The 288,358-nt window shown below is 40.0% G+C and overlaps 4 protein-coding genes across 13 annotated transcripts in view; 1 reads left to right on the top strand and 3 right to left on the bottom strand.

The window, feature by feature from the left end:
• KIF21A (kinesin family member 21A) overlaps window positions 1-29,923 on the bottom strand; it is an 86,496-nt gene extending 56,573 nt beyond the window's left edge. For 7 of the 9 annotated variants that reach the window (XM_040063522.2, XM_040063524.2, XM_040063523.2 and 4 more), the window contains exons 1-2: window positions 29,599-29,923; window positions 940-1,162 (exon numbers count right to left, since the gene is read on the bottom strand). In XM_040063522.2, the coding sequence (XP_039919456.1) occupies window positions 940-1,162; window positions 29,599-29,642 (267 nt within the window). In that variant the 5' untranslated portion in view covers window positions 29,643-29,923. The remainder of the gene's footprint in view (window positions 1-939; window positions 1,163-29,598) is intronic. The other 2 variants (XM_040063530.2, XM_040063528.2) reach the window with 2 other exon arrangements.
• A 24,610-nt stretch (window positions 29,924-54,533) lies between these two features.
• Window positions 54,534-96,085, bottom strand: ABCD2 (ATP binding cassette subfamily D member 2). 2 transcript variants are annotated; one of them, XM_040062065.2, is made up of 10 exons: window positions 95,011-96,083; window positions 93,506-93,686; window positions 89,124-89,245; window positions 86,109-86,277; window positions 82,951-83,045; window positions 81,333-81,478; window positions 68,011-68,156; window positions 61,342-61,426; window positions 60,487-60,612; window positions 54,534-58,873 (listed from the first exon to the last, which is right to left on the bottom strand). In XM_040062065.2, the coding sequence occupies exons 1-10, from the start codon at window positions 95,932-95,934 to the stop codon at window positions 58,663-58,665; spliced, it is 2,205 nt and encodes a 734-aa protein (XP_039917999.1). In that variant the 5' UTR covers window positions 95,935-96,083; the 3' UTR covers window positions 54,534-58,662. The 2 variants fall into 2 exon arrangements, with proteins under 2 accessions (XP_039917999.1, XP_039918000.1); XM_040062066.2 differs by lacking the exons at window positions 54,534-58,873; window positions 60,487-60,612 and adding an exon at window positions 60,624-61,114 and having other exon boundaries at window positions 95,011-96,085.
• Window positions 96,086-109,725: 13,640 nt separating this feature from the next.
• Window positions 109,726-121,466, top strand: C4H12orf40 (chromosome 4 C12orf40 homolog). Its single transcript, XM_040063314.1, has 11 exons — window positions 109,726-109,843; window positions 111,201-111,333; window positions 111,832-111,898; window positions 112,368-112,556; window positions 114,481-114,587; window positions 117,271-117,800; window positions 118,040-118,112; window positions 118,759-118,819; window positions 119,401-119,467; window positions 120,188-120,270; window positions 120,846-121,466. Exons 1-11 carry the CDS (start codon window positions 109,741-109,743, stop codon window positions 121,464-121,466), a joined length of 2,034 nt encoding a protein of 677 aa, XP_039919248.1. The 5' UTR covers window positions 109,726-109,740.
• An 8,432-nt stretch (window positions 121,467-129,898) lies between these two features.
• SLC2A13 (solute carrier family 2 member 13) lies at window positions 129,899-279,622 on the bottom strand. Its single transcript, XM_040062552.1, has 10 exons — window positions 279,006-279,622; window positions 249,316-249,475; window positions 245,247-245,455; window positions 209,448-209,556; window positions 177,129-177,292; window positions 172,964-173,084; window positions 159,890-160,015; window positions 137,737-137,858; window positions 137,461-137,613; window positions 129,899-136,332 (listed from the first exon to the last, which is right to left on the bottom strand). The coding sequence occupies exons 1-10, from the start codon at window positions 279,550-279,552 to the stop codon at window positions 136,106-136,108; spliced, it is 1,938 nt and encodes a 645-aa protein (XP_039918486.1). The 5' UTR covers window positions 279,553-279,622; the 3' UTR covers window positions 129,899-136,105.
• Window positions 279,623-288,358: the final 8,736 nt, after the last annotated feature.

Raw genomic sequence — 288,358 nt, 5'->3', positions numbered from 1 at the left:
AAAAGTACCATTTGCAATTCTTTACTGAAGTAGATCAAATGACTCCCTAAATTAAGATGTCTGAATAGCTTGGGTATTATATTCCCATTGTCCTCACTTTATACGAAAGAATACAAGCTCCAGCTTCACTTGGAAGATAATCTAATTAAATGTGAAGTCCAATAGAAGACAAGGTAGTGTAGTGTTTTCACTTAATTAGTGGGTCAAGTCTAAGACAAAGATAGGATCACACAGCTGAACATAATCTGCTAAACTGGATCTGCAAACTGCTTTGTTTGACTAGGAATAGACTTCACCTGGCTAACTTGAGATGCAACACCTCACAGTGGTGAAACTCAGCATCCAAGACCAAATTTAATGCAATCAGCTCATAAGGGAATATTCATAAGACAATAACACATTCTCTACACTGTGCTCAGCTTCGAGTGTGCCCAGTGTACTAAGAGGGTGTGTTCTCTATGAAAAGTTCTCTGACTTCGGAATCTGATCTCTACATTTTGCCCACAAGTAAACAATGTGGCCTGAAGTTCCCCAGGATCTATTTTTAAAAAGCTCCTATGCCCAAAAGTCTCTAAAAATGCAGTGGGTTGAAAAGTTGCTCAGAAAAGAGTCTTAGTACAACCTACCTCTATAGTTCAAGTGATTAAGTCAATAATTTGTATTGCTGCATTGAGGTGAATTCAGGAATTATACAGACTGATACTATTTTCAGCATTACTATTAAATTCAGACCTGTGACCTACATATATTTTTCATTAAAACTGACAGTCTAAACAGAGATTTATATAAACTCAACACTCTCCCACAGGATAACTCATTGAAAATAAACCCAAGATGCTAAAACCCAGATTAATACATTCAGAAATTTAAGAGAAAAATCAGTTGCAAAAAACTGTTTATTCCAAAATAAACACTTTAAAATAAAGTTGTGAAGCTTACCTGGCCATAAGCAAAGACAGTGGCATTATAACCTTCAAAGCAACCTTCAATCAGCTTTTCTATGCACTGTACATAGATCTCTTCTTGCTGTGAGTCAATGTTAAAGACATAATCAAAAGTGAAGGCCTTATCTTTTCCCAAGAACACTTGAGGTTCACCAGGTGTGACAGATGTACAAATATGGCATCCTTCAATCTTCTCTTTGGCTAACTGTGGTCTAATCCTGTTTTGGAAGAGATAAAAAGAACTATCATAAATTCTCATCATCAAAAAGAGGAGGAATACACAATATAAACAAGAAATCTGAGAACTCCTTAATGACTGAGAAGTCAGAATTTTTCTTCATCAAGCCAGAAGATTTTGGCTTGTCTGAGCCACAATAGTGACTGTACCAGAAGCACAGCTATAAAACCGCTCATGCAAATGACACCATCTTTTCTGAAGGTTCACCTATTTCAAGCTGATGACCTGCCTAGAGGTCTGAATGTTTCTGTATGCATATTACAAAAGTCACTCTTCAGTATTGCATATGTTGTTTCAGACTTGGAAATAGACATTTCCAGTTTTATCAAAGTTCTGCATGCTATCATTGTAAAAACAGTAATTTTACTTTTTTTTTTTTTTTTTAACAAGCTAGTTAAATGTGAAAAAAATACAGGATAGTTTAAATAGCAATTTGGGAGCAAGGACTCACCAACACCTAGCACAGTTGATTAGAGCATGGTGCCAGTGATGCCAAGGTTGCAGGTTCAGTTCCTGTATTCACTCAAGAGCTGGACTTGAAGATCCTTATGGATCCCTACTAAATCAGAATATTCTGTGGTATCTTAAATGAAAGCCTCCTTGCTGTGAGAGCAATGACAGCATGGAAAAGGCTCACATTTCTTTTTTCCCTTTGTCAGAAAAGGAGCTTTAGAAAGCCAGAATGCTTCTGTGAAATGTTTAGTTTCAGTGAAGAAGTATACCTTCAAACAGGAAAAGAACAATATTTAACAAGCTCTAAATTCCTCATTATTTCCCCTCTCAGGCAAATCTCAGCTTTTATTTTAGTTTGTTCAGTTTCTTATTTTACAAAATAACTTGTAGAATATAGTTTGAACTTCTTATATTCTATCATTTTATTAATTCCTCTGCATTCTTAATACTCTTCCAGCCTCATCAAAATTGAATTCATGTACTGGCCTCATGACTAATAATGACTGCAGAAGTTTGTGATTCAATTGGTCTAATGATTAACTATCAAGAAGAAAAACTCTGGCCCACTTAACACACTGTTCTAGCTATAAGTAACTAATAATTTGTTTAAAAAGCTACCTTTAAAAAAAAAAAAAATATTTCCAAGTTCCCAAAGCAGCACCAAAAAAACCAACCCAGACCCAAACAAACAAAACCCACACCAAAATGTGTGCAGCTTAAAAGACGTGACAAGGAAGGCTAATAAGAATGAAAAAAGTAGCAGTACAGCTGCATACAGGCAGAATCGTAGAATATTTTATATAAAGCTTCAGTGTGGCTAGTTTCAGTTACACAGTGTGAAAGATCTGCATGCACAGAGTATACTTAAAGGCACATATTCATCTCATATTCCATGCTTTAAGGGCCACATGCACATTAATGCTCTGTTTAGAGCAGCTGCGCTGCCTTGAAGCAAATTCCCCAACACCTTCAGATATCACATGTTGGTTTGCATCACAGAGCAGTTTCAGTGTGTACAATTTACACCCCCTTCAGAGGAAATGAAGCCAAAATGCTTGACTCCAAACACACAAAACTTGTTCCAAAATCTAATGGGAGCATAAGGACCCAAAGCTACCTGCTGATCTACTGTGACTGTGCCAACACCTGCTGATACAGGGAGAGCTTGTCTCCAACAACTGAGTGGACTGCTGCAGACTAATTATGTACACTTTAGATGAAGTTAGAAATATCCTACTAGGAAAAAAAAAAAAATTACCAAAAAAATAAATCTCACAGAGCATGATGCATTTACTTTTATTGCAGATTTGGAATTTTTCATCCAGGAAAGTACATTGCTGTCAGGAATATTTTTCAGATTTTTCGTTCTGAGGGTTCCATTATATCCCATGTGTGACACTAGAGACTAACCTTAATTTATCTGTAAGGCTTTCCACACATTAATTCCAGTATGGAAACTTCAATAATGATCAGGAGGTACTACCCCTGTCAGCTTACCCCCTAGTGTAAAGTGAAAATTAAGCAAATCTTTGAAAAAAATCATTAAAGAAAAGATTATACTATGTGCAAAATAGGCATAAATATTCTACAACTAGTATTTGCATTTAAGGACACAAAGTGTGTAATATAGGTCATACTGTCTCTCTAAAAACATCATAAGGATTTTTCTTTAAATGAAATAAGAATGCTAAAAGTAATACAGGATTTACATAACTCCTTCAATAACAACCAACTTGATCCATTTGTACCAGCGCTGACTAAACACAGAATCTGATAAATGTATACAGAGGCTCGTAATACATTTACTTCCTTCTAAATTAAGGAAATTTTGGTAATAAAATAGCTTTTATTTCTAGGTAGAGAAAGTCTTCAAAGAAAAATTAATCATATGCCTTTTCTAAAAGCATTCTATACAACTGGTAGGTTGAGTACATAAAACACTGCAGCTTGCTGTCTTAAACAATATTTAGAAAATGCCTACTCAGTAGGTTATTCTGCTGCCTTCTTTTACTGCCATGAAGTCAGTCAGAGGGCAAGCTCGTTTTTCAGACTAAGCACGCTTATTCTTTTACTAATCCAGTGCACACAGTACAGAGGCCATCAATTGTCCTTACAAGAATGAACTCTGAGGGCCTGCAAAGCTCCAGAGGTATGTCTCATTAACTTCCAGAGCAAAAAAGCTTAGGAAGATCTCTTCTGGAAATCTAGATGGAAAACACATTTTCAACATGAAGCAAACTTTAGTGCATCTGAAAAACACAATCCGTCCCCGGTTTCAAAAGGCTTTTAGGATCAGCTTGCAGAATGAAGTTGACAAGTTTGGTTTTTTTAAGCATTTCTTCATATGTTTTCATCCTACGCTTGAAAAAAAATTAATTTTCTACACTGATGAACTGATGCAATTACGACAGGTGCCAAATAAATTTCTCCTTTCTACCACTAAGTAAAGGCGGAGTGACCCTGAAAAGGAACAGCATGCCTAAAATATCAATGATTTGCATGATAATTATTACAGTGATGACAGCACTGTAAAGTGAGCAGTTTCGATGTCGCTCAGCAGAGACTTCCCATGAGAATCCTGACCAGGTCCTGCCTTGCAGCCAGGCAGCACCTCCCAAAGCTGTGCTGCACAACAGCAAGCCTGTACATATCAGCACAGCATAAGCAGCCCACAGCAAGACACCACTCCAGAGACCAGCTGAGCTGAGCGGTACCTGTGTCACTGCTAGCAGCTTCTTACCAGCTCAGTCACGTCCCCGGGATGTAACACAACATTCAGACATCCAGCAGGGATGATGGTGTCCTTCCTCCCTAACTTACCACTAATTCTGAAGGCAGTGCTAGGAGAAAAAGCAGCATTTCGCCAGCACTTATGCAACACAAAGGAAAAACAAAGCAAGACTCGCTACCACAGGGAAGCCTCACGCCAAAGACAGACTCCCTTCTCATTCTGTCATTGGTCTTACACAATGTCCCACTCTGCTATGGAGTTGAGACATAGGAGAAACAGATCATGACTGCATCAGGCTTGAATTACATCTTCCCCCAAAAGAGATGTGCAGACAAGAATCCTTCATCACCCAACCTGAGGTCTCCTCAAGGGATACTTCATGCTCTGAAATCTAAACAGCTCTCTTGGTAAGTTTGCCATGAAGCCAATGTGACGTCCTCAATGAGTAAGCAAGAGATTTCGCCCCTTCCACCTGATTTCTGGCCACGTACAAACAGTGTGAGTGCATCATTCAAACATCAAGACTCTCACTCTTACCATTTGCACTGAATGTGTGGTCCAGCAAACAGAAATCCTCATGCAAGTCAAATTCTGCTCCAGCACTACCTATAGGAACATCTCCTCCTTCTCCATCCCACACATGAATTGGGAAAGTGGTTTTTTTTCTGCTTACAGCCAAACATTTTTGACTCTCACGTCTTAATGTGGTCACTTCTGTCAGCAAAGCAGGCAGCACCCACACTTCAAAAATGTGAAAGTTCATTCTGGTCATCTCTCCTTGCCCAGCCTGTGGTCTGGCAGTCTGCCACTTGTGATTTTTCCCCAGAACCAATTTGACTTCACCAATTTTGTCTTCTAAATGGCCCCACCCCACCCGTTTTTCAGGCTACTCTCTTAATTGCAGACAATCGGGTGTTTTCTACCTATTTCCAATCACATCTCCTTAGATGTGGCAACTTCCCAAACAACATTTTGCTTTACATCCTTCCCTCTCCTCTCCAAAGCAGGAACACACCCAATTCTTGTTTACTTGTACTTCGCAGCACCTCCAGGCCACACACATGAAACTTAATCCCCTAAATCTCTCCTGCCTCAGCACACTGGGACAAGTTGTCAAGTTAGGGAGTGCTAAACCAGCCACTAGTTGCACAGTAATGCACTGTATTGTACTGGAACTAATCCCTCAGCAGAGATATTGTGCCCCTGTTCTGCTAAAAGTATTGTCAGCTAGAACAGGCTCAGATAATGCAGCTCAGGGACTACAGTCATCATCAGGCCAATACCCTGTGTTATGTAAGACATCAGTCTTTACAGAATTGATTCCTGTTTAAACTAGATAACATCAAATCTCTTCAAAAAGCATCCTAAGTTTACCTCTAGGGATGAAAAATTGTCCCCAAAATCGTTATTTTTTTACATAAATAACTACATGCATCTATAATGCGTATATATGTATATATGCATACATACACAACCCTTTTCAGCTACTAAACAGTTTTACTTCTGAGCCTGTTTCTTTAAAGACTTCTCCATCATTTAATTTTAACCTAGCAATCTCTAACCATCTAGGATCATGTCACCCCTTAATCTCATTTCATATAAAAAACAAAGCCAGTGATTTTTTTTTTTAATTTGCATCTCCATGAGAAGAACTGTAAGGTCTAAAAAAAGGTAATAATCAAAGTGTTTACCATATGCCTTCTCAGCACCTCTAAAGAATAGCAAAAGCACACAAGAACTCTAAGAATTATCTAAAAAGGGCAAAGAATTAAATTATTCTTGTTTTACAGAAAGCAAAGCAGAAAAAAATAATCATAGGTTAATCTTTCAGACTGCAATGACTATCCAGAAGCTGTGTGTTGGAAAGAAAGATTACTCCGAAGCCCCATGCAAAGTTCTTTTTCATTAAAAAGACTCTGTGGGGAAAGGCCTGTTTTCACCCTGCTCAGAAAAGCATAAATTCAAATCACGTGCTATGTTGAGCAGGAAACAACCTGTAAACCCAAGGCTCTCCAATACTTCTCTTACTACACTATTAGTAAGCCTATTAAATTTCACACAATTAAGTTTCACATGTGGTTATGTGAAATATTAAATCCAGAAACACCTAATAAAATACTTAGTGAAGCATATCAGGCAATAGGAACAAAATTCCCAGGCAATGGGAAACAAAAACTGCCCCAAACCAGGAGAAAACAAACTTCCAACCCTTACTTCAGCATCAGAATTCCCTCATCTTACTACTGCCTAAAATTTACACTCATCAAATCACTTCCATTAAACTCCCTTCAGAGCAAGCAGAGAGTAAAGAAAGCTAAGCAGGTTTCGTCTCAGACACCTGATGCTTCGGCTCGCATAAACTTTTCAGTATTTTTGCTTGCAGGCACTGGAATCCTCCTCTGCGATAAGCAACACTTTCAGACCACAACTATAATGTCCGAATGCATTCATGTGAACTACAGCTCTCAACAAGCTTTAAGGATACAAAAAGATCTGGCATATGAGAAACTCCAGGTTTACCTCCTGTTAACAGCAAAAAGGGTGCAGGAACAAATCTTTAGGCTTGTAGCAGCTGCCATCACCTACAGAGAGTTTCTGAATAGGGGCATCACTAATGGCATAACTCCATATCAATGGTATCAATCACCAGTATTACATGTACTGGTATCAAGATGGAAAAATGGACATGCAATTACAGACAAACAATTTACAGTGAGCACACGAGACACGGCTCAGCAGTTGAGCCTCACAGCAAGCCAGCACATGACCAAGTCTTTCCCCCTGCCATGGGTCAGCTCCCACCCCCAGAAGCTGCTTCACCCTGTGCTAGGGGCACAGGCACACAGCAGTCACCCAGCCAGGGCAAGGAGCACTACCTTGCTGTGACTGGAACTGCATTGCTCTTACCTAACATTTGGCACTGCTCCCACTGGTGTTTCTCTAAAGCTGCCACAGTCTAGACCGAGCCCAGTGCTGTCAGCAGGTGCGTGTGCCCAGAGCCCACAGAAGACAGGCAGAGCCCAGGTGTTACTCAGCCTAAACTTACACCTCCTGGCAAGCACAAGTGAGGCAGATGGGTTGCACATGTACTAACACTTACCTACTTGATGCACCTGAAAACCTTTTGGTGTCTTAAGGCATTTCAATACAAGTATGACAATACCAGAGAATAAAACTTCCTGAAACAGTCTCATATATTAAAAAAACAAAACAAAACAAAAAAAAACCCCCAAAACAGTAAGGACCATGGCAAAAGCTTAAGCAGGATCTACATGGTCCAGATTTCATTCCAAAGTCCTATTAAGATACCGATAAAAAGGTATTAGTGTCCTTCGTATCATGTATAGCCATTAAATATGACCATTAAACCTTAACTTAAAACATCAAGCTAAATTAGCCACTAAATTGCCAAATGGGCTCTGAGGTATTACATTTTCAATCACTAACTTACTGTAATGCAAAAAAACAAAAAAACAAACAAACAAAAAAACAAAAAAAACACAAATCCCCCGAAAAAAAACAAAAACAAGCAAACAAAACTATTCAAAAACATATGCAGAAAATATTTTGTTCCTGATGCAGACTGTCACTTCCAGTTTGCATTTAATGAGAAAGCAACAAATGGTAAACTAGAACGAAATTAAATTGAGAAAATATGCCCCTGCCATGATTAAATTTGTCCAGTTCTCCTCCATGCTCAAACTCTACTTTTTTTTTTTTTTTTACTGACAAATTTAATTTCATGAAACAATTACCCTTTTCAGTAGCTTGAATCCGGTCAGCTCCCATCCCACAGCCATTAGCTGCTCCTGCTGGAGATGACATTGGCAGTGCCAGGCTGAGGCAGTTCCACAGGCTGCTGCTCTGCCTTGGTTCCTCGAGAGCTGTACAATAGCTGTATCTCTGGGCAGCCACCACAGCCAGGACACAGTTCAGCAGTGTGATTTCAGATTAATTCTGTGCAATTCTGTAACAGCCTAGCAGGCTGTGCAACACAGATGGCATCCTCACACTGGCCCTGCAGTTTTACTAAGTAAAGAAAATGCAGAGGGGAGACACCCAGGCCTGCTCTCACACAATTCCTAGTGCTCCACATGCTGCCTTCCTCACACCACCCCCACAGGAGGGCTGGCAGATCCTCCAGAAGATCTAGAAGACCTCCAACGTTTTTCTTGAGAACATGAATGAACACGTCAACACAAACCTTCTTCGTGTGGTTTTATCGTGAACTAATTTACCCTCTAGTGAGCAAAGAAATCCACACTTTTGAGAAAAAATTTGCTTTTGAGAGAGAGAGAGTAGACAACTGTATTGCAGGATTTGTACCGGCCTTGGTTACTTCTAGTTCAAGACAAGGTCATCTCTGATGGAAAATCTGCACTACCATAAGCTTCCACATGCCTGCCAAGCACTGGACTGGCACACCTCCAGATTCAAATAGAACTAAGCAGAAGTGCCTTTTCCAAAGGCAAACAGATTTTTTTTTAATTGATTTACTGTGCTACTTGCCTTGGTTTTCTTAACATCTGTTGTTGTATGTGTCACCCCTCTCAGAAAGGTAGGAGAGAGATAATAACACAATATCTTAGATAAAATGAGAGCTAAGCAAATGTACCAAAGTATAACTTATGAACCAAGACTTGAAGCATTTATGGTCTATGAGCACGAAATAAAAGAAGGAGTCAGACCTTCTAAAAGTAAAACCCTAATTTCATACCATACAGGAATGCAGCTACACCTGTACCATGCAATGAAGTGACAGAATAGAGGCCTCAGTCACAGCAATCAGGGAGTCAAACATGCTTTGGTGCTGAAAGGGTCAAATGCACTCTGGTGCTGAAAGGGACCAGTCACCTGATCTCCACCTAGCCATTAGCCCAAAGCAAGTGCCTCTCCCCATTAGGGAGCATGAGCAAGTCATTCTCCAGAGTAAGAAGCAAAAATAAGTATTTCTGCTGCACAATGAAGCACAGCACTTAGCTGTACTGCAGTGTGATCGGCATTAGCTCAAGGTCTGGACACCATGCTGTATGGAACATGTGAAATAAACATATGCTGAAATAAACCAGCCACTCACTAGCTACCTACCCTTTAAGGATTAACTTGGAAAATAAAATCCCTTTATCACCTTTAAAGTAAGAGGGAGGAAAAAGGAACTCTAAAAGGTGCTAAGTCATTTCAGTTTTTGAGAAGTAGCTTCCAGTCTTAGAAACCCCTATATACACTTTCAGCTTTTTGTCTGCTTACACTGCACATCACCCCACAGTCAGCAGAATAGCAGAGACATCCCAATATCTGGTTCAGAAATGATCAACAGGTTTCTTCCCCAGGTGGTCTGTGAACCTAACATTTCCAAAAGGCCAATCAGAATTCAAAGAAATGTCTTCTGAACCAACACAAGAAATACACCATCAAGGAAAACTGTAACCAGATCATTTACTCCAAGGAAGCAGAACCATCTGTGGCTATGGGTTTGGATGGCTGCTCCACATCACTAAAACTGAAGTTTACCAGAGGGTTCAACCAGTCTGCAGCTTGATGGCTGTGCTCCACACATATTTATACACCAAGTCCAATATCCACAAAGCAAATTAAGGACTGAACTGCCTTTAAACTGCATATTAAATCTGACCCTCTTACAATGACTGCACTTGATTCTTGAAAGTTAAAGGTTTCTATTGAAAAATATCTTTTCGCTTCTATGACTATTAAGCTCATGCATAGAAGTATGAAACACAATCTTCATTTCACTGGTGGTGTTTCAGAGCAATCACTAGCACTAAAAATAATGAAGACTAGTATAGATTACTATTACTAGCACTAACAATAATGAAGACTAGTATAGATTACTATTATGAAAAATTTATGGCAATCTGATGATTACAACACAAAGAACATAGAGGTCACAAATTCAAAACGAAAAAGAAAGGTCTTTGGTGCGTCCCCAGCTCAATGTCTACAACTAAGGCTCTCATGGATACAAAGATGCCACTTCAGCAGCAAGTATTTCCTTCTGAGGGTAAGGATTCATGAAGAAAGCAACTCTACATACAAAAGAAAGAGAACGACACCCTATATTTCTTTTCCAAATTATGGAGGGCTTTTTCCTCCAAAATATAGCTTTAGCATGAAACTCAGCAGCCTTCATCATTCCTACTCTGGGCTCGCAGCTGTAAGGAGTGGCTGAGTCACACTGCTGGGGTAAAGCTTACCAGAGCCTGGTACTAATTATGTAACAAGGGCAGCATCAGGAAAAGGAATACACTTCCTGTAGCAACTTTCTGCAGTATGGCTGAATGCTTAACAGTGCCCACATGTGCTAAACAAATACCATCATAAGTAAATTCAGATGAAGAAAAAAAAAAAGTTTAAGGAAGCCTTTTTGAAGAGTGCACAGCCCAGCAGCCTAGTATCCCTGAGCCAGGATAAAAAGTGCTGCCAGCATCTCAGAGACACCTTGCTTTTAGAAATTTTAGTGTCAGAATTCAGCTGACAAAGTAATGTACTGTCAAAAGTAATGTGGTAAATATAGGCTATCCAACCACCCAAACCACTGTAGCCACGTCTGCTTTACCAAGCTACAGAATAAAATTTATTTAGGTCCAAGGGGGAAAATGGGAAAGAATTAAAACCAAAACAAACAGAAACCTGAACAAAGCCAAAAAAATCCAACAAACATCTACAACACCATCAAACAATACCAAGCCACAAAACCACTGTCTGAGTACCTCCAAACCTAAATTCTGTCACATTTAGAGCTCAGGGATTTTGAGATAATTTGGGTACCTCTTGTATGCCAGCAACCAATCAGCCCAACATACCCAAATACACCAAGCCTGTGAAAAGTACATCGGTCAACAAAAATGTTGTTGGTGTCAACTCTTTTTAGAAAGCACACTTGTAACTAATATTTAACTACCAGAGTCAAACTTTACTAAAAGCACAGTTTTGTGAGACACCTGGCTTCAAAAACATTGCCAGCAGCATCATTACATCAACAAATGACCCAACAATGCCCACATAAAGGCATAGGAATGACAGTGGATTTCTGGTTCAAAAGTTGAAAACCCCTTCTTGCAGAGCAATAATATTATTTCTGCACGCTCTCACATACAAAAAAAGAACTATCTGTCAAGTCAAATGAATAACTTAAAAATACAATTATTTAATGCAATTAAGTGAAATATTTGAAGAATAAGTACACACATTCAGGAACTTCCTCACATTACAACTTATCATTGATTTCTTAAAGGCATCAATAAGTACCACAAATATATTCAGAAATAAGCAAGGAAAAAAATGTTTCTTCACTATAGAAAAATAATTTTTTGAATAGAGCCAAGAACTGATGTAATGCAATGCTATCCAGATGACAAAAAAATTGTCAGTCATGCCAACACTAGGCTTCATTCAATTTCTTCCTCTCCAGTCAAATGTACATCTGTTCTAGAAGTACATTATTTCTTCTAAGCAGCCTAGTTTTTAAAAATAGGTACTCTGTTATTTTTAAACAAAGTTAAAAGGGTTTGCTATGTCTGCAGCAAAGAAAAACCCTTAATTGCCTCTCTTAACCAGATTTCCTTTTTAAAAACCCACACATATTCACTTATGCTCCCAGCTCTTATAGCTATAGAACGCAAATTACTATATGTTCATAGCAAGACTACTGTAGCTATGAAAATTGTTTTCATTTCTTTCCCCTCCATACAGAAACATTGTCTTCCCAGCTGTATATTCTCAAGTTTAGGGCATTTGGTTGCTTTACACCTCTGAGCCACAAGTCCAATAATTACACTTCACCAACTCAAAACAAACACAAAGTTACCAACATCCCTATAGGTAAAGCTACAAGCCACTTCATAGGTAATTACAGTTAAATAATAAATATTTAAATAATAAAAATAAAACAGCTGATGTCACAATGGGACAAGACAGCTAAAAACAGTGTTTCAACAATCTGTGCTGAATAGCGCCTTCACTCTGTTAACTTTCAAAGCAAAGCAACATTCCTGGAACAAAAAACACTGTATGACTTTTCTGCCACGCCTTCAAAAAAAAAAAAACCACGTTGTATCCATAACACCCGATACATCAAGTTCCAAAGCAAACTACAGAAAATTTCTTCATATTTATTGTTGACTGTTTCTAATGAACAGAAGCTGCTCTGTTCCAAAACAGAAGGTAGACTGTTCAGGCCGTGACTGAAAGCTCTCAGCTGGTAAATCCTAACTCTGGAGTAAGGAAAAATAACTCACTTGCTTTATTTAGTACTGTCTGTTTTCAAACTTGCAAACCAGAAAGAAACATTATCCACCTTCTTCAGTCACACTGTTTCGGCCCCACGTTGTTTTATGTCTGAATGTCAATCCTCAAATTTAATTCTTTTCTTCATGTCTATTCATTCTGTTTGCAAGGCTGCAAAATCATTCACATTAGCAGCAACAGCATCAGAGATAATTTTTCCATCCTTCTGTTCCTATGCAATGACACTCTATTAAGCTGCATTCTAAATTTGGCTACCTTGCTGGTCTTTCTTGGCTTGAAAATTTTGGTTAAAATCAGGACAATACAGGAAACTATGCTAAAAATTCAGTAAGTAGCATTTTCCCCAGACTGAGCCATGCTTCAAACAGATTGCTCAGTATGATGCTGGATGCTCTTTTTCTGAAAGCATTTCAGGCAAATATAAACTGTCAGTCCCCAAACTCTCCCCATCCTTCCTCCATTGTTCAATCCCTGCCAAAGTTGAGACGTTTGCAAGTCTCTTGGTGCTGATTCTAAACAACACCCTCCATGAAGTTTCAACCAGGTGCAAACTTAGCTTATCAACAGGCCATAATCTTTTGTTCAGCTAAATGCAGGCTGACTTTCAGATGTGGTAGAGAGGGGATGGAGGAAAAAAAAAATGTTGGTGAGAAAGTATTTAGCATTTATATGGAATACCAGTGAAAAGCTGAAATAATTGGAGCTTAAGTAACACAAAAGTCACAAGAATGTGATTTATCAAAGTTGACTGGTGAAGTAACTTTGGAGTTGGTACTGCTACATCAGGGCCTCATTCAACATCATCTGTGCACGAAATCCACTGGAATCTGGAACCTCGCTGGAAAACAAATTTCCACATAAAAATTCAAATCCCAAAGCTAGAAGAGAGAGAGCTCTCCTCTGCAACAACGCTTGCACTTAGGGCTGAGCTGCTGCCATTTCACATGCTCAGCCTTTCACTGAGTCCGGAAGGGCTTATATGACACTATATAAATAGTGCCTACAATATCCAATATATCACTAGAGCTTTTAACCTAAGAGAAAGTGAAAGATATCATCATTTGCTATATCATCAGGAAAGCATGGGCTGGGTTCATATTCTTCACTTTTGATAATATATAAAATAAAAAAGACTGTGTGATTTTGTAACTGCTTAGCTTCCACACAAGAGCAGGTAGAAGCTCCTCGTTGCTTAGGCTAAACAAATTCAGTGTGAAAATCATTGTGGAAATATAGCCATTCCCCCGGTTTAATTGCTACTGGCATGCAGACCTTGCTGCATTAGCAAGCTTAATTTGGAATTACCACTAGTATTAATACTGGTATATTTCACCAAAATATTAGCTCCAGGATAGAGCACAACTATGAAACAAGTGCACCCTGGTCATGTACCACAAAGTGAACTGACAGCTGCACAGGACTCATGGCATACACTCTGAATAAAGTTTATAAAGAGTCAACTACTTTCTTGCTACTCATACCTGCTTTAGACAACCATTATCTATGCTGGCCTAACAGCAAGGCTAAGCACTTTCTGCTTCATGTCCTAGCTGTAGGCTTAATTTTTCATTACAGCTCAGGTTCCCTGATAAGATTACAAATCCAACCAGAAATCCAAAACTATTAATGCAAAGTCACTTCACAAAAACAAAACAAGCAATCACACACACACAAAAAAAAAAAAGGCAGCAGGGTAGTTTAAACAAATTGAAAGCAACTATCTCCATTTTACATCACAGGCCTGGGTGGCTCTGACTCCATTTCTGAAACAGTTCTCTGCTGTGTGCAGCTGCTGGCCTGGGCACTGACCTGCCAGTCTCCCTCAGCTCCAGTGCACACAAAGCAGCAACACCTGATCCAGGGACCATTTCTGTCTGCTGAATGCTTGGCCACAGCTCCACGGGGACATAAGGTAAAGTCTGTCCTGACAAGACAAGCTAATTCAATGTCAAAACCCATTTCTTTTGCCTTGACTCAATTAAGTCAGCTCTTCTTGGCAACTAATACTTCTAAATCAGGCATTTCCCAGCTGCTCTCAGAAATCACCAATGCAAATCACTTGTGGTTTGTCTGCATCAGAGTTCTGGAGATAGCACAGATGCTTTCAAATTAAGTATTTCTATATTAACTGTTTCAAATTGCCTTAGAAATTTAAGTTTATGGTAAGCGTAGTCCTGATCTGTAAACCAACTGAGATGTTACAGACCTGCCACAAAATCTGTGACCAAGCATCTCATGCCTCCGAGCACTTAACATCAGACAACAGAAGAGCTGCTTTGGCTTAAATGAGATCTAAGAGGACAATGCATGAAAGGAGTGCTCAAAGGTTTTCCAGGAGCTAAGAAGGAACTTCGCCAGGAAATGGAGAACTATACAGTGAGTTCATACTAAATAGTGCGTTAATAGCATACTGGTCGTCCCTCAAGGCCAGGGAGGCTACTAAACTAAGGCTTATATAAAGCTTTCATAATGGGTCACACATTTATGAAAAGCTACAGACAGATATCTCTCTATAATAATCCATCACTTTACAGCTGTTTCAGATAGTTTTCCTCACCAGCACCACGAAGCCAGAAGACTGGATATTAGCACAAGCTACAAACTCTGCATTGCCAACTGCCACGAATCAGGCAGCTCCCTCCCACACCTGACCTCCACTCCATGGCTGCACTGAGGGAAAGGAGGGAAGGGAAGGAAGGGAGATCATTCTACAATAACAAAGCTCTAGTGTTTTGGCCAACCTTGTTTCCATTTAAAAGAATTTTTCTTAACACCACAGACAACATTTGAGGGATGGGGAAAAGAGGTAAAAGGCCATTTGCTCCAGCATATGCTACAGTACCAGATATTTAGAAAGAAAAATGGAATCTTTAGATAAAACTCATTAAGGTAACTGGTGTTCTACAGAAATTGCCAGCAAGTATTAAAAAAGTCTGAAGAGGGTGTCAATACATTGATACTTTTTCCCAGAATTTACAGGTTTCTCCAAAACAGTGAATCCAAAGAAAAGCTAAGGCAAGAAAGATAGCAAAGAAGGCTCTTTTAGCTTTTTTAAAGTTTTTTAAAATAAAATACTGTCAGGATTGGGTATTTATGGAGGTCTTTTGTTATTGTTTGTTTGTGGTTGGTGGATTGTTGTTTATTTTTTTTTAAGGAAACATGACAGCTCAGCAGATATTATGACCTTATGATCCTCTCAGAAAAGTTTGTTTTCTCCCTGGCTTCAACTATAGACTTTGACTGCCCATGCCTTATCACTTGACTTTTGTTTACACAGAAATACAGAACCCTGTCATCAAATGAAGCGCAACTGTAATGCAGCCCTTACGTAAGCTCTATCACATGAATAATTAGCAAGGCATAGAAAACTACAAATAGTTTATTTCCCAACTCTACTTACCGTCAGAGTTAACCATTTCTAGACAACTGAAGTAAAGATCAGTGGCTGAAAAATGGGAACAAGATAAATTGAAACTGTGAGAAAGACACAGGACAGGAAGCAGAACTACCTAGCACAAATGAGAGAATTTCTTTGACTCAGCATTTGAGGTCAGGAATTAATTTTACTTCAAATACAATCATGTTTTTAACAGAACACAAAATTAGATTCTCAATCAAATCCAGTTGACTGCTGTTACACAATATGTCATTAAGTGTCAGAATGGACAAAAATTTACACAATCTTTCGTGTCTTTCCTACTACCACCCTAATCTCAAGATATCACAGAGTTTTCAGTTCAGAGAAACAAGACTTCAGCCCTGTGTTCCCTGGGAGCCATTGCCATGCATTAAATTGTTTATCTCTGATCTGCAGCAGTGGTGTTGGCAGAGGGGTCTTGCAACAGCAGCAAAAATGGAGCAACACAAAAACTCAGCAGATGAAAAATAGTCCAACACTGATACTCCACTTAAAAATTGCTGACAAAGTAGAAACTGCTTCAGTACTTTCAGCAATTCTTGCTGGGACTCCACTCCCCCCTCCCCCCCCCAAAAAACAAACAAAAAACCCCACACCACAATGAAATCTGCTATGTGTAGTCCTTTGTTACCTACCTTAGCTAACAATTTAAACTAACTAGACCAAGATTCCAGTTTTTTAAAAATAGGCCAAAATAATAACTTTTCCTTTTCAAAATAAATGCCCTACACCCCACAAGAGAGCTCCTTGTATAATCTTGTAGTTCTCTAAGTTTTCCATCAGTCACAAGCACACTGAACTGAGCAAGTTAAGTATGCAATGGCACATAACAAGGATATCCAGAAAGATTAATGCATTAGATGAAACATTTTCTTGCTGCGTTTGAACCTTTCAACTTCACAATGAAACTGGAAAGTCCATAGCTCAACACCATCTTGGCACCCCTATCGAGCTGTGGAGGACTAAAGAGAGAGCTTTGAATGTCCATTTCTTCTGGAAATAAAACTTCTCAGCTATTTCCAAAGTAATTGAAGATATACCATAGCTTTGTGCTCCAATTGTACCTAAATCAATAAGCAATAGGCGTCTCCTCAGTAGTGAATGAATACTCAGAAGATGGGTTCACTGTTACTCCAACACTAGAGCAGACCCTGTAAACAGCAGTGCACGTCCAACTCTGTGTATCTTAATCCTGTACTGAAGAAGAATACCTACAACAAGTCACACAGATTACGTAATTATTTCCAATCTTGGAAGTGAAGTGTCCCTAACCACGCATAAGCTTAGCCTGGCACACAGAAGCAAGGACCCATAAAAGGTCTACAGCATCACCCACGCTGATATGTAGTAGTATATCCAGAGGATTCCCAGTACTGGGAACACCTGCAGCAGCGAGTCCCCTTGAACACAAAAGTATCTCCTACATTTTATTTTTTATTATCAGAATGGAAAAATAACATGATGCCAATTGAAGTTACTTGTGAGCAAAGGAGAGTACCTCACACACATCTGCTGTGCTGGAGTGTCTGAGGTACCATCCTCCTCTACAACAGGGAGGTGGCAAAACAGGAGAGAACCATCACTGCAGCAGTGCAGTACATGACAAGCATCCTGTCCCACTGGATAGTCCCTGGACAGACATATAGCCTTGAACAAAGGAAGTTTTCTTAAGGTGAAAGTTGCAGGTATAAATTATATAATACACATATAAAAGGAGCAGTTTTAGTTGCTCAGCTAGACTACAATGAAATCATATTTCCTTGACATATCTGATAAAATTTGGAAGTCAGTAGCATTTTCTAGCTACAATCTGAGAAATCAAAAGCATATAAATTCAAGAGACACAGATATGAGCTTTGAAGCATTTTATTCACTCTACCAATACATTCCTCTGTTTTAAACAGATTGAACTTCAACCAGACAACTCCTACAAATACTAGGCAGATATCCAGCAATAACAACCAAACTGAATGTGAACTTTGCCCAGTGCTCCACATGCATTTTATGAATACAGAAATATAAATAAATAAATCAAGTTTAAAAAATCCATTTTTCATCCACAAGACAAAAACTGATAATGCACAAATTATAACTAATTTCCAAAGAGTCATAAGAAATCACTCCAAGGTAATCAATGCTTTGAGTTGTATTCACAAGAGTATCACATGCTTCATGTGATAAACCACTGACTACTGTGCACATTTCTTTTTGCCATACAGAAGATACTGTCTGAACGAGCCAGAAGAACTGAAAGAATGAAACATGAACTGTCACAGTATGGAACAAGAAAAGAGATTATTCTATGAGATGGCTGAGGAGAGCACATCTGAAAAGCAAAGAAACACTAAACAATGATGGAGCGTAATTATTCCTATCAGCCAGCTGATGAGTAAGCTTAAATTGTGGCAGAGAAAATGCAGACAGGTGAGCACCACATACTCCTGCTGGGAAAAAAATATTGTTAGTTGAAACTGAATCACACTCCAGCTACAATATTGTATTTACCATGAAATAGTCTTCAAACAGGTAGGACTGGGTCATATGAGGAGAATGAATAGACTTTACACAGAATAAGTATAGAAACCATGTAAATAAACAACAAAAGCCTCCAGTACTTCACCCTGTGTATGCCTACAACACATTATCACCTAATAGCAGCCCTATCACCAGCACCACTGGATGACTGTCAGTCCCCCAAGAATCTGCTCTACTATATTCAGAAGACAGCTGGAGAAGAGGCTGCACCCCCCTTGCTGAAGGTGTCCCCCACATCTCACCTTTCCAACAGATCGAAGGCACAAAGTTCTTTAGTATCTTCTTGGCTTCCAGGCCTTGTCTCCTCTCTTTCAGTGCAGAAGACAAAAGGCCCAGGCTCCTTTCTGAGGCTCACATTGGGAAGACAAGAGATCATAAAACAAAGCAAGAGATTTCCCAATTTGGCATAAGGAAGACATCTAACCAACAAAAATTGGAACAGTCAGGTACTGGTGGTCCAGAGACAATGATGAATCTCTATCTCAGAGGTTTTTCCTAGACTTAACTTTAGACAGACTCTTGCAAAAACTCACTTGAATTTAGTTTTGTCACTGTTTTGCTCGATCAGATGACCTCCTGAGGTCCCTTCAAACTTGGATTAATCTAAACTTACCCTTTCAAATTAGTAAGGCTTTACTGTTCATGTGGACATTGTCACACCTCTGTGAACACATTCTGACATTTGAATGGGATCATTCAATTGTGCTGAATACAGGCCCTGGCACCCCACATGCAGCTTCACAGAACTACAGGCAACTGGGGTGGAAAAAAAACCCTGGGAATGTCAGAGCTTATTTACCCACTCTACCTTTCTGGACCAAAGTACTATCAATTAATCCAAAAATCTTCCTGGCAGTTACCAGCCTGAATTGTTTTGAAGAGTTTCCTGTATGGACAATTTCACATCTCCATTAGCAAAGAATAGGTTTATTTTCCTCCCTAGTCTGTTCATTCCACAATATCCACCCTTACAATGGAAAAATATTTTCTCCTCTCTTACTTTTCTTGCTGAAATTTAAATCTACTATTTTTATCGACTTCACCTTGAGCATGAAGAGCATTTTATTCCCTTCCACTCTGTACTTGACTCTTGGTATTTTAGGATGTGTCTCTTATAAATTTTCACTCCTCATATCTGACATGGAACCAGTCATGTTTTCTAGACAAAGAGCCCTTTCCCTCCTCTTTTCAATTCCTCTTAGTCAGTCCACATTTTTCATGAGTAGCAGGACCCAAAACCTACCACTAGACATCAGCAGTACAGAACAAAAACCGAACTTCTTTGCACCTTTGTATAGACTCCAGTTTCTATATACTGTTTCTCCTTTTGCTACAATATAACACTGCCGTTCCATGCTTATGAATAATGTGTGCATTGCTTGAACATTTGCCTACAGCAGGAGCAGAGAGTGCATCAGCCCTTTGTTTTTAATAAAGTATCTTCCAAGATGTAGGTCAACAACATTCTATACAAGTTCCCTCTTCCCAAAGAGGCATTTCCACACTCAGCAGTCGTGAGAGTGTGAAATCAACAGAAGCATGGGCCAGCTGGCATGGGCCAGCCCTGTTCTTGGGGCTGCAAGCACGAAACAAAGCACTGTCATTTGAAGCTCTCAGCTGTACAATGCTTCTTGGAGGTCCTTTACAACCTTGACAAGCCTGAGATTCCTCTTCAGGGCCTACCAGGGCTATACTTGTTGACATTTAAAGAACAATGAAAAGTCCATCTGTTCCTACAAGCCTTGCTAACAAGAGTAATGAAACAGATCTACAGCTACATTTTAAAAGGCAGAGCCAAGACAGTGGGTTGACCAGCCAATGTAGATCACTTTGAAGACTGTGTGCGGAAGACAAAGAAAGAGAGCAAACAAACAAAAACCTGAAACAATGAATCAAATAAAGATTTAAAAACCCCAAAGACACAAAGACCCCCTCCAACAGCAAATTCAACTTCAATACAAACAAAACCCTTTTGGGAGTACAAAAAAGAAAAAAGAACATTTAATTATACTAATGTTTAACTGTCAAATAGTTTACTTGCAAATACCAATTCAGTCCTATCTCTCATCTAATTTTTAGAGCTTAGTGAACACCAATCCACTTTTGCTGAACTCAGAGTTCTGCTTGTAAAGATCAGAGTGGTAATTTTATTGTTCCTGAGTGATGGGCTGACTGATCAGATTAGACAGAAGCATAAGATGCACTCTAAGTGATATAGACTGAACAGGTGGCCTTCCCTCTGATCTACAGCCTCTTCGAACAAGTAGAATCCTTCTCATTTCAACCACCTCTAGAAAATACGCATTCAGATACTTAGTCATCCCTAACCTATTTTTTTTTTTTTGTATCTAATGCATTTCAAACAGCTTGCTCATAAACACATCAGCCTTTCCCAAATATTCCAGTAATGCACATGCATGATATAATTTTAACTAAAAAAAAATACAGATATTTAGATGATATCAACACCTATAGTCTGCAAAGTAATAGGTACAGATAATAATTTTACTGAAAAAATCAAAGGCTTCACATTACAAAGACAGACTTTAAAAATTATTTCACATGTACTTAAAATTAAAGATTAGACTTCAAAAAGAATGCATTTGAGACTAGGGAGTGAAATAAACCTTACCTGGACAACTCATAAAGAATGACAACTAAAGCAGTGTACAGTTTGCTTAGCAGGTTAAAAAAAAAAAAAAAAAGTAGTCAGCTACCTCCTCCAGATCAAAGTGTCTGGTATAGGCATAAGGTCTTTTACTCTTCACAGAAATGAGCAAAGAGGAGAGGGAGAAACAAAGCCATATATAGAATCTTTAATTGTAAGACTTCTCAGAGAAGGTAATGACTAACTCAGGTGTTTTAGCAGAGTTGGTTTTCTCATGATATTACATCATGTATTATTTATATCATGTTTACTTTGAAGCTACATCTTTGGCCTGAGGATCTCATGACACAATTCTAAGATGACAATAAACAAAGTGCCAGAGGAGCATGGGAAAAGAAAAGCGGGAAAAGAACATTAAGAAGACGACAAAAGCTTACTGCCTACACTCATACCCCTCTCATATTCTCATGCAGGTGGAAATGGCTACACAGGGATAGAGTCCTACAAAAGAATCAAGCACAAACTAAGAGGCACTGCTGCATTTGGTAATCAATACTAATGGAAAGGGTGATTAGCAACTCTAAGACTTTGGGATAATGACCTACTCAAAATGACACAAAAGGTCTCTGGACTCATCTCCCAATTAGTCCCATGCTTAAGGGAAAAAATGTCCAACAAAATGAATGCTAAGGATTACTGACTTTGAAAAATGAAGTTAATTAGGTAAGTATTTTGAATAAAATATACACATACACATCTTAAGTCAGTCTACCTTTCTATCACTTTTTTCCAAGAAGTCTCACACACAACATGGTAGCAAATACTTAAAGGAACCCAGATATGCCACTTTCTACATTTTATGCAATGTTAGAGATTTTACCATACATGAGAAATTTCCTAGCAAACTTGCCAGTTACCCCAAAATTATAGAAGACTGTATTTCATCAATTGCAATATATTTCTAGAGGATAGTCTTCTTTTGTGTTCTAGCCTATTATTGATGCACAACTTCTTAAGCAACATTGCTAACAAGTCCTGTATAGTTTATTGACTGACATTAGTACTTCAAAGCTATGCAGCTTTCCAGCTTAATATGTCACCTTAAATTTGTTTTAGCAGTGTTAAGCAAAGGATAACTAACAATTAGAAATGGAAGGAGAAAACAGCTCATTGAAAAAATACACAGCCTAAAGATAATAACCAAGAGGTTGGGCAATTGACTCAAGATGTGGAATACCATTTTTTAAGGCCGCAGATGAGATCAGACCCAGTAAACAGAGAAACCTGTTTCATCAAACTCTTCCATTATCAAAAGAGAAAACAGAAGAAAAGATAAATCATCAAAATTTGAGATGTCTCACAAAAGGGAATAATTTTCTGTCTAGTCCTATTATCAATAACAGTCCATGTGCTCAGCTCTGGTAGTTGAACTGGTAATGCTACAGCATGTTGCTGTCCTTTAACTCTTACTCACCTTGAAAATACTGATGAACTCATGCTTTTACAGGATCAGTTATGCTGAACATAAAGGAAAATAAGTATCCTTCAAAGATACAGTATCTAAGAGGAAGCATTTCAAGAAACCTGGAGTATTTGAGAGCTAGTATGGAAAGATTGCATTAAATCTAAAATGTCCTGCAAAGAGAAAATTATTTGCTAACCAACTGAACTATGCAGAGTTCCTATAGCAGCATAAATGCAAGAGCCAATAGTGAGACACTAATTCACCTAGACAATAAATCCTTTAGTTCATTTTTAAATTTAACAATGGAAGTGCACTATTCAATTTGAATGTGTATAAATTGCTCTGTATAGTAGAACAATCATAACCTTTTACTAAGGTTGTGTTGCTCTCAGCTTTCTGTGTTGAAGCTCTAAAGCAGACAGGCTCAAAAGATAAGCCATCCATTTTTGTTAGGTAAACTTAAAGATGTAAAGATGGTTAAAAGGTGTACTGTCCCAATCAGCATTTGTCAACTGGTTTAAAGAAAACAAAAAAATTCTTAACACAGAAAAATAATTATTCCAGCAGCGGCCACCTCTACCAAATCTGCTGAGGATACTACTAGAATAAAGGAACAGATGGTACTCGCTCCTCACTCTTTACTTCCATTCAGATTCAATTCAGGAAATATTCTACGCTAATCAATCATAAGCTCTGAATCAGCAGGTTTTCACATTTTAGAAAACATTTTCAATGTTTTGTTTCTCTATGCATCAAACTCTTTGTGACACTAACCTTATCTTTTCAATATTCTCCATTTTTATCTTCTTGTCATAACAAACATATCAAACAAGACCACTTTTGAAAAATAAGACAGCATTTCTCCCCTTACACTGGAGCAGATAATTTCCACTTTCCCCTAGTGAAATGTAACACAAAACTAAAAAACAAAACAAAAACAAAACAAAAAAACTCACAAGGAAGAATAGGAAGAAAATGAACAAACATTTAAAACTATTCAAGACAAGAAAAAGAGCACAATAAAAAGGCAGAGCTCATGCAGTTACTCTTGCTAGACTTGTTCAGATCTGGTTTGATTTCTTGTTCACCAGTTCAAATGACACTTCTTGAAAGCGTTTTACATGGAAATAATATTAGCATTACAAAAAATTCTCTAGCCGCCACAGATATTTAGTATTCTGCTGTATTTTCCTTAAAATAAAAAAAGCACCTAAAGTTGCTTGATTTCACCAGCAGTAGTCAGGCAACAGAACATGAAAGCAAGAATTCCAACAGCCATCTTTGAGTGGGCAGCAAGGGCAATCTATAAAAGGCTTTAAACAAAATCAAGGGAAAGCAGAGGGAGGGAGCAGGATTCTCCTGATCCCATGCACAAGGGCCATTCTTCTGCTACAGAAGAATTTACAGATGTCACACAGTAAGCCTGACACTGTGAAGCCCTGAGTTCAGTAGGCCAACAGTTCTGTCTAGGCCAACAGATTGCAACTAGTAAAGAAAACACCATTAAATGGAAATTAGTAACAAACTCAATGGTTTTTCAAAGCAAAGTAAACTCCCAAGTCTTCTACAAACTTTGTGAAGCAACAAGTTAAAAATATAATTCATCCAAAAGCATGAGCAGACTGCTGAGGTACACCACTCATTGCTTTTCTTCTTCCTAAATTCAAGATATCCATCTTCTGGCAAGTGATACCTGGCACTAAGGGAAAGGTCCAAGTAGGATTTCTTTCCCCTTCATCCAAGAGTGAGTTTGTGTTTACAACACGAGTGGTGAAAAGGGAAGTTTATTTCCTAGAAAGCAAGATCACAGATTTCAGCCTGCCCCAAGCAATATCAGTAATGGATGATCAAGTCAGATATTATGAAACAAGAATTAATTCAGTAGCAGATGGTGCTGCGTCTTTTCTTCAGCTAAAATGCAAAACATACCAGTGGAGTAAAGTTTCATAGAAGGACAAGGGGATGTTTGTTTAAGTCAGAGAGCAAAGAAAAACATCAAAACTAACAAAAAGATATGTAACAGGAGCTTTCCGAAACAAGATTTCTTTTGGAGCTTTCCATTAACAGACTCTGTACAGAAGAGTTATTTCCCAACACCCTGCTATTTAGTGCTGTTGATAATTTGTGGGACATTCTTGTGTTCTTACAGACTGCTGAACTTCATTAACATAGTTACATATTTTCAAAAAAAAAAAAACTACAACAGTTACAACAGCTGATTACAGATGGGTAATAATTACTGTCTATTAAAAGAAAAAGGTTGGTTCACTTTAAGGAATCAATGGATAGTACTGTAGCCTATTGCTGTTGTTTATCTAGTTACAGAATGATTTATGAGAATGCTTAGCACCGTATAGGAAGCATGAAATTAGTATCACTGAAGTTTTTAATATATACCACAACATACATGTCCATTCATCTGGCCTCTGAGGATCTATTCATGGTGGGAAGCTTAAACACACCTCTAACTGTTTGCACAACAGCAGCCCAAGAAAGAAAAATCAATCTCAGCTGCCATCAAAGTGCCTCAAAACACACCTGTCTAAAAATAACAGGTTCCTTTCACTCAGTTCCTTCTTTCCTAGTGTATCTAACAGTAGCTGGATCTAGCACAGAGAAAAACAACCTAACTATAAAAGCTTAAAAAGAAGAATGAAAAAATGTGAAAAGGTAGAGGCAGGCATGACAACAAAGAGCAGATTCCATATGGGGAGAAAAAAAAAAGCCCACACAGAAACTAGTGAAGTAGGAAAAACAAAACAAAACAAAAACCCTACATAAGACAACCAACTGATAACACAGTTCAAGAAATGGGGGTATGAAAAGAATTGCATAAAATTGCAACAGATGAACACATCCCACTTGCCAAATCAAAAGTCACTGTATCCTAACACCATGCCGCACTAAGCTTTAGTTGTAAAAATCTTTCATCTCCACTAACCTGAATTAGTAGCCAATGTGTTCTTCCAGCATACTTCATCTCCCTTTTGGAAAACCAGAAACAGAAGCCGTGAGGTTTTAATTTATCAGCTGCAGTTATTAGTTGTACTGTTACTAAAAACATTTACCAGTAGATCCATCACATTTTGCACAGTTTCCATACTTGGCAAACATCCTCATTTCACTTTTGTGAAGCAACGTCATAACATATTGCAGACACCCAGGGTGAGTAAGAAAAGGAAATTTTTTAGTCATCTCAAGGCAGAACTGCGTGCCCAGATCCCAGAGCCTCCCTACACACGTGAGGAGAGTAACAACACTCCTGTTCTTCACTTGAGGAATGAAACAAAGCAGATGTCAATCATCAGATGAAACAGTACCAGTGAGACACTTTTGTCAAAACAGGGAAGAAGAAGGCAGATAGACGCAGACATACCTAGGATGATGAAACTTTGACTCTGTTCTTTACAAATATTAAACATGACTGATTATAAAACACCACCCCCTGAAGCTTCTTTGTGTTCTGCCCATTAACACAGTTTCAACTGGGTGCCATCATTCACAAGAACAGGCCCGATGCCAAAGCTCTTCAGCTACACCAACTGATGTAGAACCTCATGTTCTTTTACTGCCCACTCCACCTGAGGTGTCACCCAAGCATGACCATCTTCTCTTGACTACTGGTCAGCTTGTACAGCAATTCATCTTTTCACACTGTACTTATTTCTTCTTCTGTTTTAATACAGCATCTCTAACAAATCAACACTGAGGCTTATCATCTATATGTCCAGAACCTCCACTGACCCAGAGTGGATCAAGGCCATCTTTCACCTTTGAAGGGCTAGAAGACAGACATTTCCTTCAACATTCTACATTGTTATTTGGATCCTGTTATGGAGAAGACATAACAGACACCCTTCCATGCCTTATCAAGTACAGTCCTCCATACAAGACTTCTGCTTAGACCTATCTGAACATCATCCTTCTCCAGAAGTTCCTTTGTTTAACATGTATCCAAAAATGCAACTTTGTCTTCTTAGATCACTGCTGGAACATCCCAACAACATAGCCCCAAGCCACATGGAGCAAGTACAGGCACTAACTGTTGGAGCCATTTCAATTCCTGTGACCCACCTCAGGTTTGTTTGGTAAAAGGGTAAAAGTAACTGCACACTTTGGAGTGCAGTGACCCATCCAGCCCCTGGGTCATACAACAGCTCTGAAGTGCAGTAACAGACCTAGACCGCTGGCTGTTGATCTAAGTCTTAGGTGAGAACTTCATCTTCTCAACATGTTAGAAGCCTACACTCTGTATTATGCCGGTGGACACCACTAAAAGTGGCAAGAGACAAGAATTAGAAACTACAATCTCCATCCTTTTGTGAACTTGAAACAGTTGCCTGTTATGCTGATAACTTTTCATAGCCTTCTTATCAAAAGTTAGTCTTGATAGAGTGTCAAAAGACACTTAAAAAGGCAAGACAGAAACTTCAGACTTACAAAAATGATAGTTTTTCACATTTAAAAGAAAGTTCTCTAATTAGATGACTATTTTCTCTCATGGGGACTCTCTATCTGAAAACAGACACACAGTCATACAGAAAGCAAGCTTCTTTGCCAAAGTTGCACACCATCGTCCACAAGTTGTTCAGTGGTGGGAGACTAGAGAAAAATGTTTTCTTAATTGGGGAATTTAACATTAGTTACTGGATTATCTGCCAAACTATTTTCAGCTTTCATGCTTCACTAAACTGGAGCTCATCAGTCACAAACCCATTATTACATTGAAGAAAATGGGGAGCAATTAGCATACAAGATGATAGCTTAAAGCTGGTGCTAATTGGAAAGAATGAAGTATTTTTCATTCCTGCTGGATACAATTAGGTGAGACAACCAGGTTCTGGAAAAACAATTTGTTAAACAATTTCAGTGATGTCTATTCTGTAACCTATGTTTAAAGTCTAAGCAAATTCATGCCTTTGCAGTATATCTTGCAACCACGGGGTTGCAAACTAAAAGCTGGTCCAGCTGTAGAGCAAGCCTTGTTCAGAAACATACAAAACACAACGACTAATTCATCACAACTGTGCAGATCATCACTGAACTAAGCTCAAATTGCCAAAATGAGCTGAAAAGCAAAACCAACAAGGAAACAGAATGTAATACTCATAATGCACAGTACAGCATGGCACCAATACACACTGAGATGCAAAATCAGTTGAATTATAGAACTGCACAAAACACACAATCAGAAATAAAAGAAAACAATCTACAAAGAGTTACTGGTGCAAAAACAATTATCGTGCATACTTTGGTTCATGAATGCTAAAGGGGGGGGAATCTTGAAGATGCATATTTAATTTGCCAAAAGGAAGAAAGCAGACAGGAGGAAAAATGTAATCCTTCATTACTAGCAAACTGCACTCAGGCACAAAATGTTAATTAGACAACTATACTGCAGAAATATACCTTATAACATTAGGGATTTGTTGTCAAGAACTACAGCTGGGTGACTTTAATTTACTTCTACAAATTTTTTACCATGTATTACTCCTAATCTATTCATCACACACCTACAATTATAAATGTATTTCTACTAGTAGTGGGTTTTTTATTTAATTCCAAGCTGCAACAAACCTCTGTATTTGTAAATTAACTTCTATATCACTATTTATTTTGGCTAAGTACATATTTAATATTTTCTTCAAATTAAATGAGAGCAGTCTGTAAACCTGTAACACACCCTATTTTTATGATCACACCTGTCTCATATTTTCCTTTTTAAAAATGCACCCTAATTATGCTTTAGAATAGTACCTCCCTGAACATTATGTGAAAAATGCTTCAACAGATAGCACTCACAAAAGCAACTCTCAACAGAAGATGCTGCTGCAATCAGACTTTAATGAACAACTGCAGCATTCACCCCGTGTTACCATGCAGGGGTGGTGCTTCTCTGTTTACTGAAAATGTTATTGCACCGTTCCCCCTTCACCATGTACCAACACCAGCACACAGTAACATCGCTTATTTCTACATCATTCAGAGAAAACAAAGCAAACCTCAGAAATCACCCTCTTCGTCTTCCTGAACAACCCTTGAATTCTCTAATGCGAGACTGCCCAAGGACCCGCTGAAACAAACAGACCTTCCCCTAAGATCTGATTTCTTGTGTTGTAATACTCCAAGTGTGCCAGCACAAAGAAACTTCTTTAAAGTAAAGAAATAAATCAACAGACAGTATCACAATTAAGCCCCAAATATTGACCTACATATACATAAACAGACATAGGTATATGCACACATACATGTATTTCTCCTCATGCTTCAATCATGTAAAGACATCTTGAAAACTGAAGCATCCACGGGCTAAATTGGAAGCTCTTCAAACAATAAAATAGTATTTTCACATAGAAAACCGAGAAGAGACAAGAGCTCACTGATGAGCAGATTTTTATCTTTGATTAAAGAGCAATTTGAATTAATTGATGTTTTAAAATTATTTGAGCTCCCCTCCCATCATGACTTCTACATACACCTAATTACTTATGTATTGTGAGCAGCCTTATGGAAGTCCATCCCTCTGGTATGTGAGGTTAGACACAGCCTCCGCGGGATAAAAGCCTTTATCTTTCTAAAAATATCAGCGTGCCAGGATCCACTCTCGTAAAGCTCCGTGATGCACCGCCACAGTCCAGGGGCTGCTCTGCTTCCATGAGTAAGCACTAGCTGCACCGGGCTATAATTAGTTGTTGTATTTTTAGGGTCACTGCTCAAAATCAGAGAGAAATGACTGAGAAACCTCAGAATGGTGGGGGCTGTCCCTTCTCCTTTGGCTATTTCCTACCGCTGTGAGGAAAAAGAGGCTCCGCAGGCGCCGAGGAGAGGCGACCCCCTGTCCGCAGGGAAGATGTGCCCGGCTGCCGTCCCCGGGCGGGCGGGCGATGGGAACACGCCGCGGCCCCGCCGCCCGCACCCGGCCCGCAGGAGCCGCCGCTTACCTGACCGCCACCCGCACCGAGCTCTCGTCCGGGCCGGCCGACATGGTGCTGCGGGCGAGGGGCGGCCGCGGCCCCGCCGGGAGCTCCGCCGGGCCGCGGAGGAGGTGGGGGCACTGCCGCGGCTCCCCCCTCACCTCCTCCTCCTGCTCCGCCACCTCCTCTCTCCAGCCATTTTAGGCGACTGAATGAATAGGTAGGATCCGCGGCAGGGCAGGGAGGTTCGCACCGCTCCTCCTTCTCCTCCTCCAGCCCGCCCCGCTCCGGCCCGGCCCTTCCAGCGCCTGGGCGGGGAGCGCTGTCAGTCAGCCACCGGCGGGCCGAGCCACGGCCCTGGTCAGCGGCCCCCGCCCCGCCGGGCCCGGCGCCGCCGCCCGCTGCAGCCGCAGTGCGTCAGCGGCCCCGCCCCGGGCAGCCGCCAGCTCGGGAGACGGCGGCGGAGCGGGCGCCGTGCTCTCGGCACACACATACACACACACGGACGAGCACCGCCTCCTCTCCACACACTCCCTTCGCACACCCACACACGCCCTGACGCGCCGTCTCTCCACGCACACCTGTTCGTGGTGCGGACGCACGCTCCTCGCGTTGGCCTTTCCACACGCACACGCTCGGTGCTTGCCCTCTCCTCACGCCCGCTCGCCCATGGGGGCTGGTGTCCCCACGGCGCACTGTGCGCTCACAGGACTCGCAGGTGCCTCTTCCCCGGCCTCGCACGGACACACGCTGGCGCTGACGCCTGCACGCCGGGCCCCGCTCGCACTGCTCGCCCCGCTCCCCTCCCCTCACGCTATCGCTCTTGCACACGCAACGCACAAGGGCTCTGCCAGAGGCTTCCAAGGCCTCCCTCCTGGGAAAGGAGCTTATCCCGTTGTCTGGAATGGGTCGTTTGCCCTTGCACGTATTTCCCTTTGCCAGGCAGGAGTGAGATGTCCTCATTTCTCTTCTGGCCCCGTGTGGCCCTCCTGACCCTTGTGCCCGAGGGAGCACGCAGTTCTCCCACCTTTCTGGCGGTACTGGCAGGATTGTCTGCCGAGGCTGCTGCCGCCAAGCATCTCTGTTCTCACTTCGCTAATGAAATGCCTGGCTTTGAGCTGGAAACCGAGTGGGCGGATGACACTAATTTTTGATGCAAATAGTATCGCTGCCAGGAAAGAAGCCTGATTATTTTGCCCAAAACAATTCACATTCCTAAGGAAGATTTTCCATCAGAATAGGCCCGGGTTTGAATTTGTAATGATATGCTAGAAACCTTGCAGTTCTAGTTGTTTTGCTTCTGATAGCGAAGGTTGATCACGCCCAGGCCCCTGCCTCTTTCAAAGATGGGCAGATGAAGTCTCCCAGCTGGATGGGGCCCCTAGCCATAGCCCTGAATCTTTCAAAAATCTCTTCTCAGCAGGAATCTGCTGTCTTATTGTTCCCCTGTTCTCATAGTTATTTTCTCTAACTTTTCTATTTTCCTTTACTTACTAAGAAATTGGATTGTTTCTAGAAAATGGCCCACCTGGAAGTTGCTATATAAAAAGATGGTCTCCTTTCTTCTGAATTACACAGCACCAACATTCAAATCCCCAATAGCATTTGAAAATACTGGGAACTTAAGCTACATACCATATTGCTGAGGTAAACTGAGATACTATTTATCCAAAAGGCAGAAAAATGGAGACACAGATAGTTCACTATGAAATCATTGAGGGAATCTGGTATGGGCAGAACAAAGACTACATTTCCTGGACTTCTCAGTTCAATAATCTGTATTTGATGCCATAGGCCATATACCTTGTTTCTCCTTTTGCTATGATATTTTATGGGATGGGCAAGACAGCAGCTAAAGAAAAAGCTCCTACAGGTGACTTGTGAGAGCATTCATACCAAACAGCCTCAAAATGAAAGTGATAGGAGTTTCATAGTTCAGGGCATTTCCATCTAGAGGGGACTGAACACTCATGACTCTGTCATGAATCTGTGGGGGTTGTACTGAGCTCTTTAAAAATACCTACAGCCCACCCACAGTGAGTGGAATCCTGTGGTCCTGACAATTTATGTACATCAGATTTACAAATCCAAAACTTATCCAAAAGTATCCAATGCATTTTTTTTTCAGCTGGCACAGTTACAAGGGTAATGTAATAAGCATACTCAAGCCAAATCTATACCCTGGCAGTATCTTCCTGCATTTATTTCACACAGCATCTTTTGCTGAACAGGCCACAGTCCAGCAAAGCTCATCCATATCACATTGCCCATGTCCATAAAATCCTGCTAAGTCAGTGTCTCCAGTTTGCTGTGTGAGCTGTGCTGAAAACCCAGCAGGGAGCAACAGCTGCAGGATGCTCAGACTCAGAACCATACTCTAGACCTTTCCAGGGCCATTACTTTTCTGGCTGCTGTGTGGCTATTAGACATTTGCTTCAGCTTGACGTCATCCACCCCTCTCTCTTCTGTACTGTAAAAGAAGTTAGATCAAAAAGCCTGGCAGAAGTTCTCTGAGCTTAGTGTCACGTATATAAATGGGTTGGTATCCGCAGATTTCAGACTTTAATGACAAAGGTTTTTTTATTCACATTGGTATTAAACAATTTTGGTGCTATAGTAAAATTATTCTATTCTAAGTGATGGTTATTTCAATCCTACAGTATTAGCCAAATATTTTCTATCTTGGATATGTCACTCCAATTCCAGACTCTTCTGAAATTGATATAGCAAGTGACATTTAGTTTCTTACCATCTTTCATGCAAATTGCCTGATTTGTATCCATTCAGATGTAAAGCAGGAAAATTACATAGGTCCTGTTTCCATGCAGGATTTTTCTCTGTGTTCCCCATTTCTGTCAAAATCAGATTTTATTTTGGTTTTTCCCAATTTCTCCAATGTAAATAAGCAAAGTGCTGTACTGTTAACTTGGCTGCACCAGGAAACTTCAATCTGCTTCTCATTTCTTATAATGTGAATGACCTGTGCCCTCCAGCATCCAGTTCATCTCCTTGAAGGATTAACTTGAATAATTAAGGGCACAATATCTCCCTTTTTTTTAATTGTCTAAGTACGTAGCTAAATTGCCAGTGTCTCAATTATCTTTATACAAAGCTGTATAAGCTAGATGGTAAATGTTTACAGATTTGTCCAATCTCACAGCTAATGAATGAGGCTTTCCCTAAAGGTCCCCTCTCCTCATGGCTACAGCACTACAGGTACCAACCACCTCTGGTCACTCCCTGATCAGCTGCAGACAGAAGAGGGACAAACCGCAAGGCTGGGGAGCAAGGAGGGAGTTTACAGCTCTGGTCCCTGCTCGGTGCTTAGAGGAGGACTGCTGGGAACAGCCCTCATCCCTCCCTGGCAGCCTTCCCGGGTGACGGCTGTCGCACTTTCACTGCTTCCATTCTCCTGCCATATGACTCAGCACCATGAGCTCCATTCACTGGGCAACCAAACAAAAACCTGTGTTTGGAAGGGTGAGTGCTCTGCCTGACACACGGGACACCCTGCACAGATGGTCAAGCTGCCCACAGAGTTCCTGTAAGCCACAGAAGCTGCCTAAAATCACCGAGCTGCACACAACCTGAACGAGCCAAGCAGATCCCACTTAGGAGTCAGAGCCCTGTGATTTGACCTATATATATTTGCAGACAAGTTGTATCAGCTGTGCCTATGCTGTACCAGTTGGTTTTGAAATTATCTAATTGAAATAGATAACTTAAAATGGAAGAGTTTTATTTCCACTTCAAATTTTTAACTGATAACTTACCGGTACTAAATAAGCCAATTTAATAAAAGATTTGACTTGTTAGTTGCTTATTTCTTTGACCTGTTGACCACTTAATTTGAAGAAGAGATTCTGTTGAGCAATGCAGGTGGCTTGGTTTCACTGAGAGAGGCAATAATATATAAATCACTGATTTCTGATTAATCTGTGTCAAATAGATTACTTGCACCATGACTGGTAGAAGGCTTCGAAATGAAAAAGAAAAAACCTAAGAAAAATCCTTAGGTTTTGTCAAGTTAAGCAGCTGACATGGGCATCTGCCCACCTTTATGGAAGGCAGAGATTCTTTCAGACACCGACAGTGGAACATGAAATATTCAAATGCTATAAAAGAACAATATTGAAGGACATTACATCTCATCATCTGCATAGTTCATGCTGTTATATCAAATTCACAACACAAACAAAATAATCAGCTAGTGTATAATCTCATTAGTGACTATTGTTTTCTTGAATATATATACTAAACAAACTCTTCTTTGCTACATACAAGCTATAATTTATTCAGTAATTTTTGATACACCATGAAACCTAAACATTAGGCAAATAGAATATAAGGTATACATTATTATGAGCAAAATTTATATCATATTCATTCATACAATAGTTTCAAAAATGGGAATATTTTGGCTCATATAATTGTCCACAGATTTTCTCTCTAGCTATTTGCTTGTCCATGTCTGTCTATGAACTGTGTGACCCAATTATCTCCTTGTGTTCCAGTACCTTCTGATACAGGAAAGGTAACTGGACTCCCATGCAACTGAGTTTCATGGGCTGTTACTGATGGAAATGATGTCAGCAACATTCACGCATCAGCAATAATCACTCTATTTTCTCTCATAAACACAAAACTCTTCAACATTAATGTATACAGTGCTTCCAGTTTTCTACTTGGCAAAGTTAAACTTTTGTTTGTATTTTCTGCTTGATGCCTTGGGCTTACATGAACCTTAGAATATTCCATAGTTGTCTTTTGAAAGATCTTTGCTGCAAACAAAACTAAACTTCTAAAAACTGTTACATCTTGATTTTTAAGAACTTTCTGAAAGTAGTTTTTTCTTCTCTGACTGGCTTCTCACTTTAAACTACAGGTCTTGGAAAGCAGTCAAGCCTATAAAAGATATTTAAAATACCTTCCACTTTCTTCCTATCACTCAGTAGGCTTTTGGTTAAATAACAAAGAGTAAAGAAAAGTGTTAAGCCACTCTTAACTGGCAGGCTAAAATATGCAACAGGAGGGCCTTTGTTTCCAATAACTGTGGAGAAGACAGCAAGCTGCTGAAGGAAATTATCATTTGGCTCATGACAGGATGGGGGAAGTAATCTCAAAGTTAAGAAGGAAAAAAGGAGTGCGAGGTGATGTTTATGTAATCAGAATAACACCAGATAAGGAAAGGAAACAGACTGGTTTAGTCTGGTGTCTGCAGAGAGAAGAAGGTAGAGAAACCAGAAAGGACAGGGTGGAGAAGGAAGAGGGATTTCTGGAATCAAAGCCAAGCAATGGCTCTCCAGGGTTATTTCTGGAGCTGATCAGCATAAGAGGAAAAGCAGCATGAGGCACCTCTGAAGAGAGAAGAAAGGAGGTTGGTGTTTTCCATCTACCTTCCAGAAAATTAATGAACTGTACAGGAGAAAATGCAATGAAAAGAAACATATGATAAAAGGATCATATCTGGAGCTGAGCAGAAGATTCAGTGGGAATAGAACCACTACATTTGATGAAGAAAGAAAGAATTTCATTATGTACAAATGCTTTTACTCAGAAAAATTTTAACATGTGCTAACTATATTGTTGTTAACAAAGCAGTATCATTTCATCTGCTCCTGGCAGGCCAGAGTGGTTGTGTTATATAACAAAAATGTGCTTTTGCCCATACACTTATTTATCTTTCTTCTGGGCCTAAGGAATGCTGTAATTTGTACTACTATAACTGGTCTCTGTACTAAGATGGTCATATCAGGGTCATATATATTTTGATATAAACATACATATTGTATGTAACACAATGTATGTCCCATGTAGCACAAATCCACATTAGATCCCCACTGAACCAGTACTGCTGGAATAGAAGAAATACATGAAAAAGAACAGGGCTAAAACAGTTCTCTGGGGAAAACCTCAACTCTGTGATCTTACTCAGATTCATGTTTCAAATCATTGGATATCACTAAGAATGAATATGCCCTTCATGTCATTGTGTTTTGAAGGTTAACTGAAAGTTGGAATCACCTGTTTTGCAGTAAAATCTTGCAAGTTCATCCTGGAAACTGGAAGTCCCTTCAGGTATTAAAGGAAGAATCTAATGAATGGAGATGAGGAGGAGAAAAACCCGAAGTAGTCCTTACAATAATGTAAATTAGTTCAATCATTTATGATAATACTATTAAAATCTAGCACAGTATGAAGAATAAAATACATCTTAGCAGGACAAGACCTTACTGTGTCTTCAGGTTGTTAGATATCTCCCAAGGTTAGCCTGGTCCTGTAGTTTTTTGCAAGGGACTTAATCCTGTGGGTCAGAATCTTGTGCTTCTAAACCTGGCCCTTGAGCCTGATTCACTAATACTTTGAAATAAACCCATTATGATCAGGATAGCTGAATGTTATGCTGTCTTCATGTTATTGCAAAAACCTACAGAGTAGTAACAGTGTAGTAGCCAGCTACTTTGCAGATCTTAACCAACACTTATATGGCTCTTTCCCTTTCTTGTACAGAGAAACTGAGGCAAGAAGGACACGTGAATTGCAGATGCCTGTAGAAGAGATGGTTGTCAGAAACAGTATTATGGCTGACTCCTGTGCCTGTGCAAACACTATTAGACCACACCTTAACAAGATGAATTATTAATACAAAAGCTGCACGGGAAAATAATTTCTGCTGCCTCTCACCCAAACCAGCTGTTCAGACTTGAATGTGTCACAGTTGCACAACATAAATTTTGCCTTAAGGATACAGTTACCCAACATGATGGATTTTTCATGATGTCCTTCCTAATAGTATCCTCATCCTTCCTCTGTCCTTCCCATTTCCCTCTTCACCACTGTGATTTCAATTTTTGGTTTTGAATGATGGAGTCCTGTATTTGTATGGTGAGCACAGCATTAGCAGTCGCAGGGCAGACTCCTCTGGGCAGCCTTGCCAATCTGCCCTGGATAAGATAGAAAAAAATTACTTTACATATTTAAATGACAAGCATCAAACCCTAGCACATTCCAGATGAAATCAATATGAAGTTACTCATCTCTGGTAAAATATCCAGATGAAAGTAGTTCCAATGAGGCTGGGAAATTTTCTGTTTCCCTACAGAACCTGTTGATGACTACTAGCAGAGGTTACTTGCTGGCCAGTTCTCTTATTACACTGTGTAAACATCTAATCCTGCTGTACTGTGTTCCCAGACTCCCTCCCACTTCTCTGTTCACTACCCATGGAGTGCCTAAGACCCAGATGGTGAGTTCTTTGGCTTAGAACTTGTACAATTTTTACAAAATCCCATCTCCTAATTGGCATCCTTAGGCATTACCACAGTGAAACCAACAAATAGTAATAACAAAAAAAAGAAGGATGGAAGGTGGGTGAAGACATGACTAATTACCTAAACAATACTTGGACCACAAGCCACAGGCAACATAGGAGCTTGAGGAAGAGCAAGTGGGTGGAGAGTTACCTGAACAACAGAGGGTTGGGCAGGTAAAGAATAGATATTGCAAGACAAAACTGAGAGTCTTTATTTTGATAGCATCATGGAATTTATAAATTAAGGGATGACAGCTGTAGATTAAGCATGGCACAGGTTGCTTTACTCTCTCTCTGTGTGCAGCCTGGCTTGGCACTGTCACATAGACTCGTGAGAAAACAGCTTAATTGAAATGGTGGTATAACAACCTGGGAGATGTGAGAAGCAGAAGTTCCCAAACACGGTTTGCAGAAGGACCACGTGCTGTACCATGGCAGCTGCAGCACCAAGCCTCACCTCCCCTTCCCATGAGGAAGGAGGTGCTTCCATCTCAGGGTGGAGAAGAGGCATGCACTTATCCAGGTAGTAGCAATGGTTAAACAACAACTGCTCACCTTCCCCTGGAAAAATGCAAGAAACTGAGCCTCGTTTGCCTTAATATTTATTTTAATTCATTTTCATACCGCTAGCTGTGTGTATATCACTTAGAAACACTTAGGCCAAAAGATGTTATTCACAAAAATGACAGACTGAATTTCATTTAAATTTATGTCTTATGGACTGGAAGCATAGATATACTCCAGAAATGAAAGAGCACTTCTTTGCACAGTGGGTAATGATCTTCCAGAATTTGTTGCCACGGGAGGTTGGGAAAGCAGGCTATTAGCAGGCATAAAAAGGGATTAGACAAGATTTGTGAACAATGCCTCTACTAACAGATAATAAAAGGAACAGGCAGTTCCAATGTCTATGAGCTTAGGAGACTGGACCAGAGGAAGAGGCCAGGTGCACATGCTTTCCCTGAAAAGCATCTCCTGTGTTCTCAGGCTGTGCTATCTGGATCTGCCTGCCCCATCTCTGTTAATGCTGGGAGTGTGGGGCACTTTCCAGGCTCTGCTGGGGCCTTCAAAACCTGTGGCTCAGCCAGGGCAGATGGTCAGCACCCAAGCAGCTACACCATTGCCACCACGGGCATTGGGCAGCAATAGCACCGGCAGAACATTTCGTAATGCTCTGATGGGTTAAGGCAGCAGTGGTGCTGCTCTCAAAGAGGGCCAGAAACCAGCGTGGTGGAGTTGAAAAGGAGTTATAAAGAACAAAAAGGGACTGGCTTTAACAAACCATTCACTGAGGACCAGGGAAATATAGATGGAGGGAGACAGAAAATTCTGTTAATACAGTATGAGTCTGACAATTGTTTGGGATAGCACCAAAGAGTCTAACTCTCCAAAAAGTGAATAAAAACAGGTATTCCTTTATTTCAGGGGATCCACTAAGAAGAAGAGTGAACATAAAACTGGACATGACTTTTCAGCTGTCTCTTTTTCCAGCTGAAGGCTCTAAATCCATTTGATTCTGCTCATACATACCATTTCTGAGTACTTCTACTGCTCTTTTCTGGTTTCTTCTAATTCTGTTACCTCCTGCCTGAAGTCAGGAGACTGGACTGGAACTAAACTCCACGTTAGGCTGCACCATGGATTCTTACCCTAGCAAAAGGATGTTCTCTGTTTTTCCCATTTTGTTTGCAAGTCCTGAGGCTGTGTTTGTCTGCTTGGCCAGCACTGAGCTGGCATTTGTTATTCACCACCTAATATCTTCTTCCTGTATGGTAATAGTGAAATCTTTTTTTGTTTTGTTTTGTTGCCCTGTAAAATGAAAGACCATTTTCGTCTCTGTCTTTGTGCTCTGAAATTCATTTACCGCTTCTTATCACGAGTCTTTCGGTATTAGGAGATTCTTGTAGGTATTTTCATAACTAGTGAAGTTATTAACTCATTGTCTGGTTTTTCATCGAAAATGTAGATCTTGGAAAGTATTCTTCTGAGGCTCAGATAATCAAAGCATTGACAAAATTAATGCTTTTTATAGAAAAATATGAGGAAGACCTGTAGTATGTGATAGACTGGTACAAGGGAAAAATTAGCTCTGTGTGTGTGTGTGTATATGTGTTTGTGTATATCCCTGGTTACATAATAGCCACAGAGCACATAACTAAAGAACAGAAATACCTGGAGGGAATGAATGAAGAATGACTTAGAGAGGAACAGACTGTGATTGAGAATACAGAACACAGAGGATCTCAGGAATGAAGTTCATTACGGTGATGTATGTATGTATCCAAGAAAATCTCTTCAGGAAAGTAAGAAATCCCTCTTCTCTGGGACACTGTAAATACCACTGGCAAAAAAGATCAGGAGCAACAGCAAGAGTCCATTCAGAAATGTACTCTGGCCTATGGAAAATGACTAATCAACACAAAAAAGAATTCTGTTTTTCTTTATGCTTTTTCTTCTGTGTTTTCTATTCTTTGGGTGAAGCCTTACTGTCACAAATGTGGCAGCGTAATGAAAGAAATTCCCTCAAAACCATTGAATAGTAATATAGCAGAGAAAAGAGCACCATCTAGTGCTAAGTGCTGTTTCTTGATGCTGAGGTGTCCTCATACACTCATCTGGATGTCTTGATTTTAGTGTTTTCCCTCAGTTTACCCATCCAGAAAGGATTTAATCCTTAGCAGCAAGGAGTAACCAGGCTCCTCATAAAAGCTGGTTCATCAAGAGCTCAACATCTCTCAGAGAGTTTTGTGCACACGAAGGTAATGCCCTAGGCACTTAGTTAACATAATTGTGGTTATTTGTCTGATTCATTCAGGCTGGATTCTACTACCTTTACTCACCCGTTGGAGTTTTCTGCTCCACAGATAAGTCTCTGCTTTCACTCTAGTGAAAATTAATCGACACTTATGGGACAGGCTTAAGATACCAGAAGACCAATCTTCTAATGCTTGCACTTATAAAGACAATGATTCACTGCATTTACAGTCTGATCCTGCACTCACATCAAATTTTCAAGCTTTTCTTGTATATGTGGAAGTTGTACTTTTGTTTTTTGGTTTGCCAGTTGTATTTTTTCCTGTCTGATTGAGGGTTGTTTGTTTTTATTTAAAATATCCAGGAGATCTTCAGAAAAACCCATTGTTTTACATGAGAGTTGCCTTCATCATGATGATAGATTATATGCAACCTTAATTATTTTTAAAGCATTTATAGTTATAATCAATTATTATTTGTTTTCTCCTGTTTATCAATCCACATTATGTTAGTGTTCTTATTTTTGGGCTTCAAAGCCTTCCCCTTTGTATCACAGTACTGAGTTTTCTGTCATAGTGTAATTAAAATTTCAAAAGAAGACAAGAGGCAGGTAAATCAACTTAGAATGATTCTGCATCAGCTGTCATTATATATTATTTAAATAACTCCAGACTTGAAGATACATGTGGCATTGGTTATGTGAGTTAATTTACATATAGGTGTCTAGAGTAAAATGCCATTTTAATGTCTTACTCCATTAAAATTTGGGATCTTCACTGATTCCTATGGCCAGATTAAATTTCTCTAACAGTGGAGTTATTTCTTCTTCCCTTGAAATTATTCAGCATTCACAACCATTTTAATAGGAAGATTATGAAACTCAGCTATTCTAATTTCTTCCACATCCTCTGATTTGCAAAGCATAGTTTAGCCCATAGAGCTTTTTATTTCTGTCTTTTATTTTTTATAATCCTACATTTTTATCCTATCAGTCAAATTTCACCAAGTGTAGTCTTCATCTGAAAAGAAATGCTCTGTGACACCTAGAGCTCTTTCTGCCATATTGTCTACGGTCTCACTGTTGCAAATATTGCCATCCACTAATGACCCTTTCTTATTTTAATTTCTAAAATACCAGGTGATTGGTTTGGATGTTTTTCTTTATAGGAATGTTTTGTGAGATTTGTTTATTCTTACATATTTTTGTCCTTTACAAAGAGAAAACAGCAGAATATGTCTGCATGAGGATGTGTGTTTGTGTGTATACATATATAAAAAATACTATGGAATGGGCTGGCATTTTGCATCTTTTTTGTAGTAACAACTGTGGGGAGCATGGGAGAGTCTGTGGGGAGTATCTCATTGCACATGGATTTAATTCTGTCACCACACTTAGCAATAGAACTTAACCTCTATTCATAGCTACACTACTGGCACAGTAATTAACTAATTAGCGGGAACTAATTGTTAAAAATATGGTATTGCAACTACAGTGAATTAAATAGCCTGTGCACTTCTAACTGGGAGAGTTATGAGTTCATACTTTTTCTCCTCAGGAAGCAAAAACACTCCTGAGAAATGAAACCAAACTCAGCAATTTAAAGCAAAATTATACTTTGCTATGAGTAAACCAGAAGCAATAAGAGGCAACTGCATAAAATTCGGGTTTATGGCCCCATGCAAGGAGCGTGTGTAGCCCTACATTTATGACATGGAGTAGCAGTTAAGATGCCTGCTGTCACCAAGGGTCTGCTGCTCTGCCCTCCCCAGTCTGGCACCTTGGCTTTTTGTTTCAGATGAAGCAGAAGTCACCAATCCTCCCCTTCAAACTGCGTGGTGCTGGACTCCCTTTACACCAGAGCAAGGAGAGGGCAAGCCCTGCTCCGCTGTGCCTGGCAGCTGTTCAGGCCTCCTTCCCCTGTTTATTCCACAGGTACAGGGAAGGGAAAAAGTACACCTGTGTTAATGCCAACTTGGGAGAGTTAGTTATTCCCTAGGGACTTCTTTCTTCTCCCACGCAGCATGCCCGCTGTCAGGAAAGTTTGGCAAGGGTGAGGCTAGTTGCAAGCAAGAAACCAGAGTTCAGCTCTGCTGTGATGATAGCTTTTGCAGGAGCAAACAAATGGCATCTATTTAAAAATTGTTACAGACCAAAGATTTTTTCCCAGACTGTCTATTTGTTCCCAGTTCTGGTTTTGTTCTGTGTTTTCAGCGAGCATATAATTACCATGAATTATATAGCAGAACAGGGTGTGTATAAGGCACACCTTGAACAAGCAGGTTCTCATTGGCTTGAGCAATGGCTTGAGAGGTGTTGTTTCCCAAGCACAGCTTGCAAACCCGTGGTCTGGGAGGCCTCTGCCAAAAACGGTTTTGTTTTAAAACTGTAAAAAGTGACATATTGTACCTCCTGCAATGACAGGGCACTCTGTAGCTCTTGGATCAACTAACCATAGCCTCTCCTTTTACCAAACATGGAAACATTAAAATTATATTAAAGCAGATACAGATACTGACTGTCAATCATTTTTAGCAGATGTCTAGTAAATCTTCTTTTTATGTTTGGGCAGGGTAAAGTAACCGTCTTGCAGATTTCATCACTGTATTTCAGTTTAGTCCTAAGATAATTCATAGAATGGTTTGGTTTTGAAGGGACCTTATAGATCATATTCCAACCCTCCTGCCATGGGCAGGGACACCTTCCACTAGATCAGGTTTCTCAGGGCCCCATCCAACCTGGTCTTGAACACTCCCAGAGCACCAAGATGAGACTGACTAATCTGTAGCTCCTGACATCTTTCCTATTTCCTTTTTTAAAAATGAGGGTTATGTTTCCCCTTTTTCAGTCAGTGGTAACTTCATTGGACCACCACAACTTCTCAAATATGATGTATACTGGCCTACCTACTTCTTCCACCTCAGGACCCAGAGATGGATCTCATAAGGTTCCATGGACTTGTGCACCTTCAGGTTCCTTAGATGATCTGAAACCTGATCTTCTTTAGCAGAGGGCAGTTCTTCATTCTCCCAGTCCTCCTGACTTCCTCTTTGTATCACTCCTGAGTTTGGAGGAAGTGGCCTTCAAATATTAACCATCTTTTCTCAGGCTTCTCTTCCCTCCAGGACTTTCTCCCATGGCACTCTGTCAAGCAGATCCCTGATTAGGCCAAAATCTGCTCTGCTGAAGTCCAGGGCATTGAGCTTGCTGTGCACCCTAATCACCGCCCTGAGGATCTCAAACTCCCCCACTTCATGGTCACTGCAGCCCAGGCTGCCCTGGAGATTCACATTCCCCACCAGATCCTACCTGTTGGTGAGAACAAGGTCCAGCATAGAACCTCACCTTGCTGGCTCTCCTATCTCTTGGAGGAGTTACCATCAGCGCATTCCAGGAATCTCCTGGATTGCTTATGCCCTGTTGTGTTGTCCTTCCAACAGGTATTGGGGTGGATGAAGTCCCCAATGAACACCAGGACTTCTGAATATGAGAATGCCCATAGAGGTCCTCATGTGCTTGCTGGCCTGGCAGCTGTAGCAGAACCCCTACAAAGTCCCCCCTCGCTGCCCTCCCTTTAATCCTGACCCACGGGCTCTCACTCGGCTCCTCTTTCCCCCAGGCTTTGCTCCACACACTCCAGCTGGTCACTGGCATAGAGGGTAACACCCTCCCCTCCTCTCTCCTGCCTGTCCTTCCATTCCAGCACTCCTGTCACAGCAGCCACCCCAGGACACGAGATCAGAGCCCTGCAGGTGTGTGCACGTCTCTGCCTCCTCCTGTTTGTCCCCCGTGCTGTGTGCGCTTGCACGGGGCCAGCGCAGTCGGGTCCCCACTGAAACCAACTCTCTGGCTGGAGTGAATGGAATTCCTTTGTGCTGCCCTTCAGGTGCTCTCCTGCTGACCTGTGATTCCTTTTCAGTGTCCGGGAATCTCTTGCTTTCCTTGGCATCAAACTGGTAGGTAGGACTGGAAAGGACTGAGGTTTCCCTCCCTGGCACCTTTACTTTAAAGCTCTCTTCACCAGCTGGGCAAGCCCTTGACCAAAGATACACTTCCCTTTCTCTGACAGATGGACCCTATCAGTAGTCCAGGTTTGTCAAAGTGGGACCTGTGGTCTAAGCAGCCAACCCCTGGCTGTGGCCCCAGTACTGTAACCACTTGTTGAGTCACCAGGTTCGACTGGCCCTTTCAAACTCCGTGCCTTTGACCAGGAGAGTTGATGGGAAAATAACTGCTCCTAAAGTCCCTCACTCTCCCAGCTCTGTAGTCCTTCTTGATAACTCTTGTTACAGCATTAACTTGATACCCCTATTACTCATTCTGTTACAGAAGCCTTTCATGCAGGCATCCTGAGGGCTTCAACATGCAAGGTGATTTTAAAAACTATCAAAACCTAAAGAGCATAGCAAATCATTGTCAGACAAGTTCATGGATAGATGGAGCTCACCTGCCTGAAAAACAGTGCTGCTGCTCCAGTCAAAAGAAGAGGCAACTGATTATCATTATAGGCACAGGACAAATACATAGGGAATATTTGTTGACATTTATTCTCCCTATTTTTTTTTTTTTTTTTTTTTCCTGTGTAGATCTGCTCATTCTAATTCCTCAGTTAGTTGATGTAGCAGAAATTCTGTTGTGGTTTTTTTTTTTTTCTGGGAACTTGTTATGGGTACCTTCCATGCTCCTCATGACAAAGTAAAATGCAGTAAACCCAACCTGCTAGCTGAATGGTGGTTAGCTCAGGTGCTAGATGGGGGCAGGACACAAAGAAGCTCCCAGAGTATTACAGAGTATTTCAACACTAGTCCCTTTCAGAGTCAAGGTTTTTAGACTGAAGACCCAAAGACAGTCTTTGTGCTCTGAATTTCTCAACTTACCTGGTAAAACAGTGACCACATTTGCTGCTTGACAAACTGTAGGACAAAGTTCTAACTCATTTCCTTTTTGCTCAAGCATGAAGTGCATGATGTACCTGCAGGTGTGATGTGTGCATGACACCCCTGTCACAAGATACCCTTAGACCAAAACCCCAGTGACACTCAGAAGAGACCAAAGTTTTCCTGTGTCCTTGATGAGGAGCTCCTTGGTTGTACAGAAGATGAGTGGTGCTGATAACCTGTACTTTGCCATGTGATTACCAATGATAATTACCAATAAATAACCCTGTCACATACCAAGGTCCAAGCCACACTGTGAATAACTGGGGCTACAGTAAGCTACCCTTATGGGCAAATTTTATATAATTGTCCACTGTGGGTACATGTGCACACAGCTTCCAAACTTCCAAGCTTTCAAATTAAGCTAAACCACTCAGACAAGTGGCAGCTCATTCACCTGGCAAACCCTCTGGAGACCCACAAAAAGTTTGGTCAGAATTTGATTTAAAATCAAAGGAACTGATGTAATGCTACTTTTAAGAGGCAATTCCTGCCTCCCCTTGGCAAGGCAGCGATGTGTGCAGCCATGTCATTAGAAAGACAGAATTTGTCAGTAAAGCCATGTCATTTGAAAGACAGAATTTGTCATTAAAGCCTTTCTGCTGCCTTTTTCCTCTAAACCCTAAGTTAGGAGGCAGCAAGAAAAATCAATGAGTTGTGCTTAAGGTCCATAAACCCAGAATCTTTCTACATAATAATATAACTCAATATTCACCACTATCTTATTTGCCATTCAGTCTTTGCATAACTGCATGTATTTCTCCAGAATGCTCAATAAAACATTCTTAATTATACAGGCTTTCCTGTATATTTTCTAACTGAACTACTACTTACAGTATTTATTTTGTAATCTGTGGGTGATGTTCTTTGAAATGCATCTGAACTTTAACCTGTTACTGTCATCAGCCAGTACGAGCTATCTTCTGCTGAGCTATCTTCTATTACCCAACAAGTTTTTGTGTAGAAAATACTGTGATTTATGTACTATAATACAGCCCTCTGTTTAGTTACACATAAAATCTTGTGAAATCTTTTCTGGGAAAACTGAAATTTTCCTAGCTTGACTCAGTTTAAAGATATACACATAAAATAAAAAATAAAATAATATTGTTTTGTTATATGGCATAAAGGTGAAGTTATTTTTTAAATTTTGTAGTTGGGTTATATCTTGTCATGTTATCTTGTCATTAAGAATTTCAAAGATGTGATGTTTTTCTTAAAGGCCAAACTCCTGCACATTCACAGTTATGAAAGAGTAAAATCTTTCCAAATTAATAGGAAAGTATCCAGCACTCATATTCACAAAGAAAATATGAAAACTCAGATTAGCCACATATTGAAGGCTTGTAAGTCAGAAATATTAAGATAACAACAATCCAGTATTTGTTGTTTCCTAAAAATATCACTATTTTTAAGAAAAACTGCTTAAGGCATGGCATTAGCAAACATCAAACCTTGCTCCATTTTTCTTCATGAAAGTATCAGAAGTGCTTGAACTCTGCATTGGAATCAGATTGTGCAAGCCATCCCCAGCACGTAGAACCTAGTTTTGAAGCATGAAGAAACAGGTTTTGAATCACCGGGGGAATGGTACTCCAGGTAAGAACAGGCGGGGAAACATTTCATCATGTTCTGTAACTTGCGGGTCCAGCTGTTTGTGGCACGTGCAGCAGCGCTCGTAAGAAAAACTATTTTCCACATTTATTTACACAATACATGTGGCATGCCATGAGAGTCATACCAAGGCAGCATCTACTGGATGCAGAAGAGGAACTATGCAGAAAAGGCAAAAGCACCATAAAACATATTTCCCAGGCAGCAGGTTAGAAACATTCCAATATTGCCATCGTGTTCAGGACACAACTGATAATCACCAGGACACACACCTAAACAAATGCATGGGTGTAAGTCTGTGCTGGCAACATTGAGTGGTGCTGCATCCGCATCAGGCACATCAATAGCTCTCATAAATCTAGATTACAATGGAAATAAAGAGTAATTTCACATCTATGTGGGCTGGCTGGCAATCCACCGACAGCCTTCGTGCGCTGCTTTCTGTCCCACCCACGCAACAGTCACCAGTTCAGCTGTTCTCCTGCTCTGGAGTCCCCTCCTCTGGGCGATGAGGAGCTGCCTGCTGTGGGTACTCGTGTCAGCACATGCCACACACGAAGCACTAGGTGGCCCTTGCAGTCTGTCCCTGTGCCCCACGCACTCACCGTGTTTATCACTGGACCCAGTGGGTGGCCTGGGACAAGTGTCTTGCAGCACGACGGGAGGATGCTGGACATGCTGGTGTTCAGACAGAGGAACCGTACCGGGCCAGAAAGGCATTGCCGTGGTCATGGCTGGGTGTGGCCAGAGGTTCCCAAAGGCATCTGGGTGTCCCATAAGGACCAGGGGTTCAAAGAAGTTCTACAAATGGGTTAAAAAGGAAGCATTTAAAATGTCCTTTGGCCCATACGGTACTGGCTGAAGGGGTTGAAGGGAGTCTGGATCTAATGATTCGCTAAAAGTGAACAGCAGCTCCCCTTGCTGTGGGCAGGCTCTTTGGGAGAGGGAATGAGGGCTCTCTGCCGTGGAAAGAGCGGTTTTCCAGCTGCTCCACCTAGCCCTGTCAGATGGTGAGGGATGGGTCCCTGGCTGGCAGTCCCACCCCACTGCTCTGGCTGGGGAGTGGCTCCTTCATCTCATTCTTGGTTGACTTCATGGCAGCCCTTGCACAATCCCTGGAACTACTGCCAGGCATCTCTGTTATGTGAATACCCTCAGAGCTCTTGTGTACTCAGTTTGAAACAGACTTCAAAGATGCGCTGCTTCTAGTCTTCAAAGGGAAGTTCTACTGCCCCCAGAGGGGAAGCATTCCCCGGCTTCCCGCTTTCCCTTTCCTCCGCCGCACCGCTGGCTTTTTGCTCCCCTGAAGTGCAGCTGCCCTTGCAGCCTCCGAGCCTTTAACCTCACCCATCAGCATGAGATGGGAGTCATGTTTCCTCCTTCCCCTCTCCCTTCCCCCGGCGCAGGGCCGTGGGCAGAGCAGCAGGGTGCATTGAAGGGTGTCCTTGTCCCGGAGCCCCGCGGAAGGACACGAGGGACACCCCGGGATTGCTGCTGCCCTCAGCCCCGCTTCACTGGGGCCAGAAGGACACGGTGTCTGGGGAAGCCGGGCTGGCAGCTCTGTTTCCAAAACAGCACAAATGCTTCAGCTGGAACGGATCAGAACTAACCTGTTTTCTCAACAAGGCCAAATCTCACCCTTTTAATCACAAATCTCCTAGGAGCTGGGTTTCACCCTGCTCTGGGAATTCCAGTTCTGTGGAATAAGGAGAATAATAAATAAAGGAGAAATATATAGTTTGTTTTGTTTTGGTTTTAATAAATAAAAAGGAACTCATTTTTAGTTTCATAGCCAGAGAATAAAGCCTGAAAATATGAACCATGGGCAAGGCCAAATGCAAAGCAGTGCCGTGGGGGTGTGTGCTGGGTAGGTACTGCCTGTGCTGTGTGGCAGCTCCCTGTTCTGGGGCCTTCACCAGCACCTCCTCTTGAGAAAGACATACCAGGGTGTACCCAGTCGTGCTCAAAACTCACTGAACAAGCAGATGCACAAGCACAAGAGGAAAAACCCTAAAATTACAAAATTTCCAATTTCCAAAATACATGACCTCCCCTTATTTCACCTTTGAAGACAGTGTCAGGACCATGTCCCTCTGTCTCTTGTCTTCAAACTCCGTGGTCTGTCAACAGACAGACAGCGTCAGTGATCTCTGCAGTGGAAACCTGTCTGAAAGGGAGCCCTGACAGTCTCAGATCTGCTTCCTCTGGAAGTTTTTCCAGGTTAACCTCTTCAAAGTGCAGGAGGGACACACCATCTGCGTGCTGGATCAGAGGAAGAGTGTATGAGATTTAATTAAGATGATTTTGCCCTCCAGTCAGGCTGTTTAAAAATTAATTTTAGTTCTCCTACCTCTTGCAGTAAACTCGTAAGCTAGAGGGAGCAATGCACCCTGAAATATTGATTCTGCCTCTCAGATGGCAGTCACCTACGCTGATGGGTGCTCAGCCCACGAGCTGATGCCTGGGACTGTTGCTGTCCCACCAGCAGACTGGAGGAATGATCAAGGCGCTGGTTTGGATTAGAGGCAGAGTTTGACATTAATCCTTTACTTTCTTTTAAATGCACTATGATTCATTATCTCAGGCAGGATCCCATATCAGGTGCATTAGGAAGGCTTTGTGAGAGACAAGCTGAGGTTGTTTGATCAAAGCTATGCCCTAGGCAACATGAGAGTTCTTCCCAGCCTACTCCAGCTGGTTTCTGTAAAGGCAGACAGCACTGGTTTGAGTGCTGGAATTGACTGGAAGGAAACTTAGATGTGTTTCATTTTTTTCCCCAATTTTTTCCCCCCTCAGCTTATCAGTCATGTCAGCCCTACTAACCAAGGAATAACTAAAGGCCAAATTCAATTCAACTTCGATTTGCACCTGCAAAGCTTACATCATCCTCACTGCAGGCTTCCTAAGCGTGGCAGATGAGTATTCAGCTAGGAAAATGTCAGCCTGGAAGAGATAAAGTCATGAAACTCTTGGGAAATGCCGTGGTTACTGAGCCTTGCCCACAGCAGGGCTGCTCCAATTAAGTAATGTAGTGTGCAAACAGTGGGGAAAAGACTCTGGGGAAGAATTTGGGATTTCTGAATCCTTTTGACTTCAAATCTCACCAATTAAATATGCAGTGTATTGCATAGTCAGTCACTCCCAAGAGCAACTCAGCACCTTAAAACTATATTCATATAAAATAAAACTGTTAAGTGCCTTCACAATGTTAGGGGCCATGAATACAGTCACTATGTGTTGTGCCTGAAAGTAATGACAATTTTTAACCTACTAGTGGCAAAAGGAGTTGCACATCACCATTGGAACTCACTCACTATCAATAATCTTCACAGGAAATTACTGTAAGGGAAGCAAGCCTGGATTGGGAGCAAACCTTGGCAATGCTCTGCTGATAGGAGTCTGCAAACTCAGCAGTAACGTGGGTTCTTTCAAGTTCCTCTCCAGTAATCTAATCAGTGTCACTAAGGAAACATTTTCAGAGCAGCTGAGTGACTGCTGACTGGTGACTCTAAGCTTTATGGTTCAAACATTTGCTTTGTTTAGTTTCCCTGACATGCTCTGTGTTTCACCAGCAACAAATTTGGCTCCACTGCTCAACATGGCATTTAACTCAGCATCTCTTTTCGCTCCTGCCAGAAGCCCACAAGACTGGAGTTCTGCAGCGCTTTCCAAACGGCATTCCTGAGGCTTAGCATTACACCTGCTACAGGAAACCCGAGCCTCTAAGACAAAAGAGACAATACACAAAAGCTTGTGTATTTGTGCCTGAATCTGGTGCTCAGTCAGCTGCAGGACCATCTGATTGAGCTAAAGAAGCAGGACAGAAGATGAAGAACTCTCACAGGTCTGCAGTATTCCTGAATGTTCATGGAATGCGTTTCTGGTGAAAGTCTCCGCCTGAAAGCCCTCCATGGCAAGCAGCAGAGTTCTTACCTGAGCCACTGTGGGTGAGGACTCACCTTCACGGGCAACAAAGCAAATAGTTTCTGGTCACACACGCCTCATTCTTCAGGAGAGCATGTAGCCGTGCCTCTTCTGCCTCTCCCCACAACAAATCAACAAAACCCTTGAAAAGATTGTGACAGTCAGATAGGATGAAAGCACATGCCCAGATAGATTATAGCCGGTCTAAGACCTGTTTGGGCAGATGGGTGCAGACAGCAGAGGTCTGCTGGCCATGCTCTGGGCCGGTGTGGCAGGAGTCTGCTCTGATCTGGAGGCAGCCCAGCACCGCATTTCATGCAGCCCAGCATTGTGTTCTGCCTGGCACTGGGTAATGCAGGGCAGTTCCTGAGGGAAGCAGTGAGCTCCTTTCAGGGTGGGCAGTACTGACTAAATGTGCTTTCATGGGTGCTGGGGCAGGGCAGCTCAGGTCTGTCTTACTTGCTCCCAACAAATGCAGGAAAAGAGCTGGAGAGTCTTGTCCTTCATGGCTCCCAGTCTTCAGTCCTTTCCTCCCAAGCTCACCGTAGCTCTCCTGTGCAGCAGAGCTCAGCAGGGTGGCTGTGCTGTCCATGAAAGCACAGGGTGCTGCAGTCTCACTCCAGCAGCACAGGAGTTCCCACTTCCCTGCTGGCCAGGAGGCACTGGTTTGGCACCACTTGACACAAGCCATAGATGCCATCAAACAACACCCTGTGCCAAACTGGCACTTTCTGCTGGAGTACCCCAGCACACATTGGAAGTAAAACCTGTCCTGGCTTCATTAGTGTCTGAATTTGTCTACTTCCAACTTCTGCATCTCATTTATGTCTCTTGCAGCAGCATAAGGCTCTGAATTAGCAAAGTAAACACACATCTTCAAGCACAGCTTTAAACAAACTGAACCAAAACTCTTTGAACATGGCCTTACACTCACAGCAGACTACGCAGGTATTTAGTGATACAACCCTAAACTGTGTCTTAGGTAAGAACATGCTTTGGGCCTACCTGGTTTGCCTTTAAGGTGCTCCTGAGAATTCCAAATTCTCCTGGAATTTTGGACAGGCAAAATAGGAGTGAAAGTCAAGAGGGTGAGAAGATCTTTTTAGGAAATAATCCTTTTGTGGAGGGGAAGGGGTTGGAAAGGTTGGTGCCCATGCTGGTGCACTAGGCTCCAGTTTCCCAGAGGCACTCTGAGGGGCAGAGGAGCACCTTGGTGGTGGCTCAGCTCTCACCAGTACAGCTCTGTCCTTGCCCTGTGTCAGAGCAGGGGAGAGGGTCTCAGGAAACTGACACTGCCAGATCAGATCAATTAAGGGAACATCTATCAGGCTCATTTTTTAGAAACAGATACTTTTAAATACCTTTAAACCAGTTGCCACTGTTGGGGTTTTTTTGGGGGGGGGGGGGCTTGGGTTTGGGGTTTTTTGTTGTTGTTTTGTTTTTGTGGGGTTTTGTTTTGTTTTGTTTTTGGGGGGTTTTTTCCCCACTGGTTGTTAATTAAATCCTCTGCCAGACAGAGGCAGTTTTCAGCCCATGACTTGAAAGAGACATTGAACCTCCCTTCAGAAGTCCCTGGAAAGAAGTCCTTACAAAGGAAGTGCAGTCGTTCTCCCAGGCCAGATTACATTGTCTCCACTTTCATCTTGGCATGAAATACATTAATCACTTTTTTTTTACCCATAATAATTTAAGCAAGAGTCTAATAAACAGAGTCCTCATCCTCTGATGCTCAGCAATGAGCCACATGGCACAAACATAAGGGAACATTAGCGATTAGACAGGAGTTGAGTTCTCTGTAACATGATTACAGTATAAAAATAGGCCAGCAAGAGACTGCAACAGTGCTCATTTTGCACTAGCAAGGATATGGAGATTTTCAGAATTTTGCTTCTGTTGCTGCCATTTCACGCTGCTTATAAAGGGATTTTGGGTGAATAGCAGAGCTCAGACAAGGCATGTTGTTATTTAAGAACAGATTATATATATATGGGTTGCCTAGAAATACTCCAAAGGACACTATAGAAGGCAATTGTGTGCTTCTGATAAAAATCCTGGGCTAGGATTAAAAGAGTATTCTTTGTTTTTCACAAGTATGAGCTGTGGAAGTTTTGAATCAGCCTGGCTTGGCAGGTATGAAGTGATGCTGGGAAGTGTTTGCTCAGTGCAGGAATGTCCTCTTGCCGAGGGTGTACATCCAGCAGAACCCAGCTTTACCACTACCGGTTTCTGTACCTTAGTGCCTTGCGTTAGTACCTTGCCAGCTGCTGTGCTTTAGTTGTGCAGACATTACTCCTTGAGACCTTTCCTCAAGGTGTTTGGATCTATAAAAAAAGCAGATGGATTAGACAGGACCCACCACCTCACTCCCTCTCTTCCAGCGCTTGCCGTCAAAGGCCCCGGGTGTCTCAGCACTGCACGCATCCCAGTGGGGACAGAAAGTGGGACAAAAGGGTGGGAAGGAAGACTTAGTGCAATCCATATAATAAACATAGAGATCTCCAAACACCCCAGCACAGCAAACACCAACTGATAAAGAAGTATCTCATAAACTTGATGTATTTATAGCACACTGCAGCTACAATTGAAGAAGAACATTTTAACTGACAACAAAAATACTGGACTACTGAATGCAATTTTTTGGGGTTGCTTTAAATATTGAATACATTGGGTTTGCTTCAATATCATATCATTTAAGGTAAGAATAAGTTCTAATTCCCAAAGACTCAAGTCTTTATGAAAAGCATTATGAATCTGATCTATTTGAAATGAAACTCTAAAATCCAGCAAATATGAACTCTCTTTCAAAGACATTTCAATCTAAATAACTTTTATGACAATTTTTTTTCATGATGGAGTTGATCAGTATGAGTGGTTTTGTGGTTTTGTTTGTGTTGTCTTAGAAATGCTGTGTCAGAGACAGCTTGTCTGATTATGTTTGATGACAAGAAAACGAATGTACTTGCACAATTACTGTATTTCCAAGACAGGTTTCATTATTCTCTTTTTCTAACATCTAGCTCCTCCCATGGGCTCTCCTGGATTGCTTTTTCCCAGAGCTTATCCCAGCCTGGTGTCCCAGCCTGGTGTCTCACTGGGAGGCCAGCCCCAGGAGCCAGCTGGCTCCTCAGCCCTGCATCAGCCACTATCACAATCTCTTTCTTCCTTTTTTAATTACCTGTTTAAACCAGATTGTTCAGACACATCAGACTTGCATTGAGTCAGTACAGTATTTTTGAAAAGCCACTGTTACCCTCTCAGAGATGTTAGGTTAAAGACACTAATTTAAAAAATACAAAGCAGGTGCAGCAGAATAAGCTGTAATCAGAAATAAGCCATACAGAGACAGTGTTAAGATGTTCTTCCAGATATTCCCCACCTAATAGAAAATTTCACCTGTGGGAAGTTTTTGGACACCTTTGCCCTGAATGTTTCCTCAGTCCTTTTAGCTCCCATGATGCAAGTCTTGCTGTTCCCTCTCTTCTGGGGATACCTAACCCTTGGGACTTTGGCACTTCACATCAAACCCATGGCACCAGTCCTGATCAGAAAGCAGGAATGCTCTCCAAGGAGTGGACACCAAAGCATTTCTTGTAAAAAAATGTGAAACTGAAGTGCAACCTCAGCTTTCAGCTGACCTTCTCCACTACCATGACACCTGGTTTGATGTGTGAGGCCCAGCCTGGTCCTACAGCTTGCACAGAGACCCCCAAAAAAGAATTTCTCATTGCTCATGTGCTGGACTTCACTCTCTGCCAGTGCTCCCCCACTGAGTGGGTGCAGTGGCTGTAAGGGAGGCACGGGGGACCAGACTCCAGTCATCCCTAAGAACCTGGTTCTCAAGTGACCACCACCTCCACTGGCTCTCCAACTGAATAATCCAGGTCCTGCACCACACAGTACCTCACCATCCCCTGCCACAGCTGGAAAGGGGCTGGACACAAGCCAGCTGTGTCAAGGCTGCTAAGGAGCCAACCATTGCCCTCATACTCCCTAAGAAAAAACTCACCCCTCTGCTAGGCCATCGTGAGCTCTTGCTTGTTGATTATTTGTGGCACTGTGGCTCAACTGTATCTTACAAAAACCCTACCAACAACCTTTGGGAGTGCTGCTGCTGAGGCATCCCATGTGGTAGTGCTGACACGGTTCTCTGGATCACTGCTGGTGTAGGACCCTGGCAGAAAGCCCCAGCTTTTGTCACCTTCCTGTCATCAATCAGGCACACACTGAAGTGGATGGCATGAAAGATGAGAAACCTCACAGCAGCCTTTGACGCCAGCCTGACCTAGGAATGAAATACGTGTTTTAACTTGAAAACACACAGCATCCACCCCGAGCTTTCCTGCTCCATCACAGAAACATCAAGGACTCCCAGAGCACAAGCAGGCAGGTCCTGACTGCTTTGTGAATGACTCATAAGGAATACTGAAAGTAAATGCAACATGTTTTATTTGAGGTTGGAATAAATTACAACTGTAAAGCATATTTTATTGCTTTATAAATTCTCTGCTCTTAAAAGGCATTAATATCAAACATAAACAAAACAAAGACATTTGATTAACAGTTCTCCTAAGCTTCATGAACAGCTCAGTAGGGGGATTTCTTTATGTGATTGGCTCAGAAATTTGACGATGACATGCATTATCACCATTTATAAGTTTGAGTGGACTGCAGATGTGTTCATTTGCTTTAAGATACAATTTTCTCTAAAATATCCCATTTAATACCCAGTCCCTCATTCCCTACTCAGATACAAATACCACTGCTTTTGAAAAATTACTTTGAAACATTCATGGGGTTTTCTGTCCCTGCAGAAGGAGGACTCCCAAGTCCAAACCAGGAATTAGTCTGACCCCAAAACTAAGTGAAAAACAAACTCCTCCCAGGTTAAAATAGTGAAATTCCATGCACAAAAATTGTGTCCTTTCATTCAGAAGATTCCTGCAAAACCACTTTGCATTATCTGAACACACTGATGTGGAGAATTCATATTTTTGTTGTACAGATACTACCTGCCTGGGGCAGGTATGACTTTTGCTCATCACCTGCACTCCTCTAGGTGCAAACAGACCCAGGCAATCCAGTCTGCCCTGAGCCCGGGGGAGTGAGAGGGTGCTCACAGGGCTGGGTGTGCTCAGCACTGGGCAGTACCCAGCCCTGAATGCACAGACACCGTGACGGGGTCTGGCTAGCTCCAGATACAAATGACAGGCAGAAAGGAGGCCAAACAGTCACTTCCTCAGCCTCCTGGGGAGCAACAGCTCCTGAACACCAAAAAAGGAATGAACATTTATAAGCAGCTCTCACTGCACCACAAAAAAGCTTTCACCAAGGTATCGTGTCCCACTTTGACCCTCTTGCACTGCCAGGGCCACGTGCTCCCCAAGCCCTGGCTCCAGAGCAGTGTCTCCCTGAGCTATTCCTGAGCAGGGAGTATGCACCTCTGCTAGGCTGGGCCTGAAGCAGCACAAAATGAGCTGGACTGTGCCCTGTAAAACTCTCCAGAAACAGAAACAGAGACTTCAGTTTCAACTAGCCCTTGGAACAACACAGAAAGTTCAAAGAAAATACCTCCAGGGCACCTTCCCTTCCTGCCACAAAACTAACTTGAAAAATAAGGAGCCACTAGTACAGAAATCCCTTCTAAAACCAGCTCAGTATCACTCAGAAAGTTCCTGTTTAGAGAAGTATTTCTTCTCATAGCAGCCTCTAATGTTCTTGCTGTGCCTACAGGAGCACAAATAGATGAGAGAGATGCTAGAGTACTTTACACTGTACAGCTGAATGGGAATGGTTGTCTATTACTGGATCTAAGAAGTGTACGTCAAACTCCAAAGAAAATACTATTAGATTGATCCTGGTGTGATTTCAGTTTTCATCAAAATTTCATCAGTAACATATATAAATTTTGTATGCTTTATGCATAATCTCATTTAAAAAAAAAAAACAAAAAACAAAAAACCCACCAGCAAACAAACTTTCTTCTACTCAACATGGTTTCCTCAGAAGAGAATTGTGCCATGAGGGATAGACAGCCAGCTTTGATCTCTGTAAGGCATACAGCAGATTTCAGGTGCTGCACTTGCCCATAATGGCTCCCAGCAAGTCAAAGGACAGGTGCAGAGCTTTGGTGGGATATCTGGAGCTGTGCCACACTGGGCCAATTCTTCAGCACTTTTCAGTATCCCACTCATTCAGGGAGTGGATAACCCTGGTTTAGTTCCCAGCCACATGTTAAAGTGCTTAACGGAGAGGTGGGGAACAGCAATGCCCCTTCCTCCACCTCAGGTCCTGGCTTGGGAAAGGCTTGTGGAAAGGTGGCTTTGTGGCTGCCTTGGGTTAGCAGGATGCACTGCAGCTGGGACAAGGGTATGTGCATGCTGTGCCCTGATTCATCTCATCTTAGAGAAACATCAATCAGGAACCTGCAAGCTTTTACACTCATCAGTCATCTTAGTTATGCTCACTGAGAACAGATTCTTGGCTGACTTCTTTTTTTCCTTAGCAGTTACGAATTTTGCTTTGAAGATGAGAAAGGGGAAAGCTCACCTTCAGGGAGAGGGACAAGCACAGACATTTGCAAATTAAAATGCATACACGTCAGCCACCCTAGCAGTGACCTCCACCTGTGCTTTACGATACAACATCTTATTATCTTGAACCTTAATTTTTCAGCTCTTTCTAAGGTTCCTAGGAGCATTCTTTTCTACATCAGTGAGATGTCTCAAGGGGCTCTACAGAAAAAATTAATGAAAGGAACCAACTGTTGTCACCAGCATAAATTACAGGGTTACATTCAAGCCACATACTCTGAAGGGAACAGACTTGCTCCATTTTCTGGTGCAAATGCCATACCAAGTAGCAAGCTGAGCACACTGAAAAAGAAATAATGGTTAGTGCACTGGGATTTGGCAGATGGAGTTAATTCACCTTCCTCTTGTTCTTGAAGCTATCAGAAAAAACAAATAGTTTATATTAACTTCAGGGTGCTCAAATATTTCCAGCTCAGCAAATGCCCCTAAAATATTTCTCCTCTCCAAACAGCTCTTAGCAGTTTTTGCACTGCCTCTCTAAGACAAGAACAACAGACATAAAACTTCTAAGGAATCACACTTCTGGGAAAAAATAAAAAAGAACCAACAAACTTCGATTGCTACATCTTGGCTAAGGCTCATTTACCCACCTGCAAAGCCTCTTATCCCTCCTGATCTTCACTCCTGAGTTGCCCGTTTGCTGTGCACTTGCAGACAGAGAGAACAGGAGTTCTTAAATACATTCACATCTTTATTTCTCATTCTCCAGCTTTTGCATTCAGCAAGGCACTCAGGCCCGTACTGTCTCAGGCAGTTCAAGTACTTTCTGACTAACTGGGGACCTAAACTGAAAAGCTGATGGGACAATCAGTGAGTGCATCTGAAAGCAAGGCTGTTAACCAGTGCATTTGCTCACAGGGAGGGCAACTTCAGCCACTCCACAAAATATGGCAGGCATATTCATTAGTGGTTACCAAATGCTCTAACTTTTCACAGACCTTTGTAAGTGCTGAGCATTTCATTTGGCAGGACAGCCATGCCTGAGAATTCAGCATATTGTTAGAAACTGCCATTTCCTTCTCCTACAGTCCTTCCCATCACCAAGTGTCTCATGGAACAAACAAATGTCTATATTGTGATTATGCCAATGGAGGAACTAGGTCAGATATGGATGCCAGCTGGATCAGGCCCATAAGAGCAGATGAATGATTTAATCAAATGAAAACTAAGTCATTTGATGCCAGGCCCAGTGCTCCATCCACACCACCAGAGGTTACTGACTAAGGGACATAAATAATCCCCTGAAGGAACTGATGTATCATGAAGGGCAAAGAGCCTCTGAAGCTATGTGTAATGGCATAAAGCACAAGTATATTACATGTTTACCTCTGTCCCTGCTTCTCTGTCATGAGGGCAGTGGGTTGCTCAGACAGTTGTCTTCTGGTCAGCCTATTACATTATTCCCTATGGAAATGCAGGTAAAGGCATATATACTATTCAGTAGTAGAACAGAAGTCTTGTTTTACATGGGCTGAGAGAATGTTTCTTATACCCAAATGAGATTTTTGCATGCATCTGCATACTCACCCAGATGCTGCCCCTGCTGTGCTCCATGCCCGAGTGTCATGCCCGGTTGCTCTGCGTAGCAGGCATGTCATACGCACACAGTGACCCGGTACAAGAGCACATTCTGCAGGCCAAGTCTCAGGCAAAAATTCACCTATAAAACCCAAGTTTGTTGGTCGTTTCTTGCAGTGAATTGGGCTTTCACTAGGAATTAACATAAGCTGTAATGACTAATCTTATACTCTGTGCAATTGCTTATTTTCTTTTCACAGTTCAACCATTTTCCTCCTTAATACTAAAACACTAAAGTCTTACATAGCGTTCAGAGCATTATTTTCTGCTGGCTGTGTTTTGCTATGCTCTAAGCCTCTGTCACAATGCATGCAAAGGATAATGGCTGAATTTGTAATGGTTTTAACTAAAAAAATACTTTTAAAAACATAAACCATAAATTATTTATTCCTCTTTGTCCATTGTTTTAAGCACTGAATCTTCTCCCAGGATTTTACACAGTTCATTCAGTCTCTGCTGCATTTTAGGAATTCCTGCAAGCTGGGATTCCAGTCTCTGTTTTTCCTCACTCAAGGATAAACGGATAGCGGTGTCCAACTGCTCGAAACGCCAGCCACCTTGTCCGTCAAACTGCAGCAAGTGAGTGTGGTACTTCCTGCAGCAGAAATTAAAACATTAGTAATGGCTCAGGGAACAGATGATTCTTTTTTTGCATGCAAATGTGGATGTGTGTGTCTCTTTTCAAAGGTGCTTCTCAGGAATTTGAGTTGTCCAGTTCTGGATCACTGGTAAGGCTTTCTTTTCAATGACTCATTGTCACCCCAGGACACTCTTTCATAAGGGATTTGGGTATTTCAAAGCCTGTCACCAGGACTGCCCCAGGGCAATAGTGACATTCTGCAAGTGCCAGCTGGAAGCAGCAGCACTGGTGGGGGCCCCCAGCCGGGGCAGTCATCACCTCTGCAGCCCACGTGGCCGGGTCTGAGCCCCTCATCTGCAGGGATGCTGGCAGGAGTGGGCAGCAGGGCTGTGGAACATCCACTCATCACCTGCTGTCCCTGGCCAAGGTGGTGGCCCCTTCTTACTGCCTCCTTCTTAGAAACATTGTGGCTACAGGTGCCCTCACTACAACTCCATCAGATGCCTTTTTCCCCAGGAGCTAGAACAGCAGTATCAGACAAGGTTCATTTCTCCCTCAGGAATTCCAGTCCCAGTTAATTTTATTTACTTCTCTTTTTGATAGATGTCTTACCTCCCTAGCAGCAAATACAGTGAGGCAGGCATGATGCACCTGATCCTACTGATAAAACTCAAGTTCGTTCAAATTACAGCTCAGTTTGTTCCCCTGTGTCTTACAAGGTTGGCTAAAGATAACTTTATTCCTAAAACATGGTTAGGTTTGCAAGGGGCCAAAATAAAAAAGTCTGTGTGGGAGTCACAGATCTTTCAGTGAGTATCAGGGTGTGTGCATTGAAAATATTCAAAGGTGTACATGCGGAGTTTGTCAAGACCTGACAAAACATTTTTCAGGAGGTACCAGAGGAAGAGCAGAGAGTTCCCTCAGAGCCACTGGTATGACTGTGTAATTTATCACTATAAATTACAGAAGGTGAAATGCATCATAAAACACTGATTATAAATCCCATCCAGGGAATGTGACAGTTCTAATAAACTCAATTACGTGGGACTTAAAAGAGACTCATCTCCAGACTAATATTCACCACTTCTTGCATATTATCCTTCATTATACCAAATGCTTAACTCATCTTTCTATTTTTCCCCCACCAAACGCCCAAAAAATCAAGAAGCTAAATGCTGCAGATAGAGGAAACAACTGTTAAAAAAACCAGACGTAGCATTCCTATGGAGGAACAAAGTATAGACTAACCATGTGCCATGTTTCCCATCTTCTCCCTGCATGAGTAAACTTCCCCAGGACACCTCACATGCCAACTTTACAAAATAACCTGGTGATACCTGTTGTGGCTGTGGCATAGACTAATTAATTACCTCTTACACATCTGCATATTAATAACTGAAACATGTTAAAAAAATAAGAGGGATCAATAAATGAAAAACTAAATGAAATGGAATGAAAAAAATCCATGCTAAATTAATTTACATTACTGTTGTAGACAACTTATCTTAGAAACTGCAGTAGATACTGACAAAGCAACTGCCCCAGTACAAAGAATAAAGGCTTGTCAGAGCACAAACTTGTCAGAACACTAAAAGCAAGGACCATGATAAAGGCCTGAATATACTCACCAAAGAGAAGGTCTGTGTGTTATGGAAAGCAGGGATATTCCAGCAGCTTTTGCAGCTTGGAATATCTTTCCTTCAACATCAATGCTTACAGCACTCGTACATTCATCCAGCAATGCATATTTCGGCCTTTTAAAAGCAGATAAAGAACGTTACTCGTCTAGGTTTTGGACAGCATTCCCAAGTGCAAGGTTTAATTGAAAGAACAACAGGAAGTAGAGAGCTGTTTTTGCCAGACAGCTGTCTCTTATTTCCAGCTAGAAGTTGGCTGGAGGCAACATGAAGTTTCCATGCATTATTCAGGTGAAAAGGCAACTTCCAGGAAAAATGGGGTTTATTTCCTGGCCCATTTGAGTACACAGTGATCTAACTTCTATGTCCTAGTCTGACATTTTGTACTAGTATTCTTTTGTACTCTCATCAAGTTATGCAGTAGCTAAAGCCAACTCAAACTTCCTATCCACTGCTACATTAGGACTGGGCTGCCTTTGTGTGCTTGCAGTCTCCAAAATCAAAAGGTTAAGGAGCTTGGCTTTCAAACTCCAGGGGCTTCTTGCAACAGTCCATCATACTTCAGCAACATTTGCAGGAGGGAAGATGTTTGTGCCTGAGATGTTAAAGAAAGAAGTATCTGAAAAAGATAATGCTATGTTACCAAAAGTAAAGCTTAAGAGGCATTATCCAAACCAAAGGCAGAGCTTGTATGAATAAAAACCAAGATTTATGCACATCCTATGCCAGACAGTGTGGCATTTTACATGCAGATTATAGTCTACTACTGCTCAAACTGTAACAGGAAATCTGCAAAGCTCTTTCTCATTTTCAAATGCTTCCTAAGGAATGAACTGTAACACTTACTTGTGGTAAAACATCCGGGCCATGCCCATCCTTTGTTTTTCTCCTCCTGACAAGACATCTTTCCAATCCATGATTGCATCCCAGCCTTTTAAAAAAAATGCAAACAAAATGAGTCAAGACAGTAAAAGTTTATGAAGTTTATGAACTTTTATTAAAGTGTATGAAATGCAGCTTCACTTGCAACATCTCTGCAATCTGTAACCAAAATCATAAAGAGCATCTCAACCTCAGAAGAGACAGCTCAGGCTACTGAATCACACCTTCTGAAATACCTCAATACCTATCCACTGGCAATCAACTAGAAAAATATCCCTTATATTGTGACAATTTTGAAAGTGGAATTTAGACTTTTTGGTCATATAGATACTGTCAAAAAACTTTACTTACCATCTCTTTGAAAAAAATCTTTTTGACATGAATGTAACTAGTAATTTTATTCTGTCATATAACTAGACATTTTATTCTGTCATATTGTTTCATGGAACAATTCTCTATTTTTTCTTGAAAGGTATGAGTGGAAATTTAAAAGCAAAGTAAAATAAATAAAGTGTAAAAAATAAAGAGAATTGCCAGACTACACTCACTACTACAGGCAAAGAAAACTGTCAGCAAACCCAACAGAAACACAACTGCAGTCACAGGGATGTATCTGTGTGCACATTTAGGCAGCAAAACTGCCATCAGACAGGAGAATCTTCTATAAAAATTTCCTACTACTTTGTATTTAAAAATAACCCACAACTGCTCTAACATGGGGTATCCTTATTTAATATTCTTCATGGTCTCTAACTGATTTATTTCTTTATCACTTTCAGGTACATGAAACAGGAGCATGAGGCATTTTATCTGTGATCTTACAGCAGACTGGTATTCTGTGAGTACTTGGGCATGAATAATTCCTCCTACTGAAAAAAATAAAGTAACAAATTACCTTTCTGAAAATACATTTTCAGTCAAACAGTTCAGATGGATGGAGTAGCAAAACAGACGAGTTTTCGTCTATCTTATAAACGAAATGTCTTATCAGATTTTTCGCTACATCCACACTCTTCTTTTTCTATAGACGAGTGTGGATGTAGCAAAAAATCTGATAAGACATTTTTCTCAACAGATCATCTATTCATGAGAAAAGCAGATGAAGCGGGGCTGAGAGGAAGAGAACATTTTTTCAGATCAGCCCCAGAAATACTGAAACTAAAAAGCTAGTAACACAGCCAAAACCCCTTTTCTGCCACTTCCAAACTTAAAAAAAGTATTTGCCAGAAAAGACTATAAGTAAGATAAAGCAGGGAGGGTGAGCTGTGTTATTTGTGATATCTGAACAAATGTGAGACAATGGGGCTTGTGAAGGTGCAGGAGGCTTGGTACTGCTCTGCCTGGGCTTGGTGCTATACCAGGCCTTGGCAGGACTGACAAAACATCAGTGAAACATCTGATGAGGGGCTCTGTGACCAAAACCAGTAATTAATAATGTCAGAGACTAAATTTCATGATTTTGCTCTACAAAAAAATAGGAAATGTACTGATTTTTTATTAAATATTTATAAAGTTAGATTTCAAAACCAGGCATATGCAAGTAAGACATCACCTTTAGTGATCCTATAGCTTTTCCCCATTCTCCTTCCATTCTTGTTTAAGGATGCCAGTTGGGTGCCCTCCATGGAGCACATACAGTGCTTTCTATTAGCAGGCTCCCAACAAAGATGGAGTTGTGTAGTGATTAACTAAATCACCATTTGGATATACTCTGGTAAAGGGAACAGGTACACATAGGCTGCTATTGCTGAGCTGTCCCAGTGCTGGGACCTCACAGAAAGCTGGACTGCTGTTCCACCAACACCCTGAGCTTCCAAAAAGCACTGTAAAACACCTGGAGCACTCTTTTGGCAAAAAGTTCTAGCAAGGCATGGAAACAGTTTTTCACAAAAGCCACAGAAAAACTATGCTTCTCAAGACAACATTCAAGCTGCTGCTTATGTTCTGTTATTTTTAAGCTGAGAATACAGATGAGCTTCAGGACCTGGATCTGAGCTAGGGTGTGGGTGGGTGTGCATGTGTGCACATGTGCCTGGGGAAGCAGTGCCTGTGTTCACACAGTTTCTTCCTGATCAGCTGGTTTATAAAGGCTTATTAAAAGGGAATGAAGTTCAAAAAGAAGCATCCTCTTGTCAGCAATATAATTCTATTATTTTCTCTAAATGTGTAAGATTTAACCTCCATTTACCAGGATACAATGGTCATCTCTGTGGTTAGTTCAATTACATTCTAACTGAATATGACACGTGCATCTTGTCTCTTCCTGCCTACCACCCTCCCTGAACTCTCATTCCACTTGGAATGCCTCAAACAACAAACAAGGAAGTGTGCAGTTTTATATTATCCCTTTTGAAAAACTTTTTTCTAATTTCTAAATAATTTCGTCTGAACACTTAGGCATTGTAACTCACCCCAAACTGACTCCCCCCTTCAAGCAGGTCAACAATAGTGCACCTACTTGTCTCCTTCCTGCTGACATGGCACCGGTCAGTGAAGGTACCTTAAGTGTTCTGGAAATATCAGCCAAGTCAGTGGCGTAGGTCACCCGTAACTACATCCACTTCAGAAATGAAATGGCTCCCCTATGAATGCAGCACCAATCTCTCACTAAGTGCAAGCACAATCCTGGCTTTCAGAGTCCAAATTCCTTGCCCACCTTCTTGTTATGGCTTTTGCAGCCAGTAAGACAAAGAGCATGTGTAATGTGCTGGGGCACAGTAACAGCAGCAGAAATACATACAGCTGCCAGCAAAACCTAGTGATAGCCTTAGGATAGCAGCATTTCATTTTCTTGCACGGCTTCTTTTGTAATTCCTTTAATCTCCGTTTTCTGATAGAAGATGCAAGCTGTATTTGGCAAAACCCAAATGGGTTACACCTGGGATCTGTATCCATCATTGTGAATCCTTGCATTTTCATGCAAGACTGAGCATTCAGCTGCCATGAAAAGATAAGCATAAAAGTTCCTTTTTCAGATCTACATTCCTACACATCTTATCAACACAGACTGAAGGACAGAAGAAAGGCTAACACAGCAGACCAAAGCCAGAGAGTCCTGACTGCCAAGTTTTTGGGCGTGGAAGCCACTTTCACAGCATATGTAAAGAGAGCCCAGTGCTGTGCAGCATGAATATGCAAGGACAACTGGTGCCGAGCAAGGAACAAAGAGACCATCGATTGCATGAGCCCCAGCTCAGCATGACACTGCAGGGATTTGTGTCTCTGGATTTCAGAGCCACTGGCAAAGCTGGCAGAGCTCTCCGGAGTTCCTGCTGGTACCAGTAACAAAAGCAAAGCCAGGGCTAAAGCGATCAGATGAAATAATCTCAGAGAGAGGAAATGGGCTTGTCCGTCTGTTTATACGTGGCCTAGCACAAAGGCTCCCTGGACAACACCCAAAGATATGACAAATCTGCAAAATAATGAGGAATAATTATAATCTGGGGTGCTGAGAAACCATAAACAGGTTGAACTTGCTCAGTAATGTCATCAGCCCCAAGCGGACAGGCCCAGTCACGCGCGCAGCTCCACGGCCTCATGGCTCCTCTCGTGTGACAGGCCCAGGGCTGCACCTCCACCGACACTTGCTAAATACACACGGATTTTCAGAAGGAACTACTTTATGTGTACGTACTGCATATCTCCATGCTTTTAGCCCCCATTTCTGGACATGCTTTTTCATCGCACATGATGATTATAACCTTCCTTTTGTATGAAATTATGGTTCTGGTAGGGCTAACAACTCTGCAGATGTTGATGGTGACACCTTACAGATAATAAAAAGGTAAGTAACGGAACAGCATTCATCTAATATCCAGGTGGTGAGAAAAACATTAGTTTGGGCCTCAGTGGGAAGGGAGCTCTGTCCCCAGCAGCAAGGGGGGCTACTGCCAGCAACACTGGGCTCTTCGAGGGCTTGGGCTCAGGAACACCCGGAACAGCGGTGATGGAGAGGGGGATTGTTGTTTTGGTGGATTAGATGTATTCTGTTAATACTGACTGAAAAATGTTTCATGAGGGTAACATGGAAGCTAAATGCCAAATTATGCTATTTATTTTACTTACTTCTAACTATGTCCAGCCTTAATGCTACAAAAAAGAGAGGAAGTTCTGTCATTGGCAGCAACAGAAACAACATCAGACATAATACTTGGAATGCGGTGATCTTGTACTGTTGCAATGTGGAAGTAGTTCAGCTAAAAACAATAACATCATGCCAGAACAAATCATCTGAGTCAAAGTTGTGCACCTCTGGTTTCATCTGGCTTTTTCTTAACTGCCCACAAGGAGCAGAACACAAAACTGCAAAGCATCAGGTTATATACACATGACATTGGTGATCAATTAAAGCACAAGAGGTTTATATGAGGTTTTTCATTATTTCAGAAAGAAAAAATTTATCTTTAATAAAAGTATTTTTAGTTTAAAAATATGGTTTTAAGCAGAAGAATAAAATAAAAGTTGGAATTAAAAATAATAGTCTATGTATAAACAGAAAATTTCAGCTGTTCAGTTTCAGCAAGTATTTCTCTGTCTTGCTGGTTCAAAAAACCCAAGAACATGAGCTTTTGTCCCAGACCAGGGCAGCTTTAAAAAATATCTAAGTATATGAAATCCATGTAACGTGTCAAATCATATGTCACACGTTTCCTCTCTGCTCCTACCTTGGCACTTGTCTCCTGTAAATGCCCAAGAAGAAAAGGGAACAAGTAAGTATATTATGATCCTAAAAACTTCCTGGTATGTGGTAATCTCTCTCCCTGTTTTCCGGCTTTGGCCACTTCTGTCGCTTTAGATCACAAAGCACCTAAGAGCATTTTTTTGTGCAAACTTTTGCACAGTGTGCCCTTGTCCTGAGCTTCAGTATAGCACCAGTGAACATTAACAGCGTCCTCTAGACTTTGTAATAGACTGTGTGTGTTGTGCATGTGCAGTCAGACAGGCAGAAGAGCAAGAACAGCAATAGATACTTTCTTTGGCACGGAAAGCAGCGTGAGACTGATCCAAACCTGGGGTTTCAGCAACTGTTGCCAAGGCACCTTGGACATAGGGTACAGTGACTGCCCCGTCACCAATTACACACTCCAGCTGCAGGGTCACAAACTACAACCATGTGCACTCAGACACTGCTGGGGGGGTGGCTTTGGCCACCAAGGGTCACATGTTGTGCAGTCCAACCACAAGTAACAGCATGCAGTGAATGCGCACACTCCACAGTGACTTCTTGCTGCTGACAATTTAACTGCTCCTTTTCCAGCTGCCCATTCCAACATTCCTGCTTGTTCTTCTGCAATCTAGACACCCCACTTAGTGAAGTAAGTGACTCAGAAATACTAACAGGAATAGCTGTACTGTCAGTGTAGGAAGGAGAGGCCTCCTCTGCTATTGTTCCGGTCACTGAGCTTAGCTCTGCCTACTATTTCTCGTGTTATAGGATCAGATTTGAATAATAACATGAATCAGAATGATAGCAGATTCCTATTTTCTACTGCAACAGTCATTATTACATTCTTAACAAAGAAGCATTAACCAGTGGTGGAGAAGGATCTTTAGATATATAATTGCTGTTGTAAACGATTACTACTTCCCACCCTAAAATGTGCAGAAAAGACTCTGAAGTATCCACACATACTTTAAAAAAAGACGTCTTCTGCCTCTTTAACAGAACAAGAGGCTGCCATCCAGGAATGAGAAATTAGACATTGTCTTGGGATTCCCAGTGGTTGAAGCACTACTTGGTGTTGTCAGAACAATCCAGAAACTCACCAAGCACACACAAGGCAAGGCACCTGATCAAAACCAGCCAGCAGAGAAAAGCAGGGTAGATTCAGCACACCTCTTAAAGGGGTCTAAAGATCCTTTTTCTTCTCTCTAAATGTTACCAACTTGGTCCTATGTCTGTTTTTAAAGCATAATGATGGGGAGGAAATTGAAACTAGAGATTCGTGTCTGATAGGAACAAAAAGATAAAAATTATTGCTGTGCTGCCATAAAATGCTCCAGTTCCTAAGATACAAAAGAAGACTTTAGCATCTTGACATTTATAGTGCCAGTGTGTATATATATATACACATACTCTCGCCAACTCTGAGAACAAACAACACTGAGAACACGTGGCAACTTAAACAGCAAGCAGTAGATGGCAACATTCTACTGCCAGCTAGTGTTGTTTAGTTATTTTTAACTTGCTCATTCTGGTGTGGTGGTCTCAGACACTCCTCAAAGCACATAGTCCCACTGATTCCACAAACTAGGGAGGTGAAAGTAGATATGACTCTCTTCATTCACATACTTTCAAGTTGATGCAGTCAGGGACATTACAACATTTTAAGGCAGGTTACAGTTTTTATGAAAATCAAGGAAGGTAAGTGATACCACAATACCAGGAAAAGACTGACCATCACAAGATAGTAAGCATGCTCAGCTTGGGTATGGATATACTGGGGAGGGGAGGAGCACTCGTCTATTCTCATTCTTTTAGCATCAAGAGCAACAACCAGGTGTGTGTGCAGCTCCCACAACCACAAAGGTCTGAATCCAGTTTTGCCAGTTCAGTTAGTAAAGGTCAGTCATGCTAAGACACACATGCAAGGAATGGATTTTGTCAACTTTAAAAAGAAATATGCAATTTACCTCCTTCTCTTTGAACTATGTGGTAAAGATGAACCATATGCAGAATAGACTCCAGATCTTGATCTTGGTAGCCTTTCTCATGCATGTCTTCCACTGAATCTGGATAGATGACTTGATCTCGTAGTGTTCCAATGGACATGTAGGGCCTGAGGAAAAATTCAGGGAAACTGGTAAACTGAGGATGGCTTCAAGAGAGCACTTCTTGCTGATTCTCTATGAACAGAGTATAAAGCTTTAAACACTATATTGCTAAAACTGGATTTATCCAGTGGGTGCATTGTGGGTGAACATTTTTCTAAACTTACCTTAGGGACAATGGATTGTTTCCATAACAGTTGATTACACGGTAACAACAAGGGTAGTGTTAGCATGCAAACACAATGACAGATTAGGCAGAATAAATATCCACTTCACAGCCCATTTTGAATACTTTCACTTGGAATCAGCAGAGCTATCCTGCATTCAAGGTTTGGTACTCATAAGGTATTTAGAAATTGATTTAAACACGCACATGTTAAAATCAAGTTGTAACAAAAACATTGCAGCTCAAACCGGTGAAGAATTCCATGGTGCAGCAGGAGACACACAAGTCTGACAGGAGAGCACTGAAAACCTTCTTTGCACTTTCTTTCTCTACTATTCTGGAGTGCAGAATTCAGATTGGGCATAACTTAGCTGGCTCTAGAAGCCAGTGCACCACATCTGAATTTCACAGCAGCACACATTAAAGGAGCTGGTCACCTTAAACCTCCTAGCACCAGCGTCCCTTTGTCAAGTACAAGGCTGGGCTGTATGTGAAGCAGCTTCTTACTCACTATATTTCCAGATCAGGTTATACTCTCTGCTGGAGTCCCCAGTGTCATGGCTGGGGAATGGCTATGGCCAATTGCCACAATGTCATGAGCTGTGCCCAGCCTTTGGTACAGCCCAGGACCCAAAAAACCTCGAGTCTTTAAACAAAGAAAACTGAAAGAATAGTTTCACAGTTCTTTGAAAGACAACAGGCCATTCAGGTTAAGACAGCAAAGGCAACCTAAGACACATCTACTTGACCATTTCCTTTGCTTGTCAAAGGATTTCTTGTGAAGGACAAATACCTACCCTGTCTCACAGACACTGCCGATAGCTCTTAGAAACTGGAAACACCACAGGAACAGTCTGTGGGATTTGAGTTCAGATGGGAAAGTCAGAGCCAAAGAACAGTCAGGCTCCAGACTCTGTCCTGCTTTCTGTGCCAAGTGTTCCACAACTCCCTCTGGGTTCATCTGCTAAAACAATACTAGACTTATTAAAGCTGTAGAGCCAGGGCATGATGATAGAGAGGAGCAGTCAAAACTGGGCCAGCAATGAGAAGGCTTCCAGGCAGCTTGCTCTTGCCCCCAAGAACTGCTTCCAATAACTTCACAGTGTGTTAAAAAGCAGTCAGTTTTCTTCCCTAAAAAGCTCTGGACCTGCATGGTGGGAAGGTCTCAGCCATGCAGAGGCTTTGCCTGGCAGAAATGTGTAATACCTCAGGAGATTTCTTCCCTTCCCTCGGAGGTGTCTGCAGAAGGGTGGATCTATCCATTGTCATTCTGAGAGTCCCTAAAATACACCATAGAGTAATGTGAAGGAACTCACAGTGCAATAAATGAAGAATTACAGAACTGTAAACTGCCATGTAAACTAAAATTCCCATGCAAGCTGCCATCAGCTGCATTGGTTTTAGTGCTGCAAACATCCATGGTGAACTGTCTGTACCCACCTGTGGTTAAACTACTTTCACCACCAACTGGGTAGGGATGGGAAGGGCAGGGGATCTGAACCCTTTGCTAATATTTGGTCATCTCTGTGTTATGGCAAGCACCCAGATGGAGCAAAACCAGAACCACAAGTCAACTACAAGCACTGCTTGCTTCTCTTTGCTCATTTGTTCTGCTTATTGTGGCAATAGTACTGCTCTGGGCTGCTGTATGAACACTAGCATCAAGTGCAGTAAACCACTTACATTAATTGTGATATTGCAAAATCTCAACCCTAAACGTTAAGTAACTTCATGAAGTAATGAGCTGTTACATATCCACAATGCTCTCCATCTAAAATCTCAAAGGGCTTGACTTCTTGCATGTGTAGAAATCACTTCACTTGCTCCAGACTGCTGCCACCTCTGGGACAAAACAGCAACTCTACCTGGGCCCAGAAAGGTTCAAATCAGCGGTTAAGAGTCTGTAAGTGAAGCCGTGGGTAAGGGCACGGAGGGCAGAGTTACCTATCATTTAATTTGTCTGGAGTTTAATACCTTACTCTTGTGAAGTATGATCCTGTAATGACTAGGAGCTCTGAGATTTAACCTATGGCAAGACAGGGAAAGCAATGCTCAAACGTGCCCGGACACTTGGTACCATGCTCTTTACTGAGGCACCAGCACTGCTTCCTGGCACAGCTGGATTTTCCTTCTGGCCTCCGAGCTAAACACACCAGTACTACCAAGCATGCCTCTCCCCACCTAGTTTGTAAAAATTACAGAAAGCCCAGCATGCAGTGGAGTAACAAACCCCATCAATTACTAACTAGCAGAAAATAAGAATGGCTTACAAGGAAACTACTGTTAAGAGGAAACATGTATCCAAAGAGAGAGCTACTGCAAAGAGCCTAAGTATATATTGTACCAGTCAGAGTCCTCAATTGAAAGGAGGGAGACTTTAGTATCAGTCTTTTTTTCCCCAATGCTCTCTAAGATAAAATCCAGTAACTATCCTAATCCTTCAGTAGCAGTGTGAAAACATTTAAAGGGGGTTCTAATCTTATTTAGGTACCTGCTCTCAGGAGAGATAAATGGGTTTAACATTTAGCTATCAGTTTGGCACCTAAGCTGCAGTAAGTGGCAGAAGATCAGACATACATTTATATATAGAGATTCCTATAGGTTAACTCTAGGTGGCTCCCTTTACCTACTACATAGATACCTTGGACCATTTTCCAAAGGCTCAAAATCTCTGCCTGACCATCTAGGGGATCCCCTCATATTTGAATTTTCTATCACCTTGCTTGCCAAGATCGTAATTTTACAAACTGCTATACTTTGTTGGGAATCACCTCAGAAAAACTCCAGTTATTGCAATGCTCCTGGTTTAGAATAACAGTAAAAATTCCAGTTTTCACCAACAGCAAATCTTGATCAACAGTGATCAACAAGAAACAACAGCCTCCACTAATTAAAGTAACTGAATTCTTAATGATTCTTCGATGACATTAATAAAATAAACAGAAAAAAAAGATGGCACCGTCACTACAAATTTGAGAAAATAAAATGCCTTGAATGAATGTGAATTAAGTTCTTTTAAGTAGTGTTGTATTCACTGCTCTCAAACAGAAGGTGCTATCCCAAGGAGTTAAAAAATAATAAATAATATTTATCAAAATTAAAAAGCAAACACAACAGGCTGTTTGTTAATCACACTGTGTCTAGCTCAAGGGATTTTAGAGCCAGCTAAAGTTTCAGTAACTGTTCTGGATTTTAGAGCCAGCTAAAGTTTCAGTAACTGTTCTAAATATATAAATAATTGATCTGTCTTTAAACTGCCCTACACTGAACTTTGCTTTCCACTCATACAGAACTGGACACAAACATCCTCTAAATATTTCAGATAGATCAGTTACCTAGTGGAAAATCCTACCAAAGCACTAAAGACCATAATGCCAAGGAATACAGTTAACAGGAAATGAAATGCACAGTATGGAAGGCTGAATTCTCAATGCATGTAATTAGAATCTGGTACCAAAGGCTGAAAAAAAAATCACTCTGTGGATGAACTGAAGAAAGAACAATGAGCTGTTCTGGACAAGGTTCTAGCCTGTCAGTCCCACCAGGCATACTCCAGCCTAAGAGGTGTTTCTGGGTTTTATCACAGCAGTGTAACACAATGAGCAAGGCAGTTTCCCTCTTCTAGAATGATCTCAAATTATTCACAGTTTTGTCGATGAGAAGTGACACCTTATTTCACAGGGAAGAGGAAGTGTAGACAGCAAAGCCTCTAGAGCAAAGGCTGGTTTTGCTGTGAGTTTCTGAGTGCTTAGTTTTCCATGGTGTAACTTTTTCCATGCACTGTGATATGAATATACAAGTATTCATAAAGAAATAGTGTGTCTGCAGTGAAACACCTCCCAACAAGTGGGAAGGCACACAGCACCAACTTCCTTCTCTTGCCTGCAGTGAAACACTGCATTACACAGGACAGAACATGACAGAATAGAGACACACCATGTATATGGATATATGGAACATTATTATAGACTTTTTACAAGCATTATTGGTATGTGATGCGGCTCTTCAAGGGAGTTATAGTAATAAGCAGAAACTGAGATTGATAAGGCATAATTAATGGAAGATATCAGGCAAATAACCAAACCTAGGAAGTCTTCCCTCTTGGGAAAGCCACACTCCCATCTAAGCTAGGTAGGTGCACACATGATGAAGTGAACAAAAAATCCCACCTGCTACATTCTCCTATGAGACCATGATATAATGAATGGCTAAAGAACAATGAAGTGATAACCCAGTGTTGTGAGGACAACTCTGGATTGCCAGCAGAAGAGTCTCGTCTCACCTAGAGGTTACTCAAGTAGGTCTGAGTTAGTTACCCCTGGCACTCTTCGTAGTCAATGCTGTTTTCTATGAACTGGTCCTAGAACATAGGCCAAGCAGCTGCAGTGACCCCAGCTGGAAGTCTGCTGTGCATTGTGGAGTTGGTGTCTGTGGAACAGTTGCCTTGAGTGGCCACAGGCCTATGCTACACTTGGCTGCACTGTGTTGGGTTGTGCTGCATGTACAGCTTGGCCTTTGGGCCTGTGCTTTGGGCCTTATCTCCTTTGTCAGCTAATCTTCACAGAGGAGCCTGCAAGCAGCTCTCACTTGGCACCAGCAATTACACTGCCTTTATCTTGAAGTAAAGCAGCATGTCCTCATGGTAACATCCTTTGGTCTGACACTAGAAGTAATAAATGCCATTGTTTACTCCTAAGAAAATCCTACCAGAGTGCTCAAGACCATAGTGCCAAGGAACCTTAGCACAGAGGGGCCCAAGTGTAGCATATGCTGTGCTGTGACTAGAGGTCTGTCTGATGCTGCAGAATGCTGGGCTCCTGGCAGCTGATGGGATTCAAGTACCACAGAACTGGGTGAAGGGACTGGAGCATCTCTCCTATGAGGAAAGAGACCTGGGGGTGTTTAGCCTGGAAAAGTCTCAAGGGCATCTTATCAACTTTTATAAATACCCAAAGGGAAGGTGCAAGGAGGACAGGGACAGCTCTTCTCGCTGGTGTCAAGTGACAGGATCAGAGCTAATGGGCACAAACTGAAACAGGAGATCCCGTATGAGCATCTGGAAACAATTTTTCACTGTGGGAGTGATCAAGCGCTGAAGCAAGTTTCCCAGAGAAGCAGGGGGTCTCCATCCTTGGAGATATTCAAAAGCCATCTGAACATGGCCAAACAGGTTTAGCCTGCAGGCAAACAAAGAACTAGAACCTAAGAAATGTGTCAGAGTGAGAAGATCAGGAAGAAGCTGGAAGAAGGTTAAATGACCTTGGAGCTGGGACACAGTTCTGGAGCTCTGGAGCGCAGGATACAGGGCCAGGCAAATGGCAAAGCCTAAAGGGCATGAGAAGAACTAGTAACTTCTCTTCAAGAAGGAGATGTTGAATATGTCTACTACCTGGATTTTTAAAAGTATAGGGCACTATAAAGGAGTTTCTGACTGAAAACTATAGCTGGAAGGAGGAGAAAGGACTTATTCCCAGGGAAGTTGATACCAGTTGCTATTAGCTGTCCTTCCCTTCCAAAAGTCAGCATCCTTTTAGTCTTTTCACATCAAGCTTTTTATGTCCGGCAGATCTCCTAGTTTATGTTTCCCAGTGCTTCCCATTGTTTTGTAACCAAATTGTTTCTCATTACTTGATATGCATAAGGCATCTGAAGTGTGCTTTATGATGCTCCTAGGTAAAATATTATTGAAATAGTAAACAGTTGCCATTCTGTTCAATGTCAAAGATCCTTCGTTGCAGAGTTGCAGGGCAGGTGCATTAAGCTGGACGTAACTGCTCAAGCTGGACGGAGTAACGGGAGCTTAATGCAGAAACTAGGTCACGTAAATGCAACCACCAGATTACTCCCTAACACGCAACTTCGTCTGTACCACTGCTAAGCTACACAGAGTTCTCAGCTAACCTCTAGGTGAATTTGTTCCCCTGGCACTGCTGTCAAAACTAAATTTTAAAGGCAAAAGAAGCTGTGGATACCCCATTCCTCTAAATGATCAAGGCCAGGCTGTACAGGCCTGGTCTAGTGGAAGGTGTCCCTGCCCATGGCAGGGAGTCGGAACTGGATAGTCTAAAAGGCCCCTTTTAACCCAAGGCATGCTATGATTCTGTGAGCTGATTGTATCAGCAAAATGAACCTAACACAGATTCAGTTCTTACAATCTATTAATGGCTTTGTAATTATAAAATGTTTGTCAAACTTAACCTATATGCTCAAAAAAAGTTAAAAAGCGCATTTTTCCTAGCTTTTAAATTGAGTTTCAGTCTGGCACATACATAGATGACTGGAGTAAAAGTTGAGTATGTATCAACACATCTCAATTCCTCACCCACATTTGGTCCTATTGGTATCTCCCATAGCCATAACTTGCTCCAGACATGTCCCAGTCTGAAGGCACTGAAGGACCAAAACCCTAGATAATGCTGGGGGGTTTAGCAGTATCCCTTAAATGTTGGATTTATGTAAACACATTTTAAACCCCAATGCAACAAGTTGACTATATACTTCAGTCTGGAATTTATGCAACACTTTCCTTAAATATCCAGAAAATACCTATAAACTGTGCTTTAATCAGCTGAGTCTTGTGTCAGAGAAGACCTCAGGCATGGCTTGAGGGGGAGTAGCAGCTAATCCACAAAACCATTTTCCACCTCTGACCACCAGTGTTGGTAAATTTTGTACACGGTGTCTTACCAAGAGGTACTGCCATTACTTGTCAGCAGTCTGCACATAGACCTAATAATAAATATTCAAACTTTACATCTCTGAGTGAGCCTTTAGTGGAAATGGAGAGGTTTCACAGAGATCCTGACAGGCAAAGCTTCACCCAGCCCAGGGCAGCAAGGCAAAAACTTTTCTGTTCTAGATGAGGCAAGATGCAACTTTCATCAATCAAGGAGGGTAAGTGCAAGCATTTCTATAGGAATGCCAAAAAGTAGAAATGGAAGAAGCTGTGCCTTGGCCAAGGGGAGAGCCTGACAGCCCTCTAAGACGCCAGGCCACAGTTTCTAACAAACAGCAGAACTGAGGTAAGCTGTCTGGAACTGATTAATCTCAAAAGTGGACAAATAAGATATGAAAAAGCAGGCAATCTTTAAAGCATATCTATATCAAAATAGTATGCAAACTATTGCACACAGTATGAACTGTGCTGTGTTATGTTTTTTTGTTAATACTTGTCTACTGAAGACCTTTTTCTCATCTGTCAGATAAGTGGTGAACTTTGGAAATAAACACATTGAAAAGGAGCATCATGAACTTGATAACAGCCAGTCCAACAGGCAGATCCAGTGTGCCAGAGAGCAGGTATCTATACAGCATGACATGAACTGATGGCAAAGTATCGAAGGAACAAGTCGATGTGGTGATGCACTATCAGCAAAATGCTGAAGGGCAATGAAAATTGCAGAGCTGGCATGTGCAAAGCACAGCTTAACTCCACTTGACTCAACTAAAAAGATCATCGTTAAAGACAGAGCAGCATTAGCTGGCAACAAATGAGGATATACAAAATACAACATAGGACAGAGACATCTGAGCCAATCTAAATGAGATGAGGCAACAGAACTCGTGTAAGCATATTTGCACAGCACTTCAGTCAGGCTACTTCTCCAGCAGACCACACTCTAAGAAGAAAGTAGTCTGATACAGAAGAACCATAGAGATACATACTCCATTTGCACAAACTTCCATAGGGTATCTGAAAGTGAAACACGGCAATTTTGCAAGACTAAATTGTTTAGATAATCAAGAACTCTTTCAGAATGACAGCAGGCACTGCTAACTACTTTGTGCTTAAAACATTTGAGTTGCACTAATCTTCAAATTCTCATGTGCTTATAATGTAAAATTTACTTTTATTTTATCACTTTATTATTTATATCACTTAGAACTGAAACATTCTTGCTTCATTCATCCACAAGATGAATATCTTTGGACTACCTGAGGCAAATCACATCAGACATTTGGATTACTCAACAGAGCTAAAGAGAGGAAAAATATCTCTATGACTGATGTAATTTTGTTTTGTATACAATTTCTAGAATACAGAAGGAAAACTTCCAGACAGGAAAAAACTTGTAAATGAACCCCAAATAAAATACCAGTAAATAGAGCAGATGTATGCAAAACCAAACAGCCTAGGAGGGCCAGATAAACCTTTAAACTGTTCTATTCCATACCATCCTAGCATAATTAAGAAACCAGCAACATATAAGTACATAAATTTTAAATTACAAAGGACAAACATTTGATACTAGTTTATCTTTGGTCGCTTCCCTTTAAGCATTTGATAACCCTGGTATTGAAAGAAAGGTTAGAGATTTACTTGAATGAGCAACAGCAAGAGAGAGAGAATACAGAATTGGACCATTGCTGTGACTGCTGAGAAAGTGGGTATGTCTTCTACTAGGAACGGCACACAGAATAACAAAGAAACTATGCATGCTACTGGAGAAACACACCTCTCACAAAAATACCCAAATTACAGTAAAAGCAAGCTGGAGAGAAGAACAGTGACAACAGATGAGGAGAAAGAAGTACAGAGCATTACTCCAGGCTCTATGAGAATAATTCCTCAAGAAATACAGAGAAAATGCTGATGCTAGGAAGACTCGAGAGTCATGATCAAAGGTTATGGAACTAACAGAGATTGCATGAGACATTCCTCCATGCAAATAAGACAACATGACACAGCAGGCAGAAAATTATTAACAATTTTTATCAATAACCCAGTGGTAATTAGAGCTTTACTGCAACTTACAGTGCAGAGATATTGAGGAATACTCCTGTGCTGTTGTCAAGGTAACCTGCAAGTATGGAGGTGTGCAATTTTGCTGGCGTATGTATCAAACTAAGGAAATGAGAACCAACATGTGCAGAATCTGTTTCCTTACAACTGAAAAAGCTGAGGCTTTTAGCTGGAGAGCAAGAAGTGCTGGAGTAAATGCTAGGAGGAATTGCGTGCTAGAGCCCTCTAATTCCACGAAGATCGAGTCTCCTCCCAAGTATAAGACCAACAGAGTAGAAACAGGGTGCAGTGTGGAGAAACAGGCTACTCCCAGATAGGCTGTAAAAGGCTAGTTCCTCAAGTGCTTCAGACACATCTCGTGTCACTCTACAACTTCCTGAAGGGTGGCTGTGGTCAGCTGGGGGTTGGTCTCTTTCTCCAGGCAGCAACTGACAGAATGAGAGGACACAGTCTTAAGCTGCACCAGGGGAAATATACGTTGGATATTAGGAACAAGTTTTTTAGGGAAAGAGTGATAAAATACTGGAATGGTCTGCCTGGGGAGGTGGCAGAATCACCATCCCTGGGTGTGTTTAAAAAAAGACTGGATGTGGCACTTGGTGCCACGGTTAAGTTGAGGTGTTATGGTGTGGGTTGGACTCAATGATCTTAAAGGTCTCTTCCAACCTTGTGATTCTCTGTGTGGTATATCTTCAGCATCAGTACCCATGTTACCCAATTCATACTTTCGTTAATTATGCATTATTTAAAATGTTTCTGGATTCTGATTTGAACCATGATTCCTTACCAACCCGAGTGCCACAAGTGTTTATTTTTTCATTCATGCCACATTGTTGGCCAGTCGATTCAAAGAGGAATGCAAAGAGGTAGTTAAGACAAATTTTACTCTGCAAAAGAGGGACACAGAGAAGTAGAAGAAGGGGTAAGAACATCCACTCTGCCAGTTACTGAGTCTCCAGTGAGATGTGACAACTTGTTGAGGTATGACCAGTTCCTAGCACTGAAACTACAAGCTGCTTCAGGCACCAAATGACGCTGGACTGCTTAAAAGCTCTTCAAGTCTCCATCTCTTCTGCCCACTCTCCTCTTGACAAGCCTGTCAGGGACAGTGGCAGAGCCCCTGACATTCCTGGGCTTTTCTCACCCTGCTCCCAAAAGGGCAGTCTGTCCCATCAGCATCCACCAGAACTGTGACTGATTATAGATAAATTCTGCAAGGCCTAGTCATATATAAGGGGAGGAAAAAAGCTCTCAAAGTGATTCACAGCAAAAGTTAAAGAAAGTAGTACAATTATGCTAAGTAATCTAAAAACCCAAAAAAGAAAGGGATTCTTAAGGGTCTGTTTTAAAGCCTACAAACCACTAAGTAATGCTAACTACAAAGTGCCTGCAGTGTGCATGAAATTTGGAGTACACAATGAGCTAATTCATATTTTAATAAATCATGGTTTTGTATGTAGCTTTTGAACTTGAAAAAGACACATGTTTTCCCACATATTTCTGGAATACTATGCTGGAACATTAAAAAACAGAAATGGAAAAACAATCTTTTCAGTGAGCTCCTATTTTCTGTGGAGTATTCTGTTACTCAGTAGTCACTGTATTCTCCACCATTCATGTCTGCAGAGGAGGTTTCCCACACTTGACTCAGAATGGGCTGATGCAGAATTAAACTCAGCCACAGGAATGCAGATGCTTCAATGGTAACTGTGTCCACTGATGAAGAGCCATCTGCTATGTCTTAGACCAGAGATGTAATGTATATACAGAAACACAGAGAGGTCATCCTAACTTGCTGCTCTGATGGACATCCACCGATTCAAGAGCTTCCTGCTGTACCACAAAAACAAAACAAACTAACAAACTAATCCAAAATAAACGAACAAACTCCCACCAAACAAAACAGTGAGGTAGGCTGATACCAGGTTGATCCCATCCTACCACCTCCCAGATCCTGTCAGTCTGAAATATTTTCCAGAACATTTTCCAGATTGACAAGAACAATTTTCCCTAAAGTTATGAAATACAAACATATTGAAATGTAGGCAGGGCACTCTATTCTTCCGTCTAGAATTCATACAGTTATACCTAACAAAAATAGACAAGCAGAAGGTAATCCTGATAAAGCAGCAATTTGCACAGGGTTAATAAGCAAAATGGTTGCAACCAGCAGGACCTTACAAAACAAACCTCTTTAATCTGGGGATTTCAAGACAGTTTACAAACCAGTACAAAAATTCTAGATGTATACTAGATGTATACTAGAGCCCAAGTGAATGTGTCATTTATTTAGGCCACAAATAAAAGAACTGTTAAAACACTCACAGGTACATTACAGACAACAGATTACAGACAAAAAAAAAAAAAAAAAAAAAAAAAAAAAAGCCTAGACCATGTAAGGCAGTCCACATAAAAGCCCTAAAGCTCCAGCAGATCTGTTGCAAATCTTGTTCCAAAATGTACAGACTTCAATGTAAAACTGATACCCTTCAAGTAATTCTTAGTATCTCAGACATTCATTGACGACTCTGTATGCCCAAAGAATAAATACATTGTGCAAAAATGCAAGGTGAATCCTCAAGGACAGCTGAACAAACTGTTGTCTTTTATCAACCCCTTCAACCACATTCACCCAGAAATCCCTAAAAGATTCAGTCTCAGTCCCTGTCCAAATATGAGACACTTCTGAAGTGAGGCCACATTTCTGAGCATACAAAACACACTCTGACACAACTGAATTGTCCTCCAGAGTAGACTTCAGAATCTTCAGCCACACTCAAGGTGTAGCACTTTTGCAGAAGAGCCCTCTCTGTCACTCACTGCTGCCCCATTAATCCAGGCAGTGCTCTGTCCCTTGGGAAGGGAAGCACACAGAGCTGAGCTAAGGCAGTATCCCTTGGATGCTGCAAGGATATTGCAGCAGGACCCTTCCTGTTGGGGATCCTACTAGGATGGAGCATATGCCAATCCCTACATGGCTTTGGTCACAGAGGGCTGCTCTGACCGAAACTTTTGGAAATGTTTCATAGAAGAGGTCTGCTTGACAAACTCTTCCAGCACTGCAAAGTCAGGGGAAGCAGCTAACAATGAACCACGTTTATGGAAATGAAAACCCAGCAGATGTGATGCAATCCCCTCAACCAGCACCTTGGAAATCTGCCTGAATGCAAGGTGAGTCTGTTTGCTTTCACAGAATAAAGGGAACATAAGTAAAGGGAAAGGGCTGTAAGCAAGCCAGCCACAGATGTTGGCATGAGTAGGGGCTGGGATCACACAGAGAAAGGAAGTGGCTGAAACTCAAGATTTTCTTCATGAAAAGAATTCAGATTAGCTTTTGTTCTGAGTAAACCAGTTTTAAGAATGTCCCACACAATGTGTATTCTGAAATGTTTTGGAAAACATTTAATAAAGCATTTTGCTCCAAACTCCTGAATAAAAGTCTTGAGTGAATCAGAAAAAAGACAATGGCTAGCAATAAATTATAAAAATATTTGAAAAAATCATAGAGCAATGTTTTTTTCACCTGCAGCAAGGAAAATCTACTGCTGAGTTCAGTAGATTCCATTCATCTTAATATCTTGTACATTTTAAACAAGGCTAGAAACTGTTATCATGAATACTTCTTTTGCCCGTTGGAAGAAATGAACTACAGGAAGCAGAGATTCAGTGTTTGACTTTGCTTTTGCAAAACAACATAGTTAGAGGTCTCTAAGGAGATATTCTAGAACCAATTGCATAAGAGTATGTACTTAGAGTCCAACAGTATGTCAGAGTACAAAGAAAGCACAACAAAGCCAAGCTTCCATTAGTGAAATGAGCACAAATTATAAAAAAGGCAATCTGCAGTTACTGTTGGATTGGATCATGACCTTGCAGCAGGAAAGTTAAGTTTTGGTTACTTTGACACTTAAGAATCAAACCACTCTCACTTGTATCAACTTTGTTTTAAAAGAAGTCAGATTTGAGATATACTAGGTCTATTTCAAATTTCTTTCAGACTCCAGTCCACTCCCACGTTCCCAGTTATCCAGGACTTTAGCCATCTGAGGAACACATGCTCCAACACAAGTGTGTGTGTGAGCCCTTTCCAATGACTAATGATGTTGGTTTCTCACCAATGAGAAAATATCTCTTTTTATAAACACACTTCACACACCTGAGGTTGTGCTTACCACTTTTTAACTTGGATGTACATATCACAGATTAGAAATACAAGAAAAAAGATCAAAATTCATGTAATCAGATGAGAGGCATCACCTTCAGCAAGACACATACCTTTGTGGTATATAAAACATGTGTTGTGGAGGAGGCTTGTAGAGAACTCCTTCATACACAGGCCACAGACCACTTAAAATTCTGAAGAGTGAACTCTTTCCACACCCATTGGGTCCAGTGATTAAAAGATTCATTCCCTCCTCGACCTGCAAAGGGGATGAAAATGCAAAGATGTTACTACACAGTGTATGTGGCACAAGAGAGTCTAAGACCCTTAAGAGGGGTTACATAGGCATTTATATAAAATTATCAACCAATTTCATTGGTATCATATATATTTCATTTCATTTTCAATCATTTATATTTCATGATTACCTGCACATATTCATGCAACTATTCTGGAAACAGTGGCATTAGATAAAATATGTGGGCTGAGATAATGAAAATAATTTATATTATATCTGAGGATATAAACTAATGTTTACAGTAGTATGTAGTAGTAACATTTATAGTAATATATTATTATATACATGTAATGTAATATGTAATATGATTATATTACAGCAATCTATACATCACAGTCAGAATCAATTGTTCTAATGCAGATTGGGTCCAAAGGTGTTAACAGTGTTTCAAGCAGTATTGTGCCTATCTGTGATATTAATTGCAGGTACGGAAGGCCAATCAAGTGATTTGGAAAATTTATTTCACATTGCCATTTCTCACTTAATTACCTATGTTAATTTGGTTGTGATGCCAAGTGATTTTTTTTACTCATTTGACTATTACCCTGCATATATATGAGTGTATATTTATGCATAATCACAATGTCATTATCTATGTTTTACAGAAATATACTGAATTCTCTATCTTCTTTATTTCTGTCTCTTGAGACAAAGGAATAAATAGGAACGTTTGCCTGATCATAAGGTAGTAATTTTACAATTCTGAAATTCCTACACTGAGGCTGTTGCAAATTTTGCCATAGCTAGGACCCTTTCCTCCTAGTTCCTAATTCAGAGGAAAAGGAACATCCTGCTTTAGCTAAATTAAAATATCTGCTGGAATTGTTAAATTTATTTCTGATAACTTCAACTCTTTTTAAAAAGAATAACATCTGCACTGGAACATCAGATCAGAATACATATGGGAGTAATTCAGTAAAGATAACTCATTAAAATTGTGAGCAGGTATCAAGAGGTGTCTGGAATAGTTTTTTTTTAAAAAATACAAGTTTCTACTGAGTAGATGCTCCCCAGCTGGACCTGTGAACTATGCTGTCAGCTTTAGTCAGCACTGTTCTTTGTGGTGATCAAGAAAAACTATGGCTTTTATTTTTTCACTGTTGCTGTAGCCTCAGACTCTTAAAGGAGCCTTTGTGAGTAAAGCGTTCCAATTTGACTGAAATTAACCTAGGATGGATACACACTCCCATACACACCTTTGAAAATCTCAGATCAGTTTTTCATCTGGCAACAGCAACAGAAATCCTCCCTTTTCTTTTTTTGAGCAGGACAAACTACATATGTCTGCCTCTATTGAGCTACTATGCCTACCTTTCTGGACTTCCCCTTTTATCCATATGCTCCTCCAAGTACTTAATATAAGGTATATGAATTCTGTGCTGTTTAAGTTAATGTGATGGCAACAATCAGAAGATTCTTGCATATCATCTTACTTTGAAGTTTAGTCTGGAAACCACCACATCGCCATTCGGAGTAATTATAGGAACATTTTCACAAATAATTCCTTGATCAACATCAATTACTTTCCCTAGAAAGAAAAAAAAAATTAGAATTTGTGAAGCCCTCCATTAAGCAATCCCTTGTGGCGGCCTCTGTGCACAACTGAGTATATTTTCAAGTAAGGACTGGTGTTTGAAACAGCTCTTTTACGTGCTCCAGGTTCCCCTAGTGGAAAATCTGGATAATAAATCTTAGCTAGTTGAAAAGACACTGTCAACAATAGCCAAGAATGTGCAACAAAACCTAAATTTGATCCTAAACACCATGTAGAGTATGCATCATAAATATGTGATGCACTATAAAGATGTGTTCATTCAAATTCTATTTGTATTTTCTGTATTCTGTTTTAAATAGTTGTTTAATACCAAGCAGTAAAAAGCTCAAGAACAGCCTTAGCCACAGGCAGACCAGTTAGCCTTCTTTTGAGGATTTAATTAGGAATCAGTACCAGCTCTGAAAGTCGGTGCACCTTTCAGTCTCTTCCAGCAACGAGAGCAAAGGAGAAAACATTTAATGGCTTGCTTCCATCTCTTTTACATTGCCACAGACACTGTAAACATCTCTTGTAAGTATTTGCAGAAACTCATATAACATTTCAGTCAGGTAGGTACACTTGGCATTTGGATTTCTGGCAAATTAAATATACAATCTCTATTGGACATCTGGATATTCTGTAATACAAGGACTTTGATATGAACTGTCCTGGAAACAGTAAAAGAATGAAACTAACTTCCCAGTCACCTGTTAATGGTATTCTCTAACAGAACCCAACCAGCTGGATTCCTAGAAAAGTATTTGAAATTGCCTTTATAGATAAGATGCAAAGGAAAGACATTTCTCTTTGTATTAGAAAGCTGTTTATTTATAACTTAAACTAATCTGAACAAAGAAAAATGTAACAAAGACCAAGTTAGTTAATTATAGAAGGCTCTGGTAGCATTTCCTTCACTTAATCTTAGATTTTTCATTTAGAGGCTCTTTGTTCAATTGCTTTCAACTTTACCAAACTATAACAACCAAAGCAGAAATTTTTATGCCATTATCAATCAGTCCAAGCGTTCTTTCTTCATAAAATAAATTTTACTTTAAACAGCATGAGATTATGGGGAAAAAATGTTTTTCTGTTAAAAAAGAAAATTATTTTGATACAGTGAAGACACTGTAGTTAAAATAAAACAATGATAAAATACAGTCAGCTAGTAAGAATTAAGTAAACTTAATTCTCATTTCCTAATCCTAACTTCACAGCATTTGATTGCAACTTTAGCATGCTTTTAAAGTACATTTACGTGTAATCAGAAATACAATTTGACAGTATTTTTAGGAGATGTACAAATTTCTATTTAATTTTTAAAATTCTGAATTATTAAACACGCTGTAAGGGAATATTGTGATCTGTAAAATATTCTTATCATTCTCATATTTTCACACTCCTACTGACAACAGTAAATGCAAGGCGCAAAACAGACAATACTTAGTTACAAAGACGTACTGGATGATTCAAAAGGAAATAAGTGTTATGTGTTCAAAGAGACATTGGGGAAGCTGAATATTAAGAGTTTTCTTCTCTCACATACAGGTATGTGAGCACGTGCATTTTATCCACACACAATCCATTTTTCAGGGATTTCTAAAGTATTGTGACCAAAAGAAAAGAGGAAAACCAGTATTACAAAAGCACTTGTCATAAAAAATGTGGAGCCTGTGGCCTAGATTCATCTGGCCTAAATTCTTCTTAAATCTTTGTGCACAATGCTTGGTCTTGGCTAGCTGCCTCTGACAGCTACAACTACACAAGAGCAAATGCTAGTCACCATGGCTTAGGAGGAATTCAGGATGAAAAGTGAATGTAGTGGAACAAAATCTTGGGAAAAGGCTGCAGAGAAAAGAGGAGTGGAGTTTAGATATAAAGGGAACATGAAGAACACACTTGCATAACTGAACTGTATCTGGTTTTGGTTTTAAACAGTTATCTAAAAAGAGCCCCCAAATTTCTTCGTTCCTCCAGGAACTACAAACCTTTTCTCATGTACGCCACAAAATGCAACCGTTATAAAATGCCCTTTCTTTTAACATCAGCCCAGTATTACCAAGATCTACAAGAATAAGAAATCAGCTATTTCCACAGCTATCCAGCACGCTGCATCACACTTTGTTATGATGAACCTTGTCAGCTTTGAGAAATACGAGCTGAAGGGCAGCACTGTTGAAATCGCTACAAGAAGTTATTTCACAAAGAGCCCTTTGGGGCCTATAAATCTACTGAGGCTTAACTTTTTAAAAGCTAAAGGAAGAGAATGAGGCTTTTCAACACCACAGAGGGCAGCAGCAGCAATGGTTTGTTGGGAAAATGAGGAAAAACCCATTGCAAGAGCTGCCTTTGAGTACCTCAGAGAGAAGCTGGATGCAAGCGGCAGAGAGTTGGCACATAATGGAGCGCAACAAGAAATGAACGTACACAGAAAATGCTCCAGGGAGGGTGGAGACAGAAGGACAATGGCACCAGAAAGACACAGGATGAGATCAAGAGGGAAAAAGTATATATTGATCTGATCATTTGGGAGGTGAGGAAAAGAGTAAAATTGTCATTTTCAGTTGAAGATTCCCACTAAATTATGAAAAAATGAGCACAGGTTGATCTTTAATCATGGAAAACATGGTATTTTTTTGGGAAAAATTACTGAACCAATCTGTCTTTTTCCTCCCACCTCACACAAAATAATGTGATGGTTGAAGATGAAAATGTTACAGTCTCAGCTTTTTGAAAAAAATGAACAGTCTGAGGAAAACAGGCACTGTCAGTGTAAGAATACTAACATCACCATCACACATAATAGCATAGTTGAAATGCATTCTTATTGAAAGTTTATACAGGAAACATTTGAGCCATTTTGTGTATTAGCAAAGCACACCAAAAGGACAGAGTTAGAAGGTAGCAGGGGGTTAAAATGAAAGACAACATGGTCTCTGGGGCATTAAGGCTGAGACACTGATTAGTTACAGAAAAAAATCCCACTGTTCACCTCCTGTTCCACTGCTGCATGCCCCCCCCACCACCCCTGGGAAATTCATACAAATATGGATTAATTACCTTTGATTTCTAAGGGCCCATCGGTGTATAACTCTGCTTTATCTTCACTCCTGCTGTTGTTTACAGACCCTTGAATAACAGCAGTTCTTTTGTAGATGCCTCTCTTCACCTCATCAAAGACTGAGAACATGTTGTAGACACGGGCAGTGTAGCCTGCTAGCTCAGTGACCTGAGAAACAACAAACGCCTCATTTCAGTTACACTTCACAAATTCTACAAATCAAATGTCTGGCCAAAGACCAACATGAGCAACAATGTTGATCAACACCTATCAATTTTCATTCCTTGAAATTCTGTGCTTACCCATATGCCACCTGTAGCCCCTGCCAATCAGCAGAAAGGACCGTTTGAGTTAAGCCCACACAAGCTATGGTACCTCCAATAACTGAAGAGGTTGTAGAGACTGCTGATTTCTGTAGTCTTCAATCAACAGAGAACAGCCACTAACATATCTGAAAACAAAGAGGCTGGTACACAAGAAAAAAACAAAATCTCTGCATTTTCCAGGAAAAATGGAAGTCTGCAGAAAGTGAGAAAAAAATGGCATCGATAATTACTTATGTTTACTTGCTTGTATTCCTGAAACCCCCTGTGGGAGAAGTGTGCTTTTCTGTGTAAAAGAGGCAACACCAGAGTATCCTAACCTAAAATACAGTACAAACAAGAAACATGCTATATCTGACACCTTAGAACAGAACTGGGCATTTTTAAGATGGTGAGGTCTATTAAAAGGCTTTCTCTCTCTCTCTTTTTTTTTTTCTTTTCTTTTCTTTTTTTTTTTTTTTCTTTTTTTTCTTTTTTTTCCTTTTTTTTTCTTTTTTGGTCTATTTGTCACAATTTTCACCTGGTGAAGACAGAAACAACAGATCTCTGGACCTTGTAATTTCATTTTCATGGGCTATTTAAGAGTTCCCAAAGAACTGCCTCCATCTGCTGGTAGTAAAGAATAAGCCAGAATTTAAAACCATCTAATAATACATTTATTTTAAATGTATTATTAGATGGTTTTAAAAGGTCACATTTTTATACAAAATGCAGAGGACAAAAATAGCAACAAAATTAGATCAAAATTTAAAAATCCTTGGCTTGCTGTGGTTAAATACATATACCCCATGACTGAGTTCACCCACTATGGTGTACAAAATTCCAAGATTATTGGAAATAATTGGAAATAATTCCATAATTCTTCTGTAAGTTTCACTGTTTGTGCCGGAGTCAGAAGTGAGTGCTAGTTCTGGCCACATGGCCATCATTTCACTGGAGGATGATGGAGAGAATCCCATGTGATAAATGAAACTCATACCAGCTGTGCCCCAGGAGAAGCACAGCGTGTAGTAAGCTTCTATACCATGACTGTAGAAAGTCACTCTGTTCAAGCACCTAAACTATTGACTGCAAAGAAAAGTTGAGCCCACCTCATCTACACAGGGAATTACACTGAGTTGAAGGAGGCTGCCTTGCTGGAAGAGGTGGGCAGGAACTGGAACTGCACTACCGCTTAACATGGGTTGAAGGACACTGTCCTTTGGAAACTGCCTGAATCACAAAATGGGAATGACAGTGTGGTTGAAGTACTTTACTGTCTCTTGAAGAGAAGCGTAAAGGTAAAATTAAGATGGAAATTCACAGAACTGCTCTTTGGTCTCATGCTGTCCAGATCAGTATCTTACCATACTATAGACAAAGTGAGTTTGTTCAATTCCTCCTCCCCTGTTTTGTGGCTACCTTTTTTTGCCAAAAAATAAAACCATGTTTTTTCTAAGTCCTCATGTACATTACATAAAGTATTTAAATGCTGAAAACAAAACAGATCTTACATCAGTATATAACAGGTTATCTGGCAGTATCTTAAGAGCAGAGATAAGGAGGGGAACAGCTAAAAGAGAATAGGTCAAAAAGCACAGTCCCATTAGAAGGACTTCTGAAAACAGCATAGATTCTGGCTTTGTCAAAGTCTGTATCTGAAGGTGCCAAACTATCCCTCTGACAATTTACAAAGCTGAAGGTGTTATGGCTGGATCCCAAAAACCAGAATCCATAGTCTTTGATTAGCTGCCTAACTAATGTGTCCCTCCTCACACTGCACTGGGAAAAGGGGTTCCCACCAAAGGGATGAGCAAACACCAACTAAAATATGAAGAACAAACATTCAGAACGATATGCTGAGATTAACAGCACTGCCTCAGTTTTCTCTGGCTTAACAGTTGGCATTTAAAGAAATCCACAACAGAGACAACAGACCAAAGCCCAGCTCTAGTGGAATTTGGGTAAGGACCTGAAACAACATCTCTGGGCTTCTAGATGAAAATTCTGTACTTCTAGACTACTTGTACTCCCAAGGTGAAATTTTTCCTGCTAAAATTTCTCTATTTTGAAAATTACTTATCATTTAACAGATTCACAAGATACTGAAAACGGCCTTCCAGTTTAAGTGACCCAGAAATAAGTACTCAATTCTCCTTGTTTTTCACAGAGAAAAGGGTTGCCCAGTGAGGTGGAGATAGCCCATCTCTGGAAACACTCAATTTCATGCTGGATGGGACTCTGAGCAATCCAATAATAGTTGAAGATGTTCCTGCTCATGGTGAGGGGGTTGGACTAGAAGACCTTTAAAGACTCTTACAATTAAGCTATTATATGCTTTTATGAAACTTCCAACAGAAGAGTCCCAGTACAATGAAGGCAGACAGCCCAAATTCAGGTCTGTTCTCCAAACAGAAGAGGAATTTGAACCTTTATCACTGACATTCCAGGAACTTCTATCGCTCTCTGATGACACCTGAACAGTATTAAAAATGACATCTACTCGTTGCACCATACAGTCAACTGTGCACTTTAGACTCCTTGTCAACTTAACCCTAAAGATCAAACTACCAGTTCAAAGATCTCCATGGATTTAGTTGCAATAGATTTTGCCTTTAAAAACTGTATTACTCTTTTTCAGTATTTTATATTAAATATAAATAGCTTTTCTTTTATTCCTCTTCTGTTTCATGCATGCAGGATATACAGTACCTCTTTGTATGAAGACATAATCCTTTCAATAGCATCTGCTCCAGAGATCAGCAAGTTTCGTGATGTAGTAAAAGCTTCTGTTCTTTCACTAACCATCGCCTGTTTCTGGCCATCTTCCAACTCTGAATGGAAAAAAAAAAAAAAGTTTTGTTAAAATATTCTGCTAAAAATTGTCTCTACAAACCAAATTATTATTGCAATGTGAGCAATATTATAGAGAAGTTTATTTAATTTTTTTAAGAAAACATTAACTCTATGAAGACAACCTTTCAAAAAGAACTGGTGAATGTAACTACCATAGCCTGGTCAAAAAGAGTAAGTGGGAGCATATGGAATTCCCCTTGTTAGGCAAAACATCCTATTATTTTATCTATTTATCTACATAGATCATTTTCCTAATAATATATCACCACACAACATAAATTTTTCAAAATATGAAAAAAAGGAAACCTAAGCAATTATCTGAAACAGATTTTTAACCTAATTTTTAACATTTTTGCAATTATTAATTTTCAGCCTTACTTATTTACCAACTTCACGTAGAAGGAACTATTCCCATTTGTGTAAATCTGGCAACATGATTATATTTCTGTAAGAAAGCAATAAACTCTTTTGGTATTAAAGGCATGATTTCAGTAGGATAACTCTCCCTCACAATGAAGTTTCTTTCTTCATGTGACCCCAGAAAAAAATTGTGAGGCTTTATTCATGACACTGCATCCTGTTAACAAGAATACACTTGCTCCAAAGAAATGACTTGTCTCATAAGAATGTCAGCAGCATTAGGCAAGGAGAAAATAGCAGCAGAATTTATAGAAGATATGTGAGAAGTAAGTATGTTTAACATATCTCCATATACCATCTTGCTACCATGGGTGCCATAGATTCAACTTGCAAGGTTTGTTCCCTGAAGGAAACAAGATTTAAAAAGAAGTGGCTGACTATTTTGAGGCTAAATGTTGTTTCAGGGTTTGTAACTGCAACTACAAATCACTGGTGTCATAAACCAGTGGTGTAGTAAACCACTCTTAAAGATCTTCCACATAAAAGATTTACAATGAAAGATCTAAAGGGTCTTCTGCATCACTTAACTTTATATGTATCTCCATATACTGCTTAAATATTTTGCAGAATGGGATCTGGATAATATTTTTTTTCTCCTTAAGTTTGTAAAGATTGTTTTAAATTTCTTTTTTAAACTAAGCTAATACTGGGAATCATGCTAGGCAGGGTAATAGGTGGATCCAATGTGGCAACTCCTGTACTAGCAATTGTTACTAACACCAAGTTTCCACAGTGCTCATGATCAAGAAAATCTAAGAGGAATTCCTTGCAGGTGTAATATGACACCACAAATTTCATGGGCTAAGTCAAGCAATGCAAGAGTAGAGCAAACAGCATTTTCTTACTCTCACTTCCCTGACAGATCAGATTATAGAAATCTGGTGTCTGAGAATCTGCAGGCAGTACCAAAGCCAGATGGATCCTTCTGTCTTTATTAATTAAATCTCAATGTTATTCTGTTTTCATTTACACATCCATAAACGTATTCTCATCTAAGTAGATCAGCAAAATAATTAATGAAAAACTTGTAAAAATTGCTACATCGTAACTCTTCATATATATGCACAAGTGTGCGTGTGTCTGTGTGGATATACACACAGAACATATATGTTATTTTTCTTGCTTTTAATTATGATGTTTTTCACTTCGGTTCTACATCAGCACACGGTCAACTAGTTGTATGCAATCTTGCTGAGACACAATGAGAGACATGCCTTAAAAAATAAATACAGAAAAGCTCTCAAAAAGGACAGATTACAAAATTCTTACTGATGTGATTCTCACTTTAACAAGTTATTTCCACTCCACAAAGAATACATTTAGTGAATAGGAAGAATTCACTTATTCATTAGTAAAAGGGGACCTGAAATTTGTTTACTTCTGACACAACCAATTTTTGCTGATGTTGTTGGGATTATAGCACATGCAGCCTATGCTATGTAGAACTATCAGAATTAAACTATCTAGGAATCAGGTATGGTTTAACTACTACTGATGCAGCATTCCTCCTTAATGTAAATGCAGTATTTACTGATGGCTGCTTCCAGCACCCAGGCCAGCTCATCTAGCAACAGTTTAAGGAATTCTACAAGCCACTGCAATTTAGGGGTATTTAAAAAATTGAAATTATATACAATTTATGAGCATTTCACAGCCCCAAAAGACAAGCTCTTTTATTATATAACCCACCAATATAATCTTTTTGAACTTTTTGTCCAAAACATTTTTCATATGGCTGGCCTCCTGTGTTTGAAAGTGTTGCATTTTAACAGACAGACTGTCTCTGTTTCATACACAAACTAACATTTACATTTTCCTCTTATTTAATTGATAGTCACACTTATTTTATAAACAAAATAAATGTTCACTGTGTCTAGAGAAATCAAAATCTTGCCTCAAAAAATAGTTACTCCCCCTAAACAGAGACACAACATTTGGAATGTGAATAGTTTAATACAAAAAGAATGAGAAATGTTATCAAACAGAAATCTTGTCTTTGCCACCTAAATTCTTCATTGAAATATATAACAAAATTTTAATATTTCAGTCAGAAATATCACTGTCAAAGCAGGTTCATTTTTCTTATTACTGAAGAATTATGTTTTTAATTTTTCTTTCTCCTCCCTGAAGAAGTGCACAAAATCTATGGCTTTACACCTGCAGTCTCAAGTCTGGCCATGGTACCAGTCTTGTACATACCCCTGACTCTTGATTCATCCTATAGCAAGATATTGACTATCTATTCCTTCAGATGTGGACAAACTTGTGTTTGATCTGCTGAGGCAAAAGGCACTGTTTTCCCAAGCAGGTCAATGGTAACTTCAGGTATGCTTGATTCTTCAAATACCTGTAATACCTCAAACTGATATTGACAGTGCTGCTAGCATTAAGTCTGTGAACCACCATTATGGTAAGCCCCACGACTCAATAATAAACCCCATGTTTTCATAGTTTATGTTGCTGGGAGCATATATAATTCTGCTTTACAACATGAGCCACTGCGGCATCTTTGTTTTATCCCACGTTTCTGTTAAATGTATTTAACAGAAGAACAAACGTGAGTAATAGGAATGCTATTTAGTTTAGCATGAATATGAATCCTTTTTTATTCATGCTCTAATACCAAGGAGATATTTACAATGTGGTTAAATGCTCCTTTTCTTGATTGTACCCATTCCCATCTTAGCAGAAAGACTCTTATCGCTTGTTCTGTTGTGCTGATAACCTTCACTGTGAGGTGAAATGCCTTTGTACAGCCTCTTCAGTTTGGAATAAGACATCCTGATATTTTTGAAGCTGTTCCCAGGATGCCAGCCAGGATGCTGGTGTAGTGCCCTCCTAAGCCACGTGATGGGCAGCAGCTCAGGGAGATGAGCACCCAGCCATGCACTGGCACAACTTTTAGCAAGACAGCTAAACCACGTGGGCACTGCACAAAGCCATCCTACAGCTCACACCAAGCTTGTCCACTTGGACTGTCCTGATTTGGAATTCAACTTCCAGGAAAGAAACAGAATTACTGCACAGAAAAGAATTCACTCATTCCTAATTCAAAGTACACAGTTTAGAACTGATACATCTGAAGACTTTGTATAATTCATATTATAGGAATCCTAAGAAATTCATAATATATTAAGTTCTAACTGTGCATGAGGAAGCCTGTTAAACCAAATTAACCAACAGTTCTCCTTAATACCTTTCTTTTTGCTCTCTCTTTTTCTCTCTCTCTCTTTTTTTTTTTTTTTTTTTTTTTAATAGCATCTGCAATAACAACACTATTTGACACTCATTTCACTTCCTGGAAAGTTGTGATAGGGTGTCAAAAATGATACCATCTTAGCCTGGAATCTGAATTTTACCTTCTCTTCTCCTAGGGAGTTAGGGAAAATCAACGGTTTCCAACAGGTCAACAATAAGAGAAAAATTAGCTATAATTATCTATAATTACACTATGGTATATGGAAGGAGAAGATAAGCACTCTAGGAAAGTTCATAGTATCATTTTGCAAAAGGAGATACTGTAATAATCAGCCTGCCATTGCAACAGCAACTAGTGAAAAAGAAGTCTGTAATAATCATTACAATCCTGTGTGATACAAGGATCCTTTAAGTCCTGACTTCATACTGTTTATCACACACACCAACTCGGATCATTTCCTCAGCTGACTTGCTATGCTTGCAAGTTATACATACGACACAGATGTTGTAAGAAAGTATGTGAAAAATAAACTAATGTGAACAGCACTCAAGGGAACTACAGTCTTTTGGGGACATAACTTTAAAGAAACATTTAGAAATTAGGTAAAAGATGGTATTACCACCATCTGCAAATCCCGTTGCAGTGATGATGGGCACGGCGACCATGATCATACCACAGCTACTCCAGACATACTTCATCAGGAACTGCTCTATCATGATGTACCACAAACGTTTGGACAAAATGAGATTCATTTGATCTGTCAAATCCTTGTAGCTTTTTTGCAGTTGTTTCAATTCTACCTACAGTTAAAATAAAATAATTTATACAATGAAACAAAGATGCACAAGTAGTACAAGATACATTCACACGTGTACATGAAATAATCAGGTAGCCAGAGCTGTCACTTCTGAATCACATATGCTCACTGTGCTGCAGTCTCACAGCAAAAGTGCACAGCTTTATGGAAGGCAGTGGACCTGGTTCTTATTCACACCATTGTCCCTCAACAGAACATTGGCAGGTTTTCAACTCTTTCAAGATCTCTAATATATACACGAACAGCATAGTAGTCACAACAGTTGATTCTAACAATAAAAGTTGGATTTCACATCCTTTTAATAAAGCTGCAGCTGTAGAGTTTCACAGCCGCTGAAAATTATATCGGAAAGCATCTGGGGATCAATTATCTTCAGTGTCTTAAACCTGCAGAGTTGATTCCTGAAATGCTGCTTGTTTTTGCAAGCAGTCTGGGGAAAGAGAGAATTATCCCAGGAGGTTTAACAAGTCAAACACAGTTGCAAGTGAATACAGTATGTATTCAGTTCATGCCCATATATGTGGGAATTGAGAAAATGTTTAATTTAGCTGCAGTTAAAACATTATTACAGGCAGCTTTTGAGAAAGATTGTGTCTACAGAAATAAACCATTAATGTTATATAATCATTGCTTGAACTCAAAGAGTAATACTTCAGGCTGGTTTCCAGCTTTCATTTTCACCTTGCATGAAAAAACTTTTTTCCCCAATTGTGTTTGAAAGGTACTACAGCCAAAATTCACTTCTAACAAAAATATGAAGAGGTCCCTTAATAAGGTGGCTTTAAAATAAGCTACTAGTTTATGTAACTGTGATTGCAGAAGTACTGTACTTATGCTATTTTAAGACTGGTGACTACATCTTTGCTTGGCTACATGAAAGAGTGTCAAAGGTTGTAGTGCGCTCTGAGCCATCACAGAGTTTCCCCCTAAACTTTCTGGTGTGCCGTGGTTGTTATTTCTGCTGAATTAAATATGATGGTTCATACACATGGCTGGAAAAAAAGTCTAGGAAAGTTAATCAGAAGGGACTGGGTGGGGTAAAAACGGTAATATAGATTAGTTTTCTAGATAAGCATAAGATCCATCTGCAAAACCGAAATATTGCCAGAGTTCAAGGAAACTGCGATCTGCTCCCCCCAGACACTGCTTGTGAGACGGTATTTCCTAAGAAACGGGAAGTGCCAAGCTGTAAACAAGTTTAAATGTTAGAGGGACCCAAAGGTCTCAAGAAGGGCATAAGGGGAAGCATGAGTCCACTCTGGCACTGTAGGAGCGACCCCAGTGCTTCCAGTTTCTCTCCTCCTTACCTTGTGCCCTCGGTAAAAGGCAATCTCTTCCACATTGGCAATGATGCGTGAATGTATGAAGCGCAGATAGCCCTTCCTGTGAGCCTCCTCAGCCACCAGTTTGCCAAATTTGGGCGAGCAGGCTTTGAGCACGCGGGCCGTGGCATAGACGACAAGACCAGCCAGGACTGTGGGCCCGATGGGGTTGGCCCCCCGGGACCGCGCTGTGCGGATGAGGGTGTAGGAGGTGAGCACGACATCCAGGATGGGCTTGGTAAGGTTGGAGTAGAGATGCGCCACGGACTGCGAGAACATCATGATGTCCTCGGTGAGGGACTGGTCAGGGTTGGCCAGGCGCCCGTCCATGCTGATCACTTTGTAGTAAGTTTGGTTGGCAAAGTAGGTCTCATAGGCGTGATCCACCAGCCGCGTGCGGAAGGCGAGGGCCAGCTTGCACTCCAGGTACCGTATGGTGCTGTTCACGAAAGTGGCTGGGATTGCAATCATCAGCCACTTGATTAACTTGAAGATAAAGCTCCTGGGCTTTTTCTCCACAATGCTCTTCACAATTTTTCCATCGAGGGCGGCTACATAGATGGAGAGAAAGGTCCTAGATACCAGAGCAAACGAGTGGAGGCAGAGCAAGCCCAGCTCGGCACTCACCAGCTTCGGGAAGAACAGCTTGCGGAGTTCCAGCAGCTGCTTGAAGAATTCCGCGTCCACGGCAGGGGAGGCTCTGCCCCGGCTGACGGCGCGCTGCGGGACCGCCCGGCCCCTCTCATCCTGCGCGCCGCCTCTGCCGCTCGCCCGCTTCACACGCCCGCGGATGATGGGGTAGAGGATTTTGAGCCCGTACGCCGCGGCCAGCAGGCACGCAGCCCTCTTCGCGGCGCCCGCCCTGCTCCACTGCACCCGCCGGGCTGCCGCATGCAGCATGTGGGCCATCCTGCCCTCCGGGGCACCGCTCCGCGCCGCTCCTAGAGCGGGTGGCTCACGCCCGCCGGGAAGGCCGGTCCCGCCGGGTCTTCATCGGGGCGCTGGGCCCGGCCCGCCGCCGGACGCCCTGCCCTGACAGATGCCGAGTGAGCGCTGCCTCCCAAGGGTGATGGTGCCTTCAAAGCGCGGCGCGTTGCACAACGCAGCCCCGCGCGGCGCAGCCCGCCCCGCCGACCACCATTGGCTGCGCCGCGCGGGGCGGCACCGGCAGCGGCAGAGGCAGCGGTAGCGGTAGCGGTAGCGGCCCGGCCGCTCAGCACCGCCGCCCCGGCCACAACCGCTATAGCTCCGGGCGCGGCCGCGGCGGCGGCAGCAGTGGCAGCAGCAGCACGGGGTCCCCGGCGCTCGGCTCCGGCTTCACGGCGGGTCCCCCTGCGCTAGGCTCCGGCCGCACCGTTGATTTGATCCCCGGGCGCTCGGCGGGTCCGCGGAGCTCGGCCCTGCAGCGCTCCGGCTCGCCTCAGGCTGCGGCCGGCCCTTTCCTTCCGCCTGCCCTGCGGAGCAGGCTCCGCCTCCGGCCCCGGCCTCGCCAGCGGCGCGGGGGGAGCGGGAAGCCGGGCGGCAGGGCCGGAGAGAACTCGGGTCCTGGGGCAGCCCCGGCAGGATGGGCAGCGGGTCACCCCCGGCACTCCCGAGCCTCCCCGGGCCGGGGGGGCTGTAACGCCGGGGCGGGGGGTCGCCCGGTGCGGGAGCGACGCGGCAGAGGGCGGCGCAGCCGGGCCGGTGGCCTCGGGCAGCCCTGGGTCGGAAATCGGCCGGGCGGCCGCGGGAGGGAGCCGGGCAGCTCGGCGTCTCCGGGGCAGCGCCTGCACACTGAGCGTAATTTATTTCCTGTCCTCTCTCCGAAAGGAAGCCGGTATTGTGCACCGGCTGTGTTACTAGCCCAAAATAACCCCGACGGAGTCGCACGGCCCCGGCAGTAAAACCCGGCTAATTTCACATAAAGGAATGTACAGTAAAGGCAGTTGTCTTGCTGCTTTATTTTTCTGTTTTCTTAATTACTTACGTTTACTGCTTCACTTGGTTGGGAAAGGTACTGAAATTGCAGGGGGAGGATCAGAGTACTTACACACTCTGGTCCTTTAAGCTTTGAAAATACAGTACTAGGGTAACTGTGTAAGATAGTATATGACAAAGCGTTAGTTTAAATGTGCATATAAAAGTATGTTTTTAAAATGTGATACTAGGCGTTTAAGGCAGTGGTAAAGACCCCTGTTTTTCCCTGAAAATGGAGAGTGAGGCCACCTCCCTCACAGTAACTCAGCAAATACTGTGTTAAATAAGTAACATTACTGTTACAAAACAACCCCCCATTGAACATAGTGCAGTGATGGTGTTTAGATAGCAGCACAAGCTTCAGGATGAAGGAATGATATAATTGATTTGAGAGCAAGTGAGATTTGCTTTTGAAAATCAGACACCACTTATCAAAACATCCAGGTGCCTTCTAAAAAGTCCAGTAAGCCAAGACCGGCAGGACAAGAAAGAAGCAAGGAAGATGTATTGCTCATTTCATCCTAGGAGGCTGCAAAAATTCAGTCCACAGTGGTCTGGACAGTTAGGTAGAGAGGATATGGGGTAATCTTGAAGTGTATTATGTTTTTGCCAGTGAGCACAGGCCAGAGACCTGGACAGAGGCCCTTCTAGCTATTTTTTCCCCTAAATGCACAACTCAAGATAAAGCTAGGAAAATGTCAAAATCTGACCTAGTGCAGTGCAGAAGACATTCAGTTAGTAGGTAAGCCTGATTTCATTGCAGATTATTTTGTCAGTAAAATAGGTTTTTCAGTGCAGAAAGATACAAGATATACTGGCTAAGAAATTGGTTTGCTTACAGCTTGTTATTTTTTTTAAATCATGCTCTCCACTGAATACTTCCCTTACTGGCTTGTGTGTAGCACAGCATACTCTTAGATTTTGCCAAACCACAGCTATTTGCAATATTCCATTACTCTAGCATTTTCTTACCAAGGGGAAAGTTCACAGATCTCTTTCGGTTCTGTGTATCTGCTGACCTTTCACTTCACAGGATCCTGGATGACTGAAACTACTGGTGATTTGGTGGTTAGTGCAGACGTGCACCCCACAGTCAGATCCGTGGGAACATTTAAGTGAAGCAAATCTAACCGCACAGTGTTTCAGTCAATAAAATGAATGTATTTCCTTCTTTTGAAAGGATGAAGAAAAGACTGAACTGTTTTAAATACCCCCTTTCTTCTGTTCTTGCTGTCTCGAGAGTTTTGCTCTGCCACAATCCTGCTCAGTAATCCATGCACAAACTCCTCTTTGTGGAGTGTGGCCTTAGGTGTTACTTTTTTTTTTTTTTTTTTAGTGCTGAAGGCAGCAACTTTACTACATTTAGTCGTAATAACACTTCTCAATATTACTGCAAAATTAACAGCTAAAACTGTAGTATTATTGGTGCAGTGCTCAGTGCTCAGTTGTCTCCATGTTTTCTACCGACTTTATAATAAACTTCTGGAGATATGTATAATCAAATAAGTTTGAGTAACTGAAGCTGTGGAACTGGAGGGATGCTGATATTAGATCCAGACTATTTGAGGGTTTAGCCTTTCTTAAGTAGAAACTCAATTTTTAGTGTCAGGTGATTGGTTGTTAGTCATATGGTCATTTTTCATCAAATGCATTAAAATAACGTGTGCATTTTTTAAATATAGGAACCAATAACTGAGGAAGAAGAATATATGGCAGCAATGAGTGTCAGGGTAACTAAGGTCCATGAATGTTCGTATATGCAGGAACTAGAGTGTAATCATGAAAACTAATGCCTCTTTTTTATCTTCTGTTTTGTGCCCATTGTCTCCCATACCAGCACTTCACCCTTGCACAACTTCGTGGTTGTGATAAAGGTAGTGGAATTGGAATATGCAGGCTATTAGACAAGAGATATCAGTCAGGCTTACTCTGATCATTTATTTTACCATTTGATTTAGTGTTTGAAAAAATAATGTGCAATTTTTTAAGCAAAAAAACATCTATAATGATGTCTTATATGATCCTAACAGGGTCCAATAGCTGTAACATCAGTCTGCAGTAAACTGAAAATTTCCTTGCTGCTTATGGAGTGTGCAATAAGGACATACAAAATAAAAAATAAAATTACTGAAAAATTCTTATAAATTCTGTGTTTTGAATCATTGCTATTTGGGACCTTTACGATTTAGATGTGTGTAGATCATGCATACAGGACATAGCGGTTTCCATGTGGATGAGTATATGTGAAACACGTAACATGAATTCACACAGTGCTTGTTTTCAATTACTAATACTGAACTGTAAATAATATCCAAAATATAATGTACTGTAATGTGGTAAGCTAGTAACAGCTGGTTTTTCCTTTAATTTTGAGCTGTATGTTTGCACAGTGGTATGGGAATAGTAGGATTTCATTTGAGTCAGATTCAACAGAGTATGAACATAGAAGCCCTTATGCAAGTAAATACCTTTCTCTGAAGTACTTCCCAACTTTCTATTTACTTTAATGTCATCACTTACATAAGTACAGAAATACACCCACAGAATTAGTTTGCAACATCAAGGCACACCAATGGCAAATTTGATGTTTTTATCAGAAAAGGGTGATAAGATACCCTGACCTTTGAATTCAAATTTGTGTCAGCAGAAATGATCTGTTTATTTAGTCTGGTTTAGAGAAGCTGTTGGCTATACTCATATCCCACAGTAGAATATTCAGACACTGTAATTCCTTTAGGATCTGAAGATAGATGCTAAAGATCCTGACAAGCAGGAGCTTCAGTTTTAATGGCACAGATGTGGAAGCTTGTTGAAGAACTGTCAGTGTGGTGAGACTGGCCTGATCTTATCAAGCAGTTGATTCCAACTCTCTCAGTTCTAATGAGACTTAGGGGTGCCCAGATTAGGCAGAGCTATGTTATCACATGCGAAGAAAGAGGAAGCAGGAAGATCCTATTCTGTTGCTTGGCTCCTGAGTGTAAGCATCCCAGAGATGGTGTAAGTGGGGTGCATTCCTGCACCAGAAGTCCCTTTTCCATTACTATGTCTTTAGGGAGATACACACTTGCTGCTGTAAATTTGAAGCCTGCAAGACTTGTAGGTTCTAATGATTTATCCACAAGGGATTCAAGTAATCTCTCTGACAGGACAGTCAGTCCCAGACTGATCACTAACAGTTCTGACTTCAGAGAACAGTGGTATTCTACAGAGAATACAGCTCTAGAAAGAAATATAAACAAATTGTTTTCCCTTTACAAAGTGAGAGGGAGAGGAAAATAGACAAGAGTAGAGGTCAATGTCAGGTGCTCTAGGCATGGTAAACTGTCAGGTGATGTTCTCAGATAAGGAATTTCACTTTTACTATTTAGGCTTTATTACCTAAACCTTTAATATCTAGATTTCTCTTTCATGTTAACCTTATTCCATACAGATAATTCAGCTTAACCAGGATATGTCTGTTTTATGCCTTCAGAAGTCTCAAATACATTATGTATGTTTTTCAGGTTTTGCTTTAAATCTGTAAAGGTTTCTATTTTCAGATCATCTGAAGAAAGTTCTAATGCTACCTTATTAAACTGTTTCTCAGGTGCACTGTAAACTCATTAAACAAACTACGTGGCAAGTGCAAGAGTACAGGTATAAGTGGTAAAATCATGTAGCTGGCATCCATTAACAATGGGGATACTGGCACTGCCCACAGCAGAGTCAGTGTTCTACTCTGTAAAAGTGACGGCAAGAATAAATCCAGAAAAACCATCTCTTTTACTCCTGCAGCCCAAACACAGAATCTGCTGACATCCTTTTGTCATGCCTCAAGAATTTATTTGAGTGTTTGCAGCTGGTGAGTATGACAACAGAAAGATCATCTACTGCAGTTTGCTTATTAACTCTTATTTGGGGGACTTCTAAATATTAAAAATAAGCAAACAGGCCAGTGCTTCACCAAGCACAGTATTCTGTCTCTAACAATAGCTCTAAGCAGATACCCAAGAAAGAAAAAAATTGCAATTTAATATGATGCTGCAGCTTCATACTCTCCCAACCTCTGGCCATTTCAATCTGTGAGAATTTTGTGAGACTGAGAAGTTTTTCTATTAAACATTCCTTACAATTACTCTTACAATTACTTGTTCAGTCTCTCTTTAAATCCTGTAAAATCTTACATAAATAGAAACATCTGACAAGCCATTCCTCAGATTTACCATTTCTTATGTGAAGAAGCACTCCTTTCTGCTTAATTTGACCCTGGCTCCTACAAGCTCCACTTTATGTCCACCTTTGCCTGTTCTGGAAGAGGGATTCAATAACAGAGCTCACTCTTACTCACTCTCTCCCCCTCTCCTCTCACCCCACAACTTTCCCTTACCACTCAGGAGTTTGTCAGCCTCTTCCATATCTGTCCCAGTGCTTGAGTGCATGAAAACAAAAACTAAATAGTCTCTTCCCTCCCTTCTTCATTTTATTCAAAGGCAGAAGTTATTTCACAACTTCTTTATTTTCTTAAAACCTTCAGTAACAGATGTTGTCAACAGCCTTAATTAAATCCATCGAGACAGCAGCAATCATTCTTTTTTACATGTGTTCTACAGCAACTTCCATCTATAGAAGCTCCACTGGCTTTTCCCATGATGGCATATATTATAATTCTTGCTATTTTTTTTTGCGCAGAAGTGCGCTTTCTGTATTGCCACAAAATTATTCTTTTTTAAATTGTGTCATATTTGCTACCCTCTAGTCTCCAAGATGACTCCAAATTCAAGTGGTCCTTTCCACAGTGCTGCATTATAGGACTCCTTATTGAATGCCATTTAGTCCTAGTGCTTTGCCTTGGCAAGATCATTTTCACCTCATCTGCTGATATTTTCACTTTGTACAGATCCTCACTGAGTTCCCCAGGAAATATTCTTGCATGAAGTTCTCCTGTTTCCTCATCAATGAATACTGATGCAAAAAGCCTAACTTTTCCACAACATCGATGTCTCTTCTGAGCACTCATGTTGTTCCTTGGCCATCAGTTGTCCCTTTAGCCTTTCTAGCAAGCTTTGGCTCCTAGCTGATGTGAAGAAAAATAGTAGTTTGGTTACCTTGTCTAGTTGTTTCCCAATTTTTTCCTGGCCTGTTGTATTTGTATTTTTGTCTGAGTTTGTGTTCCCCTCTGTTATCTTCTTTTTGCTGTGGTTCAGACTGTCTCTACTTCAAGTCTGATATCCTTCAGCTTTTTCCTAACCCCTTGTAAGGACTGAATTCTCTTAGCTCCGTCTCCTGATTTGCTTTTTACACTGTTCCCTGACTGGAGTTTGGCACATCTACAGAGGATTCTTTGGTCACAGAGGATTCTTTGGTCTTTGTTAATCTTTATAGAAGTACTTTTTTAATGAAGTGAGGTATTCTGCATGAGACTCTGTAACAGATCTCGTGTAACTGTTCTCCATCAAGCCAAGGATGGCACTTTGTCTTGAGAGTTCATTCTGTAAAAAATTATTCCATCTAAATAATACCACCCAAGAATGGCATCTGCTTCCTATAACAAAGTCTCAGCCTACTGTTGTCTGTGGTACTGTCCTGGCTGGTGGTTTGACATGTGGATCCAATCCCATGTTCTTCCCAGCTGGGCATTGAATTTTGTCCCAGGTAGATTAGGTCCTTCTCTCTGAGCTGGTCAGTTTGCTGTGTTTGGAAACTATTTAGCCTCTCTACAGTCTTCTACCTCTCCACCCTTTAAAGGGGAATAGGGGAAGGAGTTTTCATCAAATTAATTGAAAGAGAGATCTGTCTTTCAAGAGGAACTACTTCTAAAAGGGGAAACTTTGTTTTTAAATCAAGCTTTGTCTTCAGTTTTGAACTTCCTCAGATTCTCTCATGATTTTGCAATATCACAGCCATGTTTTAAAAAGTACTCTTTATGGCAAAACCATAACCAGGTTACTCTAAAACACCACAAGGTCCGTGTTGCTTTATCTCTCCCTAAGTTGATCTCTCAAGGAAGGAATCATGGAGCATTGACTGGAAGAAGGTCATGCAACCCTCTAAACAAAGTTTAAGCACTGCATTTGCCAAAGAAAATCTTGGAACAGAGTCAGGCTTTTTTTAGTCATGCATTCCTAGCATTAGATAATTAGGTCAATATTTAGGGATTTAAATAAATGTATCCTGGTATTTAAAAGTGCTAGAAATTCTCACCCTGGATAGAGATTGAAAAGCATTTTAGTTTCTCTGCATCTTTTATGCTAATGCTAGATATCAAGATCAAAAAAAAAACTCAAAGTCAAAGTATGTTAAATTAACATTTGAAAAATCAGTAATGTTGTAAAATATTTAAACCTGTGAGATTCACCAGTTTGTGTTTGTTTTGGGTTTTGTAGTTCATTCATCTCTTTAGTAGTTCCTTCCTTTATAATGAGCACTAGAGTAGGACACTTGCTGGAAAGGGGAAGATTAATTAAGAAACATGAGGACTATTTGCAGTTAGTTCTAAGAAATTGCTTGGAAATGCATCTTCTCTGTTTCTTGCTGTCTCTGGTGGGTATGATTTTACATAAGTAGTGTCTGTTCACTCAAGGGAACATATTTAGGGAAAGAAGCATGTTCAAACCTTCAGGGTACAGTAATGCTGCAGACAGAGTTGGCACACACTTTGAATTGACAATTTCATTGCCTAAATTAGCTGCTTCCTCTTTGGGTTTGTTGAGACATAGAGTAGGAGCCTAACTTAAGTGCTTGAGTCACCCATCAAAAGACCTCCCTCCCTCTTATTTGATTATACAGGACTTCTGTAAGGACCTACTCAAAGCTGGGTGCCAAAAGTTGCACAGTCAACATTTCAACACCAGCATCCCTGGAGAAATGCTTTCTTAGACTGCTTTGGGCTGCTTTGATATGTCTCATTTCTAGAGCTGATCTGATAATGAAGCATGTCAGAGAGGAAAATTCAGATGCTGAAAGCTGTTCTGAGAAGATCCTGTATAATACTTTCTTAACAAAGGAACATGCGATACAGTTTTTCTGAAGAGTGGCTATAAAAGAAAACAGAGAAATCTTTATACTTCAGTATCTGGCAAATAGAGGAAGCCTCTTTGTTCTATACTTACTTCACTTTCCAGAGAATTGACTAAGCTCCATGAAACTCATTCTCATAACCTTTTAAAAATTAATAATTATGTCATACAACTCTTTGAAATTAAGTCATCATTCAGAAAGTCAAATCAATTATTTCAAACTTTTAAAATGTTGGCAGTCAAGACAAAACACGCAAACACTGGAAATATATTCATCTCAGCTCTTATTTAATTTTTGACTTTGCCCTCCTCAAAAAAGAACTGATTTTTTATTTTATGACTGTATGAAAGGTCATTAGCTTTATTTGTAAGAAATAATTTGAGGAGGAGAAGATTTTATTATGTTGAAAAATAATTAATTGAAGTTGCCATGTAACTTTTCCTGGATTCTACAAATAACTGCTAACTACCAGATAAATAAGTTAAACATAAAGAAGATCCCACTTTTTTCCTTTAAATCTAGACAATACAGTGAAAAAGTAGGAGTAAAAGTGATACAGAAAATATCGTCTATTAAAAAAACAAATGTGAAAGAGATTTGATTATGTTATATGTGAAACTACTTCTTAGACATAGTATTAGCAAGTTCAACATTTACACTAGATGGAATTGAAAATAAAAATATTTGAATTGATGAAATTAAATAAATTTTCAGTCTGTCATCTGTCATATTAGCTGTAGAGACACAGACACTTAAAATATAGATATAATTTATCATGAAGATTTAAATCTAGTGTTATTACAAGAAACAATTATGCATACTTATCAGGATCTATAAACACCCTAGCCAAATTAGAAGTATTAGAAAGAAAAACATATTGGCTAATTTTTAATTTTAGACTCCTGATATCTACTCTGAACACTCTTCACATTGTTGTACTAATGCTAATCAAACTTTAGTACCCTGAAAAATTGAAGGCTAAAGATAAATCAGGAAACACCACAGAAAAAAATTCATATAGGATTTTGATGATTGTTTCTTAAATGGGAACACTCACTTGCTGACACGATGGCAGTGAGTTACAGGGGAGGGAGCAAGTGGAGCTGTGCTGCTGCCAAGATTCCCCCAGTGGCTCTGCACCGCTCCTCAAGGTTTAGTCACATTCACACACAACAGCTCATCAGGCAGGACAAAGGGCAACAACATCTACCAGTAGAAAATGCTCATCGCTTCCCCTCTTACCCCTAAAATACTTGAGGAAGAGCAGAATGGAAAGTGCTCTCTTGTCCTAAAAATCACCTTGGTTGTAGCAGTGAGAAGCTGGACCTGAAAGAGAAATCAATTTACTTGGGACAACAAGATGCTCATGACTCCCTTGGGAGAGGGCGATGGCTTTGGCAGCTGCCTATATGGAAACACCAGGGGTAGAGGAAGGGCTGCAGCAACCAAAGCATTGCCTCTTCCCCATCAGCTGCCTTGCTTGGCTTCCTGCATCCTTCCCCTTTGTCTGTCAATCCCTGTACCATCCGTTCCTTCTCTGGCAGCCTGGGGCGAGGACAGCAGCTGCCCTGGTGCTCCCAGGGAAGAGGAGGCCCCGCAGAAGGGCCCTGTGGCCCTGCTGGGAGGCTGCAAACCAGCCTTGGGGTAGCCATTGCCCCTCACCACACTGCCAGCAGCGCACAGGGCAGCCCTCCCTCCCTGCCTCCTCTGCAGCAGAAAATGAACTGGGTCGGTGGCAGTCGGTGAGTGAAACTCTTCAAAGCCGACACAAATTACTCCATGCTGTGTCAGTGTCCCTCACAGACTGGGCACCGCCATGGTGTGTTTAACAACACCGATGTGCCCTCACAAACCAGGCACTGCTATGTTGTGTGTGGCAGCCATGGTGTCCCCTCACAAACACAGCACAGCCATTGTGTCCCCTCACAAACTGAGCACAGCCGTGGTGTGTGTTTCAGGCCTCATTTCCCCTCACAAACTGGGCATAACCGTGGTGTTTGTGACCAAATAAGTATCTCTCCAGAGAACAGTAGTGCCACAGTGTGTGTGTTTCAGGCCTGGTGTCCCCTCACAGACCAGCAGGCCATGGTGTGTGACAGCCCGGCCCCTCCTCAGCCAGACTGTGAGAAGCTGCAGGTGCCTCCCACCCCAGGCAGGGCGTCACGTTTGGGCTCAATGTCCCTCCACAGACAGGGCTGGATGAGGCCTTTCTCACGCCCTCACAAAAAGCATTGGTTACTATTTGGGGAAAAGGATGTACAGGTATTGAGATTCACTGAAATAGTAAAACATCACAAACTGAGTTATAATGATAAAGAAAAAAAAAAGATAATGTTCTGTTTCTTTGGGTGCTTTACCCTCTGCCAATCTACTAGAAATCTAAACCCCACAGATTTTGTCAGCCATTGGGAAGCAGTATCACTGAACATAGCTTTGTAATCATCCAGACTATGCAGAATCAAACTAAAAGAACACCCTACCCATCTGGAAGTCTTCCCAGTAAATTGGGTTTTCTGAATGTTGCCTCTGTGAATAAGGAGGAAGGGAGAGTTTCACCTGGAAAAAACCCCAAAACACCAACCCAAACTTTGTCCTGAATGCCCTTTGCCATACCTTCTGTAAGAAAACCCAGTGCGCAGGAGTATTGCACACATATAGCAAATACAAACCAACCTGCTGCTTGCTGCTGCTGGTAGAATCTGTCAGCATTCCTTGGGTGAATCTGGGGTTTATGTTTTAGGTGTCAGAGAAACTACACATCGCTGGGGTTCCTCCCCAGTGCAAGGGTGAATGTTATATCCATATATTTGGAAAGTTTGCTCTAACTTTCTTTAAACAAAAAGGGAATACTCTGTATTTTTAACCCCCAAAAAAGTCTTAATCTACTGACCTAAGGACTGCAGCCATGCTCACTCTGCTCTTGGAACAGTGACCCCAGCTTCCAAATTTATGCACCAAGTAATTTCACATAAGACTGTGTTCTTTAAGACAGGTGAGATCCAAGTAGTTGGAGATATAACTGTCTCCTGTATTGCAAAAACAGCAATTTGTAGTGTCAATCTATTTTGCTTTCCTGTTTTACAAAAGGTCCCCAGTATTCTGGAAAGTCCCAAAAGGTAAAAGATCATATAGTGCTCCTTTGGTTTGTTTGCTAATATAGTTTTGTAGCTATGTTGCAGCATGACAAAGTAAATTAGGAGAAAATAATATATTGACAAAGATTTCTTGAGTTTTCAGAAATTACAGATTGATTAAATGTGTATTACAAGTCAAATGACTAAAAGCTTTTTCTGTTTCATTTTTTCACGTTAAATGTGTTTAGTAGCCTAATAGTGAATGTGGTGCTATCCTTACTGGAGTAAACTGGGATCAGTCAAAATTATTTCAACAGAGATATGTTGACTTTACTACCTGAAGGTTTGATATAACATAACAACATAACATACATAACATAACATACATAACATAACATAACATTACATTACATTACATTACATTACATTACATGCATAACATAACACATGTATGTGTGCTAAAACCTCAGAACTACTGATGACAAATTCCAGCCATGACTTAAGATTATACTTTTGCAAATAAAATAATTATTTGCCTTTTTCAGAAGCAGAATAATATTAAAGCAAGAAAGGAGAAAACAAAAGGTAAACAGTTTCAGCCATATTGGATTTTATATTGTTATATAAAAGCCTTAGTGGGTTCACTTAAGTAAAACTTTCAAAGCATTTGGATTGAGATTCAAAGCAGTAGGTAAACAGTTACAATGTGTTTTCCTGACTTTTAGGGGAAAAATCTTGTTCAAGGTTTACTAAACTGAATTACAACAAGGAGAAGGGAGAGAGAGAAGGAGTGAATGAAAGAATGAAAGAATGAATGAAAGAATGAAAGAATGAATGAATGAATGGATGAATGCCTGTGCCCAATTTTGTTTTTCCCGGATTACTTCTGTTACCATGTTGTGTTGGTATGTGGGGACACAAGGGATTTCTTGAAGCCTCAGGTGATAACCACACGGTGAGCTGGCCTAACACACACATACACAGCCATTCTTCTGCAATGTAAATGGTTGTCAGGCTCATTAAAGTCCCTTTCCTGGCATCTGCAAGAGGAGGACATCTTATTTGAATTTTGAATCTGGAAGTGGAATAAAGGGAATCAAACTTATCCGTGGCATAGCAGAAGACATTTCAGAAGAGAAAGAAAACAGCAAGAGAAAATGGCTATAACCATAGTAAGTGGAGACAGTTTCCTCCTCAGCAGCAGGAAAGGAAGAGGCAGTATAGGGCAGCTCCATCACTGAAGCTGATACCACCAAACCCAGCGCAAGTGCACAGGCACATAGAGGTAGAGGAAAAACGGGCTGACTGTATAGAGACAATTACTCAAATTAAAACATTTACATATGGCAATGTGGGACCAATCAACAGCTTGTCCTCATCACTTTCCCAGTTTCCTGGGGGTCTGTGAGCTCTTTGTTTTCTCAGGGATTACTGGTCTAAGCCATGTAATTTATATTACAACTATGTAATTTGCTTCAGTGGAGAGAGAAAACAGGAAAAGACAGGACAGTTTTTAGTAATGTAGTACTAAATTACTGAAGTACTAAATTACAGTGGTAATTTTCTAATTGCTATTAGAATTATTAGTAATTAATTATTAATAATTTAGTAATTTAGAGGTGACGGGGAAAAATGTCTGGGACACTGAAGGGAAATGGTTATATTATGGAAGTGTAGATCCTAAATTAACATGAATTTTGAAATGTTGATTTGTAGACAGGATGATTTTACCTTACTGAAGATATTCATCTTAACTAAGAACAGATATTTTCCATAGATAATATCATCCTGGAAAGCTAAAGATAATAATAAATTATAATAAAAATTAGTTACCAACAAACATGTTAGGTATATCAGTTACACATAACCTGCAATTATGAGAGGAATTACATTTCAGAAGAAAAGCCAATGCAATTTCTTGTTTTGACATAGCCTTTAGTTTTCAATATCCTTCTTTTGTTTAGGAAAAAAAAATCTTACTAGGTTTTATTTATCTGCTGTACTTTATGATTTTAGGATGGTTATTAATCTCTGCAGAATGGAGGGGTTTGTTTCTTATTGTCCTGATATATTCAAAGTGTCTGTCATATCTTTTTATTCCTTGTAACAAAAATTCTTTCTGAATTCCTAATCTTAGACTTTTCTTTCTTTTTTTTCTCTGTCTTCCTCTTTTCTTTTCTTTTCTTTTTTTTTTTTTTTTTTTTTCCAGAAGACTATTTTCTTTGTCAAGAGAGACAAATTTGGAGAACAATAAACTCTTTGTGTCATTATAGATGGCACATCTGGTGTACATAATCCTGCTGATTTATTTGCTTATCTTACATGCTTCCTGAAAAGCCCCTTTAAATTTTTTTAGGAATAAGAAATATTTTTAGTGGTTGTGCACAAAGTTTGAGAAATGAGCATTTAAGGACTAAATTTTTGGCCTCAAGATAACAATGATTTATTTTGAGTATGACCAAATTATATTTGCATTCTTTTTCAAGGCAATAAAAATAAATTAGGAGCAAATGGGGCATGAGAATTCAGAGATACTTAACCATGTGCTTTTATATTAGGAATAGTTTGCTAAGCCTTGCTTGCTAATTTCAAAAAATTACCGATACTGGTAATGAATCTTCTGTCAAAAACTTACTCTCTCCTTTAAAAAATTAAGGAATTCTTTGAAAGAAAGAAACTTAAGTCAAAAATGAAGCTCCTGGATGTATCATCTCCTAAAAGTTCAGCAGTCAGTTTGGATCTTCTTAATCTCTATGTGGTTAACCAGATATCAACCAAGAAAGACAACACCGGTGAGTTTTGGGTATTCTGTCTTCTCAGAATTAGTTATTCCTAACTATTACTGTTATTTTAGTTCTTGTTCTTCAGTTTACAACTTAACCATCAAGTAAGTGTTGTTTTTGTTTGTTTGGGGGTTTTTTGTTTGTTTGTTGGTTTTTGTTGTTGTTGTTGTTGTTGGTTTTGTTTTGTTTTAATAAAAACTTGTACGTAAATACAAAAATTAAGACTGAATAAAAAGTCAGGGCATAAGAGGAATCAAATAACCTTGGCTCCTGCCTACTTCACCTTTAAAGCCTTGTGCAGTGTCCTGGTTCCAGCCCAGGCCAGGGTTAATGTTTGCCGTACCCAGGACTGGCTTGGCCAGGACTCTGAGGTGATTCTGCACCTCCTCACATCGTGTACAGGGGGCCACAGGGGAAGGAGTCCCATCCCGAGGGCTAGCAGGAAGCAAGTGCCCAGGGAATGTTGTGCTCTCTATGGTGAACACCTGTCTGGGAATCATCACTCTGTTATTAACATCATTTCTTATTTCATTGCTGTTTTCAGTAAATTGTTATCTCAACCCATGATCTTTATCTTTTGTGCCTCCAGTTCTCCTCTCCATCCTTCTGCAGAGGGACAGGAAGAGGGAGATGAAAAGGAGGGAGAAGGGAGAGGGAGCAGCAGCACATGGTTTGAGGTGTTTCAGTGGGAACACTAAATTGGAGAATACCATTTCTAAACCACTACACACACTTGTTACCTTCCCCATTCTATTCATTAATTTTACCCCACATCCATTTCTTTTTTCTTTGCTGTTGAATGGGTCTATTTCCCATACACTTCCTTTTTCATATCTTTGGGGATATTTGGAATAGTCTTGTCAGTTCTACCCAGATTATCTTTGTTAAAATCCATTATTAAACTTCTTGAGAAACATTACTACAACTTGAGTCCTAGCTCTTTAAATGTAGATGTGGTACTTAAGGATAGGGTTTAATGGTGGACTTGGCAGTGCTGGTTTAAGGGTTGAATTCAATGATCTTAAAGGTCTTCTTCAACCTAAATGATTCCATGATTCTATGATTCTTGTCATCTGGGACATATTCATAAACCAGATTATGGAACATTTTTGTCCTATGCTCAGAAGAGGAGGTGACTGAGGTAGGCAACAGAGCCTGTACACACACAGCGGCTGACTAAATAGTTTTATACTATTGTGCCATTTAGAACAGAGTTTTTGTATTGTTAGTAGCAAAGAAAGAAACAAATATGACTTTAAATGGATTAAGAAATCTAAAACAACAGCTTTTGTACTCTAAATAAAATTCAGGAGCCTCAAAACTTTCTTCAAGCCCAGTACTGACATACCGAATACATTCATTGCAGAGAACGTGAGGAAGCCAGTCCATGTTGATATCATTGAAGATAGAAACAAGCCTGTCAGGAGACATAACTTAGAGCTTCCTATGTCACCCCTACGTACACAACATAAGTCAAACTTAGATCATCTCCAGAGCAGGTACTTGTATAAAATAGGCAATAGTTATGCAATAGTGAGGTTCTGGGAGAGGTATTTCATGATAATCTTAACATTTGGGGTATTAAGAAAACATAAACATATCATTGTAAACAGGGAAGTTTCATAACCACTCCTGTCATACCAGTGATACTCTTACAGTGAGAGAATAATTAATAAATTCTGAATAAAAAACTGCATATGAAGCTGCGAGATTTTTTTTAAAAGGTTATGTGTCTGTGCTCATGTCAGGTACATACACTAAGTTTATCTCAAGGAGCAGGTTATACAAACAGCATTACCCACTTACACTGTTTTCCCAGCCAGCTTTTGACACCCTAAAGTGACCAACTCACAGACAGGCTTCTCATAACTGCCCAAGAATCAGGCTGTTTCAAGATGTGTGGAAAAATATTCCTAAGTTATTTTGAAATTAATACTCAGAATATTTTAATCTTTTGGATCTTGTGTATCATAGGCTGTTTTAATTCATTTTACAAGGTTAAAAAAGCAAATTTTGGACAGCAGAAGACAGCATCTCTCAGAAAAAGTAAAATACCAGCATAATGTAAGTTTATTGTTCACATGATATAAGATTAAAAACATGCAGTAATTACTGTATTTTTAAGTGATTTTTCAAAGAGTGGCCAAATCTCATGGATACTGAAACACGTGAAGTTTTCTTTCTCTTTAAGTCTATATTGATAAACTATTTCCCTGCTACTGCTTATGTATTCCTTGAAAAAAAGCTAAAAATTTATTTATATCCATCTCTCCTCAGGATAGCATTTGTGTGCATGCTTCATGTACCTACATTTTTCCCTGAAATAAGCCCTTATTGCCTTAAGTTTTTCATAAAAAATCATACCAAAATGTAGAAAATTTTCTCTTCTTTGTGGTTTATGTGCAGAGAAGAAAAAGATATGGAATAACTTGACTACTTTGAACTTTAAGTTTAAATCAAAACAGTTTTGATAATAAATATCAAATAAATAAAATGTCAGATAAATAAAATAACTCTGTTGTGTTTTGTCTAGCTGTCACAAGTAACGGCATTAGAAAATGTTGATTCTAGTATGGAAAATGAAGACAACATGGCAAGAGTTTTTAGTGCTTGTCCATTGCCCTCCTCTGGTTTTCAGTTCTCTAACTGTACACAGCTTTCTGGAGAAAATTTCAACACAAACATTTGGGAACAGACCTATGAAAACAAACTGCAAAACCAGGTTTGGTTAATATTTTACTTTCATGGAATTATTTTAAACTAACTTTCATTTATTTGGTGTGTAAAACTAGTGTAATGGTGATGGTAATTATGATTGATCCACACTTTTTGTCAGCTGGTGGCAATGAATATTCTGTATATACAAATATATTTATTTTATTGTTCTGAAATAAGCTCAACTTGAGCTTTTGTTCACTGAGCTTTCAGTATTGTTGGTATCTGCAGAGAGAGAATTAGTCATATACTGGTGGCTTTGTTTTGTTTCTGGCTTGTAAATTGGGTTAAAGGAAACTGAAATATATTATAGTTAGAAACACAGGGTTTTTAAACATACAGTTAGTGCAACTGGGTGTTGCATGATCCCAGGTGATCCCATGACCTAATTTTTTATCTTTTTATGTCTCAGTGAGTAACATGGTTCTTAGAGTATTCTCAGTGCTCTGCTGTTTAACTCCACTTTTAAGAAACAATTGAAAGTTATTTTTTCTGATACATTACTATTTTTCTTTTTGTTAAGTTTGTGATTCTTAAAAGAATCATCCTTAGAAAAGCAATAGCAAATACAATATGCTTTATTTTTAGCAAATATACTATTCATTGGAAATACTAAAACAAATTCTCTGTGTTTTACCAATGGTATTCTGAAGTCTTGAGGTAAGTGAGGAAGAAATGCTCCAGGAGTTTCAGAAGGGAAGATGATGGGTTGTTCAGGGAATGAGTAGGCCAAAACCCACACGAAGCTGACCTGAAGAACAAAGAAGCCCAAGAAATATGTTTTCAAAACACAGGGTTAGTCTACCTCTATGTGCAAGAGAATTATTAGATTCTGGAGGCTGGTTTGGCTGAATCAGGGAACTCCTGACTGAGGTCATATGCAAAGAGAAAGTGTGCAAGAAGGGATGGGCAAACCAGGAAGAAGACAGGAGCACCCCCTCAGTTTGGAGGGATGGCATTAAGATGGTCAGGGCTGAAAATCACAATAAGTGAGAAGAACAGCAATGAGGACTTCTGTAGGTGCGTCATCAAAGGAAGGAAACCAAGAAAAATGCTGTCCACTGCTAAACAGAGCTGAGACCTAGTGACAAACAACATGGAAAAGCCTGAGTTACTCAAATACTACTTTGCTCCAAGTTTTTCAGACAAGATCTGCTCTCTGGCTCATCTAAAAATGCAGTCAGGAGTTGTGGGGAGTTGTGTGAAACAGTAGGAAAGGAACAAGGTAGAGAATCCACTGTAACCTGTACATACAGAAATATATGAGACTGGACAGAGTCCAACCAAAAATATTCAGGGTGTTGGATGACACCACAGATATTTATCACCCTTATAAGGCTATGGTGATCAGAGAAGCTTCCCAGTGAGAAGAAATACACAAATGTTATGTCAATCTGCAAAAATGTAAGCGTGATCAGGGGACGCATCATGTCAGCTCTGTCCCTGAAAGGATTAAGGAATCTAAACTCCCAAAGGCAATTCCAAGGTACATGAGGAACAAGAAGGTGTCTGCAAACAGCCATCAGATTTTCCAAGGTCATACTCTGCCTGGTGGACCTAATTGCTTTCTGTGATGGAATTAGCTCTGGGCATTAGAGAGAACAGCAGGCATTATTTACCTTGACTTTAGGAAGGCTTTTGATGAAGTTTCGCGTTGGATTCTAGTAGCCAAAATGGGCAGCTATGAACCAGATGAATGGACAGTAGGATGAGAAAAAATTGTCTGTTACTGTCATGCTCAAAGCTATCTGTTGGCTAAAGTTTGTTTGGAAACAGTTGGGTGGTAAGGAGGTTTGGGGTTCTGCTGTAAAGATATAAAGAAATAAAAATGGTGGGAAATATGTATATTGTTTGGAAACCCAAGCTGAAAATTTTAAAGACTGTAAAAATTATGTATATTCACAGTGTGACATCTTCTACTGTTTTCTCAGCCAGGAAACAGCTTTGATCAAGACCCTTGGAATACAAAACCTCCAAGCCAGTTTATTTTCAGGAAGTCTGATGCAGTGCCTCAGGAACTGTTCAAGCCATTTGATAGGTAGGCAGTGATTTTACATTAATGAGGGAAATAACAGTCAAGTTTAATTAAGAAAAATACTAAAATAATTTGAACCTTATTGCTACTTGGGGTTTTTTTGTGGTTTGTTTTTTTTTTTTTTTTCACTGACTGCTTTTCAAATATAAATTTGAATCAAATGGAAATACTAAAAATACAAAGCTATTTAAATTTGCTGAAAGGCAGAAAAATCTCAGTTTTGGGTAGGCACTTTGAACCATGATCTATTTTTTGCAATATCATGGACATGATAGTGTTGTTGAATTCACCTTGAATGACAGCAGAGATTTCCTAAGAGAACAAGGAGGGGGAGGCTGCCCCAGAGGGAAGCTGCCCCAGGTGTTATTTAGTTCTGGGCACTGTTGTAAGTGCTTTTCTGACGATCCTGATGCAATAGCAATTGAGCATCTGCACCTACAGTATTTGTACTAGGGATTCCAGGAACAAAGGATTTTCTTTCCTTCTCTTTCATATGTGATTCTACTATAGCTTTCTTTTTTTCCCTATAATTGATCCAATAATACTTCTATGAGAATATACACTTTGTTTTTAAAAGAATGGATGGAAATTAAGAATATATTTCTTTTTGTATGTGCTGATAAAAAATCTTAAATCACAGATGGTTTATTGCCAGACTCATTTGTACTGAACATTTTATTTAATTTTCTTTCCAGAGGCTCTCCCTTGTACCTAGAACTCTTACATAGCTAATCTTATTTTACTCCTTCTGTTCTATAAGTCTGCCATTTGGTTGAAAGTTCCTGTCCATCTCTAGCTTAGGCTGGATAGAGACATAAAAAGGCCATACAGTAATTTGCTGCTCCTGAAGTGCCTGCAGCCTGTTTACTTGGGGAGTCAAGTGACCCATAAACTCACTGGCCAAATAACAACTAAGCACATCAGCTGCCTTCCACTCTTCTTCCAGCTTCTTCTGGCTTTCTCCAGAAAAACCTAAAATGAACATAGCATTCACCTTGCTGTATATTTGAGTGAATTCCCAAATAATATACTTACACTGAGCCCTATATAACCTTATCTCACCTACATCTCTCATTTCTCCACCAGCTATCAGGCCTGCACTCATCTGCTTATGTCACATCCTCTCATCTTCTACCCACTTACGCGTCACTAACAACACCTCCTTTCCTACTGCTTTCAAATCCATTTCTTTGTATTGTCCTTGTTTTTTCATCCACTGTAGCCATAAATTCTTATACCTCAAGAGATTACAGTTCTTCTCTGAAGGGAGTTCCTTTCACTGTATGTGAAAAGTAGAGTGTGAATTTATACAATTGTTTAATGTAACATACTGATGATGTAATCAGTGTGCATAATTCTGAGAGCTGTGGCACCTCAAGGTTATTAAATATGAATGAAAAGTTTTCCTGTTGTATTTCCTCATCCACTCTTAAATTTTACTTTGCATTACTAAATATTTAGCTGGAACTGAGAAAGACTCTCTGAATTGCTTTACAAAATAGTTTTACCTTCCTCATGTAGATCTATCCAAGTACCTTCAGGAATAAACTCTAGTGTTTAGCCTTATAAAGCTATCCTGGTGAGGTTTCTGTAACTAGAGGAAACCAGTTTCTCACTTAAGTTCCACAGGATCTTTATTCAGTTCAAAATATTTGCTGATCAAAACACCACAGGTGTTTTCTCCAGTAAGAGTTTTCTGTACTACATTTCAGTTTTCAAATTCTATTGATAGCCTTGCTCAGAACATTTTAAAGGGCTTTTTTTGAATGGCCTTTTTTGCCAGATCTCTGTCCTCCAGAAGAATCTCCACTTTTTGCTCAGAGTTTCTGAAAGGTCAGTCAGCAGATCTAGACTAGAAACAAAACAGTGAAAATGTTAAATTAAGAGCCAAGTAAGTGAAAGGGTGATAGCTTTCATGTCCATGATGCTCACATGATAAATCTTCAAAACCATTGCTCTCTGAAGTGGGGTAAGGAAGTAGGGGCATAACAAAATGTCTGACTGGCCTCCTGACTCTGCAACAGAAAAATTCTGTACTGAATCAGGATTACTGATTTCAAGTACAAATAAAAGTCACTTGTTATGCGCTTTCATTATGGAAGAGAAATATAGTCTTAAGCAAAATACTTTTATGAATGGAAGAAACTACCTTCTTCTTTATTAATTTCTTTTTCTTTTTCTTTTTCTTTTTCTTTTTCTTTTTCTTTTTCTTTTTCTTTTTCTTTTTCTTTTTCTTTTTCTTTTTCTTTTTCTTTTTCTTTTTCTTTTTCTTTTTCTTTTTCTTTTTCTTTTTTTCTTTTTTCTCCCTGGAGTGGCCACCTTTGGTCAGCTGGTGGAGCAGCAGTGACATACTGTGGCTGATTTTATAAATCACAGTTCCCTGTCCAGAAGGATGTGCTCCATGGCTTTGTATATTTGGAGATATTAAGAAATAGAACCCCTTTTAAATCAATCTAACTATAAAGTAGATATCAAACATAATAAAATACATACTTTTTCCATTGAAATACTGTATATTTAGGACAAAATCAAATGTAATGAACAGTGAAATTTTTAGATTTTTATCATCATATTATCATAAAATGTTGTGTTGACAGTCAGTATTTTGCTTATTTGTGTACTCAGCAAAATGTGTTTTCTTTTTTTTTCTTTTCTACCCTTGTTACACCTTATTGCCTACCCCCAGGCCAGACCACATGAATTCTGCCAGGAAAAATCCAGTGATAATAACCTGTAATGAATCAGAAAACTGTGAAGGAATAAAAGAACCAATATTTGATGTGAAAAAAACTGCAGAACTGAAAAGTCCCCAATACGGAAGTGGTTGTTCCTTTCTGGCACTATTTGAAGATGAGTGTCAACCAATACATAATAATCCTTCCACAAAGCATTTAAATCCTTTTTCTATCCAAAGCAATACTGACATTTTTTTCACTGTTCCTGACATTAGAAATCAAATTACCAACAGAAATTATTCTTATGACACTAGTAGGGCTTATCCTGCAATCAATGCAAAAGAAAATTCTGTAGACAGACACCTTGAAGGTATTTTCACAGCTCCAGAACAGGTTTTCCTTAAGAGTAACAATGTGTCAAGTACAAGCTACAGGGAAACCGGTGGATTTCATAAAACCCACCTGCAGAACTGCCATGAGGGACAGCGCTACTTCATACCCTGTGAAATGAAAGAAAAAAGAGCAAACCTTGAAAAAATTGGTGCGTGTCATATTTTAAGGACGTATACTCTGGCTTTTATTCTCCTTTTAAAGATGTGTTCTTATAACCAGACATGTATCTGCCCCAACTGAAAATGTCACGAATCTTCAGAATGCAGGCACATAATTTTAAATACAACAATTTAAATTATTTTAAAAACTTGATAGAAAATTTTATATTCAAATTGCAGTTATTCAATTTCATTTCAAAATCAAGGTTTACTCTTTTTTTAATTTTAGAGACATTTGCTTATCACCATGATCAGCAGAATAGCTTAAAGGAGAATGTGCAGAATTGTTCAAGAAAAAAAAGGTGAGTGTCATGGAAATTACCAATCTATTAACCAGCAATAACTGCTGAATTGGAGAAATCCTGCTAAGAGCACAGGAAGGTAAAATTCTCAACAGTATTACTGAAGACTCAGGTTTTCTCAGTGAAAATAATACCATAAAATATGAATGAATTTATGCACAGTTAAGCCCACGATGCCTCTGTGTATCTGTCCCGAGTAAGTATGCAGAAATGCTGCTCCATGAGACAGTTTGGAGTTCCTGAAGTTAGGCTGTTGATCCGGCTTGTCCTCTAAAGTACTCTGCCTCATTCCACTGGCAACAGAATTTCACCCCTGGGCTCTGTGAGTGCTCTGTGTTTTACTGAAGACTTGTTTTTCAAAGACTGATACATAGCACCTGACATTTTACAGCACAACACTATCTTCTGCATTGGTTCAATTCCATTTTGTATTTCAACAGAAATGAAGTCTATGAAAAACATACTCTTGGTGTTAAATCTCAGGTTCAGAGATAGGTCCAGTGATTTCAGTAGTGGGAAGCATTTAATGGCTACTGAAGACAAAATAAAAATTTAAAAGTTACCAATAAGGACTTTAACTCAGAAAGAAAATAAAAATACTGGAGGAAAATCACTTACCAGAGAACTTCGTGTTTGCATTCCTCAGTGACAAAACGTCTGTGGAAGAAACAGCCTGGACTCAGAACCATCTCTTTGTATTTAAAGAGGTAACTTATAAAAATATGTACTTTGTTGTTGTTGTTGTTATTATTGTTTGTCAAACCCACTGTTTTCATGATTCATTTGAGGTGGAGAAGGATTGTCCACAACAGTTAGAAACTGAATATAGCTTCACTGAATTAACTACCATGGAAGCTTCTTTTCCATCGTGGTTTATATAAGGAATTCAGAAAGAACTGCTGCTAGTGACATGGTTCAGATAGACAACCCTTTCAGGTCCACAGTTCACATGGTTTCATTCACACCTTTGCTGATGCCTGAAAGATATTGTGTGAGTTACCCATCAACACCTAGGATCAGGTTCTGCAGGCAATGCTCAGACATTATATGCAGGAGGCTTCAGTATTATAAAGGAGTTTTGTGCCAGTATACATATAAAAATTGTTTCAGATGCCTTGCCTGTAGAAGCCACATATGGTACTAGTCAGGGACAAAAATGCCTCTTAAAATAATTTGTGGTACAGTGCAGTGACTCCTTTATGTAATACAGAAACAGAATGTTCCTCTCTTAACCTGAGATGCGGATCCAGCTGAACCCTCACTATTAATACCTTATTATTTTTAACAGTTCACAACAGCACAAGAGAAAGGGTATAAGTTTGGACTGAGTTCATATCTTCATGAGATGGAGATGGGTTAGTACTATTTATACATTATCACTTAAATTTTTTTTCTCAACATGTGAAACTGAAATAGTTACTTTTAAAGCCAGAGAGAATGATCTTTTCAGGATGTTAGCTTTGATGAGGGCTTGTATTTTTGATTCACACAGCACTGTAAAAAGATGACTAGCATTACCAGGTGACTAAGAATTAGCTGTGTTTGCCTGTCCTTGAAGAGGTATTCTCTTCCAGTAGACTATATGCTGTCATGCCACACGTGAACAGAGGGAGGGGAGTAAGCTAGGCTATCCTACATCCTTCCTACTCCCTCAGTAGCTGTAGGCTCAGCTATGCTGGCTGCATTTCAGAGCAGATCCCTCGGGAGTCTCCAAGAGAGAAATATGTAACTTGTATGGCAGCCCGTGTGCACATGGAGTCTGCTGTGTTCCCTTGCAGGCTGTGCTCTCCAGTGTCCCTCCTCCTTTTGGGTAGCACAGTTCTGCTGCTGATTAACAGCACAGCTGAGGCTTTGGGGGACCCATCTCACTCATCTCTGTTAAGATGTGTTGACCTGAGAAGAGAAGAACTGGCTATTGCTAAGAACTAGATTGACTAATATTTTGTTGTTAAAACAGCATCTTAAAACTGCATCAGAAATAGTAATGTTTAATTCTACATGCTGTACTTGAGAGTTGGATCTTTGGGGAGTGTTTGGTGAGTAAACTTTCTTTCTTTCTCATTCAATTTTTCAAGGTCTGGAGACACCACTCAGCAACCAGTCTCACAGTTACTCTCCCAGGCAGACTGAGAGCTATTTGAGCTCTAGTCCTGACACAGTGAGTAAACCCTTGTGGGCTGGCAGGGCTCTCTTTGAATTATATCTCTATGCCTGAGTTCACCTAAGGGTGGATGTAGCTGGAATCTCGTTTTGTACAAGATAACTTCATGTGTGATGAGGACAAGGAATTGTTAGCTGTAAATTTTCTTAAGTAGCTTGACAGACATGTGGTCTGTTCTCTTGGTAATGACTGGCCTTGTGGAATTACAGTAGCATGACTGTGGGAAGATGCTAAGCAATGTTCTATGCTCTTCCTGTATATTTAGCTGCCTTACATTACATGCCTGTAAAGCAGAATGATTTGATACACTGTGTTTTCAGTCATTCTTGAACACAAAAATGGCATGGTGTAAAAGTATAAATTGCATGTGAGAGTGAAGGTCTGTCTTGGCCACCTTCTCTTCACCAAGAGCTGGAAGTACATCCTTGGAAAATGAATGAAAAAACCTGAAAACAACCAAAAGCAGACAGTTCTGGCCTTTCTCGTTATTTCAGTTATTAGCAAGTCATTACTTTAGTCCTTAGTTATTGAACTATTTGAACTGTTACAATTGCAAAATTCTATCCAAACAGTCTGATGAAGAAGACACAGCCGAAATGAAGGAATATCTGAATGAACAATCCTGGAAGGCATACAATGCCAACCTATCCTCAGCCTCAGCAAGCAGAGAGGCCCCGCAGAGCTCTCACACCCGAAGTGTGGGTATGCAGTCCAGCGGTACTTTGGCTAGAGAAGAAGCAAACAACCATCAGGAGAAAGACTCTATTTTTTGTCCCACAGAGCAGGAAAATAAAACCCACACAGTCCTGTCTCAGGGCCCATCACACCGCACCCTTAAGAGGGAGCACGCCACCCGCAACACCAGCTGCGATGTTTGGTCGCAGACCGAGGGCTCTGCGACAGAAGTAGAGAAGGTGGATGTGGGCACCCAGTGTGGCACCTTGAGGGTGTGCAGCTGTGGGGGATCCCTCCCCGCAGCCCGCAGCCCAGGCCGGCTCCCTCCCCGCAGCACCGCCGGCACCGCGGGAGAGCACGAACGGCCAGCGCAGGAGGTGCCGCAGCCCGCGGGCACCGGCAGCGCGGCCGGCACAGACGCCTTCTGCTCTGAGGCCGAGTACCTGAGCTTGGCTGGCAGGAGGACCCTAGAGGTGCTGAGCTACATTGATAAAATGAAGGAGAGAGATAAGCAGTGATCAACTATGGCATGTAAGGAACACAAGAATTTTGTCCTGTTCTCAGTGTGTTTCATTCAGTTGGCATATTCTGATTCTTCTAGCATGGTTAGGCAAAAGATACTTTTACTGTTTGTTTCCTTTAACTATGAATAATGATGGATTTCTATCTACCTAGTGCTATCTCAAAGTATGGGTTTCTATAGATATCCAACTATTAACAAAGGATTTTACAAAAGCCTAGTAAACACAAACATCAGGAATGATATTGGTTTCTTCACCATATATCCATGAGAGTCTGTAGTTTGGAACAGATTGACTATGTTTCTTTTAAGGTAATGGGAAGATGTTCTATTTCAAAACATATTTAGCGTGGCTCTGAGTTCAGAGCCATTGTCTGATTCTCACCTATTTTAATAGAAAAACTTGCCTTTGTCATGTGTTCATACTAAACAGAAAAAGGGGAAACAACAGAAAATGAACATCTGCACACAAAGAATAGAATGTAATTTTAAAAGAGCTATTTTTAAAAATGCTCAATTTTCCTTCCACAGCAGACACATTCATTCATTTTCTGGCTGTTATTCTAAAAAAATGTTTCACGTGTTTCACTATTCTGTCTACAAATTGAAAAACTGAACTACTTGCCTCTTCATTTCAGTGTTTGTGTGAAGTTACAAATCACAACAAATAAAAGTTTCAGATAATATTGTTTCTAGGTTATATTCTTGCCTTCTAAAAAGTTCCTTTTACTAAAAGTACTTCTACTAAAAAGTAAAAGTGTCAGGGAGACTCACTGTTACTAACATCTACGTACAGATCCATACACCTTCATTTCTATATAGCTATATCTCTATTTTAACTATGTGTGTGTATGTATGTGTATATATATAAATGCCTGTGCTGGCATTAGCCAGCTGGCTGCATGCAGGGTTCCTCTTCTTCACAAACTGGGCTTGAGCAAAAGCTATGCTGGAGACTTCCCTAAACAGAACCGGAGATTTGCCTCTATAAAATTAGTATGTTGTGCTTTTCCCTTAGAGTCTGCTGTTAAAAGATTCACCAGGTAAAGGTTTTTTCTACGTTTTGTAGAAGGGGTGAGTGTCACCCAGCCTGGATGAAGTTCGTCGCCATTTTTTGTCCCTGTTCTCATCATCAAACTAGTGACTGGTTTTGCTGCTGCATTTTATTTTTGAAGCTAAAAGGCATTTTTAAGAGAAAGCCTACATTGCTCAACACTTTGCAGGTTTATGGCTGTGCTATTTTTAAAAATAACAGCTCAGAAATTTCAGTTGACTTTTCCATACTTGGAAGGAAATAGCATTGTCTTTTATATGTATAAATTGCATACATAGGAAGTGGTTTGCACAGCCAGACTTCTGAACCATGTAACTATCACTTAGCCAATTCACTGCCCACTTCCTAAGGCTTGACATAAGCAGATTTTTTTTTTTGGTGGCCTCAATTTATTGTTAAAGCAAACTCCCTAGTAATTTTTTTTTAAGCTATAATATTCATCTTCTTCACAGGAGATATAATTTATTTGAATAAGAGCTATGATTTTCTGAAAGTTCAGCTGTTACCAGTGATTTCTAAAGCATAGTTTTCCACTCAGTATGACAAAGTCAATTCAGATTGTGCCACACCAGCAGTGGACCATGCTGGCTTGAATGTTGCTTTCCCAACAGTCCCTCACACATCTGGTAGATACCTGCCAGTCCTTCCAGTGGTGCGTGTCCAGCTTCCCAGCCTTCCCCACCGCTGATGTGTCCCCAAGGCACTTGGTCTGCCAGCCTGCAATACACTGTGGCAGAGGCCAGAGACCTCTTATATAGGCACATTATAGCTAAAAGCTCCAGCACTGTGCTTTAGACTGGAGGGGTTTTATTACCCCAGCAGATGTAAAATTGCCTCATGGCCAAGGAGTTCTTTGGTGTCTGGGTTAGAGAGATGCTGGCAACCCAAACGGAGATGAACTGCCATTAACTTGCAGTGGAAGTTCTGCTCCTGTTTTCTCTGATGGTGGCATTGTTGCCGGGGCTTTTAAACCGTGGTTAGTTTTACACTGAAGTGAGCTACCCACGTTCATGCAGATAATCCAGATCTGCAGAGCTGGCCTCTGAGCAGGCATATTCCCAGTCTTTTCCTGTGAACCTACGGAACAAAGAATGCAGGTTGGAACACAGGTGGTAAAAGAGGGACAGTCACACCATATGGATGTATATGTGGGGGGTTTCAAATGCTCTTTGTTAAGTTATTGCTCATATTTATCATCATTTAAAGCCTCTCAGTGGATATCACTAATTTTCACTTCAGCCACTGATAGAGAAGCTGTCACAATCTGTCCAGCTCCAGCCAGGTTTCAGCCTGGACTGCACTGAAATCCCACTGCTCAGCGCCAGAAACTCACCCTCTGACTGGCTGGAGATGTAAGCGCTGCATACATGTCTCTAATGCAATAATTCACCACTTGGGATATCAATCACCATAGATAATCATGTTTCAAAGCCTTTGGATGAGAGTATATAAATTCAAATTACATTCCCATTTTTACCAGTAATTGCAAAGCAATCAGAAGAAAGAAGACTATCTTTGTAGTTTGTGTGCTGGCAGTGATGACAAATGAGGCTGTGTGCCCTTTTTAGCCACTAGAGAAGTATTTTAAAGTATTGACATTACAATTATTTCATTAAAAGAGACTCGTGCTTTCTCCACAGCTCAGCACCAGTCTGCCCCTCTGCTCAGGTGCTTTCTTTCCCCTGATATTTTTGTGACTTCAGGGAAGAGCTGAGTTTGGTTTCAAAGGAAGTTATAACTTTATCAGCTTTCTTCAGCTGATAATTCAGCAGCTGATGCCATTAGTCCATCAATACTTGTAGCCTACTGTAATGACTGTCATCTCACTAAATGCATTCAGGCACCACCAGCTTTCTCTGAGGCAACAGTTTAGGCAGAGGCACCCTGTTTTCATCCATGTCATTCCTCCTGGCAGCATGCTGAGCCTCCAGGGAGGCCATGGAAATACACATTTTTAACGGTTTGGTAAGCATCAATTATAAGTAGAGTTTTGCTGGGGAAAAGGACAGAAGGGTACCCATAATTAACCAAACAACAGGAGCATTTGTTTATCAGTTGTGGTCAAATGCTTCTAAACACAGTTGGAAAGTCTCTCACTGAAAATACTACGGTAAACTTCAGTCAGAATCAGTTTTAATATGCAGCTTGTAACTTCATTTTCCTCTAAAATCAGCTCTAATTACAGTAACCTGCAAGGTAAGGTTTTCCGAGCAAGCACCAAAAGAAGTTTTGTCATTAATGGACATTTTCTTGCTGGATGTTCTGCCAAGAGCCTCCACAAGCTTCATAGAAATTCTTATTTAATTTTCACTACGGATTATCATTATAGGAAATGAGAGGCTTAAGTCTTCATACAAGTAATTATTTCTCTGGTAGAAAGTGTGAATTGGCTTTTTAAGGGTTTCAGCAGATAGCAGATTGAGGGAGGATGAGGTTTCCTGGAAAAAAATATTTAATTCTCTGCATCCAGTGCCTAATCTGTTCTCACAAAAGTCAATGACTTTTCTGCAACACTTCTTCAACCTCTTCTCCCTGACAGCCTCTGACAGGTTAGAGGTGACAATCCCGGTCACCAAAATCAGAGCTTGCTTCTCCAGGGCTGGTGATGTGGAACTCCAGCCAGGCCTCCAGAGCTGAGCACTGAACGTTTGCCCCCTCTGCAGCCATACTGCAGCGGTGCCACAGCCCTCAGGGTGTGCGAGCCAACAGCCCCTGGTGAGCTCTCACACAGCACACAGCTGCAGGGGGTGCCGATTCTCCAGCTCTGTGTGAGGTGATGGGGAATCTTGGGGCCAAACAGGGGTGGAGAGTGAGTAAGTCAAGGTAAGGCAGGAGCCTGGTGAATTATTTAATAGATCTGAGAGAACACATGTCCAAATCAACCCCTTGTGCCCATTTGCAGAGAGTGCTGTGATTTTCTTCCAGTGTGTCACACTTAGCACATGGGTGCTGGCCTGGTCAAGGACCCAGACCTGTGGCTGATCATAGGAGAAATCAATACACCTTATTGCAGAAGATTTATTTAATTTCCTGGGCTGGAGTCATTACTGGGAAACAGGAGGTCTGTAAGGAGCTTTGCTCTCCAGAGAAGCTGCCCTCCATGCAAACAAATGAATTTTTGGAGAACCCCAAAGCAGCTGAAGCTGGCGGGGATCTCCAAACTTGCCCAGTGCAAATCCCACTCATAGCAGGGCCAGCTGGAGCAGGGTACTTTGGGCCACAGCCATCTGCTATCACCAGACACACGGCCTGGGGCTGGGGGCATCAGCCCTGCCAGGTAAGGACTCCAGGGAAGCTGTGCCTGCTCACAGCAGCTGCTGCAGACGGAGGCAGCCACTGCCGACCCATTCCCTGCCAGTGCTGAGAGCAAGGCAGGGGCCTGGGGCTGGAGGAAGGGGAGCTGTAGGTGTATGGGGAGGGAGGCTGGGTGCTGCTGCTGCCCTGCCCTGCTCCAGCTCCTCAGAGCACAGCTCCTGCTTCTCTTGCCTCTCCTCACCACATGTCTGTGCAGTAATGAAGAGCAGCCGTGTTTTACCCCAACACCAGCTCCCTGAGTGCACAGCCACAGAGCCTCCTCCAGCAGCCCTGCAGCCTTGGGCCGCACTGACTACGGGCACCCATCACTCTCCCACCAGGGACTGTGGGGGTCCCAGTGTCCCCAGTGTACCCCTGTGAGTCCCACCAGCCACAAGGAAACTTGACATAGAGAGAGAATACAAAAGCTGTCTCATCTGGTACAAGGCTGGGGGTAGCAGGTAGCCTTCACCCAGCTCACAAAAACTTTGCTTGCTCTTGACTTTTTCCCCACCGTTTTTAGCAGCCCATGGGAGGAGAGCAGTGGGGACACCAGCCCCAGCTTAGCTCCAAAGCTGCATGGGGCATCTGCCTCTCCCTCAGCCCCCTCAGGCAAGCCGCAGGATATGGGTACCTCCAACAGCAGGGAGAGCACAGGAGAAGCCACACGGCATGAGAGTGACTGACTGCAGTCACATCTTGTGACAATCCAGGGCACGCTGATCAGACACCCTGGACAATGAAGGAGCTCGCTGGGAGCAGTCACACAGTTTTGATGCCATCTCACCATCAATATATTAAAACAAGTACCAATTTCACGGCAATGCTTATTCCAAGGCACCACTTCCCAGTGGGGACCCAGCCACCTGTTGCAGGCCACAGCTGCCGTTTTAAGGATGGAGGAGTCATCTGCACTTGCAGGACAGCTCCTTACGTGACTGCCAACAGTCCCTCTTTGCAACTACAGCTACGCTGAGTGGCCCTGAATTGAAGGCTTCAGGTGCAAAATCTGTATGAGGGATTTGGTGACTGGGAGCTGGATGGGGACATGGGGTCTCAGCAGCCTCAGCTGTGGAAATGGTTCGAGAAGGAAAGCTGTGGGGCTGGGAAGGCTGAAAATGCCTCATGTTAAGGAGAAGGGCAGGATGTGTCAGCAGAGCAGGGCTTGGCTCACCCTGTTCCTATGCCCTGTCACCATGCATGAACTGGTGGATGCAGCTGGGAACAGAGAGCTGGCCATGGAAATTAGGACTTGGTCTCTCTATATATGTGGTTCTGATAGATTAGGCAATTAATAAAGCGCACTGCAGCACTCAAGAAGTGTTTAAAAAAAAAATAAAATTGAAGACTAATCCTATGAATTTGAGTCCTGGAAAAAATCCCCTATTTTTTAGAGAGATTTAGATCTTGAATCAGCTGCATCCCTCAGCCAGTGCTGCCTTCTGACTTTGCCCCCCTCTAGCCAGGACAGCTTGACACTGTCCCCTGACATCATGCAGTGGTGTGGCAGAGACACTGTCCCCACACTCACACTTCACTAACCATCCTCCATAGCTTATGCCATATTCCTTCCCCCAGCCTCTGCTCAGGATTTGCTTTGTGTTTTTTCTGCTCATGTTGCCGAGGCAACCTGATCCAGTCTCAGTTCCACATATCACCTTGATTATGAAGTTTAGCTAACCCAGCCCCCTGTGCCCTCAAACTGCTCACATGTCTCAAACTGTCTCCCTGACAGGCCCCCAAACTCTCACTGTTCCTTCAGGCAAGGACCTTCCCCATCTCTCCAGCCCCCTTTCTCCACCTTAAATGATATGTAAGTAACTCTCTTTCCAATGGGGATGGATAATGGATACATGATTCACTCATTTTATGAAAGTGGGGGGGCCTTTGTTTTCCCTTCTCACACCTGAGTCCCCTCAAGGGATGTGCTCCCTTGGCATCAGTGCACTGAAGCTTCTACGCTCCCTACACTGTGCACAACTCCTGCATCTCTGTAAGGATCTGTGTATTCTGATCTTCTGAAGAATGATCCACAGAACAGGGCTGGTTTGGAAGCCTTTCATTTCCCTGCCCCTTTCTGCCTGCAATAAAAGGCACCCAAGTCCCCCTTGTGTGATGCCAGCGTTAATGTGTTACAAGACTGTGGGTAGGTCATTTTGGATGTGTGCTCCTCTTTCTTCCTTCATAAATATATCTTACTGCTCCATGTATGACCCCCTGCTTTTCTGTTTGGCATTAATGATTCTATCTGAGCTTTCATGGGATATCACAGCACCCAAAATCAGAGTGTGATAGCTAAGGCAAAGGTTTCACACATCAGAAAAACAGATGGATCCTTGTATCCTCCTGAAACCCAGATCTCAACATCTATAAAAGTATACAACCAAATTAAACAGCCCTCCAAATTTTTCTGTCAAAATCAAGATGCAAAAAATATTCCTGGTTGTTCTGCAGTTAACTCTCAAAAGACAAAAGCTTTCCAAACTTCAGATCTATGCAGAGCTTCTCAATCACACTCACACATGGAGGTACTGGGTAGGTAAAACACATTAAACGAGTGAGTGAAAACCTGCCCTGGAGACTGGTGAACAAAGAGCCCCAGGATGAGACTGTGGAATTGCTGATGGCAAGTGTGTGTGACTGGTTCCCACAGGGTTCAGCTGGTTGCTTGATGGGCTGAATGTGTCCATCAGGAGAAGAGTTGAGATGCCATTCAATTTGGATCAAGTGAAACTGCAGCAGCTGAAGCACCAAGTATGTTCGTGCAGGGAGCTCTGTGGGGGTGAGGGGTGACTGGAGGGACACCAGCTCAGGGCACAACTGGCAGCAGATCTCTTCAACCAGCCCAGAGCAACTCAGCAGATGACCAGTAAGATTAGAGAAAAAGGACTTTTTTTTTAAGCTTACCTTTAAGTTTCCACTTACTTCCCACAAACTGTAGGAGCCTTGAAAGAAGCACCTTGTGCCTCGCACAAAGCGAAGGCCACACAGCACTGTAAGGGACACTTTAGTTCAGATGGAGCATCACCCAGCCCCGATCCTGAAAACACTCACAAAGATTTGGACCAACTACTGTGACCGCCTGCAGTTCAGTTCTACAGAAGGGAGAATGCATTTGGCAAAAATTAGTCCATCAGCTCCAGCTTTGTAATAGTAGCTGGAGCAGAGAGAAATGGCAGAAGGCGAAAAAAAGGAGTGTTTGACAGCAGAGCCACCAGATTTTCATTATCCCACAAAGCTGCCAAGTAGTTTTGGTGACAAGTAATATGAATTGCAGTCACTCATCACCTTTATAAGCACTATCAGCCAGAAACCTAGAAACAGAAGCTGTCAGTGCACAATGATGAGTGGCCTCACCCCCCTCTTGGAGATATGTACTGCCACACATATGGGATTGCCAAGCAGTCTCCCACTGCCAGCTTCTCCCGTTTGGCTGTGATTTCTCTTCATCCTGGACCAGAAGGTTACAGCTCTGTCAGAGCCAGTTCTGGATCTCATCAGGATTCAGTTGTGGTACCTGTGGTGAGTGATGTAACAGAACCATTTTCCATTTGTCCTTGTGGGTGTGATTCCTCTGTCACACTGGGGAGTGCAGCCAGGGCAGCCCCAGCACAGCACAGTCATGGCCATGCTGCTTTTTTTTTTGGCCATCAAACTGATTCCAACAATTTTCTTAATAAAACAGACAGAAGTAGGACAGTTCTCCATTAGAAAACAGGAACTCCTGCTCTTTCCCAGTCTATAATCAAGTCTGACAGTGTAAATTGCTGTGAGGAAACCAGTCTGTTTGGGCAGAGGACATTACAAACCCATGGAGGAACATTGGGACAGTTGCTAGCTCTGCATAGCTGTACTCAGCTCTTCAAACAAATCCTCCAGAAAGGAAGGGACACTTACCTGGTGTCACAGAACCATTCCCTGATTTGAAAAACATCATATTAAGATCATATTCAAAGCTATTCTTACCCTTCCCTTATTTCAGGCAAGCCCACAGCCTATATGAGCTCATTTTGCTGAGCAACGCAAATCTGCCACTCAAAAAGGTGACCCGAAAACTCAAACAAATGAAACCTTGAGAAAAATTCTGTAATTAAGTATCTCACCTTTTATTTTGTTCATTTACACTTCTGGCACTGACAATTCTTTGAAGATATTTATTTTTATGTAAAGACCAAACTTCATTAAAGCAATCATTAAGTCAATTAAATAATTTTACATCACTTAAGTTTCAGAAAATGTACAACACTTTCATACATTATAGGCTTGACCGGTTGGAAATGGAAATGGCACATATTTGACGCGGTTAAGAAATGACTTGGACAATCCAGCAAATTGTTTTGCTAAAACCTGTTTTGTATTGAATACCATAACCCTTGCCCAGGGACTACAGTGTGCCTGATGGCACCATGTGCACATTACTCAGCATGGAACCATTACCATCAACTTGGTCCCCAATAACATCTCAAATATTCTACATGGCATTTGTCACACAAAGATCCGGTTAATCATTTTGTAGAGGAGTGAGATTCACAATGGAAAGCAGAGACGTGACTCGTGCCACTTCCCAGCGACGTCCCGGACCAGCGGGACACGGAGCACACGGAGAATATCGAGCACATGAATAATCCTATCAGTTTCACGGGGGCTGGTGGAACCCTTGAAATCAAACCGACGGCAGGCGTGCACTAGGCAGGGCCCGCGGTGTAACGCAGCATCCCAGCACCGTGAAACCCTCTCGTTTCACACCTGCTGAGGATCCATGAAGCTTCTCCTGCAGAAGTCACGATGATGGTCATACATTCAATCCTCTCCAAAGTCTGTGTAATTTTTAAGGCAGCAAGAGAAATTTGCCTTTATCTTAACACTTTAGAAACAGATGGTTCCTATAGAGATAGGTGGACAATATTCATAATTCATCAGTATGCTCCTTATAAATATAAGTATGAGAGGCCAAAGCAAATTCTGACAACATTTTTCTCAACAAAATCACGGAGTGTAACCGAAATGGAGTTGAAGCTTTAAAATTACATGTGCCAGATCATCCACATGTAACATACTGTCTAAGGACAATGTGAAAAAGCAGGGATTTAGATGAAGCCTGTACTCATGAGGCCTGACTCTTGTCAAACTTTCCCTGGCATGAGTAAGCTCTACGGAAGCCAATGAGTGAGCACCTCTGATGAGAGGTGTAGTAAGATTAAAAACATGCTGCTGGTTCACACTAACAGGTCATTGTGGCTAAAGTATATTCTCATATACAGAACTCTGCAACACTATTAACACCCATTTACAAAACACTACAGTGATGGTTATTGGCACATAAAAAACTCCTTCTCTATATGAAAACATACACAAAATAGATAAGAACTGCCTTTTTTTTTTTTCAGACTTTTAAAATCTATATATAGTTGCCTTTGAGGAATTTTAACCCCCAGTATCACAAACGACAATATTTCTTTAACAACGTTCACCTAGAATTTTACTGTGCTGACATTTGTAACACTGCCACAATCTAGACCACTTGTGGATTATGCTTAACTGTACTGTACACAAGGTGATGAAGATCGATAGAAAACCACTAAGATTTTTGCACAAAAGTATGACTTGTTAAAATCCAGAGAACAATTGAGTCACTTTATAGGCAGCAGCTACATGTAAGCTGTAAATGTTACCCGCAATAAAAACACATTTTGCCATAAAGCACATATTGTGGCATTATCTGCTTCTGGCCTGGTACACAAAGCTTGATTTTCATCCCAATGCAGAGGAATGGGTTTGGTTAGCTTGATTCTCACAGAAAAAAAGTGCACACATATCTTACTCTTTAAAGTGCTTTGCAGAACTGTTTCTTCTGCCTTGATTTCTACCCCATGATCATTCTCTGCTGTAAAGATTCTGCCTCTTTTGCAGTAGCGATGTTCAGACAACAAAGCCCCTTATGCAAGTAAAATTTCAAGACGACCATGTTAGAAGAGCATCAACGCAATAAGGAAGCTGGGTAAAAAGCGGAGAAGTACAGGGTCTGTCTTTTCCTTGCCCACTGAATTCCTGTGGGACTGCACCCAACACTCCCACGACCTAAGGCAAGACCCTTGCTCAGGGCCTGTAGCAGCCCCTGAAGGTCAAAACTTCTCCCCAGTGCTCAGGCCAAGTGATTATGAATGGCAAAAGAGATTTCACTGAGGAAAAACGCACTAGCTTTGCCAACTCCACGTCCTCACCTCCACACAGGCACGGGAGAACAACACTAGAGTGCTTCTTTCCCTGACAGCCCCTCCATTCCTATCCACAGGACCAAGCACAGTCCCTCGCCCCATCATCCTCACCCCACAAGGGAGACAAGTCAGAAGCTGCTCCTGCTGGCTACAACACCCATCTCTACTGAAACTTGACCTTGTGGCGCTTTTGATGCATCCTTTCCCTCTTCTCCCCCTCAACCCTAACTCCTGCATGAGTGAAATGCAGCATTACAAACCCATGCAGAAGTAAGTTAGTGTTGGAACAATGGCCCTTTGTGATTTACCCTTTCTTGCCCCACAATTTCTGCCAGTGTTGTCACTGCACCTCCCAAGGAAACGTCTACAAGAGTGACCGATCCAAGGTCACACAGCAATGCAACTCCAGCCCTCCAAATGACTCCTGGGCCTTGCTTTGATTCTATCTGTTTTCAAAACAGGTTTGGTTCTCTTGTTAAAAGATTATTTTGATCAACAAAGTGACAAGGGGAAGAAAAACATGCCAAATTATCTCAAATTACTCAGCATGGTGAACAAACTACTATATGTAAATTAACATGAATTAAATTTAAAAATATTAAAAATGCATCAGGAGTTGTTTCTTTTTTAGTTGATTCTAGCTCACAACATGTAGAGTCAGTAGATAATTCAGAATTAAAATATCTCAAATTGTTTTGTATAATCAATACGTCCAACTCTACAAGCAGTATTACTCTAGCACTCCTGATTGCACAGAATACCTGAATTAAGTGTGCAGTCCTTGTGAAGAAACAATTTCACATCTTCTGCAAAAAGCTTTCAATAAAAGAATATTGTGCTTAGATATTATTTATGCTACTTCATAAATTAAAATCTTGTAATAAGAAATTATTCAGTTACAGATATTGTTTTATCTGGAATGTTATTAAGCCTACCTTTAGAAAAAAATCTCTTAAAACTTAAAACACTCATAAATATAAAAAATATTTGCAAAATAGAAACATATTTCTAATTTTCTTCATAAACTCTAAATGTTCACAGATTCTAAAAATAAAACCCTAACAGCGTAAGATTAAATTGAAGTATCTGATCTCATTTTTAATACACGTGTTGCTTGGTACTATGATCAGTGTTCGTAAGGTATGGAATGTTGTCTTGGTGTGAAGAAACCCTAAAAGGAAGACTTAAACTGCGCTCTCCATGGGCACAGAACAGGGAGGGACAATAAAGAAGCCAATGTAGTCTGTACCCTCATGGCCACGAGCAGTGAGCAATAAGAATCCGTGTTTCAATCGCTGTGTCTTGTGAGAAGGGACAAGGGATACAAACCTTCACAAAACCGTTTTCAGTAAGACTGAACTGGCGTGAGAAAATGAGCCCAGTGCTGGATGCGACTGAGCGCCCCTTTGGGAAGGTCCATGAAACAAGGCTGACAGAAAGAGATGGTCTTCTGCTGCTAAAAAGCCCCAGCACTGCCTGCAAAACAGAAGAGGCTGCTGACCCTGTGGCAGTGACCTTTCCAGCGACTTCGCTCCAGTTACGCCCAGCCTGGAGCGCTCCCTCTCCCTGTGGACACGAGCGTGAGGCCAGCGCTGACAGCGGGCCGGCGCTGGGACGCCGCGTCCCGCTCCAGCAAAACACGCCAAGCAAGGGAATGCTCACAGGTGTGAAGGTGAGCGCGGGTTTGTGCTTTTGGGGCCCATCAGAACCCTAAGTCCCTATCCCCAGAAGCCAGTAAATACCCACTTAACCTATCAGCTGCATAAGCACAGGCTGGCTGTTGCACACCTATTCACACGCTGCTCTAGGTAACAAAACTGCTTCCAATATGGGTCTTCAAACACAATTTTTTGGTTTCAGAAAAAAGCTAATTTCTCCTCGAAATGATTTTGTTCTTCTCTGTGCCAAGTATCTCTTTTTCTCATTTCAGGTACTGCACCTTCAGTGAAAGCTTCAAAGAGGTGACAGCCGAATGGAGACATCCCACAGCAGGGGCATTTGTAGAGAGGTCTGAGGACCTCAGCATTTTCAATAGACAGATCTGGAGATCTCAGCATTTTCTACAGCTGGTGCTTTCAATCATAAAAGTATTGTGCGCTTAAAACGGAGGCAAGATGGAAGGCATGAGAATCCAGCCCGCTCACCGCACAGGAGACGTTCAAGGTTGAGCCGCTCTTTGCAAAGATTCAGTTGAAATTCCCTCTCTCTACTATATTTTTCCCTTTTAACCCCAGTCAAGTCATAGAAGGATTACTTAAAATGTTTTCTTTCCAAAAATATTTCTCTGATTAAAGAAAAAAGGAAAACAGAAAACAGAAAACAGAAAAAAGAAAAAAGAAAAATGAAAAAAGAAAAAAGAGAAGAAACCAAAATATACCCAATCCCTGAAGGTCAATAAATGGAGAATAAGATTAGAAGATTAGATAACACGCTAGACTTCTTTACAACAACAAAACCCCATGTTTTCCAATAAGAATAATTTAGTAACAAATGTCCAGTCTTGGTTTTGATAGCAATCCAACATTAAAAATATTTTTCAACCCAAGAAAAACCCACAAACCAAATCTATAAAAGCTAATGAACCTAATGACTTTTAAAGTCTTTACACAACGAAATATAAATGTATCCTTTACCAAATAAATGGTCATCAGCCCATTCCCAGAGGAATTTTCCCACATTCTTTCATGAAGCAAATGTTTCAAAGATAAGAATTTGAATTGTAGATGCTTTCAAACTCATATCTTTGAGGACTTAAAGCAGTGAGGACAGGACAAAGAAAAAAAAAACATAATATTTTTATGTAGCTGCATGAAATTCAATTTGCCAAGGCAAGCAATCGTGGCAGGCAAATAAAATACCATTCATGTTTTCATTACCATGCTAAAGGCAGCCAAGTTAGTTTTGTGCCTGACATTTTCTTGACAAGTTTGCAATGCTTCAGTAAGGCAATTAATATGAGATGCAGGCGTCTGCCCATGGCTAATATTTCTCTTTAGATCCAGCAAGACACCAATTGACTAAGGAAATTTGAAGAAAAATGTGCTGGGAGTCATTTACTCTGCACATATGGAGATAAACTGAAGGCAATAATTATTCAGAAGCAAAAGGTGCAGGAGGGATGACCACTGTGCATTTAGCAGCACAAACCCTCTCCCCTCCTTCTCTTTCTTTCAGCTAATGGTATTTTTGTGTTCAAAACTAGGCACAAACCAGTATGTTCAAATGCTAAAAAGGAAAACAAATATAATTTTTTTAAACTGAAGCCTCTATGTTGTACCTAGCAATATATACCAGTACATTTCTACGTGTGGCCACGTTCTGAGCTCTGTTTTCCTGCTGTCAGTAATCAATTTTGCCAGTTATTCTCACAAACAAAAACTCCCAACTGCAGGGTGTACTCAGGAGCAGTGGTGGATGGGTAATGTGGTGTAGCACAGACACACACCACCCTAGTGAACCCCCATCCAGGTGAGTATGGCTCTCTACTTGCTGTCTCAAATAAACAATGAAAATTCTCTTTGGATAAATTTGGGAAATGTCCCTCTGATGGATACAGCAGGTATTTGTATTTTCCCAATCAGTTAACCCTTTTAAATGGTTACTGTTACAGCAGCTTATGCATTCTTCCTTTGTTATACTGCACAGCTGAGTTTCTTCCTTGGCTCCTGAGGGATGGGGATCCAACAGCTGTCAGCTGCTTTCTCATCAGCCACTTGATTATTTTGGGTTTTCTCAGTACTGGAGATAAGGACAGCCCCTGACCATCTACGACAGCCTTCTGTGTTCATCTGGCACATTGCACCCTTACTAAACATCTGGGGATGGAGCAGTGTCACCCACACTTGGTAAAGTCACATAATCGTGGAATTTGATCTCTTTTGGAAGCCATTGCTTTTAGTTATCAAGAAAAACTATTTGAATTTCCTCCCAAGTGGAGCATTTCTGAACATGAAGGCATTTTAAAATACACAGTAGAAAGGAGAACCAGACCAGAAGCAGGGCAGTGAGGTCATCAGAGAGCTGCTTTTCCCCCCAGAAGGCTTTTAAATGATTAAATACATCAGCAGCTGAAAATTATTCCACATCAGAAGCATCATTGTCAGAAAGATGGTAATTACTTCCCTTCACCCGAATATACTCGATATACCTCCCTTCATCAGAATCCGACATACCACATGTACATAGCCTGTTTTCAAACAAAGATTCAATTTCCTCCAGTTTTTTCCCTTTAGTCTCAGGAAGGCAGCCGTAGATGAAAACCAGTCCCAAGGCAGCAAACCCTGCGTAGAGGAAGAAGGCTCCTGCAATGTAAAAGCATTGTCACAGTCAGTCACAGAGGTTCCCATCTGTGCCACAGCAGAGGGAGTGACAGAAGCAGCAGGCTGTGGCTTCAAAGGAGACTGTAAAAGCAAAGGCTGGAGTGGCATGGCTACAACAAAGAGCTGTGGGGCTGTGGGTGTGAGAGAAGGACTCTTCATTACCCCATTCCTCAGCAAAGTAAATTGACAAAGGCAATTCCAATTCATGTGAAGGATAATACACATCCCTCTGGGTAAGTCCCTCTGCTCTTAAAATAAACAGCAATTAGACAATCACATGCCCAAATAAAAAAAAAACAACAGATGTGAAAGGAAAGAGCTTTCTTGGTTTGTCTTGACAGTGAAGGACACTTTAAGACAAGTCATCAAAATGAAAAGCTCTAGCAAAAGAAATGAGTCAGGATTAAAATAATGTTTGTGACTTTTACACCTCATTATTATTTAAAAGTGCTTTGTGGTGACAATTAATACTGAGAAACAGCTTGTTCCTGCCCACAACCCACCATACCCAGAGGGGCAGAGCAGGTACCAAAGAACCAACAAACATTTACCTAGTGTTGCTACGCTGATGGCTCAAAGGAATAACAGGTAGAGCTGAAAGGCTCTGCACTAGCAAGGATGTGAAGGTCACATCAGCTCCCTGGCAGATTAACGTGATTTAAATGACTTGTACTGGAGTGGCTGAGCAGTAACCTGACAAACACTCCACAGGCTCCCACAGACAGCACCTCATCAACAGCTCTATTTCTGCAAGTACCATCTGATACTGGTCTTGGATGTCACCATAAACTGGAAAACTGCATATGCTGTCACCTTAGGTGGGAGTCAGCATTATTTCATTAAATCAAAAGTGGGTTTTTTCCCAGCTTCTCTGTTTTAATTAACTGTCTAGGTTCTCAGTTAAGGACAAAAATAAATGTTTCTTATGAAATACAGAGCAAACTCTATGATCCAAGTAGGTCGTATCAGATCTCTAGTCTTACAAAACCACAGTGGGTTGAGAACACTGCTTTGACACTTCATAGCAAAACCAGTGGAGGGACCCAGAATGCAGAGAAAATCTCTGTGCCGATGGCAGTACTGCACACATGGACACACACTGTCACTTACCATAGTATGTCAGATATTCAGCTGTATGCAGAAACGTCAATGACACAAGCACATTGAAAACCCAGTTGACTCCAGAAGAACACGCGTTTCCTGTACTTCTAGCCCAAAGTGGATAAATTTCAGAATTGACAGTCCATGGCATAGGACCCATCCCTAAGAATTAGGAACAAAAGGATCAATCTGACTTCAATGGCTGGATTCAAAAATATAACATGTAACATGTAGCTTCACTATTTGACATTTTAAACTTATATGCAAAAACAAGTATTTTCTTACCAGGTGCAAAGAAAACCAAATACAAAATAAGGCCCAGAAGTGCTGTCCAAGAGTAGGGAGTGGGGCAGAAATTGTACGCCCAAAATAAATCTTCCTTTTTGAATACGGTTTCATTTGAACACCTGAAAATCAACAAAACTCCTTTTTATTAAAGAATTTTCAGGGCAATAGTTGACATTGCAATACAAACATGGCAAGTAATGTCTTAATAAAAGCTGGCTAATGTACATGTAAGATAAAAACACTTAATCCCTGTAAATTTAACAAGATCTTTGAGCAAAGTTCCACACTCAGCAACGTGGGGTTTTTTCTCAAGCCTGGTCTTAGGAAGAGTAATCAGCAGAACATTCCTGAATTTAAACACTTGCCTTGTATTTACAGATCTCCTTCAAACCACCAGTTGTTACCACAAAAATGGCGATACCAAAGCCATCAAGAGCAATTCACAGGAATATCACACCGTACAAAACCAGCTGCAGCAGCAGGACTTGGAGCTAAAGATGCTGCATAAAATGATTTAAGATCAGATGGAAATTAGTCCTTATGTCACTGCTGAACCAACTACATGCAGCACACTTCAGGTGTAATCAGCAATGTCTACGGAGCATGCCAAGGTCAAGTGAAGTTTTAAAGAAAAGAGGTATGTATTTTCCTTCCTGCACAGTGAAATAGTTCAGGAAAAGGTAGTGCTTGTAATTAGCTACCGAAAGAAATTACGTCTCTATTGCAAGGACCATGTGGGAATCCCATATTTCAAGGAATAGATACAAGATCAGGTATTACCCTCTAACTGCCAACAACATAACATTTTAAAAGACATACAGGAAACTTTATTTTCTGTTATAGTTTTTGTTTTTTAAATCAACATCTGTTTAAAGGAACAAGTCATAAATGCAACTAGTGAAACTCTTCAGCTGCCACCACATCAATTGCCAGAGATGAAAAACCCTATACTTTCGGGAGAGAAGACTTAAGCAGACACCACTCTTTCATATGCAAACAACATTATTTACTTGCAAAGAAGAAATCACAGGGAGCTGAACATCTGCCTGGGTTATCATTTCCAGATCAGTTCAGCACTTATGTGAAGGATATGACCCTCTTGACAGCAGGAAAACCAGCATGCAAGAAGATGCCTGCAGTGGGAAATAGGGTGGGCAACAAGTTGTGAATGGTGGAGTAACAGTCACCCTGCAACGCTTCAGAGCTGAACAGAAATACGCTGCGCACCGATGACCAACCCGCCAGCACTCCTGGGGCAGAAATCTTCCCTGTGTCATCACTGATGAAAGGACAATATTTGAAGCGGGATATCATGGTGAAATCCCATACCCAATTTCAGGACAGCTGGAAATCCAAAGCTCCAAAATATTTAAAAGAGAGACGTTAACCCTACAAATACTGGAAAAATGCACGTCTGAACCTTGGTGAAGCCCTAATGCTTCCTTAATGGCAGTAACCTGTAAAATTTGCAGTCCCACTTTGCACTTGAGCAGCTCCTGATCAAATGGAGAAATGTTAACCCCTAATTTGGGGTCGGCAATGCAGCCAGTGCCAGTGTGCACCTTTCCACCCTTCCATGCTGCCTTGATGAATTCCCCTGGAAAGGCCATCGCACCCAAGGCATCAATTAATTTTCACTCTTGAAGTGGAAAACACATGGAAGACAGATAAGCTGAACATTCCTCTCAAAGGCACGTCCTTTGTGCCTGGACACAGGAGAAGAACACAGGAGTGCTCGGTTTCACACTGCTTTAACATCATCACTTTTGCTTCTTTTGCTGTTACGCGAATTTTATTTGCAGGTGTTTGTAATGAATACAAGCTGATGAGCACTTTAAAGCATCTTGATGCTGAGATGAGTTTCTCCATTCTGCCCAGCCAGACTGGCAGCTCTGCAGAGAGGGCCTCATGCTTTCTCTCAAACAAACTGTAAACAAAGACATACTTGGTTTATTATGCTGCATCCATCTCCATGAGCACAGGCCAACATGCTGATTCATGCAGATACAACTGCAGGCAGGTCAGTGTGTTTCCTTCCCCCACCATCTTTCCCCAGTTGTGTCCTACTTTTGACAGAGTGGAACACAAATGACACAAGGGAGAACCAGACGTCTCCAAAGTCTCCTGTGACTGAGGCCACTCATCTTTCTCCACTGTCTGCCCCTAACAGAGAGGAAATTTTGTTGCAAAAAAAGCAGATTCAGTGCAATGAAACGGGAAAAACAGCACTTGAGACCAGATTAAATAGAAACCTGGCAGTAATAAACTGTGCTTTGCTTATCCTTCAGTTGTAAACCAGCATGGTACACATAGTGAAAGTGAAGACATCTGCATTTGCTGGCATCTAGCAGGGCTGGGAATGTTAAAAAAAATAACACTCTGTCAAGGCTGGAGATTTGTTCAAGCTCTATTACTGTGCTAAATCTACCTCTGTACCACTGTTTCTGTAAGACCTATTATTTTGCTGAAGAACATATTTATAATTAGCATATGGTTTATTACCAGACAAAATTCTGAATTTTGTCCTGCATTAAGGGAGCACAGCTGATGGAAGCAGAGGAGCAGACACCCATAGCTTCATAAGCTGAAACACAGAAGAAAATCAAAGAATCATAGAAGGGTGTGATCTGAAAGGGACCTTAAAGATCAAGTTCCAACACCCACCTTCCATGGGCAGGGACACCTTTCACTAGACCAGGTTACTCAGAGCCCTGTCTAAACTGTCCCTGAACACTTCCAGGGATGGGACATCCACAGTTTCTCTGGGCAGCCTGTTCCACAGCCCGTTAACACCCTGCTGATGATCTGGATGTAGGAATTGAGTGCAGCCTCATAAATTTGCAGAGAACACCAAGTTGGGTGGGAGTGTTGATCTGCTTGAGTGTAGGAAAGCTCTGCAGAGAGATCTGGACAGACTTGATCAATGGGCTGAGGACAAACCTGCAGAAAGTTCAATATGGCCAAATGCTGGGTCCTGTACTTGTTCCCAGCAACCCTATGCAGTGCTACAGGCTGGGGCAGGAGTGGCTCAAGAGATGTTTGGCAGAAAGGGACTTGGGTGTGCTGGTCAACAGTGGGCTCAATAAGAGCTAGCATGTGCCCACATGCCAAGAACGCCAATGGCATCTTGGCTTGTATCAACAATATTGTGGCCAGCAGGAGCAGGGCAGTGATCATCCTGCTGCACTCCGCACTGCACTGCACCTCAAATCCTGTGTTCAGTTCTGGGGTCATCACTTTTAAGAGGACATTGAAGTGCCAGAGCATGTCCAGCCAAGAGCAACAAGGTTTATGAATGTTTTAGGAAACAGATCTTAAGAGAAATGGCTGAGGGAGTGGGGTTTGTTTAGTCTTGAGGAGTCAGGAGCATCTCATCGCTGTTTGCAACTACCCAAAAAGAGATTGTAGTTAGATGAGGGCTGGTCTCTTCTACAGTGACTGAAATAAGAGGACCTGAGGAAATGGCCTTAAGCTGAGACAGGGGAGATTCAGGTTAGATATTAGAAGAGGTTTTTTGCCCTGTTAGGGTGGTCAGGCATTGGAATAGGTTGCCCAGTGAGTATTGGAGTCAGCATCCCTGGAGGTGTTTAAGAGGCTGGCACTGAGTGATGTGCTTCAGTGGTTACAGTGGTAGTGCTGGACCAAGGTCAGACTTGATGATTCTACGTCTGTTCTGTGAGGTTCACATGGGCCCAGCTCTCCAGCCTGTCCTGGCCCCTCTGGATGGCATTCCTTCCCTCCAATATGTTGACAGCACCACAGAGCTCGGTGCTGTCTGCAAACTTGCTGAGGGCGCACTTGATCCCACTGTCCATGTCATCAACAAAGATCTTAAACAGCAGCAGTTCCAGTACTGACCCCTGAGGAATGCCACTTGTCACTGGTGTTCACTTGGTCATCAAGCTGTTGACTGCAACACTTTGAGTGACCATCGAGGCAATTCCCTGTAAATGGTACAAGTGAAATGATGCAGTCAGGTACTGGTGCAAAGAGTTTGTCTGTATCAATATGCTGGACAATAGTCACATTGGTACAGCCAGTGAAGACACATCACATCACAGCCTCTGAAATTACTGCCAAACCAGAAACATGAAATTGCTTCTCTGAAAACCTTTACTGTGAATTTCTTTGGCTATGTGTTTTCTACAGGCTACCTAAGATGCACATCAGTTCTAATTAGTGAAAGCCCGACCTACCAACAATTGATGCAAAAAATTCAACTGACTGGAAATAAATGAGAAGATTGGTAGATTTTCAAATTACGAGCATTATACGGTCAGTTTCAAAATCACAGAATCCATCCTTTATCAAATATGGTTGGAAGCTCAGAAGAACTAAAGCTTTGCTCCCCTTCTCCTTAAATTACCTTCATACAGCACATAAAAGAAGGTAAGAAAATACCTGGTGTGGGGAATCTAAAATATCATTGCAAATAACAGGAAGATGAAACAGGATAAAACAATTTCCTTGATAATCAGTGTAAATTTTCCTAATACTCGAGCCATTTTGTCTGTACAATAATTCTGAAGCACAACACTGAAAACCCCACTGTGAGAAATGGCTGGGCAAGATATAGCACAGGCACAAGACAGAGACCAATTTGATCTTCTTCTCAAAAACCATTAATTCTCACTTTGCTGTACAGCGACGACTGTTTAGCCCTAAAGATACAGCCTTTACATGAATTAATTGTTTCATTGTGAACAGTTCATATATTTTTAATATGAAAGCTGCTGACTTCTCATTGTCTTTTAAGCCCTTCAGAAGCATCTCAAATGGATTTAGATCAAAAATCTTAAAAGGTCAAAATTCAAATCAAGTCAGGCAAAGGAAATTACTTCTGAAGAAAAACACTAATGTGATGGTCCATCTCTGTAAAATGCTTGTTAGAACGAGCATATTTCAAAATTACACGTTCTACTCTGAGATAAACTTTGACATCAGGTGCTGATGGCACAGAAGGATTTTATAGTTAATTCACAGTTTCACTAATCCCCCATTTCTTTGTTCTAACACAAGTAAAACTACTTAAGGACTGCTCTTATGCCAGCCTTTTCTGCCTGGGTTATCAGGATGATGATAATCTACAATTTGCCAATTTGAGTGTAACACAAATATATTTGATTTACTAAAAATTTCTTTCAAGGAGATTTTTAAAGTTTCCTGTGTAGAGTGCTGACTTTTATATCATGGCAATCCACTGAACAATATAAATTTATGCCAAGTTTATTGACTCATGTTTTCATCTGAAGTCTGTCATGGAAATGAAAGAGGACAAAAGAGACATAATTTAGAGTAGCTGCTGTTTGGATAGAGGAAGGTTTTTGCGGATGATGCTTGGGAACAACGAAGATTATTTATCCACAAGCAATTACTCATTGCGTAGAAGAATCTGAATCTCAACATTTGGATTAATTCCCATAAGTTCAAGCCCCTCTTCTACATTTGGATTAATTCCCATAAGTTCAAGCCCCTCTTCTACTATTAAAGATACTTAGTTGTCTGAACAAACCCCCAACTACCTTAGAGGGCAGAATTTAGCAAGGTACCAGATGAATCACATAATAACTTAGTGGTAGTCAGACTTGTAACTAAGGAGAACTCTGAAAACTGCCTCTACCCTGTCCATCAGGTGGCCTCTCAAATCCACCCATGTGCATCCAAAACAGTTACATTAGCACAACCCATAGAAACCAGTTAAACCATGAGGTACAGTTTCACTATAAAAGAGCATTATTTGGTTTTAAAAAAAAATCCTTCTCCTTTTTTATACACACAGTAAGATGCTGTCTAAAGCATCAAGTGAACTGCAACTCCACCTGAAGGCAACAGATTACTTTAAACCTGACTAATGTCTGAATCAATAATTTCTAAGCTTTCTCACAGTTCCCTAGCTACTGTCAGCCACACCTCAGAAGCTCCACACCTCTCTGGAGAAGTCTGCATTTATCACTTTGACTTTATAGTTTACGCAGAGAAATAATTCTTCCATGAAATCAGAGATTACCTAAAAATATGCAGATGAAGCTTCTTACACCAGATGGCAGCAACTGAAAAACCAAAAAAACCCTCAAAGAAATCCCAAACCAAAACCAAAAAACCCCGCAAAACCCCAGACAAACAGATGCAGCCTTGAAAAACTATTGTCATAAAACATGGGATTCAGCTACACATTGCTTAACCTTCATTGCATAAAATACAAACAGAGTTTTGGGACACTTATTGAAGTCTTTTGCTATAACTGGCAAAGAGCTTAAAAAATACTAGCATATGTTTCAAAAACCTAGAAAAACAGTTTAGTTCACAGCAAAGAAAGCAAATTGCACCTCAGCAGATGACAGGTGTATCTGCACGTGATGGAAAAAGTCTTTATCACACTGACGCCCCTGGTACAGGATCTATCCATTATAACTACAGAGCCTTTTCCAATCTAAATTATTCCATGATCTCAGTCATGTCAGGACACACACCTGCAAGAGGCTTAGCACACTGTTCTGATTTACCTCCGTCCTGGCTATCTGACCACAGATGAACATAATTTTTAATATTATTATTTATTTACCTAAGAATCTTTAGGTTTGAATTCAAACACTTTCACAAGCTGAGAAATTTCAGCTTTGCAACTGCATCTGAATCTGCCCAATAAATAGATTGCTGGAGCTGTTATTCAGTCTGAATAGACTGAGCAACAGCCTGGAAACAGGAGCAACTTTTCCCCAGGAAAAGTAGTTGCCCAAAATTAATCAAGTCAAAGGGGTTCTTAACTGTTTTCTGCTCTGGACGTTTCAGTACTTTTGTAAGCACCTATCAGTGGATTCTGAAGCATGGATGATCCAGCTGTGTCTGCTGCCAAAGGAAGAAACTCAACTGTCTGAGGCTGCCCGATGGACACTCCTGAGCTGTGGGGCTAAGCGAGCACCTTTGCTGGGATTTTGTAACTCTAATCTCCCAGTGAAAAATGGTCAGTTTGGGATTTGCCTCAGACTTCTTTTATCCTTTACAGGCACCTTGCAAGTCCTCGTGGATACCTCCAAGCTGTCAGCTACAATTTCCCACTCTACTGTCACACCCCAAGGGTTTCAAGCTTCATTCTTCATCATATCTACCTGGAGGGGCGAGAGAGAAATCTCTGCTACTGCCAGAACTCTGTCCAACAGGCTCCTCCATCATCTTCTGTGCACTCTAACTTGACAAATGGACTCAAACCAGGAAAATGCAGAATAATGTCTACCCAGTGTTAAAGCCCAACCATTTCAGACCTCACAGCAGCTGACAGTGCACTCAAAACCTGGGAACTGAAATAAGTATATACCAGGTTTTTGTTATAGGAGACACAACTGTCTCGATCACATTACATAGAGATTGACTTATTTTTCTTTCCAAGCTTACTCCTACTCTTCCAAAGTATTAGATGGTCACAAAAAGTGTCAGGAAACATCTGATGTCTCTGTGCTCTACAGTGTCCTATCCTAGTCCTAATTCTGATTCTGAATGGACACACTTGGTTTACCTCAGTACAAATTAGAATTAACTAGTAATTAAATTTTATGATTTAATCATCATAAATAATTCAAACATTATATTAATAGCACAGGAACTTGTGAGAGATCATACAAGTATGAAACATAATCAACTGTTCACTTAACAAACACCTAGTAGTCATAAGCACAGAATTTTAATGCACAGAATTCAAATTAAAAGCCGATCAAAATGCAAAACCTTAATTAGTTTTGAGCATAAGCATCTTAGCTGAATGTCACTGTCCTTCATGCATTTCTGCCTGTGATCATTTTAACTACTTCAAGCACTAGATAATAGGTCACAGTTTCAAAATACAGTATTTTTTCTTTTCAACGTTGGACACTTTCAGGTACAAAATTAGCTGTTCAACAGAGAGAAAACAAGAGAAGGAGTATAGCTTCTTTCTTTAATTTTTTGGAGAAATGCTTCAAAACTGCTCCAATTTTCAACAGAGACACAAAACAGGTGACAAAAAAAATCATAAATATTTTGTCTTGATTTTGCAAAAAAAGATCTTTTTGCATTCTTTTCTGGAAAAGGATTTAAGAACATTTATTTTTTAATAATTAGCATCTAATAAAATAATTTAAATAAAACCCTCAAATATCTAAATATATTGATGCACAAACTGAGTGCACAAGAGGTGCCATACACATCCATTTATATCCAAGTCTAAGAGTACACTCAACATACAGCTGGCAGAAAACAACTTGGTTAACACCAGCTAAGGGCCTGGCAGGTTGAAATTGTATCTGCAAAATTTAGGCATGATCCAGTTAATAAGGCATGAAAAGAATGGATTTATTATTTATAGCCAGAAGACTACTTTAGGGTTTATAACTGAAAAATTCAGTGATACCAACAGCAGTGAGTGATAATTACAAGATGGAGAATAAAATAACTGTGTACATAACAAATAAACAAGAGTACAATCTGGTAATTCTTTCTGGAGAGAGTCTTCGTAAAGCTGAGTAAATAGTTTGAAGATAGCTGGGTTTTTTTGTTGTTGTTGTAAATATAGTATTTTAAAAAATATTATTCTGAGGAATTTTTTCTCGAAGTATGATTCAGTAGCTTGATATGCTGATATTTAGTGGCAGAAAATATTTCTCAGAAGCACCAGAGAAAGTTTCACTGGAATTTGACATCATACAAGGTTAAATTTGCAGCAAGCCCACAGCCGTGAAGTGTTTTCATGAGAAGACACAAAAATATATTTTTGCAACTTGAAACATTATTCTGTATGTTTACAAGCTAAAAAAGTCTATGAAAAATAATAATAAAAGAGTGAACCATTTCAGGTAAGGGTCAGAAGGCAAGAGCAGGCAATGTAAGATTTCTGCCCTTTATCCTCCCCGTCAAGGACACACTCCAATGGTTTACAGAAAACTCACATCTGTGTACTTTAAAGATTGAGACCTTCAGTAACTTTTCCTACTTTTTCATATGTAGAATACACTGATTCAAAAAATTAAAAATAACCACAGTGCTTCACTACCACTAAACTGTCTGACAGTTCCTACTGAAATATTCTTAGCATGCATATAAATCTTAGGTTTGTCCCTTCAGCATATCCTGTTGCTAAGGATTGTGGCTCTACAAGCAATTGTGTGCAGTGGTCCACTGAGATTTCACCTCTCATCGCAAAACTTTTATTTGTCCATGTCTTTGAACAGCTCTACTAACCCTAAATCTTTTATTCTCTTTCAAGACAAGTTCTCCTGTTTCTCGTAGCTTCCAAACTAATGATGTGCGTGAGAACCCCAACGACTTTATCAATGCTTTATAAAAGGTGGGCTCTAGCAGATTGTCCTCAGTAAGTCATGAAGTCTTCCAGATTCCAGTGCTGTTTTAAAAAGTGTCTCAGCCAATCCTCAAAATAAGAAAGATCCAGTAAGAGATAAAGAAACAGTTTAGTTCAATCCTAATTCTCATACTGAAAGACTTCAGTTAAATCTCCTGTTCTCACTCTTTCTGTCTTTCAGGCATTACCAGCTCTTGAAGAACTTCCCGGAGGCGCAGATCAGCACAGAAAGTTTAGAAATTTGAGTAAATATGATGGAAGTGATACTATCCAACATTTTGAAGGCTTTGCCATGATCAATAGGTATTTTAGTATGACAGTAATATAAAAAAATATAAGAAACCCACTGCATTCTACCAGATGGAGTGGAAAAAACTTCATGATGTGGTAGAGAGAAAGCCCCACAATTTGGGTGCTACAACGTTTTTATACTCATGTATTCATGTACAGGTCTGGATGGAGATATGATGTGTGTGACAGGGCCGTGGCTCAGTGATGTGACTTGCACACAGAGTGGCCAGAGGGACATGAGAATTTCTGCTCCCACCACCTTGGTGGCTGCCACAAAAGCTCCATTTAATCATGTTCACTGCAATCAAGCACAAACTGAAAAGAAACATCTCATGCCACAGTAAGGGCACAGGCACATGACAAACCCCTGCAAGAAGTGACATCTGGGAATATTTATCTGCTTCTGAAGTAGATGCCATTTCACAGATTTAAAATATAAGCACAAAGTTGTCTCTGCATGACAACCAGCAAAAAGGTATCACAGAGACATTCTGGAAACAGAATGAGCTATTATTTCCCTCCTGGCAGCCATCATTGTTTGAGAAAGGCTTGTGGACTCTCTGTAACCCCAGAATGTACTTTAAAGATTGTTTAGTGGCTTTTCTGTGGTTACACAGAAATAGTCCACTTCTGGAACAATCAGTTTCAGCAGTGAGTACGCACAACCAGTCTGGCCTCATCCAGTCATTGCCAGCTTCCCCTCATTCGCTGAAAGGAGGGTGTGTTCATTAATGATTATGCCATTTCTTCTGAAAGGCAAACCTTTGGGGAATTTCAGAGATGAGCACTGACTGGAAAGTGTCTGTCAGTCACCCTGGAGGCTGCCAGAGCTAACTCGTGCTGCCCGAGGCTTTCTACCAAAAACCAGACACATTTAGTCTCTCTGTATTCCTGCCTACAGGCAGGCAAGCTTCATCCTGTTGGGAGTTCTTTCAGGACAAAAACGCTTATAAATGTCGGAGATTCAAGTATGTTTTATTAAAGACAGGCTGGCAGTGAAGGCAGATAGACTGGCTCAGTAAGAATTTCACTTGTGTGCAGACCCCTTGCTCTACCTCAGTGCTCCTGAGCTGCAGCTGTTCTGCTGCTCCTGGGGTTTTTGGTGGAAGTTCTGGGTCATCCCTGCTCTGACTTGTTTGAGAGCTTATGGATGGAGCACCAGACTGCAATCAAACTACTGACACAGCTGGGGCAATAGGATAGGAGAATTTCTAGCTTTTCTTTCCAGATTTAAAATCATTTAGTCTCTGTGACTGCAGCTTTGACACTCAATAATAAAATTATTGAAACAAACTGGTCTGAAGATTATGATGTCAAATGCAGCACTTCGGAATTTCATGAAGGTTTACCATAAATATCCACCTGATGTTTAATCTCATTTGTTTTTTCACCTGAATTTACATTTCATTTCCTTAATAATTATAATTTCCAAAGTTCTTTTGGTTATAAAAGAAATATCAACCAGCTGCCAGAAATACCAGTTCTCCCAGGAGATGCCTCTTCTGTATGCTATATAAAGACAGATCACTCCAATAGTGGGAATGCTGGTGGGAAGGGCTGAGTGTAGGGATCAATAACAATTAGTATCAATATTTTAATATTAACTGAAGAAATATTAACAGAACAGCAGGCAAGAACTGCTGGCATGGCATAAGAAAGTCTATTCTCTAAAACACAGGCAAAGACCAGCTGCAAAGGAACAAAAAGGAACCTTTTCTATTCCACTAGTCAAGGAACTGCAAGACAGCTCAAGGTCAAAATTTTAGACATCTGAAATTGATTTAAACAAATTCAATCCAGACTTCCTAATTTTACTTAAGCTTACAAGTAACCTTTATAGATGCTTGTGCTGTCCTCCATGTGCTAGTGGCAGTGTCAAAGGAATGTCACCATGACAAAAGCATACCTTGAGTTACAATTGAGTTACAGTTGACAAAAGCTTTTTCCAAGACTGCAGTAATTAAAGACCAAAGAAATCAAGGTGGTTGTTGCACCTTAGAATCAAGCACAAACATTCACTGGAAGTTCACCCTCCAAATGAAACAGGTTCTATATTACAATCTTTTTTTTTTTTTTTTCTGAATGCTTCCAAACACTTTAGAAAACAATAAAGAGAAAAAAAAAAAAAAAAAAAAAAAAAGTATTGCTTTTAACTGCTCCAAAGTTTTAGACCATAAAAACTGAACCTTCATGTTGAAACTTGGTATGTGAAGTGAGTGAGGAATGGCAAGATTTTACAGTTCAATTGAGAAAAACAAAGCAAATCTCACCCAAACCCCAAACTCAAACAAACCACAGATGGGACGTGGTGACACAATTCCAACACAACCTGAGGCTGCCCTTTGGCTGCAGGCACACTGCTGAGGCTTTACAGATAGTTTATTGCTTATTGCAGGCAGTAGACCCTGTGCCTCCCAGCCAAACCAGCACTGTGCAGAAACCACTTTCCATAGCGCTGGTAATACCTGAAAACCTCAGCCAACCACATATTTCAGTGGGAACTGAAGAGAGACTAAAATATCAATCTTCTGGAAATTTTTACTGACACAAAAGGAAAGGTTGGAGGGGGAACGTTCTAGACTTGCTTTTATTGTTGAATCTGAGACAAAAAACCACGTAAGGACACAGAGTTTAAAGTAGAGATCAATATTAGATGCATTAGCATGCCTTTTTAGCACTTCTCTGATCTATTTAATTTCTAGCTATTGACATAAAGTTTATATTTCAATAGTTCTAACACTAACATTTGTACCACCATAACCTTCCATCTAAGTACTGAACTGTGACATTCGTTTTCTGTAACAGCAATTTAGAGACAAATATTACATTTTAACTGCTGCCAGCAACCATTTGCCATCACAACTGAAATCTAACCAGACAATACTTGAGATCTTGCATTCGTTGTTTCAAATAGATGATGGAACAGTACTTTTTAAACTGAGCTTTTCCCTGACTCCAGTAGGTGGCAATAGCTCTGCCCTAAGAAGCTCAGAGAAACCTGTTTCAGAAGGGGAATGAGGCACTGCATCCCCACCCATCCCTGCTGTACCGGGGAGGCTCTGAATTAAATCATCCAACAGAGCTCTCCAAAGAAGATTCCTCTGCTGCCAGCCTTAAAATTCACTGCAAATCCTTAATGCTGTAACTGCAAATGGAGCCCTAAGGCTCTAAGAACACTTAAAACAAGATAATTATTTCATGCCTGATTTGTGAGAGTGAACACTTAACACAGAGTGTTGCTCTGCTTTGATTTGTGCAGGCAGGTGCAATACCCATGCCTAATCTAACGAATTTTATAAACTACATAAATGGTAAGTGGCTACATTATCTCTAGTTTATGAAATTTATGAACTTTGGATACCAAAGTCTTCATTATTATATGCAACTCAATAGTCTGGGATGTGACAGTCAAAGAACTCAGCAGAAATCGAAGTAATCATCTATCTTCCATGGTTTCTGCCATCTAAAAAGAGTTTTACAGAAATAAGTGCTTTTGAAAAATGGTTATTTTTCCAAGAAAATGCTAAATGGGAACACACTCCATCTGAATCACAGGTCTGAAGAACTCAATAATCGTGCAGAACCTCAAATTCACCCCTTACAAAGCTGTGCTTACCCCTATGCAAAGCTAACGTGACGGATGTGGAAAGCTACAGGACAAAAGGAAGTCTATGCATCCTGCAAGGAGGAAGAAATGCCCAAAGTGCTGCTGTTGAGAAGTACGACCTGTCACCTCACACACTGCCCATTTCCTAGCCTGTACAAAGCAATCAGCTGAGTTAAAGTAAGGTCATGACTTTAAATCAAAGGAATCAATAATTCCAGTTCATCTTGTGCCAGTGAGGGATTGATGTTACCGCCTCCATTCTCAAGGAAATGAACCACACGTGCAAACAGCACATACAGGAATTTCTATGACTTAAACTTACCAAACATATTGAGTTATTCAACAGCCCTACTGCAGAAATGTGTTAATTTATTCTCCCTCAAAAACAAACAAACAAACAAATTTTAAAAACTTCATTCTTTTAAGAAGGGAAGATACGAAAATTTTAGTGTATCCAATGTTGTGATTATTGAAGAATTTCTATGGAATAAAGGTATGTAAGATGTGGATTAGGGATGCTGTTAAAGGTAGAAGCTGCTGTATGGAGGTCTTTATCAGTAAAAATCCTCTACCACGTGAGTCTTTCCAAAATATTTTCCACCCTCCAAACAGAGAAAACTTAATTTTAGTAAATCCATTTCCCAGTAAAAGCCTAAAGGAATCTGCTGAGACAGTCCTCACAAATTATTTTTATTTCAATTCAAACTTTAGAGTCAATAACCAAATAAACGTGAAAAACAACTACTGGAAATTCTCCCCTCGGAAAAAACCAATCCACATGCTCCCGAATACGAGCCAGCTCCCTCTCCTCGGCTCCGAGGGGAAGGGAGAATGCCCATGTGTCTCCCAGCAGCAGGTCCCTGCGTGCCCACCCTGCTGTGCCCCTCTCGGATGCCCTGGACGAGCAGAGCAGAGCAGAGCAGAGCAGAGCAGGGCTGGGCTCTGCCCCTGCTGCAGCACGGCCCCGGCAGCGAGGCACGCACCTCTCCCCGTCTGGCCCTAAGAGGAGCAGCTGGAGAAGCTAATCAGCAGCAGGCTCCTCTGGGCAATAAAAGACTCTCTAATGTACATTTCACAAGGGAGAGAGAAAAGCTGCAGGAATTATCCTCATACTCTAAGCACACTGATGAGGGACTGACAATTCTCTTGTACACGCTGGCATTTTTTTCCCCTTCGCTTTCCTATCTCCTCTGTCAGCTAAGAGCAAACGTGTTTTTTAAACAGGGAACAAGAGTATTTTCCTTCTAGCTCCCCTTCAGCTGACCAGAGAATGACTGAAAGAACCCAAAAGCTTGCTTCTTCAGCAGATGTATATTTAAATTTTGAACACCATACCATCTTCTTCTTTGGACCACTTTTAAAATGAAGAGCACTGACTCAAACATTTTTCCATTTAAGTAACACAATTTTTCCAGACATCAGCATTTGATAGATAATGTTTTTGCTCAAGGGCCACTTTTGTTTTTATATTCCAATTACCTCAATGCTACAAGCATCTGAAGTAGTTGTACCAAATAATCCAAATTGCAGCTGGCGTTCCCTACCAGAATGCCTTTTAAATAAACCTGGAGTAAGATCCAGAAACATGTTGAGCAGCAAAGCACAATAAAAAGGAATGGGTAGAGAAGAAATGTACAGACGATGTTTCAAACTAACCAGTCCTGCTTTAAAATCCTATTTTGTGCTGGCTGTCTCAAATAAATTCTGTCTTCAACATCAAAACTAAACATTTCCCAGTCAGATCACACTCACTTCATAACAAGGCTTTTCAAACATCCAGAATTTGCCACTGGTTGAGTAGCAATATTGTGTTAGGGCTATTAATAGTAATTCCTAAGTAATTATCTGAAAGGAATGTAAATAGTTTCAGTTTAGGTTATCATGTTGCTCTGCTCACTATTTTAGACCTAAAATACAGCTACAATATGCAAAGTATCTTATTTGTACATGCATTAAATTAAAATATAATTATGTTCCAATAATAACTAAATAAAGTCTTCCTTCTTTAGCAAGTTAAACAGTAAAAAAAAAAGAGACAAGACTATCTTCTATTAAAGTTATAATAAAATTCCGCCCTCAATTATTTAATTACACCCTTACTATATTTCAGTACATACATGGATTTCACCATCTTTATATACGCTTAAAAAGAGGTTATTATGGTTCTCAGCTCCACCATGAAATAATTTCAAAGTGTGATATCTTAAAGATTTGAGCAGGAAGAGCGGCTGAAAGGATCTGAACATTAAAATTCCACTTCTTTTACTACCTACTCCTGCATCACCAATAGGACATGCTCATTAAGAATTAAGGACACAGTATTCTGTCTTACTTTATCCTTCTATTCTTCCTCTTTGCTGTTACCAGTTAGCAGAAACAGCTTTAAAATATGCATACAAGATTTCTTAAGTTCCTCTTCTACATCCGTTTTACAAATCACACTGGCATATGCAACCATTAGACTGTGATTACATGTCTGATAACCTCCTCCCAGGAAAGACCTCATGCCTCAGTGTTTTGGCTGACAAAGACTATAATGAGTTTCAGATCTTCTTCCAATTTGTGTTTTCACACACCTCACTAATATATATTAGATATTATTGTGCTGAAGTACATACTCCTAATCACACAGGACAAACAGGATTGCGCCCTGCCACCCAGCTGCTTCAGGTTTTCATACTTACAAGCACTGGGAAGATAATCAGAATATAATTCTGCATATATCTTGGTTCTCTTTTCTAAATAGTACTGAGGCAGAGAGGGCGCATTTTATGTTCTGTTCCTTCTGAAGTTATGAATATTTCAATTTAGCCAACATTTACCATATTGTCCATCAAGAGATTTCTCTAAGACTACTGGTTATAATCACAACTCTTCAGAGTGCTGCCAACATACATGCAGATGTGAATATTCGCTTGATCCTGCTACTTTCCTGAACCATTTACTCCCTCTACTATTGTTTTTTACATGGTAAATATGAGAACCATAATCCTACGTATAATCTTCATCAATTGATCTGATGACTTGGTAAGAGAAATACTAGCTTCTCTTCTAATTACTGTTGAGTTAAGCATAAAATTTCAATGCAGACCCTTGTAGAAAGGTTTCATATAATCATTTCAGCAATAAAATCTTCTACCAATACTTTCTGCATGACAAAACAAGCCACATCTACCCATGGACAGCACAGTACTTAATTCCTCAAAGATTGCTCTGGGGCTAATCTTTCCATGGTAACAGCAAAGGTCTGTAATGCTGTTTCCTGTGACATATTGAAAACAGATTCTAAGTCTTCAAATGTGCAAATACACACATACATTCTTTTTGCATTAGTAAAGCAGTCACAGGAACCTTTACAAATGTATCTGTCATGATGCTCAACAAGTGTAATGAACTTACATGTCTGTCTTTATCTACAAGGGGAAGAGTAACATGGTATTTTTAGAAAAATCTAATGTTTTTACAAAGAGAAAGTATTCTAATAACTTTAAGAGCCTCATCTGCTATGCATTAGACAACAGGCAGCGCTGCATGAATGTAAAGCTTCCCACAATACTCTCTAGGCTGTGACAGACACTGGCAGATCCCCTGTTGGACATAAACCAATCTGTTGTCTGAGAATCCAGCTAATGAACTCCCATGAATTTATTTTTTCTAACCAGTGGAATCTAGTTAGCATCCAGGCTCAAATGCCAAGGTCATTAGGCACATTCCTGAAGCTGGGAAAGGGGTTTGACTGCCTGCCTGACCCACTTCCTCTCACTGCACAGGCAATTTAAACCCACTTTTTAACCCCCCCCAAACAGGTTTCCAAGACACATCTAAACCCCTCAGCAAACTAGCAGATATGAGCAACAGGCACACAGTGAAACATAATAGCATTACTGAGCATCTGTAAACATGCCATTAATTTTACATGGAAGGAGGATGCTCAGGAGATCACTGGCTAGAGGAAAACAGAGCTTCCCTAAGACAGAGCTCTTCTGCACTCTTGCTTTTGACTGCCCTTAGAGAGGGGAGTGCTTCTTTATATTGAGAAAAGCAGGATTCTCCATGAAACATTAAACTCCCCTGGCAGGGAGATGTTCCTCTAACAAAGTTAATAAAAATGGCAGAAAAAGCAAATCACTCAGCTCCTCTCTCTTTATAGATTTCTGTTCCTAATCGTTCTCCTTCGGGGACTGTGGAGACTTGCCAGCTAATTGTGTGGACAGGATGGCTTCTAGGCTTGTCTCTGATCTGATGATGATGTTATTATTTCTTCATAATTGTTTACTGTATAAAATCAACATCATTCTCTCCAGAGGAAGATTGCTCAGAGTTGCTCATGAGAGCATTTTAGCTCAGTTGTGGGCCTGCTGTCGTCTTGACAACATACTCATGTCAAGGTTAATGTCACATCAAGGCATTGTAAGTATCTCCTTCCCTTACAGTTATTCTTTCAACTGTAAGGGTAGTAATGCAATTTAAAGTTTCTTAATTCTTGGCTGACCTTTAGGAGTATTGCAATTACACAAAGAAATTTAAAGAGAGCAATTTCTCTGAGTACTGTGGGAGTAATTGTAATTTTGGGGGAAAACCCTAGGTTTCAGTTTGTGTTCAGAAAGCACAGCACTGAAAGCAATCACCTCTACATTTTGTCCTGGCTGAGAAAGGGACTCTGCCCATGACCTCTGTTGTGCCACCTGAGCTTCATACTGGAACCCTCCTATTGCATCCCCAACTGTACAAGTGAGATAATGCTTTTTCTCAAGTTCATGGGGATTTCATAATTCAATGTTCATGAAGAACAGAACTGCAAGGCTTTCTCTGCTACTGCTAAGTGCAAAACTTCCCTAAATCTTGGAAAACAGAGTCCCAATGCAGAACCATGAAACCACACTGAAAGAAAAGATACAGCTCTTCTTCTTTTACTGCAAAGTAAATAACTTAAGAAAATTTTTGCTCACTGTCTTGGAACCATCCTTTGGTATCCCTGGGCAGAGCTGGAGGCAGCAAGATTTGCTTGTTAACAGCTATTTTGTAAACTGGTTCACAAATACCAAGGGCACCAAGGCACCCCCGCCTGTGCTGGTGCTCTGGGCAAGACACTCCTCTCTGTGTTCTTCTAATACCAGTCGTGCTTATGTAACTGATTAATAATGAAAAAGACATCTCTGCTGCTCGTGGAACATGCATGATCTTACAGGCACACCCACTGCACATTGCACATGCTGCTTAAGCTCTGACTTGGACTCGGTCAGATTTATTCCTGCAGAGTTCTCTCCCCAGGGCCACTGCCAGCCACCGAGTTCCCAACATTCAACAGAACCCAAACGCTACATTCTTCTGAAAAATATGTGGATGCTTTAATTGTCTCCCTGGGTTTCTATGGCAACCACGGCAACATAAACAGCCTTGCTGGCAGCCACAGGAGACTGAAATCTCTGCTCTCTTCCCTCCCCAGAACTTCTCAATGTAGAACATACCGTTACCAAATAAATGCAATTAACAATGGAGGTGTATCCAGTACACCTGGCTGGCACTGGGGAAATGTCTTGGAAATAAAATGCATAACAGTATTGTATGGCAACAGTCAAAGCATTGCCTGCTACATCGGTGTTATCGAAGTACCCTGGGAAAAGCAGAGAAAAACAGTGCAAAGCTATAAATACATCAACAGAAGGTTTCTATGTCAGTCTGCATGGCTGCAGTGAGCTTTGAAAAATACATGACAAGGCCTTCTCTGTTAGTGCTTCTGAGCACCTCTCACCTTGGTGGTAGGTTACACATCAGGGAGAGATAAGCCCCTGAGTAAATGTCAGGACAGTTGGGGTTCAGATGGCTGCAGCTCCCAGCTGTCCAGCAGGAAAATCATAAACAAGATGCGATCACAGCAGCGGTAAAATGCTCTGCACGGCACTGTCAGCCTGAGTCCGGGAGAAGCTGTTTCTCTAACTCCTGCTTCAGCACCGTGAGAGCTGCTGCTTCTGCTAATGCTCAGACATCTGAGGTCCAACAAGCCCCAAATAAACTGCTCAGATCTTTCTTCTGTCCTAAGCAAAATTAATGACAAAAGAGATTTTCCAATGAGCCAAGCATAACCCTGGAGATTTTATGCTATTTAAACTCGTTCATCTAATACCGGATTGTCACCGAGACACACCAAGAAATCACATGCAGACAAGAGATTTTTGCAGAAGTTCTTCTGATCTAGCTCCCAGCTGAGAGAGCGGAGAGAAGAGACCCTTTTGTTTATTTTTTGCTTTTTATACATTTCTGGGTCTAGCAGAAGATTGGCTTTTTGGGGTTTCCACCCCTCAGCCTCAGTGGCCAGACCAATTGTCAGTTACAATTGTTTTCAGGTTAGAAATATGCAAACAAAGGACAGAGAATGAAAAACAAAGGATTTGTTTATATTACTTCTGTGGGAAAGGTAGAAAACTGCTCTAATATTCTACAGTAACTGAAAGATCTGACTCTATTTATGAAAATCAAAAGGCTAATAAAGAAACTCAGAAAAACCAGGGTAACACCGGATGGCATGGAGTTACCAGCACACACAGGAGTTACAAAAGAGGCCGCTGATAATCACAGCTGTCAGCCGTCCATAGCTCACAAAATCATCTTTTAAATTACCATACTACTTTCTGATCACCATAATGCCAAGTATTTTTAAAGTAATTGCCCCTGTGTGTCCAGTTTGTGACAAAGTAACTTTGTGAAAGAATGGGCTGCAATTTCCTTCAGCGGTGCTGTTAGTTTGTCTCAGGCACTGGTTCTCCCTGTGCTGCCAGGGAGATAGAGATGCCTCTGGCTGCTCTGAGACACAACCAGGGATGAACTGCTGTTCTCCCTGCAGCAATCTTCCCTTGGCAGGGAAATCCTGTGGCTTTGTGGGACTGATTTTGCTGTAAAGCAGACTCAGCGTTTGAGCAAATGGAGGGGGGGTGGTATGTGAATGTGAGCCCTTGGAAACAAAAATCTGTGGGGATCCCCCAGGCCAGAAAGCAGAAATACACGTATCTGTGAGGAGGAGGAGCAGAAAGGCAAAATGCTTCCCTCTTCCACAGCGCTCGGAAGGCACAGAAGGCGCCACCTGACATTTCACAGCTTGAAGGATCAGCTTTTTGAAAACTGTCTGATTACACAGACCAGGTGGAGACAAGAGATAAATTAATGAAATAAACACTAGAAATGGTGATGAATATTTAGAAAAAGAAATGTGGATATTTTACTGGTTTTCCATCTTAAAGCAGGACTTTCATAACTGCGACTACCAATATAACATTTATAAAAATCGTATCATTTCCTCATGAAGGTTTTTAAGCAGGGTCCTCGTGCTATGGAATCCTTGCACGTGGAAAGACTGCATTTTGGAACATGAAAAGGAAATATTTCTTCTTCCCTATCTAATTTGCTCCAATAGGTTGTACAGCAAAGACTCTATGTGAGACTGAATCATGAATATGAAAAAAGGGCTTATGCCCACATTTACTATGCTATACAATAGCACTGGCTAGTGAAATAAAGTTTAATTTTATCTATCAACTATTCATAACAAGTTTTTTTTTGCATGTATGCCTTTCTGCATTCTAGTATGTAACAGACAAGTTACTAGAAACTACAGCGTATAGGAAATGAATGTTGACTTGGAATATAAAGAGACATCTGTTACCTTACAAATAAATACGAGCCCACATGCTGCAGATCACATCAGGATATCAGGCAATATGCAAGGTATGTTCCATAATGTGACATTGGAGTTAGTCACAGAACAAGCAGGTCAGGTGAGATTTTGTAGTTTTCACAGTTATTTGCAAACTGTAATAGTCCCAAAATGATCCCAGTGCTTTTAAATTAGGATTACAAAAAATACAAGCTTCTCTTTTCTGCACCTGGAATTAATTACTAAGCCTAATGGTACTGAAATCAAAATGAGGGCAATTTTAGAATAATTTTAAATTAATGATTCTACAATTAGGAGATATTTTCATACTTTTCAACCTCTGTCCAATATGACTCAGTGCCATTAAGACGGTTGGGTTTAAATTCTAAGAAATATGTATGAAAGTTTAAAAAAAAAAAAAAAGAGGCCCAAACCACCACAGAAATCTTTGCCTAGTCCCTACGTATGTTCATGGTGTGTGGGTGGCTGAGATGAATTATGTTGAGGTGGTTCTATCAGAAGTAATTACATAATTCCCTTGTGGCTCTGAACCATTCTAAACCCTAATCCAAGTCCTAATCATTACCAAAGTATTCATAAAGCCTCTACAAGACAATGTTCCAACTTACAAAGGTATTTCTTAGGAATAGTCAGTACTTCAGAAAACTTAGAGGTTGCTTGTGACTTCACAGGACATTTTTGGGCTGCTTAAGAAAGAGGTGTGATATATTTTGCAGTTGCACCTATGAATGCACACGTTTTTACACTCAAGTGCAACACATGGCATGACATCCCTTTCAGGCACAGAGCCACAGAAATCTGTGGCCAAACCCCATGCTTTTGACAATTTGAACTTCTCAGATTTTGCTAATTTTAGTTTATTCAGATGAGCCAATTGTTTCTTTGGTAGGCCAACATTAAAAGTGTGGTTTAATTAATGCATTTAAAAAGAAAATTAATTCCATGGGATTTAAGTATATAACTGGGGAACACGCCACTTCAAATGAATGAAAAACATCAAGGAAAGGTAATTTTCCTCACTTCTAGTGTACTTTTGCCATGTGTCCTAAGTGACAGACTACACCGAAAGGGCTGCATACACCAGGGTCAAGGCTTTAATTTATTGTTAGGAAGTAATCACCCATTTTTGACAATGTCAAGTTTTCTTCTTCCCAACATATTAAGAATTTAACACTTTTTGTAAAAGCAAAATTGTTCTCAATAGCATAAAATACACTCTGTAGAGCACAAGGCTAAAAAATCTTGACAAGTGACATACCTGCCCCAAGCTGCTTTCATTGTAGAATCTTTATCAACAGGAATGCATGAGGATTCGACAACATTTGATTTATTCAATTTGTAGCAGAGACCACAGTCTGGATCTAACATACATCCATTGCAATAACTGAAAGAGAAAAAAATAAATACTTAAGCAACACTTCCTTCATTTCTGGATGTCAAAACCAACAGCATCTTCTAATAAGTAATGGAATGCACATAGTTAAGTTGTCAGTGTTGGAGAGAAGACAAATAGATTCTCCAAAAAGTATCACATATTGCTTTCACCCTCTTCTGTAATACATTTTGTAGTCCACCTGCATCCACCCCGTGATAACTGATCAGGTTGTAGGAGAATTCAATCACAGAATAAATTTTAATTGAAAAAAGACAAATTTGAGTTAGAAAAAGAATCACCTCAGAATGACAGAATGGTTTGAGATGGAAGGGACCTTAAAAATCATTTGGTTCCAACACCCCCTGCCATGGGCTGGAACACCTTCCACTAGGTCAGGTTGCTCAGAGCCTGATCCAACCTGGCCTTGAACAGTTCCAGAGATGGGTCATCCAAAAGTTCTCTGGCAACTGCTTCAGTGCCTTACCACCCTCGCAATTAAAGGGCTTCTTCCTAATGTCTAATCTAAACATTCTATTTCAGTTTGAAGTCATTCCCCCTTGTCCTATCATATATCATACCTAATAACCGAACAAGAATTTGGGTATCTATAGATGTGGGTCAGTCAGAGATCCTACCACACGTCTCCACGAGCAAACGCAGCACCTGAATTTCCACTACATTTGATAGAAGGAGTCATATCAATGGAGGCAATTAATATACAGGCATCTAGTGCCCCAAAATATCCCATCTGCCCCTTACCTATCACTGCAGAGCGAGCATTTATTCCCACGCATCACACTTGCCAGCCCTGTCTCTGATTTCCTTGAGAGTCTCAATAAGCACGAGATGCTAAGGTTCAGGCAAAGTTTCCTCAACGCCATTCTGTTAGCTGTTCTAGTGACTAGACAGCAAAACTGTTCTCTAGATACCACTGGCTGCACTGACCACATCCCCACTGACTCTCCTGGAGCCTGGACACCAAGGGCCCCACAGATACTTCGCTGAGGAGTCAGTCTAAAATCTGTCTGTAAAATCTGACTGATGGGGATGTAGGTATGTGAGCTACAATGGCATCCCAAAGCTCCCCAAGCAGTGCAAGCTACCTGAAAGCTGCTGGCACAAAGCCTTGCAAACACTCATTGCTCCTGTGATTAAACTACACAGGTATTTATCTTCCTCGGAAGCCATTTCAGATTCAGACACACATTTTCACCTGTAAAGCCCCTGATACATCTATGGGATAACTTGAGGTAAAAAATAGAAAAATCAGCAACTGTAAAACATAGAGTAAGTCTGGAAATTTGAAAATAAAATTCAATTTTGTAATGTAACATCTGGAAACATATAATTAAGGTGACCAAAGTAGCTTTAACATACAGTCCTGTAACAACAAAATCAAGGAAATCATCTTTTCTGAGTGTGTATCTTTATCACAACAAGGACTTCATGAATTAAGGAATATACTGCTTAAAACAACTTAATCATTATGAGAAAAACTAAAAGTAACTGTGTGACGAAGTCTCAAGAAACAGTAAAGCAGATTATACGGACATAGAAAGTCTGAAAGTTTATGCTTAAAATCCAGTTATTCAAACACGTTGTATTATAGTGTTTCTAAAAGAATTATAAGGTCAACTCATATGGCAGATGGCAAAAAAAAAAAAAAAAAAAAAAGGGGGGCTTGCACTGTGTTAAGAAAATGTATTAATTTGGATTTTCCTACTTCTCAAGTTTCAGAAAAGTTCTTTCTAAATTATTAAATTACTGCAGAATTTCTATGTTGTCTACATTTAGAATAAAAATCCATTTCAAACACACCTTCCTCTGCTTAACTGATTGGTCAAATTCCAGTCTAAACAAACAGTTTAGAGTTTTTTAATTAGGAAATCTGCTCTCAAATGAGATACAGACTGCAGAAAATATTTTTACATTGGAGATGAATCAAAACTTTCAGATAAAATTTAATCATTTTATTTAACTGTAGTAAACATTTCTTCTCTTGCAAAGTTAAATGAGAAAATTGAAATTCTGCAATCAGCAATTTTCAAGGAAAGGATGATACCACTATTACAGTAGGTGAGACTTTGTTGCATTTTATTACATTAATATTAGTACATCAATGGGCAGTAACCAAAAGAGTTTACAGGAACAGAAGACTGCAAGTGAATGAAAACATTTTTGTAAATCACAAATGTATTCAGGTATGCAATAATAATACAAAAATGTATAAAGTTATAATATTTTCTAATATTGAAAAGAATCTCATTATATCAAACAGGATTGTGACATATGATTTTCAAACTATAAAAAATTTCCCACTGAAATGATGTGATCAAAGTGTCTGTAAGCAACATGAATTTCTAAAAAGGCACACAGTGGTTAGTGTCATCTTTATGGGGTTGCCAGCAGAAGACAGGACAGGGACTGAACTGATGCCTTGGGAAGGCTGATCTGGAACAGAGACTAGAGAGTGCTAAGGGAAAAAAGTAGATATTTATTAAAAGGCCTTAAAGGATACACCTTGGGCAGTACAAAAGCCTGACGAGGGCTACACCTAAGGCGGACCCAAAATGGTCACAAAATGGACAACTGGTCATGAGGTGTCACACTTTTATAAATTTTGGTCCATTTGCATATTGGGGTTTAATTGTCCAATTACAACTTCAGATTATGAAGTCACATCCTTCTCGTTTTCTCTCTTCAGCCCACTGTTGTTTACATTTTTGGGCCTGAAAACTTGTTAACAGTTGTCCTTGGTCTTCAGCAGAAAAAGGATTTGTTTTGTCTCCCTACTCTGTGAAGAGAGCATACTGGCACGTAATATGAGGCTCAGAACTACACCCCTAGGCAGCACAGAATCTGAAAAACATGAAAGCTAAAACTTCAGGCATCAGGACACCTCCTAGCTTCCCTCAGTGTCCTCACAAGAATCAATGCCGAGATGAACAGCAGAGCTGGATTTGCACTGTGTGTTCCATCCTGCCGGGTAACTCCATGTAACCCCATGGAGTGCTGGGTATCAGTAACCAGTCGAGTGGGAAGCACAAGAGATCTTATTTACTCCTCCCTCCCATCCAGAAAAAAAGACTGAGAGATTTGAGTATTGATTGCAGTGTCTGTCTACATGGCTGCTACTTCAGCTGATCCTCTGGCTTTGATGGGTATTGTAGAATAATTTAGGTTGGGAAGGACCTTTAACACCGTCAAATCCAACTGGACTTCCTGTCGGCATTCAACGTAATAAAAGCTGCTGGATTTCCTGTCTTGCTGAACGTCAGAGTTTGTACAGAGTTACTCATAACAATTCAAATAACTTAAAATTATAATTTTCCATGTCTTTTCTGAAGTTTGTCTATCACATTCAACAGTTAAATAACAGCTCTTTATAAATCCTTTAGGTTTTGGCTAGGTTTTCCTGTCATTACCTATATAGTGAGTTCATACAATCAGACTCTGACTTCAGATTTTAGAGACAAGACTAATTTATGCCAGAGGGAACACAGAAATCCAACACACAAGACCTAAAGCCATTTTAAATCTAACTCCCAGCAGACTAAGAGTAGGCAGCTGCTATTCAGAACTTTTAGCATTCTTCTGTGCCATGTTCTATCCCTGATATAAAATAATATCTTGTCTTTGATGAGGTACACCGTCACTGCTTTTTCCAAGATGAAGACCAGTGTTTTTTCCTCCAAAACCCAGCATATATATATACATTAGAATTATTTCATAACACAGTAAAAAAACCTCTATCAGTTACTAAATCTAATGATAGCAGAAAATGCAGCATTGAAATAAGCAAGGAAGATTTATTTTTCAAAGAAGCAGTTAAAAACCAATCAAAGACACCATGTGCTTACTCCAGAAATAAAATATATAGTAGTTTCAGGTTTATGCTCTTCTGCCCTCTAGTCCATTATTATTTGCTAAACTATTTAAACAATTTGAAATTGAGCACATATTCTGACATACACATTCACAGTGATATAAATAATACAGGATATAGAATATACTAGGAAAAGAAATGCACAATTTAATACTCACTGACATGAAGCTATTTCCTACAGAGCTCATTCCTGTCCTCAGAAGTACCTTATCAGTCCTATCTATATATATATATATTGAAATATATGTCAGATGATGAATCTTTAAAAATTTTGGTAATTCTTCAAATCCACACCAGAGATCAGTTATGGCCTTGAAAGCTCTATATAAGAATCCTCTCAGATGTCTTGGTAGGAAAGGAAATTTGCATCCAATTATAAACAGCAGATATGCTTCCTCTAGTTATCATGAGACATTTATATTTTTGCTAAGTTTATGAGCTAATGTCTTGAAAATAAGCTCATCTGTGAAAAGCCAGTTCATAATTTCCAGCCAGGATGGTTGTCTGTAAGGCTGACAATTCAAGATTGAGATACCTGAGAGAGATTATTTGATTTTGATGAAAGCAGGCAGCATTGGAGCAGAAAGGTTTTACAAGGAGCCTGTTTCACTCCCTGCCTGCCAGCTGGGCTCCTAGGCAACCCAGCGAGAAGGCAAGTGTCTAGACTTCAGATGCTTCAGCCTAAGAGGCAGAATAACAACAACCAGGACTCTCAGGTTCCAGAAGTCCCAAAATGCCCAGCTTCTTTGCGGATCACTGGCATGAACTCAACAGAATAAAGCAGCCTGGACTCTCAGTTTATGGGGAGCTGTCATGGAATGGAATTTCTGGGTTCCTGCTTAAGCATCACAGAATGTTTACTGAGGAGCTGACCAACTGTTAGCAGAGTAGATATCCCCAACCCTGCGATTCCTCGCTGATTCTGCCAACACACTCAACACATGCCCCCTGCGTCCACCCACACAGGAATAACTGGTATCTAGAAACACTGACAGCACCAATTCTGAGGTCCTTTCATAGCAATTTCCTGCCAGCCTGAGCAGCAGCGACTTTCAGAATGCTCTGCTCTGGATCAGCCTGCCCAATTAACTGTTCCAGAGGTTAGAGGTTGATCACAAAGGCCACAATGCCATCCTCTCACAGAGATCTTACACTCTGTGTATGAATTACTAATTGACTAGCTGTGTACATTTTTCTTGATACCAAAATTACTGTTTTCTTTCTTCCTAACAGTGCAGTTTACTAGGCTCTAATGCAGTCTCTAAGAGTATTGAATAAAATCTGATCTGCCAAATTGACTCTCCAGGTGCTGATGAAAGGTTCATAACTGCTTCCCTCCCCCCGCTTTTGAATACTCCATACTTATGTTTGTTTCATCATTACATTTTGCACTTTAAATTTGCAAAATGACCTTGTAAGTAATGACTCTCCTACGATTCTTAGTAGTCTTGTAATTTGAGCTGCAAGTTTCACCTTGCCACTTTTTGAGTGATTTAACACTAAAAGACCTTTGCCCAGTGCCTTTGCTCTGCAAGTACCATTTCTCTTTTTTCACACTATTTTGACTTTTTCAAGCTGTACCTCAATTCAAAACATTTCATCAATTTTCATTTTTGCCACATTTTAAAGAACTTTCAACTTTGCTTTCCATAGTCTGTTTTCCAGTTACAAAATGTATCAGTATGTTCCTATGGTCCAGCTACGGAAATGCAAACTGAACCCCATAATGTATTCTGGACTGTGTAGCTGTACAGAATGTAGCACCAGATTTCATAATATTCTACTGCATGAGTAGCAGAACAACCACTCAGAGTATCAAAATATCCCCAAACACAGACTTTTTTGTGGACAGACTCCACTTCTTTCAGATTCATCATTCACACTGAGTACATGCTGCAGAATCAGCCTGAGTATGTGAAGAAGGCTTTTTATGGGAAAATCTGATAGATCTGCTACATGCAAGTTGGACCTGATGATCCTCATGGGTCCCTTCCATCCTGAGATATATGCAAGATATTTTGCTCATGTCCTGTCTTGTCTACAGAGTAAATTCCACTGTTGTGAGCTTTTTAAACCCACTGCTCCTGCTCTGTATGATGCAAATATTCGTATTCCTGAAATTGGTTTTCCTCACACAACTGCAGGAACAATAAAAACTCTCAGGCAGGAAAGGCTCAATGTAGGGACAAGAGGGTCTTGCAGTATTTACTGTCGATTAGCACATCCCAGACAGAGAGAATATAAGCTGCAAATCATTGCAGGCTGGAAGGAATGTCACTTTGAGTGTGCTGCTTTCTCCTGTTTCCAACTTGCTGTTTGCCACACTGGAAGCATGATCCTAGGCCAGGTGGATCTTTCATCCCACCCTTAGGTTACTCCTTGCTCTCAAGGTTGGCTAGGTACACAGTCTCTGCCTGATTTAGCATGCAGTGTAGTTCCTTTCCATCTCCCTACAGAACAACAAAAAGCCGGGGTCAAGCCTTCTTTGCTTCTGTTCTTGTATTCTATCTACAAGACAATGTCTCTTCCTCCAGCCTCGACCCAAAGAAAATGGCCAAGTCAGCTGAGCTGAGCATCGCTGGTCAGGCCAGGCCCACTCATGAGGCTGGACTCACCAAGGGACATGGGCAACTGATGAATCCAAACAGCCAAGGTTCTGAGTTCAACAACAAAAAAAATTGAACCAAGGACTTTTGGACAAATACTGCAACGGACTTACTAGCTCTGTTGACATATTAGGATATTGACACTTTCAGCCAGATATATAACTAAGAATCTTAGGGGTTTCTGACAAATGGTTTACTTCATTTTATATACAAACTCATCTCAATTAGGTACCAGGACCATGTTTAAAACTGCCTGATGCTTGTATCTGAGGGCTTTTGCTGTTTGCACAGGCTTCACTGCACCTCAGGCATGAAGTCAAGCCTTTCTTTATATTTCTGATGGTCCCTGTGTCAATTCCAGAAATGAAGCACTAAATTCAGGTTACATATAACTGGACAAGAATATAGGGTTTAAGCAGTTAAAATGTGTACTAACTGCAGATACCACTTCCAGCTGCTGTATCTGGGACATAGGAAAGAGAATAATTAACAAAGAATGAAAAAATCCACTTGAACTTCAGGAGCACTTTGCTGCTGTTATAAGAGACCAAGCGACAGAAGTGTATTTGTTAAGTTCTACCAACACTCTGTTAGGTAACACATGTGGTGTTACCATTAGTGTTACATGTGGGGTTACTATTTAGTGGTGTCCATAAGGAAAAGCTATAATTTATAACAACAGTACTTGGATGCTAATCGCAGTTCTGTAATTTACCACACAGATATTCCAACAGATCTAAATCACAGTTATGTTCAAGTATGATCAACTATCTCATCTTCAAATCAGGCTCCTGCTCCATCTGTTCCACTGAGATGATTCTTTGGTGTCCTCTCTGAAGTTCCAGACCAGCCCTGAATCTTTACCCTTCCTGATATACCACATATATACACATTAGATTTCTTCAAACATTCCCTAAGCCTTCTTCACAAAGGTTCCCATTCCTCAACTATGCAACATAATTATACAGCCTCACAGAAATTGTTTTCAGCCTCTTGCTGTTTGCTACTTCTGCTTTAGATGCGGTGAGGACGTGAAGGTTCAACTATTCTTCTCAGCTATCGCAGTCCTGTGAGGATAATGACTCTACCAACCTTGCCTAGTCCTAGGATCACCAGGGTTATCCCACTACTGCTACAAGCACCTTGGCAGCAGACTGTGCTGAGATGCTGACATCACATGAGAAGTGCCCTGATCTGCTTCCTTAGAGATGTCAACTGCTTCTTGTCTTTGATGACCTTTTTTCCCCTGAATTCATAAAGCCTCCAACTACAGAGCAACTGTATTTATTCTTGGAACTGAGCAACACAGACGATGAAGAACAGTAACAACTGCCTTACACATGCCTTTATTTTGGACAGAATGGCTGTCTCTGTAGCATAATTTGTTTTCAAAACTACTTTTCCAAAGAGACCCTACATGTAGATATTATATTCCCAGCTTCCAGGCAGATCAGATAGAAACCCTGTTCAAACTTGATTAAAATCATTCTTGTGTGACTTATACCTGCAGACCATGTAAAGTATAACATCATCACTTTGGAAGACTTAAAAAAATCATTCCCTAAGCATTGTTTCAGGTTTTGTTAAACAGCAAAGTCACAGAAGAACTAGCAGAGATGTGAAGTGTTAATAGGTAACTACATGAATAACCTTGTTTCCTCACTAATGCAGAGTTTGAGTCAAAGTATTTGTAAAACTTAACAATGGTTACAGGAACTCCACTGCACTCAAACTCAGTTCAGGTAAATTACTTTTCAGATCTCTGTGTTCAAACTGATGAAAGTTCTTTCTCATTCACTTTAAAGATGCTTACTACATGGACTGACATATTCCTTCCTATCCTTTATAATTTAAAATTAAATTACAAGTTTTTATACATAGGACCAACATGCCAGCACAGGGAAAATCATTACCAAGCAATATATCACTGTATTAGTTACTTAATAAATTTCAAGACTACGTGGATATTATTTCACAGTTCTGCAATATAAACTATTAGAATTTTAACTATACTTCATAAGAGGTGGCAAAAGCATCCTCAGACATGTTTATCACCTTTATATATTCATAATTTTCTGACCTCAATGGCCAAAACACATTACTATATTTATTACTGCAATTCTCAGTTATCAGAAAGACCAGTAGCTCAGGCACTTTGACATTAGAAAGAGAAAATGAGAATCATATTTTAGCAAATACTGGTTCCATGATACAGTGACATTATGAAAAATAGCAATGCCTAGTTTGCTTATAAAACAGATTGTCAATGAGTTATTAATAAATTAAGTACAATACCTAATACACCAACTATATGCATCCTAAGGCTACTAAATACAATAAAACCAGCTTCAGTTACTATGTTAGCTGAGTTTTTTAGGGATCACAATTACATACTTCTTTCATACTTCTGCTACATTCATAAAGAAAAGATATATATCTGACCATTAGCTATCTTACTAAATGGCTATGTGCGAGTAACTAAATATTGCTGCCTTCATCTTGGTGGTGTGTATTTGTACAGTGAGCTAAGGATCATGAACCACGTGAGGGTGACTAATTCAAAAATGAACAACAGAGTCCTTGTGTGCCCAGCACAGCTGGCACCGCCTGGACTATTTTAATCAGCCTGAAGACAATCTGTTCCGGAAGGATTCCGAGAAACTTTGTGTGCACAGGTATCATTTCCCTAAGATATGAAGGTTGACCTAAGCTTAACACAATATTTACCATTTTCATACAGTAATTGACATAAAAAATGTCGCTTAGGCAGAACAGGTTTGCATTATGTCTTCTGGAGCAGACCAAGTTTCAAGAAGTGCAGAGAGAGACACGAATGGAGACAAAACGAGCAAGAATACAGGGCAGCAGGACCACAGTAATTTTACAGAAATGGCTCAAGGTCCCAAACAGTCACATCATTGATTCTTTAAAGATTGGGAAAAGGTGGGAGGGTAGCTAATACACATGCCCTAACCTAAACCTCCTTCCAGAATCAGGCAAGTTCCCAGTAAAAATGGGAACATTTATAGAGTTTTGGAAGTTGGAATAGTAATAGGAATGGATAGTTCATCTTCTCACTTTTAAGGTGATAAATTCTGGAATGGTGTTGCTTTGTCTTCTTAAATTTACCTTTGAGATTTCTGTGGCCTTGATGGTAAGTATGATCACAGCTGCTGAGGAGATTAGGCTCAATTAGGAGATCAGGTGGTCACACTGTAAATGTCTACACATTATGCAGCTGGGTGTGAAAATGAAATTTGATTAATGGATAGTACAGAGAGGAGGAGCATTCACCCTGCCTCTCCTCAGTGAGATACGTGTATTTGATTTATTTTATGCACAGCATATCTTACTGGTTTGTTTTCTGCAACCATGTACAGGTACCTTGTAACTCCATTTGCATGGAGCTCTTTGAGTACTCAAGCCCTATGTGCCTTTTTGAATTAGGACAATGACTGTGCTCTTTATTTGCTAGTCTTTCTGTCTTCATTGTTATTCTAGCAGCAGGAATTAGTCTGTGCAGAGGAATATGGATCTGAAGGAACAACAAGCAAACAGACTGTTTGTAGTAGCTCTAAGGGTTCCTTAATGAACACCCACACTTATTTTAACCCAATGGATTTACTAACATAAAAAGCAATTTTTTTTTTCACTCTGCATAGTATCAGTGAAACTTCTGTCAGCAAAATAAATTCTACTGACGTTTTCATAACTTATAAATACATTTTGACACAGACAAACACAAATTATATTTAGGAAACACCACCACACTCTGAAATGCCCAAGCTGCAAACAGGTTTAGACTTTAAGTTTACCTCACCTCAGAGAAGCACCATGTTCCCGTAAGAGGAATACAGCTGCATTTGTGCAGGCACATCTTTAAAAGTAGCTACAGGGAGATGGCATTATGTGTTCATCTTCTGAAGTCCTGCTGCCTTTTGCCTTCCCCAAACTTTCTGAGACTTCCTGAAGACTTGCAAGATACAATGCTAAACAACCTGAGACACCAGCAGTTTTACTAGAACAAGCTAAAATATGGGTTAAAGAGCAAGGGACCTCTGCCATTAATTTACTTCCTTTTACTTTGATTGATATTCTGTTTGTAACTGTCTCTACAGTTAACACTTGCTGCCCTACACAGTGGGAATCTGTACAGTAAAGCCATTATTCTTAGAGTAGCAAAGAAAATCTGCAAGACTGATGTTATACAGAGTAGACTTTCACTTCCAAATCCTCAGGTTTGGGAATCTTTTTGATTCGGCTTTATAACCGCCATGGGGAATACCTCCAAGGCCAAAAAGGAGAGAGAGGTGAGTCAGCCTTCAGCTTTTCTCTGGTTTGCAGTCCCCACCTCCCCTCCCTTCCAAGACCATACACGTTTTGCTGAAGATCTTCTAACCCAAGTGGCATGCTGAAAACACTGTCGACTTTCTTGTGACAAAACCAATATTTTATATTTCATTCAGCTTATTGACAATGTGCACAGAAAGCAGGCACACTCGCATCTTAAACAGACACTTTTCCAAGTCAAATATAATATATGCTTGTATGTCATACCCTTCAGAAATAATTAATACTAATATTCAAGATGTTGAAAGAATTCTCCTTTTGGCTCCATCTGGATCACAGTTTGGTGATGTCTTGAGGCATGAAAATTTTTACAATTTTAGGTATACAAGTGTGGAAGTTATTATCAGGCATATCAATCCCTACTTTTTTTGTATAAATCTTTTAAACACTGGGTGCTGTAGCCTAATTCTGTGCTTTGTGGGCAAATACATCCATTTATTATTTTCAGCTCTCCTGGCTTTTGTGTGTCTCTCTACTAAAGCATAGCATAAGATTAAAATAGAAGTACCTACAGCTTTCTCATACATTGCTCATTATTCCCCCCTCCATTCACTTCCATCTTTAAACAAAGAGGGCTCCTTCAATTTTAAAATACTCTCAAACGAAAATATTTAAATTATATTATTGCTCTATTTCCAGAACCTTTGAATTTCTATCTTACCTGCTTTTCCACACATCACATCAGAAACAGAAATTGTAACAGATTACAAGTATTCCAATAATTCATGAAACAACATGCCTTTACGAGAACTATCTGCTATAATTTTTCATGCTTTTGCCCAGAAGTGCACACTATGAAAGCCATGAAAATTTCCTTCCTTCCTGGCTGTGGTTAACTTGAACATGAAAATTCTGTTGAATATTTTTCATTGGTTTTTAAGCTGGACGAGCCATATTCCTTGTATGTAAATTTTATACAGTTACAGGTTACATTAACGATCTAGCTTCATTAAATAACAAATTCTTTATTAAATAACAAATTATGTGCATCTCCTCTCTCCAGACATCCTTTCCAAACTGAAGTATTATGCAAATCCTTCTCACATTTTTCTTTTAATGTAATCTGATTCCTAAAGGAGAGCATCTTCCCCCTTTACCTCTTTTAACCAGACTACTCGCCATTTTGCAGACAGGCCCATCTCAAAAATTGCAAATTATAGCTGACACTGCAGTGGAACACAAGTAAACATATACATTTTCAATATAGGAATCATTATATCTGATAGTATCCTGTGTTGTGATTATTTGTAACTATTTACACTCAATGAAGAGCTTCCATCCCTCCCCAGTTTTCTATCAGTCATCAGATCCTCAGAATCTTTCACCTAAGACATTGCTCTGGTATAAGAAAAGCCATGAACCATATTTATAGCCAATATCACTACAAAACTAGAAAACTATTGTTTCTTGATATTTATTTCTATGACAAAAAGACAGATTTTGAACATCATTAAGAATTTCTTCAACCATTGAACTAGTCTTTTCTGAATAGGGAATTTTCAAGTCCATCAGCTAAATGAATGTAAGAGCACTCACAGGTGAATAAACCCCATCAAATATAGAAAATTACACATTCTTAAACCCCCAGAAGTAATGTTATTTGAAACTATGACTGCATATGGAAAATAGGTCAAAATCTGCACATTTATTTTAATTTATTATAATTGTTTATTGGTATACAATTATCTGAACATTACTTTTTCCCACTCAGGAAAACAACAGGCAAGGAACACATCTTCTTGGACAGTTTACAGCTGCTACACATGACAAGCAGATGAATAACAGCAAGCATTTTTATAAATTCCTTATAAAACATTCCTGACTTTGTATGCCCTGTAACTTGTAGCAGGAGTGATATAGTAGAAGAGGTATACATGGAATTTGCCACTTAACCACCTTATTTAGTCCAAGAAATTCCAAAGGAATACTAAGAGAATTTAATCAAAAAATCTGATTTTCTCTACAGAGGGAAGTTAGGATTTTAAATTTAGTTGTCCAGTTTAGTTCCTTGTACTAGGCTTTGTGAATAATTGTCTATTACTCATACTAAGTTGTAAAACTCAATTAATTGGAAACAACCTTCAAGAAAACTGGATGAATGACATAAAATCTCACCTGTATTTTGTGCAGGTAGAGTTTTGATGTGAAGGATCTGGTGGATTAAGTGTGATTCTTGGCGAGACCTGAGCTGATAGCAAAAATCCCGAAGCTAGGATAATGAGTGCTACAGCAGTACCTAAAAATACAGACAAAGAACAACGTGACACTTTTTTCCAGAGCACACAAAATAGTTCTCTATATTGAACTGAACTCTGCTTGGGAAAGCAAGGCACCTCATACAGCATTCCCTAAGGAGTTGTGGTGAGAACCTAAGAAAAATACCCTTTGCTACATCCACATCCTAAATTAGGTTAGATATTAAAGTCAAGGGCACCAGCTTTCATGTCCAGACACCGAATTACTAGATTGAGACTTTTTTAATCTGTGGAATTGCCAACCACTTGAATAAACAGGTATTATTATTTTTGGAGTTAAAAATAATGTTGTAAAGGTAAAATTTATTAATGGCTTTGAAATCACCATACTTCTCTCTACTCCCACACCCAGACTTGCAGGCTTTTCTATAAAACAGAAAGTAGCATCAGCTTTTTCATTGACTACCTCCTCTTGTGAAACTAGAGAAAATCAACTTTTCATAAGAACATCATCAAAAAGTGCAACACCTTTTGTTTCAAAGAGCACACATAACACCTGCTGGGAAAAAGTCCCCTTCCATTTTTTTGCTTCTGTTTCTCCCAATAAATTCCTTGTGCAAAAGCTGGACAAAATGATGAGAAGATGACAAAAAAAGTTCACACTGTGCAACAGGCCATTACTGGAAACATAATTCATAGTTTTCCCACCTTATTTGCCACACACACAATATACTGTATTATTTTAATGAAAATTGATAAACCTTACTACTCACGATACTACTGCAACTGCCTCAAACTCAGACTTATAAAACTTTAGCTCTTGCTACTTGGTGAGGCATTGAGATCGGTGTTGTATAAAAGTTTCCTAGCTGGCAAACACTAAGTATGTAAAAACCTTTCTCAGAGATAAAAATGATATCTAAAGTACCAAGGTTTATGTAATAATGTTATCCATGAACATGCCTGTGCAGCAGCCACCACCAACAGGCAGGAATGGTTGGACCCCACATTGACCTGAACTGAGGCAACTAAGACCTTAAACTCAGTCACAAACTGTATGTGCAGAAATGTATGTATATACCTTCCCACCATAAGATATTTCATACTTGGCTCTCTTCTGGCTGTGGCTGGTAGGTACACTAACAATCCCAGTTTTCAGGGCAGGCTGGATATTGCACTAGATGTCCTGTACTTTCAAAATGCCATAAACTAAACAGCAAATATATTTAAACAGGGTCTATAACCTTACTTATATCCATTCGAAATATGCTTTTTAAATATAACTCTTTTAAGTTAACTAAATACACTAACACTCATTTCCAGTATCTCTGTAAATATCTTGTTTCTTTGGAAAAGTACTGAATATGTAAACTTGGCATACGAAGTTTAGTATGTTTTAGTATGTTTTCATTCTGTGGACGTTTTGCTATGATGAACAAAACCAAACAATTACAGTACATCATTAGCTCAAGTGGGAAAAAGGGAAATATCCTGAAGATACTTTAGATCCTCTCTGTTATAAAAAGAGATACAAACTGTACAATGCCCCAGTACCTTTCAAGTTGACAATTTCTGAAGGGAAAGAAGAAAACACAAATAAAATTAATAATATACTTGTCACAATTCCTGCATGTTTTCCAACTAACAGCTTTGAAGAAAGAAATTTACTGAAGAAAAAGAGCAGAAGAAAGACAAAGAAATGATACAGAGAAGATAAAGAAAGATATAAAACTGACAGGAAACTAAGACAAATCAGTAATTGTAGTAAAGAGAACTAAAATAGAGGGGTTTTTTTCAGAAATTTACTTTAATTTTTCATAATGGTATTTGGAGGGTTCAATTTTTCAAAAGTTTCTAATGTTCTGAGCATGACAAAAATATAACTAATGAAATCTAAGGCATCTCTGCCAAACGTTTTCAGAAAGCAGGAAAAGTTGCACAAGATTACAAAACTTCAGTATATTGGCTTTTAATCAAAATACTTATGTTACTCTCTACTTATTATTCTTGTAGGTTTTTATCTAATAAACATCTAACCAATTATCCTTTATTAAAAAAGCAAAGCTCCACATCCTTGTAACAGTAGGCAAAAGCAGTAGTTTTGTTTTCATTTTATGCAGTGGGAGACTGGGGCATACCTGGCTTCCCCAAAGACCAGAGAAGCTGCCAGTAATAACTCAGTGTAAATTGTAATGTCCTCAGAAATGCAAACCAAAGTAGAGCAGTAACATATGTTTGCCCCAAGAGAAAACTCAACACAAAAAACAAGTCCATCAGTAGATTTAGTAATTATCATTCTGTTACACAGCCCTCTTTCTAAGGAAAACACATCATATCTACCACTACCTAAATCAAATGTTACATGACAAAATTCCAACTAGTACAGAGGGATGATGTACGACCTCATGACTTTCATTATTTTTATTATCCTTAAGGAAGGACTGTAGGATAAAACCACAGCATTAGAGCTTGGCTCACATGACACTGCAAACAGACGGCCAGCAACCAGCCACAAAAAAAGACCATTTTTACTAAACAATTACTTTGTGTCCAAACATCATTAACAAATAACCCTTTAATGCATTATGCTCCATTGTTATTTCTGTGTTTTATTGCTATATCCTCCTCTGATCCATTACTAAAATGCTTTGTAAGAAACATTTATATCTACAGTTCAGATGTACAGCCTTTGAATATATTAAGCAGAGCCAAAAAGCAAAGAGCTCTGATAATATGTGAAGTTATCACAGCTATACAGCTGGGTCCAGACAAGCAATAAACTCTTCAAGGGAGCTGGCCAGACATTTGAGATTATTTGGGCCAAAAAATCAATCAATCAGTCAATCCCCTGTTTCAATAGGCATTAAAGGAGAAGCAGCACCCAAGAATCAGAAGTGTCATGCAGGGCCTGGAGAGATCCACATCACAGAAAAAGACAACAGACTGTCTGGAGGTACAGAGGGATGTATATGGGAGATACATTGTAACTGATGTGGAACAGACTAAAGTAGCAATTTGAGAGTTTTTTTCTTATCTTTAAAATGTGAGAAACACGCTTTGAATAACTGTGTACCAAACAACTCGTGTCACTGTGCTGCTGCTGCTCTGCCTGTATAAATCTACACTCGAGTATTTGAATGCGTTAACTCAGCTGAGAGCTGGGAATTGCACATCCAGTGACATGGCAGCTGGTGTCCCTCTCTGCTTTGTCAAACTAACTAAAATTTTGGATCCTTGACAACAACAGCAGAACAAAATATGAAGGCATTAAACCTTTACAGCTAAACACTTGTGAACACTATTTCAAGAGGAGCAGGAATCGTTTCTCTTTACAAAAACCTGTTCTTGGAAACATCTGAACCCTCCAGATATTCAGCCAGAGGCAAGTTTTGGTCACAGATCACTTTAGCAAAAACAAGCACATAAGGCAGGAACAAGCAGGGAATTGCCATCCTAAAAACAGGACACAACACAGGAAGGCTGCTTGCTCTGCCTTTCCCTGCTTTCGAGAAAAGACTATGTGATGAGTTATGGTGTTTGAGTATTTGGACAAAATGTACAAAACCAGAATTTTGTCTTTGGGTATCTCATACAGGAGGTGAATTAAAATCACATTATGTATGTAAGGTATTTACTGTACTGTATCTGAGGTAACTATGCAGAGAACTGCATTACTTTTTACAATGTGCTGCAATGGCTATGCAATATGCTTTCTCTGGTACACCTTCATCAGATGGTTCTGAATTCCAATTAATAAGCCCAAAATCACATATGAGATTTTAAAACTAACCACCTGTGAAGTTCCAGGCATTTGATTCCTTAAACTGGATAAAAAGGCTAAATGAAAACATTGTCAAACATGGCTTCAAGGAGAAAGTCGCCTGAAAAAATAACAGTCACTTTTAAATTAGCCTCTAGCTGTGGCATTTTAGCAATAGTCTTGAAAACACGTATGATTTTAGAAACAATATGGCATCAACACTGTAATTTTAAAGAGGACTGCTTTGGAAAAAATTGCACTTGAAATTTTATTTTCCTTTCATTAATAATTATGAAAATATATAGTGCACTAATGAAACACTCACCTGTTAAGCTACCAAGTGTAAGTTTTCGGCGACCCATCCTTTCAACAAGCCAGACTCCCACAAGAGTAAAAATAAAGTTTATAAATGCTGTCAGTGCAGCCAGCCAGATTGCAAGCCTGTCATCTTCCACTCCTGACATCTGCAAAATGGTAGCACTGTAGTACCTGTGAAGGCAGGGAGAGACAAATAAGAACACAGTTTATTTCAATTTGGGTCAAGTTATAGTTTCTGATTTAATTTGAAAAAGATCATAACAAATATCAAGTGTGACCTCCTGCATAGTGCAGTTGAAGACTGACACATAATCACCCTGGGAAATCAGGCATAACCAAGGCATAACTTGCATCTGACTAAAGTTTTGACTGGAGGACATCAAGAGATAAACTGCCATTCTCTTGGCTGTTTATATTTTCAACAGTCAATTACATTCTGCTAGAAATGGGGTTTGCCTTTTTAATTAAAATTAATCTGCCTTTCATATCCATCCATTGCTTTATGCTCTTTTTAGGATTTTAGCAGCCTGTACATTGTCTAGGGAAAAACAGCTCAAAATCAAATACATTTTCAGTCCTCTTAAAGGTCATACAGAACTAATTCACGGCATCCAACATGTTGCAAGGGACACTTGCATCTCCTTGGTTTTAGGTCTGCAAGTCTTATTTCAGCGCCACTAAAGTGCATAAACCCTCTCTATGGCATTACTTTTGTTTTAACCAGAAAATGATTGCTTAGAATGTCTCTGCACCACACTGCAGGGATGTGAATCTGCACCCATCAGGAGCATTTGACAGAATATTCTACTTCTTTCTACACGGAATCAATCGTTCCACACAAACAGTAACTCATAAAAAATTGAACTGAGCAAAATGAAAAGGGATGAGAAAGGAAGCCTTCCACCATTTTTCACAGACTTTGTGCCCATGTTCTCAGGGAGAGCTAAATAAATGCGCAAGGAAACACAAGTACTTTTGTTAATGCTGTAGAAGCACTTTTCAGTTTCTATTCATTTATGTTGACTGAAATACTGAATATTCAAGCCCTCATACACCTTGTAGTCGACAGGCTATCACACAGAAATAACCATCAAGAATGTCAAAGCTTGGTTTTTTTTGTCCCTGGTCAATATGTAGCTTGCTTTAATGTCCCCTTGTTGTCTTAATGCCCGGATCTGCAGGCCTCAGGAATGTCAGCGGCTCCCATCCCTCGATTCCAAGCACATTCTGCTTTTTACTTCAAATCGATAACCCGTGATGGGCAATATGCTGAGATGCCATTTAGGACACCACCACCCGTAACTGACCATGACTATGCCGGATGTTACCCTCCCACCCGCAGGGCACTGAGGTTCCCCCAGCCCCCTCCCCCAGCTCCTCTCCCCAGTGCAGCCATTTGAGGCAAGGCCTACGCGTCCAGCTGGTGTGCAGCAGGACGGGGCTCCAGAGGGAACCTGCTGGGAATGAGGACACAGCTCCCACACGTGGTTCTGAGGCAGGCTCTGTCTCTGCCCGCCCCTCAGCAACCGCGGTGACTCGTCCAGGCTCAGCTCCTGCCAAAGGGCTGCACGCTCTGAGATCCCAGCGAGGCTCTGATTCGTAGGGAGGGAAGATTCAAGAAGGACAGGCATCAAAATGCCAATATTAACATGTCCTCGCTTCTTAAGGCACTCTAAATTAAATTGCTAACTGTCTGCCAAAGCTTACATAGTACTGCACTGTTTCAGTCACCAAAATGATCCAGTCTCTGATTTCCCAAGACACGTTTCTTTTTCTGCATAAGGGTAGGAAAATAAAATGTCAAGTGTTGGCCTGCTGACACCTACTATGAAACTCCTATTTACTTCCACCAGACAGGGTTTCAGGAAGCCACATTTAACTCCACATGTCTAAATCTTCTTAAAATCCAATTTTACTGGAAGTCAAAAATTGCCAGTTGTCAGCAGCAATGTATAACATACTGTCTATACAGCCCTCCCCCCCCAAAAAAATCAAAGAATAAGGAATCACAGAAAAACATGTAGATGTCTACTGCCTAATCCATACAGGCACCTTTTGCCCCCATCATTCCTTCTGGTTGCTTATTGCATTCACAGGTTATATATTTTCAAATAATAGCTTACTGTTTATCCATAAATAAACAACATATTTCATTTCTGTGGAAAACAAAACGGGGAACTTTAGAATCTGCAAATCCAAATGCCAAGCTACCAAAGCCTGGGTGTTGAGCAGTGATGTTCACAGTTATTACGGCACAGCGACTGAATTTCAAAAATCTAAAAGGGCACTTACGTAAGTTATGATAACTACTAAATATATTTGCTTATGTTCACCTGTCTTAGCATACCTATTTTTTATACTAGGCTGTGCAGCCCTGCCTGTATATTAATGTCGCAAAACATCAGTCTTCTCAAATTCTTCCTGACAAGGGAAAAGGCCTACATGTTAGGAAAAGGTTAAATTATGATATTATACAAGTACAGCTAATACTGCAAGTCCTGCAGGGAATACAGCTTCAGTGACAAAGTTGTGCAATCCTAGCTTATTTTCTAAAATGTAAAGAAAATTTAAAACACACGTGTACCCTTGGAATTTTTAAATAAATACTATATCTTAGAGAGTAAACAAATATATACAATTACAAAGCCACACAAAGTAACCGAGTTGGATACATACAGAAAGATTTTTAATATTGTTGATTTCTGAGAATGTCACAATTATCAAGAAATTCAACACTATGAATTGTTCTATCAAAAGTTGCCATACACTGAAGAAAAATAAACCCAGAAACACTTCCACATTCAAGCCCCCTCAGACTAATCCTTTTTATATATATATATACACACGCACACACACACACACACACACACACACACACACAATATATATATACTGAAAATGCACAGTTTTGAAGGAAATGAAGCACCAAACAAACACTTCCCCCCCCCTGTTTTTTCTTTTAATGAGTATGGGTTTTTTAAAAGCAACAATGTTGAACGTTTAAAGAAAAGGATAATTTCCTCCCTTCAAGCAGGTCTTACACTCAGTTTTGGATGCATCAGGATTCCCAGTTTAGCATCTTCAGCAGCAGAGAAGCTGCTCACCATGGCAAGCTTTTAGCTCCCAGGGAAAATAAATGCTTGCCAATGGTGCCATCACTTCTCTGAGTGTCCCCATCTTTCACAAGATGCTGCTCCAGCCCACCGAAGTCTACTCCAACAAAGTTTCTGCCTAAGGATTTCAGCCTTCTTGGACAGAATTTATAATTCTTGTAGAAGTAATGAATAAATCTAACTCTCTCTTTATAGAAACCTGAGCAGTCCTTCAAGGAAAAGGCTGCCATAATCATCCCTACGTCTGTAATGGATTTTTCAAAATCAGTACCTGGGAGGCAACCTGGGGAGCTGCCCCTGTACACTTAAATTAAATTAAACCTTCAAATTCCCTGTTTGGCAGTAACTGTGTATTGTGTTATAAATGCTTTCAGCACTGACTGAAATGACATAATGAATGCCACTTAATACAATCAATGTATTATGGTAATAAAAACACTCAGAATTTAGTACTGCTTGACAGATAGTTATATACACCCGGTACGTTCTCTGATTCAGCATGTGCTATCTATGTACAAGGTACATTAAAAGCATTTAAAAATTACCATATAATTATGGTAATTAAGAAAACACAGGATTTTTTCTAGTGTCCAAACAGACTAAACTGTACAGCTATCAAGTGAAGTAAGTGTACCAGTGCTTGACAGGGATTAAGAATACCTTTACAGGATTAAGATCACCAAGTTACACAAAGAAATTCACTTAAGTTACCACAGTACTGTCACACACCTGTTGGGTCATGTGAAAATTACTGTTGCAGTATCTCCTGTGAGACCAAAAAAAAAAAAAAAAAAAAAAAAAAAAAAAAAATCGTTCTTTTGTTCTTTTTTTAACTTATTTGCTCTGCACCAGATACCTCTGCCAACAGTCAATGTGCTTTTCACATTCAGTTGTTTCACCTACTTATGTGGGTCCTTCACAGGTCTCACCGGAAACTACAGGGGACAGAAAATATTTTGTCCTTCATAACAGAAAAAATGGTAACATACGAAGAAGAGTTGGATCTATTTATGAAAGAAAAAAATATTAGGCAAGAAAATAATACCAAACTATATATCAGTCTGCAAAAAAGTGTTCAGTGAATTTTTCAGTCAGAACCCTGTAGTTAAAATCCATTGAAGAGGTAGGTTAAATTTATTGAAGAGGTAAAGTGAAAAGTAATAGGCAGAGCTGAAAAGTAAATGAAAGCACTGGAAGCAACAAAGTCTTTATCATCCTCCTCATCTTCCCAAAACAGAAATCAGTTTCCAGCACAGAAAAAATAGGTTGTATGTTTTGTACTGCAACAAAAAGCAAAGTAATGTCAACTTTTTCACCTTGTCTTTAGTGCCTTTACTCAATATACGTGTGTCTAACTCTTCATCACAACCTTTACGAAAGAAAATCACCACTGCCATCCCTATTTTATAAATGGAGACCACTAGGGCTTTTGGGAAAGAGAAGGAAGAAGAATAACTATTCATGGTTATCCACCAGTGCTACCTGCAGCAGAATAATGACACTCCAGAGTCTCAATGCAGATAAGTGCTGTCTGCAAATTAGAGGCATAAAAGCAGGGAAAGAAATCCCCCCTGGTGTTCACAAAATATACCCTGTTCAATTATTCATTTATTCTGACAATTTCAGTTAAATTTAAATTAGGTTTAATATTCCAGGGTATTCTAATGCCTGCTGTAAGTTCTCTGGCATCCCAGAAAATGAAATCAGTCCTCATTAAAATCAATAGACCTGCAGAATAGCCCTACAAAAAAAATTAAAAATCAAGCTAGCCCCTGTGTTTAAAACCAGGGCCAGCAGAAAACAATGGGACTGTAGACACAGTAATCTCACAAGAGACAGGAACAACATGCTTAGAGTAATGGGATCTTGAAAGGTAGTTTTAGGTTAGATATTAGGATCAAATTCCTTCCTGTGAGGGTGGTGTGGCACTGGAAGAGTTGCCCAGAGTAGCTGTGGACATCCCATCCCTGACAGCGGTCAAGGTCAGGTTGGGTGGAGCTTTGAGCAACTTGGTCTAGTGGAAGGCAGAGGTTTGGAACTGGATGGTCTTTATGGCCCCTTCCAACCCAAACCATTCTATGCTTTTCAATTTTAATTACACAATGTTGCATTAAAAATGTTGTTCTTGCACAGCTTAACAGGCCAGAGAACAGGCTGCACTCTTGGAAAGGCAAGAGGACGCAAAACGGACAAAACTAATTTAACCACAAGTAAAGCTACTGAGATGACAAACTGTCTTTCTGAAAAGCAAATAAATGGAAAAAAATATAACCAATATCAGACTCTGCTGCTGGGGATACAGGTTTGGACAAAGGTCAGGAGAGCTGAGGAAGTCAACAGTTAAAGACGCAGTGAGAAAAAACTCTTCTGCAAGGTGAGGCTGGGAAAGGCCCTGGCACATGAGGCAGGGTGGAAGTGTCCATGTCAGGGGCTCTCCCCGTTTTTCAGGTGGTTTCAGGGTCCTTTGCTCCCCTGCACAGCTCTGAGCCAAGCTGAAGGAAGAGACAGAGTTCTCAGGTTTAGATTTTTCAAGGTTGCATACTTTGTTTACTTTTTCTTATCTTACAATTTTCTCAGAGTCCGACAAGATGTTTGCAGCTGCATGGATTCCTCACGTCTCCCCCCGAGCTGGGCTGTCCTTATCTTTTATACTAATTACTACGTATTTCTATTTACTATTTCTCACCAATGTCTATCACTATTACTAAAAAGGTCATCTTTACTTTGACCCAATCCTCACTAACTACTTTGTGCCATGTCAATGCAGCAATGGAGTGAGGGAAGGAGAAGGAGAAGAAGAAGGAGACAACGCCCCAGATTCTCCATCTTGTCCCCATTCACTTCAATGCTAGGAATCTAAAATTACTATTTTTTTCACCCTGTGATAAGCTAAACTACTATTTTTCACACTCTTGTGGCCTGTAAACCTTCTCTCAGTGTAGAAAGTTTTTCCCATGGACTGAGATCAAAGCCAGTGTCTCTCTGAGCTCTGGACTGGGGTCCCAGACCCCCCTGCCCAGGTCCCTGACCCTCCAGGGCAACCAAAGGAACGCCCTGGACTCCAACATGTCCAAACAGAGCAATGCAGCCACAGCAGCCTCTGATAGGGAGGAGCATTAAAGCCCCTGTGATGACCCCAACACATACACCCAATATTGGAATAAATGGTGGAAGTCTTCTTTAACAATGATGCATTAAATATACATTTTCTTCTCATTCTTAATTAGCCTGTTACAGCACCAGAAACACACACAGAAAAAACCCTTAAAAACCTACTGGCACCAATCCCACATTCATTCAGGGAAGACTCCACGATGAGCAATGAGGAATAGCAGCATGCATATGTGCACTTGAGTACACTTTATTGCAGTCACTACTGGGCACAACGCCCTTACTAGTAACAATTTTAAGCATATGTCCTGGGGGGGGGAGGGGGGAAGGGTTTCTGGGAAATAACTGGCACAAAAGTCTTCCCTGGACTTAAATGCACAGATGTACTCATATTAGCAGAAGTCATTTCAGGACTGTTTACAAAGCAAACCCAAAAGGGTAATTCTGGAGTGACTCCATCTGAACCCGTATTTGTGGTGGCAGATGAGATCTATTTCAGGAGTAGAGGTTTTGGCATAAAATATCCTAATTTGACAATCTCAACTGACCATTCTTAATCTAAATACAGGCCTTCATATTTTTAGATTTTTCTGGAACCAAATTCTAAGAAATGGCAGGAGTTCAGTGTCTTTCAAATCCTTGCCACTCACTTGGGATGCTTTAATTGAAATCTCTAAATCCAATCTCAGGTTTCAATACTCATATAATCAAATATTACCCTTGTGATATGTTTCATACACTACACATAGTCTAGATCTCAACAGACTTGTATATTCTCTTTGCTTAGAAAACAAAAGTAATTGCACAGCAAACTTAAATGTATGCAGCATGAGTATTAATTCAGCAGTGTCTGCTTGTATTACACAATTTTTTTTTTGTTGTCCTTTGTCCCATCCGTTCTAGCAGAGAAAAGGAAAAATCATGGCAGACCCAAAAAATTTCTTATGGTGGAATCACCAATGTAGACAGGATTTTTTTATTTCATGTTCAGCATGGGTAAAACCATAGGTTTTATGTTAACATAGCATATAAACGACAATCAAAAAACCCAAAGGATTTAATTTCTGATGTCTGAATGATTAATCTACCTGAATGCAGCACTTGGATGACACTTTTGAAATTTCCTCTTCAGTTTCAACAGTAGAAGTTGTCAGAATAGCCTCATTCTTTCCTTCTCACTTACTAAAAATGAATCTGCAAGCATCCCAACTATGCATTTCTGCTTTTCTGACAATAAACAAAGCATCAGTCTCAACTGTTGATGCTCTAACCTGAGAATTCCATTAGACCCCTTCCTACCCATGCGGCTTCACTCTGTGCCCTGACTAGGCTTTGCAGAGACGCCCTGCTAACAGCAGCGGTGAGAACTGGAGCGTAATTCCCAGTCCAGAAAGTTCAACAGAAAAATATATCAGCTGTAAAGACCCAGAACAAGCTTTTAGTGCCAAATCTAGAGAACCACTTGCAGAAGCAGAGCTTCTTTCAGTAATTTTACCTGAGGAAACTGAATTTCCTCACTCCTCTAAGGATTTAGCTTTTAGCTTGCACTTTCTCATTTGTTATGTGAGTGCAAAAGTGTTTTGCCAGTGCTGTGAAGTTGGTGACTTCTGCACCAGTTGCAGTTCATAAATGGTAAGAACAATTATCATTTAAGCAGCTACAAAACAAACCTCTAGCAGAGGGCTACAATACATTTCTAGTGTACTGTGAGAAATATGTTTCAACGTAGTGTGCACAATGGAAGCAAAGCGATGCACTGTGAATGAGCTACCTGTTGAAAGGACAAACACACTGTTCTTCTCTTCAATACAAAACTCAGCGATTTAGCACCACATCAAAATTGTTACAGCTATATAAAGCACTGAGAAGACTAATGTAATACAGAGCTAAAGGCTAATGTAATAGAGTTAGATCCTCTACAGTGCAGAATAGTAACCTTTTAATCTATGAACCATATGGTGGACAACAGATTTGTTTGATAATCCCTGGAGTGTATTAGACTCTGCATACTTCTATTCAGCAGGGAAATTCCATTTTAAATTAATACAGACCATCTTACAGTATTCTTTAAAAGTTATAGGACTTAACCACATAGAAGAGAACTTACTGCCAACAGTTACTGCTGTGTCTTATGTATAGTATTTAGAAATACAAATTACTCCGCATTTAAAATTCAGTGAAGCTGCTAGAAAATAGATATAAAACAAAATTAAGGATAAAGTTGAACAAAAATTTCAAGATAAAGTCAATAAACAGCTGAAAAGATTCTATGCCAAATATTTTTAAGAGTCCCTTTTGAAAATGTATTTTACCTTCTCTCTGAAATAAATCACTGTTACTTGGAAACATCTAATAAAGGATGAATACAGAACAGGCTTTGTGTTTAACCGCTTTGAGCAAATACTTTGCACATTCACAGTCATGCTTTGTTACCTCCAGGTAAAGATTGCTTTCATGTTTATCATTTCCTTGTTGCAACTAATTAAGCCGCCAAGTTTTAAATCCCTAGCAGCTTATCCAATTCAGACCAATTAATCTATGTGCAAGGACAGCTTGACTACATTAAATTTATGTTCTCTGTCCTTCAGAACTCATCAGGAGCTCAATGCCAAGACCAAAAATCTAAATATTAATCTCAATTCTATGAATTTGTGACCTTGGAGATGTAATTTAATTTCTTCATATTTGTTTCTCCTCTGCAAAGTTTTAAATACCTTTCCACACTTCTCATGAGAAGATTCGTATGTGGATAATACTTGAAAACAGCCAGAAAAGAAAAGGGAGACAAAGCAGGTGTTGCTCACCACAAGTACACTGTGGAGGTCTGTGTTACAGTTCAGAAATACGTTGGACGGGGGTAAATGTCCAAAAGGGGGAGATGAAGAGTCAGGTTATTCTTTTCAGCAATGGAAATGAAATCCAGATCTTTCTTTTAAAGTGTTAAGAAGCTAAAATTGTCTTTTGCTACCTTTCAGAGACTCTGATTAAGAAAGTGCTGTCAAGGTCATCTTCCTCTCCATATGAGGAGCCTCTTCTGGCAAGAATGACTGGACGGCCTGGCTCTGCTTTGAACATAACATGCAACTGTTCTCAACAAAACTTCAGCATTTATGTGCTCAAGTGACAAGAACTTGAAAAATGCTTCTAAAGGCAACAGTAATAGCATCAGCACTAAGCCCTGCACTTGGCAAACATTAATCACAAGAACAAAGTCAAGAAAAATGAAGGTATTCTTTCTTAATTACAGAAATGGAGACAAAGAATAAGGAAGAATAATTACATTTCTTTAGTTGCATAATAATGCTACGACAGAGTGAAAAATTAATCTAATCATAACCACACTACACAATCTGTTTCATACCCATCGATGTATATATTTCCTGACTGGAAATCAATTTAATGTACCAAACAGTAACACCCAGGGTGCTACAATTCTCAGCCAGGTACAGAACAAAGGGCCTCATTGGGAGTTAAGCAGAATATGCTGCTGAAATAAAGATTTATTACCCACACCTTAGTATAATGAGAAGGCCCTGGGACTTCCCATGTTAATACTACTTCAATATATCAATGTATATATTCAATATATACATGTAAAAAAACCCCAAGATTTAACAATGCTGAAAATAAAAACTTTAACACGCAGGTAGTCTGCTGCATATTATGTAGGAAGTTTCTCTCTTTGAGGTCAAATATCATTTTGAAACATGAAAGATCTGACTTCTGATAGTATCAAACTCGGTGAGAGTACCAACAGGACCACAGTGAAAGGAATAAAATTTATTAAAAATTTATTAGTCTTTCAGTAGCTTTTTCTCACAACCTTCTCCAACAACATTTTTGCTTATACCTTTACTCATCTCATAGTTCTTGAACAATGCCACCTATCCTTGAACTAAAGGTGAAGTAAAAATCAAAATTTTCCAGATCCAGATAAAAGAATTTTTCAATATTTTCTTGTCCTATCAAAGCCACTTACTTGTTCAAAGAATAAATATCTGGTTGTTCTACAGCTTGATTTTGCTTTATAAAATCAATGCACTGCATCCAATATATCCCATTTTTACTTTTATCTAATTATTCTTCACACTTTAATTAATTTTTCTATTTTTGCTTGCACTCCGGTATTCAATAATTTCTAACTGTAGTCTCTTGAACCAAGAACTGTTCTGCTCTACATTTCTACATCACTTAGTGCAGCACTATCCTGCTTATTAAATAAGCCTTAAAAATGTAATAATTACACAAATACATTTTATTAGCCTTGAGGACAGCTACCACAAAATTGTTCATTTAATGAAACAGCCTTATGCTTTCCTGTATTCATATGCCAATAGTAATGATTGCTGTCAATGGATATAATGGTCTCCCTTTCTGAAACTTCCTATGATTCAGCTATTCCTCGATTGGGGAAAAAAAAGTACACTTTCAAGACTTCTCTAACATGTTAATTATTGTAGGGTTTTGGATTTTTTTCGTTTTTTGGGGGGTTTTTTGGGTTTTGTTTTGTTTTAACAGTAGCAAGTATATAAAATACAACAAAATGTATACAGAAAGCCAGAGAAGTCAAACATTCAAATTCTTGGAATCAGGAGGGAAAAAGTCCTATCGCCACACTGACTGTGCCATTACCTTATCTGGGAGATGAATTGTGTTTTACGCAGTAATTGTTTTTATACACATTTTTCAACACTCAACCTCTCTTAGCAGGTAAGAACAAACGGCAACCTATGTAAAGTTTGTTTAGAATAATCTTATGGATTTTATGTTAATGATGCAGTAAGTAGCAAACGGCATAATGCTGCCTGAGGCAAAGGTAATTCAGTCCTAGTGCATTCAAAAGTAATTACTGTACCTGGTTTTGAGTACCATCTAAAGAAAAACCCAGCAAAAATGTATTACCAAAAATGCATAGAATAGCTTTGATTTTTCCTTCTGGACTTTCTTTCTTTCTTTGCTGATGATGGTGATGATGTGTTCAGTGCTTGCAGACTGCAATGTTTGTTAACTCCTTTCAGTTTATAGTCACAGTTCATCCAGAAGGTTCTACTGAAATGCTTATCTGGTAAATACCTTTCACTTCTCATTAGAGAAGTTACTTGGAAATCAGAATGAAATTTTTATTGAGACAAAAGTAGAGAACTGTATAGAAACTCAAGTGAGAATATAGATGCGTTGGTTAAGGTCTCTAGAGGAAGCCAGTCTTCTTGACAGCTTTAACTCAAATCCCACAACTGGGATTTGCTCTAAAATGTCACACTGAACAAAAATTTACCGTACAGTTCAGAATTTCCATGTCAGGTATCTAGAGAACTTAAGGGCATACAAGAATTGTAACTGAAATATTTTAATGAAGTAGCAATTACAGGGCAACAGGCATCAGCTTTCAATTTCTCCCAGAGGTCCTTTAGAAATAGCAACCTTAGGTAAAAACAGCATCTTGACCTGACAGCTCAGTGACAGGAGACAACTGCCATCATGGCACACAAGACAGATGATAGAGTGTTTCACAAAGTACTCTGCATCAGGCAGTTGAGCACTGGGAATGGGTATCCTCACTGCTCTGCCTTTGTTGGTCTCCTAAGGAGGATTCCAAAAATAACATTGGAATAAAAGTCCTTTTCTTCTCAAAGTGGCCAAGATAAATTAATCCCAAAAAGGCAGGAACAGTGAAGCCAAGAGAAGAAAACTCATCACATAAATGAAATTTCACTGGCACAAGATCTTCTTGCCTGAGGAAATTACAATTAGCAGTCCTGAGCAAGATTTCAATTACAAGAGGAGAACCAAAAGGCAAAGAGAAGATAGAGATCTATAAAAATATGAAGCAACAGCAGTTCACTGAGCAGACATATTTGACTTATGAGGCAAGGGAAGACTAAAAAAATCTCTTCAAGCAAAGCTGTCCATGGCTCTTTCCCTTTCTGAGAGAAAAGTCCTGACTAAAAGTAATTCATCTAAATGCTGGGAGAATGTTTCCACATCTTGCACTATTTCTTCTGGCCCTATTAAATTCCTCAGATATGGCCTAAAATGTTTGGAGCAAATTACTTATGAAACTAATTATATATATAAGCATATATTTATTATTTTATTTATTTATTCAAGAACTAACAGACCTGTTTTATGAACTAGGACCTAGTAATTTAGCTTCTCATCTATTTTTTTCCTTTCTCATTTTTTAAGGTCAGACAGAGCTACATTTGTCAGCAAGTGACTGTGAATGACTGGTAGGATGACACTGCCTTTGTTCTGCTCATTCCCACTCACAGTAAAGCATCTCTGCACATAGGAAATCTGGGTCTTTTTGTTATCTCTGCATTCACAGCCATTAAATCTGAACGCTGTTGTTTTGCCATAACCCACCTTTTGTGATTTGGAAGGGTTCACAAGATTTTAAAATGTACCATCAGATGGATAGCACTGGATTAGTCATGCACAAGGTCAGCCAAACAATGACTGGCTCACAATAAAAAAGCAAGAGTTTCAAAAAATGTAGGATACTAAATAATCTCACAAAAATTCAATGGTGTATTACTATCTGATATAAAGAAACACTTAAAAAAATACAATTTTATTTGTTAAATATTTCCTAGGCCAAGATAAGAGGAGTTAAGAGAGAGACACACCAGCACACCAAAACCCCACTATTCATCCAATTTTTTGCTTGTGTTTCTGTCTGGTTTTCCCTCCTGACTGCAGCCTTTGTCTTCACTCTTCCTGGTTTTTATTTGGGCTTAATTCCTTCCCAGGATCTACTTACTGCACCAAGAGCAACACCCAGAATCAACCCAAGTAAGCCGTGTCTAAGAAGGGAACAGTGACTTTTCTCAAATTGAAGCTTGTTTGGGGATCCTTGTCAAGAGAAGAACAGTATGTGCATATGCAGTAGCAAGACTCCACACACGCAGATTCACTGTTCCTCCTCACTTGTTTCTAAAAACATCACATACCTGCAACAATATATTTTCTTTCCATATTTTAAAATGCTGAGAAGTTAACACAGTTCTCAAAACGAAATTTCTGCAAAAGTAAACTCTTAAATCTAAGTTGCTATTTTATTTTCCAGTTCTGAAACACTCATACTAACTGAGCATTCTTTTCCTTAAGATTTTACCTTTTACTCTCAGTCTGACCTCAAACCTCAGCCTTGGACTCTTCCCACCTCTCTAGAGCATGCAAAATTCTGTGACCACTGGGACCAAGAGCAGGCCCATGGCTCCTGACCAGGGGAGAGCCTGGCACTCTTTGCAGAAGACAAATATTTCACTGTAAAACACAGCATGCTGCAATATAAAATAAAAATATTCTGGGGTTAGAAAGTAAAGTTTTACTAAGTATCGTACCCTCAAACACCAACATGGACATTGCAAATGGCAGACTTCACTCGCACTGGTAAAAATGGGGTGACATCTACTCACTTCTCACAAAGAATTTAAAATCTCGGCCTCATTTATTTAAAATGCTGTCATATACCATCAGCAAAGCTCCTTTCTCTCATTGTAATAAATACAAAGGATTATCTATGTGGGCTTTTTTTTCCCCTCCTTTAAATGGCAAGACTACCTTTGTTAGAGAAATGAGATTCTTAGAGCCAGTGTAGAAGCTGTTTGTGAGATTTGGCAGTGCAAGACTACGACCTTCCTTCTGAAAGGAAAGCCTGGATAAGGACAGAACAAGTTTTTCATTGGTGGGCATTACAAGGAAAGAGGAGGGGAGAAATCAGATCATTATATTCTACACTGAGATAAAAACAATTACTTAGAAGAGAACTGTCTGCAAAATTACACTGCTGGAAGCAAAACATCACATAGCTCCATTGCTAAAGGTTGACTGCATTACTGAAATATCTGTCTCCAGCACCAGGAAGGACTCAGTGTGCTAAGTGCTGTTCAGAAACAGAACAATTAAATCACCTCTCCCAAAAAGCTTGCAATATAAACACAAGGCAAAAAACCCAAATGGATGCTGACAGATGGGGAGAGATGAGATGATAATGAGGAAGCAACATTAATCCCTTACTTGAAACCATGTCAGCACATTGACACCATGAACCTCCACAGCTCACAGAGATTTTGCTCTGAGAAGGGTATCTTTTTTTTAAGAACTGCATTCAGGAAGAAAACTTGCATTGCAAGGAAAAAGGAAATTAAAGGTTGAGAGCTCACAGTAGATAACAGAGGTGAGAGACCTGGATTGGGAAAATACCAATCGGTATTGGGAAGATTGCCACTACAGAGAAAGGAAACATCCGAGTGGTCAATTACACAACTGCACAGCATATCTACCTGTCAGCTCTGTCCTTTACAGAGGACAAGCAAAGTACAAAAAACCCTAAAGCTGTTAGGCTCTTTACACCTAGGCCAGTGGCTACAGTAAGCTGTGCTGTCCACAGGGACACCTGTGGCTGGCTGAAACCTGCATGTTGAATAAGCCCAAACTCAACATATGGATCTTAATCAAAATACACTGGAGCAGCCTAGTTCAGGGTGCTGAAAGCTTGGATCATCATGGCATCTTCATGTTGGAAAGAAGCAAGCACCATCTCACACCTTCTTACAACAATTTTGATTAGGAATACTGAGAGAAGCCAAAAGGATATGTGCTTTGTCCTTGAATGCTGGGGATTTGGCCATCCCTTGAAGGTTAAGACTGCTCTTGCTTTAGATGCTGCTGCTGCCTTACCAGACACAGTAACATTTTCTTCAGACACAAACCTTAAGCCAGCTGCCTTTTCATTCAAGTCCTTATCTCAGACTGGCACTCAGAAATCTGAATGACGTAACAGTCTGCATTTGATGGAAATAACTGTTGAGCTGGGAGTTGTCAGCATTTATTATAGGCATAAAGAATGCCACATAACAGGAGAGCAGAGAAAAACAAAACTTAGATGGTTTTGAGAAGAGGCAAAAGTGTATGATACAAAGGTAGTTTCTGAAGAAGCAATACCGACAGAACGTTAACTTCTACTAGTCATGCTCTCACATGGGGAGGCATGGAAAAATCCAGAGACAACATCTATGAAAAATACACTGCAAAAAATTTTAAATTGTACTTATCTGGCAGACCTGTCTATGTGAATTGCTAAATTAAAAAAATTCACATTTAAAATGTATCAAGTAATAGTATGCACACAGCAAATAATTGTGCCTTGTAGCCTCTCTTCATTGCTCTTTACAGATACCTGCAGATCCATCACGGAAGAAATCTTCCTCAATAGCTGTGTCACAAGACCATCAAATGAATTACTGCATAATTCATCAAAAATTCAGCTGACTTTGCTGGGCAAGTAGCCTTTATGGCTACTATTATTTGACACATTGCCCTTTGGTGGCTGATACCTTGCCAGAGGATTAGATACCAGAAGAAACCTTTCTGAACACTGCTGAGGAAATCTAATCCCACAGGTAAGGTGGCATCTGCTGAAGCAATGGTCATGCTCCTCCAGCCAAGTCAGACTTCAAGCATGATGGACAGAAAACAAGAGTTTAGAAAACTGCAGGGCAAAACCTGATGGATAGATAAATATTTGCTCTCTGCCTTCTCACCACAGGGTCACACACTGCTCAATCTTCTCCAAAAGCCAGCAAATCTATGCCCTTGCTATTGGTAATCACTGTGATCACCCTGATTTCGTCAATGAAGACAGTGCCATACTACCATCAATAGGTTTCATTTGACTCAGATATACAGCAGTCTCTACGTGCATAATCCTCATGATGCCCAGCCTGAACCTCCTCAGAGCCTTCCTACTCTCCAGCAGGTTATATCCACACCCAACTTGATGCTGTCTGTGAATTTACTGAGGGTACATTCAATCCCCTCACCCACAACAGTTATGAGTTATTTGATTAATAATACATAAAAACGGTAATTACTTATGCACACAATATAATTAGGTATTTTTATCCTGAAAAGTATTACAAAGCACATTTTCTGAAAAACCTGGAAAAACAGTATAGGTACCAAAGCAGAGGTGGGTAATCTGTTCTGAGGAAAAACCACAGGGCCAAATGCAGCAGATTCAGTGTTATGTGTTGCTCTGCTTTACTGAGAAAAGAATCTAAATTTTAGCATTACATTTTGCTCCCATTCTCCCACTTTTGCTCCTCTCTCCTATAATACTTCTAATTTCATATAGGTAAAGATCTCCCTTACAGAGATTTTTGCCTGTCCATTTCCTTCTACAAATACAGGTTTTGCTGGGTTTAAACACCTCTGTGCAGCTCAAGCAAGATTATACCAGACAGCAGTGCACTTTTTCTGACTTAAGTGCCAACATGAGAAAGCCGCTTATTTAAAATCTTGCGTAAAACCAAATATCCAGAAAAGAGCTGATACTCTGAATTTTTGAGAAAGCTGACAGACATGACAAAAGAGCTAAGCCACGTCATTTTGCTGTACTGAATCATTAATTAGTCTAATGAACACTGAAACCTCACCAGATAGGATGAAGTTGTGACTCAAAGCAGCAGATATGATTCTGGTCTGAAACCTCTGGGGAGTATCTGTGACAGTGACTGCAGCAGTCAGTCTGAAGAGCAGTGCCACAGAGGATGAAATTTCTGCCATGGAGGAAGAGATTAGTCCTTGAATGGCAGTTAATTTGTTCCAGACAGAGAATTTTGCTGTTAGGAAAGGAAAATGTCTTTCATGAAACCAGAATAAATCCCCAAATGGGTTCTCTACAGAGAAATCTAGTTTAGAGAGGTGGCACAAACACTGGTTGCTTGTAAGGTTTTCACAACTTTATTTAGAGAGAATAAGAAGCAATAAGCCAGTGCACTAAACCTAAGACATGCTGACAAAAAATTTTAGAAGGTGTATGGCAAATATACTTCAATGCTCCTGTACATGCTGGTTTACAGTGCAGCAAGCATGGAATCACTTTAAGATTATGTTGCTAGCAAAACCCAAAAGCTGATTTACTGAAAAGATCAGCTTTGATACTGGAGGAGAAGATGAAAGACGGCGGAGCTGCCCAGGCCAATGACAGTCATACAGCTCTAGGCACTCTGCATGACCCTGCACATACCACTCGGAACACTGAGAGACTCAGAGACATCAAGAGCTATACAGGAGCTGAATTACAATTTGGTGTTTTTTATTCCAAGGTAATAGTCCAGATGAGTCTCTTGTCTGAGTTAGAAAAACTCAGAAGTACGAAATCGTATCTCTGTGTGAATAATACTGTAATATACACACTACAGGAAGCTAAAATGTGTCACTTAAGGGTAATAAATTGCAAGTCCGAATTAGAAAACGTGCTTAAAGTTTCTTGCAAGCATACAGTGCAGAGTTTTAAGGCCATTGTAAGAAGGACTAGAGGCAAGATAACATGTTTTTTGCCGGAATATACTGGTTTAATTTGTCCCTCAGCTGAGTAAGTTTCAGAAATAACATTTCCTCAGGAAAAAAAAAGGAAAAAAGAAAAAAAAAAATTTTAATAGAAAATAGAACAAGCATAGCTTTTAGAGCAACCTGCAAAAGAAAAAAAAGTTACACAATATCATCTTTTTCTTTATACAACCATTGGCTTCAGCATATCCAAACAAGACAGTAGAAATGAGGGCTCAAGTGTTGGCACAGATGACCAAGAACTACTTGTTCAGTTTTCAAAAGGCAAAAACCTAGACAGGGCTCTTAGATTCTGCTGAGTGATGAGCAGTTGAACCAAGCTTCTAACCATGGAATTAATTTCTTTTTCCAACAGTGGCTTTACATTTTAAAGCACTGTCCAACAGCTGATGTGTTTTTCTTCTTCTTTCTGTACTTCCTTTTTTAAATTTTCTTCCCCAGCATTGACTAGTCTTCTTCCAACACCAGCTGTCTGCAGTAGCATGTTACACCATTAAGGGAATTAAGATTTCCAAAACTGGACAGAAGTCCACAATCTCAAACTGCTTTACCAACCATTTATTGCCTGGTTAATGTGCATTTCTGCACTGAAGAGTTTGCAGAGATGGTGGCATCTCTTGCATCGATGCAAGGAAGTCACTGGAGCTGCTCAAGCATAACTGAAGACAAGGTAGGGCAGCAGAATTCTCTTCAGAAATGCTTAAGGAAGAGGTGACCAGACCAGAATTTGCAGGGAAGAAGGAATTTGGCAATATGGGCAAGCGTTTAAATCATTTTCTAGCTGTTTTAAGTTAACAAATATGATAAGCCAATAAATAGTGAGATACAATTACTCGTGGAAAGCTGACCAGTATCTTTTAGAGCCTGTGTTCCAGGTCTCAATGCAGTCAATTTTGATATCCACATATATATGGGGGTGGGGTTGGTTCATTTTTTTTTTTTTTTCTTTTACTACAATACATCCTGATTCTGCCTCTGTTCAGAATTATGGCAGTGCTTGAGTTAGTTTACTACAATGTGACAAGCATCAGAAAAAACTAGGGCCTGCAGTAAGCATTTAAAGTAGGACTATGCCCTGAAAAATACAATAAGCTAAGCCTCACGAATTTTACTTACTCAAAACCCTAATAAAGCATATAAGATAGAGATGACTATTGTAATGTATTTGATAATATTCAAACTATAAATGTGTTAACACACATTATTTTTCTACTATTATATGAAATAGAAAAGAATGATTACTTGGAATGAGTACATTTTTCCCTTGAGAGCTGTTCCATTTCACTAATAATTCATTCTCCATTCTTACACAAACCAGAAAAAAATAGGAGCTGCATCCTGTCTTTTATTTCCACTGTAAATTAGTGACATTACAGGCATGTGTCACAATCTGAGACAAAATTTAAACTTGATTCTCAAATATTAAGATGGTTGAAAAATCTAAAATTCCTGGAATGTGGCATCACTAACAATTTACACTTCCCATTTTGATAAGCTTCCCTTTCTTCCCTCATTTCTGTGCAAATTGCTGGCTCAGTGCAGAGCTAGGATTTCTTTCAGTTTGTATCTCATCTGTATCAAATTCATCTGTCATCTGTATTAAACTGTAGTTACACAATTTCAGTTCTCACAATTCGTTATGGGCTCAAATGCAGGACAGAGGAGATTTTAAAAGGTAATATTCAAAACCTGGTTTAAAAATAGCTGAATTGGTCCAAGTTTTAGTGAGATCTCAGCTGATTCCTTACATGTCAACATGTTCCTTACAGCACCAACAAATCCTTCAGTACTTTTTTTCACCTGCTTCCCTCTCTCACCAACATGCAGGGCAATAAGTATTCCTTTAGTAACAGAAGACTTTAGATTTTTGTCAACTTTTGTTTTCAAGAACCAATTCCAGTACTTTCATTTAAATCTATTATTTAAAGACCTGAAGTTGAAAACATTAAAGTTTAACTGCTCATTTTCTCTCCTCCTTCCCCAGTCTATAAACATACAATAGAAATTATGTAACCAAGGAAGTAAGAAGAGAGAGTAGAGTAAGAAAGCCCAGATTGTCTTAACTGTTTGTTTTTGTTATGTTTTTGTTTCCACCCTTGGCTTTTAACAGGGCTCTCCCAGTTTCTTCTAAAAAAACACCTCTTCCATTCATAACTGACTAAAATACTCAGGTTTATGTGAGAAAGGGGCCCCCAGCAAGCATTAAGTTTTAATCAGCAGTCCAGTATGTCCCTGTTCCAATTTTCCCTCGTGAAACATATGAAATTTTACTGATAATAATCTGGTCTCACTTTTTTTTTCTATTTTCAAGATGTCTGTAAAACATGCTTTGGGCAAGTGCAGTATACAAGTGCCTATTAAAAAGAAATAAAATATCACAAAAGTCTTTTATTCCATCATAAAAATATTTCAATATCATTCTCTGAATCATTCTCCCACAGACTTGTTAGAACTCTGGAGAAAAAAATCCCCAAACATTTTAAGCAGTCATAGGTGAGACCCCACTCATCTGCAGTGGCTTAGACTGAACTTGCACCCCTCCAGCTCCGACACCACCTGCTTTCTGGAAACTCTCCAGGAAAGAACTAAAGATGAGAACTCAAGTGTTGTTTAGTTCCCCCCTCCGGATATCGCCCTCCTCTCTGGCCTCACAGACATTATTCTTTCTCACCACACTGAGGAATTAGGAATCTCATCAGTGATTTCTTATTTTCTTTCAATTTGGTGACTGTGCTCCATATCACACCTTCTGTATGGCCCATTTTCACCACAGCCATCTCTTTGTTTTGCAGACTGTTCCCAATAACAAGGTCTGAATTAGCTTTTAGTTGCCACCATGTTTTATTTACAGTTCATTTCTGGACTACTTTCATTTATAGCAAATCTTTGCAATGCACATAACCTTTCAACCTTTTTTTTGGTGTCTGTCTCCAGTCTGTGGCACAAGGCATATTGACTAGCCTGTGGCAGCTTAACTCTTATTGACAGACTCCAAAGAATCCAATTTACAGAACCAGTTTCTGTGCCCTTAAAGTAAAGGTGAATAAACAGATCTAAAGGGCATCATATCTCTTACTCTGTGTTTGAATGGCATCAGTAATATATTTCACTGAGGTTGTTCATGTCGCTGTATCAGGCAGCACCTAACCAGCTGGCATTTTACACTTTAATTTTGCGTCTTTTCAAGACTGATTACATTGTGAGCTTTGAATTGTTTCACATTTCTATATTCCCTGACTTTCACCTAAGAAGAAGACACTTCCCTTATTGCTACGAACACCGTCCAATATCTGAATAATATGTGCCCTCTAGGTTTTGCCAAAGGAGCAAACTTACAACACAAACCAGCCCCTCCTCTTATTATTCTACTGTGCTCTATAGAAAAAAAAAAAAAGAGTCATTGATTGGTATCTGACTTCCTAATAGGTCTCAAAATAAATGCTAGAGACAACAAAAATGTACAGTTCAACAGAATGATGCATATTAAACAGTTGCATTAAAAAGGAATTTTTAGAAGACGATTAGAAATGTTTAACAGAAGAGAAACTGTTGAGACCAAACTGTGCTCCAGGAGCTGTTTAGGCAAATAATACATTAAAACAAACAAACCAGTAGTGCTATTTAGGGAACTTCCTCCAGCAATCATTCATGAATGATTTAAAAACAGCATCACTGCTCTGATTTCATTTCATTACTTGGCTTTACACATGAACAAACTGAATGATATGAATTTATCTGACTTAACACCTCCACTGTGTATGTACTACATGTAAGGCAAAGACATTTTCACAAAATTTCTCCTGCATGGCCCTGCAGTGAAATTAACACTGGAATGATGACCTGGAATTTCTTACTAAGGCAACAGATAGAAATCAAATAGTGTTACAATTTCACTACAGGCAAAAGGGAGAGTGGAAATCAAAAGCAGGAAAATGTGAAAAAATTCTATTAAATACACCAATCTTTCAATAACATCAAAGGAAATGTTAGAAAACATGGGTTCAAATATATTTCTTCTTTAAACAAATACTTTGTTTTTAAGTTACCTCCAAAGTGACAGTCTTTCTTTAAATATGCTTTCACAGCCTGAAGAACTATAGGAACAGATATTATCACTTACCATTACGAAAACCAAGAAAAGTAAGAGAAAATAAAACAGAGCAGAGAGTACAATCAGTGGAACTGAGAGCTGATTTTCAATGTTTTAATACAAATGTCCAACCTTCTGACTGGTTTTCCACAGAAGACCTCATTCATGAAAAAATGGAGGTAAAATTTTGCACATAGTCCCTGCTGATCAGGCTACATTAAAAATAAAACACATGCCAAATGAGAAGATAGCAGGATTTCTTTTAAAGTAATTTGGTATGTTAACTCCTATACAGTTCTTTCAATATGTGTTTTTTGAACATGTTACAGAAATAAACATTGATTTCCAAATGAAGATATTGTAAGTCTTTGTCAACACAAAATTCACAAGGAATTCACTTCTGAAAAAGCATTACACTGAAAAATGTCAATTTATTAAAGGCATTTAACTTAGGGTTTTGTTGAAGATTTAATTTTTTTTTAATTGAAGTGTCAGTTAATACTCAGATCCTTTTTAATACACCGGCAATATTTTAAAAATAATTAACCAAACTATCAGTAGATGGATCCAGACTGTGGCAAATCATTTGCAGCTGTTACACCATGAGATTTACTTTTATTCATGCTATTCCATTCTTTAGTATATATTCTTCTAACCAGTAACCCAGGATAGAACTCAAAAAAGACAGTAAATAAGAAAAAATATCTCATGTGGTCATTCTTCAATTCATTGATTTGAAGGTCCACATTTGGGGAAAAAACCCAAACAACACGAACTCCCACAACTAAGCAGATGTTCAGCACCAGACAAATAAGGAAAACCACCAATACTTACAAGATTTATGAAATGAAAAAAAAATCCAGTGCTTCAAAACAGAATGAGAGCCTATAGTTAAGAGCTCCTCACAACACCTCACATCAGCACCCTGAACCTGCCTCCTGTGCAATTTCAGAAGGTTTTTCATTGTTTATCTTTTAACCTGATGAAAATTATAATGCAGATAAATTCACCACAATGTCATTTAATGTTTTTGGCAGTCTAGGATTTTTTAAGTTTACCTAGGTTTTAGGTGGGGGCTGTGTTTGGTTTTCTACTTTTTTTAACAATAAATGGATAGATTATGAGAATTATCCAAAGATGTGGGATATAAAAGTTTAATTTAAAGGAAATCAGCCTTTACTTATAAACTTATACATCCAATTTGTAGTCTACTAAGCTCATCAGCAACTCCTCAAGTATGTTATTTCTAATACTTTTTCTATTGTTATAACAGTTTAAGCAATTAGAAACCATGATTGTTTCCTACTTCCCTCGAGACACTCAATATAGTACTTCTAAGCACTGAACTATGTTCCAATAATCATTCTAGATTTTACTTTATTTCATCCCATTAGTCCCATTATATAGCATCTTGGAATGCTTCCTTGATCTTCTGATACTCAAGCCTTCAAAACTTTTGTATCTGAATCACCTATCCTCTGATCTCCAAAAATTAGAATGAGGATGCACCTGTAAAAACCATCTTCCAAAAACTGGTTAGTCTGATCAACATGGCAAGCAGCTTAAACAGGCAGTTTATTTTATAGCTTTTATCTAGTTAACTACTCCATCGTGATTCACTCTTTTGTTTTGCCTTTTTCCTTTTAAATGCACAGAGAAATGGCAGTAGCAGTGCAAAGCTTCAGCCTGAGAGGGAATCTTGAAGACTGACGTATGGCATTGGCCAAATAACCCAAATTTCAAGTTTTAACTTCTCTGTTTTACGGCAAATTACAAATCTACACTTCTAAACTGACTCAGATAAATCAACTTTTAAACTACCAGGGCAGCACAACAGGAGAAAACAGCTTAGGTTTCATTTTTTATTTTTAGTGGAAATTTGGCATCGTGTGGATTTATTGCTAGCAACACTGACAAACAGGTGAGTTGCTTTTAACACAGCTTCTTACTTGTATCCTAAATACCCTCTCACAATTACTTCAGCTGATAAAGTACAGCCTTTGGAGCTAAATCATTAAACCCCTAAGCTTTACAGGGTTTTGCAGGCCACCCAGAAAGGACACACAAGAATATTTTAAAAAAACAACATTTAAACAAAAAAATCTAAAACATGAGAGTTACCTTTAAAACACAGTAGAAGATACATAAACACTTAAGCAATATATCTGCCTTAAAAATGTCCAAGTTTACTGAACTGCCTTCTGGGGCCTACATCCATCGAGGTCGCTCAGCCTTGCAGTTTGCTGGTAATAACAAAACCAAGATGAAGGCTAAGGCCGAACTACTGCTCCTAATTCTTGCACAGGTGTAGAGCCACATGGGATGCCCAGCAGCATGACCCAGCTGTTTTCCCATCCCTCCCCGTGACTCTGAACACCAAGTCACTACTGCCTGCACTGCATCCTGCCCGTGGAACAAAGAGCTAGTGTTCTTTTCTCAGGCCTGCCGCGGTGTTCCTTAACCGGCCATCTCGTGTTGGCTCGTTTGGTTTTAATTAATGGAAAAAGCTACTGGCATCCTGTCATCAACAGATTTATGTTTCAGCCACTTCCTAGCAGATATACTAAGGCACACTGCCCTTCCTAGGTGGTATTCCCTTCCCACATCAGCCGTTACTAATGACTGAGAAGACGGAAGAGCATCAGAGCATGGTCCAGAGCAATTGCGTCTGGGCTCCTCGCTGCACTGATGGGGAACTGAAGGCAAACAAAGAGGGAATGGGAAGGATTGGCTCTGCCAAGTCACAGCTGCCGTAAGTAATGCCCAGGTTTCGTGCTGAGAGCATGTGATGAAAGGGAATTTCACATTTCTTGTTACCCACACAGCATCTCAACTGCTGACAAGAACTGCTTCCGCCCAGCCTAAAGCTCTGTACTTCAAGCCACTTTCACCTCCAACTCTGAGTTTGTCCTTGGCCACAGCTCCAAAGTCACCGCTTCTCTCTACAGGTTGTGTGATAATTTTTCAAACTTAATGGACAGATTTTCACAAACAAATTGTTCAGTTCAGATCTACCATTTTACTGGGGGAAAAAGAATTAAAATTTAATAATAATCATCATCACGTATGTTACAGGGCTTGGAAAAAATACTGTATAAGCCTGCTTGTACACAATAAACTTGTGTCAAATATGTACAACTTGGTGACCAACAGATGTTTGAAGGTGGTTTTTTAAAAATATATTTTATTTTCAACGCACTCTTTTTACTTTAAAAGAAACAAGTTCAGCTATGATAACAGTACACTGCCTATGGAAAAGTGGTTGCTGAACATGCAAAACTTTCAAAAAGCCTGAGTCAGAGTTTCATTTCCCTTTCCAAGCACTACGAAACTGATAAAGGCAGTTTCCATAAACTCTCATTTAGAATGTTTTACAGAGCATAATATGAAATTATTTTGCTTATTAATTACAATTTTGTTCCTCTCAAGAGCTGTTTTAAGTTAATCACATTATTTCTGTATAGCACATACAACAGAGACAGCTGGTATAATGGGAGACTCACCTCACCTAGAGTGTTTGACTAGACTGGACTTCTGTTTAGTTGCTCTTCCAGTCTATATAAAAAGCATTTATATGTCACTGAAGTGTTTTACATGATGATTGTGCACACAGTACTATTGAAAACGTCTTGCAATATGAAGGAAGGTTAAAATGGTAAAATGAAGGGTCACTTCTGAAAAAAGAAAGTTATTGGAAGAATTTATGAAAACCTAATAAAAATCTCTAATGGATTATTATCTAAAAAGCAAGTGGATGTGCAACATAGAGTTTCTTTTGGTTTTATTAAACAAGCCTAAAGCCTAAGAGGAAAAGAAATATATAAACTGGACAGTTTACCTGCAACAATATACTGAAGGATGAAAACCTAACCAGGCAGCAGCCTTAATGTCAAGGAGTCATCAGAGAAAATTAGACATGTCAATTAACTTGTCAAATCTTCCCAATTATCCTGACAATACTACAAAGTCTACATCTGGAAAGAACATTAATGCAATAGTCCCTCCTTTAGTCAGACTTAAAACCCAGCTGGGTCTGAGAGTACTCAAGAAAAACTGAGACGACAAGTTACCGGCCATCCAAAAATAAATGCCACACGGCAGTCGGCTTGTGAGTTATGGTGCCCAACTGGAATTTCAGTCAAGAGTACAATAAAAGGTACTCTCCGTCAGTAACTGCTGTGCAACTCGGATGACATTTACCATTGTGTCAGCTTGGGGTTTTGTTTTGTTTGTTGGGTTGTTGCTTTTTTGTTTTTGGTTTTTTTTTTTTTAAATACAGTATGTGATCTTCTGGATTTTGTTTTAAAATGCACAGCCAGAGAACACAATAGAAACATATACAACATTAAAAGTCAATGCCTGAATACAAATCACAAGAAAAATGTTAACCACCATTACTTCTTGCCAGTAGAACTTCTGTTTCTACTGGCTGAGAACAGATCTCAGCCATTATTTTCCAATGTTCAAAACAACAAACAATGCTCTAAGAAAACCTCATTTCAATGACCAGCTTATTTATTATAAATCTGTCATAAACTGTAAATACATTCAGTCATTAATTATAAATATCTATATGGCTGATGCTGAAAGAGTATTTACTTGTGGGGTAATTCACAGAAAAAGGTATTTATTCAATGATCTTAAAAAAATGAAAAGTTTATCTGCAGTCAGATATGTCAGATATTGTCCAATGTTCCTTATTCAGTATTTCATTTCAAAGAAGTTAAAAAACTGGAATTTGAAGACAAGTTTTTGAGTCTTGACCTTCACCACCCCTCTGGGGATTTCAGCTGCACACTCATGTTAAGCAGAAGTATCAAGTTGCTTCTGATGCTACAGTGAGGTGCTCACAGGTTTCAGCTCTGAAACTGCTCAACAACAGACCTGGTGATTAAACCTGACAGGAAATGCGCATTTCATTAAATTCCTGTCTGGTCTCAAACTCCAGAAATATGTCCTGATTTCTTCCCCAGTCCCACTCCTATTTTCTTTCATTCTCTCATTCACATTCAGCACAATTTTTTTTTTCACTTTTTGTATTAATTGTTCTAATATTCTTATCTTCAAACCCTAAATTTCCACTTGTTACATAACTTCTTCCCGTAGTCTTTTGTATTTGTCTTCTTTTATCCAGCTTTTTTTCCCTCTCTCATTATTCTGAGTTTTTTTCTTCTCCATGTACTATTTTATTCCCCTCCCTATTTCTTTCCTGATGAAAAAGATGCTTCTTTTTATCATCCTTTTTTCTGGTTCTTTTGTTTGTTTGCATAAATTAAAAAAGCAACACTGTTAGAACTCAAAAGCATCTGAGGACCAAACTTTTAGGAAGTTAAGCAAGATATCTCAGAAATAAAATAAACATTTTATTAAATAGGAATAACAGATCATATACACTTGCAAATACCTTAGCAAAAATGCTGAAGGCCATATGCTCTCTCTGTTGACACATTATACCACTTTCCTGTTGCAGAAAGCATTTCTAACACAATGTGAAAAGATAATGGCAAATTACAAAATTAGCATATCAAACTTAGTGTTTCAACTGCAGAACAAAGTATTTTGTCCGGCTTTCATCAAGTCCACTTAAAGTATTGTGAGAGGAAGAATAATCAAGATGATACAGCTGTCTCTTCAATCTTATCTCAGATTTATAGTCTTGAGGGCACAGGCAATCTTTGGGAACAGACATCAAACCTCTCAAAGAGCAGCAGAATCTCCAGCGCAGGTCATACCACCTGCAAGCAATTCTGACAAGACAATACTGAACTCCCTCCAATTATGGCTAAATTACTGCCTAGTATTCAAGATAACTTGGGATTTTTTTCAAAACCTTTCTTCCCCATGGTTTAGAGGTTTTTTACTGCCACGAGGCTGCACATTACCAGAAATGTTTTCAGAAGTCCTAGTTCTGTGAGAACATGAGCACAGAGATAAAATATGCATTGATGGTTTTCACTACATAATGTGAAACAGTTCAAATCCTTCAAGTCCCCTCTTCCTCCCACCCCCCAAAAATGGAACTTCTTCCTTTTTTTAAAAAACATGTTTTTTTTTTAATAAGAAACTGATAGGAAAAATTAATTTCAAGTTTTACCTCAAAATGGTCCTTTTTCCCCAAGTTTTAACTACAGGCAACTTTGGGCTTGAAAATATCTTAACATCACTGATTTAACAAAATTCTGGGACACATTACTACTAAAAAGCTAATTTGTAGTAACTACTCCCCTGGAATGTAACTTCTTTCACAAGGCCTTTCTCAGTCTCCTGCCAACCAGATTTGGGCCCCAGGCTTGAAACAGTGAGCTTCTGTTTTTGAGATGAGAAAACACTAGAATGATAAGAAACTGAGAAGTTAAACCATTTCAGACCTGCTCACACCAGTGTGAGAGATGCTTGTCTAAAATTGTATGACTTTAACAGGTCAGTTAAGCCGGAAAAAGCCGTGACAAAAAGGAAAAATTTGTTCTGCGTCAGGCACTCCATCAGACAGCAGTGATATCCCCGTTCTTAGGAAAAAAAAAAGGAATCAAAGCAATAGGTCACTGAGCTTTATTCTTTTGCAGACTAAATTTATCATGCTAGAGTTTGTTCCTGTGACAGTCACAATCTCCTTAGCCTATTTTTACATTTTGCTTCTCTTTTAGATCCACCTCCTCAATGCAGAGGTTGCTCCACATACTGCTCTCACCAACTCAGTAACATCCTGTTCTTGATGAGTTTCTGGTTCCTCATGGCTGCATGTTATACACATACATGTGTATAACAAATGCGATTCAATTATGATATGAAACTATTTCTGTGCAAAAACCAGATCAGTTTATTGCACAATGAAAAGAGCTGAGCACAGCCTTCAACAATTCTTACAGAAATTCTTCTGGTTTTCCTCTCCCCATCCTAAAAAGAATTTCAACTATACATGGACTTCATTGCTCTCACTGACTTCACTACTGATATCCAATTTTTAACCAGAAAATTTATACCAGATTACTGAATTACTAAGCATGGAAGCTTTAGATTTTTATCTCCGTGTGTTACTTGTAGGTAATTCTCATTTTCTAGCATCTCTTCTTCTACTGAGTACACTCAGTGACTATTTTTAGACCTCTGTAAAATTCCTCTAATACCCATAATTTTTAATTCAAGCTTTCCTTTTCTAAAATTGAAGTTACTCAGTAAAGCATACACAAACAGGGGAAGTATTAAATCATTCTACAATTGTGTTATTTTTAATATTTTCCTGTCCCTTTGTGATTTGATTATGGGGGTTTAAATGAGCTTTTCACATACATAGAAATTCACTCTGATGGCCTCGCTTTTCTTACCATAAAATGCAAGATTAAACGAATTATTTTATAGCAGAAAGAGCAGAAAATCTCAAGTCAGAAGATTAGAACAAGTCAGGGCCATGCTAAGTTAACTGTTCAGAGAGCAATCAGAGGCTGAATTCTCTGCCATGGAAAGCCAGGCACCTGCAAGCCTGGGTCATCAGCCTCTTCTTCCATGGCCTAAAAAGGGCCAATAAAAAAGGATTTACAGTAGCAGCAAAGGTACAGTGAATATCCACCGTCAAAATACTTTTCATGTCTCTTTTTGAGAAATCACTGAAGGAAAGTCCACACAATACTAGACCCTCCAACCATAACCAATGCCTGCTTTCATGCTGCAAGAGAACAGCAATCCCAGAATGACACAACTAAATGTTATGAAGAGAAAACTAGTGCTTAGAGAGTTAATACAATCTGACAGTTCCTTAAGGTACCATCTAATCACAGCATTAAAAGGCAAACACCAATTCCTATGTAAGCAAACCATCAACAGACAAGCTGCTTACTTGTATTTGAAAAATGTCCTTTCACAGGAGAATGCTTGTCTTGCACACCGGATAACTAAAACTTTAGTTATACTGGAATACTAAAAGAGACTGGATTTGCAAATGGTTGACAATCCAGTCCTTTAACAACACTGCCTTCATGTGTTTATTATAGGCATTTTAATATTTTTAAGCAAAGATTCAGCCACATTTTATAGTTGTAATTCTGTCCTCCTACACATCCACAAGCAAATTAGGTCAATTCCAATTTGTAAAACCTCCTACACAGAAAGGAGTTTGAAATTTTAAAACATAGTAAGTTTAAAATAAACAAAGTCAACCTACCAGTGTCATAAGCCTTCTGAACTGTCAATTTTTTTGTTTTAGCCTAATAAGGCATCCCAAAGCAGTGAGAACCAAATTGCGAGAATGACTGTCCTTGGCCAGAGACTGCATACACACCACATTTCATAACATTTTAATAATGTTTATTATGTAAGTTTCCCTAATTAACTTCTAAATGTATTTCTCTATTTGGCATCTGTAACATCCTGTGGCAATGAGTTTCAATATGTAATTATGTGTTGCATGAAAAAATGCTTATTTTAAACCTACTGCTGGGTAAGAGCTAGGAGTCATCAAAAATGTGTTGGAAGAAATGATGAATAACCATGCTCTTCCCATCCTCTCCATAACATTAGTAGCTTTATATACCTCTTGCATTTCTTCTGACCTCATTTTTTTCCAAGCTGCAGAGTTCTGATCCTACTGTTCAAACACAGATATCTCTCTCCCCACACATAACCTGGTTTGCTCTTATTAAAAGAAAGGACATCTGCAACTGTTTGTACTATTCCAGATTGGCCATGGATGTCATCATGATGTTTGTATAGAACGATAACGCAATTGCAAGCCCTCTTTTTTGAGTAGTAACAATTTAGACCGCCGTGCATGTTAGTTACCCAGTTCCCTCCTGCAGGCATTATTGAATAACATTGAATAGCTAATGCACTTACCATTCCACTAATTTGTTATCTTGCATTATCTTCCCACAACTGTTCATGTTCACAGATTTGGGGGACCTTCACATTGTGAATGCTGTATGAATACAAGCTGCTATTTTGTTGTTTAGCCCCTTTTGCAGATTTATTAAAGCAACAAAGATCTTCATACAGATCATTGTAGGAGTCTATTTTTAGTTTGTGATAACTGATCTTCTATTCTCACCCTTTTTTTTTTCCTATCTTAAATAGTTATTTACCTGACAGGACTTCTCACTTACCTTTGTGACTATGTGATTTCTCCAATAAACTTTGGCTGCAGCTGTCATGGTTGCTTAGGATGGTTAATTCATGTGGGATTTACAGTTCTGACACAACCATGGACTCACATCTGAACAAGCTATAATCTGTCTACAAGAATCATGTTGGCTCTTCTTTGTTGTTTAATATTGTACATGTATGTGTTTCATTTTTCACATTTATAAACACACATCTTATTTAATTCTACATAGAATAAAGACACAAATAAAACTTTCTGGGCCGTAGCTTCACGTAAATTATGCTACATTTCCAAATTCAGTGATTATGGATGCAAATTACTTCAGACCTGTTGAGTATGCCCTGATTAATTTGTTATTTTTTAATCAGCTTGCTCTAGAAATTTTCCCCTAATACCTGAGTGTCAAGCAGACCACCTGAGACATCTTAAGTAGGTTCTACTGCAAAAAAGCTTCTCTATACCCTCTATAATTAACACAAATGCAAAAAGTATCTTTGTGAGATTTGGTGCTAAACACTTATCTTCTGCTAGTGTCCTCCCAATGTCTGGATCTTTACTGGGCCTGGAGACTGTTAGGTTTCTTGTTTTGAATGTGTCAGAAAAATTTATCAAAGCTCTTTCTGCGCCTGCCTTCTGGCTTTCACACATAAGTTACAAGATTTGTGTCCAAGCGTTTCCCACACTGGCTTACAATTCCTATTTTATGAAGTCTTTCTTTACCTGTTACAGATTTCCCTCCTTTGCAGTTTAATAATACTGAGTCTGGGGCATTTTTTTCTTCCAGTATGACAGATGGCAGTGTTTATGCTAACATTTAAGGCAGCTCTTGATACCACTAAAAGCCTTATCCTTTTAGCTGTTCCTTTTAACAATTTCCTAAGATGCATGCTCCCTTAGTTTTCCCAGTAAAACGTTATAGCAACATATTTTATACTTGCTCTTAAAACAATACATCAACCATATTCATTACGATTAGTCCTGTAGGGCAGCCCAACAATAATTTCATCTTAAACAAGGTCTTACGCATTGCACATTTGTCAAGAGTTACTCCTGTTATGAGCTGACAGCTTGTCAGAAAACCCAATACATCATCCTTCACTTCCACATTTACTGAGTCCTCATACACATAACAAACCCATGTAAAAGCAGGAAATGTTTCTTGCCTCTGCATCCTTTAACACTTCACAGCGATGTTCCACCTCATTAACATGGTTAGTCTATTCCTCACCTTATTGATATCTCTTAGCACAAAAATTCAAACCATAAATGTGCTTTCTTGTCCAGACATACATAGCCTTGACCAGAAACTCTAAAACAATAATGCATCTCTCACACAGTTTGTATTCTCATGTCTATGAAAATGTTTATCCCTACACCAACATCCTCTTACCAACTTACTGTGATGCCAAATATGTCAACATCTGGATTTCAAACCAGCATTCCAGCTCTCACACTCAATTTTTCACCTTTCAAACTTTGTCCAGAAGACCATCTGTCACTGCTAATGGTCTAACTGATTTTTCTCTAATACTTTATAAAAAGAAGCAATTGGGAAATACATACATGACGGTGTTAATCCCTGACAGTTGTTGAAACATCTGCAGACCACAACCCACAATTAAGGCTCTTCGAGTTGGAGGGTATGTTAGCATTCTGCAGATCACAGGTCCAGCTTAAAAAAAAACACAAGACAACAACAAAAGAATATATAATAGTTCTTAAGTGATCACTATCAAGACAATGTTGCCAGGCATACCTGACTTTGCACCTTAGTTTCAAGCAAACTTGTATTATTTCAAATATTTTTGAACAATTTGGTTATTTCAGTTCTGCTTTTCTGCACTGTACTACAAAGAGGATCATCAGGAAGCCCAAGCAAAAAAATTATGCCATTTTTGTACAGTGTCTGCTACTGGTGTGAAATGTACACTCTCCTTATATCACACTAACAAATCACACATAAGCTGTGACTGAATGTACTCAAAAGTTATCACAAAATATTGCTATTGTTTCCTTTCTAAAAGCTTCTATTGTTGAGAGGTTATTTCAGAAATGCCACTACTCACTGCTTGGGTCTGGAGATTGGAGATGAAGTGTTTTCCTTAGACCCCAAAAGACCCAATCTCCACAAACCAGCTGTGGGTGTGGGTACTTTGAAGGTACTGGATAGATCTGTTCTGCATGGCTCAAAGGCCAGCAGAGGGAACAGAAATTAATTACCTTTATTCTATACTTTTGATAGCAATGGCATGAGGCTGAATTTTAGATTCTTCCAATGAGGGAAAAAAAAAAGCACAAAAAGCTACAGGATAATAGGCAAAAATTTTAAATCCCCGACTACAGTGTTTACTTGAACTTCTCTCTGCCCAGAGTAGTGCTTTTTCACTAGTATAGTCTGGTGAAAAAATCTGTTTTATACATCTTGTCACATCTGGTATACTCACTCTGAACATCTAATCACAATATGAATCAGTCAAAATATTTGCCATCAAAGAAAATAAAAAAGAGAGGTGAAGAGGATCTCCATTTTTATATTTTCAGTGTTTCCTGAACATACAGAGAATATTAGAAGTATTGATTCAGTAAAAAACTCTATACTACTCCATTAGTGAAGAACAATTCACATGCAGGATTTCAGCTTCAGAAAGCTGAAAGGTATGAAGAGTTTTAAGAGTTGGAGTCAAGAAGAGGGTTTAGATAACACTTTCTTCATTTAAATATAATCAGATCTGCCTAAGAAAAACTTGCTTTGATTTAAAATTATGGTATTTCTAATTCATATGTCAATTATATCATCATTTAACTTTGCTTCTTTAATAGCAGCATAGAGCCTGACAAATTTTCTAGCTGGTTTCCAAGTAACACTAACATTTGGATAGTACACAGTCCCACATGTCCTGCCATTCAGCCACATCATTACCTCAAAAAGTCTCCCAGTAAGATCAAGGGACAGATATAGTCAATCCATAGATCCCGTATGATATTCCCAGGAAACACTCATGACATCACTGGGCTGACAAGGGTTCCATACTCAAAGCAGCATTTCTTCATAGGAAAAGCAACAGAGCCAGCACTTGCTGCTGCCAGGGCTCAAATTTCACAAAGAAAAAAGATTTCCTAATTCATGTACCCACAGAGTTTGACTCACAAACAATAGCCCTAAGGTTTTCACACCCTGTGTGACACCTGAGCATGGAGTCTTTAGACTTAAAAATCTTATCTGGCAAGTGATTCTGCAGCATCTGTTGTAAATCCAGGCTGCTGAATGCCTATGAGAGATCTTTCATTCTTCATAAACTTTATAAAAGGCCCTTAACTGAGTTCTTTACTTTCAAGGTCCATTTTAGACAACCTACACCTTCAAGTCCACCATCAGTGATCCTGCTCATTGAAAAAGCTGGAACTCTACAGCAGGGACCGTTAGGAAAGGAAGCAGAAATGTCCTAAGGAACTGATGCAAGGCTTTTAATAATTCCTGAACCCCTCAGCTATTTGACAGAAGTTTATAAAACTTTATTCACAATACAGCATTGTACAGAACAATTGGGAAGAAGATGCAAAATGAATAGCGAGAAATTAAAGCAGCTGTTCTCAGACAATGGTTTGCAACTCCGAGGGAATAGTGAACTCTCAAGAGAGCTCCCTCATTCCAATCAGTTTGTGCATCTCAAGTGTAGCCTTGCAGAAATGTTAAGACCATGTAGTGAAGTTTAAACCTTTAAGTCAGAACTTTACACTTTAGACCTTTGGAACATTCAGTCAAGCTAAATTCAGTAAGTACTTGGAATTTTTCAAGACTTCTGATTAATTGTATCAGAAAAATGATGCTAAAAATTATCATACTCAAGCCAGTGCTTATAAAGTTTCACTCCAAATATGTACCATGGCAACCACCACATATCAATAGGCATACACAAAATTAAAGGATTTTCTTTCATAAAATTCACAGCCTTCAGGTTTACAAACCAATAAATGGAATGAAAGAAATAAAGAAACTGCTAATCTCTGTATTAAAGGAGCTTTACAAACTCAACTAAAAAGCCCAAAGGACTTTAACTGGGAGGTAACTGGTTCTAAAACAGCAAATGAGTGTGAAACTTTTTATTAAAACTATCTAGCTCTGAAACTAGCTATACTATATTTACATATTCTTATTAGTAATCCTTTCATGCATATTGTTAAGGTCAATTTTTACTATGTTTTTAAAAATAAACTTTAGGCATAATATAGATTTTAAGAACAGAAAATTGGTTTAAACTAAAAAATGAAAACCAAAACAAGTTTTCAGAATTAAATACATTTTTCTTCTGAAAATAAGCCTTCTGAAAATTTAAATGGTGCTTCAGTAGTTTCTTATAACCCTTAAATATGCAGCTAGTTATGAGAATAGATTAAAATAGCATTAAACAATAAAACCATTACAGCTTTAAAAAATGGAACAGCTTAACTGTCCACAGAACCAGAGGGAAATATATGATTTAAATATATGTCACTGAAAAAAAAAAAAATGGCTATTTTTACAAAGGACAAAATAGGTATTTGTCTCCAAAAAGTCTGGGCTTTTTTGTTAGTGATACTTCTGCCTTAATTGTTGTTGCTTTCTTCTCATCTAGAAGATTTAGACATATTCCTGCATCAGAATCACTTCATTTGCATTTGAGAAAACACCAAGAAGCTTGTTTTCCTTCTTCTAATCTATGAATAAAAATTAAGTCAGAATGATGAGACCTCCTAATGCCTTGATGAATTTAATGAGAATAGATTTTGTGTTGTTGTTTCTGATAATTACTTTAACTGAAGTAAACACATAATATTTACAAGGGTTCAAAACATGCTACAGCAAAGGGCAGCTGGAGCTTCTTCAGTGCAAAATGACAGCACAAGATAAAGAGCAATGGAAAAACAAGGATACTGCTGAAGGTGACATTACTTGAAGTGGTGATACACGAAGTGCATTGCTGGAATCCAAGTAGATATTTCACAGCATAAACTGTCTACCAAAATAGACATTCATCCTTTTAAGCAAAAAGCAAAAATAGAATTTGGAAGTTTAGCTTCACATCCCAAAAAACCCTTACTAGCTTACACTGAGTTAAACAGGGAAGGAGAAGCTGTTCTTGTCAAAATATTACTTCTGAAGTGAGTGATGCTCTTCAAACACTATATTTTATGACTGAAACTTACATTTTATCTGAAACTTATAAAGGCAGCTTCCTATATTTTAGCAGTTATCCTTGTTACTAGGCATAACCCACAAGATTGGCTTGGAAACTATTAATCACCCGGTAAGGCATTTTGATTTTTGTCTGTATGAGCAAAATGGATTGGAAGGTAATCACAGGAGCTTGAGTATAATCCACAGCCAACTAAAAGATGATTTTCAAAGGCAACACAACAAAAACACTAGTTCTAAAAGGAGCTTATATAAGGAAAGCTAAAAAGTAGAAAAATGGGTATTAATGAAGTCTTAATATCTCCTTTCTAAAATGAATGGTATTACTGCCAGAAAAAAAGAAACTGTAGCACAGACATAAAGCCAACCTAAAAAATCCCACAGCAAGGCAGGCAGACATCTGGTGCCTGGAAACCTTGTGATTTGCCATCCCTCAAATTATTAGAATAACTGGATAGATTTCACAGCCAGGAATCTATGGTTAGAGATTGGGCCCTGCCAAAGTCATTTGCAGGTTCAAACATTCTTCTGCCAGCTAATCTAGGTAACAGCTTGTAGCAACAGCTTAAAACCTTACAGGGCTCCTGCCAGCTTTTTGTACTCTTTGCATTTCCAAAAAGACAGGTTTAGCCAAGCAACAACACAGTCACTCGTCAGTTTAGCATCAATTAAGCTAAAGATTCAGATTAGTTTTCTGGATCTTTCTTGTTCAAATGCCCTCTCTTCCACTCAGATAAATCTTCAAGGAACTGGGGCAGCAGGGACCAAAAAAAAGAAATTTTAGGCTGGTGATCTCAATAACAGAGGACAAATATGGGAATAATTTCTGGTTTTCTCCTCCTAACAAAATGACAGCTTCCAGTCCAGCTTTCCATCATCTGCAGAACGTTCCTGCAGAATCTTCCCTCACCTATGACTCCTACTCTAAAGCACTTACAGCTAGCTTTTATTTCCTGGGTATGAATAATATACTAAAACCAGCACCCTTTTCCTTCCCTTGCCTATTACATGATTATTTCCTGTAAGTATCAACTTCATTAATTTTTCCTTTCTATAAAATTGAACAAATCAAAAGAAAATTGAATTTGTTTTAAGATCAAAACTGAATTAATTATCCCGTGAAGATACAAAACAATTTTACTTAAGTACCATGCTCTTCCTCACTATCTTATGCTTCCAGCACTGGAAGAGACTTCCTACCTCATACAGTTTGTTAACCCTTTGAGAAAGCTTGAGACTTTTTCCTTTTCTTTTTTTTAACAGCACAGATCCCCGTCAGGCACAGAAGAAAGACTGTCAGCTGGCCTAACAGCTGTGTCTTAGCATTTTTCAGCTTTCCAAAGCAAAACTATCCAATGGTATGCACACAGACTGGAAGAAGTACTCACTGGGATCAGCCCTGCTGAGAAGGACTTTGGGATTCTCCTGGATGAAAAGCTGGACGGGACCCGGCATTATGAGCACACAGCCCAAAAAGCCAAAGGTGTCCTGGGCTCAATCAGGAGCAGCATGGCAGAAGGGTGAGGGAGGGGATTCTGCCCTTCTACTCTACCCTCATGAGACCCCACCTGAAGTGCTGTGTCCAGCTCCGGGGTCCCCAGCACAAGACAAACACTGAAGCACAGCAGGTCCAAAGGAGCAGGAGGAGGAGGGCACGAAGATGACCAGAGAGCTGGAGCACTTCTACAAAGGCAGGCTAAGAAAGATGGGGATGTTCAGGATGTTCAGATGTTCTTCTCTAGAACAGAGCTCTGGGGAGATGTTACTGCAACCTTTTAGTACCTAACAGCTTATAAAAAACAGAGAGGGATTTTTTTGCATGAGCAGACAGTGATAGGACTAAGAGGAATGGTTTTAAACTAAAAGGAGAGAGATTAGGGAGAGACATAAGGAAGAAATATTTTACTGTGAGGGTGGTGAGACACTGAAATGGGGTTGCCCAAAGAAGCTGAGGATGACCCGTTCCTGGAAATGTGCAAGGCCAGGTTGGATGGGGCTTTGGGCAACCTGGTCTTATGGAAGATTCCCTGCCCATGCCAGAGGGATTGGGACTAAATGATCTTTGAAGTCCTTCCAACTCAAACCATTTTGTGATTCTATTCTAACCAGACAGCCTGGTAAAAAACCAAATAAAAGCTAATTAGATATAACCACCTAGAGAATTATGTTGTGCAAGGAGGTTTTCCATGCCTAGATGAACTGGAAGGGCTTTTTTTGTTTGCTCAGAAAACCTGTATTTCAAATAAATGGTCTCCCTAAATGATCTTTTTAATCATTGTGAAAAGAAACCCTAATATAGATTTTTTTTTTTTTTTTACAGCAAGTTGAGTTAGTCTTTGGGAGTTCCGAAAATAAAGACATTTTCTTTTATCTATAAAAGGAAAAAATCTTTTCTTTGATACCACTTTCTTTGATATAAAGCTTTGGTGATGGAAAATCTATATGACAGTACTTGCACAAAGGCAGCAGCAATTAATAACAGCTCTGAATAGAGCAAGAAGCAGTAGCAAGTAAGAAAGCAAAAAAAAAGGACTGCATTTTGGCACTGTACGACTTGTTCTCTATAGAAAACAGAATCTGCTGTAATGAAGTCCTTTAAAACTAGAGAAATCTCAACAAAACAGACAACAAAGAATGGCCATTTACATGATGCCAGAGAGAGCTGAGAGAAGCAGCCACAATGACCAATAAGAATCTGCACTGGGGAAAAGGGACCCCCTGACTGTGATACTGTCAGACCTGTGGAGTGGGGGAATGAGCAAGAGGGAGGTGTTCCTGTTTCATTGATAAGAAAACTGGGATGGGAACAGAAAAAAGCGAGGATTACATTGTGATTTCTTTCTAGCTTTGGAAAGTACCTTAGAAATAAGGCAACAGACACTAAGGCACACTTGTGCGGAGCTGCAACCTGCAAATCAGCATTTCTTTTCAGGGTCTGCTCCAGAACTCCTGCCTTACATAGCAAGCAGTTATGTGACCCTCACTTAAAGCTGCAGAAAGCGGAGGAGGAAAGGTAAGATGATGGAGGAGCATTATACAGGCACCAACCAAAATGAGCCAAGTGTTGTAACAGCCTGAAGAGCTTCCCACCTCACTCTCTAACCAAGTAGTGAAGTGCAGGGCAGAACATTTTGCACTCTGGAATTAGAAGGCTTTTTTCTTTCATTTTAAGTTGAGGAAAGAGATTTAACAGAAAACTGCAGTCAGGGCAGTTTCAGGAGTGCTATTTTTTAGGGGTGTGCATTGCTGCTGCTGTTCTTTTTCAATTAAAAGAGCACTAAAAAAGCTGATGACTCAAGAGCTCCCTCCAAGTCAGTAGTCTACTCTCAAGCTGATCTTCCCAGCTGTTACTGTATTAACACCTATATATAGATACTGTATTTTATTTTCTGGACAACACGCTTCAAGCCTTACAATTTTTGCAGTTTGTTTCTGCCAAAAATCTTGGTTTAGTGATATTATTTTGCCCCCTCTATCCCTTGTTTCTAAATGAAATATCTTTATTTCTGCCTGAAGCCAGTAGTTTAACAGTAAAAACATATTTCTACTTCTTGCCCTTCAAAAGAATGAGACACAAGAACCCATTCCCAGGAGGGAATGGGGAAAAAGAAAAGTTTAATAGAACTGAAAAAGGCGCCTCGAGGTCAATGAAAGTCTCCATGGGAATTTATGAACCTAATCAGTTGACTACTCTTATAGCTTTATTAATAGCGTATTTATTTTAGACCATCTCCTTAAAAATGTTTAAAAAACCAATTTATCTAGGGGCCTAAAAATTCCTCTCACTTTCTAAAAATCAGATGCTGTTAGCATAAGAGCTTCATTAAAAATAAAAGGAAAAAACTTAAAATAGTGATGAGATCCACATTTAAACAGATAATAAAACTTGCTTTGAAAGCAACAGAATTTTAGCACAGCTCAGCTAAATTCCAAAACCTAGAGAGAAGAAAAATAAAAAAGTCACTGTAAGTTAAAGTTAAGGTGTTTTACCTTTGGCTTCCTAAGAACAGAACAGCACCATCAATGAATACATAGTTGACAGCACAGCAAAACAGTGTGTAGCAGAAAATAGTACGTCTTAAGAGACTGCTTCAACTTTTTTATTTTAAGGAAAGCATTTGAACTTGAGCACAAAGTTGAGTTTCACTGAAGGCAGAGTGACAGAAACACACCTAAATATTTCACCAAACTGCAGCCTAAGATCACACCTTATCTCAAGGTACTAGCTAATTTGTTACATCTTAGTACTAACCATCTTCTATCAGAAACAGCAAGGGCTCTCAGGCAACCATTACCACACAACAACACCATGTTTTTCATCACAGAGGGTCAATCACATCCTGGAAGGAGGAGGAGCAGGAGCATTGTCAGCAGGTCAAGGAAACATTTCTTCCTCTACTCTGAGCTGCAAGCCCCATAGCAGGAGCAGGACATCACAGTGCTGCCTGAGCCTGGAGCAGAACCACCAAGGTGGATGGGCTGGAGCACACAACATACAAGCAGATGCTGAATCAGTTGAGCTGGTTCCACTTTGAAAGAGAAGTTAAAGGGAAAAGGTTCTGCTGTCTACAGATACCTCACAGAAAGGCAAGGAGAAAACAGACCCAGGCTCCTCAGAGGTATGCAACAGGTAAGCTGGGATGCAGAAAATTTGGACCAGATGTGAAGTCTGCTTATTTTGTAACATGGAAATGAAAAAAACACAGAAAGAGAGATGCAGACAGGTCACAGTCAAAAACTTCACTGATGAAGTTCCTATACAACCTGCTCTGATTTATTTTGTTTTGGTTAGGGATTGGATTAGAGAACCTTCAGAGGTCATCCACAAAATTCTTACATGAAACGTACAGCATTCCTAAGACCTATGATGGTACTAGCTATTACAGCCAGTACTAATGAAGAAGTAAGTTTGGCACTTTTCATGGTTATCTTAAACAAAGTGACTGAAAAGCATCCTTACATACAAATCCTGTAAAAATCTCCATGCTGCCAACAGCTGATGTTATGCAATTTCAGTACTAGGCTTCATTAATCAAGAACCCATCAGTCACACTTGATGACAGCTGTTACCCTGAATTTATAACCTCTACAGAAGAGACAGATCAATATCGAAAACAGCAAGTGTAGAATACTAAACTGATGACTTCCATAAGTGGTATGAAATATGACAAAGAAATATAGGAGAGCTTATTTCATCTTTTCAATATATAAAAGGGGCTTATGAGATAAATGGGGAGAGACACTGTACCAGGGTCTGCAGTGAAAGGACAAGAGGTGATGGTTTTAAACTAGAAGAGGATAAATTCTACTAGATATAAGAAATAAATTGTTTACTATTAGGGTGGTGAGGCAGTGGAACAGGTTGCCCAGAAAAGCTGTGGATAACCCATCCCTGGATGGGTTGGATGTAGGGTTGAACAACCTGGTCTAGTGGAAAGTGTCCTTGGCTATGGCAGGAGTTTGGAACTCGACCATCTCTAAAGATCCCTTCCAACCCAAACCATTCTACGACTGCTAAGTGCTGTACCGAGGGAGTTCTGGTCCCCTTTGCTTTCTCACACTCATCTCAAAATGAGGAATATGGTAGAAATAGAGAAAGATCATTAATAAATACTCATAATGGACAGGTCAAGGTCTCTCACATATTATGGAATAAATATGCAAGCAATCTTCATGTAAGGCAAATAGTCTTACATGAAGCGGAAAGCTTTTTGGCAATTTTCAGCATGATGAAGACAGAATGGCATTGCATAAAATGCCATCTTTATCAGCACTTTCCTTACACATTTAAAATATTTTAAAAGGCAAGTCTTTAAAAAGCTGCTGGAAGTCCAGCAGAGTGTGTAAGATAATAATCTATTTCCTCAGTTAAATATGCACCACCAGGAAGACACATGCAGGGCAAAGGCCTTTTCATGGCTTCTCTGCAGCCTCATAGATCTAGCAGATAGAAAGGAAGATCAGAAGGTTGTATTAAATTACTTAGAGACCTGAAACCCATTTTTCAAGAAGATACGGGAATTCTGAGATATTTCCTCTTAATTTAAGTGTAGTAGATTTTTATGGTGCTTTTAAATCCTTCCCAAGTTAACCGTTATCTAAAAGAAGCGACACTACCTGAAGTGAAACACGGTGCAGACAAACTTCAAACAACACTCTTCAACTTTCTGAGTGAAAGTATGTGGTCAGCAACTAGTGGTTACCAAAGAGCATTTCAGTGTCCCAAGAAACGTGGTTTTTCTAAATTTGAAGAAAAAATACCACTAGCATAGCTGGAATTTTAGATAACCTTTTTGGTTTCAGAGCCAGCTGTAGATTTCCCACCCATGATCAGCCATAAATATTACCTGTGGCGCAGAGAAGGGACAGAATTTTACTCAGATATGCATATCCTCTACAACGCACAGGAGCTACTTTTCCAGGATGTTTAACTACTTTCCAGAGGGAAACCAACTTGTTTCAAAAAACAGGTATTTGAAGGATATGCACTAAAATAAACAGAAAAAAGAAATCAAGTCCTAGGTCCTGTTTAACTTAAAAAAAGGGAGGGGACAATTACTTCACTTAGATTTTGTCAGGCTGCAGAGACTGATGAACGTAAAGGCAAAACTGCTTCATATCACCAGTGAATTACAACAGTCTGGCTGGCATTGGATTGGGTCAGGAAACAATGAAAGTTCATTTTCACTGTCAGATATAAGAAGCATCTGCATCTTTCTATGGATATGGAAAATATTTTCATGTTTCTCAGCAAAAGCATCATTACCTAACTGCCCTCTGCCAGCTGCCACCAACCTTTTGAGCAGGCTGAAAGGAAAAATTCTTGTAACTTGTAAACAAAAACATAGGAAGAGCAAAGCTGGAAAAAAACTGTGAAATTCAGGCTACCTATTGTTTTAGAGTGGATTTCCAAATACTTCCACTCACTGGCCTTGTATTTGCTGGCTTTCTCTGAGCTGTCACTTGGTCAGTCACTGAGAGGAATCACCACTGTTGATCATGCAGGTTCTGCAGCTAATCTGAGAAGAATCTGAATTCACTTCCTTTCTCCACCTGTAAACACCTTCATGCACCTTGTACCTACACAGCCATGTTGAAGACACCAGCAGACAAACACTGAAGAAGGAAAAAGCAAAATGTATCTGCAGTCATAAATGCATTTCTGCAAGTGTTTTGCCAGAGATAACTACCAGCCAACAAATGTGTGCAGTAATCACTGTTCAAGTATCTTAACAGTTATCTAAAGGGAATGGTGAATATTTAAAATCAAATATAGTGAAACTTGCAGAGTTACTAAGACACAATTTGATCTCTGCATCTGACACGCTAAACAACAAGCAAGCTACAACAGAAGTTTGGCCATTGCACGGTAACTTGGAGATGAGTTCCACCAGAAAGGAAAGTAATTCCCTTAGGGACAGAAAATACTGTGAAATCCTCCCATCCTTGGAGAAGGGCTAAGTTGGACAGGGGTAAGGGGAGGATACACATAACCCCAATTATGTGAATGCATTCAATTATCTTTCAGGTAACAACATGCCTGTACACTAAACAACACAACGTATTTTAACACAGAAGATCACTCATTTGTAAAGAGAATTCATTCCTCTGGGCATCACATAGTTTAGGAAGCAGTATGACTGTGTGCATCTCAGCAAGTAAGGCAGTGCAGTAGCAGGGATCACTAGGTCAAAGTTTTTTGAAGCTGAGGTCCAGAGATGTCCATGACATGTAATTTTAGGTTTTATGTCTAATTAGATTTAGGCCAGTCCCCTAAGTGGAATATTGCCATGCATGGACTGTTAGAAGCTGCCCTGAGACCCTATAATTGATTAAAACCTTCACATCACATTGATTCAAACCTTCACAAAAGAGTCTGAGCACATTGAGCAGACCTGTGGTTTAACGTCCCCCAGAGGAAGTTACTCCATGGGAACTGACACCACTTTCTGATCTGATCAAAAAGTACGTGGGGATGCAAAGAGACGCAAAGAGACTCAGTGCAGAGCTCCTCTGCTGCTCAGAGCCAAAATGCTAATGCAGAAGCAGTCAATGCATCTTCTAGTGATAGCAGCTGGAATGATTCTGTACAAAGCACACTAGGAAAAAAGCAATTATAAGCTGCTCATATGAACTATTACATTTTAATTAAATTAATTTAGAAGAAATATAGGACAAAATTAATTCAGTATTTTGTAACATTAGCACGAGGTATTCAATCGTGCAGCAGCTCCCTGGAGGTCTGAGTTTTGGGGGTTTTTTCCTGTCTTTTCTTAGTTTCCTCCTCATTACTAGTTTTGCATGTTCAGGGTAAAACCTGAAAGCCACATCATGTCCTTCATCTTTACTGTTGGTAGCTTTTGACAAGAAACAGAAGAATACTTTTTTTCCTGCAGAACATTTTTTTTTTTTTTTTCCCCAAAAGAATTGTAAGGTCCTATTCTCCTTATCAGGGCTGTACATCTTTTTAAACAGGCCTAGTAAATAGTGATAGAAAATATGGGGGTTGGGGCAGCAACACCAGAAAAATTAAGACAGGTTCTGAGAGCTGGTTATGTTCTATGCCATCTTCTTTCATCCTTGATTTTCAGGGACAACCAACATCCAACTAGGGAAAAAAACCTATAATTTTAGTATAGGTTCCTCAGAAGAGATTGAATAAACTGGCTTTTACTTCTTAAAATTGGTTTAAAGAAGTGTATACCACATTGCTACTGAAAGCTTTTGGAAACCAAAAGTATGCTTTCATTGAAAAAAAAAAAAAAATCTTTTCCAACAGAAACACATTTAGGTACACATTATTATTACAAAGCCAACAGCAAGGTGAACACTGAAGAGATTAGCATATCAGTCTTACTGCAATGTGTCTTGATAGTCCCAGCTCCAGGGAAGACCACTATTTTAGTACATTTTAAATGTAATAGTTTCAGATACAAACCTTCATATCAAATATAAATTATTCTACTTTCTCCTTCTCAGCGACAACACCAGATTTTCTTCTGTCAGACCTGCATACACCTTCTGACTATTTCAATGCAAGTCTCAAGGAAGGCATCCCACCCTCGCTGTCCCCTGCAGCATCCCAGCTTCATTCCAGCTCACATCCCCCTTCCCAGCTGCACCCTGCACACCACTGCAGTTCATGCAGCCTCAGCTCCTGTGTGTCTCCTGCTTCCCTCATCAGTCAGTGCTTAGAAATACCACGGGAAAGGGAACTCCCTATTGGCTTTAGATAATGATGACTTCAATTAACAGCAACTGACTGAAGATGACACTCTTAAGTTTTTCCATACTGCAAACCATCCTTTGCAGTATTAAGAAAATCTCACAAAACTTCTCAAGAAGCTGAGCAAGAGCCAGCACTGAACTGGGACAAAACAAAGCAGCAACTTGTAATTTCAAGTGATAGTTTTGAAGAAAAATATTTGCTGCTGTCACATGAGATGGCTTGTGAGAAAGTGTTTACCTGTTCCACAAAGATACAACTGATTCTCCCACACTGACTCAAAGTATATCAGGGCATTTACAGCTGCTGCATCCAGGTGCAGCGCAGACCTTTGAAGATGACATGCTGGCTCTTTCACTTCTAGACCAGATGTGGCAGCATCCAGAGGCAGCTTGGGTCACTCTTTGTATTGGGGCAGCAGCTGGCAGACAAGGTGACGCAGGTGACAGTGAAACCCGTGTGTGGAGCATTTTGCACAAACACAACACACTACATTCTACATATTTAAAATAATATGTGAAAATGGAAGTGGTTCAATATCACCTATGATTAAAATAAAGCACACAAGTTTCCCACGAAAAGTAGTGACGTTAGGCTCTAAGTCACCACCTACAATAGACACTGAAAAGATGAGGGCTCCAGCAACATTTCTATCAGCAAAAAACCAACTAAAATTCACAAAAACAACAAATCCTCTTTAAAAAAACCAGACCCCTACAAAAAGATCTGGGGAGGCAGCATCTTGTGGGAGAGGAATGATCCAGAGATATAATCCCACACACATACCAACAAAGGATATCAACACGTTGCCCTTACTGGAAAAGGACACAGAAGGGTAGTTCTGGCTCTGGCACTTGGAAGCTTCATGGCTGAGTCAGGCAACTGCTCTTTCCTCTGTGCCTTCTACAGATGGTGTGCAGTGACAGTGCCATCCTATGCCACTGCCAAGCCAAGTGTTTACCTCAAAACCACCCAACAATCCTCTGCTACACGCCTCGCTCACGTGTGCTCCAATCTTCCACCAGTATCCACCACATGTAACACAGTATTTTACGGATGAAGTGCAAGCCTCCAAAGATGTGATACACGATGCTATTTATTGTAAGAAGAGAGTCCGAGTATTTTACACTGATTCTTCTCTCTGTAAACTAACCTGTGAGCACAGCTAGAAGAAACTGAAGTAATGTCATCCCCCTGTGCCAGTAAAAGAATTCAGATTTTAATTTAACATGCGACCTTCCTCAGTGAAGGACAGCAACTCAATTCTGTGATTGAAAGAGCAGTATTTCACTTCAGCATTCATGTCTGATAGATGGCATTGCAATGACATCGATTTAAAATGGGAGGCTTTTCTATTCTCAGTGGACAAAGACAACCATCATAAATGTCACCTACGTGACACGCTTCTTCCCAGGCCTCAGGTACAGAGAAGCTCTTGAAAGCAGCCGATACGACATAACAATAGCAAAAACATAGAGTTGTGTCTAGAAAAGAGATATCAACATTTAAGTAACCATTTCAGACTGCCAGCGTGCCCTTGCATTTGTACAAGGTGACACTGAACCATCCTGACTCTCCAGTCAGGGAAGCTCTCCCAACACATACTGCTGTAGGAGAACAATCCTGACTCAGCATTTGTTCCCCGATTTCAACATGAAAACCAGGTCTCTTAACATCCTTCCTAGCACTACTCTCTACTTAAACTAAACTCCTCCTAAAGACCAGGTATTTGCTTTATAATCTCAAAGTTCATCAACGACACTAATTCCCTGTGGCATGTACCTACAAGGACCAAGTGCAAAGATTGTACAGATTACAAACTTTCTACAGATGCACTGTACAGCTTTAAACAAGAAAAGTCTTTACAGTAAAAACAAAATAAGTTATTCCAGTCTCAAGCACTGTGATACAGATCTAACATCTGCATCTCCAACATCTCCCCTTATTTAACAAGGATGGAAAGAAATATTTAAGAAGGAAATAAACACATTAATCTGTCACTGTAGGACATGAAAGAAACATGAAAGACTCCAAAAATTTCAGAAGGCAAAGAGCATAGAAAAAGGCTTTATTGTCTAATTCTTACCACCTTTTATAAGGTGTTCTGATACAGACTTAACATGACTGGTGACTAGGAACTACACCTCTAATCCCATTGGTGAAACTAGAGGAACAGCAAAACACCACCTGGAGAAGGACTGTTTTGGGAAAGGATAGTTGTTTTGCCAAGACTGTTTTGAGAAGAGGCTTTCTCGAGAACTTTTCCCTTGGGAAAAAGTTAGCACTGCTAGCAAGCTAAAATCTCTTCAGACTTTGAAATGTCAGGCCCATTAATCTGTCACTGAAACAGTGAATTTTGACCATTCACATTTGGTATATGCTGGAAGACAAGTCTCAAAGACATGCAGATACTAAAGAGCTGAAAACCAAAATGAATTACATCATGATAATAACTTTTAAGTTAATAAAAGGAGCACAAATAAAGGAGTTTTTTTTTTTTTTGCTTGCTCTTGCTTTCTTAAAGAGCACCACTGTGATACCAGTGGTTTGGCATCAAAGAAAAAAGCGTACTGAATAAATGGAAGACTTTTCAGAATGAACTACACGAAGAATTCAGTTATTCTTGAAGTGCACTTCATATTTTATATATAAAATAAAAAAAATCATATACTGTATTTTAAAAGCATTTTCCTTGCATTCAGTGTACATATTAAGCTTTAAGAATTGAATAAAGGTAAATTTTACCTGTAAATGTATAAAAATATGCATGCATATTTCATGTGCATATCAGCCATCCCTTCTAGGTATACCAAAGAAGAGCATCTGATGGTCTTGCTTGCCAGAAGTAATAAATCTTTCTGGACATGGATAGCCCAAAAAGGGTTTGAACAGAAAGATGCATTAAATAACTTAACCTTGTGAGGGGAAAAGAACAGTGTCATTAAAAGTACACTTTTAACATGTCAGAAAGCACTTCCCCTCTCCCTGCTCTTTTTCAGAGTCTGGTTGTTCGTACTTAGTGATTTACTGAGACTCTCAGAGTTATTGCGGAAACTTCAGCTGCGGCTTCTACAAGCCCGAGTTTTTTCTTCCATTATGGCAACACTGTCATAGCGTGCGCAAAGCGCCCAGATGATCCTTTGGGAAGCACATTAACTCGGGGTAGATATTGTTGAGATGCACTACCACATCACTCATGCACAAAAGGTGCACTCCACTAAATGGAAACTTCCACCAAAGATGTTACCTGATGGCACAATGCTATCGCAGAAAGCATCAACCAACCAGGCCAAACACAGTGGTGAGCACTGCCTCCTGCTAACATGAGGGCAAAGTTTAGGACATTGTTCTCAATGACTAATGCACAAGACTCCGTACCCTTCTGGATTTGACATCTCAAGTAAACAAGCCACTAAAGAAAAGAAAATTCATTTAAGGTAGGCTGACATGACAGATACAGAGCAAAAGTAAGCGTGGGCAAGATTTGGAGTTCTGATTTCCCTAAGGTACAGCCAAACTTGCAAACCTACAGTTGTGAGTAACAAGTCTCAGTTCAATTTTTCTTAATCGTGCCTTGCAGATACCAATTCATTAGTCATTGTTACTGAAGCAGTAGAAGAAATAAGCAATACCTATCCTGACAAAGTATCACAAGAATTAATGAAATCAAAAGCCAATGGCAAATCTCAAGAAGTAATGAAAACAGGTTAAAGAAACGAAGAAAATATGAACCAACTAAAAGTGACAGGGCAACAAGCATTCCCTAGAGCTCATCATTCAGGTGGTCTGTACTTCAAACACGCATCAGGGATTAATTTATGACTCCTGTTTTGACTAGAAAGCCCCTCATACAAATTACGTTTCACCTTGGAACCAGACAAAATGTAATGCAGGTGATTTTCTGCATCTGTCTTTGGGGATGCATTGACCTAGTTAGCTATCTAATGCAATTTTTGACAATTGCTTATTAAGTCTTCGTGTTGTTTAGTATTAATTTTTAAGAAGACTGTAAGGGTGTTACTGTGTCTTTGCATGGCAGCTCAGCTGACACACAGCACAGGGTCAGACTCCACTGGTGGTGCTGGGTTTCTAAAACACTCGGGAACGGCATTACAGCATCCCAAGCCGGTGAAAGAATACACACCAAAGCACCAGCTTCAAATGCAAACAGTAAAGCCAGCTGAGGCAGGTGTGAGATAGCACCTGTCCCACACCATCTGATTGTTCCAGACTTGTGTGAGACCTACAGACCACAGAGAAATCTGTGGGGTTCCAACCCCAACATGGAGAAAATTTGTTGTAGTTTCACCTGCACAGAGATTACCTAAACTGGTCTCCAAACAAGGATGTACAAGAGAATGCCACCCTGAAGTGGGACCCTGTTCAAGAACCATGGAATAACAGCCTGAACGCTGCTTAGTTCAGCAGCACCCGCTTGGGTACATTTGACAGAAGTGTCGGTATGAAGCCAACTTTGTGAACATCCACACTTGGAGCTTCTGAAGAGCTTCCACCCACGGCTGGCACACACCCACTGCCCTCCCCTCAAAGTGCACACAGCATGCTCATGTACTTCAGCTTCAAAGTTTGAGCATGGTCGAGTTTTGCCAGGGGTATTTGTGGGAATCGCATCACAAGCTTCAGGCACCCCTTAGAAACTTCCTTTGGTGCCAGGCCCTTGTCTGTTCATTCCATGTAAAGTGGGATTAGTAGAACTTCACTGCATGAAGGATTTTGAAAATACAGTCGTTCAGAAATCAAGAGATGTGTAATTTTTATACAGAAGCATTTCCTAATCATATTGCAAAACAACAAATACTTTTCTGAAACAGACTGAAGAACTTCATTAACACGAGACAAATCCTACAAAAAAATCTGTTTGAAAACCCAAACTAGTTGCTGTAAACTTTTGGAAAACTCAGTTATTACCCTAAAATAACCAACCAGAATAAATGCATAAGAACACCTGAAAAGATGAAAAAAAATCTCAGATTTAAAAAAAAAAAAGTTATGGAATTAAACACTTGTTTTATATACTGGAGATAAATCCACAGCTAGCATTTAAATATGCGTAATGTACTAAAAGTTTAAATGTGACCGGAGAGTTTCATGGATAATAAATCCAAAATCACCAGAAACTAGGAGATGTAGGTGTAATACCTGTGATATTTACTTGGGTATAATACTATACATGATCAAGTTCTACTCTTTCCTAGACACTTGCTGTTGACTCCTGCTGAATAAAGACACAGCTAATGGGACTACAGAAGCCAACACGAGCAGAATTACTGACAATTTAATGCATTCATTTCCATTAAAATGTAAACACTTCACTCTAACATTGCTGCTGAATGCCCTTTTGATGCTATCAACATGTGCATTTTGTTAATAAAAAAACCCAAATGTGCAACTTATCTGCCAGCAGTCACTTGAGTCCCTTCATGATCTGCAGTGAATGAGACAAGAACAGTTCTCTAGCAGCACACTTATTGCTGCTAGAAGATGCCATGTAAGAGTAATAGCAAACGGTGTAGGCACATTCCATAGGTGACACCTACAGTACGTGAACTATATTGTGTCTCAAAAATATGCTGAAGTCAGAGGACTTGATACCTTGAGTCTATTTTCAATTTTACCAGAAATTAAATCACACTGCCTCAACTATTTATCCTGGAAAATATCAAGCTGATCTTGATCTCTCATGAATGAAGCTGAGTAAGAATCATTACCTATAGGCTATCCACTACCCAGGGGAAGAGTTATTAGAGGAACTGAAGCCTTTATTTCCAGCCCATCTTATACATACCCCGTCCAAAACACTCCAAATGGAAGACAATAGGAGAAAGTGATTTGCTTGAGATATCAAGAAGTTTGGTTCCATGCTGTGTTTCCCAACAGTTCACCATCACAGTGCAATTTTTAGAGCTCAAGAAGAAATGCATTTTTTAAGAAGAGAAGAAAGGGCAAAATCTTCTTGTTTTAAGGCTCACCAGTAGTTCACAATTACAGGCTACTTTACCGAACACAAAAACTTTGCTGATGTATTATCACAGTAGTGGTGCAGTTACTGCAGTAATAGATGTTCTTACACATTGTTACTAAGAAATGTAACATAGGAAAATATACAGAGCCCTTAAAGGCTACACCAAACATTCCTCTCACTACACAGAAAAATGAATCACTGAAAAAACCCACACAGACACTCCCTAAAGAAAAACAGAAGTCTGTACTTCATACAATTAAATCTTTTAAATAGGCCACTAGCCATTTTTTTCTCCCAATTGAAAAAATACATTTAAAAAACTTCCTGCATGAATTTAAATGTTAAATCGAAGTTTATTCTAGAGGTAAAGTTTAGCTATAATGCATTAGTACAATTCAGGCCCTAAAGGCACCTTCTATTATAAAAGGAATTTATATGTCATTCAAGGCTTGTATTCTCAATGGAACTCAAGCTGCAGATAACACTTTTTCCTTTGCAGCTACTTCAACTACTATAAGCTGCTACAAAAAAAAACTTGAAAAGAACGACTGTGCTTATCACCATGGTAATGAAATATTACACTCTTTCATATGATATCATACAGGCTTACAAAAAATTGATGAATAGTTATCTATTGTTATGTCTTATAACCATAATTCACAAATTTTATCTAACATAACATTAATATCTCAATATCATTATCATAAAATATAAGCAAAAATTGGTTCTAAGACTGATTTCAGCATAAAATGATATTCAAATTTGCAGAAACATTTAAAACTTAGAGGGAAAGACTTATCACCAAATAAAATTAATACATTTAGAAAGAATCAGAGGAGGAAAAGGAGACTCTGAAATTATCCAAGTCATGATAAAAGAAATCTGCTTTGAAACTGCTGAGCTAAAATTGAACACTTCTCTTCAGATTCATGAGGCACCAAAATACATGTAGGGAAAAGGTATATACAGGTTTTGCAGGTTATTATTTCTGTACTGAAGTTAGGAAAGAAAAGAACCTAAGTTTATCATCAGGGCAGAATAGTGCAGTCTTATTAAATCTACATTTAAAAAAAAATCCTCTCACTTGAATTTGAAAGCTGGTAAGAAAAAAATTATAAAACCAAAGCATATTAGACCTTATTTTAAAATATTTTTGTGATGCCACGACTCTTAACATATCCATTACGAACTGCAGCCTAGTAAAATGCATTTACATCCACGAAAGACCCATGAAGCTTTTTCAGAATTCATGTTTTTAATGTATCTGCCTGCATCTGAACAGAGAATATCTTGGCCTCCATCAGCCACATTTGGGAGTTGTCAAAGAGCTATACAGACCAGATGACATTTTGTGTTTTGAGCCAGGCTCTCACAGCCCAACAGACCTGGCTGCAGACAGTAGGGAATGTTTCCTGGATCAGAGCGGAACACTAAACTGCGTGATAACATCTCAAATTTGTAAAATACAGACAATTTGCCTTGAAATAACTAAACAACAAAATAATAAATTCTATCTCCTCTGTAACGTTGCTGGGTTATGCTACAGTTGCATTCAAATATAGAATAAATAAAGCTATATTTAAAAATGTGTCTTTCTGTTTATTTCCAGGATTTACATCTAATACTGCATGTCAACATATTATCATGATGCAGCCTTGGAGTACATACATTATTTCTAGGCTTACAACATCATTCATCAACCATAATTTGGTGCCTTTATTCACAGATTTATATAATATAAAACTGGCTGGGTTTCCATGATAAAGCATTCAACACCAACACTCTCTCTGGCTCCTAGCAGCTCAGATATCCAAAGCCCTTTCCTTAGTTATTCCTGCTGGAGAGGATACTGGAGCACAAATCCACCATCCAAGTACCACAGACAGAAATCAGGTGGCACAAACCCTATGTCTTTTCAAGATATTTCATCTATTCTATTTGAGTAGTTAACACCAATTATTTGTATTATCAAGGACAGCCACGTGAGCACTCACTGTGATGAGGGAAATCAGTGTGTACCTCATAGATAATACCAGAACCTCTGCAAATTTAGGTTGATATTTTCACACAAAATATTCTCGGGCTATAACTTTAAGAAAATCTTGACTGTTGCAAAACAAGACATTATGAAATCTGACATTATATCAACTGAAAGATCCAGTTTCAACCTGGGACTAGTACCACATGTTCCCATCCTGCTAAATGAATTTGAATTCCTGTGAAGTTCTGTCAGGGTATGGCACAGAAAATCAAAATATATGAGTGATCAAAATGATACCACTTGTATTTTATGTATGCACACCATGCTTTAATAAGGATAAATCCTGGCTGGAAATATATAATCTTTAATATACTAATTAGTCTGCCCATACTCCCTTCTTAGAAAGACAAAATTCCACAGATGTTGCATCTTGTCTTCTGTAGCCTACCTATGGATTTGGGGAAGATTTGGAGCACACAAAAAGCCAACAGCTTGAATGATATATGCAGGACAGATAGGACAGGATTATTAATTTGAGGAGACTCACTCATGAATAGGTGGTATTTGGGGATTCTGTAATGGATTGTTCTAATAATGTGCTTCAATGGATGTGAAGCTCTGAGCAATCTAATCTAGAATGAAATGGTGTCTCCATTGTGTTCCTGAACTCTGATTACAGTAGGATAAACACTTCTCATTATGTTCTACCCTATTTGTTTGCAACCTGCTATACCCTACCTACCCCACCAATCTCGTGTTCTTTGGTAAACACCGCTTTAATTTATCTTCCGATAAAAGACTCACGTCTCTTGAGTAACACTAAAAATAATCATTACTTCACAAGCATTAAAATCTTAAAGTATTGACAAATTATGAAAGATGCAAAGGTAGTAAGTATCACCATTTAAATCTATTTAATAAAACTACTTGATAAAAGATTTGCATATATGCAGATTTTATATACATCTTTTCTATGCATGATGGGAAAAAGGAAAAATGAAAGGAGGGAAAAAATATACATCAGAAAGAGCTTATAATTCAAAAATTTAAAAAATTAAGTATGAGGCAATATAGATGTGTTTTTCTTTAATAAAAATCTTGGATTTTTTTGCCTATGAAATGTACTATTCTGCAACTGCCACCTTTATTTTAGACCAGCAACAGTCAGAACCACCTACATTTTATATTTGCTTTTATTGCCATAGAAACATATATTTGGTTTAACTAAAAAGGAAGTCTTCTGGCTGTCTATAGCATACCCCACAGAAGATACAATTTATTCATTTACACATCCATACTTGCATACTTTTAACATAAGCTCCATCCACCTCAGCTACTATGAAAAATCACATGTAGTTTGTGTTAGATAAGATAGTTATAGAACATTTATATTAAAATTAATTATTTCAATCTATTCTGTATAAACTCAAAAGGACAGAATTACTTCAGAATTATTTATGATCTTAAATCAATCCAATTTCAAAAATACTTTTGCTGACTATTACTTCAATAGCAATGTAATGTTCAGAGCAATCATGCACCATTTAATTAAAGGATTGTAATTAAACCTTTCCGTGTTCAATAAGAGATTGGAAACAGATCAAAATACGTAGAAGAAAATGGTATTTTTGTTTCTTTAAAGCCACTGACACCATGGAGAATGCACACCAAAAAATAAAAGACATTCAGTGCTAATAAAACCCCAAATATATTCATGCAGTTTTAGTACCAAAAGAAAGATCTAAACTATTTCTGTAAAGTACTAAAGCTCTGCTCTACAAGGCAAAGAAGTTCCTGAAGTTCTCATAGCCCCCAGCTCACACGGGTTTGGGCACACAGACACCCCAAAACCAGCACTGGCTTCCCACCAGCCTCTGCCCACCTCTGCAAAGGCACCACCAGAACAAGGCTAATGTGTGTTACAGCAAAGATGCTTGTTTTGTAACCCACTACAATACAATGTGAAATGGGAAAAGCAGTCACTTCACCAGGAAAGGCAGAGTAAACATGCAGCAGGTTCAAGTGAACATATTTAAGCTGTTACATGCAATACAGCAACTTGAGCTCTCAGCACTTCTTAGCAATTCTCCAATCTCCTTGCAACAAAAGTAGGGGGAAATAACAGCACGTATGGTTTAGCAATGCTAAATTGTGGCCTGAGGTCCATTCCCTAAGGGAGGAACTGAATACTCGCTAGGTGTGGCTGGGAAAAGGAAAACAATTTTCAAGTTCTCAAAATATTTAAGTTACAGAACAATCCTAAATATAACTCACAATACTGGAGAAAAAAAAAAATCATTCATAAATCACCACAGCTGTACTGCAGGAGAACTTTCTTTGACTAGATAACAACATTTTTCATATGCCTTTTAGTAAATATTTGCATATCCATAGATATTAAATTATACTGGCTTATATTAATTTCTTAATTATTTCTAATTAATTATATCTTAATTATTTCTTCTTAAACAGAAATACTCAACAACAAAAATGTTCAAAACCACCATCATCCATAAATGCAATATTTACCTCTGACTATCCTAACTATTCAAAGGAAAAAAACCATACACAAACTGACCACTGCAGAAGAGTGGAGCGATCCTCTCCTCACAGGAAAAAGACATTTAACAGAATAGCAGTTTCCTGAGGGGGGAAAGAAAAAGTGCTAAAAAATGACCGGTGGTTTTCGGTGAAGGAATTGTTGATGGCAGACGTGGGATTTTTATTGCAGAGAAGTTGGTTTGGTTTGTTTTCAGGAAAAGGAAAACCTGAAAACAGGGATTGAGAGGGATCAGTCATATCAATTTTTTTTTTTAAATTTTCTGTATTTGTTTTCTCAATTGGTAACTGAGCTCATCAAAGCTTTGTTTGCGCAGGTATTTCTAGAACACAATTGAAATACTGTTAAATATTTGTGAAAGCCATGATTTCCAAACAATCCATAGTAAAAATGGCAAGAAGAAAGTCTAAATTAATAGAAAAATATTCATTGTGAATTATTCATGCAGCATTAGTTATCTTGTGCACACACACACACACACACGTACCAAGCATATAAACCCTCTAAAATCTAGATGGAGATTTTCCAGGATACTTGTAGCATTTTAGAATAGAAATGGGCTAAAAAAAATCCTAGAAAATACTTCACTTATAGAAACACCCCAAAAAAGAGTAAGCCTCCAGACACATTCAGTCAGATGATAAAAGGAAGAGGTTGTGCTCACCCTTCCTGTTCTGGAGTGAAAAAACACAAAGTGAGAGCCCTTTCCCAGGAGTTTAGCTCAATAGCAAGGTTAGCATACTACAGCTGCTGAGCATCACAATCGCTTAGGGGATACTACTAAACAAAAACCCAAACAAACAACATACAACCAAAACGGAAAGCAGAAGTCTAACTTTTTCTTGTCCAAAAAATTATGAATAAAACACAGTTCTGAACCAGTTCGCCATTTCTAAAAGCTACAGTCAAATAGAATTAATGTAAAGAAACAATCTGTTTCTTATCTCCTAGATGAAAGCACTAGGCCTAAATACATTTTCTAGTCAAATAGCCAACATGGAAGTGCCATACAATTTTGGGGGGGTTTTTCCCAACGGAAAAATCCCAACAACTTGCTTTCTTAACATAGGGAAAGCTCAAAAATACTTGTGTAAAGGAGCATAGGTAGTTTGGATATCCCAGCGGCAACATACACCGCAACAAACATTAAAGCTTTTGTTTGGCTTTTTTTTTTTTCTTTCCAAATCCATCTTCAGTCAAACAAAACACAATCCACATATGGCAGATGTCACATTGGTTGACAAGATTTACTGAAATGTTCAGTGTTATAAATAACTATGTAGGTGTTGGCTTTCGCTTTACGTATTAGCTTTTGCAAATTATTATTAATCACAATTATTTTGATATAGTACAGTTTGTAATCACTTTTAACTGGTTTTGATATAGTGTGATTTGTCAGCTTTTGTGGCCAATGCCCTGGCCACGTGTAGCCATATTGTTTAGGCTTTTGCAAAGTATTAAAATAGAGACTATGTGTTGTGCATTGTAATGTTAACTTTTGCAGAATGCTTCTATTTTTGTAACTATCTGACGATAGTGAGAGTAACTCAGATAAGTTTGGGGAAATAGCTAAAACTATCTGTATGATAACATTGAAGGAACCACACAGCTGACATGGAAAGAAAGGATGTGAAGAGGTCTGCCACTGAGCCTTCGACTATCAATAGCTCCCTGTTTGTCATTGTGAGGAAATGACATACACCACTCCCAAAAATCAAAGCTACACTGCTGCACAACAGGTCAGGAGTCAAACCAAGCTAAAGAATTCCTGGAACACATAAAAGAACTCTGGGGTATGTTTGCATATGTATAATCTTCACGAATATGCATTTGATCAATGCAATGAAAAAGTATGTCAGAAGAGTTATAGTAAACTGGTTGCATCTAGCTACAACTGTGCACACAGCACTGTAAAAGTCCCTTTTTATCCCTTATTAAACTTCTAAAATTTTAAAAGAGCAAGTCTTGTTTCTCAGAAGTGGATGAATACTTTATATTAAGTATCAGGAAATGTGCAAGGACAGCTGCTTATTTCGAACCAAACTCTTCAGGTTTACTAGAATAACGAAGTGTCTGGAAAGCAAAAGAGAGGAAAAAAACCCAGAAACAAAACAAAACAAAAAAACCCAAACAAACAAACAAAAAACCAAACAAATAAAAAACCACAAACAAACAACCCACACCCCCAATGCTGTTATTTTAAAAGAAAAGGGAAAAGATGAGGATGGACAGAAAACAGGCAGACAATACCCTGGTGAAAATCTCCAGAAAGAACAAAGCTTTATTATATTGGAGGAGCAGAACACGGCCTTATGTAAAAGAAGTGCAAACACTTTATTATCCTTTTGCCTCTCTAACGGTTTCTTCCTATTAACAAAAGCCTTAAATTTAAACAGTCTGCATAAACACTGATTCAGTAGTCAGGTGAACACAAAGAAGAACTACTGCTGTTGCAGCATCATTAACATCTGCTAGGTGGACCAAACCCCACCTTTGTGCAAAGCCTGTCACATAAAAGGCTGCAGAGGAAGAGTCAGCCCTGCACTTATGTGGGTCATATAACACCGCAAAACACTATTTAAAAATATATATATTTTAAATTTAAATTATTATACTGAAAAGGCTAAAGTGGGACCAATAGATAAAGGCTGCCCAGCTACCTGTCTGCAGCATTTACATATAAATATGGTTATTAAAATCCTTAAATCTATTTTAGAGTATCTTCACAACGTCTGAGAGCAAGAAGCAGTAAGATTAACACCAATTTTTGCCACAGAACCTGCTCTAAGAGCTAGCTCAAAGAACCATAGTAGTAAGCTTAGTAAAGTATTAAAAATATTCCTCAGCAGTCCACAAAAATAATTCCTCCTATACCCATTAATATTTTCACACAACACTGTACATTCTGTCTGAATCCCTGCTGCATGTAAACAGCAGGCTCAAGCAGAAGCATTTGACTTAGAATTGTGTATTCAGTGCAGATGCTGGATTCAGCAGAGAAATGATGAAGAACCAGGCCTTTTCCCCACCTCTTCCAATTAACTGAGCTCTCAAATAACCATTAGCAGCTCCAGAGGCACCGAAATTTTATTACTCCTTAAGAAAGATATACATAAAGAGAAAAAGTAGATCTACAATTTCAGATGAGAACCAAGTACATTAGTGTAACTATGCCAGAAAAAAGCAAGTCCAAAACAGAATTGTGCTGTGAAGGCGGTGTGTGCCCACCTCTCCTACAAGACTACACAGGGAATTCAAAACCATTGTTTCCCATTTCTAGCACAACCAAGCTACCACACTGCTGGCACCCCAGTTCACACCCAAGCTGCCCCCCAGCACACTGGCAGACTCTTTTAAATTTTCTTCTGTTTCCTTTACTAATACTCATGTTATACACACCCACTTTTCTTTTTGTTGACCAAGAACAGTCCCCCAAGCCCAAGTTCAATTTTGCAGAAATATTTTGCCCAGCTTTCCCAAAATCTCTTCACATGCCACACTATTTTGGGGGTTTTTCCCCGACTGAGAAGGCCCTGCTTTAAATGTAATAAATGCTGTTTAAAGTTTATGCTATTATATAGAAGACTTTTGATAACAGGCCAAGTTATACAACTAAGCAGTACTTCTAGAAAACCCAAGAAACGTGTCTAGCTTGCCACTTTCCAGTACTGAACTGAGCTCTGAGGAGACATGGAAACTGGGGCCAGAAGCCATTGGCTTCTAGCAGCTGATCTAGGTCAAGTCAGTTGGAATAACTTGTTTAAGTCCAAAATCAAGTAAGCTTTGTATTAAAAAAATACTTTTCTGTAAATTTAAATTTCTGTAGCTACGCCTAACAGACAATAAACAGGAAACAGATAACAATAAACAACAACTATAACACTTGAGAGCCAGCCAAAAATTCCTAATTTTGGTTGCTCATATTAGGAAAGAAAAATAAACTATTCCATTTTAAATTGTCAAAGGGGCAGGGGGAGGAAGCATAGCGATTTGTTTCTTTTTGTAGCACAAGTTACAAATTCCTATTCCCTTGGACTTGACTGAAACACACTATCCTTAATCATAGCCTCTTCTTTAGATGGTTTTGGATTTAGAAAAACCATCTTCTCTGATAAAAGGATGTTAATTAGTAGTCTTATTCTTCCAACATTTTTTCACTCTGAAACCTATTTTTTCACTGAACACATACCTGTTCCTAAACAAAGTATGGGGAGCAGCTGAATGTTCAGTGATGCATTCTAATACTGGTTCCAGACATGCAGTTCCACAATCAAGCTTAGAAGAGCAGAGGTCTGAACTATTCAAACATCAGCAAATTCACGTTCAATCTGTGAATAATGTCATTTGGATAAAAGGAAATTCATTATGCTCAAATCTATTATAGAATGAATAAGAGATGAAGTATTTTAAATTTTATTTTCCAGACTCGTAACTTGAACTTTTTTTAGGCTTCCAAAGCTGTGACCTAATAGAATGTTTATTAACACTATCAATAAAAAGCTAAGTGTACTTCCACAAATTCTATAGTGGACCTAAAGTGGGGCAAAGAAACAAAACTAAACCTGGAAGTATTTCACTGCCTCTCAGTGCTTCCCTATACCTAGAGGAAGTTTTACCATGTTTTAATTCTCCTGCCCTTTAGGATTACCATACATGAAATCTCTCTGGAATTCAGGTAAAGGAGAGCTTGTTCCAAAACATACAACTGATCTGTGATTTTCAGACTGGCCATTAACCACCAGTTCCAAATAAACACTCACTTTACGCCAGTACATCGAAAACCGAGGTCAAGGATTAAGGAGTTGGTTTTGGTTATTAGCCACCGAAGCAAGGCTAACTTGAAACACCCTGCCAGGTAAACACACTAACAGCAGGATTCTTCAAGTATAATCAGAGCTCTAGGATACCAGAAACAACCTATTCTTTCTAAAATATAGCAGATTTTTGTACAAGGAAAAAAAAAAACAAACTATGTTTTTTACAAATTACGTCTCAAATTCATATTTGCAAGAATAAACTAGCTGTTTAAAAGACTTTAAGGATAAAAAGGAACCAAAAATCTTATCTCTATTAATTGTTTAATACAGTAATTCATACTTTCAATATTCCTTGCCAAACTGTGTTGAAGGATTTTTTGCCTTGTTACCTGATTGTACACTAAATATAGTTAGCATATTTTCTCAAGATCAAATGTGTCCATGTTCTATTTGCCTGCATGGTATGAATTTTAACTATCCAGGAGTGCTCTTTTTTATGGGTTCAATTCCAAACAAATTCCAATGGAGACATATACAGACAGAATTTTTGTTCTTAAGGGAAAAAAGTATATTTTTTAAAGTATACTTAATGACAAAGTACACAACTTCTATACACAATATGGTTAAAGTACAAGAATGAAACCAAGACATCCCATTCAGGTACCTCTTGTATCAGCCACGTGTCCCACAAAACCTGAAGGCAAAACCCACCTGGAATTGACTCTGGCATTTGGTTTGCCAGAAGCAAGAACTTCAGGCTGACAAGACTACCACCCATATTGTATCTGGGTACTTCTTCAACAAATCCTTAACCCTTTGTTTCCTCTTGCCACAAAGTCTTCCATCTAATTTCATGATTACAGGTAACATAAAAGAAGAATTAACTTCAAATAAAGATTCTAGTGCCTGGAAGTGGAATTATTCAGAGATCTGCACAGTCCTACCAGAGCATCACAGTATTACCACATTTCATTAAATAAGATTCCAGCTGATGTCCAATAATAATAAGCATGACTATCTCTTTTTGAACATCAGGCATGTTGGGCAATGGCCTTGGGATAAAAAGGACTGCCAGAAGCAAGAGGAGAATTTTGAATGAGAATGAAAACACTGCAAGCTTCTAAGTATCTCCCTAGAAAGATGCATATCAAATGGTTCCAGCCAAAGCCACAGTCAGGAATACTAACAAGTTAAAATATTACTTAAGAAGAAAAGGTGCAAGAAATAGAAATACTGGAACCAGGAAAAACTGAGGGTCCAGATCTCCTGCCTCATAATGTCATATTTTAACCCTCAGCTAAATGGATAAAATTACAAGCTAAAACCTAACAGCAATGAGGTGGTTTTACCTTTCTGTCATAACACATTTATCTCCAACAGGGAAATACAAAATGTTAAAAAGGAGACTGACTCACTGCTGAAATAGGATATACAGCAAAAAAAAGTTAAGTGAGTCAAGCCTACAAGACTGAAAGAGTGGCATCCCTCTTGGTGTCACAAAAAAAAGCTCGGCTATTACAAAAGTGCATTAAAATAATGAAAACACAGGAAAATGTCTGATCTAGAAGCAGAGCCCATTATGTAACATTCTGGTACAGACACAAAATGCAAGGCTAAACAATATTACAATGTAGTGATCAGTTTTATAAATATCTCACTGCATTTCACAGAAGCAGCATGGTTTCATACACCGCTGAGCCCCAGTAGTTTTACATGGCAAAATCAGTAGGCGTAACTTGTGCAAAGAAGACATTTCACGATAAAAAGCTGACACAGGTACATGGATAACGACAGATAACAAAAGGCAAAGGTCCACATGCAGAGCAGATAAGGTCAAGAATCTCAACCCCAATTCACAGGTTAGAGAAATGTGGGATAAATAAGGCTGGGGGAGATTACACTGCTCTCCTAATTACAATTCACAGTTACACGTCCTTCGTCTACACAAAAATAAATGTCTAGTCTTAATGCAAATGACATTCATTTTTTCAAGATGCTAAGCTAGTACCAAACACATCACTTCTGATTTTGTGTGAAATACCATCCATGCATCCTGGCACATTACAGTGAGTACATCTACAAGCTACATGCAGGGGTGTGAGGAAAAGCCATGCAGTTTGCAGACACTTTTCACCCAGAAAGACCGTACAGACTGATACTTTTCTCCAATTTGTATTGAACGTTGTAGTACTGTCCAGCATATGGAAAATTAACAATCTATTTAAAACGTCTCAACTGGATGCTATAATGATTTCCTTCCAGTCAGAAGTGACTACTATACTGGCAGCCAGTAAAACTTTTACGAAAAGTCTGCTAGACAGCTTTATTTTTATGCACAAACCACCACATTAAGTTCACTCCCAAGTGCTTGCTCTAGAACTAACATTAAAAATCCCACTCTTCAATTCAGGAGCACAAGCTACTTCATCTATACCCACAGCCTGACAAATCTGGTGGTCTTCTGCGACGGGGTCCCAGCAGTGGTGGATATGGGACAAATATCATCCACTCAGACTTGTGTAAAGCATTTGATGTTGTCCTACCTGATACCCTTACCTAAACCTGGAGAGACTTGGATTTGATGGATGGACCACTCTGGATAAAAAATTGGCTGGATGGTCACACTCAAAGAGTTGTGGTCAATAGCTTGATGTCCAAGTCGAGAGAAATGACAAGTTGACAATCCTCAAGGGTCAGTATGGTGATAGCTTTGACAGTGACATGGACAGTGGGATCAATTAAACCCTCAGCAAGTCTGCCAACAACACCAAGCTGTGTGGTGCAGCTGATATGCTAGAGGAAGGGGATATCACCCAGAGGGATCCTGACAGGTTTGACAGGTGGGTGTGTGAGAACCTCATGAAGTTCAACAACGCCAAAGGCAAGGCGCTGCAGCAGGGTCACAGCAATCTCAAGCACAAAGACAGGGTGGAGAATGGATTGAAAGCAGCCCTGGGGAGGATTTGAGGGTGCTGGTGGACAAAAAGCTGGACATGAACCAACAGTGAACCAGCAACCCAGAAAGCCAACCACGTCTTGGGCTGAATCAAAGAACCAGCAGGTCAAGGGAAGTGATTCTTCCCCTCTGCTGTCATGAGACCCCCACCACCTGGAGTGCTGCAGCCAGCCCTGGGGCTCCCAGCACAAAAGAGATGTGGATCTGGAATGAATCCACAGAATAAATGGACCACACAGCTGGATCACTGTTGGGGAGGATGAAGCCAGAAAGCCCTATAATTATGACTGCCTAGATTCTGAGAATGTGAAACCTGTAAATGAGATAGAATTGAAAGTAAGTTTTGATGTTTGAGATGTCCTAGCTACTGGATGTCTGGGAAAACAGTCATGTGACCAGCTGAAGGTCACCTGGAGCCAGACCCAGAGGTCAAATGGAATGTTCTGTCTCACCCCCAATGTATGGTTCATCCCACCCCTGTAACCCTCCCCTGAAGTATCAGGTATCTGTAACCCCATTGGCCCGAGTCCTGTTCCAGCCCACCTTGAGACCCCTTATCAGGGGGCTTCAAGGGTGGGTCGGTCTCTTTTTGCTCTTTGCTCTTTACTCCCCTCTCCCTTCCCCCACCTGCCTAGGCCTTGCCACGAGCTGCAGCCTGGCAGCTCAGAGCAAGGCCTCATATCCCTTACAACAAACCTCATCTTCTAAAACCCAACTTCAGAGATCTCTCGTCTACATTCATCCACACCGTCCCCGAGTCCACAGCAGAGAGGAGCAATTTCTACAGATCACCTCTCCTACAAACATAGACTGAGAGAACTGGGGCTGTGCAGCCTCGAGAAGAGAAGGCTCTGAAGAGCTCTTAAAGCAGCCTTCCAGTATGTAGGGGGGAATTACAAGAAGACTGGAGAGGGACTTTTTAAAAGGTCATGTAGATACAGGATGGGGGGAATGGCCCTAAGATGAAGGAGTGTACATTTAGATGTTACGAGGAAATTCTTTACTGGGGGAGTGTTCCGGCACTGGATCAGGCTGCCCAGAGAGGTTTTCTACTTCCCATCCCTGAAGGTGTTCAAGACCAGGTTGGATGAGGCTCCGAGAAGGTTTCCTGACCTTGGCAGGGAGATTGGAGTTAGATGATCTTTAAGATCCTTTCCAGCCCTAACCATTCCATGATTCTTTGATTCTGCAATTACACCCCAGTGTTCACCTGCATCACTATGATTTGATTGCCTATTTTTAACTCAGGTGCACTATAGAACCTCTGCCTTACTAAAAACTACAATTCAGCAGCAGCTTGAGTCAGACTTGTTTTGCTAGGAAGAGCTGTGCCAGAATGCTCTCCCAGCAATGTCTTTGATCTTTCTCTCAACTGTAAACCCCTTCTGATCATCCTCTACCCTTTTCTCTCCTTGAGGCTTCAGAACCTAAGCCAAGCACTGGGGAATCTGTGAGATCCACAGCATATTTGAGGGGGAAGGCCACTCTGAACCTATAAACTATTCTTTGCTCAACTCTTGGGGAACACACCTTTTTCTAAAATCTTACTCATTCCAATTTTCCTATCAACAGCCTGGTTTTGCACTACAGTATCTGAGAGCTGATGTAAACAGATGATTAGATCATGACCAAGATTTGACTTGTCTTGCAATATTACTGCAGGATGTAATGCCCTCCCCTCCACTTCTCAAAATACAAGGTTACAGCACCAGAAGTCACACTGCAAGTACATAACAGCACGCAAAAGCAGTATCCATGACTGCCAGAAAAAAATGTCATTTGCATAACCAGTCATGAGGAAAGTATTTGTCAAAAAGATTCATTATTTTCCTGATGCCAATCTCAAAATGCTAAAATATAAGCTGCTTAGCAGTATCAGTAGCACTGACTTGACTGAATGTATTGGAAAGGATACAGAAATGTGAATCATTCACTGAACAGGTATCCCAAAACTGTATAGAAGACTTCTGAAGCAGAAGTGTGTTGCTGAAGGCATTTTTGTCATTTTGAAGACAGAAGCTGCTTAATGACCATGTGAAAAATGCAATTAAGTTCTCCAGTTTTATGACACGTATTTAAAGCAAACTTTAAAGTAGCTTAAACAATACATACGAAATTTCCCTGTGATTCACTCCTCTGTAATGAGAACAGTTGATGAAACAGTTTCAAAAGGCATTACAGTTCTTTAGTGTGGGACTGGAGAATGTGTAATGGCTACATTGTGTTACCTCCTTGCAGAGAAGGAGTCAAACACAGTTTCACTTAGAAAGTGATGCCCTAAGGAACTGGTAAAGATGCTTGCTTATCAGTCAATGAAAAAGAACATCTGTCCTTTATCAAGAAAGAAAAAGACAGCAAAAGAAAAGGCACTTTTACCTACAAGTAAGCCAGATGATTTTCAGTCTGCAAAGTCATCTTTCCTTGAATGGCATGTACACACTGTCAGTTCAGGTTTATTAAAGTTTTTTGTGAAACTGGAATGAGGTTTAAAATGTCTGATAGGAATTATAGTCATCTGTCATTGCTATTAACTAGCATTTTAAAACACTGTCTGCCATGAATAGGAGAAATAAAAAAAAAAGTTTTACATCATTATAAGTAAACCCACCCCACCAAAAACAAACAAACAAAAAAACCCAAACACCCACAGCTAATACACCCATAGCAAAATAAAATGCAAAGTCTTTGCAGATGCACACATTTAAATCATCAATACCTGAAAACCTGCCGATGAAACCATGAACAGAAAGCTGCTCTTGCATTACACAAGCAAAATTCAATACCTGGGATCCAGACAACTCCTCAAGGAATGAAAGCAATTACAATTTAACACCACGTATAAGTCACAGAAAGGTAACAAAAGCAATGTATGTCTTAATGCTGACATACGACGTACCTCTTTATAACAATGAAGATCTTGAGTTAAATGAGATGAACTACTATTATAATCAAAATCAAAAGTGACCACAGCTGTCCAATATCTATCTGCTATGCATTTGTAAAATGAGAAAGCATGTACTTGTAAGTCATTTTTATAATGCCCTGGAGTAACAACTCTGAAGCTGTAGATCACCTGAGAGCAAAACACTGATTGTCTGTAAGCATGCTTTCTCCTAGGAACGTGAATGACTTAACTAAACTCCAGGAACACATTAAGTTTTTGGGGAAGTGTGTGGGGGAAACCAAGAGACCTGCATATCCCTGACAACAATCTCATTGACTGTCGACACAGTTAGTGTGCCAATCCAAGTTACAAGTATATAAAACTGATTTAACAATGGAGTCAGTCCTATTGCACCTACAACACCACATTTTACTCACAACTGTCAAAAAACATCACGACAAACGATTTAAGAGCCACAAGCAAGGTCATACCCTATAGCCCAGTGATGGAAAACAAGGGATTGAGCAGACCAAATGCCTGTTCCTTTCATTTCTACAAGTGTTAAACTTTAGTACTAGACATTAAGACATTTTCTACAGAAGTGAATAGCCCAATCCCTAATGAGAACGAAGACCCTAAGCACAGGACTCTTAAACCCAAGCTGTTCTATGAATATCCACTTCATCTTTTTAACAAATTAGTTTTAATGAACTTCATTTCCCAACCCCAAAGAACTGGGGAAAAAAGATATCCAAACCCTCAAAAATATAATCTGAGGAAAAAATCCCCAGCCCTGCTTCATACTATGATGAATATTTTGAAAATCCTTCAACTATATGTCAAATAACTTTTTCAGGACACATAATTATTTATTTTAAGGTTCAAAATCAAACTCAATAAGGCAGTGAGAATAGGTATTATCAGATGCTGAATTTCAATTTACACAGATGTAAAGTAACATCCATTTTTCCTTCCATCAGCTCTGAGAAGTTGCAGTGTTTTCTCACCAAGGACAACTCTTACTTAAGAGCTTGACATTCCCAGGTCAACACTTCCAGCAGGAAGCAAAGAAAAAATATGCAGAGTACAGAAAGTCAATCAAATGGTAATCTTGTTTTATAAGTACACATATGAGCACAAAGTTTTGAGCAAATATGGCATAAAGATTCAAAAGAATGAAAAAAGGTATTATTTAGGTGCCTTATTCTCTTGAGAACAGATGAAAAGGACTTTCAGAAGTTGCTTTTACAGAAAAAGAATCTCTGTATTACAGGCTTCTGTTCCAAAGGCTTCTTGTCTAGAATGGAGTTTGCTGGGAAGGGGCCTCTGGATAACTGAGCCATGTACAATGCCTTCTGACCTCTCTTGTGTCTGGCCTTTTCCACTGATGAAAGAAATCAAACTTCGTGGGCATCAGCCTGGCAGGGGCACAAGGCCAGCCAGATCTTGGCTTCAACCCCTGGGAGACATTTGTTTAAGTTAGGGTGAGCTGAAAGTATCCTCCTCCCAGGAGGATAAAACTTTATTTATTTCAACTCTTGGAGACATGCATTCTTAAACTGATCAATCTTCTGAAATCAATTCTCACATAAGTGTAGGTGGTATAAACTTAGAATCCTACACAGCTTTACTCTTCCCTCGCTTAAGACATCAGAACCTAATTTGAAAGTGCAGGATCATAGAAATATCTTCATTTTTGAAGCTACCAGTGTATTAAATACTTCAAAGAACAAAACAGACAAGATAAAGCAAAGCATCAAGTTCCCACAGGCTACAACTTCAGCATTTCTTCTGATTTTTTATCTCCTCATTGATAGAGTGGCCAACAAATATTCAGCATACCTGCTCCAACTTCTTTTTCCTCTTCTTCAATGTTGTTTTTGATACTGTCATACTCCTCATCAATTGCCTGGTTGCCACGCATTTGAGACAGAATTCTCCGTGCTCTCTGAGTCTGGCCTTTCTGAATGAGCCAGCGGGGACTTTCAGGAAGAAAAAGGAATCCAAGAAACTGTATAACTGCTGGTACAGCTGACAGGCCCAGCATGTACCTGGAAATAAGTAAGAAAATAGATATATATCAACCGTTTGCCTACAAAAACATGCTATGAGAAGACTCAGTAACAGCTGCTCAAACTGTATTTACAAGTGAAATCTCCCACTCCTCGTATTCTTTCTCACTGTAAGTTAAGGGGGAAAGAACCATATTCTGCAGGTATTTTAGAAAACATGACCCTTTCCTTCATTTCCAGGAAATCTCAGGGACATGTTGACTGTTTTGCCACCACTGACTCTAGTGCCACTGGTCCTGAGGACACTAAGTTAGACTAAAAAATAAAAATACTGAAATATTCCACTAGTTTGGAATATCAGTGACAATAATCAGCAGAAAAAGAAAGCAAATGCATGGAGAAAACCAGGTACTGTTGGTAACAAAATTGAGATTGAAATCCCTCTGATTGTTTCACCGATATAATACAAACAAAGAAAACCCCAAACCAAAAACCAACAAAACAAAACAAAACCAACACAACCAACACCACACAGCAGGAGAAAAATGCATAATTTGGTCAGTACTACATACACAGAGACACATTTGCCAGTTTTAATTTTGAAAATTTCTGACTATAAGTGGAAACACTGAAAAAAGTTCATGTCACCAGCACAGCAATTTACACCAGATCCTTCAGAGAGTCTGCTTTTAAATCTTCAGTCAGATGCAGTGTTAGGTTTTAAATCAAAACTGCATTTTAGATGCCCAAGGGTTACTAGTTACAGCATTAAGGCTAGTTCTCTACTCAACAGAGAACTACCACTGGTAAAAGCACAGTTATGCTTCCAAGGATCAGCACTGACACTTGTGACAACACCCAGGCAGGGTTATTTACTCCATCCAAAGTGGGGGAAAAGGCTGTGGAAGACAAGCACACCCCCAATTTTCATGGGTGGCTCTGGTCTATAGGCATCACATTTTTATATTTCTTCAATAAAACAATAAAAGGATAAAAATAATTGCAGAACAATGTATAATTTTGCTCTGCTTTTTAAATCTGACCTTTTCCCATTTACACTTCACCCAGATTCTTTTCACTTTCGTTAAAGACTTCCAACAGTGCTGGTGTCACCTGTATATTATCATTATCACAGGTTTCACATCAGTGGATATAATCATTAAAACACCTCCAGAAACCAGTCCCTTTGAATACTGAGGTGGCCTGTACTCATAAACAAATTCACATCTTGATATCAGTCAGGAGATTAAGGAGATTTGCTAATCTCTCCTCTATCTCCTCTCTCCATACCCCAGGATGCATGCTTTCACAGGTGATTCTGCAGCCTCTCACCTGGATCTTTTTATAAAGCATGCATGAGATTGCTAATTGAGTAGGAAGGAGAGAAAAACCATTACTGAAAACCTTATGTTAGGTCAATAAACCAAATGTATTTGTCAAGTCCAAATGCATTTTGAGTAAAAACGGAAAAATAGAGGCATCTGGGGATTTAACAAAGAAAAACATGGGCAGTAGAACAGGCAGAAAACTGGAGAATGGTAAAAAGAAGCCAAAAGGCAATGCAAAGAGGATGGCCATTCCAGGACAATGTGACTGCAGATCAGTCTTCTCACACTCAGCTAAGCTCTCGAGTTCTTCTTAAAACCAGGCAAAATTTCCAAAGGTCATACAAGCAAAACTTGCTCTAGAAAGAGGTCAGTGAGCAGCTCTCTTTTTTTTTAACACTTTAGAATTCTATAGCTCACCATTAGTTAAAAAGGACAAGCATAAGAAAGAAAATAATTTCAAATCTGGCTTCAAACCACAAAGTCTGTGGAAGGCTTATTAGCTGAGTAGTCTTCAGTCAACATATCTAACAGTGTCACCAATTCACTAATGTTCTCATTCCTCACTCACTAATGCTCTCATTCATTAATGGCCTCATTTATTCCTATGTTTTTCCTTCTCCACAAACATTTTGGTATCTCTATACAAAATACATAGACTACTGAAGCTCACCAAATTGTAGATTCGATATCTTTATTGGAGTGACATTTAGAAAGCCTTCTCTATTTCAAATGAAGAGTAAAGCAAACTAACAGATTAAAAACAACTGCTGTATTCTGTCAAACTGCATGCAAAAGTATGTTTTAATGCGTCTAAGTACTCCGATTTAGTCCTTCAGACTCCTATTACTTAAATTTCCGCTCCTCCAAAGCCCTTCTGTCACTTAAACGCAGCAGAGCCTCCAGAACTAAGCAGTTGGGTGCCTGCAATCATCTTTGGAGGCAAAATCAATCAAGGCTCCTGAAAGCTTGATTCATACCAGTTGGACTCTATTGGATTGTTTATCACAGGCAAGACAAGAAAGAAATGTACAGACAGTGTTTCCTCACTGAAGTTAGTTTCCAATCTGCAAAATTCAAGTTTGAGTAAAAGGAGCAGGCCAGAAAGAAAATGTTTAGTTGAGAGAGAACTTCCATTGCAAGTTCTAGAGTTGGTGTCATTTTCAGAGCAAGCCATTTTGATATAATCAATTTAGAGTAAAAGCAGGCAATTTTAGACATTTCATGCAGTGAGCTAGCTTTCAGAAATCTAATATAGTTCTTTCCTATACAGATTACAAGACTTGGCGTTTGAAGCCAGATGTCTAGCAGACCTGAAAAAATCCAGCATGAAATTTAATAAGTCTGCTGTAACATTTCTCCTTCTCTGACATACTGCTGCAATACTATTATGATGGTGTTAGCAGGGTTTAGAAAGCTAAACTGACATAAGGGTCAAGTTAAATATTTGTTTTCTTTCGTTTATTTTAATTTAATATCCAGCATTTCCAAGAACAAGCAGAGCCAAGAAAAATTAAAGTTCCATATTGCTTGTTGCAGCACTCCAGTGCTTAGCCATGCAGTCAGTAAGAGATACAATAATTACTGTAATGTTCCTTGTTAAATGTAATGACTCAGGAGTAAACGCTTGTGGTTCCTCTCCACGTGTTTGCTGGCCACTCCTTTCAGGTGACAGAACATCTGTACTCTTCCCTGCTCGGCCTTAGGTTGCAATAAACTAGCTGAAGACAGTACACCACCCTCAATTAACAGCTCCAACACTGCAGCTGAAATACTTGGATACTTCATCACTGAGGTGGTAGCCTGTTTCCTCACAGAAAATTTGACTTCACTCCACTCAATCCAGCAGAGCAGTACTTGGCACATACATTAACACAGCATTACTACAAAAGTCACCCAGCACGTGCCAGGAGGCTGCAGAAACAATTGCTCTTCTCTACTTAACACACTATGCTGCACTTGGAAGACCAAGACTACAAATTAAGAGAAAGCCACAAACTAGGCATAACAATGGATCACCAAGATGGGTCGCACAACTGGAGCTTCTGACATAGAAGAGGCTGAGAGAACTTGGGTTTGTGCTGCCCAGAAAATAGATTTTTATTCTTCTATAACATAAGCTTTTAACTATAAATTTATGCTACAATATCCTTCAATTCTGATAGATCACCACTGCTCAGATTAAGAATATTCACACTTCTCCTCTATCTTGCACATACAGCATATTACTTACTGGAAATTTGCCTTTTGAAAAATCAGCATGTAATTACTCTAAATGCAGAAGGCAAGCTACCTTCATAAACATCGTGATGATCATTCACGCTTGTGATGCACACTTATTCCTCTCCCATTTTAAAGTTTAGTAAAGTCAAAAAACCTGTTCATACTGTGAAAATCAAGCTTAAGCAAAAGCAGTATGGATCTATTTTGGCAAGATTTATATACTGAAATTCCATTTTAGCGTACAGTTTTACCACTCTCTACGTCAATTCTGTTTTACCAACATGAACTGTAATAGCTGTCAACCAAATCAGGACTACAGCAGCTTGCTTTTAGCAAGGAAGGCCCACAAACCTCCATCCATCCTTCGCGAGGTAGCTGAAGATTCCATCGACAACACTTGCGAAAAACTGCCCTCCAGTGATGAAGAGAGTGTTAATGGTGACTAATCTGCCTCGTAAGTGCGGCGGAGCCACTTCTGCGATGTACACTGGCACAGTCATAGATGCTACACCTACAAGAATAAATTCAGTTACAGTTATAAAATCAAAAGAGATACTACATCGCTTTTTCATCATAAAATACTATTTTGGGTTTGGCAGAGACAGAGTTCATTTTCTTCATAGTAGCTAGCATAGGGCTATGCTTTATATTTGTACTGGAAACAGTGTTAACTATTCAGGGATGTTTTCTTCATTCCTTACACAGAGTCAAGGCCTTTTCTGCCTCTTACCCCACCCCACCAGTGAGGCTGGGGGCACACAAGTAGTTGTGAGGGGACACAGCCATGACAGCTGACCCCAACTGATCCAAGGGATATTCCAGGCTAGATGGCATCGTGCTCAACATATAGAGTTGGGGAAAAGGAGGAAAGGGGGGGCATTCAGAGTTGTGGAGTCTGCCTTCCCCAACAGCCCTAACGCACGATGAAGCCCTGCTCTCCTGCAAATGGCTCAACACCTGCTTGCCCGTGGGAAGTGGTGAATGAATTCCTTGATTTGCTTTGCTCATGTGTGCGGCTTTTGCTATGCCTATTAAACTGTCTTAATTTCAACCCACAAGTTTTCCCACTATTACCCTTGAAATTCTCTCCCTCACCCTACCAGCATGGAGTGAATCAGCTGAGCTGCTGACCAAGGCTGGGCATGACAAACGGTGACCCGAACTGAGCTGCACTTGGTGCCCAGAAGCTCCACAGAAAACACCACCTCTCCTGCCCGGAGTGACCACCCTAACAGATGGAGCCCAAAGTCACGGACTAAAGGAACTCAGTGGACATTTATGGACACTGCACAGACACTTCACAGGGATGGTCCACAGACTGTGGGAATGGTTTCTGTGTATTATATCAAAGAATGGAAAGGGGGTTCCTGGGTAATAAGAATGCATTGCATCTAGATGGAATAAGGGGTGGAAATTGGCTGAGTTTAGCTGCAGTAGTATTACTATTCTTCATATAGCCAGTATGGGCTATATTTTGGATTTAAACTTAGGACTTTGTGTTTACAAAATTAACTCTATTTAAGCCAAAATCTGCATACACTTAAATGGAATAAGCTGAACAAATTTGATTTCTGGCTTTCAAAAGATTAAAACAATGAAAAAGCAACTAACAAAGTCTAGAAGCATACCCAAAGCAAATGGTTGCTAGCAGCTGTATTGGAATTTCAAGGTTTGATGCAATGATACAAAGAATAACTTTGTTCAATTCACATTGCATGTAAACTGAAATTAAATAAAAGGACAGAATAACTATAGTTTTGAAAGAAAGAGATGCTGTGATCCAAGTAAGCACACATAAGTCAAAGTCACTAACTGAAGATATCAGGTGTTCACAAAATTCTGTTGAAAAAGAACTTTACCATGGTTTCCACAGCCAAAAACAAAAACATGGCCAAGCATTATTATTGTGTAATTTCATTACTGTTATAGAACAAATTGTTTCTTGGCTTGGTTTAAAAATATTCCATGTGCTTTTTCAAGTACAGACTGGCTGAGCCCTGAGCAACATGATCTAGAGAGTGGCCTACCTGTCCATGCAGGGGGATTGGAACTAGATGATCTTTAAGGTTCTTTCCAATCCAAGCCATTCTATGATTCAATGCAAAAAACCCTATCACCATAAGGAAACAGGGACTAAAACTAAACCACATCTGCTTTTTATTCTGTCTTAACGCTGGTAGTATTTCCTACTACCTATGTGACAAGTCATCTGTGCAAAAGATAGAAATGTCCACAAGGAACACACAAAAACTGTAAAAACAGAGTTCAACAACAGTGTATGAAGAGCACACCTGCGTGCAGCACACATTTTGGTGGTCCAAATCCCTGTTTCCTTACAAGGAACAAACCTGACAAGAAACAGTTATTTCTTCCATAGTTATAACTGGAAGTACATTGCCAGCAGCCACCCAAAGTCATATTTAGACTGAAGCCAGCCGAGATACAACTTGAGCACAGTGAGCACAGCCAGACACCATCAGCACAAACACATCTTCCAGCCTGGGGCAGCTCCACCAGCTCCATACAGACAGCCCCAGCAAGAAATGGGGTCACCTTTTCAGGAGCATGCACAAGCTCCTGAAGCACTTGGTTCCTGGCTTGTGTCACAGTAGAAGGGCTTCATTATGGGATGGCAGATTGTCTTGGGCTGTGTAGCCAAAAAGAAAACTGTATTCTATTTCATCTGTTGAAAGCTAGTTTTTGGGAGATATTTTATCCTCTTTACTCCAGGGGGCAGGGAGGAGGATGCCTTCTGATAATGGCCCAGCCATTCAAACCAGGTGGGGCAGTGTTTCTTATCTCTTTCACCACCCCTCCATCCTCCAGGGGGACATCTTCTGATAATGGGCCATTAGGGCCCACCAATGACATGACACATTCCATCATCCCATTGTGAGATGCTCCACACAGTGTGGGAGGAGCCAGCTGTTCCCAGCTAGACAAAAACTGGGACTGAAGGACACAAAGTATCCTGTTTATCCACTGGATTCCTGGAGGAACACTGGACCCATCTCCTCACCACTGGAATTTCTACAGGACCACCTCTACTCCACAGAACCACATCTGTTACTCCAGGAGGATTTATTTGGATTGCTTCCAACACCCTCACCAACAAGTGGTCAGGTCGTATCCCTGACTCTGTCAGGGTTTTCCAGGATTTTTGTTTGCTTGCTTGCTTGTTTTTTTTTTACTACTACCTTTGTATTTTTCTTTTTTTCTAAATATTCCTAGTAAAGAACTGTTACTCCTATTCCCATATCTTTGCCTGAAAGCCCCTAATTGCAAAATTATAATTTAGAGGGAAGGGGGTTTACATTCCCCATTTCAATGGAAGCTCTGGCTTTCCCTGGCAGACAACTGTCTTTCAAAAAACCAAGACACAGAGGCTTCAGCTAGTGCTCCACTGCCTGGCTGAGTCACAAAACTAAGAGCACAAAATCATCTTTAGCAACAAGGTTAGCCTGACAGGACTGCTGGGAGCCTCCAAAAGCCCAAGCAAGGAATACAGATTGTTTAATAATAAAATGGCATGAGAAGATGCTTTGTTGGAATAGGTAAACACTCACAGCAGCCTCTCAGCATGATAACCCAGTTCTCAGCAGAGCCTCCCAGGACATGCCAATGCCTCCTTCTCTTATCGACTGAGCAACTGGCACAGAATAAAAAACTCGAATAAAAGTGTCAGGGGAAAATAAAAAAAAAAAACATTAAAAATTTATACAACCAATTTTCAAAGCCAACCAGAATGCACCACGGAAAGAAGCATTCAAATAGCCCTTTGTGTATTTGACAGAGAAGTAAATTTTCAAAGCCAGCCCACCATTAGGGATGTTTCTCTCCCATATTTCTCGTTAGTATTTGAAATAATGACGATTAAAGTGATGGAGACTGGACACATGTAACAGAAACTCCTTTTTGGGAAAGCACAGGAGTGTGTCTACTTGCTGCAAACGAAAGCCCCTGAGGACCCATACAAGACAGTGGCTGCCACTGGAGCAGAGAGGCAGGTTCCTACAGGTTCCTCCAGCTGTGGCAGCCCTGGCCTAATGAGGCTGGGCCTTCCTGCTCCCCCAGCCACCCCTCTGCCTTGGCATGTCACCTCTAATGCTCGTGCTTGTTCCCCCACTGCTCTGTGGCCATCTTCCCATAGGCTTCTAGGGACTGTATGTTAAGATGTACCTTTGATATACATAATCATGTAGTGAAGCTAATTTGAGAAGTCAATATGACAACATCTGTGGTTTTTATGAGAAAGAAGTTAGAAAGATGTGCACAACCAAAACAAACACATGCTTTGTAAAAAAGCTCCCTTTTACCCCCCTTTCAATTCTTAATGAAGACTGTTTCTACACAGGACCTGCAGAGGAACCTTGTTCAGAGCACGCCAGCCAAAAATGCTTCTCAGGCATCCAAAAAGCAGAACCACACCACTGTGCAGACCAGAAGCTCTCACTGATGTTCAGAGCACACCATCAGCCCTGAGACACTGCTAGAACCACTGGTAGCCTCAGCTACACCACTTACCTCTTACAGGTGAAACTAAAACCTGTTGCATAACATAGGGGTGGTATGAAAGTTAACACCAGTTGTAAAAGGTCTTAAACAAGAGGCGTCATGACAACAGATTGTTTGTGCTGCATTCTTCTCACAAGGTGATGACTACAGGAATAAACAGAGGAATCTTGCATACCCCAACAACCCTGTCACAAGCTAGCCAGTGATACCAGCTATTCAGCTGGCATTAATACAATAGCTGAAATTATTTATTATCAAACTTGCACTAAATAGCGTATGATTTCTCAGGGAAACCTAAGGATTTAGAGTATTAGTTCAAAATCGCACAGAGTTGCTTAGATTGCCAGAAACATTTGAAGATCATCTAGTCTAACTGCTGTTCAAGCAGGGGCAGCTGGCACAGGCTGCCCAGAACCATGCTCATATGGTTCTTGACCACCTCAATATGTGGATCCCCAAACAAAATGACTCTGTAATTCTGCAACTTCCATACTTCTGCAACTACCATTTCTTGCCCTGAGAAATGTGTTCATAACGTTGCTATCTAAAGCAGCCTTTCTGGATTTCTATTCAGACTTTACTTCCTCTACTGTGTGTCCCAAAACATCCAAGCAAAAATCTCACTTCAGAAGACACATTTGTTACATATTTTCAATTATCATTTCAATATCAAAACATATGCTTTTCTACTGAGTCTGAAAGAGTGCAGCAGGAGGCTTCAGGGAACAGGAGGAGGCAATTAGGAAAGCCTTCCCAGTTTATCCATCATGCAGCAAGCATTCATACACAAAAGCAAAATTCTTCCTGAAAAAGAGACTAAGAGTGAAAAAACAGCTGTTCTGAAACCAATCAAAATAAGAGAAAAAAAGTCATATTACTTTAAAGAAATAATTTAGATTCTTAAGTGTTATTTACATTACTCATTTGCTTTTAGTTGCCTTAGAATGCATTGATGTTCTCCAGACTTACCTCCTCTGATTTCCACATAAGACACACTAGAACAGAGGAGAATAAGTTCTCCTGAAAAGGCATTGTAGGAAGCAGACAATTATTAGTCAAGTATAAAAATCTCTAAAATACATAACCAGTATTTGTTATGTAATTATTTTAAAAGCCAGATATTAAAGAAATTTGAGAACAAAGAACAGCTTTCCTAGCAAAACAAATATAACTGCAATGGAATCTTTCCTTAATCCTTCATACAAAATGCTTTCATTTACACTTAGATGACATTTTCTAATACACTCTCACTGTTAAACTGCTCAGACCAAATAAAAGATTCTTGCTGCAGGCAAGTACATTACTACCTAACTAACAGAGCTGGTAAGTGACAAGACATGAGAAAAAGAAAACAATTAACTGGAAATCTGTCGAGAAAGCTGAAGCTCTACATTGTGTACCACAGCTATTAAATATGAAAAAAGAGAGCAGGGGAGTCCAGTCTTTATCCACTTGAGTAACCAAGGCATGAACTTTCTGTCCTCATTAAAGGATAAACCTTAGAAAAAACATAACAGAAGGTTCCTTAAATTTCAACCAGAAGATGCATCTAATTACTATATGGGAAGCATCAGATGACACAATGGGCTGAAATCATCATATTAAATTTTTTTTCACTCCTAAAATCGCTTAAGAGATTAATTACTAGGGCTCCTACTATAATCTGCAGACTTACCAGTAGAAAGCAGAGACAAGTCAGTACACAGCCCAATTTTAAGACAATCAATAGACCAGAGGTGTGAAAAGACATCTTAGAATCACTTTATCATCCAGAAAGGTATTTCCAGTATGAGTATGTAAGCATCATAAATAATTCATTAAAGAGTTCAGAAATTAAGTCAACAAACCTACTGACAATAGAAATAAAAGGGTCAGTGAAGGAGAGCTCCTATGATAACTGTAAGTATATTTTAAGAAATGACATTATGGTAGAAAACACAAGGACTAAAAAAAGAATCCAGGTTATTGTTCATAAAGTGCGTTTGAGCATTAAGCTAAGGAGATGGAATCATTTTAAAGACTTCTTTTTGCAAGATCAGACAGATATAAATGTACCCTGTCCAGATCAGGACTTCCATCACAGCTCCTGCCTCCTGCCAATAGGAGAGAAGGTGCGTCATAAAAACGACAGATGAGCAACAAAAGCTGGAGACAGGATATTGAATGAGATGTGCTTTTACTCCTAGCACAATAAAAAGCTCTAAGGTAGAAGGAATGTAAGTGTCAGTCTTTTCACTGGCATCACCCAATAACCAGTGTCAGAAGCAGCAAAAACACAGGAAAGGGTTCCTGACAAACTTTTGCTGTTACTGCAACTCAATTAGTCTTTCATGCTTAGTAATAAAGAGGATGGTTAACTAGAAGTGCTACGGAGGCACACTCAGGAACTGATGTCTCTTTCTATCACGGTTCACAGTTCTGCTCCTCCTGTCCAGCTTGTGCTGACCCTTTGCATGAAAACCAAGCAAACTAGGAAATACAACCAGCTAGGACATCCACCTGCCTCTTCAGGGATTTGTACCCCTTATTTCCTTTAACGGTTTGCAATGACATCAGAACACTGTACCACCCCTCCCCCGGCAGGACTAGTTATGACAATGGAGTACCGGAACCACCATGGGACTCCAGGCTGTCCAGGCGGAAACTAAACTTAAAATGTGAAATAATTATTAAAAAAAACCACAAAGAAATCTCTGATCCTATTTCAGAATGCAGCAACTTAGCAATTAATCTCTACTAAAAACATACATAGCTTATTACAAAAATTTGTGTTGTTAGGAGCTCCAAATTAACAGGCAGAAACTAAAAAGTTTTCTTTCAGAACATCCTTCACTAACATACAAAGCTGCAATGAGGTACGTAACCGAGGTAAAATATTTCACATATCTTGCAAGAGTAAATTTTTATTAAAATGTTAAACTTTAATGCTACCAACTTTAAAAATTCACTTAATTAAGAAGCATCCTGTAATGGTATTTGGTAACGGTAAGGACTCCAAACAGCAAGTGATTCCACAGACAGAGGATTTATGGAGGCAACCTGATGAAGAAGCAAGTTTATGGCAAAGAGAATCAGGAATTAAATATCAGCAGAGGTTGCTATGCTACGAGAAAATAGGAATACAAAGTCAAGGTGAGCTTTTTGTGGGGGTGTGAGGGGAGTATAAGTAAACAGCAAATTTCCAAGGTCACAAGGGGAAACTTGTCAACCTAAAGCTGAGCTAATGTCTTCTCACAGCAACTTTGAAGGAAATCTGGTAAACTTCCTACATCTTGGGTACTGGACATACAGTCTAAATTTAGTGGCTTGGAAATATGATTGACCCCAGAAGTATGTCACATTATATAGACAAAGAGACTTTCGTCAAGTATTCTCTTTCAGCTGTGTTCCCATTAAATTACACTATAAGGTTTTTGCTTTACTCTGACCAAACCAGCTTTCTTGCCAATTGATAATTTTAGAACACTGCTTACATCTGAGTAGCAAAACTCAGGAGGACAGGGGCAACATGCTGGTTAACTTCCTGAAAGAATTGAAAAGTTCTACAATAACTGTATAATTTTTATCACCAAAGAAGAATCGATTGAAATAGTTTGTGAAGAAATCCATCACTGACAAAAGGGATGTATCAACGGATAAGGATACTTATTTTAAAAGACCATTAGCTTTCACAAACACACATTCAGGAGCTGTAAACAATCAGCCACTTCCTACTCTACAGACAGCTCCACAACATATTACAATTATACTGCTCAACCTAATCAGAAATTAAGCCTTTTTATAGTCTCATAGAGTCCTTTTGTGCTGTTACAGTTAACACTTCAGCTTTCAGTAATGACAGTCAACCTAAGGGGATAACAGAGTGCCTTATTAAACATGCTAATAGGAAACACTTGAGAAAGCAGTGCATTTGAATGCTGCTCTAGTACACTAACCATTTCCCTAGCTGATAAAACTAAAATATTCATTGCACAGCTTGTATTTGAGTGCGAATATCAGCAAAAGCTCAAGTCCCCTCTAATATCTAGGCTTCCCACCCACTGCACATATCTAGTAAAGGCATTATCAGCAGTTTATAGCCGGTTACTGAAAGTTATTTCAAGGATGATTGGCAGTGCACTTCCCCATTTAGTATCTCCCCTATGTCAGATTAGTAGAAGTCAATCTCTTAGCTGTGGCACAACTGTGCTCAGCTACAGGAGAGATCTGACATGCACAAGGGCAATGGGACAAACCAGCAGCACCCAAACCACATGAGAACATAGATCACAGTAACGGACAGACTTCGGTGTATCTCTTCTAGAATGGGGGTCCAACATCAGCAGCCTTCATTTAAGTCTGTTATTTTAACACTATTTTACCTAATTGTAGAGCTGGTTCATCACAACTAAACTGTACTGTTGAACATCTGATAGACTAAGTAATTCCAGACCTTTATGTCCCTACCTAGCCACCAGCCCAAACCCGAGTGACCAACATCGTAACTACAACCAAAACCCTACATTACTATGTGGCATCCAAGCGTGAAGGAGTCAAGGACTAGAGCAATCTTAAGAAATGCAAATGAAGCTGTTCACTAGCTAATATTGTCCCAGATTTATAGAACAATCATATCTTAATGAGCCTGGATAAATAATTCTTCCTGGTGACCACAAGAAGGCTTTTTCACTGTTGTGTGTTATCAGCAAGGATCAAAACCACAAAATCCTTCTTCACTTAAGGAAACCTCAAATTGCGTCCATTTGAAACAACCACAACTGTCATATAGTAAATGCAATGCCCCAAGAAGATAGCATTAGCCGTCCACAAGGGTAATTTCAAGTTTCAAGTTCTCCCTTGTTCAAAAGATACAGAAGTAAATCCATCTTATAACAAAATCAATATGCCAACACAGAATACAATTCCTCCATAATTAAAGTGTTAAGGCCTTTCTCTGGCATCTCCAGGACAATATCTCAGAAGAACAGCCTGGGGTAATCACATAAAGAGACATGAATATTCAACAAAGCATAATCAAGGAGGGACTATTTATGACAGTACCGATTTTCCTACACTGAAATTCTTTAAGTCAAGGAATATTTTTAATCTGAAAACTGGGGGTTATGAAATGGAAAAAAGTGAGCCATGACACTTGAGGAAAGACAGACAAGAACCACTTACAGGCTACAGTGCGAAAGTTTGTTAAAATAAAGCTTAGTTTACTCAGTTTATTAAAAGAAAACAGTTGATGAGTTACAAAAAGAATGTAGTACTCTTTAATAACAAACAGGCAGTAATTAAAAAATACTGAGGATGTTCTATGATTCTAAGCATTAGAACTACTTCATCTGTGGGGTCCTACTCAACACTAGCAGTATCTGTGGAACACCTTATTTTGGGAAAAAAACTATTCTTAAACAAATAGCTTTTCCATTCAAATTTATTTTGAGATTATTCAAAATAAATGTTAAGAGGAATTTTATCTTGAGAGACAAAATCAGAGAGACAGCATGAAATTTAATTAACCAGAGGCAAAACCATCAAGATAATAATCCAGAAAATACAAAGCAAAGTTCTTTCCAACTGCCCAAGCCTATGACCACACCTAGCACTACAAATGTCACTTTACACTTCCCAGCAACCTGGAATTAGTTACCCATGTTCAGTCATTCTTTATGGCTAGCGTGTGTTCCTATTAATCCAGGCTGTCAAACTCACAGCCAGATCCCACCCAGCTGTCTGAGCTCCTGAGTATCCCACTGAGAATGCCATAATGGGAATCTGTGCCTGGAGCTCCTATCTGTAAGATCTTATTTCAGGAAGATACAAGAAATCATGAAGAAATGCATTTTTAAATCATTATAGCAATCTATAATGATATATAGAACAACTATATAAAATAACAATCAACCCCAGAAGTGAGTAAAAGCTGCCAAAAACAGCAGTCAGACAAAGAAAAGAGTTAGAAAAAGGTCTAATTTGTTCTGTTTCTGAATGAATTTTGACCAAGAACTATTTGCAAAAATCTGTAACTGCACTGTAAGATGCAGACCTTTCATTGTGAAAGAGTAAAGCAGCCTAGATGCTTGTACCACTCAACATTTTTTTTACCACATTGCAAAAACTTCTCCCTTCAGAAAATAAGACCATTTTTTTTATTTCACTTGAAAATTATTAATACAACATAGTAGTTTTCTTTATGACAGCTTGTATAAACACGTAAGTCAAGCACTACTTGATCTGCTCCAAGAGTGGTTTCACTTTAAATAAATACTAATTGAGATTAGCAGTGCTTTTCTATAAACGCTCTTTAGCACCAGCAGACTGCACTGTAGGTGCTGCTCTCACCTAGGAAGAACTGGCACTTGAAGGTGGTCAGGTCCTGAGGCAGCCCCAGGCACAGATAAGGAGCTGCTTCCCCATCCAGTGGTTCCTCCCTGTCCAGCAAGGGGTCTGGATGAATTACCACATCTCAGCTACCCCACCACTGGCAGTTTGAGGCTTTTGGTCTGGGGGCTGGCATGGGACTGTGCTGAGGCACAGGTCAGCACAAGCACTAACAGAGCCTGGGGGTGCCAAGCTTGCTCTTCCTGCTGACTTAGCCACACAAACTGCAAATTCCAGCAGGGAAGTATGGTTTTATAATGACCCAGAAAGATTCATCAAGGTTCATTTGCATAGCTATTCATAGATGCTAGAAAGCCAGCATTATAAACACAATTTTTACATGGTTGAAAAAAACCAATCCCACATCAAAAACCCCAGAACAATGGTTGAACGCTTCAAGGATTAGCACATTTTCTGTGCAGAGAAATTTTATTTTCAGAGGACAAGGGTAGTGTCTTGAAAGCTATACAGAAAATTAATGATCCTTTCTAACTTTACACTTTTGCTTATATAACATTTTTTTCCTAATTCTACTACAGTGATGCTTTACTCAACTTAGAGGAATTTTAAGGGAAATGATATCTATACAAACATGAACAAGCTTTAGAAGCTGAACTACAACTCAGCCAAAAGCTGAGTTATACCTGAAAGCTATAGTTATACTCTTCAACTAAGTCCTAAATTGTTTTTAACAGTGCCTTTTTCAGCAAGTGCAGCTATCAAAACAGTGAAAATAGTAAACCTCTCCGTTTTAGGTTTCACTGGGTTAAAAGTCTAGCAACTGTCTCCAAACATGAAGCTTCAGATGAAGATGAGCAGAAGAACACATTTTCTTACCTATCACTTGCAATTAATTAAAGAAAAATAAAAATTAGAAAGACTAATCTCATTGCAAACTTAAGTGTTTTAGAGAAACAAGCAACATTTTAGAGAAAAAGTAACATTGAACAATATCATTCCATATTCAGGAAAGTCATTCAAAAAAATACTGTCTGTCTAATGTATATTCCCAATAATTTTGTGCTTGCCATGGGTAAACACATTGCAAACAACACACAGAACTATATTTTAATAGTAATTGCTACATTTATCCACTCATGCAAAAAACAGTATGACTGGTAGGAAGACAGGTACCAGTTATATGGTTTTATAACTATTACAGTAAAAAATAAACAAAAGCCTTGTAAGCCTTTTACAGCCTAAGGCTTGATTTTCAAGTTTCAATTACACCTTTATAATGCCAAGTAGCACTTATGACAGTAATGTAAGTATAACTACAGTTATAATGAAACTACAGGAATCACAACAATTGCTCAGTTTCTTTCCACACTAGCAGATTTGTATACGACCAAGCTTGTGTCTACAAACACAAGCGATCCATGCAGACATAATAAAACATCTTTTTGACCATATGGTAAAATATTTGCAATATTGGAGGGTGGGGGGTGGTAGGAATCAGTACCATACTTGTTCCTCAAGGTACCTTCTGCAGCATGCACATAACACTTGGGGAGAGGAAGGCCCTTCCCAGGGCACATGGGTTAAGTCAACCAGGGCTGCACACTTCTTTGCTTTAAGAGAAGCAGCTCAGCTTAAATATCTAGCTGCCATGTGTCCTTCTTCTCATGAGCTGGAGTTTCCTGGCTAACGAATCAGTAACAGCCGCTCAGTCCCAGGGCAATGCAACTGTAACAGAACATCCTATGGAGCAATCCCAAGTAAAGATCTCTCAAGAAAAGTGGCAGTCTCAGAGGGGGTTTTAACTATTAGGACAGGGAGCTCGCATTAGAGCATCTTTAGCAGAGGGATAAGCCAATTCTGAACTTCTTCATGTCATGCAGGTTTACACCTAGAAATGATTTGTGACTGCTCCCCTAGACTATCACAACTGCAGCATTCATGGTGTAATATTCAAGCTCTCAAGGAATACAAGATTATTTACATACTGGTGTATTTACATCCACCAGTGGCTTATACTGACAAAAAAAAAAAAAAAAAAAAAAAAAAAAAAAAAAAAAAAAAAAAAAAAAAAAGCTACAAGTGAAGAATGAGGCTGCTGCACTTGAGGGGGGGAAAGTAACACAGGAGTGTCAAGTGCTAAAAGGACAAAAAGAAACAGATGAACTACGAAGCTGAGGAAGCCTCAGCCAACCAGGAGTGGATGGATGCTGCAGGTGGAAAGAAATTACTGCTAAATTTTGTCAGGGAAATGGACTGCCAAAGTACTTTCTGGGAAACATTACTCTCATGACTTCCAATTTTTGACAACTTGCAGTTCTCTAGATCCACTGTGATGGACAGTCATTTTCCAAACAACAGATGTAATTCTGGTAACAGCTGCTTTATTTCAACATTTTCTTTGCACTTTGTTAGGTCCTTACTCAGAACACAGAGCACAACTGCTGAGGTCCCCCCTGCAGAGCAGCTCCTTCCTGCCCTATTTTCATTCTCCAGGCACAATAGCAGGGGAAGATTCAGGAAGAGCTCCAGATCAGCCTACAGGGAAAGCTGGGCAAAGACTGTGTTGTTCTTGGTAAATCTCATTGAGTGATACAAGACTTTGACAACCCTAGATAACCTAAAAATTAAGAGGAAATAAAGATGGCTATCTGAAGTGCCATTTTGCAGCTCAGGGCACTGCACTGATTCTCCTACCTGTCAGTCTGCTGAGTTGGCCCTATACAGTGAGAGAATAGTGAAAATGAGAAGTTTTAAGAAAAATTAGGACTCGCAATTTAAAAAAGTGTATCTGACAGTCCCATGCCAATTAACACTGATACAGCAAGTATCTCTAAGATAAAATCTGCTTTTGCTGGGACTTGCACTACACAAGTTGCAATAAATCAGTGTAAGCTGTCAGATAACAAGCTGGGCAATGAAATACTCCACTGCTTCGGTTTGCTCTCTGCCAGCCTCTAAGTGACCCAGCTTTTTTGTACTTGAGGCACAGCCACTACAGAGTAGTAAATTTTAACTCCTTCATACCTGTTCCCACTTAGAAGTGAAAGCTTCTCCATCCCTAAAACTGAAAAGTTTATAGTTAAAAATGAAGCCACATCCTCTTTCAAAGTGACAAGACATTCTCATTTAAGGTTAAAGCTTTAAGTGAAAAGATTTGTGCACAAACTACCACTGAGAAAAATAACTAAATCCAGGATGTCTCTGAAAAATAAACTTTGCAAGCCCTGTGATTACAGCACTACTAGACTTACAGAGAGAGAAAAAAAAAAATGAAGATATTTCCACACTAGAGGAAAACTGAAAAGTCTTAGACCAGAGCAGGGAAGGATGTCTGAATCCTCACAGGACACTTAACCAAAAAAACTCTATCAAGTAATTACTATCTCCCATCTTGATTTTCCCTATATCACATTTCACCTGATCTTTTAATTACGTTTTCATAGAGCAAGATTTAATTGAAATATCAATTATGGTAAAACCTAGCTACATATAATTGAATTTTCACTCAAAAGTAAAAATTATGTTATTTACATTTTAAAACATTTTTGACCTACTTCCTCTTTCTTATTTCTCAAAACAAAAGGTGGGGACTGCTGACAATACTGCAGAAGAGCAACATCAGAAAGCAGAATTAATTATCCACTGGGGAAGAATCATTAAATTGAGCAGTAATAAAGAAACTGTGAGTAGGAATGGAACCAGTTGTGATAGCTTCTAATAAAGCACTAGGAACTTACAACGAAGCACAAAACAGCTCATAGGTGACTAGATCTCTGACTGAGTCACTACCCACTCCTACCTGCCCAGTTAGTATTATTTATACTTGCATATAGTAAGAAAATAATAAAACCACAATATTTTCCCCATAAAACTTTACTATGCATTGCAAAGCACACATGTTGGTGACAGGCTTTTGACAACGAGGTTGTGTGTCTGGTTCTGTCCCAAGGTTGGGAAGAAGACACTACTCTAGCGGAATACTACTCTTCCTGTCACCAAAGATAAACTCCTTAATAAAAGAATCCTCCTCCCTAATACTTGTAGCCTACTGCAATAATATAACAGCTAGAAAAGCTTCTCATGGATTATGCTTCCAATGCAGTATGTGCTTTCAGCACTTTAAATGTCTACTGCTCATCATCTTGAGATCTACCTTTCAAATACTGTCAAGTTCACATTCACCTGCTCATTCTGAGTTTACATTGTTGTCCTTTCTTAGTTTAAAGGACTTTTTAATTGCTAATATGTACAGACCCTTTGAGCAGTGCTTCAATATACCATATTAGAAAACTCAAGCATGGGAATGATCTCCCAAAGCATTTAGTGGCAGTCCTTTAACAACTCTCATGCCATTTGCTCGTAAGGCAGAGAACAGGCTTGTGGGAGAAACTGAAGAATAAGCATGGTCAGTGATACAGAATATCAGAATACATTCTGGAAGTTAAGTCTACACTACTACTGAGATGCATTTTAGAATACTTTTTAGAGGTGGCCTGATTTTTCGCAACCTTTTTCTTCTCAATGACAAGTATGTGCCAATTTGTATGTATGTATTCACGAATGCACAGTTTGCATTTCCAGTTAAGCAGAACTATGTACAGTTACAAAATCAAGTCACAATTAAATAATTAAATTTTTAAAAATCATTAAATAGCAATTAATTCATTTGTTACAAATAATTTACCTGTATTTCAGTAAGACTGAATGTCTGGCTGCGAGAAGACCAGACTTCTCTGAAAAGTACTACCAACAGTACTGCCTGTCTACAGATCAAACATACACCAAGGAGGGACAGAGAAGAGATCTGACTATAGAGGGAATTACCTGAGAAATTGAAAATCACACTTTAATGCCCATTAACAGAAATTGCAGAGTTGAACGGGTTATGACTTATGAAAAACTATTACTATTTGTTTTTAAATAAGTCCAAGAGTACTTTTGAAAATGCAAACATCATTTCCACCTTACAGAAAGAAAAATGGAGGCATAAGGCACCACAGTCACCTGATGATCCAAATACCAGAAACTGACAAACCTAAGAATTACAGATTGATCTTGTTTACTCAGCAAAAGACTGCAACAGAAGAAACTTGGGGACACATTGTGCAAGTCACACCTTTCAACGGCACAACAGACATTTTCTTATTCATAGATTCACAAAATGGTTTGGGTTGCAGAGGACTTTAAAGATTATCTAGTTCCAACTGCCCTACCACAGGATGGGCAGGGACACCTTCCACTAGACCAAGTTACTCAAAGCCCCTTCCAGGGTGGATCCACAATTTCTCCGGGCAGTCTGTTCCAATGCCCCAGCACCCTCACTGCAGCATTTCAAGTGAGTGACCAAGTAAAACAACGACATGCATTTATTTAACTTAGGTTAAAATAAGACTGTAATTCAGGCTTGTGCATTACACAAAAAGCTTCATGTTACAGCAAGATGAGTTTGAGGCTTTGTGTCCGTAGCTCTTTGTATCAGCATGAAATATTTTCATTTTTTCTTGCAATGGTATTCAAGCTACAATTGCTTCTACAGCATGCAAGCAAACAGAATGGGCTCCAGGTTGTAGAACAGGCAACCCCATCTGGAATGTGCACTAGCAAAGTTTACTGTGACTTAGAAAACCGATGGCTACAGGCCCTGTAACAAGATGAATTTCCAGAGTACAGAGCACACAGAGCAAGGGTGAAAGTGAAATGAAGCAGACCAGACATTTCTTGGCATATTACTGCTTCAGGGATGTATGTATTTCAGTGGCTAATAATGCTGACAAATAGGAATACAAACCAAAGAACACTCAGAACAACTTTGAAAAGGAGACAGAGTAAAGGAAACACCTCTCAACCCATTATTGCTTTAGGGATACACATATTTTAGTGCTGCTAATGCAGGGCAAATAGAAATCCAGAGAAAGCGCCATACATTGCTTCTGAATGATTCAGCTACATTGGGAACATATTTGTGTGAGACTGAGAAGCATGCACACAGGCATTTTTACGTTTGACTACAACTAGCTGAACCATTTGCTTCAAGCAAGAAACAGAGCATTTCTGTAAGCAAAATACCACAGAAGATTAATAGCACTTACAAATAAATACTATGTGTATTGCCTTCAAATATCAGTTTAAAAGTCTTACAAACTTCCCTAGAAAATCTGCCTAAAGCTATACTTTTCAGCTGTAGCTCAGTGTGACATCCGTATCTATCTTACAGACCTGATTTTATATGAACTTACAATTACTTGATGAACAGATTAGTATCTCCTGTAAAGTACTGTAATAATTTGTAGTTTATCAAGATCATGAGGTAAAGAAATCAATTTTGCCGGGAGTGTGCCAAGCCAGGCCTCTTGAAGTTCTTCCTCTTGCTCACTACCACAGCACAGACTAGTTATCCTATGCAGGTGTTAAAACAAACAAATCCGTATTACCTAAGTGAAGAAACACATTTGATAAAATTTAATAAAAATTAACAAAAAAGAAAGAATGGAGACAAAAACTATATATCCACACTTGATTTAAAAAAAACAACACTTAAATAAGCAGAAAGAAAGGCCCCATAACCCAAAGCCATTTTTCACATCTTCTCCTGTCCTCAAGAATATAGCTGTGGAATCTGTTTCAAACACACTAATCCTGAAAATCTGTACACTTGGTTTACAGTATCCTCTTGTATAACCATCTTCAATCTCCTTTTCTCTTACTACAAAAATATAATCAACTCCTAATTAAAATATTCAGCAATATAATTTTATTTCATTACTCAATTCTTTCTGTGCATACACACACATGTGGAACTCTTCAGATGTCTGCATCCTTTCCTACTTCCCAACATGGCTGTCTAGAAGGCCAGAATCAGACATGTTTCTCACCAACATGGGCCAGGAAAGCCAACTACGGCATATGAATTACTGAGGTTCAAATAGTGCTACTTCAGCACTCCCAGTTCCTCCTTCTATGTACCAGCGCAAGGACTGATTTCCCTTCATCCCAGTCGAAATAAAATTCTCCGGAGAAACTCAGGGATAAGAAGCCACTGCAGCCAGCAAAACTGAAAAACTGACTAGTTTGACTGCAGCCAAGTAGCTCATAAGAAGTCCCCATCACACTTGACACACACAAGCACAGTTCCAGTCCATGAATTCCACAAAGAGCCTCCCGGAAGAAAAGGAGGATGAATACCAAAGCTTGAGGCTAACAGGCAGCCCAGGCTCGCCCTCACCCAACCAGCACACTGCCACAGAGACTGATGCCTCAACAGCCCATCTGAAACAGCCACACACACAGTTCCATACTCGGGGATCAAAGATACAAGGGAGCACGTAATCGTAAGCAGAGGCTCTATTAAGTCAGCCAGGAACATGTTAAGATTCTAGACAAGGAACACCAGAAAATATGCACACAGTCCCTTAGAAGTTTCACCACTACAGGGTAAATTACTGAGAATTAGCTTATGAATAGATTAAACACAACAGTTCTAAACAGGTGCCTCAGATCTTGCTGAAGATCCAGCTGGTATTACAGAGGACTCAGGACTGCTGGTCTTGTGTTAGGAGAAGAAGCCTTCTCTGCACTCCTGCATAACAAGCTCGGAGTACTGTTTCCTCTGGTGCAAGGAAACACTCCACATCTAAGAGGATAATGATTAATAGCCCAGATAGTTCATGGGTGTCAGGCAAAGCACTTAACTTTGAATCAGGGAGAGGCCTGCAGACTGGTACAACAGAAAGCTTTTGAATGAAAGGAGTAGGTGGGGACAGAGTAGGCAGAATCAAAGCCAAAACGCAAACAGTATTTCTTCTTATTCTAAAGTCACCATCAGAGACACAACAGAAGGTAAAACAACAAAGCATGACCTAAAAAATATGCCAAGAAACTCCAGCTTTTTCAGAAGCACACAGACTGTTGAACATGATAATATTTTGTGCACCCCAGTTAGAAAACCTGCAGACTGAGGTCAGGAGCAAAATGAAGTGCTAAACCTGCAGAATGGCAAGATGCACAGAGGAAATCACACAGACCACACAGGTGCCAACAAATATTGTGCCCTACACAATGCTAGATTTTATGATAAATAGTATAGTCTCATCCAAATTGTCAAAGAACTTAGTAAAGTACATTCCCACTCACTAAAAGGGAAGTTAACATTTTATTGTGTAATGCTCTACTCAATGTGTGCCCACGTTTCTGCTACATGCACCAATGATTTTTTCTAAGAACATACCAGTCAATCATTACAAGAGGAAGGATCTGTGCTTTATTTCTCCTCCTACCCAAGAACAACACAGCACAAAACCAGACACAAGTACTAGCTCAAAATATTCTCACAGTGATTGACTTTTTGGGCTAAAACATCATGAATGCCTATGTGCAACACTTAACGTTTTCCTTCTCTATTTTCAAGATCCTAAAATTGCCCAAGAGGCTTTGGATTTCATTCGTACCAAGCTGTTCCAATGTGACTTGGACTGGTGAGGTCAGCAGCACCTATGATTAATGCAGGAGCAGGGAGTCTACCAGGCAAAAGACTTAGCTGAACTCCATAGTGAATAAAACCAGACTTACCTTTTCCCCTCAGGCAGATTCCCCATTTCTGTGCTGACATAGCTACTACTGACCTCAACAGTCCAATAATCAAGGACCTGTGAACAAACAAAAAAGGTCACTTGTATGCAAACATCTGCTAAAGTGCATGCTTAAAGTACACACAGCTTTGGACTTAACCAGTACTTCCTCCATGCTCCAGTTCATCCATTACCACACTGCCTTCCTCAGATGTTAGACTCTCCTCTCTCTCCATCAGAGCTCCAACCAACAATCCTAAAAAAATTAACTGACCAAATCAGACAGCAAGACTTAGTGGCAGGTCCGTATGATTTTGATCTCCTTAACCTCATCAACAAAACTTCCTAGGTAGGCAGCTACAAGCAGAAAAATAAGTTCAAAATAACAGGATGAGTAGGTCTTCATACAGCTAGGAACAGCAAATACCAGAACCTTAAACATACAAAAAATGCCATAAGAGTGGGTATTTCTTTCCTACTATCACCTGTTGAACAAATAGATACCAGAAGAGTACTAACTCTGACTTGAGTCCTCCAACTTTGAGATTCTGGTATACCATCCTCCACCAGCAATACAAGAATTTAGGCTCCCAGCTCTGCTTGTTCCCACCTGCACTCCAGTTAGATGTTCAAACAGGCAGTAAAAATATTCCCTGTCTCCAACACCTCATGTAGATTCTGTGCTTCTGCTATCTTTCTAGATTGCTCAAGTTGCTCCAGCCTTCTTGTCATGGCTTTCATCATTGATTTCATCAATTTATTTAGTTATCTAGCACTTTTCCTATAAAAATCTTGTAAATACTTCATTAAGTATATTTTTTAGCTTCAATAAAGAGATCTTGCTTCCAAATTTCTTTAGGCATCTTTAAGATAATAGGTTGTTTTTTCTTCCTTTCTTAACTCCTGATAATTTTTACAATTGGAATGTTGACAATTTTTACAGCTGGAATGTGAAACCTATGCTACAATAGCATGAGAAAAAATGCAACATGCTCAGAAGCTAGTTGTCTTCAGCATCAGGACCATCTAACTCTTCCTTAAAGAAATTATTGACTCCTGACTGCCTATTCATTTTTGTCAGCTAGTGATAGAGTAAATCAACAACTCTACTTTTTCCAGGTTAAGTACTGCAAGTTCCTCTAAGACTAGAGCTGTAAAACCTAATGGGTCATACTGTTTGAATTTTCATAATATTAGTTTAAAACCCCACAGAACCACAAACAACTACCAAGTACTTTAGTACAATTACAGGCTTTGAACAAGAATCAATGGTGATTTAAGGGAGGAAATCAGAGGGATGCAAACAGGAGCTGCCCATTTCTACCAGCTGGTCTGGTCTTGTTTTGGAGGCTAAACTGCACCACAAGGCATGAGACCAGGATGGCACCAGTGCTCCTCCTCAGTGCCCACTCCTCTGGGCAGGTACTGCATAGTATCTCTGCTCTGGAGTACCTCTGCTCTGGTACTGCATCAGGAAGAAGTACTTCTAGATCTGCTCATCTGTTGCCTTTGGAAATGAGAGAGATGCAAAAGCAAGATCTGATGAACTGCAGAAGAGGGCTCAGAGAAGGGCATGAATCAAGGCAATTGCTACAGTTTTCAATACTACCAATATCTACCTTTTCTATTAGAATAAATGCAGTTGATGGCTTATGAACAATGGCACTGCTCTGACAGCAACACATCAGTCCTAACAACATGAAGTGATTTAATGACATGAAGGTCACCTTCCTGTTTTTATGACTCTGAACTTGAAGGAAAGAAGACAGTCAAACAAGAACAAACAACCCAATGCAAAACTTCAACATCCACTCACTTATTAGGAATGTGGCCAGTTCAAGATGGATTTAAAGTTCAAATTATTGGTGCCTTCAAGGTTCTTATCTGGTGAACCAAGAGTAGAAGTCCTAAAACTATGAAAACATACCTAAGAAGAACTACCCAGTGTTACTAAGAAAGGGAGTTTGGTCAAGTCTTTGTAGAATTCTTGCACAGAACAAGTATTTAGGAGAAGAAAATTTAATTTCTTATGAGCAAACAGAAATTAAAAAGCTTCTTCCACTGGCACATGCCAGCAATCAATTCAGCAGATGTTTCTCAGAGCAGAGCTCAGCGGAACACATTCCCTATTTACAAGGCCATACACCCCACAGCATGGGCAATACAACCTGTGTAACCCCAAGCAGGTTTCTTCTGCTCTTTCCAACTTAGAATGCACTCCCCTGCAAAGGCAGCAAACTAAAAGAGCTGTGGCTAAACGCAATCATACACCTAATACTTCCAGCTGCTGGAAAATAATCTCTTTCCAAAGTGATTAGACGCATAGACACAAAAAAACCACAGTTACTGGTTTTGCTTTCCTTGCAAGGGAAGCAAAGGTGGAGACAACCATATACGTGAGGGTCCTAAACAAATGAAAAGGGAGACAAAAGGGCTGTTACTTCTTGTTTCTGCAGGTTAGCCTGCAGAATCTCCCACTTCCGGGAAAAGGTTTGAAAAGTCTTGCCATAGGGCTCTCACTTAGGTAGAGGTTCCTGGAACTATTTAATTTTGTCTCGACTGTGAAAATATGGTTGATGTCAAGATGACTCTGATTTTAACTACACGTAGCAGGTTTTCCACCATTTCTGGCATTTCCTGGTTTTGTGTCTATCATCTGGAGACTGACAACCACTTTGCTCCTGCCTCAGAGACAACTGAGCATGCAGCTGTACGTGCTTGGCTGGCTGTTCATTAGATTAGAGAGCTCCTCAAAGCTGCCACTTGAGATGAGACTTGTGGAACTCAAAACTTTCCGAATACACTGTGTTGAAAAGAGACCAGAAAGTTCTAGAATTCAGGACTGAAGCAATTGCCTCAGGCCTTCAGGGAGAAGAAAGGGAATCCTTCCTTCTCCCTGAAGACTCTTTAGCCTCGCAGTGTCTGACAGCCCATGTGCTAAAAGCATCAGGTATTATTGGGGTTCTCCACACTGCCTGGAAAATGTTTTTGCCTGGGAGTTGTCTTGTAACTCAGGAGTAGAAATAGAATATGCTTGTTGCTGTAGAACACTCCCAAAGGAGGAGCCCCAAGGTCAGTGCCAGGTGGTCCTGGAGAACATCAGCTTTAATGAGAATCAAAAAGCCTTCCAGATTAGCCCCAGAGGACAAACCTCCTCCAGAGAACTGCTCCCTTGCTGAATTACACTGGAAAAATCAAGGAGCGAGGTGGAAGAAAAGTTCAGGCAGAGAAGCTGTGTTGACAACTCCTGAATACACACAACTAAAAAACCCATCTCCACAGGAGGGGGAAAAATCCCTGGGTGACAACTAAAGTACAAGCTCAAGGTAAAGGCAAAAAGTTGCATTTATCAATAAATGTACACTTTTTTTTTTTTTTTCATTTACATAACTGCTTCAGCGTCTGAGCTCACTAGCACACAGCCACATGATATGATGGCAGAACTCCAAAGAATGTCAACCCAGGTGCAATCCCTAGAGCACATATGGGGACTTCAAACAAGAATCTGCAGTTTGAAAGGGAGGAACACAAAAGGAAGTCTGTCCCCAACTGCAGAAGAGGCTGACACCATTACTGTTCAGCTGAATAAGAGACCAAACCTAGGGGGAAGTGGGCACACACTGACCAACCCCATGGCTGAAAGCACGCTGTGGCCCATCCACAGCCAGTGAGATGGGGGTGGAGGGGACCTCCGGGGTCACAGTGCGGCATTTCATCCATGCCAGCAGCATGTCTGGAAGGGATTTGTGAAGGAAGGATGGACACACTGTCTGAGCTAAGAAACCTAAGTTCAGTGACTGAGTCTATAAACAGCCAAAATATGAAACCACCTATGAAAAAATGCCCTTCAGAACATGTATTTGCTTCAAATAAATCCTTTAAGAAACCAGTCTAAATCTGACAACAACTCAGAGGAAGAGGAGAAATGGAAAGAACAGGAATGTGTGCTTCTAGACCTTAATTTCTACAACTATCATGTGCAAATTATATTTTAGAAGAGTTTGCACCCAAGTTGCATCAAAAGACTTACAGAGAGTTACCCTACCAGATGGCTTCAGACTCATTCAGAGCCATCTTACACAAGATCTCTACAACAGAATTAACAACTGCTTCTCTTGACTTGTTCACAGACGTAATCATTGCAGATAAAAGCCCAGAGGTGGAACTCTGCTCTCCTGATTTTCATCAGTCACTGGTTTCAGGCTTCCAGCAGCTCAGTGCAGACCCAGGCTCTCTAAGAAGCTTCACACCAGAAACACTGATTGTGCAGGTCATATGTGAACACCCACCAATGAAGACCCATGAAACAATTTTGCAAACAAAGCTATCCATCAGGCCCATTATACCTCCGTGGTGCCAGCATGCCGTACAACCACGGCTGCTCCCTTTGAGCCCAACCACCTTAAGCAGAAATTTTCAGGATTTCTGTAGGACTTGCAACCCAAAAGCTTACCATATTTGAATGTAATAATTCCTAAGACTCCTAAAATACTACCTTTAAAAGAAATTAATGTATTTTAAAATAGGATATATTCTATAAAACCCCACTTAAGAGCATACATCTGCTATAACTAATCTTGAAGTCTACTGATAATGAGATAAGGAAAAATATAATTTAAAAGACCTCCTCTTTTCAGCACCTCCTTTCAGTGATTCGCTTTTTTCATTGCTTCTCAGGATATAATTGGCAAAGTACAGACTAGTACACTCAGAACAAAAGTTAAGTGCAAGTTCTGACTGCACACCACGAGACAGCAGCCAGCACCTTGAATCTTCTGCTTGGACTATCCTCAGATATCCTGCCTTGCGCCTCTGCTGATGGGACTGGTGCAAACTTCAGCCAAACAAGTCACTCACACCCAAGAGTTCCAGCTGCACGATTTGCTGACTAACATCACAGTAAGTGGACACCACTGGTCTCCTATTCCTGTAGCAAAAAAAGCATTTTGAAAATAAGCCCCCTATGCTGCCCACATAAATTCTGCAAGATAAGAAAGCTCTTGTGCTTAACACCGCAAGCTTCCTTCAAGTGCTTTTTTATCAGGAATAAGAAGACCATAATTTCAATTTTATGTCACCTATGAAATGGATGTTTTCTATTTTTTTCCAAAATGAACAAAGATACTTATAATCCAACAGGGACTATGTTTTAATAGAAGCTTGACCAAGTACAGGGAAAATTATTTTAGAAAAATTCCCATGTTTTAAAGACAGAAAACAAATTTCAAGGTTTATGAACTATGGGAAGTGATTTCTTTCGTAAGTTAAATAAAAACAATACCAAAAAGGCTGAAACACCTCCCTTACGACTTTAAAGAATGTCCAGAAGAATCAAGAATCAAAAAATTCTCTTAGCTATAGCTCTGTGTACATAATACTTTATCATGAAATGGTCACTAAATATAATGTAGCAACATTCATGTGCAAATTGATGACTTTTGTATTATACCATCAGACAAAACAAAAAGGGAGTCAGTGCTTGTTGACGTGACAGTGAACTGAGCAGAGCACTGTGTATCCTGTCCAAGGCACACAAAAAGATATGGTTTTTCATCTTAAATTAATCCTGGTACCCTGAAAGATTTCAGCTCCAGTCAGAACCTAATGTATCCTTCCAGATGCTTTTGGACAAAAATAGATTAAGCTCTTAAGATACAGAGATTCAATCCTGAGCACACACAGTAATAGCAGTAGCTTTAGAGCCTGGAAGCTTGGGTGACCATCTCTGGGCAGTGACAGCACAAGAGTCAATTGCAACAACCCAGAAATTTGTCTCTCCATCCCCACTGCCAGCCTATACTAACAAACCACTGTCTCCAGAGGTAAAAATAGCCTAAGAACCTCTGGACTGAAAATTACAAGCATCTGTCAGAAGCAGCACAGCATATTTGGGGGTTGAGGGTGACTCCAAAACGTACCATGGTGTAAACTCCTTTAAAAAAAAGCTGGTGGACACTCAGTCATAAAAACAGACTGAAGCTTCAGAGCTTCCCATATCAGATTGCCAAGGGAGGATGATAAAATTAATCTGGTTTTCCAAGAAAAAAATACACTAAAAAAGCTCTGTCATATTAAAAAAAAAAAAAAAAAAAAAAAAAAAAAAAAAAAAAAAACCACCCAAAAAAAACCCACAAAAAACCACCCAAAAAAACAGCACACAAATCCTCATCTTTCATAGGCAACATGTCATACCAGTTATTTTCTAGTATTTCCACAGCATATCTAGTAGTCCAGATTATATGGCAGACCTTTATCTAACCACTTCAAATATCATACAGAGTTTGAATTACATGATGCAAGTCCTTTGGATAAATTTGTTGGGTTTTTTTCACTAGGTATTGAGCCTTACTGTCAATAGAAGCCAACCTCACCAGGGGAGCCACAACCATATGCCAGAGCTTTTCACTCCTGCCTAATTCTGTGTACAATCTTGTTTCCTCTGCTCAGAAAATGACCTACATATGTAGTCAAAATATGCTACCAGGAGCACTACATATGTCAGATTCAAATATAGCCTTAAAAAAAAAAAATACTACAGACATTTTGAGCACAAAGCAAGCACCGAGCAGTAGGCTTACATTGTGAAGATATCTCATGTACAAAATACAGGAGTCAAGAAGATAAGGCACCTAACCAGGCAGGTCCCCACTGCACTGCAGACTCATGCAGTAACAGTAACATGCACATACTGTAATCCTAAGTAACTCTGCTTTCATGAGAGCTTGGGTATTGTCTACATTAAGTAATGCCTAAGCCAACATTCTGCAAGAAAACAAAACCCTGAAAAGCTGATCATTAATTGAGCACCATTTATTCAGCATGCCAAACAACAGGAGTATCTAATTATCCAGATAATGATCATACATCAAGACAGAGATCAGCCATGGAGGAGCAAGCTAATGCTGTCACTCCCTGAACTCTGCTCAAACTGCTTTCCTTCCACAGGTGGTATGCAAGTGTTCTTGAAAAAGTAACCTGAACAGCTCACTACCTGAAGCACCATGACAACACCCACCTACACCAGCTGTAAGCTTAAAACCTGCAGCATCCCCAGATGACAGAACGATAAACTACTCCCACTGCAGACAGGTGAGCTGTTGGCAAACCATGGCCAATGGGTTCAGGAAAATTAGGACATTGGACTGATTACAGCCTAAAAAAGAAGTGATTTTGCAAACATGGCTGATTATTATTATCCTTTCTAGTCTCTACTGTGTTTAGTCCCAGTGATAACTCTTCTCACTCTTCACATTCTTTCTCAAGACAGTAATTTTTCAGTAGAAATAACTCTCATCTCCAGTCCTGCCTGGTTTTCCCTTTTAGTGTTTCAGTTCTGGCCTGACCTCAGGCTTTGGGATAGACCAAACATGAGCCAAGGGAAGGACCCAGCTTTCCTGTCAAGCAGACAAATTACAGTAGCCAACAGGAGTAAAGCCTTCACCATTATCAGATGCCAATGGTCCAAACATGCTTTTTACCAATGACTTTTGACCTAGCTAAGCTCATACTAAGTGTTACCAAGCACATGCAATCCAATTTCCTAAATGTTTGGATTTTGCCCCTATTTGTTGTAATGAATATCTGTCCAAGTGTTGCATTCCTGACATCTGGCTCAGACAAATTCCTAAGGAGTCCAGGACACCAGAACTGCTTGGAAATGGGCAGGTGGGAGAAAATAATGGCAATAAACCTTGTTCTTAAGCCATTTAGCCTGGAACTGTCATGAACTATGTATTTAGAAATTCAGATCTGAAAAGATCTAAGGATATTCTAAGCTCATGCTGAACATGTTTTTCCTTTTTATGTATTCTCTACATTTCATATTAATATTGAGGGGAAGAGGGACAGAAAAGGAACATAACTGTTTCCACCATAAAAACCTATTCAACATTTACAATAAAAGAGGATTTAGGATTGCCCTTGAGAGAAAGCCTGTATTTCCAGAAATATCTCATTCTGTAATGGCTGAAGAAAAAAGGGGAGTTTTTTTCCATTTCAAAACAGCTCTAAGGAAAATGGTAAAAAAATGGACAAGATAGACAAATGAGAGATGTTCCTCATTTCAGCACATATCCTGTGGTTTTCATCCTTGAAAGTTTAACTGTATTCCTTTACAGATCGCAGTCACAAGAAAAATAACCATTTTCTCACACAGACAAAATTAGAACTGATCCACCCTGCACTTGCAAGGGCAGAAGGAACATCACCACATCTGATTTTACAGCACCACAGTACTGATCATAACACAGTAATTAATTTAGTAAATGCAAAAAACCCCACTCTATCTGGAGTAGATCTCCTGATGGGCCATTTGCAGAGAGCGACAAGAAAGAAACCTAAGAATGTATAAAATTATACACAGTTAAGAAGTTTTTACTGGTTTTCAGGTAGGAAAGCATTCATAAAACTACACCACTGCACCCTAGCAGTTTGTCCTACTGCTGAAGTGTTGCATTATTGAATAGACTTCTTACCCAAACACCAGGAAATTCTGGCTCATTTTGGGCAGTAAAATGATAGTCAGAAGTCTCCAAGAGTTGAAAGGGTAGAAAAAACTTCCACCAATTTCTAATACCTTCATGAAATTATCTAGGCTCCCTCTGGTGGGGGATTTAATGTAGAGACTGTTCCAGTTTGCTATATTAGAACAGCTTTGAACCACAACGGGTTTCTTCTTTTGTAAAACAAACCGTGTTAGGATTGGATTCTGCAGTTCCTGGAGTCTCTTGTCATGCTCCAGGCACAGAAATCGGAGGTAAAGCTTTCTTTCTGGCCCTAAGCTACATCACATAGAGTAAAGAGTCCGTGATTGAAAAAAAAAAAAAAAAAAAAAAAAACCCAAAACCTCACCTTTTTAAAACATGAATTAGTGTCTTTGTGCTCCAATCCCCAGAACATTTCTCATTTCTTACTTTAGCTCTCCAGAGTCCCAGCAGAACCACCGCCTCTGCCCCTGATGTGGACAGAGGCCAGAACGAGATTGCTCTCTCCAGGGCACACAAGAGACCTAGGACTCCTAATTTCCATTTCTGTGGTTTATATATTTATTATATTAAGTCCCAGTATCATATCTCTCCAACAATTCGAATATCACTTATTTGCACCACTGTAAGACAATTCCAGCATGCCTATGTATCTGTCTACAAAACACACACGCACAGGAGTCAAGCAAACCATCCATCCATTTCATTTCTCTACACCCCCTGAAGTTGTCATTGTAACCAGTTATGGTAAAGGAACATGACAAGCTTTACAAACACAAAAAGACATCACATTCGGTAATTTTAGCATCTACCACTAAATGTAAGTGCTACATATTGCCATCAAAATTCCTATTACCCATGCAATCTCATAGTCAAATTCAGTTTTGCCTCCTGAACTTCATGACCAATATTATCAACATTCTGCAGTCTTGATTAAACAAAAATCACTCAGAGAGATAGCATTAAAAAAAAAAAAAAAGAACCATCCAACTTGGGGTGGGAAAACTGGAACCCGAAGATGTTGATGTACGGGAAAATCAGCGTGAGCCTTTTCATGGATGGAGTCAATTTTATTTCTGACAGCCCTTATTATGACTCACTAACTTTTCTTCCTTAATAAGGCCATGATTTGCATCAGAGAAAGTGTGACTATAACAAACCCGAGGACTCAAAAAATTATCCAACGGCTAAGAAACATAACTTTGCTGCACAGAGGAAAACAATTTTAGTTCTCAATTTATCCTTGTGCTTTCAGATAGAAAGGGCTGCAAGATTATAACTATGATAGTCTAAGGATTCTGTTTAACCTCATACAGCCCATCTTAGATATAATTCAATTACTGCCAGGTAGGATGACAGCTGAAGAGCAACCCAAATTTGAGGGATATTTAGGATATAGCTGGCACAGAAACCAGTCTCATATATCAGAAGAAACGGCCCTCATCACTGCAAGTTCTTTGGGACAACTGTAAAGTTTTACAAGAACCCACTGCTTGCAAACTACATAGGAAGGCAAATAAAGAGCAGCAATTCACGTTCAGGATGTCATTAATGAAAACCAAAGCCTACCAAAGCAAGCGGTAACTTACTCAGAACAGGGAATTACTACCTCATTCTGTCCTAGAGGCATTCCTTTAGTGCTCAAGTAAAGCTATGCGGGGAACGAATAGAGAGGTATTTACAGTTCAGGACAGGCGCGATCTCCTCGCCCCTGGCTCCCCAGAACCCCCTCAAATGCAAAGCCTGCGCTGTGGACACTGACAGACCACCCTCGAGATGAAACTGCTGAAAGGATGCGAGACCACTCTCCTGGTACAAAAACCAGACAACTCCCCCAGCAACGGGGCAGGACTACACCACCTGAAATAAAACCGAAGAGGGCAAGCACACACCGTTCCCTTGCACACCGCGCTGCGACGGCCATGGGACCCCGCCCGGGACCTCGCTCAGCCAAGCGTTCCCCTCGCTAGCTCCCCAACCTCGGGCACTCCGAGGTCACTTCGCCTTCTCCTTTACCGCAAGGAGTTTGCGGGCGTGCAGGGACGGGCGATTCCCGGGTCGGTTAAACCTGCCCCTGGGGAGCGCTGCCTCCGCCGGGCAAGAGCCGGGTCCCCGCGGGGAAGGGAGTCCGGCGTGGTGGTGCGGCACTCACCGATGCCCAGCCCCACCACCACGCGTCCCGCCAGCAGCGTCTCCTTGTCGCGGGCGGCGGCCAGCACGCCGGACCCCGCCGTGAAGAGGCCGCTGGCCAGCAGGATGCAGGGCCGCCGGCCGCACAGCCCGTTCAGGACGCCGCCGGCCAGGGCGGACAGGGCGGCGGCGCCCACCGTGCTGGAGACGAGCAGCTCCTGCCACAGCGCGTCCAGGTTGAGCTCCCTCTTGAGGAGGAGCAGCGCCCCCGACACCACGCCGGTGTCGTAGCCGAAGAGGAAGCCCCCCAGGGCGGAGAAGACGGACACCACGTAGACGAAGCCGGGGGTCTCGTCCTGCTGGAACTGGCGCCGCGCCGCCCGCTCCAGCTCTCCGCCCGACGCCGCGCTGTTGAGGCTGGAACAGGACTCGGCGGCGATGAGGCTCCGCTCGCCCGCCGCCGCGCCCGAGCCGGCGGACCCGTCCGCCTGCCGCCGCCTCTTCTCGCCCATCAGGTTGCTCAGGCTCCGCAGCGTGTACTCCACATTATCGCTGGCCTTTCGGGACATGGGACGGCCGCGGCGGCTCCCGCCCCGACCGGGGGAGGGCAGGGGGCTGAGGCGGGCGGCTGCCGGGCTACTCGGACTGGGGCGGCGGGGCTGCCGCTGCTGCCCGTCCTCGCCGCGCCCGCCCCTCTCGGGCCGCGCTCAGCTGGGTCGCATCGTCCCCCCGCCGCCGGGCGGACTTGAGGGGAAGTTGCCGCCGCTCCCAGCGCCCGGGCGGAGCTGGAGGCGGAGGCAGGCGGGGACAGCGGCGAGCGCGGCGCGGCGGGCGCAGGGGGCGGGCTCGGCCGCCCCCCTTCGCCGTGCACGGTACGGGGCAGGCGCAGCCCGGAGCGCCTGCGCACGGGGCGCCCCCGCCGCGCTCACTCGCGGGCGGGCCGCGGGGCTGGCGGTGTGTGCTGGGGCCCGAAGGAAGTCGGGACGGAAGCCAGAAAGGAAGCCCTGGGCGGGTGGGCGCCACGCAAACCCGGGGCTGGTCCTCGAGCCCGCGGAGCTGTTTCTGCTGGCAGCCCCCATCCACATGAAGTGGAAGGGCCGCCGGCCGGGGCTGCCCGCCCGCCCGCGCCCTTTCCGCGCTGTCTGGGGAGCGCTGTCCAGGTGCCGGGCGCGCGTAAGGATCGCAGTTGCCATAATAACTGGATCGTTTGAACGGAGACAGCGTTCAGCGTCAGCGTTTGTCATTTCTGAAGCGCAGGGAGACACTGGCTGTGCTGCTGGGCACGGAAGAAGCAGGTTTTCACTGCTGGCATCTCCCGGCTCTCTTCGTCCCGAGCTCGTTTGCGGGGGCAATTTCAGATTGATTGTCCCGACCTCCCCTGCTCTGTCTCTTTTCAGAGTGTTGAACAGGAAGGGCCCTGAGGCTGCACAGCTCCAAAAAGCCCTTTGGCGCTGCTGCCTTTGCAATCGCGGGCTGTCGCTGCAGGGGCTCTGAGCGAGCCTGCCCGCCCCCGTCGCTGCCGGCTGTACGGGGAGATGAAGCGAGCGCTGCGCTGCTACCACAGAGCGTGGCAGGAGCCCTGGAACTGGCTGCCCAGGGACGTCCCGCTCCCTGGAGACATTGAAAACCCACCTGGACCCGTGTAACCTGCTCTAGGTAACCCTGTCTTAGCAGGGGCGGTGAATGATCTCCAGAGGTCCCTTCCAAACCTAACAATTCTGTGATTCTGTTACAAAAAAGAGGAGAATTTCCAACAGCTGTTCAGAGAGGGACAGGTCTCTTACCATGTAGGAGCAGAGTTTGGAGCTTATTCTCGTGTTTGTGCTTGAAGTACAGCATCGCGTTTTGCTAATTCCACTTTAAACTGTCTTTCCGAGGATTTTTCACCGGGTTGCAGAGCCTGGCGGATCCTGTCAGCAGGGAGAGGTATCCAGCTCCATGAGGACCCAGGCAAGCTTTGCTGCTGGTGTGCATGGAAGGGCCTTCCAGATGCAATGCAGACTTTGGTGAAAAAGAATATATCATGATACCACAATATTATAATTTCTACTTCTTGTGTGTGTGTGTATATATATATATATATAGGCATATAGAAGCATAAAACAAACATTTCCTTCTGAATTAACTATCTTCTGTAGAGAGTCTCATAACAACACCAGCCAGTAGCCAGAGAATTTTTTTAATTAACTGGACCAGTTACCAGCCCACACCTTGTGAGCAGTACTAGTCATAGCCATGTGAATTTAAAAATTAGAAGAGGGAGCAAAGTCCAACATGGCCAGCTGCACACAGCCTCTTTGGTGGTTTGCCCCTGCCTCAAAGCAAGCTGTGACATACTAATACTGGTGCAAATAATGCCAACTAAATAAAATAGTGAGCTGTAGTTACTAAAATGAATTATACTAACAGTATGGCTATATAGTTAATCCAGTTAGAGACAGATGTGGCAGTGGATTTTTAAGTACAATAGGTCAGCTTGAATGTTTGAGCATGGAAGAGCTAAACAAGATAATAATTAAATGCATGTTAATATTCAGTTATTTTAGCCAAGATTTGGGTAACATGGTATGATTGGCACAGGGCATTCCTTATTTGGTAAAGACCAATAGGGGCCAACCCACTACTAGAGCAAGAAACACTTCCAGGTTCTAGCATCAGGAATCAAGTTATCACAGAATCACAAAATATGCTCAGCTGTAAGGGACCCAACAAGATCATGAAGCCCAGCTCCCAGCCCTTCACAGCACCATTCCCAAGAGTCACACCATTTACCCAAGAGCACTGTCCAACTGCTTCTTCAGCTCTGTCAGGCTGCTACTGTGACCACTGCCCTGGGGAGCCTCTTCCAGTGCACAAACACCCTCTGGGGGAAAAACCTGTTTTCTAATATCCAACCTAAACCTCTCCCAACACAACTTCAGGCCACTCCCTCAGGTCCTGTCACTGGTCAGCACAGAGAAGAGATCAGTGTCTGCCCCTCTTCCCTTCATGAGGAAGTTGTGACTGCAGTGAGGGCTCCCCTCTGTCTCCTCCAGGCTGAACAGACCAAGTGACCTCAGCCACTCTTCATACAGCTCCTCCTCAAGGCCCTTCACCATCTTCATTGCCCTCCTCTGGACACTCTCTCATAGTTTAATGTTTTTTATACTGTAGTGCCCCAAACTGCCCCCAGCACTCAGGTGAGGCTGTCTCAGCACAGAGCAGAGTGGGACAATCCCCTCCCTTGCCTGGCTGATGATGCTGTGTCTGATACCCCCAGGACACTCCTGGCTGCCAGGGCACTGCTGGCTCACGTTCACCTTGCCATTGACCAGGACCCCCAGGTGTTGTAATGCATTAATTGGGTTTATATTGTGTTTTATTGGATTTGTAATCTGTATCATGTGGTTTGTCCTTACTCAGCTGTAACCTAACTCTCTTCCACTGCCACTTCTCCCTGGTTGGGTGGTGTCTTGTCCCTGCCTCTGGGCCCTGCCCCCTGGGGAAAAAGCCCCCGGACAGGGGGGGCCGAGCTCTCTGGCACCATCGAGCTATTGGGAAGATCTCCAGCCAAGCAGGGCAGGACTGGAAAATAAAGCAATATTTTCCCCCAGACAAAGAGCAGGCTCTTTCTTTTTGCCATCAGCGGCCGTCTAGTCTCGTGGAGAAATACCACACCCAGGTCCCTTTCCATGGCTCTGTCCATACATCCAGGGTTGCCCCATTCCAGGTGCAGAATCTGGCACTTTCCCTGGTTGAACTGCTGAATGGTGGACATTTAGTCCAGAAGGATACTAGGAAAGTATCAAAAGGTTCTGAAATCCAAAAAGGTTACATTAACTGTCTTCCTTTGATCAAAAAGGTGGGTTACCAGGAACTGTCCCCTCAGGTCCAGCAGCTCTCTATGAACAGACTGGTTTACATTTGTACAGCACGAACAGGAGAGAAGCTGTAATCTTCCAGAAGTCTCCAAACTTGCCTAACAAACACAACACTCACTAGGTTTTTTTATTATGTAAGCCCCAAATAGAAATGTGGGACACAGTGCATGAAACAGAAAGCATTCACACCAAATCCCTAGCCAGCTAGAAGGAATGCTTTTACAGAATACTGTCACAACAGCTGGCTGTCACAAAAACAACCTGTTTTTAACAGCCACCTCAGATGTTGGAGGCATTCTGTATGTTGCAGTTAATAAAGACTCAAGAGAGCTAACAAAAAGCTTTTATTTTTTTCCATTGATGGCCCAACACAAGCACAAACAGACATAATTTCTCATCAGATCATGCTGTCAAGCTTCTCTCTTAAAAGGATTCCCCAAAGAAACACAACAAGAAGTTCAGCTGTGAGATGCACTACACTAAAGCCTGACTTCATGAGAAAGATGGATTTGTTTAGTTTGTAGATTTTCATTATTGTGATCATCTCTCATCTATAATACTGCATTTCATTATAAAAGCTGACTTATAAACGATTTCACATTAATTCAAAATGCAGTAGGTATGATTAGTAATCTAAGACAGGGCATCAGATTCAAAGAAGGATTTGAGTGGATTTTAGGTATGATGTTATGCTTTCAAGAGATTGAATATTTAATTGAAACACTGTTCAGATTCACAGCACTCATTCTCTCCTTTAAGGTGTGTTTGCACAATTGTTTGCTGGGATGTTGTGAACTAGATCAAAGAACTGGTCCACCTTTCAAAAACTCAGATTTTTGTGTTTCACAGCAGAAATAATCACAGGATTTTACTGATTTTATGTTATTGATACAAGGCATACATCAGAAAATGTCTTCCAGAAAACTACTGAGGACTTTGTACATGAGCCCAGAGCTCTGCCAGACCAGAACAGGGGAGTAAGCTCCTGTCTTTGCAGACACTCAGAAGTGGTTGGGTGAGTGCTGAAATCTCTTTTCAGATCAGCCAAGATTCACAGAGAGATGCTGTAAGTCTCTTGTGTGATAGTCTGATGGTCAGTAGCTTCACCCAGCAAGGGAGAGGCCAGATTCATGGATTTTCTTCAGCCGAGGTCACAGCACCCAGGAAATCTTTTTCACCTCTCAAGAAGATTATAGGTTCAATAGGGAAAATATGGATTCTTAAAGGAAACTCTGTTGATGTGCAGACAAGAACATAAGAACCGCGGGGCTAGACAGACAGTGAGGCAGAAAAGGATGTGATTCTGTGGCAAAAGAAGGTCAGCTTTATCAATGATGGTTATATTATTTACATAAAACTAGTTGCACTAGGGGAATAAAAAAAAAGGAGTAATACAAGGAGCAAATCCTCAAACCAAGAATTCTTCCCATCTCAGCTGGTGCTGTGGGGGTGAGCATGAGGTCTTTAACCTCATGTGAGTTTCAGCAATACAGTGTTTTTAGGTTCATAAACTAATTTCTTGTTTGTTACTGTTATGACGCCTGAAACTCTGATACTGCTTTGATAGTAAATTAGTTTGCCACAATATTTTGGCAGAGTTGCTATATGAGTTGAGAAATGCTACTGTGCTGGGCTGAGGGAAATCACCTAGCTGAATATGCAAAAAATGATCAGCAAAAACAGTTTATAACAGCAGCTTATATAATGTCTGAAACCTTGGAAAAGCAATGATAGTAATGACAGAGCCTTTTCTTACAAGTTAAGTTTACTTGCAGTCTCAAGGTTCAGAAACCTGTACACAGAATTTTACATTATCAGTGTGTTTTCATAAAAAACAACTTTTACAAAAAAATATTTCTTCCTGCTGAGAAGACAAACCCTGACTCATGATACACCAGTTTGTTGAATTTGCAGATATGTATGGGTAATATAAAGTTGAGAATGTAAGGAATTCTCTGAAAGAGAAAAACAGGATCTGAAAACAGGAGTTTAGAAACTATTTGAAATAAGCAATGTATTACCATAAAACTTCCTTTTGTTCCAAAGTTCATCCTTCTACAATGTTTTGGTCTCTTTGGAAAAAAGATGCTTTGAGATATATTCTATAGTTTTCTGGTCCCCATATAACATTTCTTCTCCAGTCATTTTCTCTAGCTTGACAGAGTCATTCATTTATCTGACTGTACCTCTCTGAGTTCTCAATACAGTTTTAGTTGTTTGTAATCCTTCCAGTGGTTGATTTGAGTTCTCATTTATATGTACAGATCCTGATTAGATCCTTCTCCAATATATCAACAAAAGTCACCTCTCCTGTACACAACCCCTCCTTGATTGGATGCTCTATATATTACTCTTATTCCAGAGTGTCCTGGTCTGCAGTGAGACTTTAGCCTGTTATTTACCTTCTACTGCAGTTATCTGAAGCTGTAAACTGGGACATCACTATTTCCCTCTTCTGTAAAATCCTTTCAAAATGAAAGTGTCATCAGAGTTTATTAATAAGGAATGTACTGGTGCAATGCATTTAATCCTACTGGTCAAGTGCGAAGAGATAAATTGCTTAAAAAGTAGGAAGAGTCACAGCCTTAGCACTGGAGAAGGGTGTAGATGATGGTGATGGCAGAAAGAAGCTGACAAACTATGAGATGAGGCATTCCGTGCTTGACAGACTGGCAGCAGTACAGCTAAGGTTGCTAAGACATTACATCACAGGCTGTTTCAATCCCAGGTAACTTTACCAAAATAACCATCTGAGCTCACATTTTGCATAATTTCACTCTCTTTCTATAAATATGAATTCCAGCAAATCCACTTCAGTCCTATTGAAAATAAAATTGTAAGAAACACATTTTTTGAAGTTCAATTTTTCTCTCTGTTTTTAAAATCCAAAACTTTTTTACGGTTTAGAGCAGGGACTCAGTTTTTGGCAGGAGAACAGTTGCTTTCTGGCTTTCCTTTGGCTGTCAAAAGAAAGATCAAATGAGGTTTGACTGAAGCAGAGACTCTCGTAGAGTCAGCAGCAACACGTGTGAAAATGTGCTGCTAAATCCAGTGTGTCCCAATGGCTGCATCTGCAGCCATGAAATGGAGATTTGTGCACTGACCTCTGTGCAGGTGTCAGGGTGAGGGTTAGGCTACCCATTTAAATCAATTACTCTAAAATTCAGGGCCCAGCACATGCTAAAAGCTAGTGGCACTGCCAAAGGGGGAGTGGGGGTGGAGGGGGATGCAGACTTTTATTATTGGACAATTAGGATTTTTTACATTTGTGTACTTGGAAAGAGGCTTTGTCAAGTTACAATCCTTATGATGTCATTATTGCCCTGTAAAAGTTGTAATTACTTAGTTACAACACCTGGCAGCATGAAAATCAAGGGCTTGGTACACTACCCCTGAGATTCCAGGGATACCAGGGATGCTCTTCATACACTGTATCTTCAAACAGAGGTATGCCAACACAGAGCTGTTTGTCTGCCAAACAGAAACCTCCTCAAGTGCTGCAGGTAAGCCCAGAATAACAACAGGCCATTTCTCAGTCAGTTCAGATTTCTGGAATCAGACTAATGCTCTACTCCAGCACGCACCTAGCATCTGGTGTACATGGAAGACATATACAGGAAGAAGACTACATGCAGACCCAATTATTTTGGTCCAAGCCTCCTTCATTCTATTTTTCACTAAACAAATTTTATTTATGAGAGTCCATTTCCATGAAAGGCGGAACACGCTTCTAAACTAAATCCTTCTACAGATTATATAAGACCAGAACATCAGTTGTCCATCATTTAATGGAAAATAAATCAGAAAGGCTTTCAGGCATATTTATGACTAAACACTCCATCCCTGGAAAAGTACCATCTGACCTGGCATGAATTTGCTACTTTATAAACTCTCACCTCATCAATGCAAAATATTTCCATCAAATTAAAGTTCCCAAAAGGGGAAGCCATATCCTGTAAGCTGCAGGTTAAAAGCTGGCTTTGCTGTCAGCCCTGACACTGCATTGCCTCAGAGCAGAACGCTGTACAGAAGTGCTTTTTCCAAGTTTGCAAATGAACCTGGAATCAGACCACGAAGAATGCAGTTACTGACTCATAAAGCTGGCTGACCCTTTGGATCTGACAGACTATGAATCCATCAAAATTTGTTTAGTGGGATTTTTTCTGAGAGGACTGTACCATGAGGGACAGACAACTTTGAGAAGGAAATTTTACCATGTGAATTCCCTGTACAAAGGCAAAATACACTCAGAGAGTGCCTAAAGTTGACTGACACATGCCAGGCATCATAGTGGGATGTGGAAGTTGAAAACCAGCAGCTTCCATTGCTGGGAAAGAGGATGTAGCTGCAGCACACTGTCATTTGTATTTCCTTCCTTGCTTATTTCTTTTCTATCTGTACTTTAAAAGTTCTATTTCCACCAATGTAAATGGATGGTGTTTCTTTTAATTTATTTAGTTCTGCTGTAAGTATTAAAACCTGCTGCATTTTAGAATAGATTCTCTGTGAAATGTTTTCTGGAACTTCCTCTAGAAATTTTAACAATTCCCCGACAAGCATCACAGCGGCCAAGGTGATAACATTAAATATAACATTAAAGACTTTAAAATTGTATTAATACTGATTTTTGGCCCCTTCAAAGCATTTGATATGTGGATGTACTAATCCCCTGGGAAGATTAAGGCTGCCAGTAGGAAGCACAAAGCAATGCCACTGACTTTTAATAAGCATCTGTAGGTTCAGTGAGGACTCTGCTTTCAATATGATACTAACACGTGGCCCTGGATATATGTAGGAAGCACTTCTGATGGTGCTCTGGGTGAAAGAATGGGAGTTAAACACACAGGACCTCTTTCTAGCAGGTTTCCAAGGTACCAGGCTGTTTTCACTAATGATGCAAAATTTCTGCACCTGCTTCTCTCTACAGCTACAAATTATATGCCTAAATAAGGCAGATTTGAACCCGTCCCATTTTTGCTTGCACCAAAAGGCAGATACTCAGAGGCTTCCCTCAGGTGCCCTTGGTGATGCACGGTGCCTGGCAATCAGGAGGAGCAGCTGCACTGCCAGGCACAGTTGCAGAAGCTGCCCTCAGGGACACAGAGACTTTGTGGTGTGCTGGAATGTGGCCATGGAGAGATACACAGTATTTAGGAAGCAGGGGTGGAGAAGAGCTGGGGGTGTCATGCTTTACATAACGGAGCTCCTTGACAAATGCAATGCCCTGGTATCAAACTGGAGACAGACCTGCTGTGAGTTTCTGGGTTGAGATCACAGCAAGGAGCAATCTGTGGAATGTTGTGGTAGATGAGTACTACAGACTGCAGACTATGAGGAGGCAGGGGCTGGAGCCTTCGACTTGGAGCTCACTGGGTATTTCAGCCACCTGGTTGTCTGCTGGAAGGGCAGCACAGCACTGGGCAGGCAATCCAGGATGTTCTTCAAGTGCAATTGTAACATTTTCTTAACACGAGAGCAGGGCAGTTGTGACTGACTTGTTCACGCTGGCTTGACT

Source organism: Hirundo rustica, chromosome 4, assembly GCF_015227805.2.
Source record: "Hirundo rustica isolate bHirRus1 chromosome 4, bHirRus1.pri.v3, whole genome shotgun sequence".
NCBI classification, from domain to species: domain Eukaryota; kingdom Metazoa; phylum Chordata; class Aves; order Passeriformes; family Hirundinidae; genus Hirundo; species Hirundo rustica.
Note: the sequence above shows the minus strand (reverse complement) of the source record. Positions and strands in the feature narration are given on the sequence as shown.

Coding starts and splice junctions, on each gene's coding strand:
- C4H12orf40 (XM_040063314.1), top strand. CDS start 109,741: ATGAAGCTCCTGGATGTATCATCTCCTAAAAGTTCAGCAGTCAGTTTG. Junction 109,844..111,200: donor AACCAAGAAAGACAACACCG/GTGAGTTTTGGG, acceptor CATTCATTGCAG/AGAACGTGAGGAAGCCAGTC. Junction 114,588..117,270: donor CTGTTCAAGCCATTTGATAG/GTAGGCAGTGAT, acceptor GCCTACCCCCAG/GCCAGACCACATGAATTCTG.
- SLC2A13 (XM_040062552.1), bottom strand. CDS start 279,552: ATGTCCCGAAAGGCCAGCGATAATGTGGAGTACACGCTGCGGAGCCTG. Junction 245,456..249,315: donor CTCGCGAAGGATGGATGGAG/GTTTGTGGGCCT, acceptor ACTTATTTCCAG/GTACATGCTGGGCCTGTCAG. Junction 160,016..172,963: donor TCTACCTGCACAAAATACAG/GTGAGATTTTAT, acceptor TTTCTCTTTCAG/TTATTGCAATGGATGTATGT.
- ABCD2 (XM_040062065.2), bottom strand. CDS start 95,934: ATGGCCCACATGCTGCATGCGGCAGCCCGGCGGGTGCAGTGGAGCAGG. Junction 86,278..89,123: donor TTATGTCTTCATACAAAGAG/GTACTGTATATC, acceptor GTTGTTTCTCAG/GTCACTGAGCTAGCAGGCTA. Junction 81,479..82,950: donor TTTCCAGACTAAACTTCAAA/GTAAGATGATAT, acceptor TCCCCTTTGCAG/GTCGAGGAGGGAATGAATCT.